Genomic DNA, 281,704 nt, shown 5'->3' on the forward strand with positions numbered 1-281,704 from the left:
CTTCAGCGACTGCTGGCCACATGGCGTCAGGTGCGCTGTTCTGCTTTGGCTGGCTTTAGCCACACAGCACCATGTGTGTGGTTTTGTTTCAGCCACTGGTGGCCACATGGCGTCAGCAGTGTGGTTCTGCTTCAGCTGCCGGCAGCCACACGGCATCAGGTGTGCAGTTCTGCTTCAGCTGCCGTCAGTCAAATGGCGTCAGGTGACATCTTCTGCTTCAGCTGCCTGCAGCCACACAGCGTCAGTGTGCGGTTCTGCTTTGGCCACTGGCAGCCACATGGCATCAGGTGTGTGGTTCCTCTTCGGCTGCTGGTGGCCATATGCAGTCAACGTGTTTGAACATACATATCAAAAGGTCTGTATCAACTGAAAAGGAAATGCAGAGGAATAGGTATTGATATTGGTGAAACCTGCTTGTATGCACTAGAATTTGCAAATGGTCAAGTCGTGATCGCCACCTAAAAATATTATCTAGAATATACGGCACGAAAACTACAGATAGAATATAAATGATGATACTGAGAACTTAAAACACAGAAAACAAAATATCTTCAAATAGAGGCAGAACTACCTAGCACCTAAGTTGATACAAAGGAAATTGCAGCTCACATTGGTTACAATTGGTTTCACGTATCTAGGAGTAGAATATGATACCGCAGATCAAGATGATCCATAAACTACAAAACAAGTAACTCAGGCTAGAAAACTGACCTCTTGTTTAAACGAAATCCTTAGGAGTAGGGAAATAGAAAAGTAACTAAAATACATTATCTATGAAATTCTAGTTAGAAGTTCCTTGTCGTGTGGGTTAGAAACATAGGAAGTTACAGAGAATAAGTAGAGGAAGTTGGACGCCACTGAAATTGATGTGTTGAAACAGTCACTGGGAACATCCAGCAGAGAGAACGTAAGTAACGAAGAGGTTTGATTACAAATAGCGTAGAAGGGTCATTAACAACTGATATCCAATAGAAACAATTAACATGACAGGGTAACATGCAGTGGGTGGATGAATCCAGGTTACCCAAGAAGACTATGCTGTGGATACCACTAGACCACAGAAAACATGGAAGGCCGAGGAGGACTTGGAAAAAGGGAATCTTAAAAGCAATGAGATCACGAGATTTAAGAGAAGATCAGTGGGACGAAAGAGAAGCGTGGAAATTCGACTTTGGACAATGCCTTAAGGTGTTCTAAAACTGATATAATGATAATAATAATAATAATAATAATAATAATAACAATACTTAGGCTGGCTCTTGTCTTCTACAAGGGGCTTACGTTTAGTAACACTAGACACATAAATTAAAAAGTTACCATTATTTTTGTGATTTTTTTTCTGTATTGCAACTAAGTGCATTTACACTGCTCAAACCTAGCATCTCTCATTCTGATACAATTCTGAGAGTTTTAATGGTGCATGTGTACAGGGGGGCAGAAAAGCTCTAGTATTGAGAAGAGATATAGAACAGGATCTACATGTCTTCAGCTCTACTGTTGGTCGTGTTATCGTGAAATAGTCAACACAATTGTCACCCTAGGGGTTGGAATATGTTAAGTAATAGTTACAGCGAAATCCTACACTGAAGTGACAAAAGTCATGGGGCAGTGATATGCACATATACAGATGGTGGTAGCGTCGCATACACGAGGTATAAAAAGGCAGTGCATTGGCGGAGATGTTATTTGTACTCAAGTGATCCATGTAAAAAAGTTACCCACGTGATTATGGCCGCACGACTAGAATTAACATACTTTGAGCGCGGAATGTTAATTGGAGAGAGAGGCATGGGACATTCCATTTCGGAAATCGTAAGGGAATTCAATATCCCGAGATAACCGCAGAAATCAACGTGGGATGTACGACGAACCTATCCGTTAGGAGAGCGCGGCGAAATTTGGCGTTAATGGGCAATGGCAGCAGTCGACAGACGCGAGTACCTTTGCTAACAGCATGAAATCGCCTGCAGCGGCTCTTCTGGGCTCGTGACCGTATGTGCTGGACAGTAGCTCACTGGAAAACCGTGGCCTGGTCAGATGAGACGAGATTTCAGTTGGTAAGAGCTGATGAAATGGTTCGAGTGTGGCGCAGACACCACGAAGCCGTGGACCATATTGTCAACAAGCCACTGTGCAAGCTGGTGGTGGCTCCATAATGGTGTGAGCTGTGTTTTAGGTGGAATGGACTGGATCCTCTGGTCCAACTGAACTACTTAGAGACCACTTGCAGCCATTCATGGGCTTTATGTTCCCAAACAACGCTGAAATTTTTAGAGATGACAATGCACCGTGTCACCAGGCTACAATTGTTATCTATTGATTTGAAGAACATTCTGGTCAGCTCGAGCGTACTGACCAGAATCAGATCAACCGACGTTAATGCCATCGAAAATTTATGGGAAATAATCGAGAAATCAGTTCGAGCACAAAATCCTGCACCGGCAGTAGTTTCGTAATTATGGTTCAAAAATGGTTCAAATGGCTCTGAGCACTATGCGACTTAACTTATGAGGTCATCAGTCGCCTGGAACTTAGAACTAATTAAACCTAACTAACCTAAGGACCTCACACACATCCATGCCCGAGGCAGGATTCCAACCTGCGACCGTAGCGGTCGCTCGGCTCCAGACTGTAGCGCCTAGAACCGCACGGCCACATCGGCCGGCCTTCGCAATTATGGACGGATATAGAGGAAATATGGCTCAATATTTCTGCAGGAGACTTCAAGTGACTTGATGAGTCCATGTTACGTCGAGTTGCTGCACTACGCCGGCCAAAAGGAGGTCCGACACGATATTAGAAGGTATCCCATGACTTTTGTCACCTCAGTGTAAACTGTATTCTAGGAACCATCGCCCCTGATGCCACCGATTACGAGCACTGATCTGCATCGTCGTTTTGAGTGGTATAAACTACGTCGTTAGTGTTTTGACAAGCATCAGAATGTTTTCTGAAGTAATGCACCACGATACATGATGTGCCTCTCAGATGGGACTGTGTGGACCTGACGAGTAGTATTTGCCTGGGTGTGTTAAGTCAACAGCAAATTTCGATGGGCGTGGTGTGACGTCTTTGGCTATGTCTACTACTCTGGAGTCAGATAGTTTTGGTCGAAGCCAAAATAATCGTGGATGTTTAAGAAACCAATTAGTCTACTTTCCACAATGTGGCAAAAGTTCACTATCGAACCTTTCCTGATGAGACAAAAACGTACTTATACGCACACTGCACCGTGCTTCGAAAAAAATCAATTGGATTTGCTGGATTAGCCTGTTCAGAACAGCATCAGGGCCCAATGAAAATCTCTGCCACCTGCGCCCCAGAGTAATTTCTGCTGCAGATTCAGCACAGACTATTCACGAAAACAAATTCAACCATTGTTTCAGAACTTTTTCAAAACCTACGCCGATGGTTAACCACCGTACCAACAGTCAACGGAAGTCCTACAAGCTGTTACACGGTTGGAATCTCTGAAAAGACAGCGATGAATGTCCGCATACTTGGCTATACGGATACGTAAATCGTCAACATATTATGGCAATATTGTGCTATAAAATAGTATAGTATTTAAAATATAGTTTTGATCAAAATAATAGATATATATAAAACAAGATATGTGATCCAGTATATTTCTTGGACCCAATCAAAGTAAAAAATGTGAAATCTAAATTTTCTTGTATGTGAGTAACAGTAAATCCTGTGGGTAAAATGGCAGTCTCTGTCTGGCATGATTACATCATCGTTTTATCATTAAACCTAACACAAAATGGTATACAATGACATGGCACATCCCCAGCGTAAGTAACAGTTACACAGCCGGCGATGAGATAATAAGATTAAAGCAATGTATCCAGACACAAGTTTATCCTGCAAAGTAGTATGATTATCTAAGGAAAATGACTGTTCTATATAAAGATTATTAGAGTAGCGAAGGGCCTAGTTAGTGAAGTTATTTTCATGTGGAAAATTTTTACATAAGTGGTTTTTAGTTTCATCTTACTCTTATTCTTAATTTATTCATAAATGCACGAAGGGAACAGAAGATTCTTTCAAACAAAAATGATTTAAGCTCGATTTTAAAACTGTTTTTGTTGTCTGGAAACACTTTTAATTTGCGCTGGAGATGGTTAAATATTTTTATGACAACATACGTCGCTCCATTCGGTGCAAGGCTAAGGTTAAGTTCTAGATAGTCAAGATCACTTTTATTCTTAGTATTATGTTTATAAATTATACTATTGTTTTCAAATTGAGTCTGGATCTTTACAACAGAATTCATAAGAGACTAGATGTATTGCTTGACTGCTGTTAGCATACCTAGTTTTCTAAACAGTCCCCGGACGACGTTCAAAGATGGACACCAGATATTCCCCTCACAGTAAATCTTATGTAATGAATACTTCGTCTCTGTGTGTGGTATTTCCACAGAAAATCCTTTCATATGACATTAATGAATGTAAGTATGCAAACTAAGCGAAATTTCTGAATTTTTTCATCAGCCATCACGCATAGAGCAATACTGTACGTGATTTTCAATTCAAGCTCTGATCAATATGCACACCTATCGTTTTTCTAGATTCAGTTCTATGTACATCCTTACCCCAGCTCTATTATTATTTACGTTGACAATTCTACCTTGTACAGAGTGGAATTAACTGCGATTTTTCATCAAAGTTAAAATTCAGGCCTTTTACCGACACTAAACGATATTTGTCTGAATATTTCATACGTTGTTCCTTTCGTTGTTGCGCCTCTGTTGGGTTTGATTATGAATGTAAGATGGAACGTCATTTACACACAGCAAGATTAGGAGCGGTTCCAATATGGAACCCAGTATTATACCTCTCTGAAAGTGTCACGTCTAAAAAGAAGATTCCCCCCGAAAACTGCAAAATCAGCATGCCGTTTTGTTTCCTGTCCGTTAAATATGAAGTGAACCACCTGCTCATTGTACGAGGGAAAGCTAAAAAGCAAGGTAATCTAAAGGAATTTTATGATTTGCACAGACGAACGCTTTAGGCAGATCACAAATAATACCGGAAGGTGATGAATGCACGCAGGTGAGCAAGCATGCCTATTCCAAAACTATCAGTCGGTGAGGTTTTTTATGCTAGACAAGTATGGATATGCAATCTGTGCTTCATGATCCGTACTAGGGAGCAAAAAAGGGAAAGCATTATTTTCTGCACCTAGTTGGACACAAAATCCTCAAGAGGATGCAGTCAAGTTGCTTTGGTTTTGCTGGACTTCCTTCCTGACTTCGATAAAAAAAAAACCAAATGATGGCACCAGAACTATACATATATTCTCATATGCCTGTAGCAGCCGAAATAAACACAGTTGTATGAGGCGATGCCCACGGCGTTCTTGGAAAAGAGCACAAAATTCAATATTATACGTCGTTCGTGGCCTTAGCTACATCCCTACAGACCGAGTGTTTGGTAGAATTGAGTAATTTTACAGGAAAAAAGAAAAAAATCTTGTCTGTTGAAGAATATTACGATATTTTAGAAGAGCATGGTACTCTCAAAGTGCTAAATACAAATTGGACTGTTAAAAATCAAAAAGATAGTGCACAGAAAGTGCTAAAATCCAAGCTACCATTTAAAATGAACAGCCAGTGTGTCATCTCATACAAGAAAGTAAAGAAAATTGTTAATGTGTCAGCAAGTGATTCACACTCTGGAGATCCAGAGGTCCAGTGCAACTTGATATCCTGAAACGAAAGAAACCATGCCATCCTACAGTACCAACATCCATCCTTTTACCAAAAAAAAAAAAAATATGGCAAGCAAAGGAAAGAAGAAAGATGAATCTGCCTTTCTAAAATATTCTGAAATTCCAGATGGTGCAAAGGAGTTTTAGACGAATAATGTATAAAATGTTGCTGTAACATGCAACATTTTTTGTGTTATTCATTTCATATTTCATGTAGTATGGATAATAAAGATACATGCTGAACAACTATGTTATAATAGTTGTCATTGCTATTATTGTATTATGCCAGTGTATTTCTATTATTATTGTTTGTATTCTCAATAAAGTCAAAAACAATAAATATAAAAAAAGATATATATTACAATATATGCAAAAATATGCATTTTACAACGATACAGGCATATTTATTTACATACATAAAAAAATTAGTTGTGGAAAAAATATAAGGAATTAAAGAAGGCAACGTAACTCATGCCAGCAATAATTATAGGCATTTATCGACTTCCGAAAAAAGCTGCAGAAGTCACACCTTAACATATTGTTTAAAAAATTAAATTGTAGTATATTTCATTAGAACGCTTTATTAATGTCAGTGAGATCTAGAAGTCGTGTAAAAATTCAAATGCTCAAACACATCAATCTAGGTAAAAACAGAAAAACTCATTTTATGAGAAACTGTATCTGTCACATTTATCGAATTTTGAAAAAACGCTCCTCAATTATACTTTAGTCTTCCCCCGGCTTTCTAGTTACCAAGACCATTAGATTAACAGCACAGGGAGCTACATAGGGATGTTGGCACTGTTGATGATCTCGTACAGGATTTCATACGTTGCTGTATCGTTGGATGCTAACAAGGTTTGGAGGCTGCTAAGAAACCGATAACCAAGTGCCCGAAGATTACTTGTAAGTATCTTTATGTGACAGGTATTCCGATGATATTGTAGGAACATGTGGTTTGCATCTTCTTCCTCTCCGGAAACACGGAGAGGAGTGGCGCTGAGGTTAAGTCGGTACAGGTGTCTGTTGAACTTTCAGTGATTTAATTTCAACCGTGTTACAATTGTAGTGATGCTCCTCGATGTTTGTATCTTGTTATACCACAATAGTCTTGAAATCGTGGAATGACTTGGTGCGTGATGGCTGCCTTTAATCTTTGATGTCCTCGATCATTCTTCCTACAAGTCCGATGACAACCGCTTTCTGAGCATGAGTGAAGGAAATTTTATAGGGATATTACTGTCCGTGTTAATATTTAATCGATTAGCGGATAGTACTAGCTGCAATCGCAGGCTTTTCGGAGGTAATACAGTTATCTTTAAGGAAGTTTTACTCGATAAAAGTTGTAATAATAGTCAGTCAGCTCTTGACAAAATAGCAGCCTGGCACCAAGACTAACAACTAGTTCTTAACGTTGAAAAACGTAAGCCGTACTTTTCACGAAAAGTAAATATACAATAGCCTTTAAAGACATGATCAACGGAACACAACTAGTCAGTCATGCCATATAAATGCCTGAGAAAAACAGCGTGCGCTAATATGGAGTGGAACGATCATATAGCCTTAGTTGGAGGTAATGCAAATGGCATGCTACAATTTATTGTTCGGATATCAAGAATCTGTAGTTTGTCTACAAAAAATATTTCTTACGAAAACTTATACAATTATTACTGAAATACTGATCGAGAATGTGGAATATATATGCCAGAGGTATAAAGAACATTCTTCCCGTGCTCCAGCTATGAAGGAACAGAAGTAAATGTTCATTCAGGGTACAACAGAAAGTAGCTTTCCCATGCTCTTTATAGCGGGTTGCAGAGTATAGACCATAAGTAATGCATGCTAGGAGAAATATGGCGCCGAAAAAGTTATCGACACCACAGAATAGGTTATGTTCCAGGACCAACGTTGTGGACGAGCGGAGCGCTAACAGCATATTTCAAATTACCATTTTACAAAGCCGGTGCTATAGTTCATGTGATTATTCAGATTTGTTTCCACATTTTCTTCACTGGCGCTACACCCCCTGGGTGAGCCTTGGCTTCTTAAACTGTTTTCCTCCATGCCTCTCGGTTTTTTGCAGCTCTTTTCCCATTCCCGGACTCCCATACTGGTGAGTCCTCTATTACATCCCCTATCCACTTTCTTGTAGCTCACACTTTTGGTCTAGTAAAGTGCGTCACACCTTTCATCATTTTCTCTTTTATTCTGGCCTCTGCCATTCTCTTCACGTGCCCTAACCACCGTATTCTTATGATTTTACAAATTTTCTATACGTCTTCCTTGTATTAACGCAAGTAGCTCGGTGTTATACCGTATCCTCCAGCCTTCTTCTTCCATTGTTGCGACACAAATTATGCACAGCACTTTACGCTCAAAGGTTTGTAGCGCATTTTTGTTATCTTTGTCAGCGTAATATACCTCTGAAACATATGACAACTGGGCAAAATAGGGCGATATACAGGGTGGTCCATTGATGGTGACCGGGCCAAATATCTCACAAAATAAGCGTCAAACGAAAAAACTAAAAACAACGAAACTCGTCTAGCTTGAAGGGGGAAATCAGATGGCGCTATGGTTCGCCTACTAGACGACGCTGCCATAGGTCAAACGGGTATCAACTGCGTTTTTTTAAATAGGAACCCCCATTTTTATTACATATTCGTGTAGTATGTAAATAAATATGAATGTTTTAGTTGGACCACTTTTTTGGCTTTGTGATAGATGGCGCTGTAATCTGAATCGATGATTGCTTGAAAATGGCTATGTTCGGCTACTTATAGACCATTTTCAACCACTCATGAACTTTATGTTCCCAAACAACGATGGAATTTTTATGGACGACAACGCGCCGTGTCATCGGGTCACAATTGTTCGCGATTGGTTTGAAGAACATTCTGGACAGTTCGAGCGAATGATTTGGCCACCCAGATCGCCGGACATTTATGGGACATAAGTGAGAGGTCAGTTCGTGCACAAACTCCTGCACCGGCAACACTTTCGCAAATATGGACGGCTATAGAGACAACGTGGCTCAATATTTCAGCAGGGCACTTCCAACGACTTGTGGAGTACATGCCACGTCGAGTTACTGAAATACGCCGGGCAAAAGAGTTTCCGACACGATATTAGGAGGTCTCTTGTCACCTCAGTGCATTTTGTTTGATTTTCATTGACAATGAGGCCGATTTTTTGTATTCCTCTTTCCATTGCCAGATATGTTTTTTAAATGTGTTGGTATTTTTCATAATATTGCATTGTCATCGGCATATGCACATATCTGTCTAGTTTTCATAAATATGGTGCGTCTTTTCTTGATTGAATTCGTAGCCTATTTAGCATGCTGAATAAGGCGGTCGAGAGACTATCACCATGCTTTACTCCTTTATTAAAGACAAAGCTTTCATTTGTCCTGTTGAATATACACTCCTGGAAATTGAAATAAGAACACCGTGAATTCATTGTCCCAGGAAGGGGAAACTTTATTGACACATTCCTGGGGTCAGATACATCACATGATCACACTGACAGAACCACAGGCACATAGACACAGGCAACAGAGCATGCACAATGTCGGCACTAGTACAGTGTATATCCACCTTTCGCAGCAATGCAGGCTGCTATTCTCCCATGGAGACGATCGTAGAGATGCTGGATGTAGTCCTGTGGAACGGCTTGCCATGCCATTTCCACCTGGCGCCTCAGTTGGACCAGCGTTCGTGCTGGACGTGCAGACCGCGTGAGACGACGCTTCATCCAGTCCCAAACATGCTCAATGGGGGACAGATCCGGAGATCTTGCTGGCCAGGGTAGTTGACTTACACCTTCTAGAGCACGTTGGGTGGCACGGGATACATGCGGACGTGCATTGTCCTGTTGGAACAGCAAGTTCCCTTGCCGGTCTAGGAATGGTAGAACGATGGGTTCGATGACGGTTTGGATGTACCGTGCACTATTCAGTGTCCCCTCGACGATCACCAGTGGTGTACGGCCAGTGTAGGAGATCGCTCCCCACACCATGATGCCGGGTGTTGGCCCTGTGTGCCTCGGTCGTATGCAGTCCTGATTGTGGCGCTCACCTGCACGGCGCCAAACACGCATACGACCATCATTGGCACCAAGGCAGAAGCGACTCTCATCGCTGAAGACGACACGTCTCCATTCGTCCCTCCATTCCGTATGCCACGGCAAACTGGCTGACACTGACGGCGGCGGTGCACAAATGCTGCGCAGCTAGCGCCATTCGACGGCCAACACCGAGGTTCCTGGTGTGTCCGCTGTGCCGTGCGTGTGATCATTGCTTGTACAGCCCTCTCGCAGTGTCCGGAGCAAGTATGGTGGGTCTGACACACCGGTGTCAATGTGTTCTTTTTTCCATTTCCAGGAGTGTATTTACTTTTCCTCTTATCTCTATGGTTGTAACTCTGATTAAATTTATTAGTGTAGCACATACACCAGCTTCTCTCAGCACTGTGTAATTCTTGCCGATTTATGCTGTCAAAGGCTTGTTTGAAATTGATGAATTGGAAGTGCAGATCTATACTATGTTCGTAGCACTCATCCATAATTTGTCTGATCACAAATATTTAATCAAATGGCTCTGAGCACTATGGGACTTAACATCAGAGGTCATTAGTCCCCTAGAACTTAGAACTACTTAAACCTAACTAAACTAAGGACATCACACACATCCATGCCCGAGGCAGGATTCCAACCTGCGACCGTAGCGGTCGCGCGGTTCCAGACTGAAGCGCCTGGAACCGCTCTGCAAATATTTAATCAGCTGTTCCTCTGTCTAGTCGAAAAACATACTGATATTCCCCAAGAATGCTCTCCACGCTCTTTTGTATTCTTTCATTTAGTACACTTGCAAAGACCTTAAATAAGGTGTGCTTAGCAGTTTCGTAGCTCTGCAGTTTTCGCATGTTGTTCTGTCTTCCATCTTATACACGGGGACGTTGTTCCAGTTTCTAGTTGTTCGGCCTGGTTTCAGTTCTCCATATGTCTGAAATTAGTGCGCGCAGTTCCTTTATTACGACACCTACACCACTTTTAATTAATTTAGAGATTATGTCGTCCTCACTGGGAGCTCGACTATTTATCGTTTTGTGGACGCCAGAGAAGCCTCTTGCAGCGTCAGCCTACTACTGGCTCCCCTCTTTCTTCCTGTGAGGCTGTCTGTTCTTCCTCTAGAGTGGTACTCGTATTTAGTGCGTCTCTGAAGCATTCTGCCCATCTGTTTACTATCTATTCTACCTCCTTTATCAGTTTCTCATCTTTACTCGAGCATGCCTTCGTTCCTCGATGGTACCCATGTAGAGCACCAAAATAGGTTATTGGTTTTCATCTCTGCATCAGAGCAGCTCCAGATTTGAAATATAGAAATAAAGAAACATTGCAGCCTGAATTAAAGCGAAACAACTGAGAACAAAAACACAAACGCAAACAGGAGGCGTTCAAAGCGATCCCACATTAAACTAATTGGGAACATCCAGCCTCTAGCATCTGTTGTCGAGAGTGCATTAGAGCTTCATTATGCTTTACCTGGTATTAAAATTTGAAAAACAGAGAATGAATAATCAGAAAAAAACGAAACGGTAGTTATAAGTTTCTTTGTGAAAGGCAGAATTCTTATAGGAATTAGTGAGATGTCGCGAGTAATAAGGCCAATGAGCAGGGGCACTACATCAGTAGTGTGTGGTAGAAGTTAAGAACTTGGGTCTGCGGGAGGCATGCTGGTAGTCCGCACGGTTGTGGGCATCACTGTGTCCAGATGGCGTAGTGGTCAGCGTATCTGCCTAGTAAGAAAGAGATCCGGGTTCGAATCCAGATTCGACGCAAATTATCAACTTGCCCCATGCCCAATGGCAGCTAATGTCTTTAATTCCTATGTGTTTTGATTCATAGTGGCTGTTGGACCAAAATAGCATCTGTTCTTTCAAACATGTCCGAAAGAACAGGCTGCGCATAGACAGAAAAAGTACGAGATATAGTGTAAACATGTTATTTTGTTAAGTAATGGTGGGTAAATTAAAGTATTCAAAATATGAACTGGCGTACATTTCCTGAAAATGTGACGAAATAACTTATTTAATGGGCACATTTATAAAACGGATCAACTCAAACATTAACTCAGCTTGCCCTTTTCTCACATGACATCTTGCGAACTATGATGAAGGGCGACAGGCGTATTACATATTCCTGCATTCCCGCTCGGCGGATTTGTGTCGAGGTGAACTGGTCAGTCTGTGGATGGTTTTTAGGCGGTTTTCCATCTGCCTCGGCGAATGCGGACTGGTTCCCCTTATTCCGCCTCAGTTACACTATGTCGGCGATTGCTGCGCAAACAAGTTCTCCACGTACTCTACCACGCAAACATAGGGGTTACACTCGTCTGGTGTGAGACGTTCCCTGGAGGGGGGGGGGGGGGGGGGGGTCCACCGGGGGCCGAACCGCACAATAACCCTGGGTTCGGTGTGGGGCGGCGGAGGGGTGAAGTGGACTGTGGTACTCGTCGTGGGGTTGTGGACCACTGCGGCTGGGGCGGGGACGGAGGTTCTCCGTCGTTTCTAGGTCCCCGGTTAACATACAATACGACAGGATCCAGGATGTTTTCCACGATGGCGAGTGTTCATCTGAGAGAAAGATGTCGTCAGGAGTGCCCCAGGGAAGTGTGATAGGAACGCTGTTATTTTCTACATAAATAAATGTTCTGGCGGACAGAGAGAGCAGTAATCTAAGGCTGTTTGCTCATGATGCTGTGATGTACGAGAAGGTGTCGTCGTTGAGTGACTGTAGGAGGATACAAGTCGATTCAGGCAAAATTTATAGTTGGTGTGGTGAATGGCAGCTAGCTCTAAATGTAGAAAAATGTAAGTTAAAGCAAATGAGTAGAAGAAACAAAACTGCAATGTTCGAATACAGCATTAGTAGTATGCTGCTTGACAGAGTCAAGTCGGTTAAATATTTAAGCGTTAACGTCGCAAAGCGATATGAAATGGAGTGATCATATATGGATTTTAGTACCGAAGGCGAATGGTGGACTTCGGTTTGTTGGAAGACTTTTAGGAAAGTGTGGTTCATCTGTAACGGAGACCGCATGTAGGACATTCTCGTGTACTGCTCGAGCGTTTGTGATCCGCACCAAATCAGATTAAAGGAAGACATCGAAGCAATTCAGAGGCGGACTGCTATATTTGTTAACGATAGATTCGAAAGACTCGTAAGTAGTATGGAGATGTTCGAGAACTCAAATGAGAATCCCTGGAAGGAGAGTGAAGTTATTTTCGAGGAATACTATTGGGAAAATTTAGAGAACGGGCACTTAAAGCTGACTGCAGAACGATTCTACTGTTGCCGGCGTACATTTGAAGTAACGACCACGAAGATAAGATAAGAGGCATACAGACAGTCGTTTTCCCCTCGCTCTATTTACGAGCGGAACAGGAAAGGAAATGAATAGCAGTGGTACAGGGTACCGTCCGTTACGCACCGTACGGTGGCTTGCGGAGTATGTATGTAGATGTAGATGTACACTACTGCCCATTAAAATTGCTACACCACGAAGATGACGTGCTACACACGCGAAATTTAACCGACAGGAAGAAGATGCTGTGAAATGCAAATGATTAGCTTTTCAGAGCATTCACATAAGGTTGGCGCCGGTGGCGACACCTACAACGTGCTGACATGAGGAAAGTTTCCAACCGATTTCTCATACACAAACAGCAGTTGACCGGCGTTGCCTGGTGAAACGTTGTTGTGATGTGTAAGGAGGAGAAATGCGTACCATCGCGTTTCCGACTTTGATAAAGGTCGGATTGTAGCCTGTCGCGATTGCGGTTTATCGTATCGCGACATTGGTGCTTGCGTTGGTCGAGATCCAATGACTGTTAGCAGAACATGGAATCGGTGGGTTCAGGAAGGTAATGCGAAACGCCGTGCTGGATCCCAACGGCCTCGTATCACTAGCAGTCGAGATGACAGGCATTTTATCCGCATGGCTGTAACGGATCGTGCAGCCACGTCTCGATCCATGAGTCAACATATGGAGACGCTTGCGAAACAACAACCATCTGCACGAACAGTTCGACGACGTTTGCAGCAGCATGGACTATCAGCTCGGAGACCATGGCTGCGGTTACACTTGACGTTGCATCACAGACAGGAGCGCCTGCGATAGTGCACTCAACGACGAACCTGGGTGCGCGAATGCAGAACGTCATTTTTTCGGCTGAATCCAGGTTCTGTTTACAGCATCATGATGGTCGCATCCGTGTTTGGCGACATCGCAGTGAACGCACATTGGAAGCGTGTATTCGTCATCGCCATACTGGCGTATGACCCGGCGTGATGGTATGGGGTGCCATTGCTTACACGTCTCAGTCACCTCTTGTTCGCATTGACGGCACTTTGAACAGTGGACGTTACATTTCAGCTGTGTTACGACCCGTGGCTCTACCCTTCATTCGATCCCTGTAAAACCCTACATTCCTGCAGGATAATGCACGGCCGCATGTTGCAGGTCCTGTACGGGCCTTTCTGGATACAGAAAATGTTCGACTGCTGCCCTGGCCAGCACATTCTCCAGACCTCTCACTAATTGAAAACGTTTGGTCAATGGTGGCCGAGCAACTGACTCGCCACAATACGCCAGTCACTACTCTTGATGAACTATGGTATCGTGTTGAAGCTGCATGGGCAGCTGTACCTGTAAACGCCATCCAAGCTCTGTTGGACTCAATGCCCAGGCGTATCAAGGCCGTTATTACGGCCAGAGGTGGTTGTTCTGGGTGCTGATTTCTCAGGATCTATGCACCCAAATTGCGTGAAAATGTAATCACATGTCAGTTCTAGTGTAATATATTTTTCCAATGAATACCCGTTTATCATCTGCATTTCTTCTTGGTGTAGCAATTTTAATGGCCAGTAGTGTAGAACCATTTTTTTCCCCCTTAGAAGTACACACCTTGCATTTTCCAGGTAGAGTGGGCAGTTCGACTAATGTTCGTAAAAGAGCAGAAACAAAGCAAACAAGTAAATCTCTGCATTCTGGCCCTGATGGGCCAGTCGGGACCGACAGAACGTCGTATCACGCTCTGCCATATTTGCGTCCCTGGATGTGTTACGGAGGGAGGCGGGATCAGCACATTGCTCTCACGGCTTTTTTGACCTCTCTCTCAAATAGCTCGTCATTTGGCGTCGTAAGCCTGAGTGCACCCTGTCCCAGTCCTCCAACAAAGGAAAAACCCTTGCCAGTAGCCGGCCGAAGTGGCCGTGCGGTTATAGGCGCTGCAGTCTGGAACCGCGAGACCGCTACGGTCGCAGGTTCGAATCCTGCCTCGGGCATGGATGTGTGTGATGTCCTTAGGTTAGTTAGGTTTAACTAGTTCTAAGTTCTAGGGGACTAATGACCTCAGCAGTTGAGTCCCATAGTGCTCAGAGCCATTTGAACCATTTTGAACCTTGCCAGTACCGGGAATCGAACCCGAGTCCTCCGCATAGCAACCAGACATGCTACGGAGCCGGGTTGTTCGGAAAAAAGTAAAGAAAAATTCGATACTTAAGACGAGTGACACAGAAACAAAATCAAAGAATTTCAGATTGGAAGTAACGAGAAGTTTAAATTTTCCTGTTAAAATGGCACAAGAAACAGAACATGTCTTAAAGGGCAACTTGGGGTAACTGCTTCTCGCGGCAGCAGGTAGCTACCGGTAGTCGAGTGAAACCCCTATCTGTTCGCAGCCAAAAAGGAAAGAAAGCTACGAGAATGATCGAAACCAGTAATCGGCACATCCAGTTGTGATCTAGACGAAAGTAGAATAGCTATAGCAGCCACGGTCACTACAAACGCTGTCTCCTTTCGTCCATGTGATTCACTGGGGGAGAGCTCTACCGACTGTCTTTCTCTTTATTTTGTTCGTTATTGTTCTCGGCATTTAGTCTAGTCTGGGCAGACGACATATGACATCTGTTCAAGCTGATCGTTGAATACTTCACTGTGTTTTGCTTTTTTTATTACAGAGGATAGCAAGTCCCCTGACCGAACACGCTGAGCTACCGTGCTGGCTACCTACCATTTGGCTCTCCGAACACGACTCACGGCCAGACCCAAATTTCTATACGTCATCAACCGTGTGTCTATAACCTGTACTCGTACATCCATTATGTATATTCACGTACAGGGGAGACATTTTACTCGAATGTTGCTTGCCACTGTCAGCGGATAAATACGATGTTGCAGTGCCTGTGTTATTCCGAATTACAGTGCAGTGTTCCTTCTGATATGTATGTTACTCCGAATTACGATGCAATATTCCTTCGGACACGTATGCATGTGTGAAGGAACATTGCATCGTAATTCGGAATACCACAGGCACTGCAATATCGAATATACAGTAAATGTGTTACGCTTCATTATCCTTTGCGAAACAGTTTCCTAGAACCAAAGACGCGAAGAAGTGAAAGAATGTCGTCTTAACGCTACTTTCGTAAAATAAGTGCAGGAAGGAGTGCCGTTTGGCAGGGTACCTCAATCATTGGGTAAACCCGCGTTCACAATATTTCTGCGACAGGATGAATCATTGCCCGTTACGCAGCCGCTGCGAAATTTAGCACACTATTTTTAGAACAAAATGACTCATTGCCGTGCAAACGCTTTGTGGTCCTAGCGTTGAAGAAATAGCCTCTCACGCGTAGCTGTCTTGCGTAAGTAACGTGGAAGTTAATGAATACACAACACCAAAATTTTGTTGCCCTCAAGAGTTGTCTAATGACTGAATATTGAGGCAAGGTAAGTAAACTGCAGTAATGCCGGACAAATTCTCCTTCACCGGTATGTTTAAGTTTTGTTTGGTTTGAAACTTTCTTCGCGTAATTTTCATTATTTATGTTGAACTGACCAGCTGACATTTTGAGTGCCTTTGCTTGTTCCTTCCCAGATCATTCACCTGATGGTCCGTTTTCTTAGAAGTTTTTGAACTTTTTGTGTATTTTCAAACAAATCCAATGATTTTGCCCTGAACTTTCCTGAGATTCTCCTTGCGTGCTCCAGAGCAGTTTGAGAAGTTCGACTTATGTTGCCTCCAGAAAAATTCAGCTTATAAGCATTGTAAATACCCAGCCGAGAATGTGGCTGATAGTTTTATGCTCCGTGCACCAAGTTTCGGAGATAATTTCACCAATATCATCGCTGCGAAAGTCTACGATGTACGAATACTTTCGCACGGGAATGTTGGTGCCTTTAGACAGAACTTTCCTGTCTTATTGTAGCTGCGCGCCCTCCTCAGAATGTTGGAACGGTGACAACCAGCAGCAGTTTGTAAGACGGAGGTTATTCTCAGCTGGTGAGTCATTGTGGCTGTTTCTGATCTGCAGTGTTTGAATGATATTCCAGCAACGCTGTTTGTCTCTAGGCAGAGGATATATATAGTCTGTCGAAGCAACAATTTGCGATACGGTATTCTTAATTAAAATCATCATTTGCCTTCTTCCTAGCACGTGTGAAATAACGTTGTCATTCATAAACCTGAGAAAACTATGGCGACTCTGTCGAGTAAGAGACTTCTGACTCGTATGGACTGTTTAAGCAATGAAAAATAATTTCGTATAACAGAAGTTTTGGGAATTTCCAAATTTTACATAATGTTTTCGTTCATATGTGTATGTAACAATAGAACCTATGACATCCATTTGCTCTGCAATGTGTCTGTTACCTGGTGTAGGCCCACTACAACTCTTTATTGCTCCAAGAACACATATTTAACATATGTAGAAGTGACAAAACATAATCTATCTTTACTTTCGCCTTCATTCATTAGGCTCGTAATCTCAAATTGAAAGAGAAGTGGAGAGTGAGCAATAGATACGGTTAATTAGTGGTTTAAACATTGCAGTTCACCCATGAACGACTTGTTGGTACGATATGCTGCATGATGTTTGCTGAGAATGGTAGAAAAAACACTGACAAAGATTTCTGACCAAAAACATAAGGACAAATAACTCCATGTCGTGAGCACACTTTGGTTGGCATACTATTGTGGAACTAGTGGTTAGCACACTGGACTCGCATTCGGGAGGACGACGGTTCAATCCCACGTCCGGCCATCGAGATTTAGGTTTTCCGTGATTTCCCTAAGTCGCTCCAGGAAACGCCGGGATGGTTCCTCTCAAAGGGCACCGCCGACATCCTTCCCTAATCCGATGAGACCCATGACCTTGCTGTCTGGTCTCCTCCCCCAAAACATCCCCCCCCCCCCCCCAAGAGATGAAGCATATTGTATACGACCTCTGTCCCTGTATTCTGAGCAAGGGGGTTCAACTTCACAATAACAAAGCATACAAACGGTTCAAAGGAAGTGGCCTACCCTTAAATTTTTCAAAAACAAATGTTTCACAGGTGCAGAAAATAAATAAAAAATCTTCATATTTCTAAAAAGCATTTGACGTTCAGAAAATTACTGAAACCTCGCTTATAAAATTCCTGTGTGTCTGGGCGAACAGTCAGTCAGTTAAGATGGAATGAGCAAACGGAACAGTTCCTCAAGACACTTAGGATCAGCTACACTTATGAGTCAAAATATTTAGACAATTACCTGCCGCGAGACTGAATGCCGTCTGGTGGCGTTGCGGGTACGTGACGTAAGGGAAGTACGCCGTAAGTCCTAAAAGTTTCCAGATTAGATTAACATAAAGTTGAGAAACGTTTAAGATGGCGGTTTTAATGCTTTGCATGTCCTACATAGTCTCCCTCTAAATGCGTAAAATGTACAGAACGTTCATAGAACTATGTGAAAGTATCAAAAAAGTCATTCTTTGGGATGTTGTTCGATTTTCGCGTCACATTGGCTGGAATGTCTGGTATGTCGTCAGATCGTTCATCCTTTGCGTGAATTTCCGCACTTCGTCGTTTTGTGGTCGGAACGTATAGATAACGCCGACTTTATTCACCCGCAGGATCGGTTTAGATCGCCTGCGGCGCCAAGTTAAGGATAGTGTAAAACTGCGTTGTCAATCAACAACCGTATTCAATTAAGACTGAAGTCCCAAATTGCAATTATGGTTCAGCATCAGCTGTGGAATATTTCAGAAGAAATGAAAATTTGTGCCGTACCGGGACTTGAACCCGGATTTCCCGCTTGTCGGACAGTCGCCATAACCACTTCGGCTATCCGAGCACAAATTTTCATTTATTCTGAAATATTCTACAGCTGATGCTGAACCATAATCACACCACCACGCGTAGCAGGAAACCGACTCCGCGAGGAGGAGACAGCGTCAATTCGCACACTCTTTGGGACTATCGGTGTTTATTTTCTCGGATAAGAACATTCCAGCGACCAGAGAGTAATCGGTACTAAGAGGGCAAAATGAGTGGATCAGCTGCAGATTGCAGTAACACCCCAACTCCAGGGTGGGTTAAGGAAAACTCTACAAAGAAAATTGGAGAAAAATTCTCTTTATTTGAGATTGTGGACAACTGCACAATGTCGTTCATTAAGGAAGTGCCACAAATCAAGGATATTTTTCTCACCATCAGCAAACAAGTAGTGAACTGCGTGTCCACAAATCCACTTCACGGAGATCGTCTTCGTTTGTGAGAAGTATCCATAGCCTGGAAAGAGGAGAAGGTTGGGAGATATCTGATGAGGAGTCGTACGGATAATAAAGGCCAGCATCTGTTGCACCAAGAACCGGACACCTATCGCCTGCACACCAGCCAATACTCGTCCGTGTCTAGAACGTGACAGTCGACAAGCGCTGGGGTACCTGCAAGGTGAATCCCGTGATGGCATGACCAGTATACTTGCTTCCCTTCGACTGTAAGGTACCATACAGACTGGACTTGGTGGCAAAGTAAGGAGCGCACACCAATCGTCAGACGGCACTCCAATCGACATGGGGATGTTTCCCCTCAACCATATTCGGTGTCCTGTTCTGCTGTAGGAAGTAATAAATCGCCTTCGTGGAGATCAAGCGCGTTTGAAATAGTGCATTACTGACACAGCTCAGTTCGAGGAAAAAAATCGGAAGTAGAAGAAGGGCGGTGGGATATCTGAAAGCTGGATAGGGGCTGAGAGAACGTGGAGCAAGGGTCTCCAGCAATAGGCTGGTGAGGCTTGGGGAACAAGGGCACCACAATGCCATATGAGAGCTAGTGCTCTGTCAGCAACATGATACAGGGCTAAACCGGCCCTACACATTGGAGGGTAAGGGTCTTGTACCGAATCTTCAGTAGCAAGCCATGACAAACACACGAATCCAATGCCACTTGTATGCAGCGGTCCATGGATGGCACAATGAGGAGTGTCTATGCCACATGGGGGAGTGGGGGGTGGGGGTGTACGTGACGTTGAATATACAATAACAAATTGCGTCCTTTGCAGAAAATCAAATGTTCGTAAGCTATGATCTATGAACCCAACTTGTAATTGGTATAGTAGGTGCTGGATGTTGAGGGCAAACGTGTGTCGCAGATCGCCCTTGAAATCGAGTCCTAAACATCAGATAGTAGCAGATTCATGCAACTGAGCAGCACTGTCCTCAGGAAGCCCCGCATCCATAGACACAGCGCTCGATTTTTGGGCGTTAAGGCAGCTACCAGAAGCTTCGCCATAGGTGGAAACCCATGCCAAGGACACCTCGACCTCAGCACCACTACAAAGAACGAGGAAAAGATCGTCGACACAAGCAACGAAGCAAAAGACGTGGCCATCAAGAGACGTCCCAGACAGGTGTTGACAGAGCTGCAGAACAACGGCCCACGGTGAAAGCATACAACAGTGCTGATAGCTAGCAGCCTTCACGTACCAAATCACGGATCACGACGCAAGGAGTGAAACGGCCATTGTAGAGGACATGGGCCGTTGCTCCATGAAGGAGACGCATTACTACATTGACAGTAGTATCGTGGTATCCCATATTGCAGAGCTCGTCTTCCAGGTAGTCGTGACTGACCCGACTGAAAGCCTGGCTGAAGTCAGGAGTGGCTAAAAGACCAGGAACACGAAGAGCTTCAGCAACAGCAATTATGTCTTGAGAGAGACAGAGGGCAGTGCGGGTGTTACTGAGACCTCCTAAAGAGGTTTGATCGGGGAAAACCATGTACCAGGCCATCCGTTTAAGCTGTGCAGCCAGTTGCTGAGTGAAGGTCTTCATGTCACTGTTAAGCAACATCAAGGGACGATAATCGCTTATCCGTGGTGCACCCCAAGGCTTGTGGATGGGAATGAGGAGACCATCAAGGAAACTGTCAGGGATCTGCACGATAGGTAACATAAGGTCTCGAGAAATTTCCGTCCACGCTAGCGCCTGTAGGGAACGAAATGTCCAATAAAACTCCAGTGGGATGTCATCAGGGCCAAGCAACTTGTTCATAGAACCCACCTTAGTAGCATCGTGGACTTCATCCTCCATGACATTGGCTAGTAGATCCAGTGTTGCATCCCCAGGAACTGAGCCAAAGGAAAGCCAGGAGACCATCATAGTTTGGCAAGGTGATGATGTTGTGCAGAGTACAGCATAACATAATTTGTCCATAGGGCAGACCTTAGATTGCATTAGGTATCTAAACGCCATCCATGATCAGCTGTAAGAACATTTACCAAAGCCCTCGGAAGATGGCACCGTTCTGCTCTCACATGGTAATGGGAGGATGCTCCTGAACAAACCCATTGTGTGTGTGCGCCCTGACCATAGCTCCTCCAAGGTTGTCTCGAGAGAGGGCACTGAGCTGTGTCTTTGTATGGCTCACTATCTCTTGATGCTCTGGCGAATAAGGCATCATAGTATATTCCTGGAGAACAGTGAAGTAGAAATCCTGGGTTCATCACCACCAGGCTACGACCTCCCTTTTGTAACCAATGAAGGCCTTGCGGAGGACAGGCATTGCGCAGAAGACCCACTATGACAGGGCAGACTGAATGCATTGTGGTGTCGACAATAAGTTGTGCATATCCTCTTGATGAGCAACCAGTATCATGTGAAGTAAGATGGGTTGTCTTCAGATTCCATAGTCACCGACCATAAATTTTTGGCGGCAGAAATTGATGGCACAGACATAGGTATCATGGTCAGAGAATGCAACGGCCAGACTTCAGTAGCCTGCATCCCACCAACAATATTGTTGGAAATATAAACACGATTGAGACGACTGGATGAATGGCTAATGAAATTGGTAAACCCCGGATGACTATCATGAACATGCTCCCAACAGATCATAAAGTTGAGTCACTGAATAATTCCCACTAGCGCCATGCACAGAATGTGATGTGGTAGTTGGTCTTTGAGCACCTGGGTGGAGTTGAAGGCGCCTCGCATGACCAATGCATCCTACCAACACAGGAAGAGAGATGTGACTGCCTCAGTGAAGAAAGTGGAACATTTGTGGCATTGACCCGATCCAGATGGCCCATAGACATTGATGATCCTGATGTCACTAAACATGAGAGGCATACCTCTGGCATCTAAGAGATAGGCAGTTGCATCAGCCAGGATACTGTCACATAAAAGGATCGCCACCCCGCTACCAGTAGGGGAAGCATGTCGACAAGTGTGCCTTATGCACCTCCTGAAGGAGGGCAACCTCACTGTCTGTGGCATGTAGCATTTCATGGAGTAATGCCATTTTAAGGCACGCACGAATGGTATTGACGTTAACCATGGCTATGCGATGAGTTTGAAAAGCTGCCATCACCAGGTGGGCGGGCAATTCAAACATGGAGTAAGCACAGGGAGTTCCCCACTAGGTCCCTTTGGAAAGAAAAATCACTGTGACGGAAAGGAGTCGACTCCACCAACAGGGTTCCATCGCCCTGTACGTCAATCCTCAGTATTGACGTCACCCGGCCAGGAGACAGGCATCTCACTGGGCTGGTTTAGTGGAACACTTTCAAAGGTGTGCCCACATGTAGCGTCAGACACAGAAAGGGGTCAACCACTTCAGACACAGGTGGAGGAAGGCTGGTGTCAGTAGGTGGATGCTGACTGTAGATGGTTGCAGGGAAAGACATCGTGTTGTCTGGTGCCAGGGTGTTGGAGAGCAATGCATCACGATTAGGAGGGTCATCACTCTGCCCACACATCCAATGGAGGCAGCCATCAGAAGGGGTGGAACGCTGTCTATTCCATTTCCTCGGCGACCGTTGCTCCCCAACATGCTGTTCTGTGTCAGATAGCGGACAGCTGTCGTCTGACATGTGACCAGATTGCAGAAAAGCAGAGATCAGTACAACTCCATGATCAACAACTAAGGGGTCAGGACAGACATTTTTTTGCTGTTGACAGGCATCGTCCGTTGGTACTTCCGCTGGCGGCAGTGTAGGAGAGACAGGCAAGCAGACAGCCCCGCCGCGAATGCGTACAATAGAGGTAATAAAGTGGGTGCCGTAAGGAGAGTGACACATCTCCGATCGGTGTCTGAACCAGTCTTTGTCAGAGACATTCCTGGCCACAACCTGTATAAGTTCATGAGTGGGCATTGCATACGATGACAGCTCTGCAGCCGGCACTAATCAAGTACGAAGGTACGTGTTTCCTCAGTTCAAATTTTGTCTGATGGACGCCACTGAGGACACGATAGATTTCAAACTTCTTCTACTATTCAGCAACGTGACTAACGACTTTGCCGCAAGGTTTAGAGGCAGCTACCACAACGTCTGATGGCACCTCAAAAAGGAGTTTGGAAACCTTCAATGTTCGGAGGCCAAAACCGCATGACCAACCACGACAACCCCTATATGGCTGTCAGAGTATCGGAACTTGAGATAAGCATAGTGCCGCACTACGTCGGTGCGCAGCTCTTCATTCGCCATCTTGATTTACACACTGTTACTAATGATCGACAAATGAATACCGAGAACATCTTTCGGTGGGATACGCATTGCATCCCATATAAACCGTTCGACTTAATATGCTTTTGATCTTATGTGATCTAAAGGAAAATATAATTTAACCGTCGCTCGATTATAGGAAAACGCCATGATTGTAAATGAGTATGGGCATGAAGACGAGCCGTAACGCGGGAGTAAACAAACACGCACTTGCTCGCAAGCAGTACAAGCGAGATGCAAACAAGATGTGCTCGCCTCACCACTGCCGAAGGCGGCCTGAACCACTTCGGCTGTCCGAGCACGTCCCCAGGAGCAGCCCAACCTTCCATTCTCCGGCCGGTGTGGCCGTGCGGTTCTAGGCGCTTCAGTCTGGAACCGCGTGACAGCTACGGTCGCAGGTTCGAATCCTGCCTCGGGCATGGATGTGTGTGATGTCCTTAGGTTAGTTAGGTTTAATTAATTCTAAGTTCTAGGCGACTGATGACCTCAGAAGTTAAGTCCATAGTGCCCAGAGCCATTTGAACCACTTGAACCAACCTTACATTCGTGCTGGTGTTTACACATTCCTTTATGCCGCGCTATATTCCCGTGATTCCCGGACAAGGTGAGACCACCATTTTCTCTCGTCATTTTTCCTTGTTATTTGCATGAAATACTATAGTGCAGTGCCTGTGTTGTCTACGTATGCATGCCCATAGGAACAGTCACTGCACTGACGATCAACAGTCGCATTCACTTAAGAATGAACTCGCAAACTGCGACTATGGTTCAGAATCAGTTATAGAATATTCTAGAACAAATTTGTTTCGGATCGGAACTCGAACCCGTAATTCCCTCTTGTCACGAGCTGTCGCCTTATCCACTTCACCTATTCGAGAACAAATTTTCATTTGTTCTGAAATATTCTACAGCTGGTGCTGAACTATAATTGCAATTTGCGAGTTCGTTCTTAAAATATTTTCGCACTCAGAGGAGAAAGTTGGTGATTGAAACGTCGTGAAAAGGTCTCACCATAACAAAGAAGTTTTTGTTTTAATGATTGGCACCATAACTCCTGTATCATACCTGTGTCTTTCTCTCCCCTACTTCTCTATAGTACGAAACGAGCTGCCCCTAATAGAGCTTTTTCCAAGTCTCTGTCAACCCTAAATGGTATGGATCCCATACCGTCCAGTGATTTTCCAGAAGAGGACGGAAAAGCATATGTAGGCAGTCTCTTTAGCTGACCTGTTTCATCTCCTAAGTGTTCTGCCCATGGAAACATAATGAACCACCTTTGTTCTGCCAATAAAACGCAGTCTTTGGTTCGCCTCCCCCACAACATTTTCCATGTGATCGTTCCAATTTAAGCTGACAATAATTGTGATACCCAATTGTGTGATTCATCGTGTAGGCGAGACCGGGGTAATGGCGATCACCTAAGGAAATTTTTACCACATACCTAATTTTAAAGCTACACTCCTGGAAAATGAAATAAGAACACCGTGAATTCATTGTCCCAGGAAGGGGAAACTTTATTGACACATTCCTGGGGTCAGATACATCACATGATCACACTGACAGAACCACAGGCACATAGACACAGGCAACAGAGCATGCACAATGTCGGCACTAGTACAGCGTATATCCACCTTTCGCAGCAATGCAGGCTGCTATTCTCCCATGGAGACGATCGTAGAGATGCTGGATGTAGTCCTGTGGAACAGCTTGCCATGCCATTTCCACCTGGCGCCTCAGTTGGACCAGCGTTCGTGCTGGACGTGCAGACCGCGTGAGACGACGCTTCATCCAGTCCCAAACATGCTCAATGGGGGACAGATCCGGAGATCTTGCTGGCCAGGGTAGTTGACTTACACCTTCTAGAGCACGTTGGGTGGCACGGGATACATGCGGACGTGCATTGTCCTGTTGGAACAGCAAGTTCCCTTGCCGGTCTAGGAATGGTAGAACGATGGGTTCGATGACGGTTTGGATGTACCGTGCACTATTCAGTGTCCCCTCGACGATCACCAGTGGTGTACGGCCAGTGTAGGAGATCGCTCCCCACACCATGATGCCGGGTGTTGGCCCTGTGTGCCTCGGTCGTATGCAGTCCTGATTGTGGCGCTCACCTGCACGGCGCCAAACACGCATACGACCATCATTGGCACCAAGGCAGAAGCGACTCTCATCGCTGAAGACGACACGTCTCCATTCGTCCCTCCATTCACGCCTGTCGCGACACCACTGGAGGCGGGCTGCACGATGTTGGGGCGTGAGCGGAAGACGGCCTAACGGTGTGCGGGACCGTAGCCCAGCTTCATGGAGTCGGTTGCGAATGGTCCTTGCCGATACCCCAGGAGCAACAGTGTCCCTAATTTGCTGGGAAGTGGCGGTGCGGTCCCCTACGGCACTGCGTAGGATCCTACGGTCTTGGCGTGCATCCGTGCGTCGCTGCGGTCCGGTCCCAGGTCGACGGGCACGTGCACCTTCCGCCGACCACTGGCGACAACATCGATGTACTGTGGAGACCTCACGCCCCACGTGTTGAGCAATTCGGCGGTACGTCCACCCGGCCTCCCGCATGCCCACTATACGCCCTCGCTCAAAGTCCGTCAACTGCACATACGGTTCACGTCCACGCTGTCGCGGCATGCTACCAGTGTTAAAGACTGCGATGGAGCTCCGTATGCCACGGCAAACTGGCTGACACTGACGGCGGCGGTGCACAAATGCTGCGCAGCTAGCGCCATTCGACGGCCAACACCGCGGTTCCTGGTGTGTCCGCTGTGCCGTGCGTGTGATCATTGCTTGTACAGCCCTCTCGCAGTGTCCGGAGCAAGTATGGTGGGTCTGACACACCGGTGTCAATGTGTTCTTTTTTCCATTTCCAGGAGTGTATTTCTTAAAACCACATGACGGTCAATAAGAATATTATTTAATTTTTAGTAATATCGTTAAAATACTTTTATCTTTTTTCATTTATTATTAAAATATTGTTAATAAAATTGTACCTTTGACCGGTATTTCCCCTAGCTTGGGGTAATGACAGTCAGTATTCAAAACCAATGCAGATCACAATAAAATAAATTATCGAGCGTAAAATGAGCACTAAAAGGACAGTTTTTGCACATTTAAAGTATTTATTTTACAGTAGTCTAACATGGGGTTAATATATGAAAGCAAACCAAACTAAATAGACGCACTGATCAGCCAGAACATTATGACCACCGACCTACTATCACTATAAACCCGTTTATGCGATAGCAGCGTCACCAGACGTAGAATGTTTGCTAGACACACACACACACACACACACACACACACACACACACAGATGGAGCATGTAGTATTAGTGAGTGTGCTACCTGTGTGTAGAATGGGGAAGGCACGCCATCTATCTGAGTCTGACAGAGGTGGGGTTGTGATGGCCAGGAGGCTCGGCACGAGAATTTCGGAAACTGCACGACTTGTTGGGTCTCCTATGAGTACTGTAGTGAGTGTCTTCAACATGTGGAGAAACCAGGGTGAAACCATGTCCAGGCATCGTGGGGTTGGACAGCCACCCCTCATTATATGTATCAGGCGTCGTAGGCTGGGCAGACTGGTGGAAAAGGACAGGCGGCAAACTGTGGCGGAACCAACATCGGACTTGAATGCTGGGCGAGTACAAGTGTGTCTGAACACACAGTGCACAGAACACTCCTAATTATGGGCCTCCACAGCCGACAACCCACACATATGTCATTGTTAACACCACATCAGCAACTACGACTGATATTGGCACATGATTATTGGCACTGGACGTTGGCGCAGTGGAAGATCCGATACCTTCTTCATCATGCCAATGGGAGAGCGCGAATCCGTCGTCTTCCAGGGGAACAGCTCCTTGACACCTGTATGGTGGGACGGAGACAAGCTGGCGGCGGCTCCATTGTGCTCTGGGGAACATTCATGTGGGCATCCATGGGTGCTGTGGAGCTCATGCAAGGCACCATGACAGTATCGTACACTGGTTGTGACCATGTGCACCGCTTCTTGACGATCATGTTTCCCGGCGGCAGTGGCATTTTACATCAACGTAAAGTGCCAGAAGTGCGATGGTGTGGTTTGAGGTACACAGTGATGAGTTCTAATTGATGTGCTGGCCTCCCAATTCGCCAAATCTGAACCCGATTGAACACATCTGGGATGTGATTGAACATGGTGTCAGAGCTCATCGCTCCCTCCTCGGAATTTACGGGAATTAGGTGACGTGTGTGCATATGTGGTGCCAACTCCCTCCAACGACCTTCCAAGATCTCGTTGATTCGATGCCATGATGCGCCGCCACTGTTGTCCATGCCAAAAGTGAACACACCAGCTGTTAGGTAGGTGGTCATAATGTCCTAGCTGATCAATGTATATAAGAATATGCTTAATAAAAATAGTCTACGTTGTCTTTATTCGTTGCAGAATTCACACATGTAGCTCTCAGCACTGTCCCATCCTGGACATGCTTCATGAGCCAATATTCCACAGACTGTGCATCTAAACAGAATGTCCGCAGTAAAAACAAACTTCTTCATTGTCATCGAAATCTTCATTTTCAGATTCATCTTGACACAATGTTTTCCCATCATTGGAATCATCAGTGTCAGAGTCGAAAAGTTATCTGTACGATCGTTTCTTAAGCCTGTTATTAATTTTCTTTTTAGTTTTTGAGTGGAGTCAACATTTTTAGGATTATTTGGTTTCTTCATCTTAGCTTTTTCTGGTATTTTGTTCTTCTCTTCTTTTCTTTTCCTTTCTTTCTTGGAGGTTTTTTTCAGTGAGATCATGGTGGGAATTTCTGAGTGCTGTTTTTGTCTTGGTTTTTGGAAGTCAAATTATTCCGCCAAGTGCTGCAACTAGGTAACGGAGAAATTCCGTTTATTGGAACTACAATGCTGATCCTCACTAGGCCTACTGGGTCATTCTATTGTTCCATATTTTTTGAAGAAGGCCCATGCGTAAGTGAATCGATGATCTGGTCGTTTCGATTCAGTTCACTTGTAATCACCATGGAGTCATCTGATACTGTCTTTAGGTTTATTGGATCATCAATGCCAACTGATACGTCAGGTGGCTTCTGAAAAACTATCTCCACCAAGAAGTTGTCATCTGTAATTATGCCTGGATTGCGAGGATGGATCCCAGATTTTACAAAGCCACTACCCGCCTTACAGATAATAGCGACTGTTAAGTAAGCTTTGTTAAAAATCTTAGCTACGTTATAGATAGTTATTTTTACAAGGCTTCTAGATTTCAAAAAAATATCGTATTCTCTGCCATAAGCAGCCCTCTATGGAGAAAAATGTGACATCTAAAAGCTGTAGAAGTGTGCAGTGGCAAAGTCACCATCACAATGCCATGCTCTTTATAGAAATTATGAGCTCCTAAAGTGCAGTGACTGTTATGACTGTTGAGGATCAAGAGCATTTTGTTCTCTGTAATTGCATGTGTATAATCAGAAAAATTCTTAAGCCAAATCATAAACAAGCTGACGGAAAAAAATTGCAAACACCAAGAAGGAGTTGTGCGACACGAACGAAAAGTTGGTAGGTGTGTTTCTACTTCTGAAAGATGATATCTACTCTGATTTCGCGCCTGTCACATGAGAAATGAGAAGGGCGCTCGTAGCACCCTTGTGAGGACGCAAATCAGGTTTGCTTCAAATACACGCTGTAACTGTCGTGAGCGTTAGTTACCTTTGAGATTGGACGTGGTGAGCTGTCCGTTAGTCAAGAAGACAACAAAGACGCCATTATCAACACCTCACTGAGTTTCAGCGAGGTATGTAATTAGGCTACGAGAAGCTGGATGTTAGTTCTGCGATATTGCAGAAAGCCACAGCCTGGGGGATGTTTCCAGAATGAGATTTTCACTCTGCAGCGGAGTGTGCGCTGATATGAAACTTCCTGGCAGATTAAAACTGTGTGCCCGACCGAGACTCGAACTCGGGCTAAGCCTGTGGCTAGGCCATGTCTCCGCAGTATCCTTTCTTCCAGGAGTGCTAGTTCTGCAAGGTTCGCAGGAGAGCTTCTGTAAAGTTTGGAAGGTAGGAGACGAGGTACTGGCAGAAGTAAAGCTGTGGGTACCGGGCGTGAGTCGTGCTTCGGTAGCTTAGTTGGTAGAGCACTTGCCCGCGAAAGGCAACGGTCCCGAGTTCGAGTCTCGGTCGGGCACACAGTTTTAATCTGCCAGGAAGTTTCAAAAGTAGGTGTTATGCGAACTAACCTCAACAGCATGGAGAGCACACCTTTTCCAGCGTTTCTCCTCTTAATACAGTTTTTCATCAATTCTTTCTTTCTTCTTCTCTCATTAGCATGCATTTCTGCATCGTTTAGCACCAAAACAGCTAATAATGGCAGTTTGCTCTGAACATCTGTACCTGAAGCAGCCATCTTCGTTCGATAGAACATGCAGCCAATCACAACACAACTAGCTGCCGATCTTGCACCGTGGGAGAGCTTCGACATGGAAGATAGCCGGCTCCCTTCCCTGCAAGCCGGCGAGCATGCACGCCATCTCGCAAACTTGCAGGAACCTTGCTCCGTGTGAGACGGGCTTAATAGACAATATCTTTGTAGATATGAGTAAAACTAATCACATCAAAGTTGAAAAAGTCATAAATGGTCTCTCTGATCGTGATGGACAAATACTCACAATTGACAACTTCAATACAAATCAGAACAAAGCTAGTGCACAGTGGAAAACCATTAGAAACATGAATGAGGAAAATATCCAAAAACTCAAATTATGCATTCGGGAGACTGACTGGAGGTATGTTTATCTTGCAAATGATGTTAATACAAAATATAATTTATTTACTGATGAATTATCACGTATATTTGAAAATGTCTTTCCAAAAAAGTTCTGTAGACTACAGAACAGGCAATCAAGCAAAAAACCATGGCTCACCAAGGGCATAAAAATATCATGCCAGAGAAAAAGAGAACTGTATATAATATCCAGACAATCCAATAATCCCCTCCAGATGAAATATTATATAACATACTGCAAAATCTTAACTAAAGTCATTAAAAAATCTAAAAGTATGTGCATACAATCTGAAATTAACTGTTCAAACAATAAAATTAGAACAATTTGGAATGTAATAAAGAGGGAAACAGGTACTGCACCATCTGACAATGAAAAAACTGCTATCCTAAAAATTAACTATTTGGAAATAACTGATAGTAAACAGGTAGCAGACACATTTAACAACCACTTTCTAAATGTCACCTCTCAAATAGGTTGCAGTGGTGACCTAAGGGAAGCTGCAGATATTCTGAAACTTAACCTCCCACAATGTTTTAATGGTATAAATGTAATACCCATAACTGTTAATGAAATAAAAAAAAATAATTCACTCATTGAAAAGTAAAGGATCTTCAGGTATAGATAACATCTCCAGTAAACTGTTGAAAGCCTGCAGTAATGATGTAAGTGTAGTACTTGCTCACATTTGCAACACGTCTCTTTATGAGGGAGTTGTTCCAGAGAGAATGAAATATGCCATTGTGAGACCTCTTTTCAAGTCTGGTGATGCTACAGATGTCAAAAATTATCGTCCTGTCTCTCTCTTAACAACATTTTCAAAGGTTCTTGAAAAGGCAGTGCATAACAGGTTTGTGGCACATCTTGATAAACTTAATATTATTAACCACAGACAGTTTGGTTTTCAAAAAGGGGCCATATATTCACTCACAAATGATGTCTTGGAGTCTATTAATAGTAAGAAGTCACCAGTTGGTGTCTTCTGTGATATTTCCAAAGCCTTTGATTGTGTAAACCATAAGATACTCTTGGAGAAGGCCTATCATTACGGAATCAAAGGGCCTATAGGTAAATGGCTAAAATCATATCTTGAAGACAGGAAACAAAAGGTGGTTCTAAATGGCTGCAACAAAGGATCTTCTAATCTAGTGGATTCTGAATGGGGCAAAATTCAGCATGGAGTTCCCCAGGGATCTGTCCTTGGACCATTGCTGTTTTTAATATATGTTAATGATTTACCCCTGTCCATTAGTAAAAATTGTGAATTCACAATGTTTGCTGATAATACAAGCATTGTCGTAGATGGTAAGTCTACTGCTGATCTGGAGACTGAAGTCAATGATATACTCAGAGAAGTTACAGCTTGGTTTTCAATTAATTCTCTTTCAGTTAATATTAAAAAAACTAATTTTATACAGTTCCACACAAAAAATAAAACTCTAGATAATATAGTAATTGCTCATGACAATCAGGAACTAGAACACGTGTACTCCACTAAATTCCTGGGGGTTCACATTGACAGTAGGCTCAACTGGGAACAGCATGTGTCCCTTACTCTAAAAAGGCTTTCATCAGCAACTTTTGCTATAAGAATCATTACTCATTTTGGGGACATCAACATTTTAAAATCAGCTTACTTTGGGTACTTTCACTCATTAATGAGTTATGGCTTAATATTCTGGGGTAACTCACCAGCCTCAAAAAAAATCTTAACTGCTCAGAAGAGAGCAGTCAGAATCATGTGTGGGGTTCCTCCACGAACCTCATGTAGAAAACTTTTTACACAGTTAGGTATTCTGACCACAACATGTCAGTACATATACTCTCTGATGAATGTAGTTAATAAAGACTATGCTCAGTATGAAACAAATTGTTCATACCATAACTACAATACTAGAGGTAAAGATGATCTACATGTTGAACTAAAAAATTTAACACTTGTACAGAAGGGAGTAAAGTATGCTGCTATAAAGACTTTTAATGCATTGCCTAATTATATTAAATGTACAAGAGAAAATGAAACGCTGTTCAAAGGTATGTTAAAAAAATACCTGCTTGACCATCCACTGTACTCGTTAGATGAATTCTTTTCCAGAAGTAATGCCCTCCCTTAATAATAGATGTATTTAGTCTCTTAGTTATTAGATGGACGATACAATATTATGTCAATGTTATAGTGTTAATGTTATAGTTATAATGTTATATTGAGAATTGCTATACTAGTTAAATGACAGCTTGTAAATGAGAAAAAGTGATACTTATTAATATCTATATCATTGTATTATATTACTATTCTGTAACATTAATTATATTTGTACAATTGTCTTGACATGTTCCACATCCAGGCGAATCACTCGCATGTACGGATCTATGGAATACGCATACAAAAAAAAAAAAAAAAAAAAAAAAAAAAAAAAAAAAAAAAACAGACATCACCTTATCAATGTTTGCACCCCAAAAGAAGATAAAACAGATGAGGAAAAGGAAGAGTTCTATGACTAATTAGAACAAACAATTGAGATCACACCAACTACAAATACCAAGATAGTTCTGGGATATTTCAACAGAAAAGCAGGAAAAGAAGAATTCTATACACCAACTATATGAAGGCACAGTTTGCATGGGTAGGACAGAAAAACAGGAAATTAATCAAAGAGGGAGGTGAGAACTTGCACTTAGAGTTATACGAACAGATCGAGTTGATATGGAAGAATGAGACATTGCCAGAAGAATGTAAACTGGGCTAATATGCCTATATACAAGAAAGGAAGCAAAATGGAATGTGTTAACTACAGAGGTATCAACTTGCTGAATGTAACCTACGAGGTACAGACTATCATTATCTTCAGAAAATTACAACTATTCATAGAGAGCAACATACAAGATTACCAAGGTGGCTTTTGATCAAACTGTTTGACAACACATTGCATTTTCACCCTAAGACAATTGTTTGAAAAACACTGGGAATTTGATAAAGGTATCTATAGTCTGAAACTTCCTGGAAGATTAAAACTGAGTGCCGGACCAAGACTCGAACTCGGGACCTTTGCCTTTCGTGGGCAAGTGCTCTACCATCTGAGCTACCCATAGCATGACTCACGCCCCGTCCAGAAGCTTTACTTCTGCCTGTACCTCGTCTCCTACCTTCCAAACTTTACAGAAGCTCTCCTGCGAACCTTCCAGAACTAGCATTCCTGAACCATAGGATATTGCGGAGACATGGCTTAGTCACAGCCTGGGGGATGTTTCCAGAATGAGATTTTCACTCTGCAGCGGAGTCTGCACTGATATGAAACTTCCTGGCAGATTAAAACTGTGTGCCTGACCGAGACTCGAACTCGGGACCTTTGCCTTTCGCGGGCAAGTTTCATATCAGCACACACTCTGCTGCAGAGTGAAAATCTCATTCTGGAAACATCCCCCAGGCTGTGGCTAAGCCTTGTCTCCACAATATCCTTACTTTCAGGAGTGCTAGTTCTGCAAGGTTCGCAGGAGAGCTTCTGTAAAGTTTGGAAGGTAGGAGATGAGGTACTCGCAGAAGTAAAGCTGTGAGGACGGGGCGTGAGTCGTGCTTGGGTAGTTCAGATGGTAGAGCACTTGCCCGCAAAAGGCAAAGGTTCTGAGTTCGATTCTTGGTCTGGCACACAGTTTTAATCTGCCAGGAAGTTTCATATCAGTGCACACACTGCTGCAGAGTGAAAATCTCATTCTGGTATCTGTAGTCCGTTTGTCAATTTTCAGCGTGCATATGACAGCATCCACAGGAACAGCCTATACAGTGCACTATGTGACTTCTGAATCAATGAGAAGCTAGTGAGAATGCTGCAAACTTTTATGGGTGGATCATTGGCAGCAGTGCATTTCTGAGGGTCATGTCAAAAACGTTCAAGATTGAGAAGGGTCTGAGACAAGGGGGTGCTCTCTCATGTGTTCTGCTCAGTGTCACATTACAAAAAGTAACAAGGGAATGAGGTAAGAGGAAAGGGCTGGAGTACAGATGGATGGTAATTTCAATATCTTGCATATGCAGATGATATAGTTCTGCTAAGTGAATCAAACCATGAGGTGAAATAAATGTACCAGAAAATGCACAGCTATGCACAGAAGCTTGGTCTAAAGGCAAATCAGGACGAAATAGAGTTCATGCAATTAAGAAAAAGATAAGACCAGTAAGAATTTCTTGAGATAAATGGCTTGAAGTTCAAGAGAGTTCACCACTTCAAATACTTGGTATCTTAGTGTACCAGCAACAACAGCACAGAAATGGACATCAAAGAAAGAATGAAATACATGTATCCTTCAGGGGGATACTCAGCTCAAAAACAATGTCAGTGAATACCAAAAAGAGAATATATAATACAGTGGTATGCCCAGCAGTCTTATATGGTTCAGACACCTGGAGATGACTAAATGAGACAAGGAAAAAAATTAATATTTGAAAGAAGAGTAATGAGGAAGATATAGAGATCGACCATAGTTAAAGGAGAACGAAGAAGGAGGAAAAATGAGGAAATCTATGTCTTGATGCAACAACCAACAATCCTCTTGAAGCTGAAGTGCAAAGGAATCTAGTGGGTATGCCATGTAGTCCATACGCCATAAGAAAGACAAATGAAGAAAGCACTTGAGGAGAAATCAAATACCAGATGCCCCATACAACAACCGAGGCACTGCTGGATGGATGACCTGGTGAAGGACCTGGAGCCTTGAGGACTGAAGACTCCTGAAGGAACCAAGCATAAAACAGAGAGGAATAGAGGCACTTTGTGGAATCAGTGCATGGTCTGCAGGGCCTACAACTGCTGGATATGAATATTTATCATGTTAGGAGAGAATACAATGTTACATTGTGTTATAATGAATATTGGCTAAGTGAAGACCAGTTAAACAATAATGTGTGAGGGTATTTCTCCATATCTTGGCAGGGAATAAGATGTGCAGAACAGTATCTTTAGTGGTCTTAATTATTGTATCAGAGGTGTACTTTAAACAGCATGTATGTTACTATCCACATGCATGTCCAAAGGAACTTTCGCAAAGTAATTCAGAATAACACAGGCACTGCAATATTGTATCCATCTGCAAGTGACTTTCAAGTAAAAGGTCTCACCTGAACAGGAATGTACATAATTGATGTAGACACATGACTGACAACATACAGAAGTTTAGTTCTGGTCACGAGTTATGCATGGATAGCTAAATGGTAAGATGATCGTTCGCAATAAGCAATAAGTGGGAAATCCAGGTTCGGGTTCTGATCTAGCACAAATTTTTGTTGTCGCCATTCCATTCTACAGGTGATGGCTGTCCATATTCACAATTGTGAATTTAGTTAATATATCTAAGCAACTTTGTATTTTTAATGCATTAAAATTGCATGACCTATATTGCATATACTAACAGATCAATAATACAACCAGATAAGTAATTATATGAGGCTATTGAGTCATCAAAATTATTGGTGATTAGTGAGCCGATTATCAGAAGACTAACTCAGACTCTATCCTTCTTCAGAGTGAGGATGTTAAAAATGCATTATCAGTATTTCTCAATGTACTCCAACTTTTTAAAACATATTATTTAATGCTTCTGAAAGAAAATAAAATCAACACTAAAGATAGTTTCAAACACATGCATAATTGGTCAACAACCCTGCTGAGGGTTAGAATCTGGATTTGATTTATTGTGAAAACCGAAAAAAAAATTTGAAGCTAATACTGATAGTACAAGGTAAGTAAAGCTAAAGGGCAGATATAGAATTAAAAAAAGATGATATAAGTGTGATGTAAGCCACACTTACATTAACAACTTTCACAATAAATGGAAGCAACATGGAATACTGTGAAGACTGAACAGGATAGATGTAAGAAGTACAAAACTGTTTCTTGTAGTGTTAGGCTCACACTATATGAATTCAATGCCCGTTCTGTTAATGCTGATGACATGAGCTGCTCTACTGTAATAAAGTGTAACTATAAATTTGCGAAAATTCTGAACTCTAAGCATGTTGACAATACCCTACATTCTGAAAACATAATCCTACAAATAAACAGAGAGATAAACTTTCTGACAAATTAAAACTGTGTGCCAGACCTGATCTTGAACCCAGACCTTGTCTTTCATGGGGAATCCACTTCCTCCCTGGTATATGCAGGCATAGCTCACAACCTGCCACGACAGTTTTATTCTGTGAGTACCTCTCTCCTACTTTCCAAACATCATTCATAATAGAGAAAGAGGTCCAAATAAATGATACCACAAAATCAGCACATTATTTATATGTAGTTGTAAATTGGATCTGTATTTGTGACTGTTTGCTTTCATGTGTAAGAATTACAGTGGGCACTTATACACTCACAATGGTGATAAATGATGCTCAAATAATTACAATCCAATTTCCCTAATACCTAGTGTCTCTAAAATGATACACTACCATATTGCCAAAAATTTAAGAGCCATTTTTGTTCCATGGGAATTGTCCTAGGACAGTACTGTGTGAATTAATTGTCTGTAATAAGGTATAATAGGCTTTCACCAATTGGTTGTTAGTGACACAAGTTATATGTTTACCTAATAAAAAGTATCTTAGGGTGAATTTCTACATATTTAATCATTTATACAAGTACTATGTTTGCTTAACAGAAGTATTTTTGGCTGCATTTGTTTATATGTAGGTTTTGTGACTTTCTCTTTCAAATTTTGGATCAAAACGAATGCAGTGAATGCTATCTTATTTGCCATCAATGTTATTACTAGATGGGCTAAAAAGAATATTTTCACTTTTAGAATGATTAATTAATAGTTTGTTTGCTCTGAACAATATACTGGATGCACTGAGGTGATCACTTTCTTCCTTTATTGTGGATGTTTCTTCTAGTTGAAACAAGAGAGAATCTACTTACATGGCATAATACTCAGCAGGCATTTACATAAATTATGAAAAGTAAAGGTCCTAGTAGGGAATATTGTATATAATCTGTAATTTTTAAAATATACCATTATCTTCATGTCATTCAGATACAGTTTAATCAGAAAGTGCTGTAATATGCAAACCATCATAACTGATCCATTTCTGATGAATTTCATGGATGATACTAAGGTCTACAAGAAGACTATTTACGGTTATGCTTGGCTGAATGAAGTTAATATGGAGGGGAAGATATTTTTACTTGCTTTCACGGTTGACATAGCAGGTTTGAATCGATACTATGAATTAATAATAATATTGTTTACAATAGATGATTATGAGTCTCGAGCTGCATGCAAAATGGTAGTGTATCATTTTAGAGACACTAGGTATTAGGGAAATTGCATTGTAGTTATTTGAGCATCATTTATCACCATTATGAGTGTATAAGTGCCCACTGTAATCCCATGGAACAAAAATGGCTCTTAAATTTTTGGCAAAAATGGCATATGTATGTCAGCTACATTTAAAAAATCATGGGATTATATTATTTTTATAGTCAGTTGTCTGATACACACCAAGGAAGAGGAGGGTATTACATTAGCTGGCAACAAATATTTCAAATATATTTAAGAGGCATGGATATAAAAAAGTAAAATATAATATGACAGTACATAAGAAGGCAAGTACTGGTGAAAAGATAGCTGGTAGCTGTTGATTGGTTGCTCATTGTCTTCACATCAAAAAATGAGATAGTAAAAATGAAGAAATATGACATTTGCTATTAATTATTTAATGAAGACAGTAGAAGGAAGGAGTGAAGAACCAAACTACTGTCAGTAGGTTTTGCAGAAAGGAAAGTGGGAGGAAGAATATGAACTTACAATAGAAATGCTTGCAGTGGGCATCTGCTAACATCAAATGTGGGACAGCTATAGGGAAGGAGATAGTTTCTAGGCCTGACACAAAGAAGTGTTGCTATCAATGAAATTTTATTTTTGTTGGTTTGGGCACTAATGTAAGTTAACTGTGATCTTTATATGTGGACTAGCTTTGTTCATGCGACTTTTCAAACTAAACTAATCAAAAAAGGTTACAACTTCCCAAATCTGTTAGAATGTGGATTTTTGTCTCACACAGAGATATTGTACTACAGAAATATTCCAGTATTATTTGTTTAATGTTGTATTCATTAAAAGAGGTCTAGTTCCCAACATAAAGTGTTGCAGGAAGCAATCCCCCTACCACAAAAAGTAGTTGCTGTACACTGTAGGTTGTTTGCATGCAAGCAACTTGTTTGGTCACAGGACAATATTCACTACAAGACAGATAAATAGGCACAGTAATGATAAACAAGTAAATAGCATTTTTATTAAAATAATTTACAGTGAAGTACTCAACTTTGAGCAATCTGTAGATGAAGTGAACACAATGAAAAGGACCATTTAATCTGTAAAAGATCAATCTGAATTGCTGTGGTTAACAGTTCAGGTTCTAAATATGAACAACATTTTGACACTCAGCATTTACAATCAAATGATCACTTGTTGACATCAGCTGGGTAATCACAGCAGCAACTGGAACTGGTTGGTGACTGACGAATGACTGCAACTGCAACTGGCCAAGTGAGGCTGTGCATCCACATTTACCTGCAAATAATGGAAGGATGTCCACTTCCAATCTATTTTGCAGAGGCAGAAAGTAATTCCTGATGTCATTGCTCTCTGTGGCATCTGACATGACTATTGGTAAATGGAGCAGACTCTTTGTAGGTCTTGTGGCAGAAGCACAAGTAGGTTCCCATTATGTGTGCCCTGTAAGTGGCAACAGATTGGAACTTGGTGGTGGAAACTGGCTGGCTGGTGGCACACTGTGTAACTATCACTGTGTACCATATGTGATGCTCTACACAGCATCCCTCCTCTAGGGCGGTGGGGACAAGAGGGGGTGGAGTTGATGCAGTTGCTTCAACCTTCATGCTTTGTTGCTTTCTCACATCTAAATATGGTGAGTACATGCATGTTGTTACCCCTGGCATTTGCCCACAGCTTCAGGAAAAACCACAGCCAAAACCTTGGTGAGGGGATGGTCAGAGAAGTGATTTGCCATCTCAACTTCCACAAGCACAGCTGTGGAGTGAGCTGTGAGATCCACCTCCTCTTTTATGTTGTTGGTAGGCTGCAGCTGGACACTGATGCCAGAGATGAAGTTGGCAGTTGATACTGTAGGTCCTCAGACAGTTGCCTGTTTTGAAGTCTTGTAAGTCTGAAAAAGAGAACAGTGTAGAATTTCTGCCTATATGTACACAAACATGTTTTGGCCTCATCTGATTTCTATGGTGTGTTGTGTCACCATTTGGAGTTTGTATTTTATACATGTTGTTGCCCCGGATCTCTTTCCATACTCTTACACTGAGGTGACAAAAGTCATGGGATAGCTACAGAGACATGTACAGATGGGGGTAGTATTGTTTACACAAAGTACAACAGGGGATTTCATTGGCAGAGCTGTCATTTGTATGTAGGTGATTCATACAAAAAGGTGTCTGACGTGATTATGGCAGCACAACAGGAATTAACAGACTTTGAACGTGGAATGGTAGCTGGAACTAGACATATGGGACTTTCAGTTTCAGAAACTGTTATGGAATTCGATGTTCTGAGATCCACAGTGTCAAGAGTGTGCCGAGAATACCAAATTTCAGCATTACCTCTCACCACAGACAACACAGTGACCTATGGTCTTCACTTAACAACCAAGAGCAGTGGCGTTTGTGCAGTGTTGTCAGTGCTAACAGACAAGCAACACTGCATGATATAAGCACAGAAATCAGTCTGGGACATACAATGAACATATCCGTTTGTACAGTCCAGTGAAATTTGGCATTAATGGGCTATGGCAGCAGACAACCGATGTGAGTACCTTCGTTAACAGCATGACATCAACTGCAGTGCCTGTCCTGGGCTCGCGACCATATTAGTTGGGCCCTAGATGACTGGAAAATCATGGCATTGTCAGATGAGTCCTGATTTCAGTTGGTAAGAGCTGGTGGTAGGGTTCAAATGTAGTGCAGACCCCATGAAGCCATGGACCCAAGTTGCAAAATACTTCCTTGCTGATGTCTTGCATGACAGAAGTTGTTATACACTACTATGGTTTCACAGTCTTAGTCCCATCATCAGGTGTATCTGAAATCTGAAGTAAATTAACCATTTTAACCTACTTCAATAAGCAATTAAGAAATTTAAAAAAAAATTTAAGATTGACATTAGTTACTGATAAACAGATAAAATGATTTAACAATAGCCTACCTAGCAGTAGTAGGATGTCATGTCTGTGCCCTAACAATCATTAGGCAAACATCTACCATAGGTGGACCACCAAATAACTTCCCAAATTCTGGCTGCAATGAACTCCAACTTTCAATCGCAGCCTGGGAAAAGTCTACTTGTCCCAAAATTGTCACCAGGAATGCATGCAGTCTATAGCAATAAATCCACCATGGGACATTAGGTGGAAGTCATGCGCTAAACCAAGGTTAAACTAAATAATGACACTGCACTGCAGAAAGTGCAAGTCAGCTTATAACCTGATACGATGAACCACTCAAAAATGCTTACATTCAAGTCCAACACTTACCAAACACTGAAGCAGCATGCCTGGATGACCCATGTGGCTATGGCAAGAGGACTGAGCAGTAATGCTGTGGGCAGAATTCATGGTAACACCATGAAGTGGGTGCATAACATGGCATGGAGAGGAACTAAGGAACAAGCACATACAAGTGCTGAAAAAATGCAGAAGCAGTACAGGTAATAACTGAAAGTAATGGTGGTTCATTATGAGAGATGTTCACCTTAACAAACAAATTAGAAGAACCAGCATGACTAATAACAGAATTAGTGCAACAAAGCAACATGCACATGGTATGCAAACCTCATATAAATAAGTATAGTATAAGCCGAAGGCCAAAATATGTACATTTGCCAAAATCTGCATCTAGTAGCACAAAAGTCCAAACACAACAAATAACAAGTTTTAAACCAGTGAAATGAAAAGGTAAAACATTTGAAACATAAGATTTCCCATACCTGCATCCAATAGTGGAAAAGCAGGAACATAACAAATGACAGGTTGTGAACCAGAGAAATTAAAAGGTAAAACATATAAGACATAAAACTCCCAAATCTGCATCCTTTATCAGAACAGTCCTAACATAACAAATGATAGGTTTTGAAATAGTGAAATTCGAAGGTGATGCATTTGAAAGATTAAATCTTTGGCTTATGCCATTATTTATGTCAATTTTCCATGTCATGTGTTTGTTGCTTTGTTCCACTTATTCTATACCTGCTATATTGTAGCTAAATGATAAGGGATCTTTCTTTCTATGTATTCGCAGCACATTACACTTGTCTACATTGAGATTCAATTGAAATTCCCTGCACCATGCGTCAATTCGCTGCAGATCCTCCTGCATTTCAGTAAAATTTTCCATAGTTACAACTTCTCGATATACCACAGCATCATCTGCAAAAAGCCTCAGTGAACTTCTGATATCATCCACAAGGTCATTTATGTATATTGTGAATTGCAACGGTCCTACGCCACTCTCCTGCGGCACACCTGATATCACTCTTACTTCGGAAGACTTCTCTGCATTGAGAATGACATGCTGCGTTCTGTTATCTAGGAACTCTTCAATCCAATCACACAATTGGTCTGATAGTCCATATGCTCTTACTTTGTTCATTAAACGACTGTGGGGAACTATATCGAATGCCTTGCGGAAGTCAAGAAACACGGCATCCACCTGGGAACCCGTGTCTATGGCCTTCTGAGTCTTGTGGATGAATAGCGCGGGTTGGGTTTCACACGACCGTCTTTTTTGAAACCCATGCTGATTCCTACAGAGTAGATTTCTAGTCTCCAGAAAAGTCATTATACTCGAACATAATATGTGTTCCAAAATTCTACAACTGATCGACGTTAGAGATATAGGTCTATAGTTCTGCACATCTGTTCGACATCCCTTCTTGAAAACGGGGATGACCTGTGCCCTTTTCCAATCCTTTGGAATGCTATGCTCTTCTAGAGACCTATGGTACACCGCTGCAAGAAGGGGGGCAAGTTCCTTTGCGTACTCTGTGTAAAATCGAACTGGTACCCCATCAGGTCCAGCGGCCTTTCCTCTTTTGAGCGATTTTAATTGTTTCTCTACCCCTCTGTCATCTATTTCGATATCTACCATTTTGTCATCTGTGCGACAGTCTAGAGAAGGAACTACAGTGCAGTCTTCCTCTGTGAAACAGCTTTGGAAAAAGACATTTAGTATTTTGGGCTTTAGCCTGTCATCCTCTGTTTCAGTACCATTTTGGTCACAGAGTGTCTGGACATTTTGTTTTGATCCACCTACCGCTTTCACATAAGACCAAAATTTCTTAGGATTTTCTGCCAAGTCAGTACATAGAACTTTACTTTCGAATTCATTTAACGCCTCTCGCATAGCCCTCCTCACACTACATTTCACTTCGCGTAATTTTTGTTTGTCTGCAAGGCTTTGGCTATGTTTATGTTTGCTGTGAAGTTCCCTTTGCTTCTGCAGCAGTTTTCTAACTTGGTTGTTGTACCACGGTGGCTCTTTTCCATCTCTTACGATCTTGCTTGGCACATACTCCTCTAACGCATATTGTACGATGGTTTTGAACTTTGTCCACTGATCCTCAACACTATCTGTACTTGAGACAAAACTTTTGTGTTGAGCCATCAGGTACTCTGAAATCTGCTTTTTGTCACTTTTGCTAAACAGAAAAATCTTCCTACCTTTCTTAATATTTCTATTTATGGCTGAAATCATCGATGCAGTAACCGCCTTATGATCGCTGATTCCCTGTTCTGCGTTAACTGTTTCAAATAGTTCGGGTCTGTTTGTCACCAGAAGGTCTAATATGTTATCGCCACAAGTCAGTTCTCTGTTTAACTGCTCAAGGTAGTTTTCAGATAAAGCACTTAAAAAAATTTCACTGGATTCTTTGTCCCTGCCACCCGTTATGAACGTTTGAGTCTCCCAGTCGATATTCGGCAAATTAAAATCTCCACCCAGAACTATAACATGGTGGGCAAATCTACTCGAAATATTTTCCAAATTATCCTTCAGGTGCTCAGCCACAACAGCTGCCGAGCCAGGGGGCCTATAGAGACATCCAATTACCATGTCTGAGCGTGCTTTAACCGTGACCTCTACCCAAATTATTTCACATTTCGGATCTCTGTCAATTTCCTTCAATACTATTGCACTTCTTATCGCTATAAACATGCCTCCCCCTTCACTGTCCAGCCTGTCTCTGCGATATACATTCCAATCTGAGTTTAGAATATCATTACTGTTTACATCTGGTTTCAGCCAACTTTCTGTCCCTAGTACTATGTGGGCATTGTGACCGTTTATTAATGAGAGCAGTTCTGGGACCTTTCTATAGATGCTCCTGCAGTTTACTATCAGCACATTAATATTGTTATTCGCTGATGCATTTTGCCTACTCCTACCTTGCCGCGTCTCAGGAGGCGTCTTGTCGATCCTAGGGAGGAAATTCTGTAACCTAAAAAACCAACATGTGCACTCCACACATACTCCGCTACCCTTGTAGCCGCTTCCTGCGTGTAGTGCATGCCTGATCTATTCAGGTGGACCCTACATTTCCTCAACCGATAGCGGAGGTTGAGAAATTTGCACCCCAGATCTCCGCAGAATCGTCTGAGCCTCTGGTTTAAGCTTTCCACTCAGCTCCAAACCAGAGGACCGCAATCAGTTCTGGGAACGATACTACAAGTAGTTAGCTCAGATTCCACCCTGCGAGCGAGGCTTTCCGTCTTCACCAACTCTGCCAACCGCCTGTATGAACTGAGGATGACCTCTGAACCCAGATGGCAGGAGTCATTGGTGCCGACATGAGCAACAACTTGGAGTTGGGTGCACCCAGTGCTCTCTATCGCCGCCGGCAGGGCCTCCTCCACATCTCGGATGAGACCCCCCAGCAAGCAGACAGAGTGAACACTGGCCTTCTTCCCCAACCTTTCCGCTATTTCCCTAAGGGGCTCCACCACCTGCCTAACATTGGAGCTCCCAATCACTAATAAACCCCTCCCCCATGTTCCTGCTCGGACCTTGCTGAAGGGAGCGGCCACATGTCCACTCACAGGCAGAGTGGACGATGCCACACGGCCAGCCTCCACATTGACCCTCCGCCTCGTGCACCGTGAACGCCGCTTAACCCGCCACTCCCCTTGGGGAGAGGGTGGCCCAACCGCGCCTGGTACCCGCAAAGATGTCTCGACAGTAGGGACAGTGGGTGAAGCATGTAACACCTGGGGTGTACCATGCGATGCACCAGACTCCCCATTGCCGCTACACTCCAAGGCAGCAGCCTGAAGATGGCTGACCGCGACCATCAACACGTTCCGCTGTTCGTGAACAGTGGCCAGCTCCTCCTGCATCCGTACACAGCAGTCACACATCCTATCCATCCTAAGAAATCAATTTACTGTAGAGAGTTAATCAACTTTTGACTAGACTGCTAATTCACTAAAGGCGGCTGATAGTTGATAGTCATGCTGCTTTTTATAATTTGTTTGTCAAGGTGAACATCTCTCATAATGGACCACCATCATTACTTTCAGTGATTAGCTTAATGCTTTTGCATTTTTTGGCATTCGTACATGCTTGTACCTTGGTTCCTCTCCATGCCATGTTACGCTCCCCCTTCACAGTGTTTACCATGAATGTGGCCTGCAGTCCTCTTGCCATAACTGTATGGGCTACATAGGCACACTGTATGAGCATTTTGTAGGTGTTGGCCTCAAATGTAGGCATTTTCAAGTGGTTCATCATATCAGGTTGTATGCTGACTTGCGCTTTCTGCAATGCAGGGTCATTATTTAGTTTAACTTTTGGTTAATGCATGACTTCCACCCAATGGCCTATGGTGGATTTATTGTTATAGACTACATGCATTTCCAGTGGCAATTTTGGGACAAGTGGAATTTCCCTAAGTCACAATTGAAAGTTTGAGTTCTTTGCAGCCATGATTTGGGATGCAAGGGACTTCCAACAACATGTAGAGTCAATGCCATGTTGAGTAGCTGCATTATGTTGAACAAAAAGAGATCCGACATGATATCAAGAGGTATCCCCTGACTTTTGTCACCTCAGTGTACGTTGTAATGAGTGCCGAATCATTTACTTAAAAGATGCAGTTGTCTCAACTGTTTTTAATGCTCAGTCTGTGGATGCTCAAGTGGCTCTAAAATTGACGTTAAAATGTGATGCAATGTCCCATGTAGTTTTTGAGCAGGAGATTTTGTCATCTGGAGTGGCTCATACTGACCTAATTCAATGACCTATGTAGTTTTTGAGATGGGGATTTTGTGTCTTGTGGAGTGGCTCATACTGAGAAATAAATATTAAAAATGTGTTAGACTTACTGTACCACTCAGTAAGGTTTCTCATGTGAGTCTTGAATGTTCATCTAAATTGCTCAGTGAGTCCATTTTCTTCAGGAAGAAATTATGCTGGTGTGAAATGTGCAATGCCATTTCTTTCACAAAAAAGTTCAAACTTTTGAGATGGAAACTGAGTGTCATTGCCCAAAACTACTTATCCTGGCAACCATTCAATAGAGAAAATCCTTGACAAAGCTTGAACATTTTCATAGATCTAATTGATGACAGTTGTATCATACATGAAAATAATGAATATGCGTCAATGGTGATCAGCCAGTGGCTTCCTTGTAATGGTCCAGCAAAGCTGACATGTAAACATGAACATTGTTCTGATGCCAGTGGCCATAGGAAATACCATCAAGGAGGAACTACTGGTAGTTTTGGTATAAGTAGCATTTAGCTAGCATCATTTCAATGACTCTACCTATATTTTTACAGTATCAATGCTCTCTAACAATGTGTTTGTTATTTACAAAGACTTAGTGGCATTGGTGTAGCATTTGAAACAGTTTGGGCTTAAGTACTTTGAGAATAACTGCTCATGACTTTCCTGATTCTGAATGTATCAGAATGACATCTTTGTAAACAGTGAGAGTACTGTGCATAATAGCCATAAACAAGGACACCACTCTTTATACCTATTCCTTGACACATATTGACGGGATGTTGGACAGATTAGGACACTAAGCTTTTGCTACTCCTGATATGAACTCAGGCTACCATCAGATCCCAACAGCCCCTCAGTGTCAATCTAAAACAGGTTATGTGATGCCTTCCGGTATGTACAACTATTTGTGGGTGCCTTTTGGCTTAAGAAATGCACCAACCACATTTCAAGATTCACTGATTTGTTACAATATCTGCAACCCACTACCTTTCTGGTTTATCTGGATGATTTCATTATTTTCTCTCAAACTGTCAAAGAACATGTGGAATGATTGAAGAATGTGTTGGCAGATCATCTAAGTTTGACGTTGGAGAAATGCTCTTTTGCAGAGTCACAAGTCCAGTATTCGGGTCACATTGTCAGTTCCAATGGAGTAAAACTGGACACACAATTGACAGAAACCATGGGTAGCTAACAAAGCTTTCTGGGGTTAAGTAATTAATATCATCATTTCATAAAGGATTACACCACTATGATTAGGCCCTTAATCTAGTTATTAAAGAAAGAAATAACATTTGAATGGTCCACAGAATATGAAACTACCAAGCATACAGTTAAAGAAGTTTTGACAAGTTCACCTCTGTTGATATATCCTGACTTTGCTGTTGGCATTGTTTTGAGTCAAGAGCACAACAGCAAAGAAAACAGCTATTGGTTATGCTCTTCACCAGCCCAACAAAGCTGAAATCAATTGCAGTACCACAGAAAAAGAATATTGTTGGATTTAATGTTTGGTGTTAACTATTTTGAATACTACCTCTATGGCAGGAAATTTACCATGGTAACTGAGCATGCTGCCTTGTTGTGGATATTACACGTAAACGACCCCAGTAGTCACCTTGCATGTTGGGCTTTGAAACTGGTGGAGTATGACTATGAAGTACATCATAAACCTGGAAAACTGCACCAAAATGCAGATGCTCTCAGCAGAAAGGTTTGAGTAGAGCAAGCAGACAAAGTACTAAAAGCAGAATTACAAAACACCCAGGAAAAAGATTCTGATTGTCAATGGTATACCACAATGCCTGATTTTGTGTTGCAAGGTGGTATATTGTACTGCAAAACTCTTTTGGAAACTGGTTGGTGATAGCAAAGTCACTCCCCTTATCATTGCTTAGTGTAATGATATCATATAAGCTTACCTTAGCAGCAGACACACTATTAACACCCACATTGTTACGTAGTATTGGTGTCTCTGTCAACTCCATGATGTCGATAAGTATATCCACGTGTATTTGCCTTATGCTCATTGGTCACATCTGATGTGGTTTCATATTCCTTTACAAATCTTACCAGAAGCTTCCAATTCATATGAAACCATGGCACTCAAAGTAATGGGACCTTTTTGTTAACCCAGAAACTCATTAGGCATATATTTTCAGTAATTGGCAACTTTTCCATATGTCTAACATGCGAGCCAATTGCCAATGTGACAGCTGAAACCATGTTTAAAGCATTTTTAAATCACTTGGTACTACCATTTGGAAGCTCAGACGCTATTCTAACTGATCAGGGAATAAATTTTATGTCCTCAGTGTTTGTACAAGTGTGCAAACTACTTGGAACCAAGCAGTGGGGAACTACCCCTTTCATTCAAAGGCTACTGGCCATATTGAATGTGTCTATAAAACTGTTAAATGAATGTTACCCTATTATGTCAAGCAAACACAGTCTGACTGTGACAGATACATTCCTTTCATACATCACCTTACAACAGTAGACTTCACAAGTTGACAGGATGTATCCCATTTGAGGTAGTATATAGCCTAGCCATCCCATGAGCTTCTGCCAACAGCCTTGCTGCAATGGAACAGCATTTTCTGTCAGATCATCAAAGTTAAGTGCTGTCAGGCTTGACTAGCACTTGGGTGGGTGACTGTCCATGTCTGCCAAGTGCTGTTGGTGAGCTGGGTGCACTCATCCCTTGTGAGGTCAGTTGGGGAGCTACTTGATTGAGAATTAGTGGCTCTGCTCATGAAAACTAACAATGGCCAGGAGAATGGTGTGCTGACCACATGCCCCTCCATATTTGCATCCAGTAATGCCTATTGGCTGATGATGACACAGCAGTTGGTCAGTGATATCGGGCCTTCCGAGGCCTGTTCGGATGGAGGAGAGGAGGAATAACATGACCTCCCCCTCTCAAATAAATAAGTTGCCACTGCATTTAGAATCAAAAGAAGTGAGGAGGAGGAGGAGGATGTTAGTGTTTAACGTCCCGTTGACAACAAGGTCATTAGAGACGGAGCGCAAGCTCGGGTTAGGGAAGGATGGGGAAGGAAGTCGGCCGTGCCCTTTCATAGGAACCATCCCAGCATTTGCCTGGAGCGATTTAGGGAAATCACGGAAAACCTAAATCAGGATGGCCGGACGCGGGATTGAACCTTCGTCCTTCCGAATGCGAGTCCAGTGTCTAACCACTGCGCCACCTCGCTCGGTAAAAGAAGTGAGGAGTTTAGCACAAAGGCTTAAAGCAATCTGTCATCAAGTCTGACATAACACTGTTAAGCGCAAAGCCAAGCACGTACAGAGAAAAATATACAAGCAATATTGGCTCCATGCCAGCCAGGTGATTGAGAGCTTTTGCACAGTCCTGCAGTTAAGAAAGGCAAAACTAAAAAGTTCACTCTACCTTTTGAAGAGTCCTTTCTCCCTGCTCCAAGCCTACTACATGCCCTCTACAATACTTTACACTTGAAACTAATAGCTTCTTTACTTTAGAGACTCAGACTGGGTCTGCACACCCCTGGCTGAAATAACAACACTGCATGGAGCTGGGATCCTCTTGCTCAGCAACTGAGCCTGGCTCAGCTGTGCCTGCTACCAGCCTCTTGACTTCCTTCAGAATATCACCATGCCATGGTGGTGCAGAGAACAATTTTTACATTCTGTTCTACAGACTTTTACACTATCCTGTCTACATTCATCCATGATGCTGATAACATATGATCACAATGCTTTTTTCAGTTACCGCCTTCGACCTCAACTTGGACCACTGGTCCAAGAAAAATGTGGCCCTTTTTGAAGGTGATTGCCAATAACTGTTAAACAAATTGAAAAAAGCATGTTTGTGCCATTAGCTGTACAATTTTATGTTTATTCTCCACTGGTTTCAACTGTAAGGTACCTTACAGTTTTCACCTTAAAGATGATTTTAACAATTGAAACTGCAGAGAATAAACATAAAACTGTACAGCTCATGGCACAAACATGTTTTTTTCCAAAAATATGGCTATCACTCATATATTTATCAGACGTGATTGTGATAATGATGAAACACCTGTGATTTAGATAAAAACTGATCAATCATCATACCAACACCAACACCTGATCATCACTCTGACAGCTGGATCGTAGTTGATAACAGTGTACTGCATGTTTATCACTCATGTTTGCTACAGTTATTTGACAGTACATTCTCATCAGGTTCTGGCGGAGTGGCCTTCTGCACCTTTACATCCCTGCCACCTAAATGTTTATCAACTCTTACCATTTCTAATCATGCTTCCCAATGTGGAATAGCCATGTTATGCAAGTCCTTATTGCAACTTTCACAGTTGCTGAGTTAACCTTATTATCCTTTGCTTCTTCTTTTGCTGAAAGAGGGTAGTTGCTGGCTGATCTCTCCAAGCAATAATGGTTCACTATTTCATCTATTCAACTCAAGAGCACTGAGAACTCGCATCTCCCTTCCTACTGCATCGATCAGCCTCTCTCTACATAAGAAACCATTGCCCTGCTTTTCTAATTTACATCATTCCTAGAACCTGCATTGACAATCCAGTGCTGATACAGCAAACTTGCGTAGTGCGCAGTATGAAGATTGCCTGTGAAGCTCCAGTTTGGATGAAAAATCACCAATCCTGAGCTAGTATGTAAATTATCCTTTTCCAGCCCCTTACACAATGCCTACAAACAAATTCCTAACCAGACTTTAATCAAGCCTAGTGCCAAGTTGGATAGCTTGACCCCCAGTTAAAGTTATGGTAATTATCATATTGCAAGTATTGTATTACTAACCAGTGTTATTAGACATTGGATCCTGCCCAGTGAGCATCTTGAATTACATATGCTAATCCTGGTTTTCTGCGAGAGCCAGAATTTACGACTAATGCCTCTTTTCAGTTGCATGGCAGAAGTGTCATCTTACAGTCCCCACGCCATAGAAAAAAACGCTTGATTCAGCACTTATCAGCAATAACTGTGCCATAATTTCTGTATACTGAGGACTCCATAGGTGAATGTTCATAAGCCAGTTTTAGTGAACACCGAGTGGTTGTATATGAATGTCATTGCCTGCCTGTCAAATGTTGCCTGTTAGCACTCTTAACACTGAACACAGATAATTACCTACACTGTTTCTGTTACAAGTTTGATGATATGCATTTTCAGATCCATTCTAAGACTGTGAACTTGGGTCTTCTAGGTAGTTCTGTCTACTGTCATCATTGTGACTGCATGACCTGCCTGTGAACACAAGGGTCATGTTGACTGCCATCATACTACTGCCTGCTGTGGGAGTTTGTACCATCTACCCAATGTATCAGGACGAAGTGTAGTATTATAATACTCTGTTTAACCACCATTGTTGGCTTGCCTCCATTCCACATTCAGCCGTCCTGATCAGGAGTGTTATTTGAATGGGTGTGTAATCTGCTGCATACACTACATCAAGCTGTAATCCTTACAGAACTCAAATTGTTACCATTACATAGTGATGAAGCTAAATTGCAACATGTGACAAAGAAATTGATAGAATGTGAACACACTTCAGTCAATACTGAGCAACCTGAAGCCCCTCCATTCACTATGAGATATAATTAAAATGATTTATAACATCCATGGACAATTATGATCCATCACTGATGCTGTTCTACATGAAGAGAGCATGGTTTACTGCAGGAAGATCTGTACTCAAGACTGTATTTGGTACACCTGATCTCACAGATGCCGACTGATTGGACACAGCTCTACATTGTGCCACTGCCCTTTCAAAGAGTACTCACAATATGCTCATCCACCAACATGTGCAACTTACATGTTTAGAAGGTAATCTAATCAGCACCAATCAACAAGTCAAACAGTTACGCCTGTACTGAGGCCACAGTACGAGAAATCTGAAACATTGTTATCCAAAATCTCCAGCTGGTACGCATGGATTTACCCAACCTTGCTGCTGGGCTGGAAGTGGCACAAGCTACTCAAATCCTTCTCTACAACACACACAACTCAGTTATATGTAAATACCTTGTATACTATTACTCACAATGTAAACTCAGTTCTGCCCTCCTGCTTGTTGATTCATTCATGCATGTAGTAACTAATATCTCCAGTTGCCTTGTGGCACGTTTAAAAAAGGTTTACCCTGTAACTGAATCTTACCTGTCTTATTATTACATTAGTGCACATGTGGAAATAACCTGCCTTGATGACAACCTCTTGGGGAAAATAAAGCTAACAATCACCTCTACCACCTGTGAGTAGCTATCAGTTACTCACATTTCTGGTTGTGTGGGAACCATTACAAAAATATGTTAACTAGCAGTCACATGATTTCTTAGCAGTTAGTAAGGACTGGCAAACATATGCTACTTTAATGGCTGCTGAGTTGCAACAGCGTGTCCAAACCATGAATAATTTGTGTTCATATCTAACAATTTGATCAGATGCATCCAGTTGTGAGGTAGCTCTTATGTTAACTGAGTTCACTAAACCTCAGTGCCCGTGAACTGATAATACTTTACAGTCACCTGTATTCATCCCTGTCAATAATAGCAAGCTGTACTCTATGCCTGAACCATTAACTATTATCCTGGTCTGCTACAATCATACACCAATGCCTCAAATTTATCATGTATCTGTGAATGACATTGGAGTGCTATTCCATAACTCCCACTGTGACATTTATCACTCTCTTCTTTAAACTATCTGCTCAGTTGGAATACCACTTTACCATTAGTGTGAAAACATTTCTATCATAACTACCTGACTTACCTTTAGAGGTATGCCCCCATAGCAACTGGTTACTACCACTTAACATTACCAATAAGTATTTGCTACAGTCCTTGGATAGGCTTATTACCCAGGAAAAAGGACAAATTAGAGTGGCACACACATTGCACACATCGAAGATTAGCGTTGGCAAAAATATATGTTAACTGTGACATTGCCTAGCAGCATTTTCAACCACCCTGGCCAATGGGGTGGTGTAAAAGGAGTCACATGATGCCGCAGGTGCAGGCACACAATGGATTGAACGAGGATGTGGCTATCTCTTGCCTCACGATGCTAGTCCTGCAAACACATTCCTATTCTGCTCCCCAGTGCCATTAGTTAGACTTTCATGAGCTAAGCTTTGGGTTTCTCTGTGTAACAAAGCAAGCTGGGATATTTTTACTTCCCCTCTTGTTTTGCCATCTGCCTCCTTAAAATTCATTTTTTTCGCTTTTAACTAATTAACAGTAACATATGTGAGTTTAATCTGCATTTTCATAAAAGAAAAATATTGGCCCTCAGTTTTAAAGAATATAACACCAGATCTAATTTTGTGCTTAGTTTATGTATGTAACTGATTTTCTAATTTATCTGGATTATTCCTAGTTAATATTTTCATTATAGGGTGAAATAAGTAATTTTTTTGTAACTTAAATTCTATTGTGAACTCATATCCAAATATAAGTTCTGTACTAATTATAAACATTTGGAGGAACAGCTAACAGTATTCTTAAAGGATCTATTTGGCTCTATTCAAAAACGTGTTAGCAAAGCCAACCCTTAATTAATTCCAAAGTAATTAACATTTTTGTCAAAAGTATTGTTTGCATAACGATATTTGTTAATTTCGTCATTTAAACAAATAATTCGGCTTAGCCCTCGTAGTAGAAACAGCTGTTAAAAAGACGCAATTTTTTGATGTATTCAGTTAATTTAATGAGTTAAGTTTTAATTGTAATTTCTGTAAATTAAACATTAAACAATGTGTAGTTTCAGTGCCTATTATTGTGAGAATGTATAAGGGCCCAATTTTTGATCCCGAAACAGTCAGTCCATGGCTGAGTTTCAGACAAGAAACCTGTCTTGGTTAGAACAACAACACTGCATCAACTTAACTGTGAAATAAGTGTAATACAATTAGGCCATGTGTTAAAACAATGACAGTGTCTGTTCAATTTATTTCAAAGACTGTGAAATATGTGGTTAGGCTTTTACTGCTCGTAGATGTTCAACAGTAAACTATTGTAGCAGAGTGTGAATGTTTGCCTGCAACCTATTAATGAGGCTTATCAAAAGTTAAAAATAGTGAACTGGCCATATATCTATGTATTATTGGGGGGGTTGTCAACAGTGAAAGTAAAGAACCATGAAACGCAAATGTGCACCTGCCAGCTACATCATTTAAAGTAGTCAGTGTTGAACTTCCACACCCATTTTTTTCAGCCAGTGTAGCAGCGTAGTATGTCGACACCGAGGACAATCAATGAGGAGATAAAGCAGGTGAATGTCGCATCTGGCCACCTCTCCCCTTCTGTAAGTACCAATATATACCCTCTTTCAGAAAAAACCTTTTTGGGTTTCAGGCTTTTGACGGTTAACCTTTTGTTGTTCCTTTGACCACCTTAATTTAGGTGCCTGCTCCCTCACCTTTCATGCCTCTTGTACAGTATGTGTCTTGTGCCAGTATGATTTAATTCCTGGTTGAATAATCAACTTTTCATCTCTGGTTCATTCTGACTGAATAAAGTGTTTAATCTTACATAACACTGACTCCTTTGGCACTAACTTTGCAATTAAATTAGAATTCAGTGGGAAATTTTCCACAGTGTCTTGATCGAGTAAGTCTAATGTGAAACACATATCAGATGAAGAATAATAATTTTTTCCTGTCCCGTTGGCAGTCATGATAGCAAATCTGCATTCACGTGTTGGGCTGTGGACCTGAAAATTATTTCATTGTCATAATTTGACAGAAGTAGTGCCTAACACTGCAGTCATTGAACTGTCCTGGATGTAACAATATTAGCTGGTCCAAATATATTCATTAAAGGCTTGTGATCCATAAGGAGAATGAATTTTCAGCCATAAATGTATCAATGAAACTTTTTAACAGCAAAGATGATTGTAAGAGCTTTCATCTCAAGATGAATGTAGTTCTCTTTTGCGACTGTCAATATTTTTGTTGTGAATACTATCAGCTGTTTAAATCCATGTTGTTTAGGTGACAAAACTGTGATATTTCCAAATTCAAATGCATCTGCTGTAATTATTAACATCTACATCTACATCTACAGCTACATCTACATCCATACTCCGCAAACCACCTGACGGTGTGTGGCGGAGGGTACCTTGAGTACCTCTATCGGTTCTCCCTTCTATTCCAATCTCGTATTGTTCGTGGAAAGAAGGATTGTTGGTATGCCTCTGTGTGGGCTCTAATCTCTCTGATTTTATCCTCATGGTCTCTTCGCGAGATATATGTAGGAGGGAGCAATATACTGCTTGACTCTTCGGTGAAGGTATGTTCTCGAAACTTCAACAAAAGCCCGTACTGAGCTACTGAGCATCTCTCCTGCAGAGTCTTCCACTGGAGTTTATCTATCATCTCCGTACCACTTTCGCGATTACTATATGATTCTGTAACGAAGCGTGCTGCTCTCCGTCGGATCTTCTCGATCTCTTCTATCAACCCTATCCGGTACGGATCCCACACTGCTGAGCAGTATTCAAGCAGTGGGTGAACAAGCATACTGTAACCTACTTCCTTTGTTTTCGGATTGCATTTCCTTAGAATTCTTCCAATGAATCTCAGTCTGGCATCTGCTTTACCGGCGATCAACTTTATGTGATCATTCCATTTTAAATCACTCCTAATGCGCACTCCCAGATAATTTGTGGAATTAACTGCTTCCAGTTGCTGACCTGCTATATTGTAGCTAAATGATAAGGGATCTTTCTTTCTTTGTATTCGCAGCACAGTACACTTCTCTACATTGAGATGCAATTGCCATTCCCTGCACCATGCGTCAATTCGCTGCAGATCCTCCTGCATTTCAGTAAAATTTTCCATTGTTACAACCTCTCGATATACCACAGCATCATCCGCAAAAAGCCTCAGTGAACTTCCGATGTCATCCACATTTATGTATATTGTGAATAGCAACGGTCCTAGGACACTCTCCTGCGGCACACCTGAAATCACTCTTACTTCAAAAGACTTCTCTCCATTGAGAATGACATGCTGCGTTCTATTATCTAGGAACTCTTCAATCCAATCACACAATTGGTCTGATAGTCCATATGCTCTTACTTTGTTCATTAAACGACTGTGGGGAACTATATCGAACGCCTTTCGGAAGTCAAGAAACACGGCATCAACCTGTGAACCCGTGTCTATGGCCCTCTGAGTCTCGTGGACGAATAGCGCGAGCTGGGTTTCACACGACCGTCTTTTTCGAAACCCGTGCTGATTCCTACAGAGTAGATTTCTAGTCTCCAGAAAAGTCATTATACTCGAACATAATATGTGTTCCAAAATTCTACAACTGATTGACGTTAGAGATATAGGTCTACAGTTCTGCACATCTGTTCGACGTCCCTTCTTGAAAATGGGGATGACCTGTGCCCTTTTCCAATCCTTTGGAAGGCTACGCTCTTCTAGAGACCTATGATACACCGCTGCAAGACGGGGGGCAAGTTCCTTTGCGTACTCTGTGTAAAATCGAAATGGTATCCCATCAGGTCCAGTGGCCTTTCCTCTTTTGAGCGATTTTAATTGTTTCTCTATCCCTCTGTCATCTATTTCGATATCTACCATTTTGTCATCTGTGCGACAATCTAGAGAAGGAACTACAGTGCAGTCTTCCTCTGTGAAACAGCTTTGGAAAAAGACATTTAGTATTTTGGGCTTTAGCCTGTCATCCTCTGTTTCAGTACCATTTTGGTCACAGAGTGTCTGGACATTTTGTTTTGATCCACCTACCGCTTTCACATAAGACCAAAATTTCTTAGGATTTTCTGCCAAGTCAGTACATAGAACTTTACTTTTGAATTCATTTAACGCCTCTCACATAGCCCTCCTCACACTACATTTCACTTTGCGTAATTTTTGTTTGTCTGCAAGGCTTTGGCTATGTTTATGTTTACTGTGAAGTTCCCTTTGCTTCCACAGCAGTTTTCTAACTCGGTTGTTGTACTACAATGACTGGCATTCTTCACTACTGGTAATGGATTTTATAACACCATTTTGTTCTAGGTAATCTAGTGCCTATTTCACTTTATCCTTTAATGCAAAGGGAATATTGGGTGCTACGCAGAATTTTGGCACTATATTTGGCTTCAACATTATGTGTGCCTTGTGGTTTTGAATGCTACTTGTTGCTTCTGAAAAATGTACCACTATATTCACTCCTTCATGAATCTTGAAGCCTAGGGTACTGAAGAGACACAAGCCCAACAAATTTGTTGCTTCATTTGAACTGATAACTTGGTAAATTGCTTGTATGCAACATCTGTTATAAACTGATCTTTGACTGTAAATAAATAGTGAACTCTGAAATTCACGTAATTGCAGTGACCCTAATTTCTTGTATGCCTGTAAATTAATTAAAGAAATTGATGCTCCTGTGTCAATTTGAAATTTCACTGGCACTTTATTCACTGTGAGTGTCACAGATGAAGCCTTGTCATTGACTGAAAAGACATCATTCACTTTGCTTCTTGTCTGCATAATTTTATTGATTTACTCATTTTAATTGTGAACATCATTTGAATTTTTATTACAAATCTACTTCTGTGTTCCTGAGTGTCTTATTACATTACCTGATGTGCTTTGTGCTGCACGCTACAGATCTGTGACCGGACTTTGTGCAGTAACTTCCTTCCTTCGAAAGAAACAATCTTAGTCCTTTTTGTTAACTCCACAGCATACACAAGATCTTAATTTTCCTTTAGTGAATCTCTTTACAAACTGTTGGTTAAAACTGCTGCCCAGCGGCATACACTGATAGCCATGCCGCTGGCTTGGCTGTGCAGGATGATTACCAGCACACATCGTGAATACAGAAGTTTCTCCAGACTGAAGTGCCTCTGCAGTTACAGGTGTTTGCTCATGTACCTAGATTAATGGCTAACTGTTTTGCAATTATGTATTAGTTAAACTATTCAGGTGTATCTTTAATTTTTTTCTCAGGCAAGTGCATGATAAACATGTCTTGAAGGAGTACCTGGTTGCTGCTACATGTACTTGTGACTCAAAAATATGATTCTGACTCATGTTTAATTTCTGAATATGAAAGTGTCATCAGATCTATTTCAGGACACAATTTTTGGACTAACTTCAACACCATAAGCCCAGCATTTTCAATATGAAAAGCTTTGCCTTCAACATCGCCCAGTACTTGGTGCTGAAGAAATGCTGTTCTAGTCATGAAATGTAGCTAGGCCGAATGCCAGAAATGGTGGTCGCAGCATCTTAAAATTTTCTTGAAGAGTTTCCTTTTTTGCTTCATGTTTCACCAAACTTGCCACTAGTAGTTCCGATGTAGTGGATAGGTGTTGGAGAAGCAGCAGCAATGACTGCAAGATCTCTGTTTGAGTCATTTCTGGAAAATACATATCAGACAGTATTCTACCGTCTTAGAAATCTTCCAGAAAATGAAACTAGGTTAGCAGTTCACAAACAATAAAGGCTCAGTTCAAATATGCCACACTATTCTAATGTGTTGCCACAAAAATTGATCATAGGCACTTGACAAATATGTAGCTTGTCTTTTGGTAGTCACCAGTTTTATGTATTGGTAATTATCTCTTAGAAATCCTTAGACCCATTGATCTTCATCAACAGTTGTAATGTTTTATTCACCAAAACAAGTCAGGTGCCAATGTAAAGGGTAGCAGCAAGCAAACCCCTACCACAGAAAGTACTTTAGCACTTGGCGTTTACTGTCCAACACTCATTCACTGACAGCAGCTGTGTTGTCATGGCACCAACTGGAACTGGTTGGTGGCTGATGAATGATTGCAAGTAATGATCTGGTAAAGTGCGGCTGTGCATTTGATGTCGTACTCTCCTCTCCACTGCCAATAAAACATTTTACAAACTGGTTGTTGTGTCATTGTGGAGCTGACATTCCCTGCATGTTCTGCCTGGTGTGGTGCTGTAATGGTTGCACATGCACATTCTATACCACAACACTGGCAGTCATATCTTCCACATACTTAGCTGCACTTTCTGGAACATTGGCTTCTGCATTAGTTCTACTATGATTATCCTGTATGGGATGTAGAGGATTTTGTAAGCATTGTATACTGGCATATTTCTCTGTTTCATATCATTGGACAAGGTTAACAACTCTTGTCTGTTGTCATCTACCATTTGTGATTTCTTAAAAGTTCATGTAGGTGTTGATTTTTTAAAATTTTTATATGTATTGACAGGTTCCACAATTCTGATATAGGCATCACATTTCAAAATTATGTCTTAGGCTGTTCCCGTATGATCATTCACAGATATCTCCATATTTAATCTGTACAGGTTAACTGAATATGGACCAAGTCTTGTTAAACAATGTACAAAGCCCTATCTGGGGTTTATACAGCCAAGCACTACGCATTTATGAATATTTGGGAATGGTAGGGGTACTCTTCTGCTTATTTCACTGTTACCCCTATCTTTCTGCCATACATTCAATTTCCAGTTCTGGGTTTGGGCCTTTGTTGCTATGTTTTTATCAAAAACCCATTTATGCTACCAGCTGGAGGCCATATAATATCTTACTGCCATGTCTACTGTGTAGATCCCACAGATCGCCTACAAAGCAATGATTAGTGTGGGGCCAAAGACTCCTGGAGTCAGGGGAGCAATCCATCTGTACACATCACACGATTTGCCTGCTCCACATGCACAGACAATTGCTGCAAACTGTCTAAAGGCCATTAAATTAGTATAACAGTATGTCTTAATTGCCTGAATTGGTGGCTTGTAGTTAAGTGTGGTTGTGCAGACTGATTTATGCGTAATGTTGCTCACTTTGTACGTGTTTGAATGTGTTGCACAAAATTATGCTTTTCATCTAGCTCGAGTTCAAGGTAACTGTTAGCCTGGTAGTGGAAATGTTTGCTAATTTAACTGTAGGATTCCTGCATTATAAAAATAGGCATTTTAAAGTGAGATGACATGAGTCTTGCCCATGTACTTTTACTTGGATGGTACAACCCAGAAGTGGTTTGAAAATGAGAAATGAAGATACGCTCAAGAGCTGGGACAAATTTCAGGCAGAAAGTAATACTGCATTTGTTGAGAACCAACAGCAAGTCAGCATAACCAACAAAAGTGCCCAAGAGGTGAGATGACACAGTTATAGACAAGGAGTGTTTTGGTACTATATCACACAGGGAGTCTGAATGCAATGGAAGATGACAAATTTCCACTCCAAATGAAGGTCATAGGACAAGCCACTTATCATGCTTATTTTTAGGGAGTCACCAAGAAAATGTACCAGAAAAGAGTACACTGAAAGACATTTAAAAAACTTCTGAATGTTATACCAATGGCAGTCATGGAAGACCATCAGAACCTTGCATCAATAATGTGGCAAGTAGAAGCAGATGAAATATACTAGTTTATGAAGACTGTTAATGCTGAACCAAAACAACCAGATATAGCAAAACTGAATGTTGAATCCAGCCAGGAGGAAGTGGAATTTCTAATTCAAGATCATTCACACTAACGTCTTCAAGGCAGAGCAACATTAAGGAATGGAGCTGGAAATCCCAGACTTATCCCCCACCTGTCAGGCAGCATAAAAGGTTCTCAATGACATAGTTACTACTAGTTTCCTCATAAATTTATCTTTAATCAGAAAAATGACAGTTAGAAAACAGAGAACAACATGCTAGTATGATTCTGTTGTGGAGGATCAGGGCATGTTGTAGATTACTGAAAATAAACGACGTGTTTGACATCTATTATGCTGCAAGATGTCAAATAACTGGACAATTCTGTGCACACCACTAAATTCCACATGACTACAGTTATTTTGTGGAATGAAGGCCATTGCTGTGCTCTGGTCAAGGTTGTTCTCCCAACACAGAAATTTCCAGGCACTCACCAAAATCTGGAAAACTAGGTGATGAAACTATCTAGAGGGTTTACAAACTTTCCTCCTACTTACAGTCCCTTGAGAGCCAGTTCAAGATCTGTTAGTACGAATTTAGAAGTAATGCGGAAAATTCAGCCCTCCTCAAATATGAAGTTCTGTACATAATTCCTGAATCTCTACTGTGTGGCTGTCTATGGGCACAAATAAAAAATGGATATTCCCTGAGGATATGATTTTCTTTATAGCTTATGGATGAGACAATATATTCAAGTATGGGCATCTGCTGAAATTTATGAATGAATTGGTCAGTTTGAGAAGTCTAAACCACAATAACTAAATTTTATGTGGCACAAAAACTTAATATATCCCAGAAAGATGATGGTTATTCACTCACTTCTAGGAGTATATGACAATTCTGGAACAAATAAACACACTATTCTGGATCCAGGGGGCTAGTGTCCATTTTATCCCCCCCCCCCTTTTTTGTAGACACCTATATATCCAAGTGCTGTCATATGCTGTCTGGGTGGAAAAGAAAGCAGCTCATGTAACTATTTCCAGAATGGTTAGACTGCCAACCAGGAAATGATACTAATTTGAACCCACAACACGAACAGGATGGTGAGTAATAATGTGTTCTATGCACATGATAATGACTACAAGTTGATAACAGGTAAATTTGGTGACATCCTTTCTTCATTTAAAGAGAGGGATCATAATAGCCTCTCTTCTTCGAGTCAAGTTGTGCCATAAATTTCTTTTTTCTCCAGTTCTGTGCAGTAGCTCCTCATTTGTTATTCAATCTACCCACTAATCTTCAGCATTATCCTAATTTAAAAAGCTTCTATTCTCTTCTTATCTGAATTGTCTATCATCACTGTTTCTCTTCCACACAAGGCTACACTACATACAAATACTTAGAGAAGACCTGCAACACTTAAACTGATATTAGATGTTGACAAGATGTTCTTTTTCAGAAATACTTTTCATGATATTGCCAGAATTCATATTATAACTGAAAAGGAGACAGGATGAAAAAGTACATAAACTTTTTATTATTTCAAAAGTAATCACCTTAATTATTAATTCATTTACCCCACTATGAGGCAAGTTGGTCAATGCCTTCATGGAAAAATGTTTGTGGTTGTCTATAGAACCATGATTGTACTCAGGTGTCCACCTCTTTGTCCCTTTGTCCAAAGCAAATCGACGGCCTTAAAAGTCTTTCTCCAGGACTCCAAAAATATGGGAATAGCATGGGAGGATATTGGGACTGTACAAAGAGTATGTAAGTGGTTCCCAGTGAAACTGCTGTAGCACAGTTGAAACAACCTTGGCAACATGTGGGCGGGCATTAACCGCAACAGAATGATTCTGTCCATCAACATTCCTGGGCATGAAGGATAATGCCTGCCCACATGTTGCCTAGGCTGTTTCGAGTACACTGAATTAGTTTTGCTGTAAAGCCCTTACACAACCTCCATACAGGTCATTCCATATCAAATCACCTAATTTCAGAAAATTTTCCTGCTTGACCATCACAGATTTTGATGATATTTTATGTGAACATTCACACATATCATCAATGAATATTGATAAAGTTTAACATTCATCAAAGCGGTACTGGATGAGATATAGTCATTTGCTTGGCTCCATGCATGGCTTTGCACAGAGCGAGTGTGAATTTCTGGCGATTTTTGAGCTGTTATATCTCAGGCAACAGGTTGCTGAAAGAAATGAAATTTGTCTATCTTGTACAGCTTTGTGTGTTTACACAAAAACGCCAAAAAAGGTCAAAGTTTGGCTTCTTATATCTCAGAAACTAAAGGCCAGTTCACACTGGTCTGCATGTCATGTCATGTTCTGTCCCATCAAAACATTCTGCAATGTGTTTCAAATGGCATCCACACTGGCTGTCCCGTCTCATCACAGCACCGTCAAAGTTTCTCAGCAAGAAAGTTTCAGCAGCTGATCACATGACCCCCAAGCTCATTTTCTCCCAATACACAGACATGGGCAGATTTCCATAAATAGTTTTGTTGTGGTTTTTTTTTTTTGTTTTTTTTTTTTTTTTGTTTTTTGTTTGTTGAAATTTATAATAATTGATGAAAGATTAATGGAAGCAGTGAGGCAGCAGTCTGAATTTTATGACGTAAGTGTACTAAATTACTTGCTTCTACTTTCTACATACCCATATGGTATTCAATATTTTACAATGAAATACATGCAATGTGGCTGCAACTTGAAATCAGAACAGTACTGTTGGCAGAATCAGATTGATTAGTAGGTGGAATTTATTTGTATATTGCCAGACATTTGTATTGTTTCGTAAAGAAATGTACTGAAACCTTCAGACACTACATTCTCTTTGTTTAAATGTATGTTTGTGGCAGGTTTAATTATTGTTAAGTAGCTCTCTGGATTGCGTGTGAAACAGCTTTGCAGGCAACAGTGGTCAATATTTATGTGGTCTCACTAGCTGACCCCAGAACAAATACGGCACTTGAACTATTAAAAGCAAATACAAGACACAAAGAAAACCTAGAAATCTCAAAGGGAAAGGTATTGAGGTTGGTATGACTATTGCACAATAATTTGCACTGGCCTAGTAATGAAACAAACCTTAAACCAACCAGTTTTTCACCAAATGTGATGGCAACTTGTAATACTATATTTCTTTTAGTAATTCTGATATAACAAATGAAAAAACTGATGCTTTGACTTTCTAAAATATGCAATGAAGTTTCCTCTTCTTCAAGCCCCTTGTACAGTGTGTGAAATTCCCTTCCTGTACCACGTAATTTCATTTTTCTGACCCACACTCTTTTTTGTGTTGTTTTTCACTTGTCTCCCTCATCTAATATACAAGCTATCCCTAAAAGCTGAAAACCATTTGGTTACAATAAATATCGACTCACATATTGACATACCACTTCACTCATAAAAACATGAAAATCATCTTGCAAAGACTGTAATTTCCACGGAAAAAAGAGTTGAGGACAGCCAGGCGAGTTGAGATCACATGACTTGAACTGACTTGATGTGCTGCGACGTGATAGCCACTGTGAATACACCTGGATGTGATGGTCCCGTGACGTGCTGGTGTGAATTGGTTTTATAGGAATGACAAATGTGAAACTTTGCTTGTAATAACGTAACAACACAAGGTTCACAAATATAAAGTTTCATTTAGATACCACTACTCAATACTGCATAAATTAAGTGCAAAATTGAAGATTTTGTAAAAAGGTCAAAATGCGGTATTTTCGATCTGGGTCTGCAAAAAACTGTGGTCTATAAAACTCTCCAAACTGTGATCTTTAGAAAGACCATGGTTTGAACTGTAAAAAAAAGTGCATTTAAGTGTCAAACGCTGGCTAGTGGTGCTACATACAAGGTGAAAATTATTGCACTATATGAAATAAAATCATCATAACTTCTGATAGGTTTGTGTTAGGATGTTCAGACTGCACAGTTGGTTGCTGGGCATGATGGGAATTGCTATGCGCATGACATGGTTTGGTTTAGTGATGAAGCCCACTTTCATTTGGATGGGTTTGTCAACAAGCAACATTGGCACATTTGGGGGACTGAGAATCCGTATTTCGTGATACAGAAGTTTCTTTACCCTCAACGGGTGACGGTGTGGTGTCCAACATCCAGTCAGGGAATAATTGGTGTGATATTCCTTGATGGCGTGGTGACTACCAAATGGTACGCGAAGGTTTTCGAAGATGATTTCATTCACATTATCCAAAGTGACCCTGATTTCTAAAAGATTTGGTACACGCAAGATGGAGCTCGATGCCATCGAAGCAGGTGAGTGACTGATGTCCTGGAGGAGCACTTTGGAGACCGTATTCTGGCTCTGGGGTACCCACCGGCTTCTGGCATGGGCCTCAATTGACCGCCATATTCTCTGGATCTGAACACATACAACAAGGTGTACAGCAATAACTCCAAAACCACCGCTGATCTCAAAACAGCAATTCAGGTGGTCATCAACAGTATCAACGTTCGAACACTTCAACTGGTCATGCAGAATTTCAGTATTCTTGTGAGCTACATCATTGCCAATGGTGGCAGGTATATCAAACATGTTATAACCTAAATCCAAGTACGTGACATTCATGTGTTGAATGAAGTGTGTGCACGAAGTAGTTTGTAACTAATTTATGTTTTTTCGATATGGTTCAATAACTGTCACCCTGTAATTTCAATCAAAGTTGGAAGCGAAAATTGTGACACAAAAAAATGTAACCTTTGGATTCTGATATTTCATTGAATAAACGCACACAGAACATGAAACTTAGTACACAACAGCTCAGTAGCACAAGGATATGGAATAAAAAATTTCATTCATTTCTCACAATATAGTGAGATATAAATCATCAATTTAAAAATAGAGACCACACGCAATGAAACACAGGTTGCAATGTAGCCTATTGTCATGGTCCATCCCCTCAAATTTATCTGTCATTTTCAGGCATTGTTAGTGCACACTGAAAAATTGAAAGTTATTTTCTAGATGCTTGGAAACATGTTATTTCCAACTGTGATTAATTTGAAATCAAGTATGTAAAACAAATTTTCTAAAATAAAATTGAACATGATTTATTTTTGTAATTTTTATGGAAATCAAGTTTGAACTTATTTTGTAGGAATTTGGAAAGTAATACGTGATTGATATTTTATTCTGGAAAACCTTATGTTGGTAAGTTGCTGTGTCCAAAGTTTCATGTTTATCGTGCCTTTAATCAAGAAGATATAAAAAGCCAAAGTTAAAACTTTACTTGTAGCGTGATAATTCCAGCTACTTTGTATCTGTTTATGTAGCGTTGTTAGTCTGTGTTGGAAATAAAACCCACTGTTCTGGGATGAGGAATAGGAGGCTTGAAACACTGTTTCAAATGAGACTGGTTTTTAAACTTTCATATAAAATGATATATTGTTAAAAGAAGTGTCATATATACCCTATTTTCACCATTCCTGAAAAATCACCATCTTCTCAGCCAATTTGTAGATTATTCGAAAATAGTAGGTGAATGAAATTTTATATTCCACATCCTTGTGCTACCAAGCTGATGAGTTTTAAGTTTCATGTTCAGCATGCATTTACTTTACGAAATATCAGAACCTGAAGTTTGCATTTTCATATATTTTCACACCCAACTTTGATTCAAATTATCTAGCATTGTTAGCCACTGTTGGATAATCAAACACACTTTGTTTTACTGCTCAAACCATGCTCTTTCTAAATAGCTCAGTTTGAAGAATTTTATAGATCACAGTTTTTTTGCAAACTCAGGTTGAAAATACCGCATTTCGACCTTTTTACAAAATCTTCCATTTTGCACTTAATTTATGCAGTATTGAAAAGTGGTATGTAAATGAAACTTTATATTTGAGAATCTTGTGCTTTTAGGTTAGTACAAGCAAAATCTCACATTCATCATACCTTTAGTCTCCGAGATATAAGAAGCCAACCTTTGACACTTTTCTGGGCAACTTTGCATAAACTTCTTTGGTTGAATATGATTTGTAAAATTCTTTTCATTATTATTCTTAGGAGAATGCACAAAATTATACAAGCCAGCCAAATTTCATTTCTTTCAACGAACTACTGCCCAAGATATAACAGCTTAAAAATCGCAAGGAAACCCACGCTCACTCTGTGCAAAGTTGCACATGAATTCAAACAAATGACTATATTTTGGCCAGTATTGCTTCGACGAACGTTAAACTTTACTAATGTTCATTGAGAATATGTGCAAATGTCTGAATAAATTTCATCAAAATCTGAGGTGATCAAGCAGGGAGGTCTAAGTGAGTTGACATGGAATGACCCATACAGTCCCAGTCTCTCCTCATGCGATTTTCATATTTTTGGATCTCTGAAAAAAGATGAAGTAGTCCACGTTCGGTACAATCACGGTTCTGTAGACAATCACAAATGTTCATCTTACAGTCTCTTATCAAGACACTTCCCATTCCATTCAAGTGCTCTTTCAAGTCTTACGCCGCCCCTCAAAAAATTACTATGTCATCAGCAAACCTCAAATTTTCTGGATTATTTGCTGTCTGAATTGTTCCATTTTTGGCCTATCTCTTCTAGTGCTTCTTCACACTCCTTGTTCCACCATGTCTTCTTTTTATTCTTAACCAATCCTAATGTTTTTGGTGATGCTTTAGTACTTTGTACCTATACTTCATGTACTCACCTTTCAGTCGTCTCCATTCCTTCTCTACATTTTTCTGTGTTTTCGAGTATAATATTGACTTAACTGAAGTTTTATCTGGTTACTTTCTGCATTTTCTTTTTTGTTTTGGATGGGAGAAATATTGTTTTAACTTCAGAGAGGTAATGATCTGAATCAAATTCCTCATTTCCGGTAACTGTAACATTCATCATTTCCTTGATATGACTTTCACATACGGAAATGTGATCTAGTTGAAATTCTCTGAGATTTGGATTTGGAGATACCAAAGTTCTGGATTTTCTTAGTAGATGGTGAAAATGTGTGGTCATCAGTTTTAAGTGGACTATTTTCCACATATTAATCAATCTTTCACCATTTCTGTTTGCTCACAAGTACACTGGATATTCGCCTACAATATTCTTAAATTTCTTTTCTCTTCAAACTTGTGCATTGAAGTCATCGAGAAGTATTTGAGCATTATTTATAGGTAGGTTGGAGATTTAAAAGGTCCCAAAATTGACTTACTTTCTGAAGATTTCTTCTTTTGTCTTAATGTTTATGTGTATGGTCATTAATAACATTATAGCTTTTATTATTGCACTTTCTTTTTAACATGGACAGTCTTCCTGATTTTGACTTAAAACCTGTTAGACTATCTGTAGTATTGTAGCTTATCGACACTGCCACAGCCAGTGCCTCAATGAAGATCTCTGCAGGTGCCATGAGTGGTGCTTCGACCATTTCCACGAATAGCACGACCTGACCAATGAAATACCTCCTGACTGACAACCAATAAAGACCGCACACGTGCACCCCCCCCCCCCCCCGCCCACACACACACACACACACACACACACACACACACACACACACGAGAGAGAGAGAGAGAGAGAGAGAGAGAGAGAGAGATATGCATCTACCAGGTATCACTGCATGCGGATTAATAATTCATAAATAGTGATCAGGGATAAGATTCACTTAAAAGTCTATATTTTCCATAACTTGTGTCAAATTTGACACAGTCATACACGAACAACATATATAAACATATATAAATTAAACTTTTACAATTAAAAACATATACACAACAAAACAGTAAAATGGAATTACAATTTTAAGTCACTTTTATTTGGAGGAAGGCTATTGCGCTCCCTCAACTGCTACATACTAAGACAGTTGTACTATCTTTATATAATGCAATCAGCATAAATGCTTGATACTGAAGTGTAGTGTGCACAGAATACGCTTATAACAGTTCTTTGAAATGCAACAACCATGGAAGATGATTTTTAATTATATAGGATGAACCTCACACAAATTATTTTGTTGATGTAATAATAATAATAAATGTAACGTAAAGTCTTTTGTTGCTGCTGTAATAATAAATGTAATGCAAATTCTGTTGTTGCATTATTAAAATGAAATGTCCTCAGAGTGATCTCTGCTACATGGCATCAATTTGTAGTGTTATATCAATTATACTGCTCCGGCAAAATATGTGTTATATCAATTGTACTGCTCTGGCAAAATATATGAAATGTCATCCCATGGATGACGGTACAGTCCCTGCTTCAGACGTTTCTGGTCCATATAATGGCCTGGGAAAAAGAAAATTAATTTATCATTTCATGAAATTAGCACAGCTATATTAACAGTAAACAGTTATATTCCACAATAATTCTATTACAACAGTACGGAAAATAATATTTTGTGCACATGTAGGCCACGTGGTATAATTAAGGCTAATGTTTTCACTTGGAAAGTCTACATTCCTGTGCAAAAGAGTGGTTCACCTATAAAGGAGATCGCATATAGGATGCTGGTGCAACCTATTCTTGAGCACTGGTCAAGTGTTTGGGAACCATACCAGGTCGAATTGAAGGAAGATGTCAAAGCAATTCAGAGGAGGGCTGCTAGATTTGTTACCAGTAGGTTCAAACAAAATATAGGTATTACAAAGATGCTTCGGGGACTCAAATGGGAATCCCTTGAGGGAAGGCAGTGTTCTTTTCGTAAAACACTATTAAGATAATTTAGAGAACTGGCATTTGAAGCTGACTGTCAAATGATTCAACCGCCACCAACATAAATCATGTGTAAGAACCACAAAGATAAGATACAAGAAATTAGGGCTCGTATGGAGGCATACAGACAGTTGTTTTTCCCTCACTCTATTTGCAAGTAGAACAGAAGGGGAAATGACAAGTAGTGGTGGCTTGCAGAGTTTTGATGTAGATGTAGAAAATCTACCAAATTAGGATTCCTTGTAGGTTCCAAACTAAAACCTTACATTCTGAAATTTGTTATTGGGCATATGCTTATTACTTTTATACATGGTAAAATTCAGTCAGTTTAGGTAATAATACTCATGTAATATGAATGTTTGCTTTTAAGCTTCCTGCTAATATTTCTCACAGTGTGGTTGACCTCTGGAATACTTTCTCCTTTCCATGCAATTTCTACCTCAACAGTATCAACATTCATGATATCACTGCATTTACAGCACACTATTAATTCTGCAAGTTGATCAATACATTATTTATTTCATTTTCACTGAACTGTTATGATTTCAGCAGCAAGGTTTGAACAGTTCTCTCTGAATCTATTAGGCAGGTTCAGATGTACTTACAGCAAATTCCTGCAAACCCTTCAGAATATAAGAGGAAAAAATCTTTTAAATATTCCATTCTCACTGCTTACTGACAGCTACAATTTTCTTATAGCAAGAAGTAATTTCTAGTTAGTAATAAATCAATATTCAGGATAGGTATCATGATGAAAAATCTTTGTTGATTAAGTGTAGGCATTACTGCATGATTTCCTTTCTTTTCTTTTTTCTTTATTGATTTCAGTTAAGAGCAATTAGAAAAGTCTGTCTCTATTGAAACAAAACTTCATTCACCTGATGAACTACTGAGCTTTAATAGGCTATTGTATGATTTCCTTTCTTTTTCCTTTACCCTTTTCAGTTACGAGCAGCTTGAAAAATCTGCCTCTATTCAACAAAACTCCACTTGACATACTACTGAAGTTTAACATGAATCTCAGGCGCTAATTACAACAAAGAGTTTCACTGTATATCATTTATTTGCCCAGTAAACACACCACTCAGTTTAAGGTTTGATAGTTTTTTTATATCAATGCATGTAACAATGGCCACTTCACTAGCTTTCCCTCTTAAACTTTTCTCTTCCTTTGCCTAGTTTTCTCATAAAATTCCTCGGTCTTTACTGATTTTACTGTGTTTTCTCTATCAGATTTCTATGCACAATAAAACGCTTTACTGCCCTAATATGATGTTGTCATCTTATCTTTGTTTTATTAGTTCTTCGTGCACTATCTGTTCTACCATACCACTTAATATCTGTTTATTATTTTGCTCCCTGCTCTGGTGCCACTAATACTGCATTTGCTCTGTATATTGTGATTCCTCCTTCTTTCTAACACCTTTATTTTATGGCTTCATCTTTTTTTCACTTCAAATCCACTTCTTTGCCTTCAGTCATAAACTTCAATCCTCCCTCTAGCCATTTACTTTTGCTTCCACCACTATAGTTTTGCTTTACCTGTATCTGTGCATTTCTACTCTTGTTGCCCAACAGCTGCTTCAACTGCTCACAGTACCTCTATTGACACGAAATTCTATAACGAATTCAGTTTATGCACTTCCTTGCTCTCCTCAGTTCCAAATTTCTCCCACCATGTCTCCTGTTTCAATTTGCCCTTAAGCTCCACTGAAGAAGTTTGAGATACAATGTTTATATGCTAGTGTATTCATCAACCACATAACCTTTTGCATTCAAGTTGCATATATGTCTTTCTCTCCTTTACTTACATAATCCCCTCTCCTTTACTTATGTTCATTAGTTTCTTCTGCTAAATTTCAAACTACTTGACAAACTACTATCATACACACTACAGGCAGTACAAATGCATTTTCTGAGAGAGTGGGATAGTCTTTGGAGCTAATCTCTCTGGCAGTGTAATGGGGCTTGTGTTTTTGTAACATGTTGCATTTATAATTTGCACATAACGCATGTACACAATCACTGAGCTACTTTATAGCCTTTATCAAATTCTTTACATTTGTACAATGAGTCATTTTAGTTATGTTTAAAATCCACATTTCACGCTATAACCTCATACACAGGAAAAACAAGAGGGAAGTAGTTTTCAAATGGAGAGAGACTTCTAAGAGCATAGGATAAGGACATCACAGTTCCTAAGGAGACATGGGATTACTAATCCCCAAATTAGCTTCAGAGAACATAGATACGTATAAAATATAACAATAAATATTTTTGTGAAAACATGCAGATTAAGGTGACATGGGAAAATATTTCTAGTGACCATAGTTAACCCAATGGATCCAGTGCCTCAACAAATGGATCTCTGTTGAACATTTATCAACACTCTTCTCCCATTTTTTCCTTAAAAAGCAACCTTTGTCTCAAACGACAATTATTCGCCTTCAATTTATTCGTGGATTTACTGTAATACTATTTTTATTCGTACCACACTGACAACAATAACAGCATAGGACAAGAGTTAGGAAAGAACTTGGCCTTTACAGTCCTAAAGGATCCATATCAAGATTTGCCTAATACAATTTGGGGTTACCTCAGAATTACTCAACCAGAAAGGAAATGAAACTCTTTGGTGGATATGAATTTCATCTCTTAAATACTGCATCGTTTTGCTTAATTTTATTTCACTTTTCTTGGGGAGTATTTCATTTCCACAACAGTGCTTTTGTATTGTTCTATAAATTTCGTCTTTTTCACCTTCAGGAGAAGAAATAAAAACTTTGAGGTTCGCCGATGACATTGTAATTCTGTCAGAGACAACAAAGGATTTGGAAGAGCAGTTGAACGGAATGGACAGTGTCTTGAAAGGAAGATATGAGATGAACATCAACAAAAGCAAAACGAGGATAATGGAATGTAGTCGAATTAAGTCAGGTGATGTGGAGGGAATTAGATTAGGAAATGAGACAATTAGATTAGGAAATGAGATGCTTAAAGTAGTAAAGGAGTTTTGCTATTTGGGGAGCAAAATAACTGATGATGGTCGAAGTAGAGAGGATATAAAATGTAGACTGGCAATGCCAAGGAAAGCGTTTCTGAAGAAGAGAGATTTGTTAACATTGAGTATAGATTTAAGTATCAGGAAGTCGTTTCTGAAAGTATTTGTATGGAGTGTAGCCATGTATGGAAGTGAAACATGGACGATAAATAGTTCGGACAAGAAGAGAATAAAAGCTTTCGAAATGTGGTGCTACAGAAGAATGCTGAAGAGTAGATGGGTAGATCACGTAACCAATGAGGAGGTATTGAATAGAATTGGAGAGAAGAGGAGTTTATGGCACAACTTGACAAGAAGAAGGGACTGGTTCTTAGGACATTATCTGAGGCATCAAGGGATCACAAATTTAGCATTGGAGGGCAGTGTGGAGGGTAAAAATTGTAGAGGGAGACCAAGAGATGAATACACTAAGCAGATTCAGAAGGATGTAGGTTGCAGTAGATACTGGGAGATGAAGAAGCTTGCACAGGATAGGGTAGTGTGGAGAGCTGCATCAAACCAGTCTCAGGACTGAAGACCACAACAACAACCACCTTCAGACATCCTTTCCTACACTAAATCATCATTTATGTATTTGGCTAATATTTTGATTTTTTAACATCTCATTGTAATAAACTATCTTCCTACACATCAGTATTATTTACAATCAATTATCTGTTCACATTTAGTTATTTCTTTACGTACATGTGAACTTTAATGTTTAAACTCCTTCAACTTCTGTACCAGCATACCAAATTTCTGTGGCCACTTTCACAATCACCAAGTCACTTTCTGCTTGAATACTAGTTCTCAAAGCACTTATTGATGTACCACAATGAACATCAGTAAAAAGGAAATAAACTACTGTAGTTCTGTTTTTATTTTCTAAATGAAACAGGGCATCACTGAAGAATATTTACCTATAAATCCAATGCTTCTTCCTAGCACAAAGAGACTGTTGATTGATCCCATTTCAATATATTCCTGTGCTTCTTCCCTAAAAGTAAAACAATAGAATTATTACAGCTCTGAAGAAATTTATTTAGTTCCACCAATTATGTAATAAACAATTTTAAGACATAAAAGAAAAATTATGACTCACCTTGTGAAACTCCCACAGTGCCTCAGCATATCAACAAAGGATGTGGCTATTATACCATCTACGTTTAGTATAAGATTTGGTTTCTTTGAAGTTGTTATCTTTTCAACTTCTAATGCATACTGTGTTAGTGGTTTATTGGGAAAATGTTCCATCACAAATTCTTTAATGATTTTAACCCTCATGTCTGGATTATTAATCTGAAAATAAAAATTTACATTTTACACTGATACGCAATAATTTGCTAGCCTCTTGCCTGTACAACTAGTGTGTATTTTGCTTGTTGTAATATTTCAAAATATATGTTTAAATATTTATGAAGTATAAATATAATTCAAGGGCTGGTGGTTCTGTGGGTGAATCCGTGTTTTGTAAAGTAAGGTAAAACACTATAAAGAGTGTATCTCTCATCTCTCAGCAAATTATGCAGTTTTAAAACTAATTTTAAGTACAATTAGTGTTAGTTAAATTAACATAACTTTTTACACATCTGCCTACAGAAAGACAAAATTCCAACATCTTTTCACCTACACATGCTTTGCCACCCGCTATGTTAACATGAACAACTTGACTGATTTCGTATCAAAATGCATTAATTATTCAATGGCGTTATTCTTCAGTCAATGCATTTTTACTCAACATATGCCCACTGTATAGATAGCATTCCAAAAATTTGATAACTGAAGATTTAAAAATCATCCATATATGACAGCTATAACCTCTTCATTCTGCTCTTTAATTTTATACTTGCGAGAATCATTTTTCCAAATTTTTTAGAATATGATTTACTCTCAGGATGTCACCCATCTGCATTGTTTATTGGACATCAAACATGAATGTTTGGATTTCAAAATGGCATTATACTGAGATAATGTACATCACAAAAGACAGTGAGGACTAGATTACAAATGCTAGTGTACACACCCACAATACAAGAAGGAAGAATGAACTACGGAGCATTCCCCACCGACTGGTGATGCTAGAAAAAGGACCCCAGTACTCTGGTATCAGACTACTAAGAAGTCTGCCTAAAAACCAGCAAGATAGTGTACTTGACAATGACTTTCCAAAGAAACTTAAAGACTATCTCATTGAAATAGAGTTTTACAGTGTTACAGAATATTTATGCCATCAAATTTGTATATATTGTTATTCATTATCAATTATGTAAAAAGGTAAGATAAAGGGGTAGAAAAATAAGTGATAATGAATGTTACTACTTTGACATGTCCTATATTATGCATACATTTACTGTACATCATGTAATCTTACAGGATCAAATAAAATTCAATTCAAGATATTAATACAAACTATGAGCACAAAAATTATTTACTGGTAATTTATGACCAGTGATGTATCTAAGGCATTTGATAGTGTCAATCATGACATTTTGTTGGAGACCTTATATATTTTGGATTAAATTGTTTGCTGTCTACCTGCTTCCAGTACTGTTCTTGCTCTACATTAAAGGCCTCTGGAAAGGATCAAAATCTTGAAATACTCAATTTTTACTTTTTTGCATTTTAAAATCTACGGACTTTTCCCTTTCGACTGATATATAATTTATTCAGTTTAGATGACTACATCTATTTTAAAAATATTTTTGAAATATATTCTGCATTAGGGTGACCCACTCTGGCACTGTTAAACTGCTGTCAAATGTTGTACTCCTGAGTCTACATGATCATCATGTACATTTTAGTGATGTGAGAGAAAATAAGTGTTTCAAAACAAGTGTTGTGGGTCACCTGTGATAGTTCGATATATTTCGCTCGCTCAATTGCTGTGTACTTCATGTTTATTTACTCTTTTGTAATCCTGAAAATATTTGTAGTGAATTCTGTTCATTGAAGTCTCTGTTTTATTGAAGGATAATCATGGGTAAATGTAATGTGATTAGAAATCCTCTGAAGGCTTTTAAGGAAAGGAGAAATGTTGGAAAGCCAAAAGTAGGTGTTATTACCATAAACAATAAAGACAACAACCAAGTGTGTGAACCTAACCTTGCTGGTACACCTCCCCATTGCAATAGAAGTGGGAAAGAAAGTACTTCGCAGAGGAAACTTGGTTCAGTTAGTGAAAAGTATCAATATTTTATGGGTGAATTGTATGTGAATGAAATATTTGATATGTCAGTTCTCAACGGGATTTTTGCAAACTGTGTAAGATGTATTCAGTGCAGTGAAGTTGGTCTGGAACACTAAAAAATCATGTAGGACTTGCCAGTGAAATGGAACTGAAATGTGGCAAGTGTTCATGACCACCTTTTGGAACAGTGTTGCAGTAACTCCAAATGAAGAAAATGGTAGCAAAATCTATGAACACAACATTAGATTTGTTTATGCCTTGCATACAATTGGTAAGGGTGCAACTGCAGGTGCAGTTTTCTATGGCATGATGAATCTTCCAAATCCCCCAACCAAGTTTATGAACTATAACAGATTTGTAGGATCTAAGGTTGAATATGTCTGCATAGAATCTATGAAGAAAGCTGTGGAAGAGGCAGTAACAGAAAAGAGTGGTAATAGAGACTTTACTGCAGCATTCGATGGTACCTGGCATATATGGGGACACACATCTCTTCATGCTGTAGTATCTGCCACCAGTATGTATACTGGGAAAATTTTAGATGTAGCAGTAGTATCTAAATATTCTAGGTGTATATAATTGCACAGCTAACTATAGTGGCAGTAGTGGAGGAATGGAAGTGGCTGCGGTTGCTAGTATATTTCAATGTTCTGTTGCATGTGATAAAGTGATATGAGAATTACCTTGGTGGCGGTGATTCTAAAAGTTTAAAACATATTCAAGAACTGAAGCCCTATGGTGGTGGTGATGTACTACAGAAATTTAAATGTACTGGACATGTACAGAAATGAATGATATCAAGACCTCAGTAACTGAAGGCTTCGTACAAAACACAAAAACTCAGTAATGGTAAAGGGTTGGATGGGAAGGGAAGGTTAACTGACAATGTAATTGACAAAATACAGAACTATTATGCAATGGCTATTAGGCAAAACACGCAGTGTCGAGATTACAAATAATGTTAACACATATAATGTAGCCTACATTTTAAGATAACTATTTTTGAACTCTGAAGCAATGTATTTACACAAGTTACTTACTGATGACTGTTCATTTGATGTCACTTAACACTGGGAACATTTCACACACTACACAAAAGTGAGCTTTACTGCACTTGTTCTTGCAAGCCACAATATGAACGACACTGTCAAAACTACCAACACCGATTTACACTTAATTACAAAATTTTCTCGAGTTCATAGAACACTGGCTACATTCCATCACAGGTTGCAGAGGAGAGATGAAGATGAGTAGCTTTCTTCAATTTCTTCAGGAATTCTGAAGGAAAACTATTCATGTAACATGGACCACTGGTTCTTGTTTACAAAATATAAATTGACCCCAGAGTTTCATTCGACATGGAGGACATAAACTGACTGCAATTCTTCTTCACCAAGCTAAACACACACTTATACTCAGTGTTGCTGTGTGGTAGAGTCAAAATAGAAAGCATTAGCCAGGATAACCTCTCATACTTTGGAACACCATCAGCTCCACGAATGCTCATCAAACGCGCTCACTTGGTATCATCTGTCAAGTTCTCGCTCTCAAGAGTAGCAGAGTTATCAACCTGCAGGGCCACAAATTGGCTCTGAAACACATTCATTGCATCCTCAGCTGACTCACTTGCCTTCCTCGGCAGCAATGATGGAAACCTTTCTACAAGAAATTCTACAGAAGAAAACTTGACATCCTCAATTTTGGAAACTTGCGCAACCTTTGCACGCTTCAGTACTTCATCACTAAAGGGACACTTGTTTCTGATATAATCACATGCAGAGCAGAAGTAAGCCCCGACAGATGAAAAGAATGTTGATTTGTCTTTATCATGAAGTTTCTTCACCAAATTCATTGTCTAAACGCCAATAACTAGATCATCTTTATCTCTCTGATTCTCAACAAGATGGTACTGAACTTTCTGTAACAGGGAACTCTTTATAACTTTAGGTTTAACAAACCTGGAAAGAAGCCGCTGTAATAGATTTGTCATTAGTTCTAACAGTTTATATGAATTTCAGGTGCAGAACTGAGATTCTCAAATACAGGAATGACAGCACACAGGAAAGAACAGTAGCCTTGTTTAAGTCTGAAGAGACAAACATAAACAGTTTTTCTTCACAGGTTTGAATAATATTGTTGTTCTTCAGCACAGGAGTGTCAGATTTTGTAGCAGATGCAAATCTGAGAGTCTGATGACTCTCTTTAGAACCACCAAGCTCAGTTTTTGGCATTGTAAACTATGTTAAGCTACTTGATGCACACTGAGCACTAGCATGCACCTCATGTTTAAAGAACCCAACTAATGAATCCCACTTCTCCTACAGTCTCTGCAGACACTTTCCTAAAGATAGCCATCTTGTGCAGACATGTTTTAGTATCTTCTTAGTTTCCTTGTCATGAACCTCTTGGAACTTCTTAAGGCGTTCCTTCCTCTTGCAACTCTTTTCTAAATAATAGAAAATGTTGACTGAAAGTTCATCAGTCTTAACAGGCAAGCTGATTGCATCTTTCTCACCAGCCAAGTTAATCAAATGACACGAGTAACCCAGCACAAACATATGGCTCTGCTTCCATTAAAACAGCAGCAACCCCATTTTTCTTTCCAATCATGACTAGAGCATTGTCTGAACAGAACACTACACAATTTTCAATTGGCATTTTGTAATACTCCAAGTGTGAAATTAACAAATTCCCAATATTATGTCCCGGTGAATCACCCACTAAGCCTGGGACAGACAGCACCGAACAGGTGATGTATAAGGGATAAAGCTTAGCATCACTGTCGTTGCTCCCATCTGTAGCCAAAGTAAATGGTTCATGTTGCATGCAACTAATGAGTTCATTTCTTGAATCTGTAGTCGCCATTTCTTTCAAAATATGTGAAGTTTTGTATGACCACAACTGTATCTTTTTGAAATTTCCAAACCAGAGAAGATTTTCTTAAAAAGGGCACCAGCATGATCAGCAGCAGCTAACAGAATATTATGATCAATTAAAAATGAAATGAACAAACATTCTGCTCTTACTACGTCAAGGTCAGCTCCAGGAGTGGTAAAAAATGAATCAATTTTCCTACTGCTGCCCTTCACTTTTGTATTGGAGATGTTTTTAACAGATCTAATATGATTTATTAATTCAGTTCCTCCGTAAGCAATGTTTATATCACACGAACACACGGAACATGATGCAAATGTTTTGCCTTTCCGTGGTCGCATAATACAAGGAAATTCAGCGGAATATGCATCCCTGAAAGACTGATATCATTTCTTAGTTGAACTCATCACAAAAATACTAAATCACACAAAAATTCATCAAACAATTTCATGAATACCAGAACCACAGTAAACACCGCATAAAACCAAGCATAAACAAAGCTTTCCCACTAACACGCAATTGAAGCACAACACACAAACACCAAATCGGACACCAATTCGTAACACAATTGCACAAATACCAGAAAATACAGGAAACACCACACAAAAGCAAGCATAAACAAAGCTTTCCCACTAACATGCATCAAAGCACAAAGACTATGCAGCGATAACCTGCGAGACGCGATTAGGGATAGAACGTTTGATCGACTTTCGCCAATTGTGTTTCAAACACACAGAGTTAATGACAAAAGCGCAGTGATATTCTGCGAGAAGAGATTATCAATAATATTATCGGTTGACTTTCAGTTGAATTTCAAACACCCGTATCTCGGAATAGCAGCTATTATTGAAAGCCAAAACTGAAATGCAGAATGAATGCAGAGGGTGGGAACAAGCCCAGGAGTTGAAAAAAAAGAAAGAAATGTTCATCTGTAAAACCAAACGACTACCCCACAATCCAGAAATCTTCCCAGAAAACTGGAAAACTTGGCAGGTATTACTCCCTCACACATCACTTAGCAATGACTGCAAAAATGTGTGGCTTATGAGGAGATGCTTGACCAATGCATACCATTCTTTTTGAATCCTGATATACAGTTATTTTGCTAGCAGGACTGCTAGTGGCACTTTTGAACTCTTGAGTGGTTCTTTCTGCTGATTTCATATGATTTTTACAACCACACATTGCCACGTTCGATGTCTGTCAGTATGTGACAACCGCAATGTCTGAGTTTAGCAGAGGCTAGCCCTTCGCGTTTCCTGTTCTCAATCACATGACCGACACCCAGCTTGGGAACATTCAGAAGAGTTGAAATGCCCCTGGTGGCATCCAATGACTAGTCTATGTTCAAAGTCACTGAGCTCTCCTGACTGAACCATTCTGTTGTTACTGGTTCTCTACTGACAACAAAATACTCATCACCGCCTTTTATACTAGCAGGTCCTCCTCTTATGACATCTACTGGTCAACTCCACATTACATAGAGGTGTCCAGATACTTTTGATCGCATAGTGCGTTAACTGCAGTTTCACTGCATATTTATTCCATGGTAAAATTTGTTGACAACAATTAACTGAATAATTACAACCACAAATGCAATGCTAAAAGGAAAAGCAATCTACACTACCATCTAAGTGTCCAAATTTTAGCAAGAAAGGAGTGAAATACATAGCTATAAAACACAGTGAAAATCTACCCATAGGAATAGAACGTCTGACGGACAGGTATAAGCAACACTTCACAAAATGATACATCCGGCACATTTCGAGGAAACTGGAGATCCATAGAAAACATAAAGATTTCGTGGAAAAGGACATAAATGTATGAGTTTACATTTCTGCTGCACTAGTATAAACCGCTGCCTCCCACCTAACTATTGTCAGTTCAATAACAATAACGCAGACCATAAACAATACTTGAAATCTGTATAATAGACAATACGAGTCATCCATTAGAACCACAAGTAAATGTTTAAGGCTCCAGCTCCTCCCAATAGCACATATATTAGCACACATCTTCTACTTTACATCAAAACCTATCATTTTTATGTGCTATTTAAGTAAGATAATATGTTAAGACATATCTACAGTTAAATAGCCTATATCAATATCATCCAAATTATGAACGCAGAACTTCACAGAGAAATGGTTTTCTTCTCTTATTGGAGGAAAAAAAGGAGGGAAAATAACCAATCAGCAGGTGCCAGTCAACTGGCTGCCCGGTTAAGAAATCATTATTTTTGTGAAACTAGGTGGGGGGACAAGGCCAAGCACTAAAAATAAGTTCATGGCGTTTAGTCAAAGCCCGTTACCATATTTAAGACATTCAAATATATTAATTATGAAAGCTAGTAAGTAACAAAAGTACAAATTATTTTTGATCAAAGCAAATTACATACCGATTTCACTCGGTGTCCAATACCCATTATCAGTTGACCTTTACTCCTCATAGAATTAACAAATTCCATGGGAATAAGACCAGTGTCATATGCTTCACTGAACTGTCTAGCGGCTCCATCTAAGGCACCTCCAAATCTGTCTCCCTAGAACAAAAAAGAACATTGGTCAATGTTATTGAGGATTACATGGATCATGAGAAAAAAATGACAAAAGAATATTTCATCAAAATCTTTAATACAAATTGTAAAAGACCTGCATCACTTTCCAGAAATCAGAAAGAATGATACGTGGAGCTGGAAAGAGGGAAGAAAGGTGACTGGGGGAGGGGGGGGGGGGGGGGGGGAGGGAGGGAGATGAGAGGTTGGTTTAATGAGGACGGCAGAATGTGCTGGGAGAGAGAGTGGAAAGAGGTGAAGGACAGAGACTACCGGAGTTTGAGGAGATGAAAATTGCAAGAAAAAAGGATATGTTGCAGGGCGCAGGGAGAGTTACCATCTGTATAACAAAAATCTGGTGCTGGAGGAAGGGGCAGGGATCCTGATGAAATGAGCTTACCATGCCTAATATGTTGTAGGAATACTGTTGGCATTCAAAACAACTTCCAGTCTTCTCAGAATGGATAAATTCAGGTCCTGTGCACTTTTCAGGGGAATCTTATAGCATTATTCTTGTAATATACAGGAAAGTTAAGATAACAAGGAGGCAGGTGGATAGCAGCCACACACTCTTCTCTCCAAAGTAGACCCTAAGGCTCAATAATATTGAGAGCCAGTGACTGTGGTGGTCAAGGGAGATGCGACAATCCATTCTCATGCTCACAAGACCAGTCCTCGATAACACAAGCTGTGTGAACAGGGACCCTGTCATCCTGGAACACAGCATTACCATTAGGGAACAAACACTGTACCATGGGATGGACCTGGCCAGCCAAAATGGTCGCATAAACCTTGGCAGTAATGCAACTTACAGAGTAACCCAAGGGCCAATTAATATAAAGAGATGGCTGCTCAAGTCATCATCAAACCCCTGCCATGTTTCACTCTTGGGATGTAAACTCTGCCAGATGTTAGAAACACATCTGACCAAATTACTTTCTTCCATACATCCATAGACCAGGTTTTATGGTTTTGGCACCATGTTTTCATGTCATAAGCATTTGCATTACTGATGACTGGTTTTGGAATTCCTGTTTGCTCTGCAATTCCCTGCTTATCAAGCTACCTTCATGTTGTTTTGGTGCTGAAAGCATTTGCGAGTGTGACATTCAGTTCTGCAGTGGCCTTTGCAGCTGTCACCCTCTTATTTTTTGCTGCAATACTCTTTAGTGACGATCCATCATAATCATTCACCATGCACTTTTATCTGAGTTGTGACTTAGGGGATGTTGTAGTTCCAGTTTCCCTGTATGTGGTACAAATCTTTGGTGCAGGGTTTCTTAAAACATCAAACACTTTGGCTACCTGTGTTATGGAAGCATCCAGCATACGAGCACCAACAATTTCCCCACAACTGACACTTACAATGTGTTGAAGACACTGCACAGATGCTGTTCATGGTCTAGTACTACAGTGCAGCCTGCAGGCTTGCCTAACATCTGCATTTATGTTCAAGCATGCATTTCTCACAATGTTTCCATATTTTTGTCCACCCCCTGTATGTCTGAAATATGGCAGAGGCCCTCTGTCAGATACTCATTATGGTTCATAAGGTCAATGATGGAGTCTTTGTGTGTAGAAAGGATGATCTGGTTGGTTCAGTTTGCAGATAGTGGTCCTGCCTATTGTCATGAGATTAGTGTCACTGATGAGACACCTATGGAAGAAATATGAGATACATTTCCTGACCAGTCACAATGGAATAGTTCCTTTGCACACAATTCTGTCCACAACTGCAACAAGTAAGTCACATTTTCCACAAGGGCTCTGATCATGTCCTGAATTTGTTATAATCATCCCTACTGCCTTTTCCCACCCAGTCATACAATGGAATATCCATGTGTAATATCTGCATGATATTCCTATTCCTCTGTAAAAAAAACTAGGTGCAAGAACTGCCCCATACATTTATGAACCACATTCTACTTTAGTTCTGACAGCAACATTTCCTAACCAACCATAAGTAGTGCTCCCTATGGAAGCACACACATCATGTATTAACTTCACTGCAACCACAGTACAGTGTTACACATAGTGAGGAAGTATTCAGTCTTCTCCAGAATGAATGACAACTACCAAGCTGTGGCTGGGGTAACTGCACTACCCAATTATGGAACATGCTGTCTAGGATCATGTGGCTGACTTCAACAACACTGCCGAATCACCACCACCACCACCACCACCACCACCACCACCACCACTACTACTACTACTACTACTACTGCTACTGCTACCTAGAGCCCTTCTTAATTTTACCCCAACATCCATAATCATATTTCCTCCCACTGGCTTCAATCACATTAGCAGTCACTCTTTGTATTTTATACTCTTGTCTTAGCATTTCTCCTATCCCATACCTCGCCAAATTGTGCAAATGACATCACCCCCCCCCCCCCCCCCTTCCTGCAAGCATGTACATAATCCATGATGTACCTCTGTCTTTCAACCATATCTTGCACAAGAAAGATTTAGTCCATAAGATCAGCTCTTAATAATCATATTCTACATGTATGTTCCTATCTGCTGCTCAACTCCTCTTGTATTTGGACAGCATGATCTATCCTCAAATACATATTTATAAATCATATTGGATTTCCACTGCATTTAAGCAAGGCTAGATATTTCTTTGACGTGAATATATGGTTACATCATCATCAATGCATTATACTCTGCTACATAAGAAAGTTAAGTTCAATACTTTCCAGGCATTCTTAAGCTCAAAAGACAATATAACAGAGCTGACGAAGGGAAAAAGTGAAATGCCAGATGTTTCATGTGATGTATACACCTCTAAAATGTGACAAATAGCTGTTCAAAATAATGTATTAAACAGCAGAGTTTCACCTGTTTTGGCAGATCAAACCTCAGACAACAGCAAAAGCCTTTGTGGTGCCAAACTTAGCTTTAAAATTTGCATTCTTACAAAACGTTTCACTCAGACCACAGGCAAGGAATGTATCACTGTATTCATCTTTTGCAGATCTCTTGTTAGTAATTGAAATAGGGAAGTTTTTCCATTAATAAATTAACTGATTTAATAGCTCTCTTGTTATGTGTATTTTCATCCTCATTTGCACATTACCAATTCTTGTTACTGTGTCTTGATCTGTGTATGAAATTTTAGAGTGAACACATTATGTGGTAAACAATGTATAACAAATCATCTACCACATACTTTTCACGCCTCAACTTGAATTCAATGAGATTTCACATTGTCAGATTTGAGTCCATGGTCTACTTTGGAAATTCCTTTTTTATTCATGATTGTCTTGAGAACAATGCATGGATTTACAACAGTTTGTCAGTTTTGACTCTTATGAGTCATAATCAGAAACAGTATCATATTACGAATGCAGCAACTCAAATAGTCACTTAATGCCCATCTTGGTCACTTGACATCAACAGGTGACAGTTAGATGCATTACTTTTGTAACAAGATACAGGTTCTGGTGGTTACTCAGAAGAGTTGACGCCAGTAAATTATAATAAGTACATCTAATCCAATTAAGACAACCATGAATTTAAAAATTTAAAACTGAAATGGCAGCACAATAGTTGAGGAGAACAAGACACAGGCAAAAATGAATAAATTGGTAATTAATGAACTTGTTCAAAATGATTTCTGAAAACCTAGTTTTATATTGTGCAATACTGTGCGAAAGTAAGTCAACAACTTAATGTAGGTAGCAACCAACACAACTACAATGGAAATATTCTCAATAAGATTATTGGACATTAGCAATTATTGTTTGAAAGAAATATTCTTCTACAGGTACGTGAACACCTGTAATTTCTTGTCCTAATACCTCAGCAGCTGAACTTTTAAGGGGTTCTGCTGCTGAAAGTGGTACGATGTGGTAAACCGTACCCGGTATGCACTGCTGGTTCTCAGGATCTTTCAAAGCTGAGCGTGCCTTTGTCTTGCAAGGGCATTGTCTTCCTATCTTACATTCAACAATGCTCGAGTGCTACTGGTCACACACCAGAATGGGAGGGCAGAGTTTTCATTTGGGTTTCATGCGGAGTGGTCATGTGTAGTTGTGTCGCACTAAAATTACTTAAACAGTTTGCCAAGGTGATGGATTATGAATCTGTATGTATTTTGTCAAATGGGGGAGTAACAGTGAGTAATGATACGGTTTATTCACAGAAGGTATGTATAATTACATATTACATTAGCGTACAAAATAGTATTGTCATTCTCAGTCAGTGCCTTCTGATGGCAGAACATAAATCATTAGAACAGTTATATAAAGCTACCATGGACAGTCATAATGTGAAAGGCTAATTCAGAAAAGCAGTCCGGCAATGGCAAACTGTAGTATGAAATGGGAATAAATGTAACTGTTGATACACGCATGGTCAAGGCATTGTTGGGCAGTGTGTTTCTTACAAAATCAAGAAACAGTAAAATTGTACGCAGTGTTAACCCTTCAAAGCAACAATTTTTCGCCTAAATTTGATGAACTATAGTACTCATACAGTAAAGAGACATGTTTTCATACAATTATTATCATTATTATTTCAGAATCGGTGTAACACTGGTGTCAGTGTCAGTGAGGATGGTGGGCAGATCTCCAGCCAAATCGAGGGCTGCCATGATGTAAGAATATAAGACACACATAGCCAAAACATGCTGAACTGAGAGTTGCATACCACAAACTTTACAGAGTGATGGATCCTCCTACTGGAGGAGGAAAAAATGTGAGTTGAAGGGCAATGATCTATGTGCAATCTGGTGAGCAGCACTTCCTGCCACTGGTGAGGTTGGTATGAAGTCTGCCACATCTGTGTGGTTGATTTGAGTGACCGTAGTTTGTTTTCTGTCATCTCCAACCATTCAGTTTCTCACTGACGCATGTTTTGTCTGTCAGATAATGCGATGACAGCACGCAACGGGATGGCACATCAATGGACAACACCATTCCGACAATCTTCTTTAGCTGCTTTGTCAGCTATATCATTTCCCTGCGTCCCAATGAGTCCATGAGCCCAGGAAAAGTTCACCTCCTTGTCATGGTGTTGGAGCCACTGTACAGAGTCATGGATGGGCTGACTCAGCTGGTTTACCATGTACATTTGATGGACTGCTTGTAGCGCACTGAGAGAATCATAACAGATGACAAACCTTGCACTATAATATCTTTGAATCCACTCCAGTCGCATCCTAACACCATATAAATCTGCATCATAATTTGTAAATTGTTCCAGAAGGCGTACATGGAAAATCATGTAGGAAAAACAGCTGAACAACTGAGAGCATTTCCTAGCTGGGATCCAAATGTGTAAACAATGAAAACACTGTGGTAATACTTAAAAAGAAAACAGAGTTGCAAAAACATATTCTGGAGTCACTTTGGGACTCCGAAGACACCAAGGCGGCAATTTGTTCCATCCCTGGATATGCATTCGGAGGTCTGAAATACTAATAATTGTCAGCCAGTCAGTAGCATGTACCCTGGATGATTTGGTTGTGTGGGGGTGTGCAATTGCTAAATAGCTGCTCAAAGTTGGGGTGTATTGCTGCACTAAATGCCAATGACTGAGGCAATGCTGACATTTCCAGAGGCTGTTGAGCCAGAAGGAGGCACTGCTGAATCCAGAGTTGTGGTTCACCTGACTCTGCACAGGCTCTGAACTGGCCTGCTCCAGTTGATATCTGAATATCCTCATAGTGGACAGCATCTAACATCTTGAGGGAGGAAATATGGGCCAATCCATAAACCACACTGCCATAATCTAACTGAGATCTAACAAATGCCCTATAAAACTGTAGGAGGTGAGACCTGTCAACTCCCCTCACCTTTCTGCTAGGCATTTCCGAATATTCAATGATTTGAAGCCCTTTGTTTAAGGTCTCTGAGGTGCGGATGTCAGGTTAATTTCAAGTCAAATAGAAGGCCAAAAAGGGCGCAGTGTTCTTAAAATGAAAAATATTGTCTCCACTGTGGGCTCTAGTTGGTTAAAACTTTGTTGAGTTCAGTTAAAACTGACACACCTAGTCTCCTTGGTGAGGACCTAAAACCAGTTTCATTGGCCCAAGCTTCCTGATGGTCATCTGTAGTTGATCCATTTTTGTTGTACGATAGGAGGAAGAGTAGAAGATTGTGAAGTCATCCATAAACAAAGAACATTTAACAGGGCTCCTGCCTGTGGACAAGGTGTCATTGAAACTAACTGCAAACAAGGTGACAGAGAATACACTGCTTTGAGGGAACCCATTCTCAGGAACATAGCAGTCGGACAAGGCATCACCAACATAATAGCAAAAGCACTGGTCCTTGAAGAAGGATTGAATAAGAAGTGGCCACATGGTCCCCATTGATGAAATTGGTGAATAATGATGTACCTCCAAGTGGTGGTGTATGCTTTTTCAAGGTCAAAAAACACACCAATCAAATGGTTTTGGTGGAAGAAGGAATCCTGTAGTGCTGTCTCAGAAGAATTAAGTTGTTATTAGCAGAACAGCAGTGCCTGAAACTGCACTGGGAGCAGCACAGGTGACCTCAGGATTTGAGGAGCCAGATCAGGTGGCACTTGACCACGTGGTCTAGAGTCTTACCAAAAAAGCTGGTACAGGCTTCGCTCCAAAAGCTGTTGGGAGTCAGAACGATCCCAGCCTGGTTTCCATAATGGAACTGAGGGCCATAACTGCAAAATTAAACATCTAGAAAATTTTTGATTTTGAGATATATGAACTAACATATTTTAGAATCAAAGGAATCGATTGCAAATGTTAAAATTTAACAAAACCAACATGAACCAAATTAAATATGCATGAAATAGAGCAAATTTTTGCAAAACTTGATGTCTACTGAAAGAGAAATCTTCCACAACTTAACATTTATAAGACATTCGTTTTTGATTGCCAGCAGAAACAACCCCCACCCAAAACTGACTGTTGTGAAAATATTTTACTCATGACAGACCTTGATATATAACTGTAGAGTAATGGAGGTAAATGGAGGAAAACAAATACTTGTCATTACACAAGACTCTAAACACAAATGTCTTGGGAAGTCAATAAGATTCCTTCTGCTGCAGACTGTTTTTTTTAATAAATTTGTGGAAGGAACATCAAGAAACCAATAATTGGAGCCTGTTAAGAATTTTCTCAAGCTCACACAGTTCACAGAATAAAAATTCAGTGATGATGGCTACATTCTTTCAATTTTGTGAAGCATCAAAATTTTCACTGTTGCTGCACTGCGCATGTTTTGATTTTTTCTTGTGTGTGGATGCTAAGTCACTCATTTGTTTACATGTCAGGAATGGGATTGACCCACTTTCCCCTCCATCTTGCAATATTTGCTCCCAAGGATAGCCACAATGACAGGTCTGAGAAAATGTATCAACATGCCAGGGACTCATCAGACCAGGGGTCAATGTACAGGACAGTTGCACATTCATCCTGCTTTATTTTCCACATTCTTCTGGGAAGCTGGAGCAGAGTACAGATAGTACACAATCTCAGTTTGCATACAGTGAATTTCCACAAGGCAGAAAAGCTTCTGTCCACAGACCCACACAGATTTAAAAATTATTGCTCATGTGAAACTCAGCTTGCCCTTATTTCACATGATATCCTACAAACCATGGATTTAGGGCAACAAGCAGGTTCCATACTCCCAGATTTATGGAAAGTGTTGACATGATTCCCCATTGCAGACTGCTGAAGGTCCAAGGTTCCAAGACATGTGAGCAGCTTGAAGACTTTTTAAGTAACAGAACCCTGTATCTTGTCCTCTACTTCTATGTGGAGGTGTCATCACTGTGTGACTGTAGGAGTATACAAGATGACTCTGACAGAATTTCTAGTTGGTGTGATGAATGGCAGCTTGCTCTAAATGTAGAAAAATACAAGTTAATGAGGATGAGGCAGAAAAATAAATTCATAATGTTCAAATACAGCATTAGTAGGGTGCTGCTTGGTACTGTCACACTGATTAAATAACTAGGGATAATGTTGTAAAGCGATATGAAATGGAGTGAGTATGCCAGGTTGGTAGTAGGGAAGGCAAATGCTTGAATTCATTTTATTGGGAGAATTTGGGCAAAGTGTAGCTAATCCATAAAGGAGACAGCATACAGAACACTAGTGCGACCCATTCTTGAGTACTAGGATCCATACCGGGTTGAAAAAATTCAGAGGCATGCTACTAGATTTGTTACTGGTACATTCAATCATTATGCAAGGATTATGAAGATGCTTTGTGAACTCAAATGGGAATCCCTGGACGGAAGCAAATATGGAAGCTTTTAGGTAGTTGTTTTTCCCCTGCCTTATTTGCAAGTGGAATAGGGATGGAAATGACTAGTAGCAGTACACTGTACCCTCCACCATTCACTGTACAGTGGCTTGTGCAGTATGTATGTAGATGTAGATGTAATTCATATATTAGAGACAGTTAATGATACAAAATATAGTTTATCACTGACTACATATTAACAATCTCTCAACACCCTTGAAATTTCCACACATAGCATATTATATCTAATGAGAAAAGTATTTGCAACTGTCTAAGTGAATGAGTAAATAGCAACCTCAATGTAACCAATAATACTAATATTCTAGATAATGTAATCAATAAAATGTATGAGAATAAAAGAAAAAAATACTATACGTACAATGGTCAAGAGTCCAGAAACAACAGACGATACCAAATCTTTACCAGCACGAGCACAGACAATGGTGTTGTGAGCACCAGAAACTGCTGGTCCATGATCAGCTGTTATCATCAGACACATTTCAAAGTACTTGCACACATATGCTGGTAAACATCGTTGGAACCACAACAGAGATATCACTCCTCCAATTCCCAAATTTTGCTTCAGAACCTGGAAATATACCAACAGTGATTAGATTATTTCATACAGCTCCTATATACTCCAAGTAGTGAAGTTACCATAAAAAACAAATGTTAGGTCTGAAAATGACAGAAGATTAGGGATTAACAGCCTGTCACCAGTAATGAGCTCTTTTGAGAGAGAGAACAAACTCTGCAAACTCTGACAGGATAACACAAATAGATGTATTAAATTAATACAACACAGTTTATATGATAGACCTACTAGAACACCTTTTCCCTATCAATTTAGATACCACACTAAACTGCAAATACATTCACCTTAGTCCCACCATCACATAAACTGGATGGCAAATCTGTAACTAGAAACAAGTCTGCAGTCATATCAGAGTATGATGAAAAAAAAGTGAGATGCACATGTACAGTGCAACCCAATTGCTGCACTCTGGTTGTCCAAACAAAGTTGAGCCATATGTAGTTCTCCAATGGTCATCCCTTAGCCAAGTAAATGCAAGATCTTTCCTTTTGATGGCTGGATGAGGTTCATTGAAGCCGATTAAGTCACTTCACAAATAACTTTTTGTAATTATTCTCCCAATGACACAAGATCGCAATGTGTCACAATGTGCTCCATACAAGCTTCCAACCTGCAGAACTACAACTGGCCATTATACTTCAGTTGACAGTAAAGAGCACCTTTTGACTTCAGATTTCCTTCTCTGATAGGCTCCTTATTCATGCATGATTGTTGAAAAGTCAACAGTGTAACAATATAACTAATGGTACTGAAGACTGGTGGTGATGTAACTGACAAACTGGAAGGTTAACTGTGAAATGAGAAGTTAATATTTGATAACATACTTTAATCAGTCACTTCTGTCCAACCAATCAACCCTTCAAAATAGTGACAAAAATCTTTAAATGAAAATCTAATAACTATTGATACATAGCTATAATTAGCCATGGATCAACTGACAGGTTAGTGAAACTGGGGTTTATCATATCTCCTAACACAGGTACTCAAATAAGAGACCTAATAGTCTCATATGACTTTTAAAATAAGAATATGAACATAGAACACAATTCTGGAAAATTCAAAAGCAAGCAGATGTGAGTAGTTAAAGTTGGTGCAAATTTGTTTTTACTTACTAGAACATTAAACTATTTCCCAAGTCCAACCTTAGGCACCCATATATCTGTTGTAATATTGTCAATGTGTAACAGTAAGGCTTGGAGAGTATTTTCAAAATGAGAAGTCTAAAACAAAGTAAAGACAACACATAGGGATCCTTTACTGACAGCCATGATGGGGAACACACTTCCTACAGTGACATCATTTTTCCTAACAAAACAGTGTAACAGAATCACTCAGTAACGAGCATATCTTTTCAGTCACAATGACCCCAACAACCTGTGCAGGTAACCAAATGATCTCCATTCACCCAGTGGGTAAAATGATGCACAGCCAAATGTCCCTCGACAAAATTCATTTTAAATCTTTTCCAACAAAATACTCAAATTTAGTAAGGACTGGGAATGCAGAACTTCATTTTACTGTTACATAAAAAGTCATTCTGAACTGGTGATTTCCTGGATTCACAAAACCAAGTACAGGGCTCAGCACTTCATTAATAAAGTCACCAAGCAGAGATAGTGACAAGCATTTTCCCTATAGTTCTCTACACTCAAGGTTTGCTGTGATATAAAAAGAAAATCATAGAGAGACAACATAAACTGCAACACAATAGTTAAAGGAATAGTGTGTTTTGGAAGATAACTTACACTGCTGATTGGCATTCCTGCGTAGATCAGCTCCTGGCCCCTCTCATCACATATGCTTGTCATGAAAGAGGCTGGTTTTCTTATAAGTCCTAATTCCTATAAAATGAGAAAGAGAGAAACAAACCTTATTACAGGTATGGCATTATATACCATTAAGAATTTATTCTCTTCTGTAATAATTTATGACTAATGTCTGGGTAAAAAGGCATAACTATAACACTAATTATCATCATCATCATCATCCGCCTGGAAACATACTAGCAAGGGGGAAGAGGAAAGAGAAATGGTTACACACACACACACACACACACACACACACACAGGGGGGGGCGGGAGGGTGGGAGAGAGGGGGGGGGGGGGGAGAGAGAGAGAGAGAGAGAGAGAGAGATGCAAATGCACATGCCCCTACAGTGTGCCAGCAAGACAGACAATGTCAGGATTGCATTTCGGTAGAGGGAGATGTGGACTGGGAGGGGGTGACAGGATGGAAGAAGGGAAACTGTTGGGTGGAGGATGCGGGGACAATGGGTTAACAGAGATTAAGGCCAGAAGGGTTACAGAGGCAAAGGATGTGTTGCAAGCAGAACTCCTATCTGCATAATTCAGAGAAGGTGGTGGAGGGGAGGGTCCTGATGGCCCAGATTGTGAAGTAGCCACTGAAATCGTGCATGTTGTGCCACTGGGTGGTTAACTTTATTTTTGGTCACAGTTTGGTGGGGGCCATTCATCTGGTGAACAGCTGGTTAGCTGTCATATTGACATAAAAAACTATGCAGTGATTGCAGCACAGTTGGTATATGACATGGCTGCTTTCACAGGTAGCCCTGCCTCTGATGGGGTAGGTTAAGCCTGTGACAGGACTGTAGCAGAGGTGATGGATGGGTCTTGTACCTGGATCTTCCACACATATATGATCCCTGTGGCAAGGAGTTGGGAGTGGGAGTGGCATACGGATGGACCAGGAAGTTGTGAAGGTTGGGTGGGTGACAGAATGCCACTTCAAGATGGTTGAAAAGAATCCTTAGTACGATGTCCTTAATTTCAAGGCATGATGATAGAAAGTCTAAGCCTTCCTTTTGTAGTTAATTCTTCGGGGTGGTGTCAGGATACGGCATGGGAAATCTGTTTGCAGACTGGGTTTTGGGAGCAGTGCCTGTCTGTGAAGGCCCTCGTGAGACCTTGAGCCTACTGCGCAAGGGAGTTCTCGTCACTGCAGATACACCATCCGTGGATGACCAGACTGTATGGGGGAGATTTTTTGGCATAGAAGGGATTACAGTTATCATGAAGTTGGTGGTTAGTGGGTTTAATGTGGACAGAGATGTAGATGGAGCCATCAGAGAGGTTGAGGAGGACCAGGTGAAATGGATGGGAGAGAAGCTGTTGCGGTTGTGGAAGATTGAGTACAAGGTGTCTTGGCCCCGAGTCCAGACCATGAACCTATTATCAATGAACCTGAACTAGACAAGGGGTTTGGGTTTTTGGGAAGATACAAACATTTCCTCTAGACGGCCCATAAAAAGTTTGGCATAGGAGGGTGACATGTGGGTGTCCGTGGGTGTGCTGTGGATTTGTTTATACATCTTCCCCTCACAGGCAAAGTAGCTGTGAGTCAGAATATAGGTGATAAGGTGTATGAGGAATAAAGTAGTGGGTTTGGAGTCTAAGGACATTTGGAGACATAGTGTCTGATAGTGGCAAGGTCATTGACAAGAAGGATGTTGGTGTATAGGGAGATGGAATCAACAGTGACAAGTAGGAATCCAGGAGGTAAAGGGGTGGGAATGGTGACAAGTCAGTGAAGGAAGTGGTAAGTATCTTTGATGTGTCAGGCTACATTTTGGGTCAGTGGTTGGAGGTGTTGATCAACAAGAGTGGAAATTCTTTTAGTAGGAGAACATTAACCAGCTACAACATGGCTTCCAGGATTGTAGGGTATGCGGAATTTGGAGAACATGTAGAAGGTGAGTGTACAGGGTGTCACAAGAATGAAGAGGGAGATGGACTCAGGGAAGAGGATCTGCATTGGGCCTAAGGACTTCAGTATGGATTGGAGGTTGTACTGGACTTCTAGGATGTTATCACTATAGCAGAGCTTGTAGGCTTTGGCAGGATTGAAAATTCTATGGAATTGAGGTTTTTGGTGGACATGTTAGCAACAGTTTGAGTTTGTTAGGGTTCTAAATTTTGTGAAGTGCCGGAAGGGAGTTTTGTGGATGTGGTAAACTGAAAAGGTCCGCTAGGCATGGTCTGAGTGTTATGAGGGTTTGACAAGGGGTTCACTGTGGGTAGGATAACAGGTGGCAGGTAGTGGTGCTATGAAATGTGAGAAGGATGTCAATTGAAGGTTTGGACAATTTATGAAGGTGGTGTCTGGAATGCTCTTTCAAGTGTTGGAGGGCAAGGTTTTAATTTATATTCAGAGGCCTAATATTCTCAAAATGAAAACCAATATTTCAACATTTGCTATCAATGAAGATAGTTAGAAGATGCACACAGCCTCCAGTCTACTATTACCTGATGAATGTAAGTGTTGACACCTTTCACATTAACAAGGAGAAAGGCAGCAGGAGGAGGAGGAAATAAATCAATACACACCATGGGACTGTTTGAGTTCCACTCATTGGCAGAGAAGCAAAAGAAGAGAAAGAGAGAATCCTGTGTTACCTACACTGAACATTTATTTTCCAGTATCTGAAAATTAATATTAACTTTTAACTGCTCTTGTTTTTGCAGCCTTTGTGTATTTTATGCTAGTGCCAGTCGCAATTATGTCTTAAATGGCACAATCCATCATACAGTTATTTTCAACCACTTTCTCTTTGCATATTTTATGACAAGCCTTTAAAATATTCAGTTATTATTTCCTTAATGTTTTATGAAGGGTGTGGTGTCTCAAGGTTATTTTCACCTCTCCTCCACAAAGAAGACAGCTGTGTTGTACAAAAGCAAACCAATGTTTAATGTACCTTCTCACACAGGTTATTAGGTACACTTCATATTATGCTTGTTTCCCATACACAGCCCAGTTCATTACTCAAGTTATTTTCATGTTTCATGGAACATTGAATATAAGTTTCCTGAATGCTGTAACACATACAATAGGAAACATACTTTCAAAGTATCATACAGACTTCGGTATAATTTTTCACCAAATAATGCAATTTTGCAAAACACACACACACACACACACACACACACACACACACACACACACACACACACACAGTTTGAAGGCGTAAAGAGTGACAAGCAAACTGCACTCTTTTAAGTGAAGATACAGAACTAAAATCCCACAGTTATTTCATTAACTAATTTAAAAAAATAGTTGGTAGTGAGTTTATCACACAGGTTAGGCATGTTTCAGGTTTCAGTGGAATGAAAGAGGCAATGACACATATCCTTGTTAAGAAGAATTGCCTTGCATTTTCCTAAATTCATTCAGAGGTGGCTATAACTATATAAAGATACAATCAAGTTGTTGGATTATTGATCTATTTATAGCACAGGAGTGTCAAAGATCATGGATGGCAATTTACATTTTGATAACTCAGATAGTCCACAACATCTGCATCAACCTCTAATTTGCTGCACCAGTGCCCAACATGTCCTGCTCAGGAATGAATGTTCTCTGCAGCCACATTCCTGTGCTCTGTTCCTCTCCTTGGTTTTTCCCTCTCTATCTGTGGCTCCTTCACATTCACATTGACCTCATCTACTACATCAAATTCGACCGCTCAGTCCAAGTCATAGTGCTACCAAAGAATCTTGCATGCTTCCTCCCCCACCCTCTTGCATTGAAGAAGAATGTGTGTTAAAAATCTCATTTATAACATTCAACTTCTTGATTATGTGCCTCTCGTTTACTGAACAGCTCCTTTAAACTATGAGTGTATTTACTCATCCAAAGAATGGGACAATATAACATGTTGATTGGTATTTAACTTTGAAACTGTATTCACCTTTTAAGAAACAATTACAATGCTTATAATGCCCACCTGTGCAATTATTACGAAGAAACTACTAATGCAACACTTACCCTTGCCCATGAGTAGTCCATTGGCACCGTAGGTGGTGGAACCTCTGGAGCAGGAACTATCACACCACTTTCAACTAATGACTCATATACTTCAGCAATTACATCTCCAAAAGAATCAAATGATGGTGGGACATGAGCACCAGCTTCACTCAGTGCCTTATTCTTTGCAACAGCTGTTTCCATATCTGAATTAGCACATGATCCTGCATGACCAAACTGGACCTCTGATGTAAACATACCTGCAACATAACAATTATACAATTTGGAAATGTCACAATACTGCCAATTGTAATGCTGGATTGAATTTATTATTTTCGGGGCAACTACCAACAATATCATCATCATCATCATCATCATCATCATCATCATCTCTCACTGCTTAAAAATTGTCATTTTCTATTCACAGTTGCTGATTCTATTCAAATTTATTTGCTACGGACCAGCTTTGACCTCAGCACCATTGTCAAGCAGCATAAAGCAAACCATGTACACATAGTGTAAACACTAAATAAGTACAAGTGAAAATACCAACAGATTACATGGACAAACAACAACATACATACAGCACACAGGAATGAAACATGCTAACATGTAGTTGCCATTTGAAGAAAAATATCCTTTTATATAACTGATAACAACACTGTGTGGTCAAATGTATAATCCAATATATTCAAAATGAGCAAAAAGTACAGCAAAACATCGTCAGCCACCAACGTCTAACAGTCTCATCAACTAACATAAAAATGTAGAAATGTGCACTCGAATGAACTCTCACACAAACTCAAAAATGTGGCTTAAGCAAACATCAGCTCTTGACCACTACAACAATGAGCACTGAGCTGGGCCATTCAGCAAGGCTGATCAGAAGTATGAAGCTGTCCCAGGAAAATGGAGTGAGAGATTATAGCAACAAAAAGAGCAATGAACCATCTTGTACGCCAGCCCCAATTGTCAGTACATTGCAATGAAACCAATATTGCAAGCCATCCAGTTTCTGATGTACTGTTTCTTTTGTTTCTGCCTATAGCACATCACTGTTTGTTGTTACAAGTGTATTGACCTTGAATGTAATTTGGTTCCCAGGTTTTAGTATCTGATACACCAGTGTGATGTATTAGTGTGGAATGTCAAATAAAGCAGACCTGAAAAATCAGTTAGAAGAGAGAGATAACAAAATCTTACTGCTGAGGAATTATGCTAGAATCAATTCACATTTACAAAAGCTTTGAAATATTGTATCAAAGAACATCCTTGTGTGACATACAATAACCAACAGACTGCAGAAAGAATCAAACTTCAACACTCATCATAGGATGTGAAAGAAGAGGAAGTAAAAAAAAAAAAAAACTGTAATATGCTTTTTCCAATATTCAAGACAGAGGTAAAAGCACAAACCAAGCAACAGAAGTGGAGTTTACCAGTATCAGTAGCCACAGGACAAGGAAGAATGAAATGAGAAAAACAGGAGACAACCTGGAATTATATTATTTGAAGTTGGTGGTCGATACTCATCATTTGTGTGGCACATAATGAGGCCAAAAGAGAAACAGTGATCAGATAAAACACTTTATTAGGAAGACAATAAAACACTGATTGGACACTGAAAAGTAAGAAAAATCTGGTGTTGCAGTAAGACCAGTAAAATAAGTACACTGCCTAACTCATTTGGGTTCCATCAATGCATCTACTATCATGTGTTTCATTACAGTTGTCACTGAGCAAAACATCTTCAATGGTCTCACAAGTTTTCCAGGTGTGCCTAACCTGTCTGGTTCTCAGTTGTGTGGTCAGCAATCTGCAAATGTATACTATCACTACAGATAGTGTTTTAATTATTTTACATCATATAACTAATACATCTGCTATTTTGTTTACATTAAAGGCCATCAGTTTGACCCATTAAATTATGTGAAGATTTATATGTACAATATTGGAAACTTGTCTTTAAGTGAAAGCATTTGCATAGACTCAATAGCAATTATAGCTTTCCCATAAATCAACAGGTCAAATGAGCTGTTCAGGCCTAAAATGAATAGCAAATGCATTCCACAGACATTGTAAAATAATTTAAGAAAGCTAATTACAAACATAATGTACACTGAAGACAATGCTTCAACAAATAAAAGCAAAATGTGTATAACCTAAACATATAATGACAATTCAAGTTGCAGAACAGGCCACAACACAAACCCACCACAGTATATTTTCTTAATGAACACTCTGAATAATTTATTTTAAATTAGACATTTTTTCTTCATTACTACCTGTCACTGAGACTAGTGGCATTTGTTAAAAAAGAAGAAGCTATTTATTAATTTTTAAAGACAGATATTTTTACAAACTGACATTATGGACTGCAAATTGAAATCCAGCTATTTTACTCACAAAAAAATCATATCAAATTTAACTTAAGGGTGTCAAGTGTAACATCTGAACAGAAAGTGATGCAACAAAGCAGTTAATATGCAATCATTTGAAGGAAGTTATGGCAAATAATCAACACTCCTGGGATATTCAGTCTGAGCCACTTTCTTACTGCCCCTGCTCTAAAAGGCATTATATGAGTTTTGATAAATGCATAGAAAATGTGCAGTGTTTGACACAACAAGATACACTTTGGTGAGACTAAAGTAACTACAGTATCAGAAACTACATTCTTACCTGCACATGTGCCTATGCACCATGCTACAAGTGGTTTAGTAATCCGTTTATCCTTTAGGGCCTTACAAACTGCATATTCTTCTACACCACCGACTTCTCCCAATAGGACAATCATTTTCACCTATGGGCAAAATAAATAACATGAAACATATGTTACTTCTCATTTGATACGGCTGTAGTAAGGAAAATTTGTATGTACAAGAAGTTATGAAAATAACACGAATAAAAATTGAACTGGCAGTTAGAAAATAGTAAGTATCATTGTGGTGAGCTATTAGAACCTCCAATGGGAATTCACATGCAACATCCATGGAAATCTAAACATAGGAAGCAAGCTGACATAACAAAAAACTCACACCATAATGAATATTCTTATTTCAGTATTTTACATAAACTGGGTAAAATTATGTGAGAAGCATATAACCATTGTTCCATTTTGGCTCCACAATATTGTCCTTATTGTATTTACTCTGATTAGTTTCAAAAATAAGCTTTTTTAAGCAGTGCCTGGACACAAACCAACATTTTACAGTGTACAGGGATAGTCAACAAAATTTTGCACCCTAAAAAGTAACTGCTTATTACAGCTTGCTTGTTAACATAAGACTCTATAAACATAGCAGTGGATATGTTGTTCAATGTGCTCTTTCTGAGATTTGTTGCTCTGTTAATAGGTTCATACATTAACATGTAAGCCGAAACTTTGTATTTATAACATATCGGCATGGGGAGAAAACATGCTCATAAGACACACATGATATGTAGATACAAGGCAAACTCTAACTACGGATGGGAAAAAAAGAGTTTTATTTTACAGCCCAATTCAGTGATATTTCTTGCCACATTCGACCCCCCCCCCTCCTTTTTTTTGTCAAAAGCCATGTCATTTTGTTCCAGATACATTATTATTTTTCCAAATTAATAAATATATTTGCAAGTTCGTTACTACTTTTTGACAAATTTCATATTACTTTTTGCCAAATTTGCTATATTTATTTACCAAATCTAGTATTGTTTTGACATTTTGGTGCATTTTTTTGCCAAAATGTTTTTAGATAGACAGTGTCACTTTTTGGTACAGAGAGTGTAATTTTTTGGCACAGTCGGCATCACTTTTTGGCACAATCAGTGTCATTTTTTGCCTTGCTCAGTGTTCTTTTTCACCAAACTCATTATTTTTTGGCAAATTCAATGTTATATTTTGCCAAATTCAATGCAGTTTTTTTTGTCAAATTCGATGATACATTTTTGCCAAACTTCAAGCTCATTACGTGGAAAATGAACTGTCAGTGTAAGATTATACATGAACATTAGCATTGATGAGATTACAAGTCAAAATACTGTTTCAACAATTAGTACCTATTGGTTACGAATCTTAGTAAACTGCTGTCCTCAGATTTACGAGATTTTTATATGGCAAAATTATAAATTTTGCAATATCACATAAAAATTGCTGATTTTGCATTATTTTGCTAAAAACTGATAATTTTGCATTATTTTTTGCATTATCACTTTTGCAAAACTTTCCTGTCTCTTCTCATAACTTTCATAATTTACTGTTGCATTAATTTTTCTGTGATGTTGGTTTTTATTCTGCAACAGCTCACACAACTCTACCTAGTAAGCCACAGTGCAGTGTGTGGTAAAAGTCCTCATGGTAGAATGGCATTCTGTTCCACAGTGGTGGCACATAATCCATCTCCTGTATACAGTAGCGCTCAAAACAATTTTGTAGTTGCAGTGTTATGGTATCAGTACTGTTTGCATGCAGTCACAAGAGAGCAATGCATGTAACTGTGTCACTCCATGAAGAGCTTGATGCCCCTGTCGTTACACAACTAGTAATCATGCAAGGTCATACAATAACAACATAAGTATATATTCCTTTAGCTCAAAGGTATTTTGAAATTTGCTTTGGTGGTACAGTATTCACTAACTTTTGTTACTTAGGCATTCACACAGTGTTTGTTTATTTTTAGAGACAACTAGAAGCAGGCCAAAACATAAAGAATACTCGGTTGATGTGAGACTAGCACTTTGCATGCTTTGGAGAAAGGAAATTTGCAGTCTAGTGCTGCTAGAGACTATGGTATATCACAACAACTAATAAGCGTGTGCAGTCAACAGTGAAATCAGGGAGGAACAATAGCCAATAAGCCAAGGTAAGGTCATCCTGGAGAACAAGGTGGGAGTACATAACAATTTGTAGTGAATCAGTTGCTGATCCAAGAAAATCAGCTTGACAAATTATGGATGATCAGGAGCAGTAGCATGGACCGTACCTACAATTATCTACTGTAAAATGCCACCTAGTAGCAGGTGACGTAAATGGTAAAGTATCAAGTCAAATTCAAAAAAACAGAAAGGCCAGGAAAGAGTTTGCAAAGGAACTTGAAACTTAAGAGGCAACAAAAAGTACTAGGTACCAACCATTAAACTCAACGGTGGCAGCATCATGGTGTGGGGGTGTTTTTCTAGACATGGGGTAGGTCCTCTAGTCCAAATAGGTGGCAAAATGGGTAGTTTGCTGTACAGTGGCATTTTTGAGAAGAATATGGTTCCACACGGGAGAAAGAATATGCCATGTAATACGATATTTCAGCAGGACAACGATTCAAAACACAACTACTGTCAGTGGGGAAAAAAATCTTTTCAGAAATAATCAAACTTTTGGAATGGCCAAGCCAAACCCCAGATCTAAATCCAACAGAACACCTCTTGGATGCAATGGACTGACATGTTTGTCATAGAAACTACTCAAATAGAGATCAGTCTGCTGCTGTTTTATTGGACAAATGGTTTCTCAGAACTCCCACTTGGCCTATTACAAAAGCTTGTGGGTTCAGTGCCAAATGGATGTGCAGCTGTGATCAAAGCAAATGGGTATGCAAGAAAATACTTATTTGTTCCTCAGATTCTAAAATAGTTTTGTTTTATTCTTACATACTTAGACCTACAAATTACTTTTGAGCAACATTCGTAACTCCTGTTTTGATGAAAGATAACTTTGTGTAAACTAAATGTAGTTTTGTACTAAATGGATTATAACTACACACTTTTCAATTGTCCACTAGCATTTATCTTTATGTAAATGTAACTAATGCTTTCTATACTTTTGAGTGCTACTGTGGATGCGACAGCCTTAAACACGCAAGTGCCTGCAAAACCTGTGGCAAGTGAACTTTTCAAAATGTAAATGGAGAACTGGGATCACTAAAATTTCTGTTGCTATGTCATCATACTACTGAAGGAAACAAAAAATAACCAATTTGTAAATCATATTTACAGCAAAATCTTTGAATATACTTTGTACAACCCCCAGTGTGAAGTGCAGGAGTAGAAATCTGTCCTTTAAAAATCACTATGCTCTTATATATAACCACATTTCTCCCTGGTAAATTAAGTTTTTGAATGTATTGCCACTTTTTTCCTCACATTTGCAGACTCCTTTGATATGAAGTAAGAGGTACTACATGTAACATCGAAAACATGTAACATAGCCAATTACTTGCATCTTCTAACTTCGAAGGAAGAAAAAATAAGAATTTAATTCCCGCCAATGCAGAGATAATAAGAGATGAAAAAAATCAGTTGTAGCCTATTCTACATCTACATATCAACATACACTCACTGCAAGCCACTGTAGAGAGCATGGCATCAGATACCCTGTACTGCTACTAGTGATTTCCCTTCCTGTTCCACTCACAAACAGAGTAAGGGAAAAATAACTGTCTATGTGCCTCCACATCAGCACTAATTTCTTTTAGCTTATCTTTGAGGTCCTTGCGCAAAATGTACATTTACGGCAGGATAATCATTCTGCAGTGAGCTTCAAATGTCAGTCCTCTAAATTTTCTTAGTTGTGTTCCCTGAAAAGAACACTGCCTTCTCTCCAGGGAATCCCATTTTAGTTTCTGAAGCAACTCTGTAAAAAATTGCTTGCTGTACGAGGTGCATTCAAGTTCTAAGGCCTCCGATTTTTTTTCACTGGACTGCAAAGAGATAGAAACATGCGCATTGTTTTAAAATGAGGCTGCGTTCATTGTCAATATGTCTCAGAGATGGCAGCACCGTACGGCAGATGGAATTTTACCGCCAGCGGCGAGAATGAGAACTGTTTTAAATACTTAAAATGGCGACGTTTTCCTTACTTGAACAGCGCGCAATCATTCGTTTTCTGAATTTGCGTGGTGTGAAACCAATTGAAATTCATCGACAGTTGAAGGAGACATGTGGTCATGGAGTTATGGATGTGTCGAAAGTGCGTTCGTGGGTGCAACAGTTTAATGAAGGCAGAACATCGTGTGACAACAAACCGAAACAACCTCGGGCTCGTACAAGCCGGTCTGACGACATGATCGAGAAAGTGGAGAGAATTGTTTTGGGGGATCGCCGAATGACTGTTGAACAGATCGCCTCCAGAGTTGGCATTTCTGTGGGTTCTGTGCACACAATCCTGCATGACGACCTGAAAATGCGAAAAGTGTCATCCAGGTGGGTGTCACGAATGCTGACGGACGACCACATGGATGCCCGTGTGGCATGTTGCCAAGCAATGTTGACATGCAACGACAGCATGAATGGGACTTTCTTTTCGTCGGTTGTGACAATGGATGAGACGTGGATGCCATTTTTCAATCCAGAAACAAAGCGCCAGTCAGCTCAATGGAAGCACACAGATTCACCGCCACCAAAAAAATTTCGGGTAACCGCCAGTGCTGAAAAAATGATGGTGTCCATGTTCTGGGACAGCGAGGGCATAATCCTTACCCATTGCGTTCCAAAGGGCACTACGGTAACAGGTGCATCCTGCGAAAATGTTTTGAAGAACAAATTCCTTCCTGCACTGCAACAAAAAAGTCCGGGAAAGGCTGCGCGTGTGCTGTTTCACAAAGACAACGCACCCGCACATCGAGCTAACGTTACGCAACAGTTTCGTCGTGATAACAACTTTGAAGTGATTCCTCATGCTCCCTACTCACCTGACCTGGCTCCTAGTGACTTTTGGCTTTTTCCAACAATGAAAGACACTCTCCGTGGCCGCACATTCACCAGCTGTGCTGCTATTGCCTCAGCGATTTTCCAGTGGTCAAAACAGACTCCTAAAGAAGCCTTCGCCGCTGCCATGGAATCATGGCGTCAGCGTTGTGAAAAATGTGTACGTCTGCAGGGCGATTACGTCTAGAAGTAACGCCAGTTTCATCGATTTCGGGTGAGTAGTTAATCAGAAAAAAAATTGGAGGCCTTAGAACTTGAATGCACCTCGCACAAACCTACTAGTAACAAATCTAGCAGCCTGCCTCTGAATTGCTTCGATGTCTTCCTTTAATACGGCCTGGTGAGCATCCCAAATACACTAGCAGTACTCGAGAACAGGACCCACTAGTGTCCTATATGCTGTCTCCTTTACAGATGACTCACAATTTGGAAAAATTCTCCCACTAACCCAGAGTCAACCATTCACCTTCCGTACTACAATCTGTACATGCTTGTTCCATTTCATATAGCTCTACAATGTTGTGCCCAGATATTGAAACAATGAGACACTGTCAAGTAGAATGCTAATAATGCTGTATTCTCATTATGGGTCTATTTTTCCCACTCATCTGCTTTAACTTACATTTTTCTACATTTAGAGCTAACTGCCATTCATCATACCAATAAAAGAAACACCCCAGCATTTATTTGATGAGATTTAAGGAAACCATATAAAACCTGAATAAGGGGGAATGGATGGGATTTTGAAAGATGCTCCTTCTGAACATGAGTCAAATATCTTAACTTCCCCAGCACTTCATTCAATGTCAACATCAGAGCTACATGTATACAAACAAAGTCATCTGTTTTTTCCTGAGATAACATTTTTCCACATGCGGTACTCTTGAGTATTTTAAGTGGGGGTACAGTATTTTAGACAAAGAACTGAAAACATGCATCATTTCTACTGAAAACATGCATCATATCTACTTCAACAGCAAGGCACGCAAATGAACACAATAAGAAAGTGTCCTACGTCTTTCAATATTGGAGCAGAAGTGAGAGAACTTCCATGTTTGAAGAGTTCTTACATAGTGTCAGAAAGATTTAAATATGTCTTATCTACTAAAAATTATTTATACAGGCCTTCAGATACAGAAAAAAACCATGATTCATTAAATTTTTGGAATTAAAGACAGCTGCATAAACAACATTTTATACCTCTGGATCAGCCTGGTATCTCAATATGTGGTCCATAAAATTTGTTCCTGGGTACCGATCTCCACCAATAGCTACACCCTCCAGGACACCATTTGTTGATTTTGATATTATGTTGTTAAGTTCATTTGACATGCCACCTGATCTTGAGACATATGCAACACTGAAAAAAAGAAAATATCAAAGTAAAATCTGGAATGCTCTCAAAACTTTAGTGAGTGTACTGATAAATGTTACAAATAAATTATTTTTGCAGTTTTTTCCATTTGCATAAGATGTGCAGTAACAGGAACAGTTTGTTTCAATAAATGTAAACAGTATATAAACAGGTACAAATACCACACCGTCACATAGCTACTGATGCATCTTACTGACACCCTGTATCTTTTCTCTCCTAAGCAAAATTAAAAATGTTGTGAAAGAATACCATCCTCTAACAGCCTTTAAAAGGCTCTTTACTTCCAGCTTCACTTCACTCTTCTTTTCCCACATGTGTTTGAAATTTCAGCATGTTGAGCTCTGTAGAATTTACCGTATATACTCGAATAATCCATGCCCTCAAATAATCTGCGCACCCTAATTTTGAGGAAGAGGAAAAAAAAATTATTTTTTGCTTTGATTTGTTTTATTTACAAAAAAAATTGTTCCAATGCTATGATGTGTTCAAAAGTACACATAATAACTATCGGTTTGAAGCAACGCTGCTGTACAGGTTGATACATTGTTAAAACGCAATCGATTCAGCGGCGTGCAGCTGGCCAGCCGGCGGGCGGGCAGCCAGCAGCGTGCAGCTGGCCCATTAGACGGGCGGGCGGACGGCCGGGGAATATTATCACCGCCAGCCGGGACTCTACACGTACCTACAATAGCAAAAAAAGAAAATTTCCACCAATGGTTGCAGAATAGAGTCCCATGCATTTTTCACCCATTCACAAATCTGGGACAAATCCGGCCGTTTGATTTTTCCATTAGGTGTGAACTTATGGTTTTCATCAGCCATCCATTGAGTATATCGCTGTGTAAGTGCAGCTTTGAATGGCCAATTTATACACTCATCTTGTGGTTGTAGGATGGATGTTAGGCCTCCAGGGATAATGACCAAGTCAGTTTTCCCTTTTTGTAATTTGTCTCGCACTTCCATAGTTGTATGTCCGCGGAAGCTGTCCAGGACCAATATGTTGCGTAAATTCAGTAACGCACCAGGACCACATTGCCAAACATGTGTCACCCAGTCAATTATAAGTTCATTGTCCATCCACCCTTTCAGATTTGCTCTCACTAATACCGGTATGCCTTTTACTGATATTTTTGGAATAGTTTCCCTTTTAAATATAACGTAAGGTGGTAGCTTTCGTCCATCGCAAGTTACACACAACATCACTGTACATCTTTGTTTCTCACTGCCGCCAGTTCATATCATGATGCTGGATTCTCCTTTCCTGTTCACTGTGTTGTCAAGCGGCATCTCAAAATAGACCGGTGTTTGATCCACATTACCAATTTGCGATAATATATAGGACTGTTTACGGCGCAGATTTATCACATAACGTAAAATTCACTATTTTTTCCTCGTAATCGCCTGGAAGCCACTGAGCAATAGTAGTTTTCCTCCGGAATCCTAAACCATTCCGGTTGAAAAATCTTGATAGCCAGCCCCGGCTAGCTTTGAAACTGGTAATGCCTAGTCCTTTGGCTAAAGACAATGCTTTAAGTTGCCACATTTCACTCGTCACCGCGCATCCGTATTGTCGCTTCTCATCTACATAATTGCAGAGCCTTTTCTCGAGGTCCAGATGCTTTACTGTTTGGCCGCGAAATGCCCAGTGATTACTATCATGGTAGTTACTTGACGCTGCGTTTTAATTTTTCGCCAGTAGTAATACAACTCTCACTCACGTCGTACTTTCTTCCTGCTGCACAGTTTCCAATATTCTCGGCTTCATCAATAATTTTCATTTTTTCTTTAGCAGTGTACAAGCAGTAACGAGAACTTTTAGCCATAATTAACAAGTTTGAAGACGTTAATACTTCACTCCTAACGTGCTACTGATGCGTCACAGACTGAGGCCGCAACAATGCAATAGTATAATGGGATGTATTGTAGGAGGCGGAGCAGTACCAACAATGTTTCAAATAATGCATGCACCCCAGTTTTTCATCCTAAAATTCAGGAAAAAACATGCGCAGATTATTCAAGTATATACAGTAGTATCATTAACTCTGTGAAAAGTAATCACAGCACTACGATACTCCAAACACACAAGGGTGCCACTAAACTTGTGCTGGACCATCAACAATGTGTGGCAAAGTCTGTAACTTAGAGCACTACATAAAAAATCTGCCTCCAAGATTCTATTGCTGGCAAGCCATGTCAAACTCAAATGACTTCTAAGCCAGTTAGGGTATTTGTAAGCCTTCACAATATCAACAAAAATCTTTGCCCAGAAATGTAATCCTAGTCCACATAAGTACAAGCTGTAATAAGCCAAGATCTAATCACTGGTTTGTAAAATTGGGGTAGTCCATAGTCCGTTTCTATTCATTCATTCATTCATTCATTCATTCATTCAAATATGAGAATGTGTCTATAAGGTATAATTCTAATAAATTAAAAAGCTGATTTGAACAATTAAAATGGTGTAGACTTATTTTTACTGGTTGAAATATGAAATTTCTTTCCTATGCTTGATTATTACTCTGCCATGTATCTGTTGTAATTGTCTTACCTTCCAGGCCTATACAGTTTCGAATGCAGAATGTTATCCATCATGCCACCTGTGTTGCCGATCTTGAAACAACCAGGCTTCAGACCTCCAACTGTTGCTGGACCAATGATGCTCACACCCTTCTTATGTGCTTGTACAATAAGTTTACGTGTAAGATTCTCTGGTATTCCCTCAGCAATTATGGCAATTGTTCGTACCTTTAAAAAAATGTATATATGAAAAACTACTTTAAGTAAATGTCTGAGATGCCTGTCTGTTCAAATATGTTTGCCAGGAAGACAAACATATCCAATAACATTTAAATGATTCAAAAAATTAACAGACCAAAAGGCAACACTGAATATCCTGTTACTCATATACCACAAAGAAAAAGATAGTTGATACACTTTACACATTTTCCATTGATAGAACACTTAAGAATGTAAAGTCACAAATAAGCATGTTCTCCTACAGTACCTACCTGAGGATAGTTCATCGCCTCCAAAGTACTCTCATAAGCTGACCTGAGAGAAGCAAAATTCACTAATACATCTGCAGATCTGTGTTTAGTCATGGCATCTTCCATTTTCTTGTAGACTGTCAGAAAAACAGAAAAAAATCAACTGATTGCTTCCAGGAGTCTCAATTACAAAAATTATATTAATTCTGTGAATTATTTGAACTTTATTTTGGTACTTAAAAGCAACCAGTTGATTTCCATCAAACATATTTAGTATGTAAATGAACAGAAATGAATGTTGTCCCATTATATATGATCCAAGCTGCTGTACATGTCAGATAGAAATTATTAGAAAATTTTATGGTACCTGGAATAAGGATCTCCTTATGACCCCAATAAAATTTCTGCTTATGATCTCCAGTAAAAGGATACACCATAGCAACCACAGATGGTTCTGATCGACGACAAACGAAGTCAAAGTCCAACATACTCTGAAACATAATTACATTTCCATAACATATTTACCATAAATACACTGCTGATAGCACAAACATAAAATGAAATTGGTAGGAGTTTTTAGCGTGTCACTGTCTTTGGTTCATGTAATATTTCTACTGCAACAAACATTTCTAAATAAATTTGTAGATATGAAGATTAACCTGGACAGCTCTGCTCTGCATTCCCCACACAATTGCCTTTGTATTTTTTGTAAAAAGAACTCCTCTCTGTGTTCCATCTCTAACATCTTCACCTCCACTTGATGAGAGGCTTCTAATTGGTGCCTCTCTTTGAGCTGAATTTCCCGTAGCTGATGCCAGTGATCCTTTGCGAGACTGCTGAGGACTGTCCTGAAAAATGAAATTTCCAGTTATGTGAGGCACATAATATATTCAAGTATAATTACAAATTTCAATGTTGACATCTTAGGTTTCTCATGACTGACTGTCACCATACATAATGTATGTCTTTATACAAAAGGGTGCTCATAAAGAAATTCCTCATATTCTTTTATCTTTTTAAAGATAATAATATGATAAAACTGGCTTTGAAAGTGATTTTCTAACCACTATCCACAATTTTTGGGAGTATCAGTGTATTTCATCAACAGATGGCAGCGCTACAAAACTGTCTGAGGTAACAGCTAACAATGATGTGTATTATAGAGTGGACTGTGATATGACTCTCCAACACTTATGTTTAAACACAAATTCACCTCCATGAAAAAAAAAGTTTTGGGTGTGCTACAGTGGCAATAAATACAATGAGACTGGTTTTTCACTGTAAAGCTGCATGGTTTATGTTACTGGGTGATTGGAAGTATAGCAGTCGTGCAGGTAGCCACCTCCCCTCCATAGCAGTTATTGCACTAAATATAAAACACATTGACCACATACTTTACCCTGAGTCATGTAACTGCTGATTGAAATAAAATGATCGTACGGCATTGTTGGCTGGGATGTCCCATTCAGTGCGACTGCCATGTGCAAGTCTTATTTCAGTCGGCACCACATTGGGCAACTTGCGGCCAATGATGAGAATGAAATGATGATGAGGACAACACAACACCCAGTACCCGAGTGGACAAAATCTCCAACCCAGCTGGAACCGAACCGCGGCCCAGTGCTTGGGAGGCAAGCACATTACCACCCAGCCCAGCAGGCGGACAGCAGCTGATTAAATGTGTCACACACGTCCCATAACTACACTATGTATCTACAATGACTGATGAATAAGATTAATTGAAGTTTTGTTCCTGCTGGGTACAAAGTTCACCTGTGGTCATGGTGGTCTAGCAAGAAGAGTGCAAGATTCTGGCCCTGGAGGCACCGGTTCAATTCCAGAGAGGGGTGGGAACTTTTCCTCATTCCAGTCCCTCCAGGATGGCCCAAATATACGCAGCCTGCTTTAAAATGAGTACCAGTGATCTTTCTTAAGTGTAAAGCTGGGGTGACGGGCCCACCACCTTCACTCTCCTTCTGCTGTGAAGTCAGGCCAATAACCCGATCACAGTCTTGCGCCACAGACTGACTTGAACTGACTTGACTTGACTTACAATGCTGACCTACCACTGCAAAGAGACAAAGATAACATAGGCAGCAACGACCAACACTAGCAAATCGAGTAAAGATGCCCAAAGACTTCAATGTTTCAGGACTTAAATCACTCATCTCTCTCAGTGACTGCTTGCTGGCAATGACAGCCTGTTCCCTGGCTAGCACTATTAGTGAGTGATTCAATAAATGTGACCTTCCACAGTCTGGGCAATGCTTGTTTCCTTTTGCTGTTCCAGGGAATTCCAACACCATCTCACAATTTCACATAAATATAACAGATCTTACCACTCTCACATACATAAACAAACCAACTAGTGACTTAGTGACTTATATAGTAACATGATACCTGGAATATAACTACAATATGATTAAAACTGGTGACATTAGAAACAGGATAACACATTAATACAAATCTGGAATGATCAAATCCTCTTTTCAATCAATCATACTACTTGCTGTATTACAGTCAGTCACCAACTTAAATGAAATTCAAGGATTCTAATTCTTTGCTCTTTGCTCTTGCTCTTTGCTCTTTGACACTGGAATTTAACCTGTCTGTAGTCTCATAGCCTAATATACTAATGGAATCGCAGCTCAGAAAGTAGGTGTGGGATGTGAACCATCTTCAGTGCAACAGTCTCATTTGTTGGTTGAGTTAGAGTTACTCTGAACACTCCTACCCTCTCAAAGACTCAACAGTAAGTGTAAACAGCAAAAAATTACTGTTTCCTGCATTACTATGCATTTCAAGTGCAATCTACAGTATGTTCAAAACTCGGACTGTAACATAAAAAGCTCCTTGAAAGTGAATGCAAACATGCAGGTTTCTCCAAATGCATTTATGAATTTTAAATCATTAGACTTTAATGCTTTTTTACATAAAAAGAGCATTACGTAATGAGCATGCTCAAACTGGAGAAGAAGCAGAAAACTTAGTGATCATGACATTGTTTTACAGAGCATTTTCAAAACTTTTTTAATTGACATTTGATGAGAACACAGAAAAACTACATCAAAAACAGTATGGCCAAAGTGAAATAACAATTTTACTGTTTTGTTTTCAACAAAGTACTTAATGTGCAGTCCTAAAGCATCAACTGAACATAGACCAGTGCAGTGCCGTGAAATGGCATCAAGAAGGCGCTGACCTGTGCACCAATAAAACGAGTGGGCAGCACCACACCTCCAGGTAGAGAGAGTTCAGCACCCACTGTCAACACTAACTTAACCAGGCACCTATCACTTGTCACACCTAGTTCGGTTGCAGACTTCAAGAGCATCAGTACTGAGTAATATGAAGACAATTTAGCCTGTGTTCTGCGAGTCGTACTAGTGTCCAAAAGAACTTGCATTAGGAGGCACAGGAAGCACATAAAGCCACCCCACAATGAAAAGTTATGCTATGTTTCTCTCCTTTTTAGAAATAAAGTGTTCTGTACAGATCATTTTGTATTCCTGCCACTGGCCATCACAACTTCTCTCCTTCCTTGTTTGTGTTGGTGCTGACTCGAACAGGGGCCGACACAACACTCAAAGATTAAATTCATAACTAAATGAAGCAGAACTGAGCATTTACTTCCATGCAGAAGAACTTAACTGAAATTTTTTGGGTATCACATGGCTTGCTTAAGTCAGGTATCCAAAAGCCATATTGTCCAAAAATGCTGCTTTTGTGGATTATATTTTAATTATGATGTGAATTAGTAGAAAATTAAAACTGAGCACAAAACCCCAAATTTAGCCAGAAGCTCTTGTTTTTATATCTGTTATTCAACAGCTAGGTACCTATGCAAGTATTACAATCCTATGCACAGCTTATTTCTTATGGCCAACCACAATAACAGTTCTCCTACATATCCCACTGAAAATGGTGTGTTTGGAGGGAAGTTTAACCTGTATGCTGTACTAGAAGCCCAATTCTAATTTTCAGTTTCTTCTAACAATGGTCCAATCATGGAAAAATATGCACAAACCATATAGTATGAACCACAACCTCAAATTATACTCCACATTTTATAAACTGACATAAAAGCAGGCAGATAAACTGTACTCTGCCATAGTCCCTCATTGAAGCAAAGCAAAAAGCCAACGCTCCGCATTCAGGCCCAAATGGACCAATCAGGACCAACCAATTGCCATGTCATCCTCTGCCAATGGCATCATTCGAATGCCGTATGGAGTGGCGTGGAGTCAGCACACCACTCTCCCGGCAGTTGTCAACTTTGTTGACCTTGGAACCACTACTACTGACATTCAAGTAACTCCACAACTGGCATCATGAGGCTGAGTACACCCCTTTCCAGTCTTCCCATGAAGAAAAAAAAAATTCTGGCAGTACTGGGCCTCGAACTCAAGTCCTCCACATAGTAGCCAGACACAGTGACCCGAGCTATGGAGGTGGACATGTATTGACGAGTCTTCAAAAAAAATAAATAAATAAATAAATAAATAAATTCAAGCACTAAAGTGAACAGTTATAACAAAGTGAAGAGTGGGTTCAAACAACAAAGTGAAAAAATTGTTACCCACATTAAGTAATAATTTCAGACTAAAAAGCAAATAAAGTATCTACCATATGAATGTATTGTTTTTCAATAACACAAACCTTCTGTCCTCCTGGTAATAAGAAGTTTGCTGTGGCAAATTCAACTTCTGTCACACTTGGTATTGGCTTCTTACCAAGCGCCATGCTTACTATGGCAGTCATGTGTGTTTCTGGTCCAAAGACATGCAATGGAATGCCTAAGTTTTTCCCAACATCACGCATGATTCTGAAAACAGTTAAAATAATAGCTACATTAATTACAGTTGAATTATTTATTCGTATGTCCAGGAATTAACATCATAAAAATTATATTCAGTTCATTTGCAGTAGCTTCTTTCTATCTGTCTAGAAATTTGATTTAACAATGTGTAGAGTTTTGTGGCCTGTGCTAATACAGATAACCTCTTATAACACAATAGCTAAACAACATATAAATGTACTAAAATACAATAGCCTCAGTGCTCCCTGTGGTCAATTTAAAAAAAAAAAAAAAACATAATCAAATCTCAAACTCTGCCATTGGAAATAAGGATCATACAAAACTGAAACCATGGCCTGAATCTCCCTCTAACAACTATCAGTGTGGGCCAATTTATGGGCCAAAGTTAGGTAGGGTACAGCTCCAGTAGTAACAGACCAAGTTGAAGTGGTCAGACAGACCTACAATTTGATGATTTCTTTAGTTTTATTTTATTATCTATCTCACATCTGTGACATGCAATAAAGTAGCTGTCTCCCCTCCCCCTCATTCAAACATAATTTGCTAATTCAACAACAAAGCATAAAGAAATGGATGCTTGAATGCCAGAAACTGTGTAGATTTAAAAAGAGAACAGCGGCAATGACATGAAATTTTGGAACTTTTTTCAGTTTTCACCAACACTTAGAGCCTGCATTCACTTTTAGTCTGCACAGACCAACTATTAAGCTTACTACTTTCCACTGGATAAATTAACTAACAGAGTTATGAGTAACACATCAATTATGATACACTTACTGACAACTGGATTAAAGAAGGCAGTGGCACAAAAAGTCACACCAACATCATTATTTGATAAATAACTACATAAAAATGTCCTGAATAAACTGAACAAAAAAGACAATTATCAGCATGTCATGTGTCTTACACAACTGCGCCTGACAGTAAATGTGTATCCATCAAATAACTGTGTTGAAAATACACAAAAACATCACTATACAGATGACACAATTAGCATGAAATTTAAAGTGTCCAACTCAAGAAGAATCTGTAGCTGAGCAATGAGGAAGGTGAATACAGCAATGTACTAACATAGTAACTGTCTGAAAGTTATTAATAAAGCAGGAAAGAAATAGGGATGGGTAATCTTGGTAAATAATCAATGCTGATTTTCATTTCATCACCAATGTCTAAATATTGATGGCTGATAATAATTGACCCCAAAAGATAAATGTTTAAAAAAAAAACATACAAATACATCTAATATTAATCAATAAATACAACCACAATTAACGTTACATATCTGACGGCTTTTTGTCTACAGACTGTAAAAATAATGAAATAATTCATAAGTGACAGCCAGATGTCAGAGTCCAATGACACAATATTTTGACAAATCACCACACTACCACTATCAGGTGCGCAGATGGACTGATTGCGTAGGAACTGGCCTCCCTCTAACTTGGCACTCTGTATGTGATCTGCACCTAGGTGCAAGTGTGCATCCAGAATTTCTCTCCTCTCTTTCCTCCCTCCTCCCTCCTCCCTCCTCCCTCCTCCCTCCTCCTCCTCCTCTTCCTCCTCCTACAGCCACAATTCGATTCATCTGAGGTTCACATCCTAGGACGCATGCTGATGGTGTCTCTTTTATTGCTCTGCCTGCCTTCGAAGTCAGTTTTTTGTGGGATATCTCCTTCTCCTTCTCCTCCTCCTCCTCCATCAGACTCAATGCATATTCTCTGGCCTTACTAAGGATGTAGCTGCTATCATGATTGATCTGCCATTCCCTCACTCGAATCTTGATAGATTCTTTAATGACACAGTATCAGAAGTTAGATGTCTGTGTCAGAAACTTAGTATGGTCATTATGCATTCCATGTAATTCTGTTAGGTGATGTTCCATGACTGCCGACTTGTTGAGCTGTTGCTGCCTGGTGTTCTCGGCAAACATCTTCAACAGCACACCATTTGACCTATATACTTGTAAATCATACCACGTTGGGAGGGGATCTGACAGACCTTAGACTTCCATAGTCCAACATCATCCCTGACGTTACCAAGGAGTGCCTGTATTTTCACTGGTGGAAGGAAGACAGTCTTCACTCGATGCTTTCAAAGAATTCGTATAATCTTTCCAGATAATGTGCCACAAAATAAAATAAATAGAATGGCCACATCCTCCTGAATATACTGTTTTGTTGTACAGTCAGTGTATGATGTAGAGCTCTTCGAATTTGCCATTCTGTGTAGCCATTTTTCTGGAACACCATCCTTAAATGTTCAAGTTGTTGGTAGAGGCTCTCACTGTCAGATTGGGCACGAGTCTTACATACCAATGTTTTTAGCATATCGTTCCTCTGCACCAGCTGTCTGCATGTAAGTATAGGTCAGCGAGTGTAATCTTACAATATGTGCTGTGGCCCAACCGCTCTTCTCTTCACCAGGATATCCAGAAAGGGTAGCACTCCATTCACTTCAACTTCCATGGTAAAATAGATGTTTTGGTGTATGGAACTGAAATGTATAAGGAAACCATCCAGCTCGTCTCTTCCATGAGGCTATATGACAAAGGTGTCATCGACATCCTGGAAGAAACAGGTACGTTTCCACTGGACTTTGCACTAGGCAAGAGACTGGCAATAAATACAATCTAAGTAAAGGCCCAATGCCACTGTAAAACTGAACTAGGACTCCATCCGGACCTGGTGACTTGTTTGTTTTCAACTCTTTCAGTTGCTTTGGTATGCCAGTAATGGTTATTGCTATCTCCTCCACACAGGAGTCTATAAAACAGTCAAATGGTGGTATATTTGCATAATCCACCTGTGTGAATGATTTCTTAAACGCGAGATTTAAAACGATGACTTTCATTTCGCTGTCTTCTATTGCCACATCAAAGTGGTCAACTAGTGACTGGGTAGAAGGTTTCGATGCACTTAATGATTTTGTATACGACCAGAATTTTCTCATGTAATTGTTAGTTCTGCCTGTGCAGTAGCCGAGGTCACTAGCACACACCTGTATGGTGACGCTCGCCTCAGAGGTAAGTCAGATCAAATTCTGGTGAAATATAAAATTTTTCCTGCTACTATTTGGTCAGCAAGGGATGGAAAGGTGGTGGCATAAAGTTCATTATCACCAATCTTTGCATCAATGTCATAGATTAAATTCCAAATTTCTCCACAGTGTCTCATGGAGAGAGGGCGTGATGGTAATCTGTCTGTCGAATTGCGAATGCTACATGGATGGCAGAAAGGAGTCTGTGGGTCTGGAGTCAGCCATGCATTGGAAGAGATACTGCTTGATAATGCCAAAACCATGAGCACTTGGAACAATGGCACAGAAATAAGTGGTATTTCCCAGGCAAAACCCACCTACTTCTGGTTGAGCTCATTGTGGCATTATTAACAGTTCAGGGTCACCCAGGATGCACACCTAACTTGCAGAATCCCATGGGTATGGCAAGCACTATCTTCCCCAGTATTGACCTTGTACATGAAAATACCTCTTATAAGTGTCCCACAAATTCTTAATAGTTGATATCAGGGATATACAGTGAGCATGCTAATGTCTGACCCAGGACCTACAGTGACCAGAGCACAATACACAACTCCCAGCGAAGATTAAAACATGCATATTAAGCAGACATTTAAATTTTGTTGTCAATTCTCTCCCAATGAGAAATTTCACAAACACATAATGCTTTCATTATGAATCTTGCACTGTGTAGTGAAGTGTTGTGATTGATTAAAACAGTATGCCAAAATGCAGCTTGAGCCCAGAAACTGTGCTTGTGTAAGCAATATTCTTCCCAACATTAATTAGCATTATTGCAGACCAGTGTGCATCAAAGAGTGTTAGATAATTCAAGTTCTAATGGACAGTGCCACAGGTGTTTCACTTACTGTGAATAGTAAAATAAATGCTTTTCATTTCAATTGTGACATTATAAATTACTGGAAGAATTATATGATTTTCAGCCCATAAGTGTGCAGTAGAAGAAGTTATAAAATCTTATAAATTAAGAATTTGATAGGCTCCACTATACATCCAGACACTACAGTTCTTATGATTCATGCTGATTAATCTATTTGTAAGGACAGGAAAATTTTGCATAAATGATAATTTGATAGATAATGTCAAATTGGCATAACACAAAAATCATTGGTTTTTACAAATTATTGTGGAATTTGAAAATTTCCCACTTCTGTACAAAAATCTTGTAAATCTGAAGGCAGCAGTTTACTGACCTTGGTAACTGATACTTATTTAATGCTGAAATTGGGTCTTGAATTTGTTCTCAAGGCTTAGGTATGCATATAACTACTCATTCACTGTTTGAAAAACTGATGCCTCGATGTGACACCAGTTTTATCCGCTGACATCAAATTTCCTGACCCTTTCATACAACAAATCACAGGAACAATGCCACATTTTGGAGACACCTTTAATGCTGCACATCAGTAAAACTGCACATTTTCATAGTACACCAGCATAATTATTAAAACCAGCAAATATTGCTCTTTAGCTTTGCAAACACATAAATCAACATGGTGTCAGCTTGTTCTGCTTTGATCAGTCACCTGAGCTACACTACAGATCATTCTGTCAATCACAAATTTCATTTCACAATACAGAATGTACATAGAGTCCGGGAACACTTTCAATTATTTATTGCAAGAGAACCAAACGTTGTACAGATATCATACATCTGTCATTTTGAAGAGAAACCATGAAAGTCTTTTTTTTTTTCCCCATGTATACCGCCACAGCGTAGTCTGGTAATTTGCCAACAGTCAGCACTAGTCGCAAGCATAGCGAGTTCAGGCGCAGAGCGAGCTTTCTGTGTGTTGGAGTTCGAGAAAAACAAGTGTGAATAATTGTCAAATCTGGGGTGCAAAGCGTCCACACGAATGCATTGAATTTGAGCATGATTCCCCAAAGGTAAATGTTTTTTTGTGCCCTACGGGCCATTCTTCTTCACCGAGAGCACGCACTGTCACTGGATATTCCAACTTGGACATGTTGCAACAATGGATGATGCCTCAAATGCAATCAGACTCTCCATTCATCTTTCAGCATGATGGGGCTCCACCCCATTTTCACTGTGAAGTTCGTAGGTACCTGAACACGGAGCTGCCACATCGGTGGATCGCCCATGCTACAGAAGGGGACAGCTGTTCCACGAAATGGCCTCCCAGATCACCAGATCTCACTCTGTGTGACTTTTTTCTGTGGGGACACATTAAAGATCTGGTGTATGTACCGCCTCTCTACCACGTGATGCAGCAGAGCTCTGGGAGAGAATACATGCCATAGTCGACAATGCCATGCTGGGACGGGTATGGCAAGAATTTGATTACCGTATTGAAGTGTGCCAGGTCACTCATGGTTCGCGTATCGAATGTTTGTAAAAAAAAAAAACTTTCAGAGTTTCTCTTCAAATTGCAATATGTATTACATCTGTACAATGTTTAGTTCTTGTGCAATAAATAATTGAAAGTGTTCCCAGACTTTATGAACACCCTGTATTGTAAAAATAATACTGAGTAAATATTGCGGTAAACTTTCTCAGGGTTGTGTTCTACTGCCAGGAAAAGGTCTGTGTGACATCACGTGTACTCTGCTGTGACTGGTTGATAGAAACTAAGTGGATGTCATGTTCATTTGTGTGTGGCATATTTGGCAGTTTTGGTATTTACATTTCCGTCTGACGAAAATATGCAGTTTAATTGATGGACAGCATTAGAAGTCTCCTCGAAATACATTGTTTTTTGAAATGAGTTGTTATGCACAACAGTTTGGAAATGTGACATCGGCAGATAAAACTTTTACCTCAATTCCAAGCTAAAATGGTTTGAAGATGGATTCGTTATTATCAGAAAAGCAACTTTTCATGATAAAACTAGCAAACTTCTGAAAAATTTGAAGATAAATACATCTGACAGAGGTGAAGGAAACAGTGAAATGCATTTATCTCCAAATTAAGCTGCCAATTATTATGGACACCGTTACATGCAAGTTTGCATTCACAGCAGTTAGTTCTTGTTTCAACAATAGGATTATAGGTCTCTGCAGTGGAAATATTCTGAAGAGATAGAGATCCCTTCAGACTTTAGTGAAATAGCAATTTTCCATGCCAGTAGAAAATCTGAACAGTCAAATGTCTGCTGTTGCACTGAATGGGCAGTTTAAATATGAAGTTACAATAATGTTTTCTTTTGATAAACTTTGAACATTATTTGGATGCAGAGCTATGTTATGTTTCTTGTTATATTTAATAGCTCTGAATTAGAAATATTTTTTTAGAAAAATATTTAAACTAAATGAGACTATGATGTCAATAAATATAACTGATAAATATATGTTCATTTTCAACACAACACAGAATAACCATGAAATATGACAAAAATAAATAATACAACTGAAAAATAAGCTATCAGAAAATAATACTGAACTCAGCCAAAAATAACAACAAAATTTGCCAAAAAACAAAAGCCTTTTTCTTATCCCTATCTATTAAATACCTTTGTATAGTATGGAGGCTATGAGAACCTAAAAATAGCATGAAAGGGACAGAATATTAAAATGGAAACATCCTCTGTATTGTTCAATGATGTATTTCTATTGTCGCAGACTTTGAGCACAAATTAAATAAACACTACTAAGAATTAAGAAAACATCATCACTGTACCTTAAACCCTCTTGATAATTTGGTCCAGCTCTTCTTACAAATATTGAAATATTATACTCAACTAGCTTTGGTTGAAATTCTTGAAGTGCCGTGACAATACCCTTGAATGTTGATGCAACATTTGTGAAATTTGCAATTCCTCCACCAATAATTAAAATCTGAAAACAAAAAATGTTGAATTAGTACTATCATTAAAAAAAGAATAAACCATACTAAAATACATATACACAAAGCACACTATGCTATATGTAACAGGAAACTTTGGTATCGTAAGTTCAGAGAAACAGTGCTGTATCACAACACAAGTGAAAAGTCTGTAAATGGCACCTATGTCGAATTTAATAAGAAAAAATTAAACTGCTAATAGTTTGAAGGATAAACAAAGTCCATATTTTGCCATAACTTGTAATATGTAAAATTGGCCTAAATGCTATCAATTCTGTGATTGGTTGGTTGGCTCGTTGATTTGGGGGAGGGGATTGAACAGCAAGGTCATAAGCCCCATCAGTTTAGGGAAGGATGGGGAAGAAAATCGGCTGTGCCCTATCAAAGGAACCATCCTGGCATTTGCCTGAAGTGGTTTAGGGAAATTAGAAAAAACCTAAATCAGGATGGCCAGATGCAGTTTTGAACCATCGTCCTCCCAAATGCGAGTCCAGTGTATCAATTCTATGGCAATGACTGCATACACACCGATGAAAGTAGTAAACTTACACCTAGTTGCCCTTATCAAACATAATATCCTATCAACACTAAGATAGTGAATAACTGGAAGTTAAGAACAGTGTATAGGAATTAGTCAAGACCTCCTCAAAGACAACATCTTAACAGATAAACAACAGTTCTTACCAATTTCCATATGATAAGCTTATAAAGCTCATGAAACAATTGCAGTCTTTCAGCAGATGTAAAGTACAGTGCGAATAGTAAGTAATGACATGACAACACTGATCAATCTTCAATTACGACAGTATGAAATTTGTAAAGTACTATATTCATTAACATTTTGGTTGTATCAAGAACAAGGCCACATATTTCTCCATGAATTATTGGTACTTTACCATAAGTAAAAGAAATTAGATACATTTGTGACCATCATTTAAAATTTTTATCAAACGGCATTTCAAAAGTTTTGTCATATGTAGCAAAAATAGTCACATTTGGTAGAAGTTTGCATGTTCTAAAGCAGATTCTGACATGTGCTATGCCCAAGTGGAAAATTATTAGCCTGAGATGGTACTGCAGTGTTGATATAAATGAAATTTTGGTTCTGATGTGTTGGTTCATGTTGCACAGTAACTTAAGTCAAGCGTCAACTTGATTTGCAGAATAATTCAGTTTATACAGCTTTCTGTAAGTCACCTCAAAAATGTTTCATTAAATAAAAATAAACTGGGATACCATGACATTGTAAAATTCTGTTTTTTGTACCAACAAAAATTTATCTGAAGTTAGTGACGGCCTATAATGAATCGTCAGCTCCTGCATTATCAACAGTTAAGAAAGAGGTGACTGAATTCAAATCTGATCAAATTACTCTTCAAGATGGTCCACATAAAGGACATTCCAAAACTGCAACCACAAGTGAAACACCAAGAATGTGAAGAATAGTTTATTGAACAATCTGCAACAACAAGTGAAAACACCAAGAAAGTGCAGAATATTTTATTGAACAATCTGCAGTTAATGGTATATGAAATAGCTGACACCATAGGCATTTGTTTAATGCTGGCCAAAAGTAATATGAAGATGAATCTCCATGCAGTGCTTGGACCATTAAAACATATCTAAATGTGTGTCAATTTGTTGGTGTGTATGATAATTGGGTCCAAAAAAATGTCATCTCACAAATAACATGAGCTGATCATACTCACAACTATCTATAAATACAATCCCAGACAATAAACATTCATTTATTAATTCATTTCATTTCATTTACTTGCAGCATGCCCCATTAAAATATTTCTTACACCATGGATCCAACTGCATTTATGTGAGATTTCATTTATTTATTTATTTATTTTGTCTGACATGGAAGAAATTTTGGTGTATCAAAAATATATCTATTGACTGTATAGATACACAACTTTTATTATAAAATCCCCAGATTTGACAGAGGATAACAAGTAATCAGTTCTTCCTGGCATCTTTCACTAAGATAGCATATTGTGTTTCCTTTTTATTGTTAATAAAGATTATAGCAAATGGATACATCTGTTATATATGACATTGTTTTGAAGTTGGTTTATTTTAATAATGTGAAATTGTAAGATGCTGTGTTGCTTTACTTAATAAAATGACTTAGCAACAGGAAATAATAAATACTAACCTTTCCTTTTGGGTGTTTGGTCTGAGTCATGAGGCTAAGAATTGTTTTAGCATATTCGTATGTCTGCTGCTCTGATGGTGCACCACTGTATTCTCCATAATTAGCTAGCTCAGAAGCTCCTCCAAGATCACATATTGTGTCACTATAGATAACAGAAGCTCCACCACCAGCAACCATTGTCCAAATCCGTCCACTTTTGTTTAAAATAGTAAGCTGAAAATTGCACACAAAATTCAAAATATAAAACAGTAACTTTTGCAATGACTTATAATGTGTCAGTATCTTAGGGCTTTTAAATTATAAATTATCTGTATTATTCAATAATACATATTAATTAAATAAGAATTTCTTTTTCATTATCTGAAACAGTCTATATTTTGCGACAAAACAGATTGAGTTAGCCATCAGAGCATTATTTTACGTCAGTGTGTTGGTACACTGTGAAACTTGAGGCCACATTACATAATCAACACAAACAAGAAAATATTAATATGCTCCATTACAACTACCATACACTTTTCTCATCACTGAGAAACTACTACACTACACCAGTCAGCTCTGAACAGAATTACATCCAGTGCTGGAAACAACCATATCTCAATCACAGCATGCATTATTCAGGACATGTGTGCCTTGACATTTGATGTTAAACAAATTTGTCTTAAGAAAACATGGTCAGTAAGTAATTTTTCCTTACCAGCTGCTCTTGTGTGTACTTTCTCAACTTCAATTTGCTTCATGAAACAACCTTGTCATTTGGGGAAGCAGATTTCCTTGCAAAAGTTTCAAACCGGGACCAATTATTTCTTTTTTACATTCCTGGCTTAACAATACTGAATACACCATGTATAGTAATGGAATAATGGAAAATCCGGGATGGAATAACAACTTCTACGTGTAAGTTCTGGGTCTGCTAATAGACCATTTTGGTATGGATCCCATACAACTGAGCAATATCTTAGGGTGGAACTCATAAGTGTTTTGTACACAATATATTTTTACTAGTATCCTATCAATGAAACCAGCATACACAGGCAGTAATGTTTGTTGTGATCTTAGAAGATAAGAGTGACAATTTTACATGAACTTATTTCACACACTGCAAAGCTACCTGGGACCACGGGTATACAAATCATCACATCCACTTTACGATGGATTAATATTAAGTATAATACTTTTTGGAAATCAATGCCTCTGTTTCACCTAATTTATCATTTCCTTTTTTTCGATACAATATCAGCAAGAAAATCTACTAGTAGCAGATGTCATACATGAAGTAGAATGTGGATTAAAAATGGCGAAATATCACCTAAGACTGAATATGCCTATGAATAACTCTTTCACAGAAATTACATTAATAATGTTGATCAAAAAAGCTTTTGTGTGTGTGTGGGGGGGGGGGGGGGCGCACTTGGGGAGGGGGGGGTGGAGTACAGATGGTATAGGCTCTGAATTAGTTGTTGAAGTCAGCACATTATGATGGAAGGCATGATTTGCAACTGGGTGATCCAACTACCTCTTGTCTACAATTTGGGGGTGGCCATTCATGTAGATAGAGATGGCGATGCCTCTAAGGGATCCCACATAGTGGTTGCATTTAAGTTAGTAGATCCCATAGCTGTTTTCACATGTGGCCCTGCCTTTGATGTGGTACGATATGCCTGTGACAGGATCGGAGTAGGTGGCAGTAGATGTATGAGGCAGGTCTTACATCTAGGCCTATTGTAGGGATATGAGCCATGGGACAATGGGTTGGGAGCAATGATAGAATTGGAATGGGCAAGAATATTTGCAGAGGATGGATAGGCAGTGGAATATCATTGTGGGGAGGATATTTCTCATTTCAGGACGCAATGAGAGGTGGCTGAAACCCTGGTGGAGAATGTGATCTAGCTGCTCCAGTCCTGGGTTGTACCGAGTCACAAATGTAGTGCTCATGCTCCTTTGTGGTCAGTCAGTGGGTACTTGATTATGGTAGGTGACTTCACCCCACCAATTTTTTGTGCATTCCCCTGGTTGTACCTGCATCATGCATCTTATACATCACAGTCCCCCCCTCTTCCCAATCATTGAATGTATTTACATCTGCTACCTCCTTTCTCCACACACATCTATGCACTGACCTACCTGCAGCATACTCAGTAATCATATTTTTATTTTTTTTTATATTTACTTGCAAAACAGTCTTGAACCTGTCCCCCAAAAACCTCCATCCCACAGAAGTATCAGTCCTTCCAAAGGCCTTACCTTTTGCACCAACATGCAATCATACTGGTCTTTTTGCCACAGTGACCCCATTCCAGAAAGCCAGCAGAATCTCCAGTCCCTCTTCAAACCCACTGGTCCATCCCAGAACTTCTCCCCTGAATGCCTCCCACCCCTCCTAACCCAATGAACTTTTGCCCCCCCCCCCCCCCCCACTCCCAACTCTGACATGCTTCCTGAAGTACATATATCCAACCACAAAGGACATCCCACTATAGCAGGCCACTGCACTCCTACAGAGAGAATATCTACCCTTCCTTCAGCCTATTAGCCGTCATCTACCCTTCTGCAGAAAAGACATTAATCATTTCCTCTATTTGTTTTTCACAGTGCCTGTACCTTCCTCACCTGGTACCCCCGCTTGTCAATGTCAATGCATCAGTGGCACCTCTCTCTACAGTCTCTTTGCAAAGACAAAAACAAATTCTGAGGGGGGGGGGGGGGGGGGGGGGGAGGGGGGGGGGGGGGGGGGAGGGAGGGGGGGGGAGAGGAGGGAGAGTAGACAAAATGGTTCAAATGGCTCTGAGCACTATGGGACTCAACTGCTGAGGTTATTAGTCCCCTAGAACTCAGAACTAGTTAAACCTAACTAACCTAAGGACATCACAAACATCCATGCCCGAGGCAGGATTCGAACCTGCGACCGTAGCGGTCCTGCGGTTCCAGACTGCAGCGCCTTTAACCGCACGGCCACTTCGGCCGGCTGAGAGTAGACAAAGCAAGCTCAGCCCACTGACTCTGAACACATGGGCTGCCAAAGAGTGAGGGTCAGTGAAGAGAGAACAAGCTACGCTTACATGAAGCAGATCTGGCAGCACACCTACACTCACATCAACTTTTGCTCCACACAGCATTGGGAGTGCTCACTATTAGCTGCCGTACTGGCTGTCAACTGATACATATTGCACGTCTACAAAAGTAGTTAATGAAATCAAAATTTATAGTTTCATGTTGAGTAATGGCGCTTGCTGCTACTAATTCCATATCAGTATCCATAAACAATTAACATTTAAGAAGAGTCAGTAGGAAAACTTATATTGTAGAAATAGAAAGAATGATTAAAATTTTGAACATGTATTAACAAATGTAACGCTGAATTTTAAGTACACATAGATCATTCGGAATGGTAATGAGGACAGTCATTTCTATAACGATGTTTAAAAAAATGACATGTGACATGATTTGTACCCAGTACTTTCAGTATACCAGCTAAACAACTTATTCCCTCCCCTACACAGTTGTTTCAATAATCGTGGTTCTTACTGTGCATTTAGTCATGCAATGGCTCACAGGAAATTATTTTTGTTGATTACTGATAAATAATTGCAGGATGTGAAAATACTTGGGACCCTAACCTACACAACAGTGAATGTCCCAAAAAGTTTCCTTGCAAGGAAAAAGTACCAGGAATTCCTTAGATCAACAGCAGAGCTTTCTACATACACAAACAAAATGACCATTTCAAAGTAATTCATACACAGAATGTCTAACTGAAAAATTTTAATTGAAATCTCCCAGGATTATGTTTCAAAAATTTCTGAATTATTCTCACACTGCTGACACTTGTTCCTGAGTACATCACTATTCATCTCACTGGCAGAGAGAGAGAGAGAGAGAGAGAGAGAGAGAGAGAGAGAGAGAGGGGCAACTTTATTTTTGCTGTTCTACTCACATCATTTAGTGACATTGTTAATTATTTTTCTTGCTCCACTCTGTGAAGTGCCACAGCTCGCTCTTTTCCAAAGAATGGAAAGTATCTCTGGTGTTGCCTGGGATGGGTGAACTGCTTCATCATTCATTAATATATGTATTAATTTCGACAGAACACAACACGGCACAACAATCATTTCACAATGGCTACATATGCAAGATTCTATGTTACATTGCTGAGGCTGGCAGTGGCCACACACAGGACAAGAGCCAGTTGCAGTCTACCAACTTCAGCCACCCAGAACTATGGAAATCTCATTCTTCTCTTTGTGAACAGACTGCACACTAATAACCCCAATGTTCACAGCCTTACCATTACTGAACACTACTTTTCTCAACATATGCCTTTCTCCAAGCTTACAACATTATTTCTGGTCACCATGACCAACTACATCCTCCCTCACAATTATTTCTCCTTTGTAGGCATCATCTACAAATAAACCCAAAGTACAAAGGGCACCCACATAGCACCACCCTATGCCAACATACTCATACATACTGACAACTGATTAATGTGCTCAATATGGGGCGTGACCATCTCTGGCAACAACACAGGCCAGGCAACGACGGGGCATGCTGTGAATGATGTCATCAATCTCATGTTGACGCAATGATGCCCATTATTCCTGCTGATCTGCTCACAAGTCTTGGAGAGTGGTTGGTGGATGCTCACTTGATGCAACCCATCTCCCTAGTGCATCCCAGTCATGCTCTATGGGATTCAAATCGAGAGAGCAAGCAGGCCAAGTCATGCGTGCAGTATCTTCTGTTACCAAGAAAACATCAGCAACCTATGCTCTATGAGTTCGAGCATTATCGTCCATCAGTACGAAGTTTCAGCCCATAGCACCTTGCAACACATGCACATGAGGTCCCAAGATCTCATCACAGTACCTGACAGCAGTTAAACCTTGCCCACCCATCTGAACAATTTCATGGAGAGGTGTTCGAGTGGTCAACATAATCCCTGCCCACAGCATTAGGGATCCACCTCAATATCAGTCTCTTTCAACAATGTTTGGATCTCGAGACTGTGTTCCATGTTCCCTCCCGATGCAAAATCCATCAAGAATCACTCTCCAGACCAAATCTCGACTCATCTGTGGAAAGAACATTGGCCCACTGTTCGACGGTCCAGGTGGCATGTTGACAACACCACTCTAGACATTCCCTTCTGTGAAGATGCATAAGAGGTACACTTACAGCAGCTCTCAGCCAATATAGGCCACTCTACCAAAGCCTTCCGTATACTTTTTGCCTCAATACAACACATCTAGCGGATGCTGCGAGGTCAGATGCCAGTCATTGTGTAGTACTAAGGCAGTACCATCGTGCACTTGCAGCTAAATAACAGTCCCCTCTTTCTGATGTCACATGTGCTCAGCCCTGCTCTGGTCTTCAGAATACAGTTTCAGTCTATATAAACTGTCGCCACATCCAACATACAACAAAATGATTCACGTTAAGCCATCAGGCACATCAGTTTGCGACTGTCTTGCTTCCATTCTTCCTAAGGTCTTCCACCGCAGAGTGTCTGGTAAGCAGCTTCTCTGTGCCATAATGCACCACCTGTGACTGTGTACACAGTGACTGTGGATCTGTGACAACACAGCAAACACTACCCCATTTGATAGGTGCCCTGCACCATTGTTGGCGTAGTTGTCCATTGACCGGAACGCCACTTTCTGTGCAGAAAACGATAGTAGGGACATCAGTTAACATTTTGTATGAGTATATCATGAATTAGACACAGATTGGGGAAATAGCAGTTTGTTGCTTTAATTTTGGACATGAGTACAGACGCAAGACCTGTCCCACACATCCTCCCCCTATCACCTGCACCTGTCCTGTCACAGGCATATCCTACATCATCAAAAGCACAGAGTGACCTGTGAAAGCAGCCAAGTGATCTACCAACTGAGATGTAACCACTGAGAGTCATTCTACAGGTGCGTGACCAACAACAAGTTCTCTGTCTGCATGAATTTCCACCCCCAAAAAATTGAACCACAGACAGCTGGGGCACCCAACTGTTGGGCATGCTGCCCAACATGATGTGCTTGACTTCAGTGACTGCTCCACAGCCTGTGCTGTCTGGCTTACTCTCACAAATATGAAGGTGGGAACTCTCCTTGCAACATATCTTTCATTTCCGTAACCCCATTGGCCTCGGTGTTTGCTAGTCCCTGTCCTCCACCTGCCTATCCCCTTCCCTGCTCCCAACCCAGCCCTATACATGCTTTCCATCTCACCAGCATCTGCATAGTCCTTTCCTCTTGTTTCCCCCCATTCCTCTTCGCGAAGCTGCACCGAGCCCATTATCCTGTCCCTGCCACATTTCTGTGTCTTCCACAGGCAGCACTAGCATCTTTCCCCACTCCTACTCCGCATTCCCCCCCCCTTCCCCCCTCCCACACACATATGAGTATTCTTTACCTCCATTACCAACATAAGCAAGATCATCGTTCATCTCAGATGCTGTCAGAGTTGCACCTTAATACCTGGAAATGGCAGTAGCCCCATGTGTGTGAGGTGAGCTATGCACATGTGAACATAACAAAGGACTTACTCCCATAGCTAAATAATATCTAGCAGTCTTATTCCAATATTCCTCTCTGCCACTCAGTGCCTCTCTATATGCTGAGTAGCAATTTATCCTTTCCATACATGATAGTGGAATTTACTTACTTAAATTCATAACTGAAATGCATATTTCTATCCCAAAAGTCTCATAAAAATGAACAAAAATAGTTAATAACTCATGTGTGTCTCATGAAATAAGAATTCACATTTACTTGTGTTTTGGGAAACTCCTCTTTCTTCTCAATGATATTTCAATATTTTATGTTGTAGCTCAATTCTTAATTCACTTTTCTTCTATGATCACTATGACATCAAGTCATCCATTCACTGTAGTAAATATACAAACCAAGCACATTTTTCGCTCTCCAGCAAGGTTGTGTCACGGTATTTTTTTTAAACTGTAATGGTAAGGAGACTACAATCTCATTGCTAATGTAATTCCTAATTCCATAAAAGCAGATGGTATCACCATTTCCAATATGATAATGCTTGATCACATAGGAGTCACCATGGAACAAAGACACACTAGCAAAAAAGAACAGTGCACCACTGTGGAATTACCTGAATGGAACAGAAATTGGTAGGTGTGATGAGCATGTACGGACAAACAGATGATTACAGTTTCAGATAAACTGGATGATTTCTTCAAGAGAAGGAGCTTCACAAACTGAGAAAGGCTACAATGCATTGGTCTACCTCTGGCCCTTGTGCAAATAGTTATTCAGCTTTGCATTGATTGATAGAGTTATTGGATATCCTCCTGATGAATATCATGCCAAATTATTTTTAATTAGCATGTTAGATCACCAGAGTCCTTAGCCAGTCAGAGGGGCCTGCCCATAATGCTCCAAATGGTCTCTACTGGGGAGAGATACAGTGACCTTGTGGCCCAAGGTACGGTTTGGCAAGCATGAAGACAAGCAGCAGAAACTCTTCACTACAAGCTGGCAGGCATTATCTTGCAGGATGGCTTGCCATAAAGGGCTATAAGATGGCACATAGAATTTCATCGACATACCGCTGTGCTGTAAGAGTGCCGCAGATGACAAGCAAAGGGGTCCAGCTATAACAGAAATGGCACGCCAGACCATCACTCCTGGTTGTTGGGCTGTATGATGCATGACAGTCAGGTTGGTATACCACACCTGTCCGGAGTGTCTCCAGATCTGTCTCTGCTGATCATCATCAGGATTCAATTCTAAGTGGGAATGAAGACAAGTCTACTCCAGCCAATGAGATTCCAGGCTGAAGACATATCTGCAGATGCCCCAGGCAGTGGTGGGATACCAACCTGACTGTTGCACGCTGTACAGCCCAGCAACCAAGAGTGATGGTCTGGTGTGCCATTTCAGTTCATAGCAGGACCTGTTTGGTTGCCACCTGCTGCATCTTTACAGCACAGCAGTATGGTGACAATATTCCATGCCCTGTTCTGTTGCGCCTCATGACAAGCCATCCTGGGCTTACATTAAGCAAGATAATACCCAACCGACATGGCAAGATTTTCAACTGCTTGTCTTTGTACTGTAAACCCTATCTTGGGCAGGAAGTTCACCAGATCTGTCCCCAACTGAGAGCGTTTGGAGCATTATGGGCAGGGCCTCCAACCAGCTCAGGATTTTGATGATCTAATTTGTGAGTGGACAGATTTGGCATGATACCCCTCAAGAAGACATCCAACAACTCTATCAATCAATGCCAACTGGTTAACCATTTACATAAGATGAACCTACACATTATTGCCTCGTTCAATTTGTTAAGCCCTTTTTATTGAATAAATCATCCAATTTTTCTGAAATTGTAATCATTTGTTTTCTTGTACATGTACATCATATCTATCGATTTCCACCCCATTTGGATAATTCCTTCATGGTCCCTCTCTCTCTCTCTCTCTCTCTCTCTCTCTCTCTCTCTCTCTCTCATGTATCTTAAATAGCAAACAACTCAGTGCGGCCTGATCATCTAAACTCAACCCAACAGAGCAAGTTTGGTGTAATACAACTTTCACCTCCCTCCTCCCCTCCATACAAGCTGCACTGAAAGCAGCTTTTCCATAACGACATTCACATTCAATGGAGTTTACAGAATTGTTTTTCATGGAATTTCAGCCGTTACTGGAATAAATAGTGGTATATTTAACTGACATACCCATCTGGAATAGCTCAAACTCACTGGAAGTATAAACATAAATTTCTTGGGCAACACTGTGTTTCCACGCACAATTCATGATATGTTATATTTTATAATTTGGCTAAGTTTCACATCGAACAACCAAGTTTTTAAGTTTTATGATTTACACTGATGCAGGAAATTAATGTCACATTTACTGCTAAAGAAAAGTGAAAACATATTTGAATATTTTATTACACAGTAACCACTGTAACACAAAATTAATAAATTGAATGAGCACCTCCCCCCCCCCCCCTCTACACACACACACACACACACACACACACACACACACACAAACCAGTGCCAATTTTAATTACTGAGGGAACTATTTTAACTCATATCCACAAGTGAGATGGCAGCTTACCTTTAGGGATGCTCCACTTTTAGCATCCAAATCAGCAATATAAGCCTCTTCAGGAAAAGCATCACGTCCAAATGGAGGTGGATAATCAATCTCACCCCATTTAGCACGGCATATGTAGTCTGCTGTTGCATCAAGCTTAGCAGCTAGATCCAGAATATAGATAGACTTCTCAGTAACAACTAAAGGATTTATTTCCAAGTACGTGAAGTAAAGTTCCACATACAGCTTATACAGTGATACAATAAATTGTGCTATTAATCTGAAATTAAAACAAATACAAACCATTTCACATATAAGTGTCTACTTAATTTTACATTTACCTTTTAGAACACAAAATAAACACAATATATAAGAGTTGGATGAAAATATGGAAGCACTGTGAGAAATGTATGCTTTAACATAAATGCAGATGCTAGCCAAGCTTACAGGTTGCACTGTTGTATTTCACCACAACCGGAACAGCATTTGTGCAACGTTGACCACATGTTGCAAATGTCAGTTACGGCAAGAACAGTGTTCTATGTAATTGGGAGTGCATTATGTCAGAGCTACATGAATTTAAAAGTGGGCAAATTGTTGATGTTCACATGGTAGACATTTTCATAGCCAAGGAACCCGAAATGTTTGGCATTTCAAGAGACATCATATCAAAGACTTACACTGCATAAAGGGAAGTGGAAAAACATCATCTGCTAAGTCACAATGCAGAAGTAAGTGTGTGCTGAGTGATTATGACGGTCAGTTATTGGAGAGGATCATAGCAAAAAATAAGAGGACTACATGGCATTCCAGGGCCCCACTGTTACTCTGCAAGGTCATATTACTGCCAAGGATTGTGTGGCCATTTCGACCGATCAGGTCCATCACATGATACAATGTTTATCCCCTAATGCTGATGCTGTGGGCACTACAATGTATTGTCGCATCTCCCCTCAGCACCACAATCACCAGATCTCAACATTATTGACCCTTTACGATCTACTTTGGAGAGAAGGGAGAAGGGTGCATGATTGCTATCCACCTCCTTCACTGTTACCTGAACTGCCACTATTCTGCATGAAGAATGGTGAAAGATTCCCTCGAAAACCATATAGTATCTGCATTTATCCATCCTGACATGACTGGAAGCTATTTTGAATGCCAACAGGTTTCATACACTGTATTAGGCAAAGTAATGTGTTGTGTTTTTGGTATTTCCATATTTTTGTCCAACAACTGTATGTCTAGAATAGGCTTTGCGGGGTTAGGATGAACTACAGAAGGGCGGTTTTCAAAGTAACTTACACATTCCTAAGACATTTTTTAACAAATCTGGTTACTTCTTAAAAATAAGTGCAAGGGTATGTCTAATGGCATCACCTGAAAATATAAAACTGTTTAGTACTATCTACAACGAAAGATTTTTCTTTGGTATGTTAAAATGTAGCACACAGTAGCAACAAAGTTAATTGGGCAAGTTCAACACTGGTATACCTTAATTGCAGTAGCTCTTAAACACTTCATCAAGTGCAGGCATTAGCCCTCCAGATTTGGTGATATGTTAGTCACTAAAGACCAATAAATATTTTCATTGCCTTAAATCACTTAAACACTAAGCACAGATTGTCAATACACACAGTGTGTTTTCATAACAATTTCTTGTAGATACTACATGCACATGACCACGTTTACAGGTTGACTGTGTATTCAGAATTCAAAGATCATACAGTGCATTTAGGTTAATGAACATATTATTGCAATTAACATTTCATTTCCAGAACCATGATCAATTTCTTACAATATAATTCCATGAAATAGCATGAGAACCACATAACACTGAAAATTTATGTCCCAGTGAACTTTTCATAGATTCAGATTAAAATTCTTATTCACAATTATACTTAACACAACTTTTCTGGTCTTGTGAATATGAGCATATATAGTTGCTTTCATACTAAAGCTATCCCCACCAGAAATAAACTATGGGCTTTGCACAGCAGCAAAGACTCTGTAAAGCAGTCCACAAGTCAGAAATGTAAAATAGAAAGATGGAAAACAACAATGATACTGGAAACAAGAATTTAGTGATGTGGACTAAGAATGATGGAAAAGAACAAAGAAACTAAAGAAAAGGCTTGATGATAACAGAAGCCTCATAATGTAATATGTGGGAAGGGGGATGTGGAAGAAACACAAGAGACAAGGGGAGAAGGAAAATAAGAGAATAGAAGGTACAGAACAAAACAAGATATCAACAACAGCAGGAACTAGGTCACTGACAGAAACCAAGTAACACCACAGAGCAGTTATTCACCGGCCAAGTACCGAGTGCTGCGTAAGGAAAAAGAATCAAAATCGCCAGTGTGGCTTATGGTTTCTAGAGTGTGGGTCATGTTCTTTGGTAGTAATCTACTTTTATACTTTTATTAATCACTGCTGTGTCTATTCATCATGGCACCAACAACCATGCTCTCTAAGCCTTGTCGCACAGTACCACCACCATCATCATAATCTAATCACTTTTTCCTACAGACAGTTTAGTAGTTGCTACATGAACACTGCAAGCTGGACAGTTGTTTGATACCAGTAAGTATACAGACTGAGGCAGCTAAGACAGGCCACCCCAAATATATCCAGAATGAATAAATATATTGAGGTGTGGTTTTTGCCAAATTATGGTGGATAATATGGTGAATTTACTGGTGTTCACAAGCAATTTATATCATATATAGTCTTTGAATTATGACAATAGCTTTGTTTTTTTTTCCATAATGGAACTATATACTTTTTTCAGTGGCATTTGAAAGAAACTTCTTACAGAACTTCAACAACATACCCTGTATGGGACTTGATCAAATAGTATCAAGGTAACAGCATCGTAAACCACTATCCCACTGTCAGGGGGACAGGTTCCACAAATGCCTGCCCTATTATGCCAAATGTAAGCAAACACATAACTCAGCTCCAGTTCCTTTTTTTATTATCGGGCCTGTCATATCAAGTGCTCAAAGTGTTGACCCTGAGTACAGCTATGCACTATAAAGCAATTCTGGAGACACAATACAGCATATTGAATTTTGTGTAGAGCTCAGTGTACCACAGGCCTGTTTTATAAGGCATTTCATGTCTTCAGGGGTTGTCAATGTTTCCTAACAGACCTCTTGTTTGAATTTTTGTTACAGATAAAAGTATAGAAGTGTGCAACTTTGTGTGTGTGTGTGTGTGTGTGTGTGTGTGTGAGAGAGAGAGAGAGAGAGAGAGAGAGAGAGAGAGAGAGAGAGAGAGAGAGAGCAGCTGCATGTAGACCACTTTGTGTTTCCTGAGTGACCGTTCCCATGCTCTCTTAAAATGGTGTGTTATTACAAGTGTGGAATGGGAGTGATATCCATCATGTTGGTATCACACAGATTGCCTTATGACCAGTGGGATATCTTCCGATAACTGCAGCAGCAGTACATCTTAAGAACTCGAGATACTGGGGCGTATTTAGATTCTCATCAATCAAACAGGGAACATTGATATGGGTCTTGAGTAACATGCACCAAACATTGATAGGATGAGAGCTTTGTTTTTATCCACTTCTTTGAGTCAGTTTGAATTTTCAACTGATGATTAGTGCACATATATTGTGAAGGCTGACTTGCCCATGTAAACAATGCCTCTTCCTTAAACAAAATTTTGCATAGATACACCGCATTACTTTGTACTTTCCACAGATACCACCTGGAGAACTATAACCAATTTTGCAAGTCAATGCCACGAAGCTGTAGATGCAGTGAAATGTCAAGAGGAGGAAATGCAATGTTTGCAAAGACAGATCGTGAGTGCTTGATACAATTTGGATACTCTTCAGCATGCAACCATACCACTGTTCTAATAGTTTGGTGACATTTACCATAATCGATATTAACTTTTTCAGTTGTCATATACATTGTGAATGTCTCAATAGCTTTACGAGTAAGTTATCTGACTGCTACAACAGCAGAAGACAGACTGATGGGCTTCAAGCACACAGGTAAACTCAGGAACCATACCTGAGTTACGTGTTTGCTTACATTTGGTATAACAGGACAGACGTTTGTGAAAGCACTTCTCCTGATGACAGGATAGTGGTTTATGACACTGTTATCCCATACATGTTATGTTGTTTAAGTTCTCTTAGAACTTCCTTTCACACAAGAAAGCATATAGTTCCGTTACAAAATTAAATCCAGTGTCATAATTCAGCAATTATAAACAATAAAATCTGTGAACAGCAGGAAATTTGCAATATTGTCCACTATAACATGGAAAAAACCGCATCTCAATGTACTGGGTGGTTATAATTAAAGAGCAGCTCCTCACAGAGGTGCCATGTGGGCTGTAATTATCGTGTGGCAATGAAACTTGGTTGATATTCTAATGCATTAGTGTGGAACCAGTTTACACTGGAAAAAAAAATAGTTCCAATTTTGGCCACCATGGGCAAATCTGGTACTGTGAATGCAAGATACACGCACAGAAATGTTTGCATACATAATGGATTAGGAATGGGATATGAGCAGGATCAAACAAATGATAAAGGCATAATGATGATTTTATTATTAACTGTCAGTTACACCATTTGTTCAATATGAACATCAGAGATGTCAACGAGATGCCGCATCCATAAAACAATATGATCAACAGTTGTTCACAGCAATTCCAGTGGAATCTCGGCAACGTGTACCTGTATACTGGCCTCCAGTTCAGGTAGTGACTGAATGTATCCCTGGTAAACGTGTTCTTTTAGATATTCAAGAGCCAAAGGTCACATGGATTCAGATCAGGTGGTCCTGCATGTCATGTTCTGGTAACCCCCTGGAAGTAACATGTTTGTGGAAGGTTGTGTTAAGCAGATGGCCTAGCATAAAAATGGGGGTTTATATACAGTTGTGCTTTTCCAAAGCAGGTATCACATGCTGTACAAAGAGTCTCAATAATGTGCAGGTGTCATGGTACACCTGCCAGGCCCCCTGGGTGTATTATCTTCAAAGAAGAACGGACTGAGAATAAACGTGCTTGTGAGTCCACAGCCACACAGTAACATACGGTGAGTGCAATTTCTCTTGGTTGACAATACACAGTTTAACAGTACCCCAAATTCAGCATTTCTGTGTATTCACTACACTCTATAGTGTAAAATATGCCTCATCACTCCACAACATATTCCCCAGTCACAGGTCAACAACTTCGATCTGTGCCAGAAACCAAAGAGCAAATTCAGAATGTTGTTGCATATCATGAGGTTTCAGTTGCTGCACTGTTTGTATCTAATGCAGGTACCAGTGTAATATAAAATGCAAAATTTTCAGCACTGTTGACTAGGGGATGGACAGTTGTCACGGTACTGTATGAGCACAAGCACTACCTGGTGCACATGCAGCATGGACAGTTACAGCAACAGCAACGTTATCAGTAACTTCCATTGGGATAGGAGGCCTTCCTCTTCAAGGTGCCATACCAAGCTCACCTTTGTTTCCAAATTTGATTATCATCTTCTGTGAACCACTTAGCAACATCGGGCCTCTCCTCAGACCTTTCAGTCAGCAATACTTTCTCAATGCAGCACTGTACTTGCTGCCATTCACATACAACAGTTTCACTAACAGTGCACAATCTCTCCTCTATAGCCATACTCACATTATGGCTTGTCAAATGACAGTGTGGATGTCATATCATCAGACAGTGTACAATGCAAGATTTGCACCTGGTGATCACAATTGGAACTAATAGTAATTCCAGCATAAATCCATTCTGCATTAATGCATTAGCACATCTACCAAGTTTCGCTGCCATATGATAATTACAGCCCACTGTGAGTATCTGCTGTTTAGTTATAACCACCCAGTATTTACTCATTCTCCAAATATTTTGGGTGGCCTGTCTTAGCTGACTCAACCTGTATAATATGGGTTGTCTCAAAAGTGGCTTTCCATCAGACACAGTAAATTTTGCTAGTCATGTGGATGTAATAGCATATGGTAAGGATAATTCACCCCTTGTGATCTAGATTTATAACAGAGCACAGAGTTTTTAAAGACAGAAAAGTCTCATTCTGCAATGTCTGAGGTGTGAAGATGTTGGAGGAATAAGAGAAAAAATGGTACAAGCATGATGAGTATACAAAATATCTCCGTAAGGATGATAAACAAGCCTGTGAATGATATGATTCAAGATTAGGTTTAACACCAGAATGAATCTCAAAATGGGGATTCCCATGTAGTTTTCCATTCGTATTATGATTGAAAAAAATTAAGTCTTTAGCTAGTGCAGTCTGAATTTTGTGTACTGATTCTTTTAGACAATGTAAGATTCAGCAGGGAAGGAGAATCACTGTAAACTGAATCATACCACAACAGAACTGCTGTCTTTCCTGAGTATGAAAACATGAAGAAAGCTGGTAGCCTGTATGCTAGCTTCCAGTGTAGCTCAATCTAGTTACAGACACCTCCAGAGAACACTATATGTACTGTGCGCTGGCTCCCCATGTTGTGAATAGTCCCCTCTTGTTGCAAACAGCTGTGTGCAGGCAGAAGTGGGTGCTGTACATACAATCCATTCCCTCCAGACTGGAGAGAGTTATAGATCTCATCGCAGGTTCAAAATATCAATATGTTAGCAACATTTTGTATGGAGTAACATATGACCTAGTGTGAACAAAATGTAAACTCACTGTGATTCGTATTTTTCATTGCAAATTATCAGGATTTTGTATTATGAGTTACTTAATTTCAAAATATTGTAATAATTATGGCCATTAGCAAAAACATAGGCAGTTCACCATAAAGCTTCTATATGAGGCTGCAAGGTGTGAAAGACTCAAATTTTTACCGAACAGTACCGTATTTATTCGAATCTAAGCAGCACTTTTTTCTGGTTTTTGTAATCCAAAAAACCGCCTGCGGCTTAGAATCGAGTGCAAAGCAAGCGGAAGTTCTGAAAAATGGTGGTAGGTGGCGCCACAACTAACTTCTGCCGTCAAATATATGTAGCGCTACACAGGCATGCTTTGTAGGCACATACTGGCGCCAAAACCTCTGCATTAGTAAATAAATTTAAAAAGAAAAAGGTGGAAGACGAGCTTTTTTTTCTCCGCCCCAAATTTTGACCACTGCATTTTCATACATTATCCAACGAAGTAAACACAAATTCCGTATTGTTCATCTTCGAATGTAGCAGACTTTCAATGTACTATGAAAATCCGACTGGCAAGACTGTTAGGGATGTTTGTCAATATGGCCAACTCTACGTTCTGAATTTTTTTCCTACCTGTGAGAAGAGATGGTTGCTAATAGGAACCTGATGAAATGTGAATCACATGCAGTATTCTGTTCACCATAAGAATAATACGAATATAAACATTTTGCCATGTATTCTTTCGTGTTTGCTGCTATCTCATTTAAATCCTGTCTGCCTAATAAACTACGAAACTAGAGTGAGACAACAGCAAACGCGGAAGAATATACGTATTGTGTCATGTTTATATTCGTATTATTCTTATGCCTAATAGTGATACAGTCAGAAATGAAGCACGGCAACTGACTAGATTTTTAAATCTAAGATGACTCTAATTTCTGTGAAGAATTTGATGTACTAAAGAAGCGGGCGCAAAGATTTTCAAACGGAGAAAATTTTTCGCCTAACTCTTGTTCAGAACATGTTCTATCATACTCAGTCAATTATTTGGTTCTTGTTGATCATTATCAAAGAAAGCAGCAGTGTAAGTAACAACAAATAGCAGTCTCTTGCCATTGTTTCGCTAATGAGATGATTCCTCCCAGCGGTAGCGCGCACAAAAGCAAGCCAGGCCGCGAGCGGCGACAGGCCGTACACGCACTATCAGAATGCGACAAACAATGCATGACGCAGTACAGTAATGCATTTTCAGCTTAGAGTGACGTAAACACCTATAACAAAGAAAACGGCACTTATCAGATCAAAGCAAAATAAGCAGTTGATTCAAACCAGACAAAGAACATGAAAAAGGAAGGGTACCCATATAACTACGGACGGAGCGCCTGACGCATAGCAATGGCTACCTGGTAAAGCTTAACTGCTAAGCTTACGACTCGAACCAAACTACTGTATCTGTATCGTCATTCATTCGACCTAAATTGTGTCTCGTATTACAATGGACCAACTTTGTTTTGATTTGGAGTTGCGGCCTAAAACTTTTCTCTCCCCTTGAATTTCGAGTCTCAAATTTCAGGTGCGGCTTAGATTCAGGAAATTATTTTTTTCCTTTATTTTGAGTCTCATTTTTCAGGTGCGGCTTAGATTCGAGTGCGGCTTAGATTCAAGTAAATACGGTAGGCATAGCATGATGGTAAAGAGAGTGAAGCCATTGTTTTAAGGGACTCATCATAGCAAAAAGAGCAACAAAGAATAAAGAACAATGGCTGATGGCAAAGAATTAGAAAACTGTGAAAAATGACACACTGCCAGATGGGGAAGTGTGATTACATAGTACACAAATGGATAGTAGGAAAGTACACAATACAGGGCTTGGAAAGCATTTTTTTGGAGGGGGGGGGGGGGGGGGTACTACAACAAGTGAGAAGAAAAAAAATGAACCAAAAAGATACAAATATCAAAACATAAAAACAGAAACAATCTATCTAGCACAAATAATAGAGAGAAAGCAATAGATAAGACAAGATAGGTAACAATGAAGATGGTCACCATAAGGAAACCACAGGAGCAATAGAACCTATTAAAAAATAAATAAAAGCCTCAAGACAGAAAGAACAACCCATTTAGCAGGTGACAAAAGTAATAAGATCTCCTTAGCTGTGGCAAGAAAGAGGCTATGTAAGTATTAGAGAGCAAAATCACAGTGTACTTCTCTCTCCATGGACATTGGGTTCTGGGTATCGTCTTGTCTAAAATTTAACTACACACAACTCCTACACTTGCTTTCTCTGTTTTGCAAAATAGTTCCAAAAATTAGTTTTTCTAACATATTTTCTTTTCTTGCTCTTACCTGGTAAGTAGAAGCTTCCCTGATCACTTATTAGTTTGGACCAAAAATTCATATTTTGTGACACATGTGAAATAGATGCAAATTCTGCCTCAAAATGCAAAATTATTTAATACTATTATTTCATAGTGACTTGTATCCAGATGAACTATTTTATCACTGATAGTGTGAAATAGCTTTATTTTCTGCATATAAATATCGAAAATGTAACCAGTTTTCAGTTACTGGTATTATACACCATCTGACAAAGCCCAACTTAAAAAAATTATGTACTTACGAACTTGTTTGCAAGATAAAAAGTGCACAAATGTAACAGTGTATTAACGCATTCAATGCTCTGGTGCCATGAAAATTGTGGGCAGCTGAATAGTTCATTTAAGATACACACTGCATAATGCAACATTACTCAACCGTTCGACCTAGCATTTTATAACAAAGGAACACAAACATTTGTTTATTAGCTAAAGTTCAAAAGTTGGTACAATGCAGACACTTAACATGGCAAATTAGGAGGGGTATATTTTGAAATAAGGTTGCATGGAAAACTGCTAGAGGTCGAGCCTGAACTACATTGTTAACAAAGTTCTACCAACTTCAACAGGCAAGTCATTGTGGTAGCCATTACTGAATGCTTTGTATTGTATGTTGCTCATTGTTTTCTCTTCTTATTTTGAAATGAGTGTAGCAACTGATCCTTGTCAATCACCATTTTCGATTATGACCCTTGCAACACCAGAAGAGATCAGCAATCCCGTGACAGTGCGACGTTCTGCTTTCGCAGATGACACGTGCAAACTGCTGCACTGGGAAAGGGAGGCAGGGCTTGTTTCCCCATACTGTTCCTCTCCCCTCTGGTGATCGAAATTCTAGTTTGCTTAGGCTAGTGGCCATCCACAACTATATAGTGCTCACACTCTGTGCTATAGCAATATGAAAACAAAATCTGTCATGGTTTTCAACTGCTCTGAAATTCTTTCCTGAACATTAAAATAGTTACTTGCGGTTATACTTCTATGCTAAGTGTCTTGTCAGTTCTATCTGTAGTATCATCAAGCACTGTCACACAGCTATGAATGCCCATAAAAAGTTGAAATTAATAGTCTGCAGCAAAGACAAGTAATGTCCAAGACACTTCACCACTGGGAAAATGCTGCTTCTTTTCCACAGAACAACCATTTTTGAAAGCTTAAACATGGCCAAACGAAGAAAGTAAAGACCATTTGAAAAAAAAAAAAAAAAAAAAAAAAAAAAAAAAAAAAAAAAAAAAAAAAAAAAAAAAGCTTTTGAAGTCTTAGCAAAAGCAAAAATTTCAGTTATAAGGGTTCCAATTAGCACATTTTTTAAACAATCAGTTACAAAGCACTAAGGCTTCCTTTGTCTTCACTCATGCAGTGTGACAAGGTTTTAAATTTGTGCATCTAATCATTTATTTTTTTTATTTAATATAGATGCGAATTTCAAATGTATACGCAAAAAAAAAAAAAAAAAAAAAAAAAAAAAAAAAAAAAAAAAAAAGCTACATTTTCTGATCCCTTATTAATAGTTGCATTTTAATTTTTGAGATTTTTTTTATATATATTCAGTTTTGGTAATCTATTCTTTTACCACTTTTTGTCTTCACATTCACTGCATTTCTACTCAACTATTAGATTTTTAGATCTTTGGGCCACATATCCGAAACTCTTCTGAAAAAATTTAATCTATGCACCTCATACCTCAAAGTCGAGTTTCTTTACAGCTTTTGAAAATGAGACTTAAACCTTTGAGGCATACTTACTCTTTCTTTTGCTGGTTTACATTTGTCAGTAATGTGCGTTTGATATCATCAAGAGAAACTTCTTCATTCACTGGGATATCTAACTTTAGTGCTTTAGCATCAACGTCTCCAATGTCAACACCACCTTCATGGTGGAAAAGTATTGTATCTGAATAACGATGTGAATAAATACAAACATAAACTTCTTCTTCCTGTGGAGAACAATTAAAGCACAAGTTAAATTTTTGCTACAACTGACAGAGTTCAGATGTTAGTAGTACACATTACTTCCAAAGGGTAAAATGTCATATGCTACTGGGTTGTGGGGTGAAGCTGTAGGTGAACAAGGGAGATTTGTACTTTGTGGGTCTCCTGTTGAAATAAGCCTGGATGAGTGCATGGTTTCACAGAACACAATCTTACTTTACCATGTGTACAAGTATTCCATTCAATTATCTTACAAAATTCCAGTCAACTCCCACTCAAACCCAAGAAGAATGTTGTGGTTACAGCTGTAGCTGTTCAACAGTTGAAGCGTGTGGTTGAATGTAGCAAAATCAGTGCTCCTACAGCAAGCAAATGGGTAAACTGACAGAGTGGCATTTTCTGTGTAAAACAGATAATGCACTTGGTGAACCATACTTCACAGTCATAATTCATACAAAATTTGAACATTCATTTAATGTAACATCTGAGCACAGGTAGAGTTTTGTCTATCTCTATTAAGATAAACTGGAGAAACTTATACAATAGAACAGAGAAAGGTTGACAGAGGAAGACATTCTGGAAACTTCAATCTTCTACGACATACTGGGAGGCATTTATTTTCTGAACTTTTCTGTAAGTGAACACTCCAGAAAAGTTGTGTTACTGGATAGATGTGCAGTGCACTCTTAACAGAACATGTGCTGAGAAATCAGACATGAATGCAAGATACGTAATGTACATTTGTGTGTTGTACACTGCTTTGAGTAATCACACAGAAAACACGAGGAGTACTAAAAAGCAATGCCTCCGAATCCCTTATGTGAAAAATGTTGAACCATTTGAAATGACACATGTTATTAACATCCTACATCTTTATTTCTCAACATTGTCATCCTGGTCATGCACATATTTCTCCCACCAAGAGACCAGTTTGTTGATACCGTCGCTACAGAATGTTTTAAGTGTGTTGATGGAGCCACAACCTCACCTCTGCTTGCACCACTTCATCACTATCAAAGTGAAGCCCTTAGAGGTGTTCTTTAAATCTTGGAAACAGATGAATATCAGATAGGACCAAGTTAGGACAGCATGGAGGATCATCGATGACAGTGAACCCAAGGTGTCGGATTGTTGCACATGTCACAGCACTTGTGAGTGTTCTGGTATTGTCAGGCTGAAGGAGTGTGTGCTACCTGTGTGGACAAACTTTTCAAATTTAAAATTGGATTACTGCAAGTCGTTTTGCATGCACCTACATAGTTTAGTTACACACTGTCATGTTACATGCTACAATTCAGAGCCCTTAGTGACAGAGGGCTACAAATATGTAGATATGAAGGATAAAGATGTAGAATGTTAAAAACAATTGTTTTCTTTAATGCATTCAGATGCATTACTTTTCAGCATGCCCTCTTAACTATTAACCAGGAGGGTCTCAACAGAAAACATGAAATTAAACTGATACGTCTTTAAAACTTAGTTAATGATGTATATAAACTAAAAGAAAAATAAAACACTTAACTTCATCAGTTTCAAATCTGGATAAAAAAGAATGATGGAAAGTACATGCAGTGGTTGTAAAAATATAGCTTGGAAGCTTATTTCTGGATGCATTATGTTTTGTAATTAAAATCTGTTTGAGAGACGAAGCACAAAAGTTTAAAAAAATAACAAATACTGTGTCAATTAAACAAAAATTATACATAATCCTTTATCTATGATGCACAAAAATTACCTGAGCATCTATATTTCTTTTATTTTATTCTTTTTTTTAATTTGTGTCTATGATAGGACAATTTATTCAGTTTAAGTGCTTGAAATGTGTTTGTAAATTTTCAAAAAGTGTTCCAACACAAACACTTCTTGTCTTCAAAGGTTGCCTGTACACAAATTACTGTGCTAATGCACAAAAACAATGGAGTATTCATTTCATGTGTTCATTGCGGAAAATTAAAATCAAACAGCACTGTATCGAAGGAAGCTCAGTTCCAGTCAGTCATCTTCTTCCAGTGAAGAATAAGTAATTCAAAACTCACTAATAAAAACCCGATGCATGTATTACAAATAGGCAACATGTTCCACTGTGAATAAGTGTTCAAGTAATACAGGTGGCTACTGAAACCAGTCCCTATGATCAGCAGACAGTGTCACTGCACCATGGAGTAGATGTTGCAGGTTTGAATCCCACATCAAGCATAGGAATGCCATTGCTATGATCAGTTCTGTTCCTGCACACATCAAACATACATCTGATATTTGCAAATATGACAAAGAAGAAAAGCTATTGACACATTGCCATAATCTGTCCAAACAAATGTCATTGAATCTTCCTAACAACTAGTGACCTGTCTGTAAGGCTATGCAGCTGAATGCCACTGTTTAAGAAAGAGAAAAAAATAAAGTTTAGAAGTGGAGTGGAAAATTTAATATAACTGATTAATACAAATGGCACAATATCAGAGTAATCTCATATATGGCCAGTACATTTTATTTACTTGCATGCAATGTAACATTGCACTCTTGGACTACAAAAACACCATAATGAACCCATAACATCTCTTAATGACAATCAAATGGTATAATCTGTTCCGGATCAAGTAGTAACCAATGATGGTGGATTAAAAATATTGACTTAACCACAAACACATTTATTCATTTTTTAATTACTGCAGTTGAGAATACAAGCATAACAATACGTATGACGAGAAGGAATTGCAACTGCTACGATGAATCTGTTTTATCACTTTCAGAATGCCACCTTACAAATTATGCTGAAACATTCTGTACAGGTGTAATTCTTAGTCACAAAGACAATTTTATTAATTCTTTGTATTTGCCATAAAAATCTGAGTGAAACATACAGCAAAGGTAGCCAGATTAGACTATACCAAATCAGCACACAACAGTCCATGTATCACTCACGGGGCTGAAAGAAATAATATCAATCTATAAATAAAAGTACGATTTCAATATTGCAGTGTTCTTCTCAGGAATGCAGAAAAGAAAACATTATGAACAAAAAATGGTTGTTGTAACTGTTATACAAACAATAACAAAAATCAAGCACCAACATTTCCAAAGATTCAAAAAAGGAAAAAGATAAGAAGGTAGCAGCATATATGAGGGAAAGTTGGAAGCGTGTGTGTGTGTGTGTGTGTGTGTGTGTGTGTGTGTGTGTGTGTGTGAGAGAGAGAGAGAGAGAGAGAGAGAGAGAGAGAGAGAGAGAGAGAGAGAGAGAGAAAATATGAGGGAAGAGGCAGGAATAATATAGGCGAACACCACATGTCCCTTCACTGAAAGCAATTACAATGATTTCAAGTACATATTTTTTCAATTAAACCATGTTATGAAACCAGAGACTTTGAGGTGTCAAAAGAGTAACATCCTGCTGCCTTCCATTTTCTAGTGCGTGCCTTCCATTTTCTGGTCCGTACACAGGGAGAGACAGGCAAATTGTCGGTGACTGTTGTTTTCATAAAATTAAGATGATTTTTATATCAGTTTCATGGCCTTTACCATTCACATCTACTATTTATGATAAAGTTCTTTATTCTAAATTACAATAACAGTTAAGATCAGATTAAACATATGGAAATTCAAGTTCTAAGATTACAACCTCTGTATCAGCATGACCAAGATGGTAGTGATGGCAGTCAAGAGAGATGGACATCCCGCAACTGTGTAACTAGCTGACGATCATGTAGAGTGTATAGACAGTTTTATGTACCTCAGAAGAATAATCCCCAGAGATAATTTTATTAGACAGTAGTTCAGCAACAGAATGCAAAAGGTTGCTGAACTCTATCAGTAAGTGAAAATTCCTTTACAGGATGACAAGATTCCAGGGAACGCAAAACTAGTGACACCCATGGGCTACTTCGTACAAATATCAAGGCATGCGCCCCCATAAAGAGAGAGTCACTGAGGCTCCAGGCATCAGAGATGAAATTCCTTGGATCCACCATCCTGAAAACTAAGATGGATAAGTTAAAGAATGAGGAGGTGAGGAACAAAGCCGGAATCAAGACATCCCTTTTACATAGAATCAGCACGTACAGACTATGGTGGTACGGGCATAAGGTTGGAGACTACAAGCCTGAATAAATTTGAAATGAGAGTTGTAAGGAAAACGTCCCTTACGAAGATCAAGAACCCAGTGCTTTGACATGATCAAGAAAGACCTCACTGCCAGAAGGGGGACAATGGATGATGCTCTCCATGACAGATTATACATGAAAAGAAGAAAGTTGAAGAAGCACATGAACAGTATGCAGGAAATTGGAACTGTATATCGATGATGATGATGATGATGATGATGATGATGATGATGATGAAGAGGTTAGAGGGTTCTTTCCAGCCTTTTCTAAGAGAAAAAAAAAGAGTTCACTCCGATAAGTTTATCAGTATAATTTACAAATTAATTTAATCACATCATGAAACATTTTCCTCATATAAGAAGACTGTGTTAGGATGTGGATAAGGCATTGCATAAACCTTCTACAAATTTGTTTAAAACTATAAAAAAAACTAAATAAAAATAAACTGGATGGTTTTAATCAGACAATGAAGTCTTTTTACTTACTGAGTAACAGCAACAAGTGAGGATGCATATCTCATTTACTTAAAATACTTACTGGTTTATGAGGAATGAATGGCTCAATGATGAATGTTCTTAATTTTCCTGTAGCTTTTCCTATTACTTGGTCTACACCCAGCCGAGCTGTAATCCATTCCTTCACTGCCTCAAAATCTTTATTGACAGTAATGAGCCCAAGTTTGCCTCTACGTTTGATAAGCTGGTCAGGTTTTGCTACCAGTTTCTGCAATTAAAATAAAACTACTGAAGATTAAATTCACATAAAAGTACATAAAATACAATAAACTGCAATGAAAATAAAACAGTTAGTTATAGTTCCAAGGGAAATATATAAGTACAATGCTGGCATAACTTTCACAAAAACTTTATCAGCACCTTATTAACATTTATCAGCATCTTATTAAAAACTAAATTAAAATACAAGCTTCTGGATATTCAAAAGGGAAGTATTTATGTTAACAATATCATAATTTAGTAATTTTATTTGTAAAATTTTAATGGTGTTTCTGTAATTCTACATGTCTATGGAATTCTTTATTAATCACACACAAAAAAAAGAAGAACAATGTTAAGTTTCCTTGGGGGCTACCTACACAAAATCCCACATTTTTTTATTGGGGGAAAATGATTTATTATTATTATTATTATTAATGATAAAGATGACAATAACAATTATTGCTGTTGCTGAATAATTTTGGTAACATTGTGGCACATTAGATATTACATTACGCATTTCATGATCTGTCAAACTGGTAATATCTTGAACACTGACAGGCATACAGATGTAATATTTTTATGTGGCATAGCATGACATGCATTTTTTCATTTTTTATCTGGAAAAATTTCAACAACATGTGAATATATGTATTCTGGTCCACGTAGTTTGCACTCCTGCTCCTCACTTACTGCTGGCATAAATCATTGCCATAATATTCCTTACCGCATTAATGTCACAGCAAATTTTACAAGCAAGTTTTTTGTCTTGCTTTAGTCCTTAACATATTCATACTTGATTACAGTTTACTTACAATGTAATGATTGAAAGTAAAGGTTAAGTATAATACTCACATAGTTACAGTAAAAACATTTTCTAAACAGAAATATCATAATTTATCTCTATACAGCTAAAAAAAAAAAAAAAAAAAAAAAAAAAAAAAAAAAAAAAAAAAATTATGAAGGACACACCTCAGTCAGAAGCCATGGATGTTTGCTTCGCAATTCGTCCCAGTTTGTGCTCTCGTCAACTGATGCAAAGCGACAGAAAGATGCAGCTGTCCCACTTTGAAGATGGTTATTTATTAATTGTTTTCCTGTTGCTTCTCTTATTGCTTTGGCTGACATTGTGCAGATTTAAATCTATAAAGAAGAAATGAGTACTTTCATTATATATCACTGCACATAACATACAACAAGTTTGAGCACATTTTACAAATTTAGTGTTTTATACTATTAAACATTTCAGTAGCAGTATCAGTTAGTCAAAATAGACCATAAAGGGCACTGACAGAAAAAGACTGTGCAGATAGCATCATAAATTTCCTACTGCTACAATTTCTATGCTCCCTACAGAAATCCATGTCGCTCTGTGTATTAGTGGGTAAGTGTCGGACTACACACATAAAAGTCCAGGGTTCAATCGCCACCCAGTCCTGTGATTGTGTTGACAGTTACAGTTCCTTTCACTTCTGATAATGATTTGTGTATGTTAAAAATATGAAGTGGCACTATACTTGGACTCCAGCTTCTATTGTAGGAGCCCTTGTATCTGGTTGGCTACCGATTATAGGTCATAAGGAGGCAAGGGCATACCTCCATTAGGACAATACATAGTAAAGAACTGTGGTATTCAAATAAACCTTTGGGTTGAAGACAGCTTTACCTTTACTTATAGGAATTACATACATCTCATGACATTAAATAGTCTTGTCAGAAGCATGCACTGTTCTTTAGATAGATTTATAGAACAAAGGAGGTTCATTAGACTGAATACAAATTGGAGCTGGGAAGGATATTGAAGATTTGGGAGGGGGGAAGGGAGGAATTGGTCACTGGATTTCCAAAAGAATTTGCCTTAAGCCATTCACGGACACCACACAAAGCCAAATCTGGAAGACCAAATATGAATTTCAAGCCCACTCCTTGCAAATGTAGAATGCAGTACATTAACAGTTGTTCTCAGACAGCAGAAAAATCTCTTTCCAAAAAAAAAAGAGGTGGTTGTGGATCTAAAATGGTTGCTGTTTCTTATTTTTTGCATTTTTATATTTTTATGTTATTTCATGTGTAGCCTCTTGACTACTGTAAAGCCTTCTCGACTTCTTATTAAACTCTATGAGGATATGAAGATATTACTACATTTTGAGGAGGAGGAGGAGATCAGTGTTTAACGTCCCACTGACAACGAGGTCACTAGAGACGGAGCACAAGCTCAGATTAGGGAAGGATGGGGAAGGAAATCAGCCATGCCCTTTCAAAGGAACCATCCCTTGGGTTTGAACCATCATCCTCCTGAATGCGAGTCCAGTGCGCTAACCACTGCGCCACCTCATTCGGTACTATATTGTGAGCTTGTCCTCTGTGGATCATTTGCATACTGTACAGTGCACATCCGTCAGATGTGTACCTTGTGGGAAGTACAACACAATTACACAATATTTATGGAGCAACACGTATTTTAAATTTGTTTCACTGTTTTTGTGTGGACTTCCTGGTAAATGGTGGTGACGAAGGCTCAGAGTCTCGCCTACCATGACAGACAGTTGAAATGCACTTTTCTAAGATTAAGCCTAACAGAAATTTCAATTGGGGAATCATTTTTCCTGCAAGTACACTATGTGATCAAAAATATCCAGACACCTAACTAAAAATTACTTACAAGTTCATGGCGCCCTCCATTGGTAATGCTGGAATTCAATATGGTGTTGGCCCACCCTTAGCCTTGATGACAGCTTCCACTCTTGCAGGCATATGTTCAATCAGGTGCTGGAAGGTTTCTTGGGGAATGGCAGCCCATTCTTCATGAAGTGCAGCACTGAGGAAAGGTATCGATGTCAGTCGGTGAGGCCTGGCACGAAGTTGGTGTTCCAAAACATCCCAAAGGTATTCTATAGGATTCAGGTCAGGACCCCGTGCAGGCCAGTCCATTACAGGGATGTTATTGTTGTGTAACCACTCCACCACAGGCTGTGCATTATGAACAGGTGCTTGATCGTGTTGAAAGATTCAATCACCATCCCCGAATTGGTCTTCAACAGTGGAAAGCAAGAAGGTGCTTAGAACATCAAGGTAGGCCTGTGCTGTGATAGTGCGATGCAAAACAACAAGGAGTGCAAGCCCCCTCCATGAAAAATGTGAGCACACCATAACACTACCACTTCCGAATTTTACTGTTGGTACTAACACACGTTGGCAGATGACGTTCACCGAGCATTTGCCATACCCACACTCTGCCATCGGATCATCACATTGTGTACTGTGATTCGTCACTCTACACAATGTTTTTCCACTGTTCAAATGTCCAGTGTTTACGCTCCTTACACCAAGCAAGGCGTTGTTTGGAATTTACCAGCGTGATGTGTGGCTTATGGGCAGCCAAGTTTTCTCACCTCCCGCCTAACTGTCATGGTACTTGTAGTGGTTCCTGATGTAGTTTGGAATTCCCGTGTGATGGTCTGGATAGGTGTCTGCCTATTACACATTACGACCCTCTTCAACTGTCGGCGGTTTCTGTCAGTCAACAGACGAGGTCAGTCTGTACGCTTTTGTGCAACGTGTTCCTTCATGTTTCCACTTCACTATCAAATCAGAAACAGTGGACATAGGGATGTTTAGGAGTGTGAAAATCTTGCGTACAGATGTATGACACAAGTGACACCCAACCACCTAACCACATTCGAGGTCCGTGAGTTCCATGGAGTATCCCATTCTGCTCTCTCATGATGTCTAATGACTACTGAGGTTGCTGATATGGAGTACCTGGCAGTAGGTGGCAGCACAGTGCACCTAATATGAAAAACACATGTTTTTGGGGGTGTCCGGAGACTTTTGATCACATAGTGTATTGACATATCTTTGATGTGACTGAAATTTGCAAATAAAATAGTTCTTTCCTGTCAATCCAAAGCCCCTTGATGTCCTGTGCAGTAAACAACAACTAGAAAACGTGAAGCAACAGATTGTCACCACCACCATCTTTATCACAGTCCTCAGAAAATCCGACTCATCCATCCTTCCATCCTTCCTTCCTTCCTTCCTTCCTTCCTTCCTTAACAGTGCTGCAAATGTAGATGTTAAATGATATCTTAGCATTAATGGTTCATGTTCTAATTTTTATCCCCCAATGGTGAGAAATGACAGCATACAATTAATGACTTCGATCTAATTTAGCATGGGAATTCCTTACCATTACAGGACTATCAAGTCAATGAAATCCTCGTTAAATGTACAGAGGGTCATAAAAAGTACTGTATACAACTATGACCTAGAACACAATGACCTTATTTCAATGTGGTGAAAGAAATTAGTAGTCAGAAAATTTGTAACACATCCTTCTGTGAAACTGCTTCAGCCAAAATAGCACACACCTCTAAATTTCAATCTGAGAGGAAGACAATCAGTAAAGTAGATTAATGCTAATCCTTGGTGATTGGGTTGTAGAAAATATAATAATAGTTTGATAAAGGACAGCAGATGCACCTCTAAAAACTCATTAAGTAGGTTTTCCCAGTGTGGTAATTTATTGTATTCTTCTGAGGTTTGCTGCTACATCCTAAAATCAACTTTACATAACAGCTGGCCTTGATATTTCAAGCTCATTTTAGAACAAGGCAGCCAACCTGAGAAAAATACCACCTAAAACAATCTATTGTTATATGAAACAGAAACTGCACAAATGGCTGGGTGGCAACCTCCAAACATATGATTACCATTCAAAACATAACAATCACCACAGATGATGCAAAGTCCATGCTATGTAGAGCACCAATGCTCCCAAGAGGCTAATGTGGCATCCTTCACCTTCTTTCCATCGAGTCAAACTAATGTTCCTCAAAGAGCCAATGAAGCTTACGCACTGGGCTGTCTTCTTCCTACTGTTAAAAGCAAAAATGGCTTTTAAGGTGTGAGCCTCATTTTCGCTGTATTTTGCTGGTTCTATTGCATCTGTCCCACAACAAGATTTGGCAACTTATTATGTAGAAATTATGATGACCAAATACACACTATGGTGTATATGCTATTCCCTGATAATTACAGTCTTCGAAGATAACAAACCTCACATTTACAATTGTTGCCAAAATCCACTGCAATGAAATTTTGTCTCAAGCTTCCATAAACAGTTTTTAAGACAGAAAATCCCCAAGTGGAAACCTAAATGTTTCAGATAGCTGCAAAGAGAGAAACTTCCAGTGTGATTACAACTTTAATAGTGTCCGAGCATGGGCTCGGTATGAGTTATATACAGTTTGCTCTCTCCCCCCTTGTTATTTTTCATAATTTAGACACAGAATATAAACAAAAATATTCGTCAGAGATTTATATATTGTGTACTACAACATCTGTGAATTTCCCTTGCTATTTTAGTTATTTGTAATGAAAAGTGAATTACTATGGAGAGAATGTTACCAGACCCATTATTTTACACTCATGTTAGTTTGTTTTACCAACTTCCTACCAAACTGTCGGGCTCCAACCTAACCTAGACCCATAGCTACACTAAAGATCTACTTATCACAACAACAAAAATTTTGTAACGAGAAACAGAGGAGGGGGGAAGGGGGAACTATAATACTGTACCCACAGGCTATTAAAAAAAAAAAAAAAAAAAAATTGTGAGCAAACTGTAGTTCACAATACCTTAACAATAAATCAAGTCCAGCCACTTCATACACTACTAAACATCTGTGATTGTTCCACAACATATTCCTACAACTCATTACTCCCAATCCTAGCTGTGAGTAATTAATCTTGTTGTTACTTTACAAGGTACTACAGTTTATGAATCACAGAACCTTACATGTCTCGACATTAAGAGAAAGTTTGGCAGTCTTCACACTATGGTGGTATTTTGTTGGGATATACCATGACATTACTATTATCGTCATCAGCTAACACTTCCTCACATATAGCTACTTGATATGCAAAAAGACCAGAATTTCAATTTATAATATCCACCAACTAATAGTACCACCACATCTCTGTCTCTATTCTAGATGAAAATTCAACAATAAAGTGCTGCAGTCTGGCAAATTAAGAAGTTCTAAATTCACTCATAACTTTTATTCTGTGCGGTAGTGAATTGTAAGTTTTTGAAAATCTAAAAGTGTGTAATACACATGGGTATCTCTAATCCTAACTTAGGATGTCATGTGTGAAGGGTATGAATTGAGCTTTATTGGCAGAGTGTTTTCAAATTTCATTCTCATAGGATCTGTGATACGAGGGTTGGACCTTAAATAGTGACAACTATTTATTCACAACAGATACAACAGAGTTACTTGTTTGCACCTGTTACTTTCCTTCAAAGTAGTCGCCAGCGTTGTGTAAAACCCATTGCCATTGATGTGGAAGGCATAGTATACCATTATCAGAGCCCGTTCTGTTGATGGTGAGAATGGAGTGGTCTACTGCCTGTTGAATCTCTGGAACAGTTCTGAAGCGAATGCCACGAAGTGGTTCCTTCATCTTCAGATTCAATTCAAAGTCTCAAGGACTTAAGGCCGGGGAGTATGGTGGATGGTACAGTATTTCCCAGTCCCATCGACCAAACAGAGCAGCCACAGCTTGCGCTGTATGCACCTGCGCATTGTCGTGCAAAATGATGGGTGGGTTGCGCAGAAAGTGTCGCTGCTTCTTGCACAAAGCTGGTCACAGGTGATGCTCCAAAAACGAACAGTAATATTGCTGTGGAGGAACGTAATGCATTAGGATAACACCATCACAGTCGTACATGAGAATCACCATAATTTTAGACAGCTCCATTCGCACCATCAACAGAACAGGCTCTGCTAACAGTATACTATGCCTTCCACATCACTGGCGACGGGTTCTACACAACGCTGTTGACAACTTTGAAGGACAGTAACATGTGGAAACATGTAACTCTTTTGCACTGGTTGTGAATAAATAGTTGCCACTATTTAAGTTCCAACCCTCGTACAAGAAGGTGAAAAGTGGAATGAATTCACTTTCACGCCCTGAGTAGAGCCAGACAAGGAAGCCTGTGGGCCTTATAGCACTGTTTATTTTCAACACCACCAACACTGTCATTTAATCACTCATCATCTTTATAGTTGTGTGGCAACTAAACATGAGAAAAATCCCATGATATTTATTTTTCAACATTTTGATTTATTGGATTGGATTGATGGGATTAAAGGGACCAAACTACGAGATCATCAAACTAGAAATAGTCCTCTGAGAGGAAGGACACAGAAGACAAATCCTGATGAACCCAATTGTGACCGAGAATCAATAAAACCAAGACAGAGAAGCAGTAGAAGGGAGAGAAAGAGTAAGGTGTGTGTGTGACTTGAACCAGAAAGCAGCTGGAGGTCTAAGGGGCATGTTATGCAGTGGGAGACACGCAATCTGCATCTGACTGGTTACCATAAGAAAACTGGCAATGAGGACACATTGATAAATCTTAGTAAAGAGATAATGATGATGAGACATTAAGGAAACAACAAATGTATAAGAATGAGAAGAATAAAAAGGAGGGAAGAGCAGGAGCCATGCTGGACCACCAAGTGAGGGCAGCCATGGGACCCCCTAGGACAGAACAGGAGCCCCTCCAATCCCTCAAGCATTCGACAAGGTCAAAGTGGTCTACCTCACAGAAAGGAGTAGAAACTAACTTCACAAGTAAAACCAGATAGGCCACTTTGGCATAATTGACTAGCACCAAAGGCAGCTTGTCAGCAAGTTTAAGATTTCATTGTAAGATAGCCAAATTAGGGGAATCCAGTATGATGTGGGCCACCATCAGGTAGTACATCCTTATGTCATAGGATGCAGCCATTTGTCAGACGTGCGATTGTGACTCCGGTTCTGGGGCTTTGTTGCAGGAGGTGGAACTTCCTGCCTAGAAAAAGAAAACAGTAGTCTGGATACTCAGATGAGTAGCAAAAGCATATCACATAATTGAGCAGCAGTTGCTAGTGCCTAATCTGCAGTGGAGGGACTCCACCCTCCACAAGTAGGCTGGTCAAAGGGCTAGTCCAAAAGGCGCCTGTCCAACAGTGTAATGAGTCCACTACCTGTAATGCCAAAGGCAATACTGAACCATATGTCAGAGTTCTATAACCATGCAAGTAGAGGATCACAGCTTTATAAAGCCACAGAAGCATAGAGTGAACTGAGAAATAGCTGGTGTTACTGAGACAGCAAAGAGTATTAAAATGTGACCAGCACTTTCACTTAAGTTGGTGAGGATGAGGAAGCCACGTTAACCAGGGATCAAAGAACAGCCCCAATAAATGATAAGACTCAAGCACATTGAGCATCTGATCGTTGAGGTGGAGTTCTGGCTGCGGATAGTCAGTACAATGGTGACAGAAGTGCATGACATGTGTCTTGGCTGGCCTAGGACTGTGCAGTTGCATGGCACCCTGCAGTCAGTGTTTAGCAACACCCACAGTTGTTGAGCAATAGTAAAAGCAAAAATCATCAGCATACAAGGTGGGCGACACTGAAGGCCCCACAGCTGTAGCTAGACCATTGTTAGTCACTAGAAAAAGGTGTATCTCAATACAAAGCTCTGTTGGAATCCTGTTCTCTTGTATTGGGGGGGGAGGATTGTGTAGTACCAAGCTGAAACTGGAAAGTACAGTGTGATAAGAAGTTCCAGACAAAAATCTGGAGCAGGCCCCAGAGACATCTGGATCTACATTTACATCATACTCCATAAGACGCCTAACAATGTGTAGCAGAGGGTACTTCTGACACCACTAAGTTATCCCCCTTTCCCTGTTCCACTCATGAATGTCAAGATGGAAGAATGATCATCAGTAAGCCTCTCTATTAGCTCTAATTTCTCGAATTTTCTCATCATGATCATTTCACAAGCTGTATGTAGTAAGAAGCAATATGTAGTTCGACTCTTCTCAGTAAATGCTGTCTCGAAGTTTCAATAGAAAAACTTCTCTGTGATGCACATTGCCTCTCTATTAACACCTGCCACTGGAGTTTGTCAAGTACCTCTGTAGCGCTCTCGCACCGACTAAATGATCCCATGATGAAATGCGCTACTCCTCGTCGTATCTTCTCTATCTTCTCCACTCACATACGGTTACAAGCAGGTGATGATAGCATGCAGCGTCACAGGCCTTTTTCAAATAGAAAAGACAGTGAAAAGGTGTTGTCAGTGAGCAAAATCCATCCGGATACTACACTCTAGGCAGACCAAATTGTCAGCAGTAGAACGGCCTAACCATCCTTGGATGGAGTCAAAAGGCCCCAAGATTCAAGATACCAACACAGCCATAGGCTCAGCATATGTTTGAGCAACTTGCAGGGAACATTAGTGATACTAACTGGGCAATACCTGTGCATCTCAAGGGGGTGTTTACCCGGTTTCAGTACCAGGACACTCACGTTCTCTTTCCACTGAGATGGGAACTCACCCCCCCTCAAGATAGATACAGTTGAAAATTGCACCAATCCACCAATAGGTGTTTGATTCTTTGACTATGAACGAAGTCTGGGCCTGGAGCTGCATCAAGGGAAAGGGCTACCACACTTGGTATTCCCACCAACTGAACGGCTCCAGGTGGCATGTAATGGAAGGTACGTGAATTCGCTCCGACTACTGTTTCAGGACACAAAATGTGGGCTGATAATTCTCAGATGCAGAAGCCAGAGCATAGAGTAGAACAAAATGTTTGGCAGCAGCACCTACATCAGAGTAGGCAACACCATTCATAGAGATACAAAATACACCTGTGGGGACTGGTGTACATAGAAGTGTCAAATCTTTGCACAGACATGAGGGGGTGGGGATGCAGTCCAATGGTAGTGACTTATTGTTCCCAGCATTATTGTTTCTGTCATTTTATTAGGTGGCGGACACAGGCACAAAGCCCTTTAAAGGCAATGTGCTCCATTGAAGGATGTTGCTTATGGCATTGGAGAGCTGATCTGTGATCTCTAATGGCCACAGCTATTCTGGAGGTCTATCAAGGCACTGTCTTCTGACAGGGCAATCCTGAGGAATAAGGGATGGCTAAGTTGGCTGCCAATAAAACGGCTGCAGTTGCACTCTGGACAGCCACATCAATATCTCCATATGGCTGTGTCTTAAGGGTGACAGCAGAAGTGAAGGTATCCCAGTCAGCATTGTTTAGAGCCCCTCCAGGGCGACACCCAAGTGAGTGATGCTGAGGTTTGGATAGGATGATCAGTAAGTGATCACTGTCACACAGGTCATCATTGACTCTCCAACGGATGGAGGGGAGAAGACAAGTGCTACAGATGGAAAGATCAATGGCTGAGTAAGAGTCCTATGCCACACTAAAGTGCGTGGGGGCCCCAGTATTGAAGAGACAAAGATCAATGTCTGTGAGCAAGTTTTTATAACTTTGCCATGGCTGGTGGTCATAGTTCCACACCACAAAGGGCTATCGGCACTGAAGTCACCCAAAATCAGGAAGGGTGGGGAGAACTGAGAAATCAGTGCAGACAATGCATTATGAGACACTTCATGATCAGGAGGGAGATACACATCATAAACGGTAAAATCAAGGCTCCTAGCAAGAACAGCCACAGACTTCAAAAACTAAAACGTATTGAGTGACATGTGTTCGCTGTGAACACTCTTTTATAGTTGGTAAGATTCTTAAAGAGCCTCGTAGCTATGGAGGGTAGGAGGTCTGCATAGCTGAAAACCAAGTTTCCTGGAGGGCAATGGAGAAAGCTGAGGAAATTCATAAGAGATGTCAACACTCAGCCAGGTGGTGAAAAAAATGCTACAGTTCCACTGGAGAATCATGCTATCAGTATTCTGGAGGGGGGGGGGGGGGCATTGCTAGGAAGCAGGTCACACCCCAGATTCACCTGCTGCCACCAGTTGTGAGGATATTGCATCAATACACACTGGCCCTGAATAAGTTTGTGTGTGGGTGGGGGTGGGGGGACTACCAGGAACTCCACCTCAGATACACAGGCAGTCCATGTACGGCACGGAGTACAGCAGTTTGTCTTTCATCTTCGAGGACTACTTCTTGTCATCCTCCTCCTTAGATGATTCCAATGTCTGTGAGGGCTTGTCTGCCTTAGTTTCAGGGACAGGGGAGGAACATGAAGCCCTATGACCAGCAACCTGCGACCTGCTACAGCCACTGGCTAGTATCTGGTTGCAGGTAAACATAAACCTGGGAGGGGAGTCGCCCAAGGGACCTCCTCCAGGTGAGAGATGCCAGAGGAGTACGATGCTTCTCTGGCTGGAGTTGGGGACCGATGTCTACAACAGGTGGGGAGAATGCGATTTGATAAAGCAGTTAATATACCTGCACAATAAGACTTTACCTTTTGTCAATAAATAATCATCAATGCTCCCAAAGTGGGCATGGTGGAAGCAGCAGAGGGAGTGGGGAGTGGGTGTAATTCAGTGGCTCCGAGGGCATTGCATAGAGGGTACAAGGGTGAGGGTACTGATGTTAGAGTAGATGGCGTCGTTTTACCCATAATGTATGTCACTGCCATACATGCAGGATGCAAATGTTCATACTCCTTCTTGGCCTTTTGATACATCAGTTGGTCAAGAGTCTTCTATTCTTGGATTTTCTTTTCTCATAGGAAGACGCTGCAATCAGGTGAACATAGAAAATGGTGCTGTCCATAGCTGACACAGAGGGGGAGGGGCACAAGGAAGGTCTGTGTGCAACTGACGTCCACAATCCCTCTTGCTAAGACACATGCCTGAATATCACGCATTTGAAGCACTGCATTGGAGGGAGTACACACGGATTCACATCACATCGAAACCCCATCACCTTGATCTTTTCTGGCAACGAGTCGCTTTCAAAAGCCAAGGCAAAAGCTCCAGCAGCAACCCTATTCTTCTTAGGTCTCCATTAGACACAATGGACAAAATAGACATAATGAACACCTCGTCACTCCAAATTCACAAACTCATCATGGGTCTGTAAAAGGTGCTCGCAGTAGAAGATGATACCCTGTACCATACTTGGACTTTCATGGAGGGTGAGAGTTACAGGAATGTCACCCAGCTTGCCATAGGCGAACAGTGCTCGTGACTAGGCAGGGGACGCAGTTTTTATCAGAACTGAACCACTCTTAATTTTTGAGATCAATGCTACTTATCCAAATCTGTCCTCAAGATGTTCAACAAATAATAATGGCCTTGTGGCCTAAAAGGAATCGCCATCAGTCCTAGAACAAACTAAGCATTTGGGGGGAGTATTTGTCCTGATGCCTCTTAGACCTAAGTAGCTCCTACAGTGTAGCAACAGATGGTAACATTTTGAGCTCATATCTCTCAAAATTATAAGAATTTTTTCCTTCAGAATAGACTGCTGGGGCCATGCAGCCACTAGCCATAGATAGCTTACTAACATGAGAGTTATCCACCATGGTGCCACCCTCTCTGAACGGGGGCTCTACCCATGGGTGTCACATGGCCTGAGCAAGGGCTACCTGGTCAGTATCTGTTGCCTGGAGTCCTCAGGCCTCAGCCAAAATGGGCACATACTCCTCGGCATATGTGGGGACTTGCAGCTCAGGCACCTACTGTCTTGAGTTTTACCATTGGTAGATAGGAAGGGTGCACAGATAGAAATATACAAAGGTGAAATACACACTGCACTGGGAAATCTTCCTTGCACGATCTGCACTATTGTAAAATTTGGAAGAGGAATGGTAGGTCAAACCCAACAATGGGGACCGTGTAGTTTAGGATGAAAAGATGTGTAAAGTGCCGGAAGAGAAGAAAAGGGAATGTGCAAAATCAGAAACCAAATTCAAGAGTGGTTGGCACCAAGAAGATCTCCACATGAAAAGCAGAGAGGAGGGGAAAGAATAGTAGTGTTGCAGCACGAAAAGGGAAGTAACACTGCACGGAGTGGAGCCCCGTGTTGGCTGAGCATATACTTACAAAGAGAGTTGAGAGACCCCTGGGTTGGGGGGGGGGGGGGGGGGGGGGGTGGGCGGTTGATTATTTTTTGTCTGTTTTGATCACTGTTTCATCATCAAGTGCCTGGAAACTAAATATTTGTGTATAAAAACAATTTCATCATGTTTTAGGGAGTCACTGAAGATTAACATCTGCTTGCTGCGTTTTATGGTTAGCTTTGTAACTATTCTGCAGTAGCTTTCATTTCTTGAGAGGTTTCTTTATATTGTTTTTACATTAATTTAAGTCTCAATCACCTTTAATTATTCTACCAGCGACAATTTTTCTACAGATAAATCCACTATTTGCTTGATATTTATCCATAGCTCCTCTGTGGGTCCGAATTTTGCCTGAGGCATGAAACGATTTCTGTCTTATTCAGTTGACTGAATACGTAGACTTTTCAGCATGTTTTGTACCCCTTTGTATCTTGATTACTATTGTTGGTGTAACTGCAAAGTGTTCGCCAGTTCCAAATCTCTAAGTGAACTTAAGGAGGTTAAGTTTGTTTGTTACTAGCAAGTCGAATATACTTTCGTTGTGGGTGCTTTTCCGAGAAAACATTTATAACTCTTTTTTGGAGAAGTTTTGTTTCATCTGCAACCACTGAAATAATAAGTTTTCCAATCTATTGCACAATTGTCAATATCTCCTTCAACTATTACGACATGTCTTGAAAAGATACATATCGGACTAGTGAAATGATTTTCTTTCTGAAGTTTACAGATTATCAAATGGGTGGAAGTTTACAGTTTATCGTATGGGCGGCCAGTAGACGATTTCAACTACAGCTTCCAGCCTATCTCAGACCTTTTCCAAAGTATTTTGCAAGCACACTATTTCTAAATCATTGAATTGACATTTTTTGTCTGTTGCTACAAGCACGTCATCTCCAAATCCAATGAATGTTGTTGTTTCTTAGATCTTTCACCAAAATCTCATTAGTGCCAGTTCTTGGTTGTATCATACTTTTTGTACTGAATATTATGTGACCCCACTGCTTCTCGGAAATGTTTCAAACTATAATAGTTTTATGCGAGAAGTTCTACAACGGAGCACTGAAACTTCAATATTGTCAACTGTTGTGAACATTTCTTCATTTCTGGAACCCTATGAGAGGCTCTTCAATAAAATGCTAGGTGTACCTCTAACTACTAATATGTTTTTATATTTTTATAGTTTTTTTTTTCTTTAGCAAGAAACATGTTTAAAATGGTAAACAGTTAGAGTGGTGACCATATTTCTACCATGTACATGATCAGTGGTGGCTGCTGTGTAAGAGCACAAGAGCACGTGAACACCCTAACTTTCAATGTCTTGTGGCTTTATTGGTTACTTTTCTTTGAATGCTGCTTAACGTAACATAGATGCTGTAATCTGAAAGGCACAGCACTTAAATCTACCGCACTGCTGCTTCTCTAGAGTCCGTGAAACTTGACATCAGGGTCACGAGCACACCTTCGGTTGTGCATGTTTTAAGGAGCTTTCCCGCATGCGCAACTGGTATGGCGTAATTACGTTACGGGCCAAATACATACAAATTTGATAAGCAACGTGCACGGTTCACAATGTGCACAGCTAACCCATACCAATCAACTAAAAGTTTAAGGCAGGGCCACCATGTGATAGCACACTGAAGCAGACTTTTATCTCCATTTGCTCGGCATAAATCCCACTAGATGATAGCAGACTCCTCAGACATGCCAACTCACTGCGTATATAGTAAAATTAAATCGGACGTCAATATATGTTATACTGAGAGGAAAACCTATTTTGTGGGTTTCTGAATAAGTTACAGTGTATCAAGTTTTGAATTTTATCACATAATAATATATTTGAGGAGCTGACAATTATAAGCGCCTTATGCACATCACCGTCGATTGTGAGACTGTGGCATTAATTCATGTTTCTGAAATCTGTTTATCTTATGGTGAGTCAGGTTTGTCTGTGCTGTAAGCCCACATTGTGTACATGAAAATTCACGAAAAACTGTATCACCAGTTTCTCTTATATTCACTTAAAAGGGAGATCGACGACATTGTGCTTTAGGCCCTTGTGGATCTCAGCTCCCATTTGTATTCCAGTCAAGTGACCACGTTGAGCAGACAGAACTACTTTAGTTTAATCATTTCCACAAAAGGCAGTTTGTGTTTGGAGTTAGTTGTTTACTGTACGAGAATCGGCTTTCGTATGCAATGTAAGCATGAACTATCTCGAATCTATTTCACATTTTAACAGGAAAGTAAAGCTGTGAGGATGGGTCTTGAGTCGCGCTCGAGTAGCTCCGTTGTTACCACTTGCCCGCGAAAGGCAAGGACCCAAGTTCGAGTCTCGGTCCGGCACACAGTTCTAATCTGCCAGTAAGTTTCCTACCAGTGCTCATTCTGCTGCAGAGTGAAGATCTTATTCTGGGAACAGAAAAGTAAATCACCACGAAACGTTAGACGTAAAGGAACAAGGGCTTCCAAGACCAGATCCGTTGATTGAGGGAGTGACAAAATCAAATAAGCGTGACTACAAGCGAACATTTAACAAGGAAGTGCACCATTAGCATGAGTTGTGTGCGTGTGCAACGTAAAAATATCCGATATTCAGCCTGGAAGTAAATTCGTGGACTAATACATCTGTTGGGGATTTTGTACATTTGTCAGAAAAAATGGAAAAGCACGAAAACTCCCACTTACACAAAAATGCGAAACAGTGTTGCGAAAGCTTACACATCATTTCGTTATTACCCTAAACTGTACTTAATTATGTACAAAACAACAAAGTTCCACAAAATCAATTCTTTCTTTTATCAGTTAAGTTATCTACATTATTATTATTATTATTATTATTATTGGCAGTGGCTGTAGTTGTATAAACCTGTTGATAAGCATAACTGTTATACAGCAGATTAATTTCACACTCTCAAATTTACCTGAATCTAAAATTTTGTGAACACCCAAAATGTGTACTCATGAGCCGCCGCTGTGTATGCTGACACAACATATGCACTCGCAGTTTTCGATTTTCAGGACTACGTCTGGCAAATCGTATTCAAGTAATGCAATGAAATATTAAAAGTGTTAAAATAATGATACATATGATAAAAATTAAACTGATGAATAAAAATAAATAAATCTTCCCAAAGTCCATAAATAGCTCTGGCGCACTGATTTAGTCGCTTGGTGACAAGTACCAATGGAACATTTCACGACCTTCCACTATGTAAAATCTTTTTATTGGCGTGTGTAGAAATATTAATTTACACGTTTGTTGGCAAACAGGAAATCTCTGCCAGAAAGTATTAAACAGAGTTGGTCTGTTGGTTCGATTAATAGCTAAGAGACAAAGGTTTCCAGCAATCCAGTGACGTAACTTTAGCAATGTAACGTGCAGTTAATTGCTATAGGAAACCTACCTTGTTTGGTATTATGACATAAGTAAAAAAAGCTTGAGTTCGAAATCGATCGTTCGCCGGGTAACTAACAAGGAGTCCGACCGACGTTCTGCATATGCGGATTTTAAGAGGGGGTGCTGATAAGTTTTTGGCTTTTCCTAGTTAAAATTTATTCGATTAATTCTGATATTCTGACATTAAAACTTGCCCTTTACATTATATGTGATAGTAACTGCAAAACATTAACGTTGTTTTCTATTTTTCTCTACAGGTTTGAGTTGAACACGGCGCAAGAAAACAGAGAAGCCACAGTGCAAGTGAGTCGTTTCATGATTAAGTATCTTTTTCCAAAAGTGAAAACGACCAAACACATTTATGATGACATGTCTGGTAAACTGGGTGGTAACTACTCTTCCTACTCCACCAATGACCTCTCGTCTGTTACACTGCCAGATGCTAAATTTGTTTTGAGGAATTCTTCTCGGGTTATCAGCCGAGTGGTGGTGTCGTCTTGCAACGTTTCGATGACTTTCGTACCCGAAGATAATGGGTACGAAACTCATCGAAACGTTGCGACAAGACGACGCCACCACTCGGGTGATAATCCGAGAATTCATCACTGGAATACGCCGAGAAAGACTGCAATCGCATATCAGTTTGTTTTGTTTGCAGATGATACAAACATTGCAATATGTAGTAAGTCAAGTACATATATAGAAATAGCTGCTAATCAAATTTTCACTGACATTAATAAATAGTTTAAAGCTAATTCACTGTCACAAAACTTTGAAAATACCCACTATATGCATTCAGAACCTGTAAGATATTCCCTTCCAGCATGTGTATAACACATGAAGACATGCAGATTGAAGAGGTTGACAGCGTTAAATTTCTGGGATTAAAACTCGATAGTAAGTTCAGTTGGGAAGGGCATACCATAGAGTGCCTAAACAAGATTGTATTTGCAGTGAGAATGATGTCAGATGTAGGAGATACAAATATAAAAAAAGTCTTGCATACTTTCATTCTATTATGTCATACGGGGTCATATTCTGTGGTATCACACCAAACCGAGCAAAAGATTTTAGCGTGCAAAAGAGTGTAATAAGAATCATTTGAGGTGTAAATTCAAGAACATTACGTTGACGGAACTTTGTTTTCTAACCACTGCTTCTCAGTATATTTATTCCATAATGAAATTTCTTGCAAATAATATATCTCTATTTCCAACCAATAGCTCAATACACAGCATCAATATTAGGAATAAGAACAATCTACATCAAGACCTAAAATCACTTACCTTGGTCCAAAAAGGGGTCCAATATTCAGGAACACACATTTTTAATAAATTGCCAGCAACCATTAAAAGCTTGGTTTCAGATAAAGCACGGTTTAAACAGAGTTTGAAAGAGTTCAAATAGGCAACACCTCCTGCTATAGATGAATATCTTAACAGGGACTGTTAGACCAGCTTAGGTAAAAATGTCTGTTAGCTTTCAGTTTTGACAGCACTTGGTCACAACAGTCAAGATTTGGTATTTTGTGTATGATAAATTTATTAACAGTGCATAACAATGTTTTATTCTGACAGTGTATTAATTCTGTAAATATTAGCAGTTCCGGTTTATTGTAATGTATTCACCTCTTCTGACAATCTCCTGACGAATGACAAGTATAGTAAGTATTATATTCAAATGTTTTATGTTTTTCTATATTTACTTTCTGACATGTTCCACACTCACGAGAATAACTTCATTTTTTGGGTCTATGGAACGAAAACTGAATCTAATTTAATCTCTAATCTTTGTACAATTTCGTCGTGATTCTGTGGGACTTTTGGGTCGTCTCGTCACCACGGATGAAACATGGATATACGCTTACGGTCCAGAGACTAAACAACAGTCCAAAGAATCGAGACAGTTGTTCTACACGTCCAAAGAAGTTCAAAACAAAGATCATCAGAAAAGTTGCTCGCATCAATCTTTAGGAATAAAAATGGAATCTTACTTACTGACTACTTACAACATGGTGAAGCCACTACGGCGAAGTATTACGTTGAACATCCTGACGAACTGAAACAACAACTCGCCTCCAAACAGAATGTAGCCGAGAGAAGGAATCTTGTTTCTACAAGACAACGCCCCTCCACACACGGCGGCCGACACGCAGCAAAAATTGGAAGACCTTCACTTTGAAATCCTCAAACATCCTCCCTATTCACCGCGCTTGGTTTCCCTCAGATTATTATCTGTTCCCAAACCTCATGAAGCATCTCAGTGGAAGACGAATTTTTCTACACACTAAGTAGCCGGAAGGGTTGCGGATGAGTGGTCTGCAGCACAATCGACCTTCTTTTTTGTTTTTAAGGGTAGTTTAAAGAAGCTGGAACAAAGTTTCCATAATGTGTTGAGCTCAAGAGGGAATGTGTAGGGTAAATAAAGTTTTTTCAAACACATAACAGCATTTTTTTTATGAAAGCCAAAGACTTACCACCACCCCCTCACATGCATGTAGGGTTGTAATAGTAGCAAAAATTTGAATTACACCTATGCTAGATACAGAGTTGACACAGAGTCTGTTAACCGTTGGCTTGCATCCATATTTTTGTGGAAAACATTGGAAATAGAAAAAAGCAACGTACGAACTGTGACAGCACACAGTCTTATTTCTATAAGAAAGCGGTTACGTGCGGACAACAAACGAAATGACCCATCCGCAAAATGAATTGAGAAGGCCGCCCGTATCTTATGCTCTCTTTCTGTGAGGACAGAACGCACAACATACAAGATTTAAACGTGGCTCGCCAGCTGAGTTATGAGCTAAATGCTGATATTTTCCTTATTAACACGTCGAATGCCGATTACGAAAATGCTTTTCGCTGCCTGGGGTCTGAAGATACCAATCTGACGCGGACCTGCGTTTATTTTTGCAACACAACATTTTAGGACAATCTATAGACTGACATACATAATAATGACCATTACATAAAAAACAATAGAAATGCAGCTATTCATCTCGCAATGTTATCAACAATATCAAAAGTGCACGAGACCTCTCGGAAGCCCTTTTGTTACGCGAATGACTCGACTTCTGTGATTGATAGCGGTAAAACGCAATTTGCACTTAGTGAAAGGAGCGTACAGCTTAGGTGCCAAAATATTTCAGTGCGACAGACGCTAAATTCTGCATTTGAAGGACAAGGCTGCATTCTGAGAATCTTAGATACGTCAGCCCCCGGCACACGTTAATTTGTCAATCGTCTCGTCAACTAAAAGCATGTAGAAAACATAGCAAAAGCACAAGAAAAGGAGGTTACACAATCATTTGATGGCCACAATGTTGCATAACCGAGGCAAAAGTCAATTTCATTTATTTCTTACTAATTCTGAAAGTTTCAAATAACTTTACAAGAGATGATATACCTTGGACGGACGTCGAAGGTTCCTTCGAGTTCAGTAACGAAACAGCATGTGCTATGGTCGCACGACTCAATGAAAATAAGAATGCGGTACTCTTCGTCAGGCAAGGCCAAGGCAAGGCCAAGTGCGTGGGAACAGCCGTGCTCTACACAATGCCTCCATAGTTTTCTAGGATGTCAATAGGTTTCTTGCAAGAACTTCCTAATGTCAAAACAAAAAAAAGTTATCGCCCTGGCATACGGAAACGAACTGAAAAATAATAATAGTAATAATAATAATGTTTGCAACGGCAGATAAGAAATCAAACGACTCCGTATTGTCTGGCCGGCGAAATATGTTATAGCCCTTGATTTGCTGATTATTTTCTAGAGAACGATGGTTAAATGTACTGAACAAAGTAACATTCTCTAATGTTTAATCTCGACCTGCAGGGGGATAATGAACGGAAACTACTTGTACAGAGACGTTACATGACGCAACAACAATAAATTTCCGTCTCCCTCCATTTCAAACATGAAAGTGGATACTGTATAGTCAGACGTGTTTGTTCTACGGTGTGTGTATAATCACTACAAAGACAGTCGCGAATTTCAATCCTAATAGCAAACTGTGAAACTGTTGCTCCGGTCACGGAGCTTCTTATGCTTCCACGCTAGCGGCTCGTAACGTGGAGACTACACAGAATACCGCTGTCACGTGACGTCGCCGTGGCCTCAGTTGAGTGGCAACGTTCTGCAATGGTCGATGAAATAAATCTGTTGGCATCAAGAAAACACAACAAATGCTGCCATGCTCGCATCCCCCAATCAACGATATTTCCTAAGTGAGGCAAAAACTTGATAGCGCCCCCCCCCCCTCTCTCTCTCACTCTCTCTCTCTCTCTCTCTCTCTCTCTCTCTCTCTCCATAAAACTACATCTACATGGATACTGCAAATCACATTTAAGTGCCTGGCAGTGGGTTCATCTAAACACCTTCACAATTCTCTATTATTCCAATCTCGTATATCGCGCGGAAAGAATGAACACCTATATCTTTCCGTACGACCTCTGATTTCCCTTATTTTATCGTGGTGATCGTTCCTCCCTACGTAGGTCGGTGTCAACAAAATATTTTCGCATTCGGAGGAGAAAGTTAGTCATTGGAATTTCGTGAGAAGATTCCGTCGCAAAGAAATATGCTTTTCTTTTAATGCTTTCCAGCCCAAATCCTGTATCATTTCTGTGACACTCTCCCCCATATTTTGCGATAATATAAAACGTGCTGCCTTTCTTTGAACTTTTTCGATGTACTCCGTCAGTCCTATCTGGTAAGGATCCCACATCGCGGAGCAGTATTCTAAAAGAGGACGGACAAGCGTAGTATAGGTAGTCTCCTTAGTAGGTCTGTTACATTTTGTAAGTGTCCTGCCAATAAAGCGCCATCTTTGTTTAGCCTTCCCCACAACATTTTCTATGTGTTCCTTCCAATTTAAGTTGCTCGTAATTGTAATACCTAGGTATTTAGTTGAGTTTACGGCTTTTAGTTTAGACTCATTTATCGTGTAACCGAAGTTTAACGAGTTCCTTTTAGCACTCATGTGGACGACCTCACACTTTTCGTTAGTTAGTGTCACAACTGCCACTTTTCGCACCATTCCGATATTTCTTCTAAATCGTTTTGCAGTTTGTTTTGATCTTCTGATGACTTTATTAGTCGTTAAACGACAGCATCATCTGCAAACAACCGAAGACGGCTGCTCAGATTGTATCCCAAATCGTTTATATAGATACGGAACGGCAAAGGGCTTATAACACTACCTTGGGGAACGCTAGAAATCACTCCTCTTTTACTCGATGACTTTTCGTCAGTTACTAAGGCCGATTTTTCAAAAATATGTTCATTTTGTGGCGTACATATTTCTGAGGAGCTTGATATATAAAAATATTATGTTCTAGGAAATGTAAGACATTTTATTTTAAGTGTGCAAAAGTGCAGTTCCACGTCTCTTTACACAGCATTCTTCTACTGCACGTCACTGTATTTCGCTCTGTGGAATTCAAACGTTTATATTTTGTAATGGAAGCCATCGAATCTATATTCAGGACAGTGGAAATTAAAATTGCCTGTGGTGCCTCTCCTACCCCCTTAAAAAAAGCTCAGAATTAATACTGAGTGGGATTATTTATGACACGGAGAATAAGAAATCTTCAGAAAATTTGCACTCTTTATTGCCTTTTAGTTAATAACTTACTCTTTTGTGTGACATAAAATTAAATATAGGAAACATAAAACCAGTAAAGACACGAGACAAGTAATACCATATTTCTTCAATCCTTAGGGCCCAGCTTTTTTCCCCCCTTTCTAATCTAGCTAGAGCTTTACACGACGCGCTTCCCTTTCTGCGAAAGAATCTAATACCTCATCAAAGTTTGCGAACCGTTTTGCTACATGAAAATTCAAAATGTCGTTGTCTAACACTGAAAAAGATGTTAATACGAATAGTACCCAAGACTGGTGTGGTTTCTCGATCTGATTACTGCTATTTTGTCACAGTCTGATAGATAAAACGAAATAGGCCTTTCTAATATTGGAGCAGTTTTCACACATGCCAAATAAGCGAGACTGTTTAGGCAGAAATGGTCATTTTTATCTACCTAATTTACATAAATCTCGTGTCACTAGGGCCTCCCGCCGGGTAGACCGTTTGCCGGGTGCAAGTCTTTCGATTTGACGCCGCTTCGGCAACTTGCGCGTCGATGGGGATGAAATGATAATGATCAGGACAACACAACACCCAGTCCCTGAGCGGAGAAAATCTCCGACCCAGCCGGGAATCGAACCCGGGCCCTTAGGATATTCTGTCGCGCTGACCACTCAACTACCGGGACCGGACATCCCCATCGACGCGCAAGTCGCCAAAGACTTGCACCCGGCGAACGGTCAACCCGACGGGAGACTCTCGTCACACGACATTTACATAAATACCACGACAGAATATAATTCACGAAGTACCAATATCACATGCCTATTAGGCCTACTACAAGCAAAAAGTTTTGTTAGGAAACAGTTTTACAGTTCATTCATATGCTCCAGTTTCTCAAGCATGAGATCTAAAAGTAGTAGTAGTAAGAAATTTTTATACAAATTTGGAAACGTCATATTCTTCCATATAATTTGTGTGTGTGATGTCCCCGTTTCTTCTCCTTCCTCGTTCTAACAAACAATCTTGTCATCACTAATTGTGTAACTATTCCTGCCATTGTCAAAACTTGTTCTCCGGTTAGCTTCGCTAACATTGCCAGAATCACTGGTTTAGTTATCCCGCGTTTATTCTCCGGTTAGGCGTTATTACGGGTTCGTACAACGCATTTTCGCGCTATTCCGAGAATAGAATTAAGCAGCTGCTAATCGGGGACTGTACAATTGGCCCTTAGTAGTGTAGCAATCTGGCAAAAATTTTCTGTCAAAATTTAATGTTTTTGGATACACCAAGAAGATAATATGTAACTTTTCTTACCTGTTAGTTATTTACTTCCACTTTGGTTGTCTGAATCTATGGATTTCGCTAATAATTATAACAACGTTGATCATTCGCACACCCAATCAACCACATAAACAAAAAGCGATTGGCATTCACCCGTTCGGGTTTATTCGGCTCAGCTCGTATAGCCCTGTCCCCTATCTTCTGCGGGATAAGATTTATAGTTCTAGATACGACGGGGATTCCCCTAGCAGAGACATCACGTACACTATTCACGCATTCAATAATCAGCGTACGATTCGTTCAGGAATCAACTTAGAATGTGCTCAAAAACCAACAGGGACGCGTTTCAAAATCATATGCATAATCGATAGACCAACGTGCATGGATGCTAGACACTTTGTGAAACGAGGTTTTTTTTCCTTCGAGAATATGAATTTCGTGCCTCCTGAAATTGTCGCCCGGGACAGATACCAGTCCGCAGCTCGTGGTCGTGCGGTAGCGTTCTCGCTTCCCGCGCCCGGGTTCCCGGGTTCGATTCCCGGCGGGGTCAGGGATTTTCTCTGCCTCGTGATGACTGGGTGTTGTGTGATGTCCTTAGGTTAGTTAGGTTTAAGTAGTTCTAAGTTCTAGGGGACTGATGACCATAGATGTTAAGTCCCATAGTGCTCAGAGCCATTTGAACCATTTTTGACAGATACCACGGTTTACTCCCCCCCCCCCCCCCCCCCCCCAGTTCCGGGCCTGCACGCCCGTCAACAATGTGCTTACGTAAGTGCCACCTGTCAAGAGTCGTATCTAGACGTATCAGAGGTAGCATATCACTCCAACTGCACACGCCCCACACCATTACAGAGCCTCTACCAGCTTGAACAGTCCCCTGTCGACACGCAGTGTCTATGGATTCATGAGGCTGTCTCCATACCCGTACACATCAGTCCGCTCAATACAATTTGAAACGAGACTCGACCGACCAGGCAACATGTTTCCGGTCATCAACATTCCAATGTAGGTGTTCACGGGCCCAGTCGAGGTGTAAAGCTTCGTGTCGTGCAGTCCTCAAGGGTGCACCAGTGGGCATTCGGCTCCGAAAACCCATATTGATGATGTTTCATTGAATGACACTGACACTTGTTGATGGCACAGCACTGAAATGTGCAGCAATTTGTGGAAGTGTTGCACTTCTGTCACGTTGAACGATTCTCTTCAGTCGTCGTTGGTTCCGTTCTTGCAGGATCTTTTTCCGGTCGCAGCGATGTCGGAGATTTGATGTTTTACCGGGTTCCTGATATTCACGGCACACTCGTGAAATTGTCGTACGGGAAAATCCCCACTTCATCGCTACCTCGGTGATACTGTGTCCCATTGCTCGTGCGCCGGCTATAACAACACGTTGAAACTCACTTAAATCTTAACCTGCCATTGTAGCAGCAGTAACCGATCTAATTGCGCCAGACAGTTGTCTGACATAGGCGTTGTCGATGGCAGCGCCTTCTGACTGTTTACGTATCTCTGTATTTGAATACGCATGCCTATACAAGTTTCTTTGGCGCTTCAGTGTAATACTCTGATTAGCAATGTGCAGTAAGTAAGTTTGGATACGCAATCTCATCACAAGTGCTCAATGGGCGGCACTAATGGTGTCAACATCACCTTAAACCTGTTTGCTCGTGCGACTTCATGAGTTATCCGTCACTAATGTACGTTTACATGCGTTCCCAAATCTGGTTTTCCGTAAACCGGTCTCCCTATATCGCTTCTTGTTAATCATGAAAATTCTACAATGTAAAACAATGAAAATGCGGATTTGGCTGCTGAACTTAAGTTTCCACAATCTGTATTCATTCCATGTCAACGCCCCACCTATCTGAATCGTAACTGGGTTGTCTGGTTTTTCCTGCTTTTTGAATTGTTCATTAATACGGCTGAAGTGATTTTGTGTCTGCTGAAGGAAAGAGGAAGTATTTGTCTGTGTGGTGTCACCGCCAGACATCACACTTGCTAGGTGGTAGTTTTAAATCGGCCGCGGTCCATTAGTACATGTCGGACCCGCGTGTCGCCACTGTGTGATCGCAGACCGAGCGCCACCACAAGGCAGGTCTCGAGATACGGACTAGCACTCGCTCCAGTTGTACGGACGACTTTGCTAGCGACTACACGGACGAAGCCTCGCTCCTTTGCCGAGCAGATAGTTAGAATAGCCTTCAGCTAAGTCCATGGCTACGACCTAACAAGGCGCCATTAGCCTTACATAGCAATTGATACTTATCGTATAAAGCATGTCTCATCAAGAACGATGTATACAACAAGGATGGATTAAAGTTAAGTATTCCAAAAGCTACGTACTTTTCTTTATAGCATTCATTACGCATCCTGTTTCAGACCTCACGCCATCTTTCGTGTGTTTATAGCGTGCATTGCGGTCCCCTCAAATCACCCTGTGTCGGCACTTCTGTCGACACATCAGTCTGACCACTAAGTTATCTGCGGAGATTAGAGCATTTATCTTTATTAGATATATATAAATGATGAAATATTTGATGAAGTGGGTGGGAAAGCTTCTCTTCCACAATCAATGGCTGGTAGCAACACAATTGCTAATTTTGTCCACAGTAACAGGTGTACGTCTTCATTCATACGAAAGTTTTTCAACCATTCCGAGGCTTCAATATTTTGGAGTACAACACTATTCCACTGACGACCACTTTCCACTTTTTTCCACAAAGCACATGATCTTGGTGCCTGTAGTAAAATAGTTTCGCATTAGTTAAATGGCGATGATTGCAATTCAAATGTCTCTTCTTGAAGAATCGTTCTGCTTCTTACGAGTTTACTAACATCCGTAAGGAAATCGTACTCGAGCTTCTTTATCGAAATTAATAAGGTATCGACAACGTCACTTCATCGCACTGACGAAATTGAAACGGATTATTCAAGGACATCATTCGCGTAAAACAAGTGACGCTCGGAAAACTATACCCGATGGGGCTCGACAAAATCGTTTTAGGCCTAAACGACGGTCACGTTTCCGAAATGCAATTTTCGTTTTCTGAAGGTTTGTTACACGCAAACTTAATGAGTATGGATTAAATTCTCCTGGTCAGGGTTCATAGTAATGTAGAATTTTTTGAAGGACATCATATTCGCCGTTAAATAAATTAGGCCTTTTCACAGCAGAAATACAGTAACATCAGACGAGTGCGAAGCTTTGTACATCGTGAAATGTAATGTAAAGTTAGTGAGCTAGCTATTTCCAGTTTGTGCAAATATCACACTGCAGTTATAATGGTTGAAGGACATGAAAGAGAGGCTGTAGTTAAGTAGGGCTATAGCCTATCCACCGTTTGATCAATCGTTACATTCCTCAAGCTAAGGAGAAATTTGGAAAGAAAGTTCACAGATAAGAAATAAAAACCTTAAGGTCTTTCTATGACACAGTAATTTTCTAGAGGTCAAAGTACTTTGAACTGTTGAACGGAATAGATAGGGTCCTGAAATGAGGTTATTAGGTGAGCATTAACAAAAATAAAACAAGGATAATTGAGGACAGCCGAATTCAATCAGACGATGATGAGGGAATTATATTAGTAAATGAGACCCTACAAGCAGCAGATGGGGTTTGCTACTTTAGCAGCAAAACAACTCACAATGGCTGAAGTAAAAGGATTATAAAATGTAGACTGTCAATAAATAGCATGAAAAGAATTTGTGAAAAAGATAAATCTTTTAGCATCAAATTTAAGAGTTAGAAAACAATTTCTGAAAGTATTTGTGTGGAATATAGCTTTATACTGCAGAGAAACGTCGGTAATAAACAGTTCAGACAAGAGGAAAATAGATGTTTTTGAAATGTGGTGTTTCATAAGAATGATGACGGGTAAGTCGAGTAACTAATGAAGAGGTATTGCATCGACTAGGGTTAGACGGATGAAACTGGTGGAAGACGAATTATGGGCTGAGATTTGCCTAACACACACACACACACACACACACACACACACACACACACACCTTTAGTAAAACGAACAGTTTTACCTTTTTCACATTATGAGCTTGTTGGTAGACCTTGTATTAGGTTGGTACTATGTCATGAAATGACTGAATATATATTTAATATTTATCATATAACAGCTCTGCCTGTGACAAGTTTGAGACCTCAACTAAACCTACTACAGTTAAAATGTGTGTGAAACCTTATGGGACTTAACTGCTAAGGTCATCAGTCCCTAAGCGTACACACTACTTAACCTAAATTATCCTAAGGACAAGCACACACACACACACACACACACACACACACACACACACACACACACCCATGCACGAGGGAGGACTCGAACCTCCGCCGGGACCAGCCGCACTGTCCATGACTGCAGCGCCTCAGACCGCTCACTCCCGCGCGGCTACTACAGTTCAACGCGGAATTCTGACGATTAAGCAGATCTGCTACACATATAAGAAAAACAAATGTGCCTAGCGTTGTGAAATTATTGCGCAAATTAGACAAAGTACGGAGGGAGTTACGCATTGCATTTCGGAATGCATAGTAAAATCATACCTAGACATTGATGCCCAATATGCGACAAGAAATTCGTTCACCGTACCCAAATTGTTGGTTGGCTGTGGGAGGGGACTAAACAGCGAGGTCACTGGTCCCATGATCTCAGGTGGCAGAAACCAAGGGAGGAACAACACAAACAGCACAGTCCAGTCAAGGGGAAGGGAAAATACGGCAAACAAAACAGTAAAAGGGACGTCGGGGAAGAGGAAAGAACGGGAGGAGGTGGAAACGGCGAGAGCAGGGGCGCGTCAGAAACGCTGCCGTTTTGGAACACCAGCACTGCCACCGATCTCTCCCAGTACCCGCACCACACCATGATCCGATACAACGCAGACAACACCATGGGAAGAAAAGACAACGGGAAACAAAACGGCATAAAAAACCAGACAAGACTTAGGGAAAATGGGTGGGGAGCCAACCCGGTTGGTGTGAGACAAGGTCAAAGCCTCTATAACCAACGCCAATGCTAAATGAGGGACTCCAATTCCAGAGGGAAATTCGACGACTTAAACCTAGGAGGACAAACCACTTTCGCGAAGAAAACAGAGTACAGACGTAACCGTGCGAGAGCCATCTGCTAACACACAAGACAATTAAGGGCACATTTAGTGCGAAGGGCAAAAAGGTAGCGGCGTTCCAGCAAAATATGGACACCGTGGGAGGGAGGGTGCAACTACAAGGCGGGGAGGGGGCGCGGTTAATTGAGGAGTAAAACCCATGGGTCAATATTGATTGCACAAAGTTTATTTGACAGGTGGGTAGCCTCCCAAGAATCTGCCCACAATTGAGCAAAAAGGGATTTGACGTGAGGCCGAAGATCCGCCTCCGAAGGGGTCACGGAGAACGCGGTGTAAGTGGCCGCTTCCCCCCACCACTGCCAGTTGATCAGCAAGTTCATTACCAAGGATACCCATGTGACAGGGAACTCAAAGGAAATCTACCGAACAAGCAACATCACCAAGATCGGTGAGAAGGTCACGAATGGCAGAGAGCATGGGGGGGGGGGGGGGGGGGGGACACCGAGCAATAGCCTGAAGGCCACTCACTAAGTCCATACGCAACAAAACTCTGGTGAGGGAGGACCATTTAATGAAGCAGAGGCCCTGACAGATGGCCATCAATTCTGCAGTAAACACCCAACACGTGGCAAAAGATGGCGTTCCATGCCAACAGAAGATATGAAGACATATCCCATGTGATCAGCGGATTTAGAGCCATTAGTGAAAGAAACAATGGTATCCTGAAATTCCTGTAAGAGTGGGCAAAACACATAATTGAACAACATTGGAGCAATGGAGGTCTTTGCACCCTGGAAGGGATCCATCTGAATCCGGGGCTGAGGCACTATCCAAGGGGGGTTGCTGGGAGAAAACGTGGGGAAGAGGACAAGGAAGGGAGATGGAAACAGCCACAGAGAGAAGCATGGCGGAGCCCAATTGGCAAATCCACTCAGGTCGGGTAGCAAGCGGGTGACGACCTGAAGCCAAGGAAATGAATGGAATAGGAGGGGGTGAGCAGGGGAAGGGTAGATAATAATGACACAGGAAACCAGGAGCTGGGACTGCCGAACCGAAAGGCGTGGGATCCAAGCATCAACCGGAAGACTATAGACAGGGATAAAGCCACCATTGGCTAAAAGGATACCACGATGGTGAATTGGGTCCAAGAGGAGCAGTGTAGAAGGGGCAACTGGTCCATAGACTCGACAGCTACAGTCCTGATGAGACAGAACTAACGCCCCATAAATGTGGAGAAAGGTTGAATGATCTGTGTCCCAAGAGGTGTGAGCAAGGAAGAGAAGGACACAGTTTACGAGAACAGCCAGCCATCAGACGGCATATATGGGGAAACCAAGTAAGCTTGTTAACAAAAAGAAGACCCAAGAAATGTAAGTGACAGACCGTGGTCAGGTGATGGGCGTCGAAGTAGAGTTCTGGATCAGGAGAGACCACAGTACGGCGACAGAACTGCACCACCCTCGAATTAGGGGAAGAGAACTGAAAACCATGCGAGACTTTCCACGTGGCACCCTGGGGCTGTTGCTCCACGGAGGCCACCGAGTGGGAGCTAGTCCACATACAGAGTAGGAGTGACCAACGGTCCAGCAGAGGCCAGAAGTCCATTAATAGCGATGAGAAAAAGGACACTTAATACGGAGCCCTGTGGAATGCCATTCTCCTGGGTCTGCAGAGAGCTGAGAACAATGCCTACCCAAACTCTGAACGACCTGTGGGACAGGAACTGGGAAATAAAACTCAAGAGGGGGCCCAGAAGAAGCCACTCATGGGGCGTAAGTAGGATGTGATGGCACCAAACTATGTCATAAGCCCTATAAGTTCGAAGAAAACTTCAAAAGGGTTGCACCACTGAGAAAAGCCTTGCTGAACTGCAGTTTCAAGTTGAGGCAGATGATCGATCAGAGACCATCTCTCCCAAAAGCCGCACTAGTAAGGACATAAAAGGTCCCAAGTTTTGAGGACTCAACAGAGCCTACGAGCCACCATATGTTCACTTAACTTGCAGGGGACATGGATCAGATTGATGGGCTGGTAACTATGAAGGAATGACGGATCCTTGCTGGGCTTAAGGACAGGAACCATAAAACTTTGGAACCATAAAACTTTATCTCCATTGAGAGGGGACAATACCTTGGAGCCAAATACGGTTAAACACCTGGAGGAGATATTGTCAGTGCGGAGGACTGAGGTTTTGAAGCTATTGGTTATGGGTCGAATCAGGGCCAGGGGATGAATTGTGGAAAGAATAGAACGCCAGAAGAAGTTCCTACTCAGTTTCCAGACAAGCAAGGCAGCTGTACAGCAGAATGATGTAGACGCCTTCTAAAAATGGGTCACTAGGTGTTCTGCAAGAACTGAAAGGCCACAACAGACGGAAAGACCCTGTATAGAAGACTGCCACTTATAACCTTGGAGGATGTGGAGTGTAGCTTTGGTGCAAAGACGTTTCAAGGTAATAAGACTGGTAGAGCATGGGCTTAAAATGTTGCAAGGTGCAATGACAATCAAGGATGCTGATGGAAATAGCTGTGCTCTACCATGGACCTAGTCGATGGTGAATGGGGCCCATTGTACAGGTAATGGCAATGTCGGCAGTGTGAATTATCTTATCGGACATATCACGGACGACTTTAACAATAAAACCTGACAAAGAAGGTGTAAACACGACCTAGGAGGTATACATAGACCAGTCAGCACGATGGAAACCCCAGCAGGGTAACGTGGCCATTGGGAGGTTGGAAGGGAACAAGACAATCAATGGGAAGTGGTCACTATCACGGTGGTCATCGTGAAGCAACCAGTGTACGAAAGGATGAAGGGAAGCGGATGTGAACGAAAGATCAATGGCACAGAAAGTACATATGTGGCACTAAAATGAGTAGGGGAACCATGATTAAGAAGTCACAGGTCGTGGTCTGCAAGAAATTAGTCAATGAGGAGCCCCTGACTATACAAAAAAAGCACTTACCACAAAGGGTGACGGGCATTGAAATCCTCAAGGAGGAGGAAACGAGGTGGGAGTGACTGAAGGAGGGCAGTTAGGACAGCAGGTATAGATGGCCCGTAAGGAGGGAGAGATAGAGACTGCAAATGGTGACCACATAGTCCAAGTGCACCCAGACAGCAACTGCTTCCAATGTGGTACGAAGGGGGATCCATGTATTAACAACATCTATATGGACCAAAATGCAAACGCCACTAGAAGCCCTCAAAAAGCCAACCAGTGCTGACAGAAAGCATGGAACCCACAAACGGTCAGGGAGTGAGTATCAGTAAAACGAGATTCCTGGAGGAGGACACAAGGTACCACGTAAACGGAAATAAGGGATTGCAACTCTGGGATGTGGCGGTAGTATCCATAACAGTTCCACTGAATAAACATGGAACAGGGACCCAAATACGAGGCGAACAGGCTGGAGCCACTCACGCCACTGGGTCACCAACCATCACCAACCAGGACAGGGTGACATCCTTCGGTCAGATTCAGGTTGTGAGGAAAGAGATTGCACCTCTGGGGCAGCGGGAGTCTTGTCCAGGGATTTATGTTGCTTTTTTCCTCTTTCATATGTCAAGTAGAGTAGGGCATGGAGGGAGAGCAGACATCTGCAGGACCCAGAACTGAAGGAGGACGGGTTACCTTGGGGTGCAGAGACTGGGTCCCCCAGGCAAGTTCTGGTAGCAGGTCTTCGGCCTGGGAGATGCTGGGGGAAGAGTCCCAGGAGGGGGTGCCACCAATGGCAGGTGCTGAAAATTGGGTACACTTCTCCGGCCGGGGAGGGGGAGCAGCACTCAGAAGCGAAGGCATGGGAACTGCAGGAGAGGAGGAAAGGATAGGGGGGCAGAACTGGGGTAAGAAGGAGGGTGGAGGGGAAAAGTACATAACACAGGTAAAGTTAGATCTCATCGACACAGTGTGAAGTCCATAATACTTCGACGAGCCTCGGTGTAGGATAAACGATCAAGAGACGTATACTTCTCCTTGTTTTTCTTCTTATAAACCAGGCAATATGGTTAGTGTGGAGAGTGACTGCACATATGGGTGGCGGAACACAGGGACTCACCTCATGGAGTAGGTGTCCACACCCACCACACAGAGAGTTTGAAAAACAGCTCATGGGTGGTGGGATGTATGGTTTCACGTCACACTAACAACACATAACCTTGACCTTCTCTGGGAGGGTACCTCCCTCAAATGCCAGAATAAAGGCTCCAGTACTGGTGTGATTGTCCTTGTGATCTTTCTGAACACACCGACGAAAATAAATGCCCCATTATTCCAGATTGGCCTGGAGTTCCTCATAAGTTTGAAGAATAAAGTCCTATGAAAAATGACTCCCTGAACCATATTCAAAGACTAGTGGGGAGTAATGGAAACAGGGACTTTGTCAAGGTGGTGATGACAAGCAAGGCGGGCTGTAGATTAGGTGGCAGAAGAAGTTTTGATCAACATTGAACCCGACCGCATCTTACTGAGAGACTCCACTTTGCCAAACATGCCTTCGATATTTTCCACAGCAAAAAAAACCGGATTGATGGAGGTGAACGTGTATCTGTTAGTCCTAGTACAGAGCAGGTACTGGGGAAATTGTTCCATCCCAAGCTGGTGAGCCCAGCCCTTCTCCCTAGGCGTAGTCATGGAAAGGAAGGCCACAGGATTATAAGAATCAGCATTAAATGATCCATTGCCAACCAAAGAGACGGTCAGAGAAGAAAAGCTAGTGTTTTCCAGTTTACTACGTTTCATATGTAAAGTATCCGCCCTGATACCACCCACTCCAAGCCGGCCGGAGTGGCCGTGCCGTTCTAGGCGCTTCAGTCTGGAATCGCGCGACCGCTACGGTCGCAGCTTCGAATCCTGCCTCGGGCATGGATGTGTGTAATGTCCTTAGGTTAGATAGGTTTAAGTAGTTTTAAGTTCTAGGGGACTCATGACCTCAGATGTTAAGCCCCATAGTGCTCAGGGCCATTTGAATTTGAACCCAAAGGGGGCCAAAAACGCCTAAATGGAAGGCTGAAAAAGAAAGGCTATGGGGACAAATCCGGAAGGAATACGTAAGTAAGAAGACCGTGAGCGTGAAAGGAGGGGGCAGAGGGGTAGAAGGGAGGACAGGGAGGTAGTGGTATGGGGAAGGAAATGCAGCCCGGGAAGGAAGAATGGGCCACAATAGCTTGTGAACCCATGTGCGCCAGGCACGAACTCACGAAAGAACTGAGTCCCCTAGGGGGCGGGGGTGCAATGATGTTGTAATCATCTTTTGGAATCTATTCACATGCACTACCTGCGACATTAAATGATATTCCCCTGACACGCCTATTCAAAAAAAAAAAAAAAACTTAAATGTATTAAATATGTATGGCGCACTATCAATATCGTTCACAATAAGAACGACCCAAGTGCTTCAAAAGTACTTCCGTCTGCCAACATCAAGGGAAAAATGTTTAAGCACACCAACTGAGTAAGTCTAAGTGGCCACAGTTTCACATTCCCGTCTATACCGCGCTTTTCTCGTAGGAAGGAAAAAACCAATTACCTGCACATCCAAAATAAAACGTGATCAGCATTTGCAGGACCTCTACCAACCACGCTGAATACAAACACGCGAGCACGAAATGAAAAATCATCCTTCACAACAAAATTCTTCTACGAGCCTACTGTGTCCATTTGGTTGTACAAGAAAGCAAATTATATCATTTTTGAATTCCATCAACCGTTTTCCAGCATTTCATTACTCTCACTCCACCGCTAATGAGATGTAATTCTTTGTTCAGGGTAGTGCAGGTACATTTACACTCCGAGGGCCACCTTACGGGGCGGAACTTTGTGTACCTCTGTCAGTTCCCTACTTCCCTGTTGCAGTTAAGAACGGTAGGTTGTGACTACGTTATTTCGAAGTTCAGATGCGACACACACACACACACACACACACACACACACACACACACAGTATCGCAGACCTCATCGTCGTTTCTTTGCATCCCCAGAAATTTGAACTAAGAGCATTCACCTTGTGTGTACAATACACAATCGGTATCGTAGCGCGTTGTCTCCAAAGGTGTGTCGGAGTGGTTAGACGCCTTGTCCTGCGTAGCGTAGCATTCTAGCTCCTGGGCCTAGGGGGGTTACCTCTGTGACGTCTAGTGGTAAAGCGCGTGTCTGGAAACCAAGTGCGGGATCGGACAATGGGATATTTCAATCTGCATTTAACCTAACCTTCACCTCTCAAAGATGTGAGGACTCGCCGGGAACGACACAGGGTCCGGATTCTACGTTAAACTGTAGGCCCCCTTTCCCTGCTAGGATTACGGACAGACAACTAGCCAAAGTTGCGTCCAATTGGAAGACTTGTAGTTGGCCACTCAAATATATGAGGTTAGTAATTCTAACAACAGAAATAAGTATAGTAACGCCTACTTCGATTTGAAACTGTTTTTATTACTAAGATAAACATTGGTATTTATTAGTACTGTTGGAACAACTAACCAATATGGTGCACTGAACAACTAATTTGATTTGTACACACACACTCATGCTCGAGGGAGGACTCGAACCTCCGACGGGGGCAACCGCGCGAACCGTGGCAACCCCCCCCCCCCCCCCCCCCCCCGCCAGACCACGCGGCACTGTAGAAGAAATAGCAAGGTTTAACATCCCGTCAACAACAAGATAGTTTACCGAGCGAGGTGGCGCAGTGGTTAGACACTGGACTCGCATTCGGGAGGACGACGGTTCAATCCCGCGTCCGGCCATCCTGATGTAGGTTTTCCGTGATTTCCCTAAATCGCTCCAGGCAAATGCCGGGATGGTTCCTTTCAAAGGGCACGGCCGACTTCCTTCCCCGTCCTTCCCTAATCCGACGAGACCGATGACCTCGCTGTCTGGTCTCCTTCCCCGAAACAACCAACCAACCAAGATAGTTAGCAACGGAGTCCAAGCTCGTATAGGACAAGGATAGATAAAGAAATTGGCTGCGTTCTTTCAGAGGAAACGCACCGGCAGTCGCCTTAAAGAGATTTAGGGAAACCGCGGTAAAACATAAATCTGTATGACCGGAAGAGTATCTGAACCATTATCATCCCGAATGTGAATCTATTGTAACGACAGTTGCGTCACTTCGCTTGTTATTTTCATGCATATTCTGTACGTTTTCTGTCTTGGTGCTGAGGAAGAACTCACAAAATTGAAGAAGTTTCTTTATTGCCTTCACACTGCATTGTAGATTAAACTAGCGACTGTTACAAACCAAATGACAAAACACAGGGCGTATAGTTACTACTATTATTTATTTGTCCCGCGACACCTTTTGATCTTTACCCTATCGCCTGCAACTGAAGAGCCTTCTTGCGTTACTGAGGTCATAATGTAACGCCCCTTCTGCGAAGTGTTCCTTGTTGTTGCATATCAGTACAACGGATACTTCCCATTGGTAATATCTTACGTAATACACGGAACACTGTGAACACCGTAGTAGTTTATTACGCTTGGTCCTAATGGAGGTATTATGCCGTCGCATTTCTCCGACCTTTGAACTGACTTACCAAGTCTGTTATAAGTGGCATCTACAGTTTAAAGTGGATTGCAACCCACGGTAGAACTTAGCTTTTTCAAATATATAATTCATTGCCTAAAGTGAAAGAAGTGACCATGAAGTGAAAAGAAACTAGTGTCAACCGAGAACGAAATCTTGCACCTTTAGCTTCATAGCCACACACTTACTCAGCGAGACACAAAGATTTTATACATTAACTACTACAATACTGCTAATTGTTTACTTACAAAATATACAGAGATATTGTCTACATCACAGTAGGTACACGAATAATTTTTACTAGTAACGTCTTACGTCGCAAGTCGACACAGGCAGAACTTAGTTGTGGAATATATTGTCCGAGTTTATCGATATACGGATCAAATGATAGTAGTAATAGTAAAGCAATTTTTTATTGTTTTAAGAATGCTTCAGTAGTGGCTCTGAAGCGAAAGGCGGTATTTAAAAATGCACTGAACTTAACGAGCTTTTATTGGGCAGACATGGAACTTCGGTTACTGTATGTTTGGCCTTCGTATCAATTGCACACAGGAACTAACACATTTTATGGTTACGGTAGCACTACTGATTTTCGATGAGGTTAAGATTTGTATCATGTTTATTCTTCGATGTTTCGGTTGAGCAAGCACGTCTGAAGATGAAACGATATAATTTTGAAATCGATGAGAATTAAATACCATCATAAACCAACAAAAAGGCTTATCCAATAACTGTTTATTAATAAAATACAGCTGTAAGCCTCCTAAGGTTCTATCCATGAATACAAATCACACAAAACTCGTTAAGTTATCGTTAAGCACTCTGACTTTTTTTAATATGGCATAATATTTGTAGTCTCTACAAACGTGAAAATTTCTCCATTCTGTATTAGTATTACGTGGTAATGTACTCTACAGTTTTTTGTTTGTGAGACAAAAAAATAACAGTGCCTGTACGCAGTGTGTTTTATTTGTTGTACAATATACCAGATATTCTCTCAGTAGAGAAAAGTCATTACTGAGGAAGCACGGCTTCCACAAAGATTGGTCAAGAAATTGGCCGCGTCCTTGTTAACACAATCATCCTAGCATTCCTTTGGAGTGATTTAGAAAAACATGTAATGTAAATAATGGTGGTCCTATGTTTTAGCCCAAATCCGTCCGATACGATGCCATGAAGACTACCTGCTGTACAGATATTCGCCACTACGATTAACACACACAGGAGTCTCTAGTAATTAGCAATGGACTTCACCGAAGACTCACTCGCGCTACAGTCCAAAATGATTCTGGAGACAACACACAGGAAACAAATATCAGAAAGGACGATAATTCCCTGGATATGCCAACTAAAAACCACACAAAACATTTCTACAATTGCGTCAAGTGCACACTAACATAATCAGAAAATCATACATTTGTAGTCTGGTTGGACAGGGAACAACTCCCTAAGACCATATCCTGACAAATACTGTGTACAGAACGAAAATCCATCTGTGTTCGCTATAGCATGCCTGTGACATACCGGACGTTGTGACTAAACGAGTGCCGTGTTTGAAGACCCGTATGTAGGCAGTTACTTAGCATGGCTCCGTCGGAGCTAGATCAACTTGCTTCAAGGCCGTGTAGCTAAGCTCTCTCTTCTGTTTCATTTTTTGATAACAGCAGATGCGCCATAGCCAGCAACTTGCACCCGCAGTCTCTGTCAAAGACCTGAGAGCGGACGAATGTTCACTTACCATAACCATACGGTCTGTCCATATACTGGGGTGAATGTGTCGAACACACTATATATTTCTTTTCTTACAGACGGATTACCGATCAGGACACAACAATCGTGACGAAACAACAGGAGCAATACACGGGGCACGGGGACCTTTTTCCACTGCTCCATGCTCGAATCAACAATTACCTCCGTCTTAATTGAAGATGTAGTTGATTCAACAATAATACACACAGCGGTCTTCCGCTGCGGAGCCCCTGTTGGTTCTATGTGCAATGAAAAGCTTGCTCCTAAACATTCGCATCTTTCCCTACACTATACTCCGAACTCAGCTGCAACACATAATGTCGCTATTTTGTTAATGAGTGGGTCAGCGTCCGACGTTCATATTTCCGTACGGGGCACGCCGTTAACTGTATGTTTCACTGAAATCAGCCCACTTACGATAAATACTAATGATGATCGCACCTGGAAACGCAGCGAGCATTGCGGTTTTTGTATTTTCACCTGTAGGGTCATCGCAAATACCCGTGGTAAATAGCTCAAATCATCAGCTTTGCCCATTCTCTGCACATGGAAAACACAAAACGATCTGGCTGCATCTCTACTGCAGTTTATTGCCGCTCACGCTTCTTCCCAAATACCAACGGGTGCTAATTTTCATGGTCGTGGGTAATCATCATGTCTTACTGAAATGTTGTGGAGCGCAATATTGTTTCAGAACTACCACTACAAGGCTCAATTCGATCCAGACGATGGTACGCAAAGATTAACACAACGGGCGCTTATTCTGAAGGATGGCGGTTCAAATTCCTGTCCTTCCATCCATACATAGGTTTTCAGTGGTATCCCTGCTTTGAAAGGGCACGACTGATTTTCTTCGCTTTCTCTCCCCAATCTAATGACCTCGTCGTCGACAGGACGTTAAACATTAATCTTCCTTCTTCAGCTCAACACGCCCTATAATCAGCGAGTTTTAGCAGCTGCTCCTTTGTACAACGTATCAGCAGTATATACATACGCAAGTCGCCAACAGCCTAAACATAAATAAGGACGTTAAAACGCTACTGATCTTATTTCCTCATTTGTATGTCATTATACTCCTGCACGACACATTGCCTCAAAACATTCATCTCAATTTATCGCAAAGAAGAGATGAGCTTAACACCATTTGCGTTGTATTAGGTTAATTCTACTGCCGTTGCATGGTGAAAAATTGACCAAAGTGCCTAGTGAATTTTCAGCGAGCTCATTATCAGTACTCTTTCGACGTAAAACCTTAACCCTGTGGCGAATAGCGTCCACTACAGTGGACAGCGGTTAAAGGTCGCTTCTTTAGCATTTTCAATCAGGCCTGAGGCTGCAAATGCAACAGTTCACTGCAGTGGGCACTCTCTACTGGTGGTGTGTCCTGCATGCATTTGCAGCGTCATGACTGATTGAAAACGCCAGAAAATTGACCATTAAAGGTTGTCTACTGCCGTGAAATTCATGCACCACAGGGTTAAGAGTCTGCTACGAGGGAACGACATGGAATACTCCATGGCTAAGATAAAGGAACCACCCTCAGTTGGGATTTTAAAAAAAACAGATTACCGGAAACTTAAACTAATACTGACGGGAAGGAATCTGAACTAGGATCCCAGGGCTCCTGTGGGAACAGGACTGTTACGCCTCAGCTAACAACCGAACTACGTCTTAGCATGCTGTTAGAGCAAATGAAGAAAATCAAAGCAGGAACCACAGTTCACGATGATTGAGAAAACTTCAATTCAGAGACAGTTCCAGATTAAGTTTAATTCGTTACTTTAAAAAAACGTATTTTATACAACTCTTAACTTTCGCTTTTTATTCTCGGTTTCTCTTCAAACACACGGCACTAATGCGCAACCAATTGCCGATGATAGTTTTCCGCACCCTTCATAATGTTCAAGCGTGGGAACACGGTATCTGCTTCCTGTTACTGTACAGGACGATCGTGTAAATATTATGGCTGTTGAAAAATGTAAGAAATCAAACCTGGTACCGTAAATTCTTGAACCATAGTCAGGAAAGTAAATAAGTATGTTGTGGCCTTCAACTCTTTCTCGTTCCCACTGCTATGATGAACTTCGCAATTGCTAAAAGATGTACGTATGGGACGGCAACTGGGATATGATACACTAAAATACCAATTACTTATAACAAATGACAAAGCTAATTAACTGGCAAAGACGCCCACGAACAGTTACAGATAGTATGACCGTTAACTTCTGCGTACATCCTGTTGGAATGGGTTTCAGAGTGAAACTCAACTGAATATAAGTACTACAAATATCAACAGAAGAACAATATTTTTTGTGGGGCAGGAGGAGCAACATCTGGGATATAAATGTGTGACGGAGCGGAGGTGGGGGTAGGAATCTGCACTGGCGCACGTACGGATGTCCACGTCAGCTGAAACGGTTTTTTGACTGATCAAAGGTGTATGTATGGGATCCTACGACCTCTAATCCCGCCGTATACTGTTGCCAGCAACTGCTTTACTTTTTATGTACGACACTGCTAATCCGCGTATGGTTCAGTTTTTGGACGACATGCTACAACGTGAGGGTACACTAACGCCTTTGCCAGCGTTGTCCACGCACCTTAATCTTATTCAAATGTCTGCAATTATATTGTAGGATGTATCGCAACTAATGTAGCACATGCCAATACTGTTCCAGAGTTGGATCTTACAGAGTCGTGATAAACTCTCCCATTTCAGTGATAGAGCAATATAATCTGCGACAAGTAATTTCGGTTATCTCATCTTTTCGTGAACGTTACCAGAGGTGCGAAAATGGTCATGTCTTAAGTACAGGCTAATGAACATTTACTTCTGTTTATACCAGAATAATATAATGTATTTGGAAACGTCGAAATTCCTATGTACGATAGTGAAGTGAATTAAATGCTTAGCTTTTCATGATGTGCGATATCTCGTTTGATTCCATATTTCGAGAACAGTATTTTTATTATATTTGCGCATCGTGCGGGATAGCCGCGCGGCCTAGGGCGTCTTGTCACGGTCCGCGCGGTTCCTCCCGTCGGAGGTTCGAGTCATCCCTCGGGCACCGTGTGTGTGTGTGTGTGTGTGTGTGTGTATGTCGTCCTTAGTGTAAGTTAAAGTTAGATTAAATAGTGTGTAAGATTAGGGACCGGTGACCGCAGCAGTTTAGTCTCATAAGACCTTACCACAAATTTACAAATTATTATATTTGCGAGACAGCACATCAGCTCCAAAACAAAGTATTCCAAAAAATAAAACGTAATCGTTGCAACATAGAACGTGACCTTATCCACCGCAAACCCTAAAAGGTATTTCTTTATTGGCCAAATCACAACACCTGACGCTTAGCCACACGAGAAGTCAGAGTAGTACATTTACGCTTTGCACAGCATAACTTACCGGCAGACAAGTGCAAGCCCGGTGTTCACCTCAGTCCGCTGATTCGCAGTAGACTAACGCAGTCGGAGTCTCAGCACGACATTTACATGCAAAGGCTCGGGGTCATACGTGTTACATCAGGGGCGAGCACGCGACTGCTACTTGACTCAGGCTGGCTAGAGCAGATGTGGAGATACAAAAGCCAATGCTTGAAAAACAACTTTTGTTTCTAAGAAAGGTTCTGGCTTACAGGAAATTGCACAATACGCGTTTGCTGCGAAGTGAAAGGAAAGTGGCGACAGATCCCGACCGAGTCTTTCTGAAGACATAGGAGGAAGTTCACTGCAGCTCCGGGGGTTCCCTTCTGATGGCGCCAAGTTCTTCGAACTCGCCGTTCTCAAAGAGGGGACACAGACTTTCTATATGACGACCCACCTAACTACTCTCACGGCAAACCTGCAGTAATAACTATGCGATTTTTGACTACAGAATACGTAATATATTAAATACATTGTGTTTGCTCAGTGATTGTAAATCGCATCATACAATTGACAATCCAAAATTAGATACAGTGGAGGCTTATAGCAGCCAGAGTGGTTTTCGTACAGGACAACAAACATATTCAAAGAAAGAATTACACTATTATATTCTTGTTAGCGGTCCATGTGCCAGACAACCACATCCTCCTCCCTGCTGTCGTTCAGTTGTCACATCGTTTGCTCCATACCATTTCAATATGTTGCTCCCCAGGCTTTCTGTGTTGTCAAGGTAACGTCGTTAGCGCGGTACTCCTCACTCCTCTCTTTTCTGCGTAGCATCAGTATCCTTTATCATTCACTAATATTTTGGGTTTTCCTTCTCTACTGAAAACTTATTTTCCTGATAAATATTCGCCAAACAAAAATTTTTGCATATTACCCGTAATTATCATATACGACCGTCATTTTAAATAGTGGTCAAACTCATTTAGATGGGAGGTTTTGCCTTTAAGCAACTGCAAAGCCATCAGACACTGATCGCTAGCGCAGTTGATTTTCCATAATCTCGTGTTTATCTGAAGCGATTTCGTAAAACTGAAGAAAAAATAATCTGAATGATAGCTAAGCGCATCATTGTCATACCGACGGAGAGAAATTTCATTCTGCTGCCATCTTCCTATGTAAGAGGCATTTTACAAGACACGGAAATAAATAAAAAAAATGGCTCTGAGCACTATGGGACTCAACTGCTGAGGTCATTAGTCCCCTAGAACTTAGAACTAGTTAAACCTAACTAAGGACATCACAAACATCCATGCCCGAGGCAGGATTCGAACCTGCGACCGTAGCGGTCTTGCGGTTCCAGACTGCAGCGCCTTTAACCGCACGGCCACTTCGGCCGGCGGAAATAAATACTTTGTATATTTTTCCTTCGCACTCTTCAAGTTTTCCAATTTCATACGTATAACCATCGGCTCAACATAAATTTGAACTAAGGTTTCTGTTGAATCTACGATTACTGTAAAAGGATGTTTGTCTGTATGATTTTGTCTTGTTTCCACAGTTAGTGAAACATTCTGTGGGAACGAGAATGTATGCATTGTATGCACTGACAACTTTGACGTTAATATGCACACGCCGACCACTGTCGGTAAGGGGAAAATCAATTTTCTCCTTGTTTTGTGCTTGTGCTTTGTAAGCTAAAGCCTACATGCCTATCACGGCCGAAAGCTTTAACAGCAATTGCGACTACCGCCTGATAGTAACCTTTTGTTATGGAAGCCAGCTCACAAAAAAATATTAGCAGAACGTCACATTTGTATTAATCTTAAATGTTTTGAGCTTTCGTATGGAAACTTAAAACCCATAAACGACATTATTAATATGTAACTTACTTTTAGAAGCGGTGGACGTACACATTCCAACAAAACAGAATAGTGCCTAAGTGAAAGAAGAATGATAATTCCAGTTGCACGATCATGCTGACTAGCCGTCTGACATCTCCAGAGACAAAAGCGGGCAACTTCATCGTTACAACAACAACTTTTGCTGGCAGTACAAAGTCCGAACGCCTTTCACTTTTCTCCCTGTACATTTGTGTACCAACCTGCTTTCGCGAAAGGCTCGCACTTTCTTCGGCCGTTGTATGTAAGCCACAAGGACACGACACTTCTGGAATGGACAACAGCGTAGGTAGCCTGACAGATTAAAATCCCGTTCTCTGCAGACGGCTATAACGCCATCTAAACAGTGATGCTCAAATATGTTCCCACCATTAAAATTTGTACGTTATAATTATATACCAACAATATGCCCAGTTACTAATAATGGCGTACTAGTTACAACTAATGCGATTCCATGCATTTAATCTAGTAACACGTATTAATGAGACATGTGAACTCCACACCTACGATTGTCGTCATTTTTGGGACTGTTTTTCGAGTCGTTTTGGTGCACTTAAAAACGTGTGTGTCACGTCAGTGAGGCTGAGATTGTCAGGCAGTCGCCAAGGCCAGCTACACAGCACAAAAAACGAAAAAAGAAAGGAAGTAGCAAAGTTCTCTGCAAGCTTTCGCAGACGATGACCTTGGAAAAAGTTCCCTCTCAGGAGATCCGAGTGAATGCGTTGGTGTGCATCTGTAATCAATCACACGTTACTGTAGTTTTACAACAATGCTTATTTCGCTAGTGACGCGAGAGTGTTAAATTATGGAACAGCCGAACACGAACATATGTCGAGGACCACAGACGGTTTCGAGGGAAACGCCAGAATATTGGAAAATTATTCAAAACTTTGGGAAGAAATCACTGACAGAATAATCTTACATGTTCAAGAAAAGCAGCGCAATATTTAAGGAAACAAACCAGGCTGCTGAAAGGCCACAAGGCACATTCTAACGGAGGCAGGAAAAACGAGTGTACAGCTACTCAAAAGTTATCCTGCCTCCCATGGGGACCCACATCGCAGCTGTATGAGAGACTATTATGAGTTCCAAACATTCAGAAATGGCTAATACATCAGTTGTTCGGGACTGCATATCTATGCACACATGGGTGGTAACCGTAACTGGGTCGATGGTACTTGCTTGAAAACCACTCTTACTAAGAAACGTCTTAAATTTTCAGTGCCTTCTTTATAAACTTGTACAATGTCTTGAGAGGGACGTAATCAAATTGACAACTCACGAAGTAGTATTAAAATTAGTATTTCATTCTGAAACCTATCTTACGAGAGTCGTCCTATCAGAATTAATGAACTAAAAACAGAAGTAAACCTCTGCCACCGATACAATGTTTCTTTATCAGTGTGTCTCCTGCGTATTGCATCACACAAACTTTGCCTCTTACTTATCAGTCATTTCAACGAAAACAAGCTTCAGCGCTGCAATGATCGTTTATCTAACAGGTGTATTAAGTCTCTGAATCGTGCCCAACTGCGACATCATATCTTTCCGTTACAGTAATAATGTAACCAACCTTTCTTTGGTATATTTTAAAATGTCTAGAGAATGAACAATACCACAATGATGAAATATTTATCCTAATGTGAAAGCACACAGCCCCTTTGATCAGCTTTACACCATTTTCATTTTCAGGCCACCTCCTCATTCAAGATTGTTGTTCGGCAATGGGTTATCCTGACTCTGTGTAATTAAATGTTTAATTCCTGTTATTGCTTTCCGAAGTGCTTGTTGGAACTTCGGACCTAGTGTGTATCTTCCCTTACAAGTAATTTGTAAAGATCTAAAATCTAGTGATAACACCCTTTGACCTTGGTTAACCCTCAGCTCTGAACTCGTTCAAGCAACAAGAGCAAGCAACTCGCATCACAATACCCAAGATGAAAACTGCAAGGCTCGGGTTTCCCTAATGGCATTATTGCGCTTGACTGTGGTGCTTAACAAGCATTTTAGGGTTATTGTCTTGCAACAGGCAGCAGACTTCCGTTATAGATGCGATAAAGCGAAAAGTTAGGTAGGTAACAGTACCATTCTAAGAAATTACGTATATCTGCTAATGAACTTGGGAAAAATTTTCATTTGTTCCTCAGCATCTACTGCAAATATCTTACAACCATGCTGGCGTATGTTAAAGGACTAATTTACTCAATGAAAGAATAGTCTTGGACGTAGAAATGCCATCCCCCGTAAAATCTCCTGCAGTCGACTATGGTAAAATATGACTGCAGATTACGATAGATCCAATAATAATAATAATAATAATAATAATTTTTTATTATTATTATTATAATTATTCGAAAATCTTGCACGTGCGCCATTTCATTTTCAGATAAATTGTCAAACTTTCAGAATAAATCGTTCCTCTGCAGAGGAAAGTGCAATGTTTTTGGAGTAGCTCACAATTCAGTATCACGTAAAATATTCACTTTCGAAAGCATTCCTAATCTGTAGCCAAGACGTATTTCTGCGATTTTCTTTCTGGTGTATTACAGCCGCACATTTGCCTAGCTAAACTACGACTATTCCTAACAGTAATTATGATATTACAGAATAGTCTTGTAAGTAGACTGTTGTGAAGCCACAGTTCGTAATGCAATACTGTCCGGTACAGGCTTAGGCTGTTGATAACATCTAACGGAATGACGGTGTGCCCTCTAAACGAACGACAAGGAAAAGCATTCGCAATAAACCTACTTTCGTTTTGGAGGGATAGGAAGTGTGGTTGTTCCTTCGAGGTCGGATCACAACGAAATACAGCGTGCAGTACTACAAAGATCAAACTGAGTAATTGAAAACCTCACTGACAATTTGGCGCATTAATCAATGACATTACTACAATAGCATTATCTCTATTTGTCATGTTCTGAAAAGTCTATCACAGGTGTCTGAATGTTTGACGTTTACATCAGTAATCAGCTGTCAACATGTAGCTAACAAACAAGCTTAACGACCTCAAAAACTTCCACTGAAGTTGTATTCATTATGGAATTGGTTGACATCATGCGTATAACTTTCAGGATTTTAACTGTGTTTGACCTCATCTGCAGGACCTCTCACCCATAAATCGTCGTTTATTTGAAAATGGTAACATATGTTTCGCACACACTATAAATACGTTAAAATCCACCAGCGGCAGAAGGGTTCTTGCAGATATGGGCTGAAGGGAAATTTTCTGTGTGTTCCAACACTCGTTGCTTTCCTGCTGCAGTAGAAACTGTTCAATAGCTTTTAAGGTAATATCGCGCATTAAGAGAATGAGGAACGTAAAGCACAGTGGTACCACAAGATAGAATTACCACATGCAGCAAAGTTGCAGAAAAAAATGAAACAATAAATCATGACAGTTCAAACAACAAGTCAATCGTGCATTTATCTGATTCCAATATTAATTGGTTGCTTCTTACAACATGATTCGCCCCCTTACAAGCTGTCAGGTAGTTTCATTTAAGGAAATAAGTACTCACACAAATGTTCGTATAAGTAGCAGGCGTAGATTGGATAGTAATCACTTTCAAAATGTGTACGACGTACGACAGTCGCGTCGTGGAAACTAAAAAGCTATGTGAAAGTCTGCACAGGCGGTCGAGGCGCCTACTTACAGGTCTGTTCGACGCGGCGGCGAGCAGGGAACTGGCGTGCAGCGGCGCTCGGGGGGGGCCGTTATAACGTGAGGCCGTGATAACGGACTGACCTCAACACTATCAACCAAAAAGTGTATCTGGCTCAGGCAGAGCTCTGCCTTCAGTCACATGTGGATCTGCTGAGCGTAGATAACCTTGCATGATACATTTACGAGGCGAGCATGGAGAATTGCAAAAGCCTAACTTATCAACGGCGTTCGACACGCCGGGAGGCAGCGAGTGCCACGTAAGATATGGCGTGATGAGAGCCATTCCCAAATCAGTTCTCCACCGTGTAAGCAAAATTCATTTACACGACATAACACTTATATGTATGTTGATTTTCGTAAATACGATAGAGGTATAAAAATTCATCAAAGCGCGTACAAATCCCACCTATGATTGCTTACCAGCAGGTACCATCATAACATTTTGAAGCTCCTCGAGGCTAGACGATGGACTCATATTCAGCTTCATATTAATCCAATCAATTTTCAGATGGTTTGCATGACCGCCTGTCGCTGATTATGTCATACCCGGCATTAGACCAACAGATCATGTAGCATCTAGCACTCGATTTACCATGATCCATGGCCTGGATCCACGACCGCTCTACTGCAACCCGCAGTTCATATATTGGCCGGGATTGCATCGAACTTCTGCAAAACTTTGCCAATCTTGGCGATTTTGCGTTCTTCTAAATTTGGCGTGCATTTTTCGTTGCTTCTGCATCAGCGATCTGACATGTTTTGTGTACCATGGGGGATCAGTACCATCAATTATTAATGTATGTTGTATATATCTTTCAACTGCCTTCGATACTATCTCCTTGAAACGATTCTACAGCTTTTCTGCGCTTATAAGATCAGGTCGGAATGAGCGAAGACTGTCACTTGAAAAGGCGTTAAGAGCATTTTTATGAGCGTTTTGAAAGATATACACTTTGCGTTTCTTTTTGATGGTTGTGGGTGTTACGGTATTCACCCTAGCAGCAACTGCCTTGTGGTAGCTAATCCCTGTATTCGTCACGATACTCACTATTTGTCCAGCATTATTTGTCACTAGGAGGTCAGGTATGCTTTCGCAACCATTTATGCTTCGAGTGGCCTCATGAACTCCAAAATAATTTACTGAGAATGCATTCAGTGCAATTTTGGATGACGTTTTATGCCTGCCGCCGGCTTTACCCTTAAAATTTTTCCATCATATCGAGGGTAGATTGAATTCACCACCGACTGTAATTGTATGAGTGGGGTACCTATTTGAAATGAGACTAAAGTTTTCTTTGAACTGATCAGCAACTATATCTTCCGAGTCAGGGTGTCAGTAAAACGATACAATTAATAGTTTAGTCCTATTGTCAAGTATAACTTCTACCCAAACTATTCGCAAGAACTATCAACTTCAATTTCACTACAAGGTAAACTACTACTTATAGCAATAAATACTCCATCACCAACTGTATTTAATCTATCCTTTCTGAACACTGTTCGGTAATTTGAAAAAATTTCAGCTGAACTTATTACCGGCTTTAGCCAGCTTTCTGTACCTATAACTATCTGAGCTTCAGTGCTTTCTATTAGGGCTTGGAGCTCTGGTTCTTTCCCAACACAACAACGACAATTTACAACTACAATACCGATCGTTTCTACAATTACCTTACTGTGTTTTACCTGCCCCCTTTTAGACGGACGCCCTTTCTATGGTTTCCTGAGATCCTCTAACCTAAAAAACTGCCCAGTCCCTTCCATACAGCCCCCGCTACCCGTGTAACCGCTTCCTGTGTGTAGTGAACTCCTGACCTATTAAGCGGAACCCGGACCACCGCCACCCGATGGCGCAAGTCAAGAAATTTGCAGCCTACACGGTCACAGAACCGCCAGAGCCTCTGATTCAGATCCTCCACTCGGCTCTGCACCAAAGGACCACAGTCGGTTTTGTCGACGATGCTGCTGATAGTGAGCTCTGGCTTAATCTCGCAAGAATGGCAGTCTTTACCATTTCCGCTAGCCGCCCGAAACCAGAGAGATTGTCTTCCGATCCAAAGCGACACACATCATTGGTAACGACATGAGCCACCACCTGAAGTTGGCTGCACTCTGTAATCTTCATGGCATCCGGAAGCACCCTTTCCGCATCCGGAATGACTTCCCCCTGTACGCATACGGTGTGCACACTGGCTTCCTTCCCCTCCTTGGCAGCCATGTTCCTTAGAGGCCCCATTACGCGTCTAACATTGGAGCTCCCAACTACTACCAATCCCAGCCTCTGTGAATGCCCAGACCTTGCGGGCCGAGAAGCTTTCTCTAGAACGGGATGGACGACTGCATACGGCTCAGAGGCTTCGTCAGCCACAGTTAACGCCCGAAACCTGTTCGTCAAACAAACCGGGGAGACCCTACGATCAGCCCCTCGGGAAGTCTTTCGCTGCCTGCCAGACTTTGGAATGGTCTCCCACTCAACATCAGTGCAGGCAGTACCCGGGGCAGCAACAGCAGGGGACCGATCGTTGGAGATGTGGGACGTGCTAGACGTCCCTCGCATCCCCGCGTCCGAACCCCCACAGTGATGCCCCTTAGCAGCAGCCTCAAGCTGTGTGACGGAAGCTAACACAGCTTGGAGCTGTGAGCGAAGGGTCACCAACTCAGCTCGCATCTGTACACAGCAATCACAGTTCCTGACCATTACTGAAGGAGTTCCTGTTTGAAGCTCGTAAAAATATGTAACAAACGAACGGTGTACTCGGCTTATTAGCAGCAGGAACTCGAGGTGCTCTCTCACTGACGGTTTAACCGACACTGAGATACACCAACCAAAACAAACAAAAGCCTGTACGATACGAGGGTCGATTCATTCACAATCGCAGTTACGTGAACTGATTCAGTGTCTTCCACGCCTAGATTGCATATATCTGATACACACTTAGGCTATATGTGTTGTGAAGATTGTGGAGAATAAAAATCGGTTTGTCTGTTAATACCATCTTGAAGATACTGGAGGACCCTAAACATAGAATTCTGAGATATACATAATAATTGTTAGAAAATATTATTTAGTTATTTATTGCCATTAACAACTTACACTTTAGAGCAGAAACTTAAACTCATAGCAACTGCTGAAAATGAAAACTAACAGTATCAAATGTATGCATCACAACATAGCATAAAATATTGCTGTACACTCTCAAGTAACCCGGTTGTGAAATGAGACCGGCATTAGGACCTTTCCGCCAAGTTTCTCTTCCATTTCTACTTGGGGTTTAATACAACAATTACTTCATGTAACCCCATAGATAAACCCGTAGGAGCAAAATCCAGCAGCCACAGTTACTATATGTAAGAACATCTTCCAATGCAACAGTCAGGTGTATATGTTGTTTCAGTGCTCAAGAAAAGTAATATCAAAGTGAGCTGGTGCTCCATCGTATTAAAACCACCTATTCTTGTTGACTAGAGGTACAGACTCAAACAACTGTTTAAGTACATCTCGAATGAAAACCAGATAACATGCACCATCCAAAAGGAATGGCTGCAAATAAGAGCCAATTTTAGTTTACCTACAACAAATCCATCTCCGCTCACGATTTAATGAAAATCGTTGCCGACCATGTGGCACAAGAGTCTCGTATGGATTTTTATCATACAATACACAGAAGCCATGGGCTAGAGATATGCATATGTAAACGTGGCAGTAGTATCACTTACACAAGGTATAAAAGGGCAGTGCATTGGCGGAACTGTCATTTGTACTCAGGTGAGTCATGTAAAATTGTTTCCTACGTGATTATCGCAGCACGACGGGAATTAACAGACTTTGAACGCGGAATGGTAGTTGGAGCTAGATGTATGGCGCACTCCATTTCGGAAATCGTTAGGGAATTCAATATTTCGAGATTCACAGCGTCAAGAGTGTACCGAGAATACCAAATTTCATGCATTACCTCTACCATGGACAATGCAGTAGCCGAGGGTCTTCACGTAATGACCGAGAACAGCGGCGTTTGCGTAGAGTTATCAGTGCTAACACACTAGCAACACTGCGTGAAGTAACCGCAGAAATCAATGATGGACGTATGACGAATGCATCCTTCAGGACAGTGTGGCGAAAATTGGCGTTAATGGGCTATAGCAGCAGGGGACCGACAGGAGTCCCTTTGCTAATAGCACGACATCGCTTGCAGTGCCTCCCCTGGGCTCGTGACCATATCGGTAGGACATTAGACAACTGGAAAACCGTGGCCTGGTCAGACGAGCCCCTATTTGAGTTGATAAGAGCTGATAGTGTGGCGTAGATCCCACGAAGCTATGGACCCAACTTGTCAATAAGGCAATGTGAAAGCTGATGGTGGCTCCATAATGATGTGGGATTTGTTAACATACAATGGACTGAATCCTCTGGTTCAACTGAACCGACCATTGACTGGAAATGATTATGTTCGGCCGCTTAGAGACCGTTTACAGCCACTCGTGGTAGCCGGCCGTTGTGGCCGTGCGGTTCTAGGCGCTTCAGTCTGGAACCGCGTGACTGCGACGGTCGCAGGTTCGAATCCTGCCTCGGGCATGGATGTGTGTGATGTCCTTAGGTTAGTTAGATTTAAGTAGTTCTAAGTTCTAGGGGACTGATGACCACAGATGTTAAGTCCCATAGTGCTCAGAGCCATTTTTAGCCACTCGTGGATTTCATGTTCCCAAACAAGGGTGGACGTTTTATGTCTATGGATGACAGTGCGCCACGTCATCAGGCCACTATTGTTCGCGGTTAGTTTGAAGAACACTCTGGACAATTCGAGCGAATGATTTAGCCTCCCAGATTGCCCGACATGAATCCCATTTAACATGTCGGGGATATAATTGAAAGGTCATTTCGTACACAAAATCTTGTATCGACAACACTTTCGCAATTATGGACGGCTATAGAGGCAGCATGGCTCAGTATTTCTGCAGGGGACTTCCAATGACTTGTTGAGTCCACTTCACGTCGAGTTGCTGCACTACGCCGAACAAATGGAGGTCCGACACTATATTAGAGAGATGTCCCATAACTTCTGTCACCTCAGTGTAAATGGCTGCTGCCGCAGTTGGAAACATAACACAGCTGACAGATGCAGAATCCGTAAGCAATACGAACTGTAGGACGTTTCGCTCTACAGTAGTGCGCTGGATAATCCACAGACATAAATGAACTATAGATTTAAAATCATTGGTCGCATTGCTCCGTCTATGATGGGAGGTGAAATTGTTTTGCCACCAGTACTCTCTCTACTGCATTCTCCGAAGCGTTAATTTCACGGAGAATTTGACGAGTGTGTATTAAGTAATCTTCTTCCACACGATCCAACCGAATCTCCTAAAATTCTTTGCCAAAAGCACTGGCTAACGCTCTTTAACTTGAACACATTTTCTCTATCCACGACGATAAAGTTTTTTTCCATCACTGGGCTTCCAGTTCCGAAACTTTTCTCTATATAATCTTTCGGCTTGTTGCATCACACATTAAATGCAGGGTAGAATGTTCATGTAATGAGTAATACCTAATATTTGACGCCCATTGACAGACTGTAAACAGTGGCAAATGCCATTGAGAACACATCATTAGCGATTATGTATTCGATACGGGAGGCACTTGTTAGGTAGTTTATAAATATGATCTCGCACGCACGGCTCATTTATTTCCTAACATTGGTTCCTCATATCAAAATATTGAGTTTAAGATCCTCTACCGTTGCTAAAAATTTGACTGTCAGTGTGCATACACTAGGGGCTATTCGTAACATTCCAGACGCACACTATATGTACAAAAAATACAAATACATGCAGAAACAATTCTCAGCGGCACATAGAACAATCACAGAATTGTTCCGATTTTATCGTCGCAAATGAACCGTTTATTGCAACGCTGGGGTAATCCGATTTTCTATTGGACTACATGTCTCTTATACTGGAGTCTGCCCTCCCGTGCTACCATTAGAGCGTCATCTCCGCCGCACAAGCACGTCGGATAATCTTTCGGCCTAAGAGATCAGGAAAAAGCTTGCCACAACCCTTAAGACCAGCGGTGCACAGACCGCGGACCGCATGCGGCCCACATTGATCTGATGGCGGCGGCCTCACCGTTCGGTCCTGTAATCTTTTTACTCATCTTTCACTCCCTCCCAGAAAGGAGAGAACTTAGTTCTTTTGAGAATACATTATTTTAACTACAGTTGTCAAATAAAGTGAATGTTAGTCAAAAAATGATGTGAACTAATTATGTTGTTTTTTTCCTTTGTTGCGGCCCTTACGAAGTCGCAGTGAGGGCGTCGCCGCCCCGGTACTATCAAGTCTATACACCACTGCTTCAGACCGTCTCTTGGTGGCCGGAGTTATGCCCTACATATCTTCAGGGGCGTATCCAAATGTGCGTAATGCAACACCGTGGCAACATATCTCTTCATATGGGTCATAAGAGTTTATTCGGTAAATGAAGCTACCTGTATCCATATAAAGGAAATTATTTTGAGTCTTTGCTAACTCACGGTGAAAGTGGTACGAGTTGTGTTTGCAAAGATCTGATACACACAGGCAGCCACTGAAGGTTTCATGTACTGCAGCTAACCTTGGACATCTCCAAAGCTACAAAATCTACGTAAAAAATGGCTGCCCACTTAAAGTTTGACTTTGTTACTTTTCTCATCGCTCCCTCTCCTCAACGGCTGACTAATTTAGCGTCATGGTGTTTTCTAACCTGTTCTTCTATGTTCCAAGAAGTAGCGCTGTTCACTAATTTATCAAAATTTTACGTAGCGGCCAATATTACACATCGATCTGTGAGGATTGTATGTGAGGAAGCAGGACTACGTTTTACAGACCAACACAGAAACGAGAAGACATTCGAAGTATACGCAGACTAAGAACGACAACCTCCTCTCGTACAAAATACTTAAGCTTTATGAATTTACATCGTTATTCATACCGCTACGCATCACAATAATATTTGCGCAACTAACCTGGGACGACTGTGTTACTAGCCAAAGACGCCAACTACTAGACCATGCGATCAGTTGGATTTTGCAGCTGTGATACTTTTATTGTTGTACATTAGAGGACTTAAAAAAGGCCAAGTATTAGGCCAAGAAGGTGTGTGAGGACTATTGGAGGAGAGAGACTTTGACTTAAAAGGAAAGTCGAAATACAACAAAAATCGGTCGACACAGAACCGAACAAAGACTCGGCATTATCATAACTGTCTGAAACAGCATACGACGGATAAAGTTACCGCTGTGGAAAATAGTGACGTCCCGCGGAAGGTAGTTTTACGGACACTGCTAGCGAAGTATCGTGAGCAGCTACGCGAGAAATAGTCTCTGTTCTTGTTCTAAATTGGCATGTAATTCAGTGGCGCGTAAAGACGTGTACCATGTGACAGTACTCCACTTGTAAGAGTACTTGAGTATATTCTATTACTATCTCACTTATCCGCTTCTCGGGCGTAAACAGGACGCTGCTGCCATTATGGTCAGGTTCGCTTTACCAGGTGTTAAATACAAAATATATGTTACATATTATCGAAGTTCAGTGAGGCCTTATTGGGCTGTACAAGATACAGTACGAAAGTGTACAAAAGCAAGTCTACATACTGTATGCGTTTAGCCCTGTAGCTATGGCGCGTACAGTTCCTGAAAGATTACAAATATTAGGCATTAAATACAAACTGCAACAAAATTTTGACACACTAATGCTTCAGTTGATTTGGAACACACTTGTCGCGTCTTCTCTTGTATGCATCTAATCCTTAAATACTTGATCCTGAAAGCACATATACTGTGTGGTATCGCCAGTGCAGAGATATTTGAACTGCGTATCATGAAATAGTCACGTACCACCGCAGTGGAACATTGCCGCTCTTTGTATGTAACTGACACCATTCAGAAGTGGAAAGCACTGTTTTCAACGCATCACAGAACTGCAAACAAATTACTACTACTGCCAACGTACATCGAGCAACTAGTGAAATAGAAATACCGTTGTCGATACGACGCCTGTACAAAACCGCAGATTATAGAGGTGCAACAAGCTGACACGTGTTAAGTGAGGGAGAGGTGGAGGGGGGGGGGGGCAGCGATTGCACAGCCACTTATCTTTTTAATATGGCAAGTGATAAATTTCTGGTATTTTTATTTAGGAAACGTGGGCTACTTTTAACGTCTTTTTTGCCGCCATTTTAACTTAGCTCAACTGAGTTATTCAAGTTTTCCTTACAAAATATTAATATTCCATCACTGTTATTTAGCACACGTCCATTCTGTCATCCGGAATTTTTTCTTCAGTGGAAATATGATAATACACCGAAGTGACGAAAGCCATGGGATGCCACCCAATGCCGTGCCGGACCTCCTTTGGCCAGCTTAGTGCACCAACTGGTTGTGGTAGGCAATCCACAAGTCATTTGAAGTCCAATGCAGAAATATTGAGCCCTGTTGCCTCTATAGCCGCCCATAACACCGAAAGTGTTACCGGTACAGGATTTTGTGCACGAACTGACCTCTCGATGTTATGCCCCATAAATGTTCAATGGGAAGCATGTTTCGCTCCAGTTGCACCACACTATTATGGAGCCACCACCAGCTTGCACACTGCCTTGCTGACAACTTGGGTCCATGGCTTCGTGGGGCCTGTGCCACACTCGAACCCTACCATCAACTCTTACTAACTGAAATCGGGACTCATCTGATCGGACCACGATTTTCCAGTCGTCTGGGGCCCAACCGATACGGTCATGAGCCTTGGAGAGGTGCTGCAGGCGATGTCGTGCAGTTAACAAAGTTACTCATGTTGGTCGTCTGCTGCTATAGCCCATAAACGCCAAATTTAGCCTCACTGTCCTAAGGGATACGTTCGTCGTACGTCCCACACAGATTTCTGCGGCTGTTTCACGCAGTGTTGCTTGTTTTTTACCACTGACAAATCGCCGTTCCTCTCGATCGTTCCGTGAAGACCGTCGGTCATGGCGTTGTCCATGGTAGAAGTAATGCCTGAAATTTGGTATTCTCGGCACACTCTTGACGCTGTGGATCTCGGAATGTTGAATTCCCTAACGATTTCCATAATGAAGTGTCCCATGTCTCTAGCTCCAATTTCCATTCCGCGTTCAAAGCCTTAATTCCTGTCGTGCGGCTTTAATCACGTCGGAAACGTTTTCACATGAATCATCTGAGTACAAATGACAGCTCCGCCAATGCGCTTCCGTCTTATACCTTATGTACGCGATATTATAGCCAACTGTATATGTGCATATCGCTATCCCATGACTTTCGTCACCTCACTGTATTCCATGTGGGGAAGGAGACTGAAAGTAATGTCATGACACCACTTGTACAGAACACGCCCTAAATCATAACTCTCCCACCCAAGAATAATTTAAACATCTATTAGAACGATGTCCAGGTGACAAGTGAGATGAGTAGACTCTCCTGATTGAATTTCAAGTTCATACTAACGAAAAATTTCGACGAATCATGTATCTCGTGCGTTGTTCTATACTATAGTTTTGGTTTATTACTCTGTAAAAGCGATATGTATGTGTATTTGGAGAAGAATGTTGAGGATAGGATAAACAGAAATAAAAAGATGCTAAAAATGAGGATTAAATGTGATCACTGGTCAAAACTATAGCTGAACTCAATTCGAAACTAGTTTGACCAACACGGCGATTTACTAAACCTAGTCTTATTGGTGGTGGTAGGCCTTTGCACTCGTCTGACCTTTTAGCTAAACTACCACGCCAGTTACGAGAGGAACCGACAGTTCAACAAGGCTCTGAACCTGTGTGCAACTTCACATCTTTCACGTAGACAAATAATTGGCTGATGTGAAGGAAGCGTCCTGTGCCAGAAATAATTCTAGAACCGGCCGACGACTGAAACCCAAGTCTTTGGCACTTACCCACTTTGTACTTGAGATCGTCAAGTTGTTCCGCCATCCTCTAACGACAATATACTTCTTGTGCCGCAATGAATATTACGAGATGACGGATGGCAGGATCCCCAGTCTCTGACCGACGCGTACTTCTTCATGCAGCACTTTGAGGAGCAGGCTCTGAATTCTGCGACGTTGTGTCCGTCTTGCATCTTACGGTACGTTGCTGACATCTTCCTGACAAGACTTCACAGTGAAAATGCACTGCAGCAATTCGTCGATCAGATGAACGGTGTCCGGCCAAACATTAAACTTATTATCGATATGGAGAAGAATGTAAAACCACCGTTCTTTAGCTGAGCAGAATCCAGGAGGCGGCTTGGTCATTAGGTAACAAGAAACCAATGCACACTGACCAACAGTTGAACACGCAGAGTTTTTACCGCCCTGTACCCCAGAAAGCGGCCATGAAAACGCTGGTACACAGAGTAGAGATTATTTCTGACGACGACCACCTACAATCTGAATTGCAGCATTTGAGACGCGTGTTCGAAAAGAACGGTTAAAACAAGCAGACACTGTAAACGCTTCCAGGTGCCACCGACGAAGGACGTTTCGCGAAACGGCGGAAGAGGGCAAGCCGACTGCATTTTTGGGAGACAAAGAGCACCAAGTTATGACGTGTGCTACAGAAACATGGACAGAGACCAGTGTTTCGCCCCACTTCCAAGATAGTAGATATTGCAACTTCACTCAGGCTTGTACACAACCTTTTACCATAACTCGTCTGCAAAAGGGGTTCGGTTGTGCACAAAGGCATTCGCGCCCTATATTGAGTAAATAGCCAGCCTAAGCACAGCAGTGAATGAATTCAAGTATTTGTCTAAATCACGATCGTTCACAAATAATTTACACCGATAACAGTTTAGAATGAAAACGTTTTGATTTTACCAACTCACATCCACAAAAAAACTGATGGCCACGTGATACCATGTCGACGGCTCTTAGCCGCACCGGCCTTACCGCACCGACGGACCACGATCAAAAGACCACGACCTTTGTCCCCTATCCTCTGTCCGGTCACGTGACACTACATTAGTCAAATATATTATTTCTAAACATGGCCATCATGCATTTACAATGTTACAATATTAAAATACGTAAAACTAAATACCTTATATTTTTTGTAGACAATCATCAGATTACTTACATATTTAAGGGGACTCCACTTTTTAGCGGTTTCACCCCTCTTCTTTTGTTTAATCACGTCTTTGCCTAAAAGGTGTGGCATACGAAATACTAATTTTGCTCTACATAGATCGAAAACTGAACAGTACCTTCACAATAAAAGACAATAACTTATTATGCAGAGGTTCTCAAACATCCTTACAACTTAATTTTTATATAAAACATGTTCTTTAATGTCCAAAATATTATCCCTGCTACTATGCTTTAAATTTGAGTTTTGAACTACTTTGAAGCGCTCTTATGTTTATGGAGTACTCCTATTTCAGCGATCAGATACCCAGCAAATCCAATGATTAGAAGGATGGCACACCTTGCATTACTAACATATGTACCAAGTTATGGACTGAGACATAGGCAATTATGTAACTAAGTAATTCAATGTGAAACTGTTATATGCTGCCTCCTCTCTTTATCAAGAAGCTGGCTCCATAAATATATTGACTTGTGCTTGCTACACCCTAACTGTTCCTCCACAGTAAACATTACCACATCCAGCAAATTAGTTATACTATTACAGTATCCCTTGTAACCTCACAATATCTTACGCCCCGTTAAAGACGACATAGCTCTTCAACTGCCTGGTATCCCCTACGAATGCGGTAGCATTTATACAGGTCAAACTATTCGAACTGCTGCACGTATTGAGCCCAAGCGACATATTAAACAACGGGAACTAGAGAACATGGACATAGTGAAATATTGTCCAGTAAACGGACTTTAAATATAATCTGAAAAGACGAGATTCATGTGTGGCTCATGTGTTGCCTTACAGGCATTCCGGTATAAAGAAGACGGTCAAAACTGCAAGAAACTGCAACAATTTTAATGCAGACTAGAGGTACACAATTAGTGGGGCATGGGATGCGGGCTGTGGATATCGAGCGAAAGCAAAGACGGACGCTTAATGCTTGCAGGGAGGCGGGAATGGCAGTTTCAGAAGTGGACCGACTCCTTGTGCGGGGATCTGTAGCACTCGTCAGAGAACGTGACACTACTACAAGTCTCAACGAGTTGTAGATGCAGTTTGCGGAGTGCGGAGGAGAAACAAGTTACTATTTCACACATATTTAATACTTCGTAGCTGCACGTTTAAGTACAGTCAAGCTCTCGATAACAAGTGACAAAGTTAAGGATTTTAGTCTGTGTGTTTTAATTCCCTTACTGATTTCCCGCCTGGCTCCGGACGTAGTCGAATGTTCACGACGTATACCGGGCAAGGCAACTAGTGTGACGCCACAAGCTTGCGGGGGGGGGGGGGGAAGCTTTATGCGGGGGGGGGGGGAGGCATATTTCTCGCTTTGTGCCGAGGCCCACGAGAAAGACAGGACGCGGCGAGTACTTCAAAGCATGTGACACTGCATTTCTGCGAGTACCAGCAGCTGTCTTCGGCAAGGTGCGAATAACTATTTCAGACGAGTCTAATAATTCCTAACTGCGCTTTTAAATTCACGCAAGCTCTCCATAGCACAAGACAAAATTAATACCTTTGGTGGGTTCCTTTTTCGCAAAGTATGGCGGACAACTTGTGACGTCGGAAGTTCACTGCACGGCTCGTATTTATCGTGGTTCCAGCTTTGCGCCACCTGACGTCTATGGTCCCACGGCGGACCGGAGCTGTGAGAAGTTGCCCAACTCGTTTTTCGGCACATGCATCACTTCGGGCCTCTCCGGAAGGTTCCAGACACTGCAATAACGTCTACATAATCGAACACCCAGTCCCGGCAGTCAGTGGTTTTTATACCCGATGACTGTGGCGGAGATAGCCGTCCAAAGCTCGAGTGTTTTATTCGAAGTGACGCAGCATATAAACAGAAAAGATTTATTTCAAGAGATCAAGCTTTTACTCAATTTATTAGAGTAATTAGGCGTACCTTTTCGCAGATATTACCCAACAGTTGGATTTTTTAACACCTAACTAATGTCAAATGTAATTTTCAAAAACGATAAAAATAAATTTAATTTTGTGCCGAAACTACTTTCTATAAGCATCCAAGCCTGAATCATTCTCTTACAGGTACTAAAGCACTTTCAGTTATAATGTAGCGAATCTCTTGTTAAATTACGTTGGCAAATATTATACTATTGAAAGAAATGAATCCTTTATATAATATTCAACACAAAGTATTAACTGCATCAAATAATACAAATAATGATATAGTGATTTAATTAGGGAAAACTGAAAACTCCATACCTGTGTAAAACACTGAATTCCATACCCTGATTTTCAAGCTTTCATGAAAATAGCAATACTTTCCACCCAACAATAAGATAAATATCGAATCTTTTTTCCGAATTAACGTTAGAAAATGCTTTTTCCCTTTTATTTTATGCCGGTTTGCATTTTCTTTAATAGCTACAAATAAAGCAGAAAGAAATATCATCAAATAACTAATGTGACCGTTGATTATAGTTTTCGCTTGTTAAGTTAGTTGGCCGGCCGGAGTGGCCGTGCGGTTCTAGGCGCTACACTCTGGATCCGAGCGACCGCTACGGTCGCAGGTTCGAATCCTATCTCGGGCATGGATGTGTGTGATGTCCTTAGGTTAGTTAGGTTTAAGTAGTTCTAAGTTCTAGGGGACTGATGACCTCAGAAGTTAAGTCCCATAGTGCTCAGAGCCATTTGAACCATTTTGTTAAGTTGGTTGCAAGCTACCATTTTAATTCATATTTCATATCATCATATATGATTACACTTTTGACTCACAAATATGACTCCGAGAACCACGTCCGAGGGCAAAAGTGAGGTAATGTTACAGCACTTTGTGAATTGAGGCAAAATTTTTTTTATGTGCCTCTTCTTCCGATACACGAAGACCGAACTAAAACGTTTGAAGCTTGCAGTACATTTACGTAAACACTTTCATATCCGTTTTAGTGCTAGTTTTTTTCCGACAAACGGCCCACCGGAAACTTTTGGGATACATCGAAAGAAACGAACAATTATCAACAACATTTTAGATTTATGATTTAAAAAGGAAATAATTTTTGACAAAGCTTTTTACTGAAATAAGATGTCGTTTGGCTAGGGCCTCCCGTCGGGTAGACCGCTCGCCTGGTGCAAGTCTTTTTAGGTGACGCCACTTCGGCGACATGCGTGTCGATAGGGATGATATGATGATGAAGACAACACAACACCCAGTCCCTAAGCGGAGAAAATCTCCGACCCAGCCGGGAATCGAATACTAGTAGATGAAACCACTGAAAAAAAAGTTGATTTGGGGTAATTGTTACGATATTTCAAAGAAAAAAAAGACGAAAATCAGGGAACATTGTATTCATTCTGTCCCATGGAAGCAACTAATGCAAACTGCAGTGATTTAGGTTCTTTGTGTGTGTGTGTGTGTGTGTGTGTGTGTGTGTGTGTGTGTGAGAGAGAGAGAGAGAGAGAGAGAGAGAGAGAGAGAGAGAGAGAGAGACAGCGGGGGGGGGGGGGGGATGAGTCTCTGTGAAGCGGAAGACATGTTAAACGCGAATCATACGACAGGATTTTTTGTTAGCAACTTACTCGTTGAACCACACAGAAATATTTATGGAAACGCAAATTTAGAAAATAAGTATTGCCGAAAGATTTTAACAGAGGTAGAAATAAATGCTGTATGCAGATCTTCATCGATTCTAAGTTGATTGGGAAAATGTGATTCTTGTTGAAATTCAATGACAAATTAGTACGTCTATCCCGGTATTAGTTAATTCGGAAAGTTATTTTAGAAAGCCTGGCAAATTCGTTCAACGCCCAGGTTGGAGTCTGATGTTTGTGAAGAGTCAGATATTACAAAATTGCAAGTTCTTTCATTAATTTCCCTCTTCTGGAGGAAAGTCTTTAGAGAAAAGGAAGATTGATTTATAACGTTCCACGACGTGAACGGAATCGAAGAGCCTAGAGGAAGATTGTAATTTCGGGAAAAAATTATGTAATTTATATGACTCAGTTTGTTTTCGTTCTGCAGCTGGCTGTGCGTTAATTTAAAACTTTCTGGAAGATTAAGACTGTATCGGACCGGAACTAGAACCTGTGGGACCTTTGTTTCTCACGGGCAAGTGATCACGAAACGAGCAACCCATAGACGACTCTGAGCTTCGCTTCCTACCTACCTTCCTACTACACATAGGTTGCAGGATTGCTACTCTAGACGGACTGGTCATCCTGGAAAGAATGGATATTGCTGAGAAACGGCTTAGCCACGCCTTGGGAAGTGAAAATTCATTCTGTGGCTAAGCAATTTCTCCGCAATACTGGCTTAAGTAAAGCTGTGAGGGTGGATCGTCGGTGACCATTTGACCGCAAAAGGCAAACTCCAATGTTCGAGTCCCGGTCCGGCACAGTTTTATACTGCAGTAAGTTTCAACTTATGACGCACTGAAAAATGTGAATCCTGGTGGCTTTTACTGAAAAGTTTTCAACAAATGTGGAATATTCCTCCAAAGATTACAAATAATGACGTTTTTACTAAATTTCCAACGTAATTTTCAGAAATTGTTTGTAAACAAGTTACATATTAATTATTTTCTTAATCATGTTATATGGCTTCCAGAGGTCGTGAATCTAGGACTCACATCGGGGCTACCCTGACATGGTAGCTTAAAATTCGTTCAGGCGAGAGGGCCCGTGCATGCTGAATACGAGCGCTCTCTAAATGATGATTATTTAAACCATTTTTAGCACAAAGACTTCAAATGCTCACTCTGTCTTTTGGTATCTCTACAATTAAAAATTTTAATTTACAGTCTTCTTTCGTAAAATTCAGTCTTGGGATTTCTAAGCTTGTTTGCCAATATCCTTGTATTCACTGTCTTTGCAAATGAGTCTAATATTAAACACTTTATTATGTTGAACACGTAAGACTCTACTCGGTTAATGATACGCATAGTCTCCGTTGTGCAGTCAGTGGATTGCATCAAATCATGCTGTGGACCACACGGCATTTATTAACCTTATGCACAGGAATGTAGAAAAATAAAAGACTGTGGGAACAGTTTTCAATGACCACAGCGAAATTTTTTTTTTTTTTTTACATTAAAAGTTTACAGGTCTTTCAGGATGCTCTCACTCCAATCACAGATAATTAACGACATTATGCGAGTACTCAAAACATAGGCGGGTGTTTTTTCTAGACAACAAGTTCAGCACTTGTCGCTACATTACAGAGTTAGCGTCTTTGTTGGGGCATTTGTTCGTTTTTCTAAGTTATTCAGAAACGCTATTAATTTAAAGTATTTTGTAAATTCATTGTCAAGGGCAGTACAACAAGCATCAAAGAGAGGTTGTTTGAAAAAGAAAAGATCGTGGTGTAAAGCTACACGGCATACGTTAACTACGTATGCCATGGTTGCTTGTTTTGCTTCACGGGGGAATTTACTTCTATTATTTCCTGTTCGTCAAGTTGTCAACTTTCATTCACTTTTATATAAACGCTTAATTAATGATACAGAAATTTTAAAAATCTTTAGAAAAATAAGAGAGGAAATAAATTTATATTTCAATGAAAATATTTAAAACTGCATGTATTTTTACAAGAGTTAAAACATAACATTGTAATAACAATCACAAGCTACAGCGCTAAAGTTTTGAATACAGAACTTAATTAAGCTCAGTCGGTAATTAGTAACAATAACAACAATTTCTCTGGATTTCATGTAAACACTAAACAGCAATTCCTGGAAATTTAAAGAAAAGTATTTTTTGCCATCAGTTGTATGCATTTAATTTATTGTTGACTAGTTTCGGTTATTTCAATCATCATCACTGAAAGAAAAATTATATATCTGTTTGATCAAAAATACACGTTTCGCATAGTGGAATATTAGCATACCAAATGTAACTGTGACAATGTGGAATGCAAAATAACCACAATGTAGCAATATCTTGAAAAAAAAAAAAAAACAAAAAAAACAAAGGCCATTTGCATACACACTACTGACAGTAGTGAAAAACACAGATTACTCTATTTCATACTACATTTCAGACAACTGTATGTATGTTAATTGGAAACCTACGTGAAATCATTGTACTTCATATTTTATTTCTGAATTCGTGCTACCTAATACTTAATACACGTTAAATTGGAGAAAAGCTCAAACAAACAAGTTTGAATAGAAGTAGAAGAGGTGACCTAATGAGAGTCAGAGAAAACAACATCGACCAATATAAGAACAGGTAAACCCTAAAATAATAATCTTCTCTTCCTTACTGCCTCTCTAACATTTTTTGCGTTTATTGTGCAAAAGAAATGCAGTCAGAACACACAAACGCTCTTTCACAAGTTGAAATTCTTCGGGAGCCCAAGGATAGCATTCCATGCACTCTACGTCAGTCTTCAGAGAAACAAAAACTGCAGAATGTGCATTGAATGTCTTTGCCTTCAGTATGCACATCTGGAGCATTATCCGCAGCCGAATTTGTATCAGACTATGAATGACTACAAGATTGTTTTCTTTTTTTAAATTTATTTTTATGTACAAAGCTTTCACTTCTGTCTCCTTTATTGCGCTATAGCTTTTCATCTCTTTGAAATGTTTCAAACGCTCGTTGGATGGAGACGATGTTAGCTACTCAAAAGTTTCAGGACGTGCTGACTTGACTAGATCTGGTGGCTCTTGATGCGTCTCGCTGATTTTGGGAGCTGTCCGGACACCAAGATTCACATTTTCTCCGTTGTTTGCATCATGTAAGTCAAACTCATGGTGAACTGTGAAGTTATTGTCTGCAAGTATATGCCTGCTGCATGGGAAGAGCCTCGTTTTCCAGAGGCTGTTTACAGCATTTTTCGTTGTTACTGCCCTCAAGCAGGACGCTCCAAATAACGTCGTAATCAAAAATGAGGTTATTTGTCCACCAAGTTTCTATTTCTTGGGGATAACACGTTTTAAACGGTTCTATGAATTCCACATAGAAGACTGTATTTTATGAGTAGAATGGTATGATAAGCAGATGATGTGGGCACGGTTTTCCTTGCTTTGTCTATAACACAAATGTGCTGTGATGCCCATCGAGTACTAACACAACAGGATCATTATCAGATGGCTTCACGAAGTTCACAAAATTATCAAACCACTTAGTAAAAGCATGAGTGAATCCGGCTAATAGGATGGCGATATTCTACTCTAATATGAGAGACATGTCCTAATATGCGACATTGTCGCATGTTTGGATACCCTTGGTATCGCATATTAGGAAAATTCATCTTATGCTAGAGACCTAGCGTCATAGTTACACTGCTCGGTGTGAAGGACAATTCATTACAGAGAAAGAAATAATACTTTGTGGAGAATATAATCATATGAGCACCTGGATACCTTTGCGGAACTTTCGTACTTTTATAGTTTTAAATAATGACAGCATATCGAAGAAATGCAGTCACTGGGATAAGGGTAGTTGTGGGAATGCCGCCTTTCTGAGCAGGTGTAAGCTGCTGCCGTCCTTTTGGGGGGACGCTTCTCACTGACAGCTTCAAATGTTCTTTTCCTTAGCATTGTAAACTTGTCATTTATTGTTTATGACAGTAGTATTTACCACCCTGTTGTTGACAAAAGTTAATAACTAATGAGCTAATACAAACACAAAACAAAATAAAAAAAGAAATGTAGTTTACCGGTCATGGCAATAGTTGACAGTTATCAACTGTTTGTAATTTCTAACTTTCGACCGTGACATTTACATTTACCTGTTGTAGAAGAGAAGTTTAATGAGAAATACGAACACAAAATATAAAGAAGTAAATAAATGCCAAATGTATGCCTTATAACGTAGTGTCCGCCTCTTACCTGAATATCACAGAGGCCAAAATAGCCTCTAACTGTATTTTGAGATTTTAATTGCAGTTCGTACCTGATGTAAGCAAGTTAGGCCGTAGAAGTAATAGGTAAATGACAATTCAAAGCGACAATGACATATATGTTTGTCGCTTCGGATAGGATATTCGTTTACAAAAATCGATTTGTAAGAAATGCAAAGATAATGGACTACCTCAGTGGTCACGTTCATTACCTATGAAAATTCTGTATACAAATTATCTAGTTAATAAGTACTCTAAAACAAATAAAATGGTATTTGCAGTAGGATAATATGAACAGGAACGGATTAATAAGTTAGCTTTGTGTTATGTAGGTACAAAGCCTTTTACCTATGATAGTTAAAAGTACCTTATGTTAAAATTACACGAATAGGAAGTTTCGGCGCAAAATCGGTATGCAACGGCAGAAGCCGGTTACAAAACATTTCTAACGATACCACATTCATCCCTGTACGATTAGTATGCAATGGGAAAAAGGGATGTCGACTTGAGAAATAATGTGAATACGATTGTTGAAAAAGCTGCTCAACTTCAGATAGTCTCGCCCTACAAAAGCACATACACTCAAAAAACTTGGAATTCAAAACTTTTAAAATCAGGAATTCTCGAAAAAATCCAGCTCTGTAATGGACTTGTCACTGCTCTATGCCTCGTGCGCTGTGGGAACAAAGCTGAGCACTCACTCCACTCAGAATCTAGCTTTCTCACATCAGAGAACTCTCCATTACTGCCCCCCTATGTTCAATAAAGTTTTCAGTAATGATAGTATCTTTCGGGTAAATTAAAAACAACGTCAAAACAGAACAGTAGTTTTCTCCCATTAAATTCTAATTGCAGAAAGGCAAAGAGCACTGCGTTCCGTCATCTGGCGTCTGTACTTTCATACCCGCAGACGACGGCATTATTGAATTCCTGGTGGTAAACCTTTCGGGATGTCAGATCGTGGTCCACGAAACTCTTCTGTTCCTGAAGTTCCGTCCAGGACTGCGCTGGACATCCTCAGAGGAGCTCCTCCGCTGAGTCGGCAAGACTCGAGCTCCTCTGAGGATGTCCAGCCCAGTTCTGGACGAAACGTCAGGAACAGAAGAGTTTCTTGGACCTTTCTTAGACCACGACCTCACATTCCGAAAGGTTTACCAGCAGCCATGTCATCCGGTTGTGAAAGCCTTCATTCTATGACTATTGAGTTCCATTTTCCTTGCAAATTACGGAGAAACGGACTATATTTTACGTCGGAAATCCATATTCTACGATTGACTTCTCAACTGAAAGCTCGTGTAATTTCATACCTGCTTACCTCTTTCAGATCATTATTCACATCCAACCGGATTTTAATAAATACTGTCTGACAGATTTTAAATGTCTTATTCAGATTCATTAGGCTGAATAGTTGAACTTATTCTTTAGCAGCATATTTGTAAATTTACTTCGAGACCAAAATTTATGAGCTCGTCGTTAAGCATTACTCTTCCTTACTCAATTTCATCTTAATGATTTTTTTCTGCTGCATCTGCTTTCCCGTTTTGTCTGCTACTTCTGCGAATCGTTGAATGCATACAGACAAAACTTACTTTTGGCAACTTCGTTTGTACCTGATTCCTTTCAAAATCGAGAGTGATAGTGAATTTGTGCCCAAATAAAAGGGCAAGAGGGTTGCTGTTGGGCTTGACTCTCACCATTTACTTGTGCAATTTGATAAAAAAATATATTATTCCAGTTTCATTCGTGCCAAAGAAATGAATGTCTATTCGTACGAAATATAAGCTTCGTAAGAGACAAAATATTGCGAGAAGTCTGATTGACCTAAAATGACTTACTCCTCAACAAAATATTTTCTCACTCCTATAAAAAGAATTCCCTAAAAATATTTTGCAGGAATTCTGTTTAAAATTTTCGGAGTGTTATATTCATCAAGACAAGAGAAGGTCGTTGGCACCTACCACGACGGGTACGTAAAGAAAAAATAGCCAGCTGGGGGAACCGAACTCTGGTTGAAGGAGTTAACGACCAGGCATTTTGATCGTGAGGTACTAGCACAGCGGCACGTAACACCAACTTCGGACCGCATCTAGCGCTCCGGTTAAATACCACATATTTCGCGATCGCTGTCAATATACAATACTTCCCTGTATAATTTTTAATTGGTATTAATTTCCAATGTTGTGTATTGTAAAACTCACTGATGTCGTCGCTATAACTTAACATGGCCATTAACGGGGCGAAAGTGTTGTCACAAATTGTGACGTGGCTGCACACGTTCTCTGGCAGGAAACAAAGGGTGTTATTAGGAAAGAGACATGTATCAAGCTATCAGGCATCATCCAACTGGGAACTAACTACATGTGGGGTCCCACAAGGTTCCATTTTGGGGCCCTTACTTTTTCTTGTGTATATCAATGACCTCTCATCAGTAACATTACCAGATGCCAAGTTTGTTTTGTTTGCTGATGATACAAACATTGCAATAAATAGCAAATCAAGTGTAGTCTTAGAAAGATCAGCCAATAAAATATTTGTAGACATTAATCACTGGTTCCTAGCCAATTCTTTGTCACTAAACTTCGAAAAAACACACTACATGCAGTTCAGAACTTGTAAGGGGTGTCCCAAGAGTATATGTCTAACATATGATGACAAGAAGATAGAAGAAGTGGACGGTGTTAAATTCTTGGGATTACAGCTTGATAATAAATTCAACTGGGAGGAGCACACCACAGAACTGCTGAAGCGTCTTAACAAATCTCTGTTTGCAATGCGAATTTTGTCAGACATAGGGGATATAAAAATGAAAAAGCTGGCATACTATGCTTACTTTCATTCCATAATGTCATATGGGATTATTTTCTGGGGTAATTCATCAAGCCAAGCTAAAGTTTTCCGGGCACAAAAACGTGCAGTAAGAATTATATGTGGTGTGAACTCTAGAACATCCTGCAGAAGCCTGTTTAGGGAACTAGGGATACTAACTACAGCTTCCCAATATATTTATTCCTTAATGAAATTTGTCATTAAAAATATATCACTTTTTCAAACCAATAGCTCAATTCATGGAATCAATACTAGAAATAAGAATAATCTTCACAAGGATTTAAAGTCACTTAGTCTTGTACAAAAAGGTGTGCATTATTCAGGAACACACATTTTCAATAACTTGCCAGCAGCCATAAAAAGCTTAACAACCAATGAAATTCAGTTTAAGAGAAGCCTAAAGGATTTATTGGTGGCCAACTCCTTCTACTCCATTGATGAATTTCTGAGGAAAACCAACTGATTTGTATATAAGTACAACATATCTTCTGCACAATTTCAGTGCAGTAATGTGTTCACTGAAAATTTGTGTGTGTGTGTGTGTGTGTGTGTGTGTGTGTGTGTGTGTGTGTGTGTGTGTGTGTGTGTGAGTATAAGTATAATCTAACTTCTGCACCATTTCAGTGCAGTAATGTGTTCATTGTAAATAAGTATTACAGTAGTTGTATTACATGTTTCTTACCTTATAAATAAATAAAAAACTTTTTTATTTTAAATTCAGTGCAATAGTATTTGTAAAATGACTCTTAGTGTTCATTAAAAAATGACGATCATTCCACTTGGGACCTGTGGAATGGTACATTAGCTTATTTGTTTTAGTTTAAATATTTGTCATGTATTGTTGTTTTTCTGACATGTTCCACATCCTGGAGGACCTCCTCACTACGGATCAATTGGAATGAAAGTAAATCTAATCTAATCTAAAAAGAACTGTCGATGTGAGCGGGCTTTGCCATTTTCCGTGCACAGTTTTGTTTTGTCGGCTGTACATCCAATAAAGATACACAAATGTGACGTTAGAAAGTTTCAACAGAGCTTAATGTTACTTTCTCAGTATAACCCACAATTTTAGTAATATATAGGGCATTACTCGCTCTATAATACATGGATACTATTTTTTCTACCACTATTATTTTAGTTTTTTTATTCAAGAACACTGACTTAACACTTGGAGAGTGAGTCCCTTTCGAGCTTTAATCTAGATTTTTTTAACTCCATATTTTTATTAAACGCAATTATGTCTCCAGTTTTTTCACCAAATTAATTTTATTACCTTCCTTAAATGCTGGAGTACTTTAACATCTTGTTCTATGCTTCTAAATGAACGTCATAGGTTATGTATGTGTGTATGTGGTTACTACTGATCTTGTGTGAAATGACTACAGTGTTCTGAAAATCGAGTTTAGAAATTCCAGCCAGTTTATCCCAGGTAGAGGAAGGAACGTTTCTGGTATATTATTTATACATTCCAGCATCACAAAAACACTGATTGTACTATGTATTACCTTCTGTTCTAATTTGTTAAATTTAGGGAATTCTATTTTAAACTTTCATCTTGTTAAACGCTATGAATTTTTAAGTCTTGCGGAGAACTGTGACCACTGTCTTAATAACAGGTTTTACCTAAGATTGTTTCTGCAAATGTGAGAATTATTTGAAAAATTTTGCGACACCAGTTGCAGATCTTCATCCCGCTAGCATTAGTTGTTCTTGGTACAGGTTCTTCCTTCTTTTCTTGTGATCCTACGGTGTAAAACGCTGCAGGAAAAATGACCGTGTGCCGGGTACTCCCCAGTTAGCGTTACACGGAACTGTACCAACTACAACATTCGGCGAACTCCCTACATACTGTCTCCGGTTGGTAGTGAAACCAAGATGAACATCGCCATATATTAAACACATGTAGCTGATATCTTACATACTCGTGACATACTGTCTGTTGGAGCAACTACCAACACAATCGGAAAAAAATTGTTTTAGCCTATCGTCGCACTTTTATTTCGCCAATTGGTTACCAGTTTCGTTACCAAGTACTGCCATCAGGCAATCCTCTGGCACGCACTCGTCAAGCTAGCACCAAAAGACATATAACAAGAAAAAGAAAGGTAGATCAGGGTTTAAAATAACTAAAATTACACAGGAGATGTATAGCTCACTAAAAGAAATATGGATTACCCAACCATACTTACGAGGAGAACCCGGCCAGTGCCATAACCCGATTTCCCGAAAACTTAGCTCAGTGGAAGAGGAGGCAAAATAAGCAAACACGTACCTCGGCTTATCCATTATCCATAGATACTCGATCGTTTCTGAAAAAACGACGGTCAAAATTTTCGTGGTACATTGTCTTTTACAGCATGATATCTTCAGACAGAATGGTAGCACAGTGGTTAGCGTCGCGGCTTCTTAATTTTGCGCCCCGTGTTCGAAACCCGATTATTACTTTCAATTTTGTTTTTCATTTATATATCCATGTCTGCAGATAACTGCGCGTATGTTTTCCAGTGCATATTGATACAACATTGTCCTTATTCGTCTTCGAATTGTATGTCAGATGAATCAATTAATAAAAAAATTAGAAAATTATCTGAAATTGTTTTCGGTGTAATTCCTGTAGTGTATCTTCGTTCACAATCAACTGCAAGCGCCAGTTTTCTGAAAAGTGATCCGTTGCGCATGGTTTGCCGCGGAATTATTGCTAACGCGGGCAATCGTCAACAATGTTAACGTTTCTTTCCACAGTGAAATTCATACGAAGAAATGCCACAGTGGAGAACCTGCCATCGCGCGATGCTCGTTTGTTAGGTATATCCGTGTTTCGAATGTTTCTACGATCGGTATCATCAAAGGGAATGATTAATGTCAGAACTGATACGGGAATGACATACAGAATATAAAAAGATTGTACACACACCTATATTATACCACAAATGTATAACACATATTTTGAAGTCCAGTTGCAGCCCTTGTATCCCCTAACTTGATAAACATTCGTATAGTAACCGTCTACGGGCATTGGCACATGCATGAAAAAATACGAATAAAATAAATAAAAACAATAATCGGGTTTCGAATACGGGGCGCAAAATTAACAAGCTGCGACACCAGCCAAAGAGCCATCATTTCATGTGAGCCGGCCGAAGTGGCCGTGCGGTTAAAGGCGCTGCAGTCTGGAACCGCAAGACCGCAACGGTCGCAGGTTCGAATCCTGCCTCGGGCATGGATGTTTGTGATGTCATTAGGTTAGTTAGGTTTAACTAGTTCTAAGTTCTAGGGGACTAATGACCTCAGCAGTTGAGTCCCATAGTGCTCAGAGCCATTTCATGTGAAGATATCACGCGATAAAAAGCACACAAAGTACCTGACAAACTTTGACCGTCTTTTTTTTTAGCAACTGTCGAGTATCTACAGATAAGCCGAAGTAAGTGTTCGCTTATTTTGACTCGTCTTACATTGAGCGAAGTTCCAGCGAAATCGAGTGATGTAGAAGTCCAGTATGGCGTCCCAACACCACACAAAATTTTTAACTATATTCACTTTATTATCAGCTAAAAAAAAAGGACCGGTACCAACCACAGCAGTCCACCTTATCAAAATATTGACTAGGCACAAAAGAAAGTACATTGTTCCCATCAGTAAGTAACTGTACATCACGATCTATGAGCGCAAGATTATTTCTGTCAAAATGTGTCCTTCAAATGTGTGTGAAATCTTATGGGACTTAACTGCTAAGGTCATCAGTCCCTATGCTTACACACTACTTAACCTAAATTATCCTAAGGACAAACGCACACAACCATGCCCGAGGGAGGACTCGAACCTCCGCAGGGACCAGCCGCACAGTCCACGACTGCAGCGTCCCCGACCGGTCGGCTAATACCGCGCGGCCAAAATGTGTCCTTCCGCTGTAACAAGTTTCAACACTGATTAACTCAGTGGCCGTCGATAAGCAATTCACGGTATTCAGTAATACATTCTTGGGCTCCGTCAGAATGCAGAGACAGAGTTTCTGCAGTCTCTTGGGAACAGTTTCGAGTAACAGAAGAAATTACTGCAGATGTGGGGGGACTCACTGAATGTACTTTGTAAATACACAAATCTGTAGTATCAATCTCGCCAGCTTGGAGACAGACCTTGCACACATTTTCCAGCAGATCGTGAGGACAGACATTAGTAAATGCTTGCCGACTACCTCCCAGTTAACAGATTTCGATGACACTAGCTCACAGCGTAGGGACACTATACTGGAAAGCTTTCCTCAACCTGAAGGTAGGTTTGTAAATTACAGTGCCTTGCTAAGCAAGGTGTGCTATTGGAGATGATACGCCTTTGCCTTCCTCTAACTCCGAAGAAAGCCCAAAAATAGCAGCACATTAACACTGACATATTGTTCTTAATAATATGTGTGATCTGGTTTCCTATATACTGAGGAGGAATAAACTCTACGTTCTAAAATATATGCACCATAGGTACCACAGACAGGTGAGTTCTCTTGTTTGAGTAAAGAGTGGGATGTCAGAAAACATTACGTGAAGTCACGTCCCGGTTAGTTCGTCATGATGCAACAACCAAAAGAATGTACACTATCTGACCAGAAATACCCGGACACCTATTAGTGGATATTAATATGGGATGTGTCCATCCTTCGCCCTTAAGGAGACTTGAGCTCTGGTGAGATACGTTAGATGACTTATATGAAAGTCTGTGGAGGAATTGCAACCCATTCTTTCTCAAAAGCCGAAATCATAGAAGGTAGTGATGTTGGATGCTGGAGACTAAAGGGAAGTTGACACTATAACTCATTTCAAAGATGTCCCGTTGGGTTCAGTTCGGGACTCTGGGCAGGGCAGTCCATTTCAGAAATGTTATGTCCACAAACCATTGCCTCACAGACGCTGCTCTATGGCAGGGTGCAATGTCATGCTGATACAAACAATCACCTATCCGAACTATTCCTCTACGGTGCACAGTACACAATGTTTTAAAATGTGTTCATATCCTTCCAAATCAGCGTTTTCTTAAACCAAGGAAAAGAACATCCCCCCTCCCCCCCCCCCAAAAAAAAATACCGTAACAATACCTCCTCTGTAATTCACTGTTGGCACAAAACGTGATGCAAGGTGACGTTCTCCAAGCATTAGTAAACCATGCAACCCTTCCATCGGATTGCCGTAGGACATAACAGCGTATCAATCACACCAAATCACTCGTTTCCAGTCATCCACTGTCCAGTGGTGCCGTTCTTTACACAACCTCAAGCGTCGTTTAGCAGCAATTACTACAGAAATGTGCGACACAGCAGCAGCAGGACCAGTGTACCCTATATTCCAAAAAATGCGCTAACAAAACATGGTATACAGATATGAGTAGTTAGTACTACTAACGCAATGAACTCATATGGACAAAGTCTATGTAAATCTCTGCACGGTGTTCCGCACTGCTAGTGGGGAAATTGATTATTAGTTATTCTGTGAGTTTGTTGTAGCGTTCTTCCTGTAACGGTAACTTCCCCATTGTGAGCGCAGCTCGGTTTCAGTTTACAGACAGATCATACATCCTCAGAATTTCTTGTCCCGTTATCTTATGTGTGGAGACAAAATAGCTTCACTGAGCTCATGTTTGTATAGTGGTGTTATTTTCAGTTTATTAAATGGGTATTGAATTACACTTGTTATGTGATATATTATGTAAAATGCCTAACATCTGGTGCCGTCAACTATCAAATACACTGAAGAACCTGCCCCCAAGTGCAATATGCTGTCTATATGTGTTCGACAATGTTGATTTCGTTCTCTCCACAGCTGGAATACTTTCCACAGTAGGTGCGGTTATGAAATTCATCAGCCCAGCCTCTGCTCTCTCAAGATCTAGAGAGGCCCATAAGCTGAAATCTGCTCCCTCTGCAACAGATGTAGGTCATCTAGGTGTTATGGAACTTCCGGTACTTCAATATGAGTCAAGCAATCCGTCACAGCAGATTGCTATTCTAGATCTGAACATGATCAGCCCCTTCCACCTTGCAAAATACACTGCTGATGTGTAGTACTGGCAGCCTACTCCGCAAGTGCCTGCTATTCCTGAATGGTAGACATTTATGCTCACTACGAGTACGAATATTCATGGTGAGAGAAGTGGAGTAATTTTCTGGTCATTGATTAATTCACCAACAACTTACTACAACATGGTTACATGGCTTTACAATATTTTATCAAGGAAACAAAGCAGCAAGGTGCATTTACCAATCCAATCCCTTTCCCACCAACACTATACATGTCACTGACGGCATCGCACTTACAAATTACGTACTTCTCGGCCATCGTTTGTAGAAAGTATTTTAAGCTCACTTAACAACTGCAAATAAGTATTCACTTAATAAATTGAAAATAACTCCATTATATATACACGGACTCAGTTAAGTTACTTTGTCAACCTCATCAGAGAAATCGACAGCAAATGCTGAGGAGGTATGGTCTGTCTGTAAACTGAAAAGTGAGCAGCAGCGCTCGGTGCTGCGGGAAGTCGCCCATAACGGAAGAACGCTAGAACTGCCGTGTAGGACGACTAAGAATCAATTTCCCGTCTAGCACTGCGGAACAGTATGTACAGATTTACATAGAATCTGTCCATACGCATTTCTTGCGTTGGAATTATGGGTAACTCATATCTGCATTCCATGTTGTGTTAAAGCATTTTGTGGACAATAAACAATCCCCCGGACATGTCTGCACACTGCGTTGTCAGTGATGATTCATGAAGTGATAATTTGTGAAACTCCCTGTAGATGCTTCTTGTGACGTATTCTGGTAGACACAGTGTGTACTCGCTGCTCATTCTTCAGTTCGCAGACGACGTAGGAGAGAAGTGCATGACCACAAACCAGTGACCTGTCTTCCCTCGCGCGTGTACCCTCCATCCACTACCCCCTTCCCCCCAATCCCATCACATACCCAGAACACAGTTTATCTCTCGATATGGTTTCACTGCCCATGGACGTGTTACCTACATTTAACATTTGTTCTTAGCCCAGTTCATTTAACAACAAACATTAATTTTATATCACAAAAACAATATTTTTAATAATCTGCAATTTTTCTATCACGCGGAAACTATTAGTCATACAGAAAAAATGAAAACGACCTTTTTTGTACGAAATTTAATGTAGTCCAATTTTGTACTGGGAAACATTTTCGCTAGAAGAGGCAGTTTTTGAGTTATTTAAGAAAAATATAAAATGTGACCTTTAACCACCCACACACACCTTGGTCAGTATTTTATGTGTTGTTCATAGCACTCCCTCCTACCACTGTGCAGAAATTTGCAGGTGCACTAATTTTTGCCCCTATTCAATCTATTTGGGTCTTCACTGACTGGGCCATTTGGAACTCACGAGTGATTCCTACAACTGATTTCATGCGAGTTTTTTTACAAGCACACTCCGCAAAGCTTGCGACGTTCCTTGTTCATCAGTACTTAAGAGATCAGGCTGGTCTTAGATTAGTTACAGTTGCTTCGCGTTTCCACTTCACAATCACACCGACAGTCGACTTGGTCATCTACAGAAACATTGGATTATCCAGGATGGATTTTTCACTCAGGTGGCATCTAGTGTCTAGTCCACGTCTAGTCACTCAGCTCTCCTTGCCGACCAATTCTGCAGTTTTGCCTCTCTATCGACAGCACAATACTCGCCGACATCTTTTTTGCTGCAGAATCGTCCTCTCGTGACATCTAGTTGTCAATTCCACACTGTATAGGGGTGTCTGGATACCTTTAATCATATAGTTTATGTCACTGCCACACAGATTTCACTAATCGAAGCGCGTTATTCATAATTTCCTGAAAATTCTCAACAGTAAAAGTGACACCTCACAGAGAAATGGTGCATTACACACAGTCTCTCCAACAAGCCTCTTTGGCTGCTGCTCTTGCTTACACGTTTCCTACGTCTGCACCTGAATGATTCAATATGAAACTAAGTCTGAGATAGTTCTCGCATTTTATTTTTAAGTTAATTTATATCGCAGTTTTCTGAGTCTACAAAAGTTAATTTTAATGACCGGAAAAAAATGAGCAAATTTACAAAATTACTTGAGAAAATAATTATAATTAAACGAAGTTGGCACTTGTGCAGATCAAGATGGAAGGCAATAAGTTTGCTTTTTATGTTGGCAGCTATCTGAATTTGGCTTGCAGCCGTTATTCTTGATTCAATTGCTAAATTTCAAAAGCACAATCTTATGTTTCGGACAAACTTCAAGTTTTAAATAATGGTAAATTATTATATATGCAGCTAATTTACACAAATAACTAGTAGCCCACCTGAGGCAAAAAAAAAATCGACATATACTCTCCAACTGAGCAGTTTCATCGATTTGTTAATTTGTTTATTTTTGGTTAGGATTGAAAAAAAAACAATAAAAACATCCAATGACCCATAAAGCAGTGTTTAATCTGCAAATCACTATGTACACATGTTAACGTAATTCTGTAATTTTTACTAATATCTAAACCACTTACTACTTCTTGTCATTTTTAAGCTATGTTGGCTAGTGTTACTTTCTGAATGGTTTATATTTATAACGGCTTATTTATTCAGGAAATGGGAAAAACAACGTAAGCAAAGAGTACGAGAAACATTGTAGGGAAGAGGGGTTCACAGGATTACAGTTGCGGAATACTAATTGACCCTACAAATGTGATTTTCAATACCTAAAAACTGCCTGTGTATTTAAACGTGTCACCCCCTAAAAAAGCACACTGGACACTTCGGAGCACAGTAGATGGTACACGTCACCAAGCGGCCAGCCTCCACTTTAAGCGTGTGCGGCGCCTGCAAGGGTGCATGTGTGTGATGCGTGGGCGGGGAGGAGATCTCGCTCGTATTACGTGACAGTGCCCATGATCACACCGCAAATGAAGTTGCCAGATTTGTTGTTACATCAGCACAGACTGTCCAATGTATCTGCAAGTAACAGTGTAGTACTCGCATCCATGTAACACAATATAAGAATAGTGGTTACAAAAATACCTTAACCAACAGGGGCTAGAGACGAGTATCACGCCTTATCAGTGACAAGCGGTTTCAGATCCGACACAAATTGGCGAAACAACACACAAATTTGGCAGTGACTGACCGGAAGCATTTACCATGGTCCGACAAGTCGCAGTTTGCTCTCTTTTCAAATGATGCAAAGTGTTTGGGTGTACCAACGGCCCAATGAGGTGTTTAATCCAATGTGTGGAGAGTGTGCGTCAGGCCGGAGGTAGTTCTTTGATGTTTTGCAGGCGTTTTTCATAACATTGCATTGGTTGTCTCATTGAATATAGTTGGTTGGTTGGAGGGGTTATGAGACTTAACAGCAAGGTCTCAGTCCCTCGTTAAAAGGGGTAGTTCACTTGGAATTATTAGTGCTAGCCAGAAATTTGATTTAATTGTGATAGTATGTAGGGGTGCTAAAATTGAGGCACTGAAAGCAATACAGATGAGAAATAGCAAAGAGGTAAGAGTCTACCTGTCGGCCAGTCTGCAGGTAAGAGAGCAGACGAAGACTCCCCTGGGCTCATCTGCAGCAAGAGCCATCTCCCCCACCTCTAGCCCCCCCCCCCCTCCCTCCCGCCGGCCAATATAATATGGGTGTAAGATAGTAACAGAATAAATATTTCTAGCTGGGAATTCAGTAACAGCAAAAGTGAAAAGGTTAAACTTGAACTTAACATCAGTACAGGGGACAGGGCGTTCTTCCTATCTTCCATCCATTATAGTCAAAAGGTTAAAGATGGGAGCTCTCTCAGAGGAAGCATAAAAATCTGTTCAAATGTTATTTCATTATAAGCTAAAAATAAGAAATCTTTAAGTTCTTGCTTTCATCGGGGTGTTGTATGAAGGAGCACCCATAAAAAAAGTAAAATAGGGTGCAGCAGAAAAAAGTTGCAAGACACATCTATAAGCAATTAAAAACAGACTAAAAGAGAGATGACCACTGCCGCTGGTGAAATCAAGGACCCACTCGGCTCAGCATACGGCACTCCAACCCCTATTTCCCCACCCTCGGCCAGAAAATATTTTAAAACTTTAGATATGAAAATGAAAACCACTTTTTCTGAGGAAATGCACAATCAGAACAACTGGACATACGTTGACCACCCACATTTTTGGCCAAGAATCCTGAAGACCATGTTTGCTGTGGAGGGAGGCATTCCACCAGGATGTGGGCAGCAGTCTTTGAAGCACTGCAAATACAACATGGCGATGAATCATTATGTATGAGAAAACTGTGTGTTAAACTGGTATGTCCAGTTGTGGAGGTGGCTTAGGATGGTTAGTTCCTTCCGGGAGGAATTACTGCAGAGCACCATGTAACTGCAGTCTCCTTGATAGAGCAGAATTTATTAGAGGGGACAGTATCTCACCAGATGATGTTCCATCTCCGACTGAGGTCTTATGTCTACCCAGATATCTGTGCCCGGCATCATCAAATCGAATGTTGAGCGAATAATTGTTTCTCTAGCCAAACGTCCAGCGTGTTCATCCTCCTTGATACCCACATGACTCGGGACCCAGAGAAAGACAACTGAGCAAGTAATACAACAAAGATCAGAGAGAATATACTAAAGAGCAGCTGTCACAGTATGACAAGAGTAACATCAAACAATAGCCTGGAGACTACTAATGAGTCATTATAAATTAAAATTCAGTCCAGGAAGTTATGTTTAATAAAACGTAGGACTCTGTTAACAGTTACCAGTTCCATCTTAAACACTCCACATGTTCGCAGCAATGACTGTTGTTCCAGACTATTGGGATATGAAAAGCATATCTCATCCATCTATGGTTTTAGAGCAGTCAGTGCAAATGTTTGTAGCAAGCTGATAGCCCTGAAGAACTGAGAAGACCAGACACCAATGGTTCATGGGGCCAACAAACTTTAGGTCACTGAAACAGGGCGATTATAATTCATGGCCTGGGTACTAAGCAAGAAGAGCGCACTGGAATAAGCGGAGAGCACATTCTAAAGGGGATGGCGGAAGTCGTGGCAGAGGGTCTTGAGATGCATACCAATAGGTAAACCCACTCAAGTGCAAGTGTCATAAGGTCAACACCCTTTCTACACTCCTGCAAATGGAAAAAAGAACACATTGACACCGGTGTGTCAGACCCACCATACTTGCTCCGGACACTGCGAGAGGGCTGTACAAGCAATGATCACACGCACTGCACAGCGGACACACCAGGAACCGCGGTGTTGGCCGTCGAATGGCGCTAGCTGCGCAGCATTTGTGCACCGCCGCCGTCAGTGTCAGCCAGTTTGCCGTGGCATACGGAGCTCCATCGCAGTCTTTAACACTGGTAGCATGCCGCGACAGCGTGGACGTGAACCGTATGTGCAGTTGACGGACTTTGAGCGAGGGCGTATAGTGGGCATGCGGGAGGCCGGGTGGACGTACCGCCGAATTGCTCAACACGTGGGGCGTGAGGTCTCCACAGTACATCGATGTTGTCGCCAGTGGTCGGCGGAAGGTGCACGTGCCCGTCGACCTGGGACCGGACCGCAGCGACGCACGGATGCACGCCAAGACCGTAGGATCCTACGCAGTGCCGTAGGGGACCGCACCGCCACTTCCCAGCAAATTAGGGACACTGTTGCTCCTGGGGTATCGGCGAGGACCATTCGCAACCGTCTCCATGAAGCTGGGCTACGGTCCCGCACACCGTTAGGCCGTCTTCCGCTCACGCCCCAACATCGTGCAGCCCGCCTCCAGTGGTGTCGCGACAGGCGTGAATGGAGGGACGAATGGAGACGTGTCGTCTTCAGCGATGAGAGTCGCTTCTGCCTTGGTGATAATGATGGTCGTATGCGTGTTTGGCGCCGTGCAGGTGAGCGCCACAATCAGGACTGCATACGACCGAGGCACACAGGGCCAACACCCGGCATCATGGTGTGGGGAGCGATCTCCTACACTGGCCGTACACCACTGGTGATCGTCGAGGGGACATTGAATAGTGCACGGTACATCCAAACCGTCATCGAACCCATCGTTCTACCATTCCTAGACCGGCAAGGGAACTTGCTGTTCCAACAGGACAATGCACGTCCGCATGTATACCGTGCCACCCAACGTGCTCTAGAAGGTGTAAGTCAACTACCCTGGCCAGCAAGATCTCCGGATCTGTCCCCCATTGAGCATGTTTGGGACTGGATGAAGCGTCGTCTCACGCGGTCTGCACGTCCAGCACGAACGCTGGTCCAACTGAGGCGCCAGGTGGAAATGGCATGGCAAGCCGTTCCACAGGACTACATCCAGCATCTCTACGATCGTCTCCATGGGAGAATAGCAGCCTGCATTGCTGCGAAAGGTGGATATACACTGTACTAGTGCCGACATTGTGCATGCTCTGTTGCCTGTGTCTATGTGCCTGTGGTTCTGTCAGTGTGATCATGTGATGTATTTGACCCCAGGAATGTGCCAATAAAGTTTCCCCTTCCTGAGACAATGAATTCACGGTGTTCTTATTTCAATTTCCAGGAGTGTATGAAAAAAGTATTCAATAAATCGGGTGATTTGGAAATTGTCTCATGGTGATTGCTTAAAGTGAGCAAGAGTTTGTACCACTGGAACTGAAGATATAAGATCCCCATTTCAGCGAGGAGACTGTTTACGGGACTAGTCCGGAAGGTACCAGTAGTCACATTGATTTATTGGGTCCAATAACTTCAAAGCCAACAGTGCAGCTGAGGTATAAACCTGGCAACGATAGTCAAGTTGTGATGAAAGCATGGCCCAGTAAATACAGGGTATAGTAGCAAAATGCATCCCAAGAGGTATCTGGGCAAGAGTGTGTTAAGCATTCACACACAGCTCCTCATATGTTGATAAATATGGCGCAGACATGTCAGGTTCTGGTTAAAGAGGTGTCTCAAATAGGGACTCAGCAGCAATGTCTTTGTAATGGGTACTCAGCCAGAGTTCTGGGATCAGGATGAACCATGGTAATCAGCAGCAATGTCCTAGTAATGGGTACTCAGACAGAGTTCTGGGATCAGGATGTACCATGGTATGACTACAGAAATGCACAACTCGCGTTTTTGCAGAAGAACATTGGGAGCCATGGGAAAAGGGTCCAAGTGGATGTTCTTCAGATGGTGCCTTGGAGCTGGTGTTCAGCCAAGGCTACAGATTGAGAGCTATACCAAATTCAAAAGTTGTCAACATACAGTGCAGCAGTAAGAAACTTTTATGCAGTGTGCAGACATATTGGTAAGGCTAATTTGGTTGGTAGCTGTCGATGGACATTAGGTTTTGGCTAGAGTAAGGACTGGAATGATGACACTATCTCGCCATTGCAAGCGGCAAACACCTTCTAGCCAAAATCACTCAACGACCATGCATAGATGGAATTTGAGATGCATTCAGACGTTGGGTCATTTAATTATGAATCTAATCACGGCTTGGGCCATATCATGTGACAAATCAAGAGCCTGAAGCAGTTCCCAATCAGTGAAAGTTTCGTTATATAATTAAGGTTATAGGGGGAAGGGACACAGGGAGTGGGTTTAAACAGTGAGGGGATTCTTCAACTCACTGCTTCCGCATCTGAAAGGTAACTACATACGAACAGGATACTAATGATGTCACAAAGTGTGTAACAGGGTGTTCAGTAAGAGCCAAAGCATCAGCAGAAACAGACCCAGAACAGTTTTTTCTTTTCAGCAGCCCAGTAGACTACAAGTCTTAGCTCATGGATGGGGTAGAGTGGCATATATTCCCAAGAAGGACGTATAGTGCACCCAGCATTCCCTTGCACAGAGCAGCTTAAAAGTTATGAGGGCAGCCTGTGAAGGGTGTCACTAGAGGTGTTGCAGGGCCCTTCAATGGTCCTGAATAGCTGTTGCAACGTTTTTGGTCCACAACAGTACCAGCTGCTGGTTGAGAGGGGGGGGGGGGGGGGGCTTCAATGTAATCTGACAGAGAGGGGACCAAGAGGACGGCAGAGCTATACCACTGTCACCAGTTGGTCCTTTGGAGAGCCCCATAGGGTAGTCTGTCTTTCAGGAAAAGACAAGGAAGTAATAAGATAACCACAAAGTGATGACTTATCACAAAGTTCATTGTATTGCAATATTCATTCTTGCAAACCCATGAGACAGGATTTACAGCCGTAAAGGTATCATGGGCGGTAGTAAAGCAGGTAGGGGAGGGGAGGGAGCACTGAGGGGAGACAGAACAAAATTGAAACGAAGTTGGTCAATTAGAAGACCCTTACCAGACGACACGGTATTCCCCCACAGGGTGATGTGCATTGAAACCCATAGGTGGGATACTGTGAACATGTACTAGGATGTTTATTTCAAAATTTTGGTGAGCAAGTGTTGCGGTTGCAGCTTCCAAATTGACAGCAGTGTTCACAGGGCTGCCCACATATGTTCCTGGTTTGACAAACACTCAGCCATCCAATCAGACCTCAACTGGCCTCCTAAATCACCTGATTGTAATCCCACAGAAAATGTCTGACTATCTGGAAGAGTGGGTTGGGTTAACACAGCAATCAACATTCCCACTATTTGGCAGCTCTACAGAATTTAATCATCAAAGGGTGATTTCACCTGAATATTGCATACCTGAAGAAACTTGTGGACACTCTTCATAACAGACTGAAGGCCATTACCAAGGCTAGAGACGGTGTTACACAGTATTAGATTTATGTCTCCTCACAATAACAAATTTTTGGTCCAGAATGCTTATTATCCGCAGTAATGACTTTCCTACACATTTAGTGAAGGTAATACTATGATCAATACTCAGGCATGGAGCCTTTCCACATTGAAGGATAGCTCAGTGCTATGAGCACAATTTAGCATGTATCCTTTAATACATTAATAAGACTGAATTTCCCTACTATTACTGGTGAAGTACTGTTAACAGGAGCATATTTAATGGATTTTGTCAGGGCCTACTGTAGACAATGAATATTATATCTTCCATAATAATAGAAGACAGTCTTATTTCATGCCTGAGTCACATTGATTTTCAGTAATTGCTACTCTTCATGGGTGTTACTACACTGGAGGAGGTTATAAGTACTCCACTGTCCAATCACTGGAAGAACACACACACACACACACACACACACACACACACACACACACACACACACACACACACACACACAGAGAGAGAGAGAGAGAGAGAGAGAGAGAGAGAGAGAGAGAGTTTTGTACACCCACTTAGCACCAAAATATGAGAAACATTTTATTACTGGAATTTCATTAATTCTTTTTAATTTACTAAAACTTGACGGACTGGATTACACTGAACAGTTCAAGCAAAACAGTGGATCTAAATCTTCTTTTCAATGCCAAGTTCTTTGGATCTCAAACACACTTGTGCAATGGGTTATGGTTGTAATGTCTGACCCTAAAGTGGATGTCAGCCTGTGTGTGTCCAGGATTAACTACAGAATCAAATTGACCCTAAAGTGGATGTCAGCCTGTGTGTGTCCAGGATTAACTACAGAATCAAATGTGAGTACAAAGATTGGTGTATTTTCAGGATTCAGTGGCATGATAATCTACACACTGGTAAGTCCTTCGGCCTCATTCTCTTTCTGATGTCCACGTATCAAGTACTAGCATGTTACAACACACATACTGAAGGTCAGAGTATTTTGCAGTTCCACATTAATTGTTTTTCCCCCAATTTATTACTTAAGAGGTGGTTTATCAGGACCAACAAGGCTGTTTCTACTATGAAAAGGGGCCCTATTGCAAATCTGCTAGAACTAGTTCCAAGTTATTTTTAGGCCTTACAGTCTCTTATGTATGTGGAAGGAAGTCACCACAAATGAGCCTTCCTGTCATGCTAAAACACATGTTCTACCAACTAATGTGTGTCCTATTACTTGGTCTGTTTGCTGAACCCTTCTCAGGATGATCACTAATCTTGAAGTAGGTCATTCTGGGTGAGACTTCTGAGGCACTTACAATTTAGCTGCACATAGGGGGGCACTTGTCGCTCATAGGATGCCACGATCCTAACAAGCACTGTACATACCTTCCCCTTCAGATTTTCTAGCAGACAGATCAAAACGTATCTTCCTTCACTGCTGGAGCTCATCGCAAGTAAACACAGCACAGAACAGATGCAGTAGGAAATATTTCCAGCAATGTAATGTGACATTCATAGAAACGCACAGAAAGACACGAGATACATAATTAAAAAAGAAATTTTTAATGGACAATAATGTAATCTTGGGAAGTTGATTTTGCTCCTTCAAAGTAAAAGCATCTTCTTCGAACTTACCATATTCTTGAAGTAAAGTCAAATGCAATACAGCTATTCTTATTTCCAGCTTGTCCACATCCCTCACTTGGCTTGAGAAAAAGAGAGCTGTGACTTGGAACAATGACCACCATCTCAACATTGCAGCAGCCAGAATACTGAAAATTCTTATTTTGAGCTCGTTCGCATGGCTCATTTCGCTCTTGTCTAACTGAGCTATAAAATTTCAGGCTAAGAATTTCTTGAGCAGAATCACAGCAATTGATATTTAGAGCTTATTCAGAATGCCTGCAGAAAATAAAACTATCAGCTACTAGCTTAACCTCAGGCTTTGCTACAAAACTTAACTCTAACCTCAGGTTTCTAAACTTGCAAAGATAACCCAGTACTGGAAAAATATGTCTAGATACCTTAAATATAAAGAAAGTGCTGATTCAGTGGACATAAAATTTAATGAGACAAAGGAATACTGATTAATAGTTCAAAATAAAGACATTCTTGAAGACAACAATACTTATTATAAATGAAGACAAACGGCACAACATAACTGTCACTATCAAGAATGCACTGATATAAATAACATTCTAGAATGCTGAATTGAGAACATGATCTTGAGAGATGGAGCTAGGCTGACAAGAAACTAGCTGTGACCTGGCTATAGGAATAATGGTTGGAGTGAACACTAGGGCTTATTGTCAGACTGAAAAGGGGGTGATCAGAGACTGTGCACACACATATTTGGGAAGGATGATGAAAGACACTGGCCGTTCCTGAAGGAACTACATCAACATTTACCTTAAAAAAATTATGCAAACCACTGGAACCATAAATCTGTGTGGCTGAACAGTATGCAAGTATAGGAACAATCTAGTCATTCACATAGGTGTTTTAGAGAAACTATGGGAATATAAAATCATAATAGCCCAACAGAGATATGAAACCTGGGTTAAATTCTGATGGTTTAACCACAGTGTCACCTTGCTAACCTTGATTGTTAGTTGGACTGGTACCGGAATCAATTTTTTGCATGAATGTATAACTAGTACGGAAAATCACATCTGGAAACTCACATTAGTCTTTTAATTCTGAAGACTAAAGATAAGATCATCTGAAAACAGCTTTACCAGAAATATTTCAACAATACCTAGAAACAGTTTAAAGCAAGCTACATGAAGAGCTTCCTGGTCTTGAATCAGACCGTATATTGCAATTACATGACAGCACTTGTGTATTTTACTGCTGTCAAAATTAACAGAACCATTTCTGGATGTAGTAATCACTGACAAAGTTCTTCTGAACATTTGAAAGATCTTTATTGTGGTGCATTTCACAAGTAACAATTTTCAGCAATGGCATGACCATTTTGGACCACAATAAAATACATGTGTGTTACCTAAACAACAGCCGTGTAACATCAGAAAGCCATTGCTAAATAAATGTATAACAGTTAAAAATAACATTAATGAAGTAACTGACGTCAACTGTAGATTATGAATTTTGGTTACATATTAAACATCTTCCCTCCCCGCCCCCCCTACCCAGTAGATATAGTAAACTTATGGCTGTAAGGTAGTGCTTGACCCCATCAAGTGTAGCCAGTGGAGGCAGAAATTTTCATCACCAGTATTCCGCCAACAAGGAGAGGAGAAATGGTGCAGTAATTCCCGATCAACAGACTTTGTGCCAATACTCTGGGTTGAATTTCAGAAATCTTTGCAGTTTCATGAAGTGAGTGCATATAATATGTGATGGTGCTCCATCCTTCAGAAGAAGACTTTAAGGTTGGAAATCCCTTCGATGCTTTTGAAAGGAGCAGGATATGTCTAGGCACTGGGTTTCACTTTCTCCCTACTCTTTATAGTAATCAACAATCCTTACAGAACATTATACTTCACATGCATTCATTACCTACAATGGAAAGATACACTTAACACAACACACACACTTCCCAAAAGAAAGGTGCCATAATACAGGAGTAAGGAAAAATCTTTCAGATTATCCGGCTGAACAACCCTCTTGGATATCTCAGCTTTTATCGGCATGATTCATTAATGGTGTGTTTTTTGGCGTACAACCAAATTTGATTCCTTTTGATGCAGAATATTTTGAAAACTAACCCAGTCATCATACGCAGGTGCTGTGAGCTGTATTATGTCTACTCACTGCACAGACATTGACTGGGTTTCAGTGTTTTTGGTGTCTCCTTGCTGTTCATAGCAGAGTTCAACCACAAGTGCTCACTACATGCTTTGACTCTTACTTATTTTTCAAAGCAAGTATTTATTTTACAAAGTGTACATTCACTTAACATTTTACAACTCTGGAGGGTGAGAGTGCCAGCAATATCTTAACAAACTGAGTGCTGAACCCGAAGCTTTGTGCAGAAAGAAACCTCCATCATGGTTTATTAGGTTTTCCCACATCTTTGTTTCAACAGACTCCCTAATTTTGCTTTCCCGGAAACTTAATGTTTGCACCATGATACTCGTCTCATCATACTTAATTTCATAAGTATATTCCCGACAGTGCTCAGCAACAGTCGATTTCCTTGGTTGTTTTTGTTAGGTCTGTCATTGTTGTTTTGCATCCTTCCTTGATTGGTTCTAGCAGTCTGTCCCCTGTAAGACCTGTCACATTCATACAAAATGCAGTGTACACCCAAATTATGGCGACCTAGATTGTATTTAACTTTATAACAAAGACGTTTATCATTATTCACTGCAAAAATTGGCAAAGTTCTACAGAAATATGGCTTCCACTGTATTTCACTCCCATCAACATATATGAAAGCCTTCTTTGTAATGTTAAAGACAATCTAGGTCTCCAAGAGCAGGGCATGTGGCACATATCATGCAAATGTGGCAAGCCTTATGTGCGGCAGCCTGTCAGAATTGTCAAGGAGAGATGTATGAACGATCAGTGACACACCCAAGTGAAACAGTCAAGTATATCAGTTGTTGCTGAGCAGAGCACTGCCTCAAATACAAAAATGGAATAAAACACGACAAGACCGATATTGGGGTGCAAATTCCAAGTTTCTGAGAGAGTGAAATTACAAAGTCTATTGAAACAGAGAGTTTTGGAAACCTAATTAACTGTGGTGAAGACTTATTTTGATCAAGAATTGCTTCCAGCACTAAAAGTTATTAAGCTCTCGCTGGCCGTCTCATCCACCAGAGCTGGCTCTGAAATACAAGTGAACATCAAAGATCACAATGGGCACTGGGGGTCCAATTCAGTTATAAATAGTGACATAACACCTACAATACTTCAATGTACAGTTCAACTCAAGACATGGAGTACACAACAGCTCACAGCATCTGAAGAAGACATATGGGTCAGTTATCGAAATATAAAATGATGTCAACAACTCTGCTGTACAACTGAAAGCTCACTATTAACCCTTTTGGAGTGCCATACTGTCAATAACAACTGTCTTGTTACGAATCTTCCATTTTGAAAACATAATCTCTCAACGATGTCTTACCCTTGCTTCAAAATTTTAAAAGTCAATGAACTACGTAATGTTTGTGTCTCAGTATATGCTATCTTGGCACACAAACTGCTGTTTTCTTGGTCACCACATGACCCAGTACTCCACATGAATTCTTCATCTGTTGCAACATCTTTCATAGCCACATATAATCCAAGCAGTTCATGTCATTCATTGTTCTCCCTGCCATGACAGCTGTCACATGACCTAATCAAGTATTCAGGATGTTTTGCACCACAAAAAGTAAAAACTAAACTACATCTATTAATGTTTATATTTAGTGAAAGAATATTTATTGACACAGCTACTATGAAAAACAGTTTGAAACTGTATACCATCTCTTCACAAACACAGTACCCCATTTAGATGACGCAGAAAACTTTTTCATACCACAATATGACAACACAAACCTCAGGATAAACTGGTAATCACCAACTAGAAACCAGTTTGTTCCCTTTTTTTTTTTTTTTTTTTTTTTTTTTTTTTTGCCCAATGTTCTGGATGATCTAGACAGGTCTCTGCCATTTTATCTACCCATGCATTTCTACTTTTACCTTGGAATGCTTACCTACTAAGTTTTAAAAAAGTCAAGAAACAATACCAGTCCATTAAGCCTAGTATTTGGAGATTTTTTGGACTTTTCAACTATTACTAAATATATTTTGTGTAAAAGACTATGCCTTACGAGGAGAATAGCAGCTGGCACTACATCAACTTTTGCTAGCATTACTCAAACTTCGATTATATATGAAACTATTTTACATAAAAATCCACAGTACAAAAGGGTAACACACAGTATAAGAATCCACGAATGCAATGACAGTTGTCTGTTTCTGAGAATGAAATTTTGCTAGATGTCAGATCAAACAGTAAAATAAAAATACTTTGAGCCAACTGTAAAATACTGAACATTCATTACAGTGTTAAAATTAAAAATTTACTGCAAAAGACCACCTCCTTATCAAAGGTGCCTCGGTTTTCAGAGGAGCTGAGAGCTGACTGACAAAACCATAATGAAGATCGTGGCTGAAAATGAGCAGAGGTCGTTACTGTTAATAAGAGGGTAAAATAATGAATGAACAGAACTGCACACCAATATTCCCAATACTGCAGAATCCTATAGAAATGTCTATGCACGTACGTTCTGACTTTCCTGGAAGAAAGTAAGCTTCTCCCACAGAATCAACATGTGATCAGGAAAAACCACTTTGAAACAGAGTTTGCTTTTTTCCCCATACATTATATCTTACAAATAGTAAATTCAGTGTGTGTGTGTGTGTGTGTGTGTGTGTGTGTGTGTGCGCGCGCGCGCGCGCGTGCGCGCACGTCCGCGTTTTATTTGTACTCCACACATTAAACAAGTTATTTATAAGATAGGGTCAGAGGGACTCCTAGTTTGTTCAATGGTGAAAAAATACCTCAGACAATATTTCCACAAATACTTTGCCCAAACATCCGATAGTGCCTACTTCTGCCTATTAATCTATAACTTTAATCAGTCCACATCACTGAAAGCTATCCCTGATGGGATTTATGTCACATGACAAATGAATGGGTAAATCACATGGTGAATGAATTTACATTTAAATAATGTGAGATAATGCCCTCAGTGAAGGAAAACTTTGTCATTTCCAATTACACGCAACTAGTGATAAATTCTGGAATCTGTCGTCCTTTAAATATCCAGCAGTAGTACTACAAAGTGGCACAAAATGGAATGAATATTCTAAACCAGTAGCAGAGAAAATGAATGGAAGATCGATTTGTTAGCAGAGTTCTCACAAAAATGTGGTGCATCTCTAAAGCAAAACTCTTACAGGATGCTGATGTACTGCTCTGGCATTTTGGGAAAAATGAAAGATTAAATTTACATAGCCTGTTACGAATAAGGCAACTGGAGACTGTGCATACGCTCAGCTAGCACAAGAATAGTGAAGGCAACTGGTTGAGTCCCTTTCATGAAAATGCAACAGAGACACTAATGAAACTTACAATGAGAATCTGAAAGGAAGCCAGAATTTTCACAGAACACTGTTGGGTAAATTTTTTACTGAGTATAGTATGGGTTCAAACTAGAAGAAGTCCTATAAACATCAGTCTGAAAATAAATACTTATTGAAATATGGGCCATTGTGTCCCGTGATGGTCACCTGTTTGTTGACACTGCAGGAGGCACTCAAAGTAGTTACTTATTCTGGCAGCAGCAGCAGCAGCAGCAGCAGCACCACCACCACCACCACCACCACCACCACATCAAAGAATCACAAACCCGTGTGAAAACACTTGGCTATCCTTGTATTTGTTCACATGCAATGAAGTACATGTTCCTGTAAGGTGCGCACATTGACTAGTGTGGTGTGCGTTAATGCCTTTAAGTCACCCATACCCTGAAAAATTGAAGTCAAGTAAACAGGAGCCTCAACCAAACCATTGCTTAGTAAACATCTGAGTTGGGTAATGATAGACCATGCTGAAAGTACGGTGGTGTTCAGTCTGGCATAACCACATCTGCAGTCTTTCTGTTAAGGGTAACATTCCCTACTAGCTGAGGTAGTTTGCTGAACAGAAATCGGTAATAAACAGCAACTACTGTCAATTACAATCCCCGCCCCCACACACTGACACTAAAGTGAACCTGATGCCTTGCTTCCCCAGCTGCTCCAGAATTTGCATCTGCCCACAAATGGTTATTGTGGTAATCTACTATCCTATTTTCTGTGAATCCCAGCTAATCTGTAAAGAAAATGGAGTCAACTAAAAGGTTCAATTCTATCCATCTGCTGTGACGCATAGTGTGTGTTGTGTGACATCACAGTGGCAAGTTTTTCTTTTTTTTTTAAAAAAAAAAAAGTCTGTTGTTGTCATATTCCTGCGTTAGCTGTTTATGTTCCGAAGTTGTTTGTTAGGCATGTTAGCGAATAATTTGATGCTTGTTTTGGTCCACTAGAGGGTTACTTTGAATTAATGAATTCTGTGTGTGTGTGTGTGTGTGTGTGTGTGTGTGTGTGTGTGTGTGAGAGAGAGAGAGAGAGAGAGAGAGAGAGAGAGAGAGAGAGAGAGAGAGAGAGAGAAGTTGACTAAACTCTCTCTTCTCAGAACACAGACCTTTATAAGTCACCATGATAACATCTGCAATACATATTCAGAGGTATCAAGTTCAAGAATTCTAGGTTGGCCATTCAAGAGATTGTTTTGGTTACTTATTATTTTTGTTAAATTATTTTCCATTGGGTTCTGTGCACAAGACAAGTGAGTGACCATTGTGTGTTACAGTAGTTTTCATTTTGTAGAGAAGTATGTTCTGAAGTCATTGAATGTAGGGGACGATGGGGACCATGAGTGGTAGTGGAAATCAATAAATCTCTGTCTGCAAATTTCCAGCATGCTGAAGGTGAAAAATGTGTCCGCAACTTGTCTTATAATTGAAATAAATGGTCGTAGCTCTGCCATAAATTGCATTGAGAAGTACATTTTATTTCTTGATGGTGACTAGTTTCAGACACCTGTGTCCATTTTCAATCCATCCGCACTGTAAGTGACAAATACAGGTGACAGCCTATGTACAGAATCTGCCCCTGCAGTAACCAAAGCAGCATATGGCCAACTTAACAACAGCTGAATCTGCTTGATAAAATGAGAGGTAGTTCTCATGAAGGTTTATGGATGTAGGAGGCTGTTCTGTATGGGCTGGGTTCAGACATTTTTCAGGTGCTTGAAAATAAAACAAAATGGGTATGGGGAGGGGGGGTGGAGGGTTGGTTTGAAGAACGCATTGAGGAGGGTACAACCACATTTTCAAATGCTTTTTCATCATACAAGGATTGAGGGAGAAGGACATATGATCATGTAGTTGTAAATCACAGAATTCAGTTTAAGGATTATAGTGCCAGTGTGTGTAACAATAAAAAAAGGGGACTTGAGGAGGCTATTAAATCTGTTATAGGGAGGGTAATAGGGCCACCTTGCAGCCTCATTTAGAGGAGAGCTGCTACTGGAAGTGTGTCCTGGATAATTATTGTGTATTTCATTGTTTTCTTTGGGTACGATGAAAAATTTATAGGTCAAGAATTTCAACTGAATAGGTTGGGTAAGTGCCACAGGTATTCTTTTTTTTTGGGGGGGGGGGGGTGGAGGGGGGACGAGAAGTTGTTTAGATTTGTCTCTTAAGAATTGGGTCTTTTAAGGTGTGAATATTGTAAATTTTTGTTAGTTGTATTTATCCTGACCACTAGTTCCTCCCCTCGAACTTTTGACCATTATTGAATAAAGATTAACTGGCTCACAATTCAAAACCACGCCAGATGGTCTGTATAAGATACTGAAGAAACAGAAGTGCAGAATGAGATGTGAGGGGCAAGGATTAGTAAAAATTGCAGTACTGTTGTATGTGCAGCCGGAAGGGGAGGGGGCATAATTTATACTTACGTAATTAAGAAAAAGACAGTGGTGGTGGTGGTGGTGGTGGTGGTGGGGGGGGGGTGATGGCAGAGAAGGGTTGACACCCAGGTGATGCAAATTTCAGATACAATTTGGATAGTGTCCCATTGCATTTCTTGTACTTTATGTACAACAAATGTACTTAACATACATTAAAATATTAGTTGGCAATTTGTCCATCATCTAAGTTTTGTAATTTTATCGTTAGTTTTAGCTGTCATGATAAAATGTGCGTTCAATGTGGTAAAGTGCTTTTAAATATGGCACAAATATAAACATCCGACTGTGCTAAGGTCAATCTTGTTACCACAACATTTGACGTCCACATTCATTGCCTTCGCCAATGCAACAAATTACAACATTTCAACCTAACCTTGACTTCTGGCTACGCTAAAAATGTCTGTCACTGCTACTATGTTTTCGATGAGGGGTGGAGTGCGGGTAATTTAACATCACACTGAAGACCACATTTTGAAATAGCTACTGGAGTCATCCGGTTGTAGCCAGCAGAATTCTCTGCCACGCATGCCCATCACTGGCGCTCGGAGGGGGGAGGGGAGTGAAAGTAGTGTGGAGAGAGAGAGAGAGAGAGAGAGAGAGAGAGAGAGAGACCTTAAACACGCGAAATGTACCATTTAGAACGGCATAATGAACTTATACATTTTCGCTTTGACGTTTCTATAACAATCATGTCCATTGAGAAAAAAAATCGTTACCGTAACATAACGGTATCACCTACTCTTGAAATTGTTTTAAATAACTAGTTTGGCTGATACTTGTGTAATAACCTAAATATTTTTGTGTCAGCATAAAATATCTGCCCGATATCTGTGTGAATTATTTACTACAGTAGAGTTTATTAACATTTCGTCTTCCTCTTGGTAAATTAATCTCCTTGATTTCACTTGGTTAGCTAATTTCATAAACGCAGCAGCTGTATATAACACAGAACCTTTCATTTCATCAATTACAAGCATCTCTTTAGGAAAATTTGGCCTTATTAAAAAAACTTTTAGACATTTATTTTGAAGTCACACATACTAACGAGCATCCGATAGATATTTTTCACTTTCGATTCAATTTGCATAAATGCTCACACTCTACGTCAGCAATATCGTCCAGTCATGATGCTACATCGTAATTTCCAACTGCAGTATTCCGATCAGCTCAAACCGCAGTAGTAGTTTAACAACGCCATCATGTTTTCACTTCTCGAACAACATGTAACACTCGTATGGCATCTAATCTCATCTCCATGATACGAAAACGTAAGTATATTCAATATATCGATTTCTGAGCATACTTACAATAGTTACATGCGTCAATGTATTCCGAACAAACTTCAGTTTCGCACCCACTACATACACATGCAGCTCTTTCAACTGTTTAAGTAAAAGTCAAAGACTTTAGCTGTCACACGGGAAAAAAGGTTAAAAAATGTTCTCCTTGTGGCATAAAAATCTCTACATTTGTGGCCGCACTAAACAACACTGGCATATGATCATAACTACAGAATAGTAATAGTGTAGCAAAGGTCCGCTGTTCGGACCATAATGGTTACGCACTGTTAGAGTTTCCGTGTCCCGACTGTAAAATAGTTACGCTTAGCGAAGACGGGGAGCGAGAACTGAGAAAAGTAGCAGAAGTTACACAAGCTTCGAATCAGATCAATATTCTCTCAGATTCTAACCAGCGCCGTAGGAAGACGGCGATCGGTGATGTTTTATTTTCTAATACGCTAGTGTCGTCTGCGGTTGCACTTAAAGTTTAAACAATCACGTGAAACCACCACATTAATGTAACTTCCCGAAATGGAATGGATGAATATTATCAGTACCCAAACAATAATTATAAATGTGGAGCAGCGGTACAAGTTTATATGCCAACTAGCCCTGCAGATGATGAAGAAATTGAAGGAATGTATGATGACACAGCAGAAATTATTCAGGTAGTTAAGACACACGAAAATTTAATAGTGATGCAGGACTGGAATTCATTAGTAGGAAAACGAAGAGAAGGAGAAATTGTAGGTGAATATAGAATGGGGAAAAGGACTGCAAGAGGAAGCCACCTTGTAGAATTTTGCACAGGGCACAATTCAATCATCTCCAACACATGGTTTAAGAATCATGAAAGAAAGTTGTGCCTGTGAAAAAGAACTGAACATACTGGAAGGCTTCAGTCAGATTATATAATGGTAAGACAGGTATTTCGAAACCGGATTTTAAATTGTAAGGCATTTCCTGGAGAAGATATGGACTCTGACCGCAATTTATTGGTTATGCACTGTAGATTAAAACAGAAGAGACCGCAAAAAACTAGCAAATTAAAGAGATGGGACCTGTATAAGCTGAATGAACCAGAGGTGGTTGAGAGTTTCACAGGGAATATTACGCAATGATTGACGAGAACAGGGGAAAGAAATACCGAAGAAGACGAATGGGTAGCTTTGAGAGACGAAATAGTGAAGGCAGCAGAGGATCAAAAAGGTAAAAACACAATACCATGTCGAAATCCTTTGACATCACAGAAGATATTGAATTCAATTGATGAAAGGCGAAAATATAAAAATGCAGTGAATGAAGCAGCTGAAAGGGAATACAAATGTCTAAAAAAATGAGGTTGACAGGAAGTGCAAAATGAAATGGCTAAGCAAGAGTGGCTAGAAGATAAATGTAAAGATGTAGATGCATATTTCACTAGGAGAAATAGAGTTACCGCCTACAGGAAATGTAGAGAGGCTTTTGGAGAAAAGAGAAGCAGTTGTATGGACATCAAGAGACCAGATGGAAAAATCAGTCCTAAGCAAAGAAGGGAAAGCTGAAAGGTGGAAGGAGTATATAGAGGGGCTATACAAGGGAAATAAACTTGATGGCAATATTATAGAAGGAGAAGAGCACATAAATGAAGACGAGGTAGGAGATACGGTATTACGAGAAGAATTTGACAGAGCATGAAAGACCTAAGTCAAATCAAGGCCCCTGCACTACCGATGTCATTGAGAGAAATAGCTATAACAGAGCTATTTCACCTGATGTACAAGATGTATGAGACAGGCGAAATACCCCCAGACTTCAACAAGAATATAGTAATTCTAATTCCAAAGAAACATGGTGACAACAGTGTGAAAATTACCAAACTATCAGTTTAATAAGTCATTGTTGCAAAATACTAGCACAAATCCATTACAGAAGACTGGAAAAACAGGTAGAAGACGACCTTGGGGAAAATCTGTTGAGATACCAGAGAACTGGTGAAGCAGTGAAGCAGTACTGACCCTGTGACTTCTCTTAGAAGATAGGTTACCGGAAGGCAAACCTACGTTTACAGCTTTTGTAGACTTAGAGAACATTTTTGACACTGTGGACTGGAATACTTTATTCGAAATTCTGAATGTAGCAGGGGGTAAAATATAGTGAGCGAAAGTCTATTTATAATCTGTACAGAAACCAGACGGCAATTACAAGAGTCAAGGGGCATGAAAGAGAAACAGTGGTTCAGAAGGGAGTGAGACAGGGTTGTAGCCCGTCCCTGATGTTATTCAGTCTGCACAGTGAGCAAGCAGTAAAGGAAACAAAAGAAAAATTTGGGGTAGGAATTATAAACTTTGAGGTTTGTTGATGTCGTCGTAATTCTGTCAGAGATAGCAAAGAGCTTTTAAGAGCAGTTGAACAATGGAGCGTGTCTTGAAAGGAGGATAAAAGATGAAAATAAAAAAAAAAGCAAAACAAGTATAATGAAATGTAGCCGAATTAAATTGGGTGATGCCGAGAGAACTAGATTATGAAACGAAACACTTAAACTAGAAGATTAATTTTTCTATTTGGGCAGCAAAATAAATGATGGTGGCCGACTGGCAATGACAACAAAAAAGTTTATGAAGAAGAAAAAATTGTTAATATCGAATATAGATTTAAGTGTCAGGAAGTCTTTTCTGAAAGTATCTGTATGGAGTGTAGCCATGTATGGAAGTGAAATATTAACAATAAATAGTTTAGACAAGAAGAGAATAGAAGCTTTCGAAATGTGGTGCTATAGATGAATGCTGAAGAGTAGATGGGTAGATCATTTAACTACTGAGGAGGTACTGAATAAAATTGGAGAGAAAAGAAAATTTTGGTACAACCTGACGAGAAGAAAGGATAGGTTGATAGGACACATTCTGAGATATAAAGGGGTCACCGCTTTAGTACTGGAGTGAAGCGTGGCAGCGATTGAGGGGGGGGGGGGGGGGAGATATCGTGGGGAGAGACCAACAGATGAATACAGAAAGCAGGTTCAGAAGGATGTACATTGCAGTAGTTATTCGGAGATGAAGAGTCTTGCACAGAATAGAGTAGCATGAGAGCTGCATCAAACCAGTCTTCGGACTGAGGACCACAAAAACAACAACAGAAGTTGTAGAATACAAGGTTTAATGTCCTCAGGATATCGAAGTCATTCGAGACTAACGCAAAAAAATTAAATCACTTGGGAAATATTTGATGACACTTTATAGAATATAAATTGAAACTTCTGATGCAAGTGTTGTCTTCTAAGAATTTGCGTTGGTTATTTGATAACTTTTTTACAATTAATAAAAGTTACCTACTTAAATTAACCAATTATACCATCCAACAAAATAAGTGAAGCTCCCACAAGAGTTGGTGGAAATGAAATGAAACTCCACAAGTTGAGAGTGTATGTGATCTTATTTCAGTGATTACAAAATCAAGTCAAATTTATAAAGAATTTGGATGAATAAGCATATGGTATGTATGCATGCACTAATTCGGTTTTGAGGGATGTCATAAAGCCATTATATGCACTCCTGAGGCGAGCTGGCCCACAATTTTGTAACTGACCCTTGATATCCTGGATACTGGCACAGGGAGAGAGTTGACATCACAGCTGGTTGCATCTGTTTTCTATTGGGGGTAGATCTGGGCATCTTACTGGACACAAGCGTACTGGCCACAATAGTTCACAGAGACATGTGCCATGTGTGGACGAGCACTGTCCTGTTGAACAATGGCACACAATATTGTCACATGAGACATAACACATGATGATGCGGGATGTCCGTGATGTACTTTTATGCCATTAGAGTTCTCTCAATCACTACCAGCCTTGACCTGAAATCATACTTGATGCATTCCCTCACCACAATACCAGGAGCAGTTCACTATGCTTGACCAATACATTGGAAAAGTGGGGCCTCTCCTCAAGTCGTCTCCAAACTCGTTTACAATGGTTGGGAGGTTGTTTGGGGGAGAAGACCAGATTGCGAGGTCATCGGTCTCCTCAGATTAGGGAAGCTTCAAACGGTTCAAATGGCTCTGAGCACTATGGGTCTTAACATATGAGGTCATCAGTCCCCTAGAACGTAGAGCTACTTAAACCTAACTAACCTAAAGACATCACACTCATCCATGCTCGAGGTAGGATTCGAACCTGCGACCGTAGCAGTCGTGCGGTTCCGGACAGAAGTGCCTAGAACCGCTCGGCCACCGCGGCCGGCATTAGGGAAGGATGGGGAAGGAAGTCGGCCATGCCATTTCGAAGGAACTATCCCAGCATTTGCTTGGAGCGATTTAGGGAAATCATGGAAAACCTAAATTGGTATGGCTGGACGTAGGATTGAACTGTCGTCCTCCCGAATGCGAGTCCAGTGTGCTAACCTCTGCGCCACCTCGCTCGGTTTTACAATGATCATCTGGGATAGTGCAGAACAGCAATTCATCAATGAACACAATGTTATGCCATTATTCACCAGCAATCCGTACTTCCCCATCAAGGCGTCACTCCTGCTGCAGCTATTTGTATTGCAGTATTAATGGCAGCATATGCATGGGACGCTAATTCCCTAGTACAGCTGCTAGTCTCCGATGAATTGCACAGGATGACACATAACGTTGCAGGGAGCTCATTACATGTTCTCAGAATGCAGGCACAGATGTGAAGGCGTTACGATTTGCTTTAAGCGCAATATGGCAGTCCCTCTTAGTGATGGTCAGCCTATTCGATTGGAACATTGGCGATGAGTATGCCTGCCCACATGTTCCCATACAGTCTAACATAGGGCCGTTGACACATCCAAATGTGCCACAAATCTGGATATTGTGCGATTTGACCAGCATGTCAAATAAAGACCCACATTGAGGCAAGTACTTTTCAAACCTTGCCATGTGCTGACAATGCTGTGTCACATGAGTTTCTTCACAGTGATCACTCAACGTCTGTCACTGTTCACATTCCTTAATATAGCCTACCAGGCCAGGTATCAAAACTAAATGCAAGCAACACTAATGCGAATTGGTGGCCATTCTGTATGTCTCAGAGAATTGCAATATAATAATTTACATTCTCACGGATGGTGTGCACATCTCTATAGTTACACTGACAACCGGCATATCGCCTTGGTGCTTCACTTTTGTCAGGGAGGGTATTTGCACACAGTAAGGTCGATTCACAGGTTATGGAACAAACGTCAACACAAAAGAAGTTATCCTATTCTCACTGAACTCACTCATATACGCCTATATCTACATCCACACTCTGCAAATCACTGTGAAGAACATGGCAGAGGGTACTTTCCATTGCACCGATCACTAGAGCTTTTTCCCGTTCCATTCACATATTAAATGTGGGAAAAATAACTGTTTAAATGCCTCTGTGAGTGCTGTAATTAATCTAATATTGTCCTTGTCATCTCTATGGGAGTGATAGATAGATGGTTGTAGTATATTCCTAGAGTTAGCATTTAAAGCCAGTTCTTCAAACTTTATGAGTAACCTATCTTGGGGTAGTTAATGTCCATCTTCAGGAGTATGTCAGATCAATTTCATCAGCATCTCTGTGACACTCTCCCAGAGATCAAACAAACCTGTGACCATTCATGGTGCCCTTCTCTGTATACATTCAATGTCACTTGTTAGTCCTATTTGATACTGGTCACACACACTTGAGCATTATTCTAGGATAAGTCACATGGGTGATTTATAAGAAGCAATCTCCTTTGTAGCCTGATTACATTACCCCAATAAACCAAAGTCTGCCACCTGCTTTAGCTTTAGCTATGACTGAGTCTAAGTGATTGTTCTATTTCACGGACTTATAGTGTTACATTTAGGTATTTGTGTGGGTCGACTGATTCTAGATGTGTTTCATTGATACTGCAGTCACAGGACGCTAGGTTTTTTCGATTTGTGAAGTGCACAATTTTATATTTCTGAACATTTCAAGCAAGTTGCCAATCTTTACATCTTATCAAGAGCTGACTGAATATTTGTGCAGCTTTTCTCAAACAGTACTTCATTACAGATAACTGCATCATCTCCGAAATGTCTGAGGTAATTATTAACATTGTTTGCAACGCCATTAATATACAACTTGAACAGCAAGGGTCCCAACACAGTTCCCTGGGGCGCTCCTGAAGTTACACCTATATCTGTCAGTGACTCTCCATGACATGCTGCACCCTACTTACTAAAAAATTAATCCAGCTCCAACAAAATTCACTTGGTACTCATACGATTGTACCTTCGATAATAAGTGTAGATTTTTTTCCTTCATTGTATTTGATTGGGGTGGACGTCACATGACACTCATTCAACTTCATGGTTTATCTATTCACTCAGTCTTTTTATTACAGAGGGCAGCCAGCCCTCTGACCAAACACACTAGGCTACCTTGCTGGCAGATGTGATACCGAGACAAATGCTTTTCGGAAATCAAGATATACTGCTTCTGCCTGACTGTTTTGGTCCATGGCTTTCTGGATATCATATGAGAAAAGTGGGTGTATGGTTTCAGTGCTTTCAGAATGAATGCTGGTTGGCATGGAGGTTGTTATTCTGTATGATATTTTTAATTACACGTAAATTCAGAATATATTCTAAGTTTCTACAACGAATGGATGTCAAGGATATTGGACAGTAGTTTTGTGGATCAATTCTGCTACACTTCCTGTTGACTAGTGTCACTTTTTGTTGAAGGGATCATAACGTGATTATAACTATAAGAGGATCACCTCAGCTGCAAATTCGAAACAGACGCTGATACGTGTTCTATTGGGTCTGAAGCTTAGTTCAGTATTAGCGATTTCAGCTGTTCCTCAACGCCACAGACATTAGTATCTGTATCACTCATCTTTGCAGTTGCTGCTCTAGTATTAGTCTTAGTCGTAGAAAAGGGGAATTTTGTTAAAATTAAGTAAAGGCGCGGTTGGGCTATGAAGTGTGGCGCCGCTGGAAGTGTATGGTAATAATCGGCAGCCAGTAGGCCAGGCAGAGTAAACATGGCGCAGAGCTGTAGCGGCGTATTTCACATACGATTTGTTTGGAATGAAGCAACAGCGAGGCAGGAAACTGCAGCGTTATTGCGATGTATGAGGCGAGGCAGTAGGCCAGAGCCGGGAGTGGTGATGTGTAAATGGCTGATGCATGGGAATTTACCCCTGCCATAGTTTCTGTCTCTCTCTGACACTATGTCAGAAGCGAGGGGAAAAGCAGTATAAATAGCAAGGCACTTTTAGCTTGAGGAGGTGTGCCGGGTCAGTCGAGAGTCGGGTCGGACCTGTGCTAGTCTACGCTTATAGGGGCCAGTCTGGCAGCGATGTTGTAAATATTCTATGTAAACCTGTACTTTATTTCTATGTACCTGTTCGGGCTGTATTCCGCCTCCGGGGACACAACACCGGGGCAGGACCGGACAGCACCTGGGTACTTGGAGAGCGCACGGTCTGCCTGAAGGAGGGCAGTGACAGTAGTCTGCAGCAGGTCCAGGACGGGCCACGTTCGATTCCAACCTTGTGTACCAGGGTCCAGGCGAGATGTATGCTGCGGGGGGGGGGGGGGGGGGGGGGGTGCGACAGCACTGCAGCATTGCCAGAGGCGGTGGCTGGCGCTGCCATCCGGCAAGCACCATTAGTGGCAAGTTGCGGCACAGCATCCAGGAGGGCGAGGGTTCGAGTGCGGTACTGTCCTGTGAGCAGCGGCGGCTCGAAGGCCACGGGTGATCAGAAGCAAAGGGAAAAAAGTATAAATAGTAAGGCACTTTTAGCTTGAGGAGGTGTGCCAGGTGGCGACTGGGGAGAGTGTGGCTGGCTTCCAGCTGAGCAGCCTTGCAGATGGCAGTAGCGGTGTCAGCATACCAGGAGTTGCTGAGCCAGCTGGACTCGCGGGACAATGCTGTGGGAGGCACGTCAACACTACGCTGCACCCATCGTAGTACAGTAAATTATGTGAATAAAGCAATGCTACTGAATACTGCTGTATCACTCTGCACTGCCCCTTGACTCTATTGAACTTGCTCTGCTTCCTGACGAAATATGGAGTGGTGGGTTCGGGCTTAAGCTTGGCCATCTGGAGTCCCGGGTTCAACCATCGACATCCCCGCAACAGTGGTGTCAGAAGTGGTGCCGGTTACAACACTGGTACCGGATTTCCACACCCACATTTTATGTTGAGCAAGTAGCGTTGAGGTGCGCCTGTGTAGAGGGGTAGTTGAGGTGTTTGGTTGCATTCATGATGGGTGGTTGTACACTTCTTTTTGCGTCTTGTCATTCAGGAAGTGTTCGTCCATACCAGTATAGGGAGGAAACCAGGACTGCCACCTGCGCACGAGCACGATGGGGATGGGAGGGTGACGTTTGATTTATTGTTACGTGTCATTCTTTGTGTTTTAAGGGGTTAAGTGTCAATTACGATGGACTTTTTTGAAGGTGTCTTTTGTAAGGCCAGAGGAGCCTGTAGATCTATCTGAATTCAGGGGAAATGGGGGCCATGACGACACAGCGCGTAAGCGATGTGATTTTTGTAACCAGTCAGGTCACGGATTGCCATGTACAAAGTGGGTGCCAAAGAGTTGTTTTCTTTGTAACAGATTTGGACACTTAGCACGCAATTGGTCAGAATGTATATGGGCGATGATTCGCCGCAAGAACTTTCAGGAGTAACAGAGTGGAATTAATACTAACAGTAGAGCTATAAGCAAGAATGGTGGAAAGACGGCAAGCAGCGGAGGCTGCGGCAGTGACTACAGCGGAAGCTGTAGCCGCTCTAACTGATCAAATTCGGGTATTGTCGGAGAAAGGATAAGGGACAAAGAAAAATATGAAGAATTAGTGGGGAGATTTGAGGAATTGCGAGTAGGGAAAGGGACATCGGGTGAAAGTAAATTGCAGGTCAGATAGTGTCATAGACCGTTTGACACGGAAATCGCGGCATTAATTAACCCCTTTTCGGGTAAAATGACGGAGGATGTGTCGGTATTCCTTAATGACATTATCACAATGGCTGAGGCCAATGGGTGGTTCAAATCGCTCTGAGCACTATGGGACTTAACTTCTGTGGTCATCAGTCCCCTAGAACTTAGAACTACTTAAACCTAACAAACCTAAGGACATCACACACATCCATGCCCGAGGCAGGATTCGAACCTGCGACCGTAGCAGTCCCGCGGTTCCCGACTGCGCGCCTAGAACCACTAGACCACCGCGGCCGGCCCAGTGGGTGGTTGGATGTTGAGAGTGGCGAAGTTACGCCCGATAGGAGATGCAAAGTCGTACGTACTGTACCATGAAACGTTGAACAATGTGGGGACGTTTGCAGAGCTTGAGGCTTGGTTACGCCAGAGGTACCAAAAACAGAATAGTACCAGGTTTTTTCGGGAAAAATGAAGTGCGTTAGTTTTGAGAAGAAATGAGACTGTGGTGGTTTTCTCAGACAGGATTCGAAAGCTGAATGCACAAACGTTCAAACTGTCACAGAATGGGGAGACGAATAGAATGCTGTTACAGGAGGCCGAGAACAGGGCGTTAGATGTGTTCTTGCGGGGGGTACAGACGGAGATGTCATGTCGGGTGAGAATGGAGAATCTCAGTGGTCTTGCGGCGGCTCTAAGGATTGCCACATACTTATAGGAGATAGATTATGCGACGAAGCAAACTGCAGGAGTAAAAGTGGGGGGGCAACCCCGGCGACAGTAGCTGTTGTGACAGCGGATGCACAGGTCCTAGGCCCCGCACTATCTCGACGACAGCTCACTGATGTGTTGGCGGGCGAGTCTGCCATGATGTCTGCTAATCCTGGGTTGATGATTGACAGCGGCAGCGGAGAGGACCAGAGCTGGTACTGTCCCATCACGTCTACTGCTGGATGGGCCGCCCTTACTGCAGCACCTCCTTAATAAAGATTAACATGTCGATCACCGAGCTGAGCACTTTGCAGCGACCCAGTACACATCTAACCGCAAGTCTAACTGCGAGTGCCTTGTTGCTATCAAAGCTGGCGTATTTAAAGGAAGTACGAGCGAGGTCCTGACGTCATGCTCATTTGTAATGAACGCATTCGTTCCACTTATACTGCTGATTTATCTGTCATACTCGTGCCTTAGGTGTTCTTGTGACAGAGTTACGTGTTGTTACGGCAGACTTATGCGAAGTTATGGAATGCAGTACAGCTGACGCTATACCTCTGCCTTGCAGTCTACGAAAGTCTCCGTCTAACACAAACCCGCGTGCAAAGCAATTCTCTCTCGCCTGTTGTGTGTAACCAGGCCACCGCCCCTGCGTGACGACACATTCCGATACATGTGCAATCCTCTTACCTCTTGGCTAACCTACTGCCTCTGGCTCTCGGCATAGGCAACGAAACTTTGACAATATTCCACGTCTCCAACTCTTTGCTATTCTGCGACACTACACATCAGAGGGTGGTCCCAGTGAAATCAGGTAACGCGCTTGTAGGTGCACAGACGAAATGCTGCTTATTAGGCTCGCTGAACGGAAGGGAACAGAGGTTTCTGGTTGACACAGGGGCACACGTGTCTGTTATTAGTCTAGACCTGGTTAGCAGGAGAAGGCTTGGGCCATCATGTTGTAGGTTACGTGGGGTGGGGGATAATAAAGTGGAGTCATTGCATACGACGGTACTTCAATTTGTGATTGCGGGTACTAAGTTTAGTGAGCAGGTAGAGGTATTACCATGTGTGGGTGAGGGGTATTCGGTGATTCTCTGACTGGATTTCTTTGACAAAAGTCGTGCAAAAATAGAGCGTTGACAACAAACAGTGGAACTCAGTGGAACAATGTTTTGCATGGGGTAAACGGTTGCAAATGGACGAATGTCGCAAGGCGCACTTAACGCAAAGATGACGCCAGCTAAACTGCGAACGGATTAATTAAAGGTCGATTAACAGGATAACATACTGGCAGGTACAAGGAAGGTAGTCTGGGTTTCGATAAATACGGACTTATCAAAGGAGACATTGTACATGGTGGAGCCACTCTCATGTAATGAGGAGTTAGATAATGCGCACTGTTTTGTGCTGAGGAGTTTAGCTCACGCAAGTTATGTGGAGAGAAATTATAGAGTTCCTGTAAGTATAGATAACTTCGGCAGAGCGGATTTTAGCTTGTTGAAAGGGTTGTTATTGGCCACATTGGGAGTTTTTGATGAAGATGACCTCGATAGGGAGGATTTAGAGGCGAGTACTTCTTGACGAAGTACTGCGAACCATACCAGGTCGTGGAGATGACTTCGCATGTAAATGTTAAACTGCAGCTGCCAAAAAAAACATGAATTATCCACGTAAGTAGAGTATAGCCTTTCAAAGGAATGGTAGACGCATTACCTCAGTTACAAGCAAGTGACCCAATTGCAGAGACCAGGCAAAGCAAACGGAAAAGAAGGTCGTGGCGGTGGGACAACAGCGAATGCATAACGTTCCGTATGCATTACAGTCATGGAGGGAGTAAATTATTATATGTGTAATATTGTATGGCATGTTTACATTTTGTGTTTTTGTATCAAGGGATAATTTGCTTTTTTGTGTTTTGGTGGGTCAGATAATAGTTACGTTTTTCTTATTTGTTGTTTTAGTTTTGTCATTGTATGGGGGAGACTATTTTCAGAGAGTTCAATAGAGACAGAGTGTACTATAGGGGATTTTTGGGGATGCCATACAATGTTGTAGTAACTTGTAGTGGGAAGGGGTTCTGGAGATATTATCAATACAGAATCTGACATATTTAAACTCCACATTAAATCCAGAGTTTATGGAAACGTTGCATTCCTTTATTAATGCACAGGAAGGATCTATGACGGTTAATAAAGTATTGGAGCACGGTCGACTGTTACAACAGCATCGCACTTACAGAGTAATGACTGAGCATTTCAGCCACAGGGTGTGCCGTTTTTCTATTTTTCTTGAGTGTAGCTTTGTGGAGAGTGTGGAAACGTGCACCAATAGGGGAGGTGGCAACACATCAGTTGCCTACGGCGTGGGTAACCAGTGTAAACAGTACATAGGGGTAGCGTTAATGTTATTGTGTTCTCGTTAGTTTTAGTCTGTAGTATACAGGGTGTTACAAAAAGGTACGGCCAAACTTTCAGGAAACATTCCTCACACACAAATAAAGGAAAGATGTTATGTGGTCATGTGTCCGGAAACGCTTAATTTACATGTTAGAGCTCATTTTAGTTTCGTCCACCTACGCTCAATGGAGCACGTTATCATGATTTCATATGGGATACTCTATCTGTGCTGCTAGAACATGTGCCTTTACAATTACGACACAACATGTGGTTCATGCACGATGGAGCTCCTGCGCATTTCAGTCGAAGTGTTCGTACGCTTCTCAACAACATATTCGGTGACCGATGGATTGGTAGAGGCGGACCAATTCCATGGCCTCCACGCTCTCCTGACCTTAACCCTCTTGACTTTCATTTATGGGGGCATTTGAAAGCTCTTGTCTACGCAACTCAGGTACCAAATATAGAGACCCTTCGTGATCGTATTGTGGACGGCTGTGATACAATACGCCATTCTCCAGGGCTGCATCAGGGATCCCATGCGACGGAGGGTGGATGCATGTATCCTCGCTAACGGAGGACATTTTGAATATTTCCTGTAACAAAGTGTTTGACGTCACGCTGGTACGTTCTGTTGCTGTGTGTTTCCATTCCATGATTAATGTGATTTGAAGAGAAGTAATAAAATTAGCTCTAACATGGAAAGTAAGCGTTTCCGGACACATGTCCACATAAATATTTTCTTTCTTTGTGTGTGAGGAATGTTGTCGACGGGACGTTAAACACCACTAACCTAACCTAACCAGCTTGCTCATGGTTAGTTTCTATGGGAACATCATCAATGAGATCACGTATTTTCGTTGCTATTTGATCCGATATATTCTCATCATGAGTAGGCTTCCAAACCATGTGTTTTAGGTAGTTCTCATATGGTGCATTTAGTAATGTTGTGCAGGATGTCATGTTTCACTTACCACTTATGAAACTATAATTTTCCCAATGGATTATGGATGGTTAAAGTCCCCTCCAGTTGAATACTTTCATACTAGTGAACTTATGTTTTCTATAAAGCTTTTTTTTTACATCTGGAAGCCAGTCTGGCGGTCGATAGAAGGATCCGATTATAATACTATGCCCATCCTCGATACCGAGTGTCCGGCTCTGTAACTGGGTGGTCAGCATGCATGGCTATCATACAGAGGACCCAGGTTCGATTCTTGGTATTCTAAAAGATTTTTCCATGGTGGGAAAGAGGGTAAGGGGTACACTCAGTTTCACGATTCCAATTGAGGAGTTACTTGAGCAAGAAGTAGCAGTCCCACGGTCTGGAAAGTCGGCAAATCGTCCAGGAGAGCGATGTGCTGACTACATGACCCTCCACGGGCTTTCAAGACTTGAACAAGAAGATCATTGATACTGAGTCTTGCCCAAACAATCCCTCGTGCCGTTTCAATTTGAATTTGAGTTTCTTAACTAGTGCAACGAATGCTTCATTTCCATTTACCATTAGCCAATTCTTTCATGTTATAGGAGTGGATTTTGTGGTTTAGTGTTTTCTTACTCTTTATTTTTAACGTTTGCATGACTCGTTGCAAATGTTCCATGGGAACTTAAATACTTTTCGTTTCATTTTTTACAAAAGAGTCAAGATATCGGAAAGCGAAGAATGATTTAGCTTTTTCAATATTTTGGAAAAGAAAAAAAACCTCAGAAAAATTTAGTCGCAGGGTAGTTTACAGCTACTGCACTTTATGTCATGCGCTAACTGACCGAAAGTATTGAGTCACCTTATCTAATGTGGAATTGATCGCTAGATGTCAAGTCGGCCAGACTGGCCGAACGGTTCTAGGCGCTACAGACCGGAACCGCGCGACCGCTACGGTCGCAGGTTCGAATCCTGCCTCGGGCATGGATGTGTGTGATGTCCTTAGGTTAGTTAGGTTTAAGCAGTTCTAAGTTCTAGGGGACTGATGACCTCAGAAGTTAAGCCCCATAGTTCTCAGAGCCATTTGAACCAACCAGCTAGATGTCATGAGAGGCGGACCTGCCAGTGTAAAAGGGGGCCAGGAGTACTGTGTTGTCAGTAGAGTAGCAGTAACAGCAGGATGGGTCAGACAGGAGATTTCAGTGAGTTCGAATGTGGCCTAGTTATTGGACGTCAGCTGAGTTACAGCTGCGTCAGGGATATTTCAAGCCTTCTAAAGCTGCCCAATTCGACTGTTGATGATGTGATTGTGATGGAATAACCACAGCTAAGCCAAGACGAGACAGACCTCATGTGCTGACAGACAGGGACTAGTGAGCGTTGCAGATGGTGGCAGTAAAAAATCGCATGAAATCACTGGAAGGAATCCCTCATAAGTTTTGGAATGCTACCAGCAGTGCAGGTAGCATGATAACTATGCATAGGGAGTTAAAAAGAATGGAATGCAATGATCGAATAGCTCCTCATAAGCCACGTATTTCTGTAGTCAATGCAAAGTGACACTTGATGTGGTGTAAAGAGTGACATCACTGGAGAGACGATGAATGGATTTTGGAGTGATGAATCATACACTGCTGGCCATTGAAATTGCTACACCACGAAGATGACATGCTACAGACGCGAAATTTAACCGACAGGAAGAAGATGCTGTGATATGCACATGATTAGCTTTTCAGAGCATTCACACAAGGTTGGCGCCAGTGGCGACACCTACAACGTGCTGACATGAGGAAAGTTTCCAACCGATGTCTCATACACAAACAGCACTTGACCGGCGTTGCCTGGTGAAACGTTGTTGTGATGCCTCGTGTAAAGAGGAGAAATGCGTACCATCACTTTTCCGACTTTTATAAGGGTCGGATTGTAGCCTATCACGATTGCGGATTATCGTATCGCACGACATTGCTGCTCGCATTTGTCGATGTCCAATGCCTGTTAGCAGAATATGGGATCGGTGGGTTCAGGAGGGTAATACAGAACGCCGTGCTGGATCCCAACGTCCTCGTATCACTAGCAGTCGAGATGACAGGCATCTTATCCGCATGGCTGTAACAGATCGTGCAGCCACGTCTCGATCCCTGAGTCAACGGATGGGGATGGTTGCAAGACAACAACCATCTGCACGAACAGTTCGACGACGTTTGCAGCAGTATGGACTATCAGCTCGGAGACCATGGATGCCGGTTACCCTTGACGCTGCATCACAGACAGGAGCGCCTGCGATGGTGTACTCAACGACGAACCTGGGTGCGCGAATGGCAAAACGTCATTTTTTTGGATGAATCCAGGTTCTGTTTACAGAATCATGATGATCGCATCCGTGTTTGGCGACATTGCGGTGAACGCAGATTGGAAGCGTGTATTTGTCATCGCTATACTAGCTTATCACCCGGCGTGATGGTATGGGGTGCCATTGGTTACACGTCTCGGTCACCTCTTGTTCGCATTGACGGCACTTTGAACAGTGAACGTTACATTTCAGCTGTGTTACGACCCGTGGCTCTACCCTTCATTCGATCCCTGCAAAACCCTACATTTCAGCAGGATAATGCGCGACCGCATGTTGCAGGTCCTGTACGGGCCTTTCTGGAAACAGAAAATGTTCGACTGCTGCCCTGTCCAGCACATTCTCCAGATCTCTCACCAACTGAAAACGTCTGGTCAATGGTGGCCGAGCAGCTGGCTCGTCGCAATACGCCAGTCACTATTCTTGATGAACTGTGGTATCGTGTTGATGCTGCATGGGCACGCCATCCAAGCTCTGTTTGACTTAATGCCCAGGCGTATCAAGGCCGTTGTTATGGCCAGAGGTGGTTGTTCTGGGTACTGATTTCTCAGGATCTATGCACCCAAATTGCGTGAAAATTTAATCACATGCCAGTTCTAGTATAATATATTTGTCAAATGAATACCCGTTTATCATCTGCATTTCTTCTTGGTGTAGCAATTTTAATGGCCAGTAGTGTACTATATCACGTGGCAATCGAATGGAAGGGTTGGGATTTAATGAGTACCTGGAGAGCGTTATGTTCCTTCATGTGTAGTGTCAGCTGTGAAGTACAGAAGAAGTGATGTTACAGTATGGTGGTGTTTCTCGTTGTTAGGGTGTAGTGCCCTTATTGTGCTTAAGAAAATGGTAAATACAGAAGGATATGAATATATTTTAAAGCATTGTGTACTGGGTACAGTAGAGGAACAGTTTCCAGATGAGGATTGTTTGTATCAGCATGACAATGCCCACTGTCTTAAAGCAGCATCTGTTAGGCAATGGTTTGTCAACAGTGGCATTCCTGAAATGGAATGATCTTTCCAGAGTCCCGATCTGAACCTAATGGAACACCTTTCGGATTAGTCGACTTCCCTCCAGACCCCAGCATCCAACATCGCTATCTTCTTTGGTTTTGGCTGTTAAGGAAAAATTGGCTGCCATTCCTCCACGTACATTCAGACACCTTATTGAAAATGTTCCCAGCACAATTCAAGCCATCATAAAGGCAAAGGGTGGACACATCCCATATTAATATCCACTAATACGTTTTGGATACTTTTGATCAGGTAGTAAAATAGCAACAAATGCTGACACTGTTATTATATCGTAATTTGTGTAATATAAAATCGAAGCTACACTTATCATCATCAGTATTTCATTTGGCAGTACGATTGTGAACACATGTTTTAAGGCTATGGCCATACAAATGTGTACATCAGGGAAATACAATTTGTTTCAGTCATCTCTGCCAACATTTGAGAAGTGCGTTTTTCTGTCTTTTTTTTTCTAGTGATAGGTCTTTCCTTTCTGTCTTTCCTTACTCCTCTTCCTGTGGTTCACTGGTCTTACCTATGGTCTTATGAACAGTGTAAGATCTGTTGTTTGCTACAGGTATGGTTCACCCGTGAGTGGCCGCCGCTTCCTGATTGGAACGTTTTCTGCAGATGGTTTGGCCACAGCCCAGCCAGGGTGACAGATCTTGCAGGCAACTGAAAAGCATCCTTTGTCAAACACAACTTGTAATTTCTAGGATTCATTGCCATTTTCGAGACTCTCAGTATCATGCTTCTGTATTCTTTGGAAGTTAGCTGAGAAATTTGGAAACTGATGTATGTAAAAACATAGATACTTTTATTCAAAACTTCTTCTTTGGGTGAGGAATGGCCATGATTGCACATGACCGTCTCCTAGACACTCTCTTTGGGTTCACACGTGCTTCCACCATTCACTACTGGGCTAAGCCACGTGACACTGTGGTGTATTCTGGTTAGTGTGAACACACAACCAGCTGACAGTGCCACTGGATTCTGTTCTGTTGAGGCCCAGAGCGAATAGACCTACATGGTAATTATTCCACCTACACTCATGCAATGGCTTTAAAATTCTTTCTGTCCAACAGAAAGATATTTCCATACCTCGCGCATCACAGTGTGCATAAATTTGACTAAAAAGCTGCTTAGTCTGGGCGTGTTGGATAACTACTTTGTCAGTTGAGCAACTCTTTGCTGTTCAGTTACAGAACCAAAACACAGAATAAAGAAAAGAGTATTTCTACTTGATAGGAGAACATGTGGCAGAATGGGGTACTGAGGCAGAATGGGGTAGCGGTGTTCTTTGGTATACGCTGCTATTTCTCGGTTATCGTTAGAAATATGTTGAGAGGTCGTGGCGAAGTACCTAACAATGCAACGCCGCCATTACATGTAGTGTTCTTGCTTGTTCTGTGTCGATGCTTCTTTTCTACACATTTCTGCAATATTCAGATCTTAATATCTCATAAAGAAGTGAACATATGTTTGTTACAGTTAAACTAAGTTGTTAACATGTCTTGGCTATATCCTGTGCTTTATTTTTACAGAGTTTAAATATTAATCAAATTTCATGGTAATCAATTGATGTTACATAATGTGAAAGTGTGGCAGAATGGCGAAGGACTGAATGGGTTACTGCCCTATTCTGCCGAATTAGTATCCCATTCTGTCCCATGTTAATTATTTGTGCATCTTTTAGAATCTGTGCACAAAATATTTTGTTTTATTTTCTCTACAGAATGGTGGTTCAAGTCTACAAAAGAAAAACCAACAGTAAAATTTGGTCTTATATCAGTGCAAGAGCCTGTAGAAGCTATAATAACTCAAAGAATTGGCTATAAGAAAGCAGCAAGTCAGTTTAAATCCCTCAAACCACATTACAGCATCGTGTGTAGAAAAAGCGTTGACATAAAGACTATTAAAAAAAAGCAATGGATCGGTTTGTCTGTGTCTTTAATGTATAACTAATATATGAGAAACAACTAATAAGACTGGTCCAAGCTCCAAAACCTCCTCCAATTCCTCCAATGATAGTGGTAAAGAAGCCGATAAATATCTTTACTGTCTGAGGCCTCTGAAGAGGGCAGATATAGCATGCGCCTCAAGTGGGCTAACAATTTTGCCCCACCAAACGAGCCAAAAAGGGGAAAATTATCATTTCTCAAATTTTCAATAGACATGTGAAGATAGGAATTGGTATGGTGTGATGTTTTGGAAGTTAATATTAAAATAATGTGATTCTAAACGATTTGAAAGCTGTTTGTAACTTTCTTGTGCTTCAAAATGACTGTTGAACTTTGAATACCTCATTCTGCCACAGGGACCCCTACCAAAATCTCAATAGTACATGTCTTTCATCGGGGGAAACGACAAGTATGAACCTACTGAAGAAATGAGAATGTCCCCAGATGCCCCACATGCCAGGTATGGCATGACAACCACAATAAATGACGCAGTTAAAGTCTGAGCTCAGTCTGGATTTGTAAAGTTACGCCAGTCGGAGTGGCCGAGCGGTTCTAGGTGCTACAGTCTGGAGCCGCACGACCTTTACGGTCGCAGGTTCGAATCCTGCCTTGGGCATGGGTGTGTGTGATGTCCTTAGGTTAGTTAGGTTTAAGTAGTTCTAAGTTCTATGGGACTGATGACCTCAGATGTTGATTCCCATAGTGCTCAGAGCTATTTGTAAAGTTACAACTCATAGTAACAGCAACAGTTAATACCAAAGTCCAAGATTTGGCACATAGGACATCCACAACTGAGAGGAATACAGATTTTAAAATATTGAACCCAGTATGTTTGAATAAATGTTAGTACACTTGCAGGGAATCTCTCTAAATTAATTATCAATACCAAAGTACTGTGCTGTTTCTGGTGTAGAAGTCACTTGCTGGCAATGCCTGAGAAGGTGACAGGTATCTCCACCTCGTAGCAGCAAGAACTCTGATTAAATGGTTCAAATGGCTCTGAGCACTATGGGACTTAACATCTGAGGTCATCAGTCCCCTAGAACTTAGAACTACTTAAACCCAACTAACCTAAGGACATCACACACATCCATGCCTGAGGCAGGATTCGAACCTGCGACCATAGCGGCCGCGCGGTTCCAGACTTAAGTGCCTAGAACCGCATGGCCACACCAGCCGGCAGCTCTGATTAGTGGACCACTACTCTGTTTGGCACATGGCCCAGAGGACTTGAAGGAATGAACTGGCCTGGCACAGCTTGGCACCGGCCTAAATAACCTAGCAGCGCCAGGATACAACTGGATCTATTTGCAGCAATGTGACCCCACAGTAGCTAGCAGATCTAGTAGGCCAGAGACCTCTGGTGGCGCTCATGATGCCGCCTGTCGGTGGGTGTGAGGCCTCCTAGCAGGTGTGGCTTTTGTGGTTCCACTGGGTAGGCTACTTGCATGGTGTAGGGTTGATGGCAGAGAGGTCAAAAGACCCATAGACAGCAGTAGGTGTCTGAATTTGTACATAAGCATGAAGGTAGTGCACGTAACACTGAACTGCAGTTCCAGTCTTCCATATCATTATTCCAAAACTTTTTTTAACCATCTTCTTGCTTCCCACTGTTGAAGAGCAACTTGGAGATGGTGATTGCATCTTTCAACACGATCGAGCACCTGTTCATAATGCACGGCCTGTGGCAGAGTGGTTACATGACAATAACATCCCTGTAATGGACTGGCCTGCGCAGAGTCCTGACCTAAATCCTACAGAAAACCTTTGGGATGTTTTGGAACACCGAATCCTTGCCAGGCCTCACTGACTGACATCGATATCTCTCCTCAGTGCTGCACTCTGTGAAGAATGGGATGCCATTCCCCAAGAAACCTTCCAGCACCTGAATGAAAGTATGCGTGCAGGAGTGGAAGCTGTCATCAAGGCTAAGGGTGGGCCAACACTGTATTGAATTCCAGCATTACTGATGGAGGGGTTTATAACAAACCTGAACATCTTCCTCATGATGCTCAGACCTCAAAAGAAGGGGCCTACAAACATTTGAGCTAGTTATCAAAGATGATAAGGTGGCAACTCTTTTCCTATTGGTCCATTTGGTTTCCCACCATTTTATTGTGCTCCCATTGGGTCAGAGAGATTGAGAGGGGTTTCTTGTCAGTTTTATATCACATAATCACTATCAGGTTATGTCATGACCTCAAATATAGCTAGCACAATTTCCTAAGATGTACAAGGAGGTTTCTCTGGATGACATTGATGAATTCCCTAACATTTGCACGTACATCAGTGTATGAGAAAGTTTGTACTCTTTAGTCATCTCCTTCTTTATGTAACCCATCATAGTGCTCATGTATTCCAACTCGTACCATGAGTACTGAACTTTGGAATCAGCATGTTGCCCATATCCAGCTTCAGTATTTACAGCAAAGCCATTATCTGTATCCCAGACCACATTTACTCATTTAGATCCACATGCAGTAACATTATATGTGCTTGTGAACAGTAGCACTCCTGATAGGGAACTTGCCTGTGGTTTTGTGAGATGTGGCAACTCCAGCTGTGATGGCTTTTGTTACAGATGCAGTGGTGGTGCAGTATAGTTGAACAAAGGTGGCTGCTATGGTGGTGGTAAATATATTTGAAATTCACCAGGCCTATAAACCACAAAGCCCATCTTTGGGCTGCTGCTTAGGCACTGCGGGCAGCAGTATCTGGGTGTCCTCATCCAACAGTTTTGCTACCTTCAGTTCAGGACACATTGCACTGCTGGAATAATAATAAACCATAAATATGTATTTGTAATAACAATACTTGTAATTATATTACTGTTAGATATTTACGTTCAGTATTATTCGTCTTGTACCTGGGAGCACTGCCTGGCCCCTGCTGTTGCTGGTGCTTCATCACCCTCTCACTATGAAGGTCAGACTTCAAGCAAGGGGGACTCGGGCTGCTCTGGAATCATAATATAATAAATGGAGGAGAGGTGGAGCTTAATTCCTATTGGTCCATTGGGTTTCCTACCATTCCATTGTGCTCCCATTGGCTGAAAGAGATAGGGAGCAATTTCCCACCAATTTTATGTCATGTGACAACTGTCATAACACTTTCCTGGGGCATTCCCCTGCATAACCTTCATCAATTCCTGGTGGTTCCCCAAGGGGGTTGGAGTGCGGATCACCAAGGAGCCCAAGTGGGTAACTTGCTACTCGATGTGTAACAAGACACCAGATGTGATAAGGTCATTATCTTGGCCAGAGCCCACAGTTCTATCCTACTGCAGCAGCACCACTTGATGTTGGGCAATATGAAGCATTCTGTTATGAGGCAGATTGTGGATCTGATGCTGGGGTGAGAGAGACTGCGGAGTTTGTTGAAGATTTCTCATTGCATTGTTAGTGGCACCAATGGCAACATCTTGCTGAAAGAGATGTCATGGAGGATTCGTTTTTCAGTCCCCAAAATGGTGTGTCATTCAATTTGTAGGTTGTTAGTGTCATTGTGCATCAGTTCGACTATACTCTCATCATTGTGTGGCATATATCCATTCTGTACTGAGCAATAAGGTCCAGGTGTTGGTAGCATCAGGGGTTAACATCCCTCGAGGGGTGCCATATGGGATCAACAAGTTGTTTATGGTCTGTAAACACTGTAACAATATGAACTTTGAGATCTTCATGGAAGTAACTCATGATTTTGTAAACAGTGACAAGTTCTCAGTCAAAAGTTGACCATTTCCAATTGACTTGCAGCATTTCAGTGATTCCTGTGAGAGTCTGAGTGTACTCTGTGCAGAAGGGGAAACACAGTTGAACTTTTGCAGGAATCAGTGAAACACTGAGAGTAGTGAGGGTAATGGGCAAGGGCACTAAGTCAGTAGTGTGCGAATTAGCTGGAAATTTGAGTCAGTCAGGGACCATGTCCAGATGGCGAAGGCAGTGAAGCTGACCATTTGTATTTCAATGTCCAATAGCAGCTAATGGCCTTATTTCCTTTGGATCACAATCATATAAGGTCGCAGGATCAAAAATGATGTCTGTTCTTTCAGAATACCTGAAAGAGCAAACACTGTATATGTATTTTTCTGTAAGACTTTGGAACAGTATTTTCATCTTCCATACTAAAGACGTTACCCTATAAATTCCATTTGTTTTGTATGAGCATAATTGGCATATATTTCACTCCTTGCAATATTTTTGTTGTGAAATTTCTCACATTTTATTAGCTATTAAATCAAGAAATACTACAATTTTTTGAAAGCAAACTCAATTTTTCTTAATAGAACAGTCGTATGGGAGAAAATATTAAATGTATACTATTTTCACACTTTAACATACTCCGTAAATTTTACAAAAACTCTACTTCAATTTTTTTCTATTTTTATCTTTATAAATTTTTCTAACCACAAGAAGCACATTGTTTTGTAACTGTCTGTGGGTATTATGTGGCGTAAAACCGTAATAACTTTACTTTTGCAGTCAAATGAATATTTATTTTACCACTGAAAAAAGCAAATACAAGAGAATCTGTCGAATATGGCGCGCAGTGAGACATAGAAAAAGTGAACTAAAGTAAAGTCAAAGAACATTGGGTACAAAGACATGGCACTTCACGTCAGAGGCGCCACAGAGTGGACCGGAGTATGGTGGTTGCAGGGCCACCCACACAGAGTCGTCTCGTAGCCCGACAAATTCACATGATGCCAGGTCTTTGTGTACAAACATCGGCAGCGAAAAATGTGTGCAAGGCAGGGGGGTGGGGGGTGAGGAGCGAAGGCAGGCGATGTGTGATGGCAGTTCACTGACCTTGCCGGGCCAGAATGGTGTGTGCGGTGGGTCGGCAGCAGACGACAACTGAAGGCATGGTGTGGCAGCCACGTGATGTAAGGAATCCCGCGAAGTGAGAACATGAGCGTCCTTGCCAGGCCGGAATGGCGTGGGCCTGGCGTCGGTGGCAGCCGATGACTGAGGGCATGGCATGGCAGCCACGTGATGCGAGGGATCCCACAAACCGAGAACATGACTGTCCTGTAGATTCACCTGCAACGGCATGGAACTGGCCGCAGGGGAAGGGATACTCGACACAGGAGCAATGCAGTTTGAAGATGCAGTAGAAGCAGATGATGGTTCTGAAAAAAGCAGCTCTGTGGATAGGCTGCCGATTGTACTCTGTGCATGTGACAAATCAGCAGAGGCACCACAATGTGGGTGCGTAATGCCTCAGCCTGTGTGCAGAGCTTGTCGATTTGTGGGTGTACGGCTGGCAAATCAGAGAGCTGCATAGTAATAAGCTCAAGCAGAGATGCACATGTGGAAATCATTGCCAAGGAGGTAGAGAGTGAAGTCATGCTGAACTCGTTTAAGCACAGAATGGTAGAACCAGACGAGTGGTGGAACATGGCAGCCTGCAGGTCTGGCGAAAGTTCAGAATGGTGTAGAAAGCCCAATCCAATCACAGGCTCAACTACGTCAGTGATGTGGGAGGTCCAAGGAAAGGTCACGACCAGTGATAGGTGAAGCGAAATCTTGATGGAGCCAAGGACCACGATAGGAGAGTGATTTGCAGCGATCAGAATGAGGTTAGGAGGAGAAAGCATGCTGCCCACATGCTAGGCCGAGATCATGCTGACATCGGCGCTGGTGTTGACGAGAAAGTGAGTGCCCAATTACAAGTCAGTGACGTAGAGGCATTGCACCGCTGGAGCAAGTGGTGAGGCATCAGACAGTAGACACCGTGAAGGATTGTGGTGGTATGTGGTGACTAAGCATGCCCGCCGGACTCAGTTGGAAAAGACGCAACGTGCGCAGTAGTTGCGGGCAGCGTCCCCGTAAGTTTAGGAACCAGCACAGTGCAGCTGACTGCATCGGGGCCGGAAAAGGATTGGGTTGCTGTTCGGGCAAGGTCAGCTGCTGTTGGGGGGCCACAGGCAGTGCCTCCTGTAGGCCACTTGGTGGCAACTCATGACGGGCAGCTAAGGTGCTGAGATGGGCGCACTAGTCTCTGCTGGCAGAGCACAGAACCAAAGGTGGAAGCATGCTGACTGAAGGTGATGGGGATGTCGTCCGTGACAGGCAGTGAAGTTGTAGGTCCGACGGCAGTTTGACCTACCAAAAAGTTGAAAGTGAGGCGTTTGGTAGTGCTTGATCATCAAATGCATGTAGGCACCGCCAAAGCTGCAAAGGTGCATGCTCGTCGAGGTGCTTGTCATGGATGATGTGGTGGATAGCCTCTGCTGGTGGGCATGAAAGGCGTTTGATGAGCAATGTTTTTGGCGTTACAGACTTGGGCAAGGTGGGTGGTGAGAGGAGCAGATCACTGATGAGGTGTGGATGAGCATGGAGGTGGCTCACCAGGCAGACAAAACATGCATCGTCATCCGAAATCCCATGGATATCCAGTATGTGATCTACCAACGTGAACCAAGTCCTAGGGTTGTCATTTTGCAAAGCAAGCAGCTTAGGAAACCTGCTGGGTAACACATGTTGATGCAGCACTGGCTGGCGAAGATCTGTGCGTGCGGGGTAGGAAGCCCCCAACACCGGGGGTGCAGTAGCGGTGGACGGTGCATGCCCGATGTCTGCGTGGGGGTGGGGTCTGCCGCAAGCAGCACACGATGTGGAGTGAGCTGGTGCAACCAGCGGCTCAATGTGTTCCAACGGGAGGCCTGATGGCGAACGCGGTGCAGGTGTAATGGTCGGTGCTGTTGCGGCAGCGGATGGAAGGCGGTCGTGGTGTAGCCACGGGGGGCTGACCCGGTAACCGATGCACGAGAAACAGCTCGTGCCGTTACGAAAGCGGGCAGAAGGCGATAGTGGTGTGACCACGGAGCAATGGGTGTGGAAAACAGCGCAGTTGAGGTGACTGGCATCGCTGAGATGGCATGTGGGGGAAGGCGGGGGGGTAGTTGTGACATCACACATATAAGAATGTGTGACCCCATGCACTTTATTGGTCAAATTATGGTTGTCGAATGTCATCGACACATCAAACCGAACTGAAGGAGACTGTGTAGCTGAGGGGTGAAACACAACATTCTTCACTGGATTATTGTTCACAATGTCACGAAGTGGCATGCACTGTCCATGAAGCAGCCATTGCTATGTAGTTGCACTTGACGGTGGCCATGTTGAGCCAGTTAAGGTTAAGTGCCCATCGGCATGGCTGCACGTAGGTAATTGTTCACTTTTAACCAGATGTACATTAGGTACACTTATATATTCATGATCTGAAGAAAAGTCAATTAGGTCTGCTATGCTTGCACTGGAAGACACTGGTAGATACATTGTTCTGAAGACAATGTGGACCAGCACACAAGGTCTGTTAATGATGAAAAGAAGCACAAAATAATTTCTGAATGTAGGGGTCACCACTGCGGGTATTACATGGCGTAGAACCATAATATCACACTTCTGTAGTAAAATTTTATTTCACCACTGAACAAAGCGAATACAAGAGAAGCTGTTGAACATGTCGTGCAGTGAGACATAGACAAAGTGAACTAAAGTAAAGTCAAAGAACATCGGGTCCAAAGACATGGCACTTCACGCCAGAGGCAACACATGCCCACTCATGTATCCAGAAAAATATGTACAAAAGTTAATTTGACCAATTACTGCTCCTAGAGCATTCTAGAACTCCAAGCTGTAATATATCATTTGTCATATGTGTCTAAAGTTAGTTAGACTTTGTTTTGAGACTGAGTAGGTCAGTCTTTGTCTAGATGCTGCCTAGTAAATTTGTCTTAGTGTTGTGGGCAGAATGTGTGCCATGCATGTTCTTTATAACGGAAACTGTGATCACTCTAAGCTACATCCAGGAAACGATAAAATTGTTGAAAAACCCTCTGGCTCATGTGATACTGATGATTTAAAAGCATTTGTAAAAAAAATCTGTAAAATGGTTTGAACTTTGTGCAAATGTTAGTACCTTTAAAACATAAATGGAAATGACAGAACATACAATAGACTTTAGATGGTTAAGTTCAACAGAACTGCTTATCCAACGGCGGCAGGGAGCACACTGGCTGTGACCAATCAACGGCCAGTGTCGGTTGGTCACAGCCAGTGTGCTCCCTGCCGCCATTGGATAAGCAGCTGCAGCAGCAAGTCGTATACTCCTAGCTCACTCATTTGTTAGATAGTTTAATTCTTAATTTCTTTGCGTGTTTGGTACTTGCATTGTTTAATTCATAAATTTCGGGCGTATTATAGTGTTTGAGAGTTGTAGAATCGCGTTTTAGTACCTGAATAGCGTAAAATCGTGTAGTCTCCTTCCGCCGCCGAGCAGTGTGTCAGCAGTGCGCAAGTAGCAGCATTACTGCATTTACTAGGCAATCTTGTATTTTAATAACCATTTAAATTTTGTGTCGATTTGTTCACGCTCTCTGTAGATTAGTTCAGACGTTCTTTGCACAACAGTTTTTAGCATGGATAGGGACTGCAACTGCTGTGTTCGGATGCAGGCTGAGTTGGCATCCCTTCGCGCCCAGCTTCAGGCAGTGTTGGCTTCGGTCACACAGCTTGAGGCTGTTGCCAATGGGCATCACTGTGGAGGTCCGGATGGGGGTTTGTCGGGGATGGCCAGCTCGTCCCACGTATCCCCCGATCGGACTACGACTGTGGTTGCCCGGGATACTGCCCGCATTGAGGGTGATCCCTCACCTGTGGTAGAGTGGGAGGTCGTCTCAAGGTGTGGCAGGGGGCGAAAGACATTCCGGAGGGCTGAACGGAAGGCCTCTCCAGTTTGTCTGACGAACCGGTTTCAGGCTCTGTCTCAGGCTGATACTGATCTTCGGCCTGACATGGCTGCTTGTCCTGTTCCAGAGGTTGCCCCTCAGTCTGCAAGATCCGGGCAGTCACAGAGGGTGGGCTTACTGGTAGTTGGGAGCTCCAACGTCAGGCGTGTAATGGGGCCCCTTAGGGATATGGCAGCAAGAGAGGGGAAGAAAACCAATGTGCACTCTGTGTGCATACCGGGGGGAGTCATTCCAGATGTGGAAAGGGTCGTTCCGGATGCCATGAAGGGTACAGGGTGCACCCATCTGCAGGTGGTCGCTCATGTCGGCACCAATGATGTGTGTCGCTATGGATCGGAGGAAATCCTCTCTGGCTTCCGGCGGCTATCTGATTTGGTGAAGACTGCCAGTCTCACTAGCGGGATGAAAGCAGAGATCACCATCTGCAGCATCATCGACAGGACTGACTGCGGACCTTTGGTACAGAGCCGAGTGGAGGGTCTGAATCAGAGGCTGAGATGGTTCTGCGACCGTGTGGGCTGCAGATTCCTCGACTTGCGCCATAGGGTGGTGGGGTTTCGGGTTCCGCTGGATAGGTCAGGAGTCCACTACACGCAACAAGCGGCTACACGGGTAGCAGGGCTTGTGTGGCGTGGGCTGGTCGGTTTTTTAGGTTAGGTTGCCTTGGGCAAGTACAGAAAGGGCAACAGCTTCAACGGGTGCGGGGCAAAGTCAGGACATGCGGGGACCAAGCAGCAATCGGTATTGTAATTGTAAACTGTCAAAGCTGCATTTGTAAAGTACCGGAACTTCAAGCGCTGATAGAAAGCACTGAAGCTGAAATCGTTATAGGTACAGTAAGCTGGCTGAAGCCAGAGATAAATTCTGCCGAAATTTTTACGAAGGTACAGACGGTGTTTAGAAAGGATAGATTGCATGCAACCGGTGGTGGAGTGTTCGTCGCTGTTAGTAGTAGTTTATCCTGTAGTGAAGTAGAAGTGGATAGTTCCTGTGAATTATTATGGGTGGAGGTTATACTCAACAACCGAGCTAGGTTAATAATTGGCTCCTTTTACCGACCTCCCGACTCAGCAGCATTAGTGGCAGAACAACTGAGAGAAAATTTGGAATACATTTCACAGAAATTTTCTCAGCATGTTATAGTTTAGGTGGAGATTTCAATTTACCAGATATAGACTGGGACACTCAGCTGTTTAGGACGGGTGGTAGGGACAGAGCATCGAGTGACATGATACTGAGTGCACTATCCGAAAATTACCTCGAGCAATTAAACAGAGAACTGACTCGTGGAGATAACATCTTGGACCTACTGATAACAAACAGACCCGAACTTTTCGACTCTGTATGTGCAGAACAGGGAATCAGTGATCATAAGGCCGTTGCAGCATCCCTGAATATGGAAGTTAATAGGAATATAAAAAAAGGGAGGAAGGTTTATCTGTTTAGCAAGAGTAATAGAAGGCAGATTTCAGACTACCTAACAGATCAAAACGAAAATTTCTGTTCCGACACTGCCAATGTTGAGTGTTTATGGAAAAAGTTCAAGGCAATCGTAAAATGCGTTTTAGACAGGTACGTGCCGAGTAAAACTGTGAGGGACGGGAAAAACCCACCGTGGTACAACAACAAAGTTAGGAAACTACTGCGAAAGCAAAGAGAGCTTCACTCCAAGTTTAAACGCAGCCAAAACCTCTCAGACAAACAGAAGCTAACGATGTCAAAGTTAGCGTAAGGAGGGCTATGCGTGAAGCGTTCAGTGAATTCGAAAGTAAAATTCTGTGTACCGACTTGACAGAAAATCCTCGGAAGTTCTGGTCTTATGTTAATCAGTAAGTGGCTCGAAACAGCATATCCAGACACTCCGGGATGATGATGGCATTGAAACAGAGGATGACACGCGTAAAGCTGAAATACTAAACACCTTTTTCCAAAGCTGTTTCACAGGGGAAGACTGCATTGCCGTTCCTTCTCTAAATTCTCGCACAAACGAAAAAATGGCTGACATCGAAATAAGTGTCCAAGGAATAGAAAAGCAACTGGAATCACTCAACAGAGGAAAGGTCACTGGACCTGACGGGTTACCAATTCGATTCTACACAGAGTACGCGAAAGAACTTGCCCCCCTTCTAACAGCCGTGTACCGCAAGTCTCTAGAGGAACGGAAGGTTCCAAATGATTGGAAAAGAGCACAGGTAGTCCCAGTCTTCAAGAAGGGTCGTCGAGCAGATGCGCAAAACTATATCTCTGACGTCGATCTGTTGTAGAATTTTAGAACATGTTTTTTGCTCGAGTATCATGTCGTTTTTGGAAACCCAGAATCTACTATGTAGGAATCAACATGGATTCCGGAAACAGCGATCGTGTGAGACCCAACTCGCTTTATTTGTTCATGAGACCCAGAAAATATTAGATACAGGCTCCCAGCGAGATGCTATTTTTCTTGACTTCCGGAAGGCGTTCGATACAGTTCCGCACTGTCGCCTGATAAACAAAGTAAGAGCCTGCAGAATATCAGACCAGCTGTGTGGCTGGATTGAAGAGTTTTTAGCAAACAGAACACAGCATGTTGTTATCAATGGAGAGACATCTACAGACGTTAAAGTAACCTCTGGCGTGCCACAGGGGAGTGTTATGGGACCATTGCTTTTAACAACATATATAAATGACCTAGTAGATAGTGTCGGAAGTTCCATGCGGCTTTTCGCGGATGATGCTGTAGTATACAGAGAAGTTGCAGCATTAGAAAATTGTAGCGAAATGCAGGAAGATCTGCAGCGGATAGGCACTTGGTGCAGGGAGTGGCAACTGACCCTTAACATAGACAAACGTAATGTATTGCGAATACATAGAAAGAAGGATCCTTTATTGTATGAGTATATGATAGCGGAACAAATACTGGTAGCAGTTACTTCTGTAAAATATCTGGGAGTATGCGTGCGGAACGATTTGAAGTGGAATGATCATATAAAATTAATTGTTGGTAAGGCGGGTACCAGGTTGAGATTCATTGGGAGAGTCTTTAGAAAATGTAGTCCATCAACAAAGGAGGTGGCTTACAAAACAGTCGTTCGACCTATACTTGAGTATTGCTCATCAGTGTGGGATCCGTACTAGATCGGGTTGACAGAGGAGATAGAGAAGATCCAAAGAAGAGCGGCGTGTTTCATCACAGGGTTACTTGGTAACCGTGATAGCGTTACGGAGATGTTTAACAAACTCAAGTGGCAGACTCTGCAAGAGAGGCGCTCTGCATCGCGGTGTAGCTTGCTCGCCAGGTTTCGAGAGGATGCGTTTCTGGATGAGGTATTGAATATATTGCTTCTCCCTACTTATACCTCCCGAGGAGATCACGAATGTAAAATTAGAGAGATTAGAGCACCCATGGAGGGTTTCAGACAGTCATTCTTCCCGCGAACCATACGCGACTGGAACAGGAAAGGGAGGTAATGGCAGTGGCATGTAAAGTGCCCTCCGCCACACACCGTTGGGTGGCTTGTGGAGTATAAATGTAGATGTAGCTGTAGATGAACCATTCTTAGGTTTCTCAAGGAGTCAAGTTTTAGAGAAGACAGCTCGTCCAGTAAATATACAGTTGGTTATCACAATTAGTGTCAACAGTAATACTGAAGTGAATGCACATCTCAGTGGTAAATCGATTCCAACATTCTATGGATATAAAGTCACTGAGATGCCTGCCAATGCCATCTACTATCCACTGACTGTCCAGACATGACACCTTCTCGAGTTGAATACTGTAGAATAAGGTGGGCATCTAGTGGACTTTCAAAGTGAAGAAGTCATAATACGTCTACACCTGAAGTAGGAGCGGCAGCATGAGTGTAATGTATAAAACCATCACACAAAGCTGTCAGTAGACCACTTCACAGCAGAAACACAATGTGACAACATGGGAGAATTAGAAATTTCTTAAACTGATAGGCTTTAAACCATGCAATGACATCACCTGATATAACAGCACCAGTTCAATGTGATGAGCAAATTATACATCAGGAACATTTCTCCCACAAACCTTTTGCTTTGGTGACATTTAATAATAATGATGAGATTAGGAATCTCATTCAACACCAGGATGCTTTGACAGTTCCCAGTAATAGCTTCCTATACTTGTAAGGAAAACTTGTGCAAAAGATGGAGGCCGTATAGTGATATCACAAATTACTCATAATGCTTTAGGCTTCTTGTTTAAGGAAATAAGATATGACTTGAATGGTGCTGAAGTTGACTCTACAAGAAATGTTGGAATCACATAAATCCTTATAACATATGCTTCTGCATGAACTTCAAACCTGAATGGTTCGCAAAATGCAGGATGGTTCATACATGAGTCGATGAGTGGTTACAAGTGCTTTAGCACATGTATAGCACTCAAGATGATGATGGAATACTTTGAGGCCATGAAATACAGCATCATGAATGCAAAGAAAGAACTAATTCTGATTTGAAGTGCAGTGGATAATAACTCATAAATTCAGTGGAAGACTGATCCTGAAGAGAATAAAATTGTCTTTGAGAAATTAGTATGCAAAATACCACATATTTATGTAACTGATGAGCAACATTTAAAAATTTTAAAGGAATTGAATGTTAGTATTCAACTACCATTAACTTTGAATTCATGGGAGCTGTTTGAATATCCCATACTACCAATTGCATGCAGGCTGACATAGGCCACGAAAACAGCTGTTCAATTAGAAACACCTCGATTCATCATACTTGCACAGAAAACTGACAGGAAGGGGAGACCAAAAAAGGATTCAAGCATATTTGACAATTGTAAATTAATAATGCAAAAGTTTACTTTTATTCAGAGTCTTACCCATATAGCAATTTACAACTGGACTGGGACAACAACGTTTACAGCCTACTTTTTGTAATATATATGCAAGGTTTCACTCTTCTTACTATGAGGGTGTTAACGAAGAGGCATCTGGATGCATGATCAGCCCAAAGAAATTTAAGGAATTAGTTCCCACTTCTCAAAGCAGAACAAAATCATAAAATCAAGGCTGACAGATGCCCCTAAAGAATTTGAATCTTCAGAAATTTTCCCTAAAGACAGTGTAGCATACATACACTTTAATACTAAATGATTATGTGATTAATTATTCACTGCTCTTGGGGATTGTGTAATGAGTTGCATAAATAACCAGGTGCTGCATCACATTTAAAGCATTTCAAGGTGGGACCCCAAAGTGCAAATGGTGATGAATATGGTCAGTTTGCTCTCATAACTGTAAAAAATGTTGAACATGTTATCACAATGCTCTCCACAAATGTTGCACCACCAGAACCATTCAGTGACATGAAATGTGCCAAGAGATGAAAACTGAATTATGCTTAATGCATAATTACCGTGGAATAGACTGGCATGATCTCAGAATAGCTTACAAAGTTAGGCTGAAATCATTTGGAGTATTTGATTATATAGACACACCATGTAAGTGAAAGGCAGTGAGAATGCTTTTTTGATATGTGATATTAACAATCACACGGCAATTCAGAACCTGGAATAGTGTGGATGTCTATCTCTCAGGCAGCTCAGGCAGAAACCTGAAGAAAAAAATAAAGTTGTATATGTTTCAGATAATATAAAATTACTATTAAAGTTTATTTATATTACTTTTTCAAATGTATTATTATTATTATTATTATTATTACCATTATTATTGCAACTTCCATCGCTTTTTAAAGCTACCCTACATGTGCAGGTAAAGATTTATATAGAAAGAAGAAGAACTTTATTCACAGTAAGTATACAGTTTCATTCACATATGTTGTCTATGGGGTTCATCTAGTACAGCAGATAGAATTTTACCCAGGTCTACAACATGTCTATTTCATGTCCAACACTGACAATACTGAACATCATTGGACAAAGTTCAAGAGCATTGGACATATGCTTTAAAAAGATATGTGTCGAGCAGAGTTGTTAGGGATGGAAAAGACTCACTGACATTTGACAGCCATGTTAGCAAGCTGCTACAGAAGCAAAGTAAGCTTCACCAACTTTACAGAAAGTCCTAAGAAATTTTGATCTAATGTCAAAGTAATAAATGGATCAAAACCATCTGCCCAGACACTCTGTGACCATAATGACATTGAAACAAAGGAAAACATAGAAAAGACCAAATTCCTAAACATCTTTTTCAAAAACTGTTACATAGAGGAAGATTGCATGGTAGTGCCTCCTTTAAATCTTCACACACACAACTAAATGACTGATATTTAAATAACTGACCATGGGTTAGAAAAGCAACTGAAATCACTCAAAAGATGGAAGACAATTTGATGTGAACAGGATACCAATATCATTCTACATGGAGTATACCAAAGAACTTGCCCTTCTTCAAGTATCAGTGTACCATAGGTCTTTGGAGGAGCAAAGTGTTCCTGATGATTGGAAATAAGCACAGATCGTTCCCATTTTCAAGAAGGGTCATTGAACAGACATACAAAACTATAGGCCTATATCTCTGATGTCAGTTAGTTGCAGACTTTCAGAACACATTTTATGCTCATGTATTATGAAATTTATGGAGACTGAAAATGCCCTCTGTAGGAATCAACATGGGTTCCAAGAATGATCATGTGAAACCCAGCTCACTCTGTTTGGCTGCAAGACCCAGCAAGTGGCAGATGCTGGCACCCAGGCAGATGCTATGATCCTTGACTTCCATAAGGCATCTGATTGAATTCTGCAATGCCACCTAATGAACAAAATACAAGCATATGTAATATCAGAACAACTGTTTTGATTAGATTCCGGAGTTTCTAGCAAACAGAACACAGCATTTCATCCTCAATGAAGAGAAGTCTTCAGACATATAGGTGACTTTGGGAATATCCCAGGGGAGTGTTATACTGTAGGTCCATTATTTTTCACGGTATTTATAAATGACATATTAGACAACATCATAAGTTCTATGAGGCTTTTTGTGGATGATGGTGTTGTACACAGAGAAGTTGCAACACTAAAAAATTTTCATGAAATACAGGAAGACCCGCAGAGGATCAACATTTGGTGTAGGAAGTGGCAGCTGACCCTCAACATAAACAAATTTAACATGTTGCATATGCATGGAAAGAAAGACTCGTTATTGTAATTTTACACAATTGCAGAACAATCACTGAATGCAGTTAATTCAATAAAATATCTAGGATTATGAGTATGGAGAATTTAAAGTGAAATGACAACATAAAACTAATTGCGAAAAAGGCAGATGCCCGAATGAAATTCATTGGGACAATCATTAGAAAATGTAGTCCATGAACAAAGGAGGAAGCTTACAAAGCCCTCGTTCGACCAATGCTTGTCAGTATGGGACCTGTACCAGACATGATTTATAGAGGAGATACAGAAGATCCAGAGAAGAGCAGCACATTTTGTTACAATCTCATTTAGTAATCATGAAATCATCACAGAGTGGATACTGCAAGGGAGACATTATGCGTACATTCCCAGAAGAATCAACAAATGTGTTGCTTCTTCCTATGTATATCTCGCAAAAAGACCATGAAGACAAAATAAGAGAGATTCAAGCCCACACAGACACTTATCAACAGCAATGCTTCCCAAGAAATATTTGCAACTGGAACAGGGAAAGAGGGAAGTGACAGTGGTAAACAAACTCCTCCCACACACCACACGGTGGCTTGCAGAGTATGGATGCAGGTGCATATGTCCAACTGACAATGATTGTGTGCTCCCTACTCCCATGGACCAACATGTGGAGTATGACATGCAAACTCCAAAGCAATTATTTTGTAAACTGAGTAACAGTTATCATATTCAAATTCCTTTTTCTTTTTTTTTTTTTCACTCAGGTCAAACACTTTTATTTTTAACTCAGTGACATTTCAACTCCTTATGCATCTATGGTTGCTTTCATACAGGGTGGTTTGAACTCTGAGCGTGTGCTGAGCGTGTGTGTGTGTGTGTGTGTGTGTGTGTGTGTGTGTGTGTGTGTGTGTGTGTGTGCGCGCGCGCGCGTGTGTCATGACTATCCAAGAAAAGGCTAAAATTAGTTTTGGAAAATTAAAGAGGGAAGATAGTCATGAAACTATGAAAGATGTAACATTTAAAGGAAGCCAAGGTTGGTTTGAAAAATCCAAAAATTACCACAATTTGCACCACTTAATATTGAGAGATGAAAGAACTAGTGCAGAGGATGATGTAGCTAAAGAATATCTTCACATTTTGAAAAGAATTATTGTAAGAGTTGGATACTGACCTGAAGAAGTTTTCATTACAGACAAGATAGGACTCTATTAGAAGCAAATGTCTGAAAGAACTTACATTTCAAAATCTGGAAAGTCCGCATCTGGATATAACATGTCAAAAGGACAATTAACCATGCTCTTTGGTACTGTGCAACAGGTAATTTTAAGTCAAAACCACTGTTAGTATATGTTTCCAAAAATCCAATTAGTTTTAAAGGGCTGAACAAGAAACTGTTGCCTGTCATTTGGAGATCCAGAGATCTCACAAGAAAGGTTAGATGACTAAAATTTTCTTTTAAGACTGGTTTAAAAATTACTTTTGCCCCCTTCTCCGCAAAAAAGGACAACAACTTAAGCAACAAGGCATTACTTATTTCAAATAATATTCCAGGACATCAGATTATGATGAATTGGAGTCTGAGTATCTTCCAAAACATACAACAGCTCTGCTCCAGTCAGTGAATCAGGGTACAATAGCCACTTTTAAGTCTTATTATGCATACAGAACTTTTTGTAAGTTTATGCACAAAACTCATGGTGAATCTTCAGTAAAACAGTTTTGGAAAAAATACATTAGAGATGCCGTAGACAACATTAGCAAATCATGGAAAGAATTAAAATCAACCATACTGAACCAAGTTTGGAGAAAACTCTGGCCAGAATGCATAAAAACCAATGAAGCTGAAGTTCATTCTTTTTCTGAAATTTGGAAAAACATGTTAAACTAAGAAAGCCATCTTGGTTTTGAGAATTTGGAAGAATGTGATTTGATTGACATTCTGGGTCATGACAGAGAATGTCTTTCAAACAAGGAACTGATCAAGCTAGAAACAGAACTAGCATGTGATGAAGAGACACAGCCACAGCCTGCTGTTTGCCAACAGCTAACTGCAAAGAACTTCTTGAATGCCCTTTCTTATTTTGAGCAGGGCATGATCCTAATGAATAATGCAGTACTAAACTGTCCCTCGGAGTAAACTCAGCCATTGTGTGTAATGAAACACTGCTAAAAGAGACAGAAAGCAAGGCAAAGCAGACAACTTTGCACCGATATTTTGAACTGAGTCAGTACATAAAAGCACAATGTGAGGATGCCAGAATATTATAGATTATTGATTCTCGGAAAGGATTCTTCATGTTAAAGTTCATCATTAGATTAAAACAGTTTTTAATTTTTTTTTAAATTATGTGTTTAAATATATGCATATGATATTTTTGTTTTTTAATTTAAAAGTTCATTTTCTGGATTTATGTTTATTATTACATTGTTTGGTACATTCAGTTTTCTAGAAATATGCACACACACACGTCCCTCTCTTTTACCCATGTGTGAATATGGCAGGGTTCTGATTCTGTTCTCACAAATGACCCATTTATCCTCCTGATGTGTCATACCAGTTTTCAGCTTATACGGTGTGTACCAACCACATGATACTGCGATTAAATAATAATTTATCACACCATACATGGAGGTGGAGGTGGAGCACTGGCAACACCACTGAGCAGGCATTTCAAGTAATAATCAGCAGTTGAGGTTGCACAAGGCAGACTATTAGCTTCTCTTCGTGTGGCACTTGTCACTGTATGGTATGCATACATTTTTTATCTAAGACCTATAAACTCCTCAGCCTGGGATCTATTCACCCCATCATTTTTCATTAGGCCAACATTGCTAGAGGTTTCTATAATGCATTATATATCTCTTTTTATACCCCAGTGTTGTAATAAACAGGGTGAGTGACAAGTTTCATAGAACTTAGCACTTTGGACATAGTGGTAAATCACTGTGTACATCATGCAAACTATTATGAGATGCCATGTCCACCTCCATGATATATTCTATGTCAGCATTAACTGCCACATCTTTGCTATCACCTAACCTGATGATTTCTTCTTCAGACAGCCATTGAGACCCTCTAATTGGCAAAGATTGTTTCATGGTGTCCCTGTATAAATTGTTTACATACAAGTATAGGCTGTAAATCAAATCACTGGATTTGTTTAACTTTTAAAACATCTGGGGGGTTATCTGCTTTGGCGTGCCTATGAACACATTGGAAAAACCCCCACGAATCCCGCACTTGAAAGACAGCAATATCTCAACAATAGTGTAGCAGAATACAGGATCCGGTGTGAATGGTTCCAGACATATAGTCTGGAATTTCTTGGAAATACCTGTCAGTAAACATACATCTGCGTCCATGGAAGTTTGGCATACTTCCCTAAATCAGATATGTAGAACTACTGCCCATGTTGTGGGTCAGTTATGGCATTACCTGGTAAGATTAATGGAAAATGTGATTATGTTGGGCATTTGGTTTCATTGAGTTTCTCCATCAGATCCAGGTATTCACATGAGAAGACCCCTTTCTTTGTCATGAGCTGAAACTTATCATAACTGGGATGTGCTATTTGGGTGAGGTACATGTCTTCCTGGTGCATAGCTTTAGCAAATTTCTGAAGTGGTGCATGCATAAATCACAGTGAGTTCAAGAAGTGCATGATAATATTTGGGATGATTCACTAGGAAAATTAACTATATTTTTCCATGCTCTCAGGTAGGACACTAATGTGATAATTGGACTCAACAAAAGAATAAGCATCATACCTGCTAAAAGTGTGGAAAAAAGGGTATATATTGTGGTAGTTGGTAGATCAGGTTGCATTGATAGTGTGCTGCAGAGTGGAACTTGCCAGTAAGAAGACAAAGATCCTTGTGTGGTATTTCAGCTTTTCTGTCTAATGGCAGCCCAAAAATATAGCAGTTAACTGCTCCTTTGTATAGTGCTTCATTTTCCAGAGGCCATACCAAGGAGACAAGCCATTATTAATGTCTACAATAATGATAATGACTTTTGCTTTGGGTGGTCACTTTTGGCTTGTGAAAAAAATTACAAGGAAGATACACAGTGTACAAGTAAATACAATGTGTATGATATTTGTGAGCATTATAAATTAATGGTATTGATTTCATCATTAAACTTCAGGACATAACTAAATTTTGAGAGGCAGAATCCCAGTATATCTACGTATGTTTACCACCTTAATGAATGCAAGCCATGGGAGAATAAAGATGCTGGACCCTTTCACTTCTCTGATTTTCATGGGAATGTTGGTGCAATGAATCACATCAACTTCCCTTGCAAGTTATTCAAGTTCAGAGAGCAGCCATCTTGCAGAATCATCCCTGATATGTAGTCAAAAATAATTATGACTCAAGTTAGATGCACATACAACCTGATACGCAGTCACATAAGATATGTAAAATTATGTGAAGGTGGTATGTGAGACAGTGGTGTCACCCTGCACCACAGGAGTGAAGAGGTACTCAAAGTCAGCATATACAATAAAGGGGACACACTCCTGGGGGTGAAAATTCTTATATTTTAAGAACTTGTTCACTTTGTGAGGCACACCCACACATACCAGTTCCTGTGTAGGCAATCTGGCAGGTGCTTTGTTAACCACTCACTCGAAGCAAATGGGTTGAGACATTTAGGGCAAATATTGTATGCACATTTATGTTTTAACAGTTGGAATAACATTAGGTAGGACATGTTTTTGACCCAGCAGAAGTGTTATTTTTCTTCCTAAGAGAACAGCAACAAGATTAGATGTTTCTGGCACTGACAAGCAAAATCAGAAAAGTGAAAGGGTCCAGCATCTTTACTCTCCCATGGCTTGCATTCATTGAGGTGGTAAACATAGGTAGATATACTGGGATTCTGCCTCTCAAAATTTAGTTATGTCCTGAAGTTTAATGATGATTTCATTGTCATGTGCACCATCAATTTAAAATAAATGTGTGTGTGTGTGTGTGTGTGTGTGTGTGTGTGTGTGTGTGTGTGTTTGTAGTGAATATTGTGTTGTACTGTTGGTTTTACTTGTTTCAATGCATTCAGTATGGCTCATCACAGGTGTTATGTAAGACTCCTTAGAGAAGAAGGGTTACCATACATTATGGTAACCCTTCTACATTTGTAGTGATGTTTGGCGCGAAGTGCAAAGTACACATATGAGACCAACACTGCATGACAAAAGCACAGATTGTTCTACATGCTTTCACCCTGACATTTGGCTAGAATTTGGTGGTGCACAAAATTCCACTTTAGCAGTAATTCTTCCTGTTTGAATGAACACAATACATCTCTTTCAGAAACATAGACAGTATTCTCACTTTGAAGAAATTAGCACCTGTGCTCAGCAGGTCTGTGTTCTCAAGAGCAGCTTCATTGTTCCTATCAATGGTTTGCCCTATTCTGAAGCACCTTTTGCCAGCTGTTTTGCATGGTGATGTAAGAGGGTTGCTGAAAACTACAGAAGCCTATATGGTGATATAGAACTGCTTGAATCGTGTGGAAATGAATCCATTGTTTGAGCTAGTAGGTAGCCTGTATCATAATGACAACCAACATTTGCTATTATCCATCACCTTTATAAACATCATAATATTACCAGGTGTGTCGTCCAAGATGTTGATTTTCCTATTCACCAGCTTAAAAGTGTGTCATTTTTATATGTCAGATATGCAGGATTAATTAAATATATGTAATAGCCAGAAAAGTCACTAGATTTGAACCCCATCAAAATTTTCTGGGATTGTCTGCAACGAAGCACAAAAAATCAGGCATAAGAGGGCTGTTGTACCAGCTGCAATGAATGTGTTTTTCGGTGGTTTCCCACATCTCAATAGGCGAATACTGGGTTGGTACCCATATTCTGCCTAGATATACACTACAAAAACATTTAGAAAACTTCTCACACTCATACATAGAATGTACTCTAGATGCAGACAGACGAGGAACACCGAGTCCATCCTTAGGATGGATGACCTTAGATGTTTAGGCTCTGTCGACCCTTAATCAGCAGCAGTGATACAGATTAGGGCTGTGATGATAATATCTGGCTGCCTGTGATTTCCGTCTTATGTCATAAATTATTCTGTCGTCTGTAAATGCTTTTAACAGTAGTTTACTGGTAGCCATTTTTTGTAAAACCATTAACTGATGGAAATTACATGCAGGAAGTGAAGCCACAATTGTAAATGTCCCTGCCTGACCACACCTGCTTCTTTATGCAGTATTCTGGTCCAACAGACATGCACTCATCCCTTTCGTACAATATGCTTCCTCCTCTACTAATTTTTCCCTATAGGTGTAAATGAACCACCATGACTTAAATGCCGTAACCTCATTTATCCACTAAGACCTAATATACCATGTTATTCTAAATTTGGCACGTACGATTACTAGTATTGAATCAATGGTGAAGGAACACTGAAGGATGGAACAAAGTTTTTTTAATTAAAATTCTTTATTGTTTTGTCATCTTTGTTTGGCTGTAGATCTGTAGTAAAAAGGTTTTAGTCCTATCCCTGTAGAAGCAGCTTTAAGTTTACACCTTTCACTGTTTCTTTCTTTTTTTAATTTTTCTGCAGACATGGCATTATTTATAATCAAAAAATCACTCAAATTCTCTTCTGAATTATGTGGAGTAAATGTGAAATTGCTGCCTATACATAAAAGGTGTCATAATATTAAGATATTCATTCTGCAGCCTGTATATTTTATCTTTGTCCGTCTCCATAGCCAAGTGATCAGTGTAGACAGCTGCTATGCAGAAGACCTGGCTTTGATTTTTGGTACTGTCAGGAACTTTTCCGTGGTGGGAGGGTTGGAATGGTGTCCATTCCACCTAGTGATGCCAATTGAGGAGCTATTGGACCAAATAGTAGCAGTTCCAGGTCAGGTAACCTTGCAGAGAGAGCAGAGTACTGACCACACATCCCTCCATATCACATCCAAGTGATGACATTGGCTCATTGATGGTCAATGAAGCTCAACTGGCCCATCTGCGGCCAGAACACTAAAGCTTTCAATTTTTTCCATGTTTTAGCTTTAGTCTATTTCCTAATTCTGCTTCTATATTTCTGTCAATATTTTGCTTATGGACAGAAGAAAGCAGTATGGAGATGTGCATATATTTGATGTCATTAGAGTGGCTCAAAAACTTCTATGAGAAAGTAATGTAATTTTGGAAAGCATGGCATTAGCATAGACCTCTGAAGCTGTGGATGCGGTGATAGATTGTTGTTAATAGCGTGTTTGCTAATGCACTTTACATATTGTTGTTGGTGTTAGGATCAGTATACTACATGTTCCTTGAGATATTTACCTTTCCTTTTCACAGCTGAGGCACATGGGCACATGGCATTGTGAAAAGGCAAACTACAGTCAATAATGGTTACTTACCTTCAATATCCTGCCTATGCTTTTTCTCCTCTCTCTCTCTCTCTCTCTTTCTCTCATAAAATTATTAGAGACAGAACATTAGCCCAATATTTTCGATCAGTGCTGGAGGAATGTCATAGTTTTGGTGGCAGAATTTCAGAGACTTTTGCTGTGTGCTCCAAGCACTGTATGAAGACTCCAAAGTACTTGAATCAGAATGGTCAGGATGGAACTATAGCCTGTCTCCATTTAAATATAGATCCAAAATATTGTTTTCTGCTATTTTGTTCAGTTTTCATCTTCTATAAAATTGTTTTCTTCTCTGCAGACAAGATGTTTGCTACTGTCAGCACACCACACATAATAAGAAAATAGAAATGCGGGTAAGCTACTATGAACAACATAGTGAATGCATTATCCTAACCAAGATGCACATGAAGCCAGCCCCACACTAGTAGTAACAGTTTATATGCCAGCTAGCTCCGCAAATAATGATGAGACTGAAAAAAATGTATGATGAAATAAAAGAAATTATTCAGATAGTTACGGAAGGGGAAAGTTTAATTGTGATGGGTGACTGGAAGAGAATGAGAAGGAAAAATAGAAGGTGAATGTGGACTGTGGGGAACACAATGAAATAGGAAGCTGCCTGCTACAATTTTGCAATTTTGCACAGAGCACGATTTAATCATCAGTAACACTTGGTTTAAGAATCATGAAAGAAGGTTGTATACGTGGAAGATACTTGGAGAAGCTGGAAGTTTGCAGATTGATTACATAATGGTAAAACAGACATTTTGGAGCCAGATTTTAAGCTGT

General features: G+C 40.9%; 1 protein-coding gene across 4 annotated transcripts; it reads right to left on the bottom strand.

The window, feature by feature from the left end:
* Window positions 1-67,663: 67,663 nt before the first annotated feature.
* Window positions 67,664-239,550, bottom strand: LOC124555694 (ATP-citrate synthase). Of its 4 annotated transcripts, none has more exons than XM_047129698.1 (21): window positions 239,417-239,550; window positions 146,664-146,834; window positions 145,516-145,701; window positions 140,696-140,886; window positions 129,939-130,197; window positions 120,845-121,057; window positions 118,516-118,673; window positions 111,683-111,848; window positions 107,683-107,871; window positions 107,391-107,514; window positions 107,045-107,160; window positions 106,585-106,781; window positions 103,862-104,021; window positions 97,664-97,784; window positions 95,003-95,241; window positions 90,964-91,059; window positions 89,003-89,212; window positions 80,219-80,362; window positions 72,862-73,058; window positions 72,680-72,756; window positions 67,664-68,293 (listed from the first exon to the last, which is right to left on the bottom strand). In XM_047129698.1, exons 2-21 carry the CDS (start codon window positions 146,817-146,819, stop codon window positions 68,202-68,204), a joined length of 3,291 nt encoding a protein of 1,096 aa, XP_046985654.1. In that variant the 5' UTR covers window positions 146,820-146,834; window positions 239,417-239,550; the 3' UTR covers window positions 67,664-68,201. The 4 variants fall into 4 exon arrangements, with proteins under 4 accessions (XP_046985654.1, XP_046985656.1, XP_046985653.1 ...); XM_047129700.1 differs by lacking the exon at window positions 239,417-239,550 and adding an exon at window positions 192,142-192,227; XM_047129697.1 differs by lacking the exon at window positions 239,417-239,550 and adding an exon at window positions 192,007-192,135.
* Between the last annotated feature and the right edge of the window lie 42,154 nt (window positions 239,551-281,704).

This window comes from Schistocerca americana, chromosome X, assembly GCF_021461395.2.
Source record: "Schistocerca americana isolate TAMUIC-IGC-003095 chromosome X, iqSchAmer2.1, whole genome shotgun sequence".
Classification (NCBI taxonomy): domain Eukaryota; kingdom Metazoa; phylum Arthropoda; class Insecta; order Orthoptera; family Acrididae; genus Schistocerca; species Schistocerca americana.

Bases quoted from the DNA above. Each gene is read 5' to 3' on its own strand.
- LOC124555694 (XM_047129698.1), bottom strand. From the start codon at position 146,819: ATGTCAGCCAAAGCAATAAGAGAAGCAACAGGAAAACAATTAATAAAT. The intron at 107,872-111,682 runs GTTTGTGTTATT...TTCATTTTTCAG, and splicing joins TATTACCAGGAGGACAGAAG to GACAGTCCTCAGCAGTCTCG. The intron at 89,213-90,963 runs GTAAGTTATCTT...GTATATTTCCAG, and splicing joins CAGGAATGCCAATCAGCAGT to GTTCTGAAGCAAAATTTGGG.